This window comes from Strix uralensis, chromosome 19 (assembly GCF_047716275.1).
Source record: "Strix uralensis isolate ZFMK-TIS-50842 chromosome 19, bStrUra1, whole genome shotgun sequence".
NCBI lineage: Eukaryota > Metazoa > Chordata > Aves > Strigiformes > Strigidae > Strix > Strix uralensis.
In genome coordinates this window covers 5423713-5712070 of record NC_133990.1, presented here as the reverse complement: position 1 = coordinate 5712070, position 288358 = coordinate 5423713, and the positions used below count along the sequence as shown (strand labels likewise).

Sequence of the window (288358 nt, the reverse complement as noted above, 5' to 3'; positions counted from 1 at the left end):
TTTTGGCTCATCTGACTTCTTAGTTTAATCGAGGGCAAGTATTCCTGCCTACCTCCTCCTGAATCTCACTTCATAAAAGGTGCCACTGAAATGCGTGCTACAGAGAGGGATTTTCTGTGCTACTTGTAATGGACCTTTTGTAGCCATAATATCTGGTGCTGCAAGATTTACCACTGCTGGGGAGAAATATTTGCTTCTCAGACATTTTAGGCTGTTGTGCAAGGTCCATGGTACAACTCTAGTCTCAACCTAGTTTGGAGACAACTCTACACATTTGTTTATCTTACTCTTTCTATGCTTGTGACCTTCATTATCTTTCGTGAAGGGGATCAACAACCTCCCCTACCAGAGTCTTCTATCCCTATGATCTTCTCTGTGAAATAATATTTGTTACTGCTTAAAAATTTCCACAGCTGAATTCACATATCATGTTTGCAGGTGTGTTAGCACATGTTTGTGTGTTCTGTTAGCATGTTCAGATCGGCACATATATCCATACATCCACCTGTCCATTTGTCAGGCCGTCACCGTGACCTCAGTCCTGCACAATTAGCTCTAATAAATAGATGTACCTACACCGGAGTCCGTATAAAAATCACCCAATTTCCTCCCAGTCCTATGGAGAACTCTGCTCATTTTGCTGGATTTTCCTCATTTCTCTCTTTGATTGCAGCCCTGGAGAGAGAGGTTTGGCAAATAAGTGTTTAAGTAAAACCATAACTTTGATTTATCTTGATTTAGTCTCACCAAGGGGTTCACTTACCACCATCCCTCCTCTGCCCTCGTGTCCCCCAGCTATGGTGAGGACATGAGGACTTCCAGGTACTGCAAATACAACATACCTGAACAAAAAGCAAGGTGCAAGAAATGCACCATATCGGTCTCTCTGCAGTTGCTCTGTTGTGTTACCACAGAACCATGTCGAGGGTCCTGCTGTGGCCCCATGTATTGTCTGAGGATCAACACCTATTTGCCACAGGTAAGGTGGAGGTCAGCCACCCCCTCCCAGTTTGGCACTGGGGTCAAGCAGAGAGCTGAGGGACTGGTACAGCTCTCCTCTTCCTCCTCCAATCCCCCACACAGTGAATCTGAACCACAACCTTCTGTCTGCAGCTGCAATTGTAGAGATCTATTCAGGTTTTTCTCCATTTCTCCTTCTACAGAAATTAAATCTGATGTAGAGAAAGCAGAGCAGTGTCTTGAATGTGAATGCCTTTTCCTCCACCCTCCTGTTACAGAGCTCGTGTTCCTCTAACTCACCCATCAAGACAAACCCCCCAAGATTCTTCCCTGCAATCCAATAAATAATAATAATAACCATTCTACCAATTCATATTTCTGCAAGCTGGCACTGATTTATTTTTTTGGCTCTTGCATCTGAAATAACTGAAAATATTCAATGGGATAATGAAAAATCTCACTTTTAATTCTGAAGTGTAGTTTGCCAACCTGGAAGATCTTTAATAATGATTTTCTGGTGAACATACACTCACTGGGTCTCCACTTGGCAGCTACATTTTGATTAAATCCCTCTATATCTGTATATCATATATGCAAATGTAATTATAATCAGTTTGGGGTGAACAGTACAAATCTGGGGACTCACTCAAATAGCTTTGACTTAGAAGAAATTGTGCTCCTAATACAAATAAATAGGAAAGTTCAGTGAAAACTGTGCCCATGCCAAGGGGAATTTGCTCCTGGTGCAGAGCAGAGCAGGAGTGCTCACACGCACTTTTATTGTACTGCTGTCTGGGGTTTCCCAGCTGGAAATGTCTGTGCTTGCACCGTATAGCTTGCAGGCAATGAGTCTGACTCCTCCAAGAAGCATCACAACCGCTCCTCCACCTCTGTATGGTTGGGGTGTAACCTGTGTGCATTCCTGTTACATGGCTATTTCACACAGCAGCTATCAATCAGCCTTAAAGACAGTGCACTGGAGGTCTGATGTTCCCAGCCAGAGAGAAGAGGGCATCTCCAGGAGAATCTGGCTGGAGGCAGTGACCTCTCCAGCCAGAATTAAGGATTAAATTAAATGTTTCCTGCATGCGCTGGAGTGCCTGGATATACTGGTCTCTCCTCTCACGTGTCAGGCACTGGTGGGTGCAGTTCCCAAAACTCAGGGGTCCCTCAGGCCGCTGCAAGCCCTGCAGCCCCCAGACTGGCTTCAGAGCTCCCAGGGCAGGGGTGGCCACAGCTCTGTTTTACAAATGTGCAGCCTCAGGAGCCAAGTGCCTGAATCTCATGCTCCATAGGTAAGATTCTGTACATCTTTCATCAAGTGCTGGACATGATGTGATGGACACTTTAAGGGTGTGTCCAGCTGAACTGGGATTTGGTGAAAAATTATGTCAACAGGGACTAAGCAGAGCAGATAGTGTTAAGAGCAATGCTCTTGTCTTCAAGTGCACTCTTAGCTGTTACTTGCGTAGGGTCAATGGGGGCTATTTGCTGTTATGCAGAAATGTGATAACCCCAAATCTCCTGTGGTACATCCCAAACAGGGATGCAGTTCCAGATCCCTAAATAAGGCGGGGGGGGGGGTGGGGGGGTGGGGAGGAGGGAGCAGAACATGAAGAACAGTTGAAATTACAGGATGGTCAACATAAATAAGTGCCAAGTCTGGAGTTCGTCCTGTACACCATGATACCTTTGGATTCATTCCCATGGGCTTTTGTAGTGGAACAAAGCCAGTGCAAATGAAAAGAGAGCTGGGCTCCTGATAAATACACATATACATGACCATATGTATATAAATATATCTATATCTGTATATTATTATTTTGCTATAGAACAGTGGTCTTTAATTCTTTGTGTTTCCTAGCCTTCGATCCAGCAAGACTAGACTGTAACATACCCCATATTGGTTTCTTGGGGGGGGGGGGGGGGGGAAGAAAGGGATCTTTATCCTTTCCTGTTTTGCATTTCCCAGGAAGAACTATTTGAAAAATAAAATCATGTTTGGACTGCATGCGATTTTTCTATTAACCAGAACAAATTAATACAAACTTCACGTCATGGTGCAAATAGTGAAGAAAGTAAAAGAAAGGAAAGCCAGAGCAGAGCTAAAGGGTTGCCTAGGGCATGTGATTTCATAGCTGCTGAAATGTCAGAAGTATGAGTCTATACCATGGGGTGGGGACAGACACACTTCAGGATGGGCCTGTAGACTCAGAGGGGATTTCTAGATGGGATTTCATGGTGAACAGAAGATATGGCTGGACCAACAGACAGGAGATATTTTAACGAAGAAAATATAAATGGAGTACTTGGGAAGAAATTAGGGACACAGGGTCAGGAGAGAAAGGAAATCATGCATAAGGTTGTGTTTGATCTTTTTGGACCAGCATTTAATAGGAAGAAGTCCAGGCACTACCTGCTCTCCTGTCTGAGGTACAGGGTAGCCATACTTCAACAGAGAAAACAGAAAAACAGACATCTATTTGTTTAGTAAGTTGAGATTAAGTTCAAGTGAAAGCTGCACATTCTTCTCTAAAGAAAGTGTCCTAAATGTAGTCAGCACTGAGCTGACCCTCTTATGAAATGTGACCATTGGACCGAATGAAGTCTGACCACCACCCCTGGAATGAAACAGCTGGCAACCAAGTGGGAGTGGACGGGGGAGTAGGATGGGTAAAACCTCTTCCATAAGGCTATTTCATTTCAACAGCGTCAAAAGATTTTGTTTCAAATGTCATGTTGATTCATTTCATTTTGACTTTTATATTAAAACACTAATTGTATTATATATAAATGTTGACATTCTATTAATATATTAATACATTAATATTGTGGTATAATATAACAGTCAATACAAAATGAATGGAAGTGATGTGTGAGCCCTTTCAAAAATGAAACTCCTCATGGCCCCAAACATTTTCAGAATTTCTTTCCACCTCCTATTTCATCTGTTTCTCCCACATTGGATCAGCCCAAACCATCTCAGAGAGAGCTGCAATGAAGCAAAAGCTTGTAGGTTATCTTCTAGCCAGCTTCTAGACAGGTTCCCGCATGTCCTCCCATAACCCAAGGCAGAAGACCTTTGGACTGAAGACCTGTCCCCTCAGTCTTGTTTTAAATGTGTGGCCCTTTTTCACATCCTCCTTCTCTCATTTTCAACTCCAGGTTCATGGGCTCCCTTCCTCCACGTTCCCTCCAGCCCATCACGCCCCACACAGCACTTTTAGTGTAAAGTCCTACATTCATTCCTCTGCTGATGACACTGAGAGGAACAGGAGACAGTGTGACTGCTCAGGTACTGGTATGAGAAACAAAAAAGTTTTAACCCAAAACAAAATTCAATGAATCTGCAAAAAGGTTTGTTCTTTGACTGAACTCCTTATGGCAACAGCTACTGCCTTTGCACATGATTTATGACAGAACTTTGCTGTAGTTAAATACCCACTAACACTCATTATTTGCAAGCATCTAGAGCTGGTTTGAAAGAGGGTCCCCTCCACCACATGGAAAATATGGTCACATTTTTCCTTCATTTTTAAACAGAACTAAAAAGAAAAAAAAATGTTTGGGCTTCTTGGTTTTTGGAAAACAAAAACTTTTTTTTTCAGTTGAATACTTAAAATCTGTTGCCAAAACCCCAAAGCTTTTGGATTTTTGTCCAAAAAATAATACAATTGGGTTTTGAGGTATTCTTTTGTCAAGAAAGCAACATTTTGAGGCAAGCAGATGCTTTCTGTAGGAAAATGTCATCTTGTCAAAAGCACAATCTTACTTCTTAAAGGACGTTTATGCCAGAAAGTATTTGATCAGCTCTGTTAGCATCCCTTATCCTCTTCCAGGGATAGCGACATGGTGACTGCTTTTTAACAAGATGAGCCTTCCACGAATAGTTACTGAGGAATCATGAATTTCTGATCGTATCAGGGCTTGGTACATAGGATTACAAAAGGAGCCAGTCTTATATTCCAAACCATAGGATCCACCTATACCATGGCGTGCAATTGCTGTTAATAAAGTGACTCCATGCTTAAATGCAATTCCTCTGTTGTATAAATATATATTTCCTCGGCGGGACATTGTGGTTACTTTAAGAAGCTGGAAGACATCAGAGCATCACGTTCCAAGCTTGGCATTGAACAAGAAGCCACCAGAATTAAATCAAAGTTCTTCTTTCTGGCAGGCGAAGCAAGTGTAATGAAAATTCCAGCCTTGATCCTCTGCCAGTGGTAGGCAGCAAATTGAGTGCATGCCTACCACTCCCAAACTGAAGTCCCTCAGTCTTGCCCGGGATGCCAACTACCCGAAGTACAAAAGATGAAAACAGTCTGCCAGACACAGCAAACCAAAGCGCTCTCTTCATTAAGAGGAGCTTATTACTTTCTTCCAGCTCCACCCATGAACAAATCTGTCCTGCTCGATCTTGTTGGGACTAATGAAGGGAGATTGACTGCTCATGGTGAATTTGGTATTCCAGGAAAGCTTTTGAGAGGTCTCCTCCAGCCACCAAGATCTGCCCTGATTCCCTCCCAAAAGATGCACATTCTTTCCAACTGCAAGGTACAAGATCTCTGCAGTTATAAAGTCCATATTCAGTGAGGCTGGCTGGAGAACCAAGGAGAAATGTCACCAGGAGGAGAAGAGACTGAGCTTGGAGAGGAGGCAGGTTCACAAGGCTGGCTTGCTTTCTCTCAGTTTCAAAGATCTGAGTAATATCAATTATTAAGAAGAAGTGAAGCCGCCTTTCTTCAAAGCAAAAATATCTTAATGGTGGTATGTGACATATACACTGCAGCTGGTGCTCTGGGGCCGCGTCAGACTGTCTGCTGTGCCAACCCGGGCAGCTCCCCCTCTGCTGATGATAGAGGGAGCCATGGTCCAACCATTCCAGACAGGAAGGAGCCTCAAATGTTCACCCAACCCCCCGAAACAGAGACAGCGCAGCAGTCACAAAGATTAAGTAGGGAATTTGTGTTTGAGAGCAATATTCAGATCACCTGCCTTTTGATGCTGGCACACTGCAATTTCCCATCTCACTGATGAGTCCCCTCCACCTCAGGCCTTCTCTTATCCTCCGTCTACATGAAAAACACATCCACACACACCTACATTGAACAGTGCTTGTCCCACCACCCACTCCTGTGTTGGTCACCTGAGACCTGAGCCTGACGCAAACCATCTGACGGGAGAGGGATGAAGACAAAAAAAATCCTTAGTTAGATGAGGAAAATCATACTTTGCCTTCATACACCTTGTGCCTCCAGAGCAACTCTGCTGAGGCTACAGAATTGCTCCAAATTAATAGAAATGAGGCTAAAATCAAGATTTTCCTGCTAGCCTGATGTAGCTGCAGTTAAAAGCTTGGGAATATTGCTAAAGAACTGGAGTTGGGGCAGGGGGAAGGGAGAGTTTTCAAAATGGCTCAGCCCTATTTTCTTAGGGACCGCAGTGAGAACAAGGTCAGATCAACACTGAGTGTTTTTGAAGGTGCCATCCTGCACTGAACAAGAAAGCGAGGCTTTGAAAATACTGAACAAAAAAAGGGAACTTTGAGATTTTTATTTGAAAGTTGTAAGAACAGCGTATCCTGATTAGTGAACACCCCCTTTAGAAAACACCACCAGCTGTCTTTATCTATACATTTATTTCAAGAAATGTGGCCATTTAATAATTAATGTCTATAAGTGCCTAGCTATGAAAATGCAAAATGAAATATTTAATAGAACCAGTACCAAATGGGAGGATTTCCTAAAGGGAATGGATGAGAGCCATGTCCTTCACTATTCCCAGGGAACAGCCCCAAAGATCTAGAGCAGAATGAATCCAGGTGGATGAATATGAAGTGTTTTGGAGCAGAAGAGAAGGTGGGTCACTGATATTATTGTCAGAAGCCCTGGGCCCTCTCAAAGTGGGACATGCAGGAGACAAATCACTCCCAGCAGCAGTTGCCTTGCTCCCTGTGCCAAATTTAGCCCTAATTTTGACCAGGCACATGCAGACCACTGTCAGGGCCACAGATTTGTGAGGTCTGTGGCTGAATATGAATAATGAATAGTGCAGCTCGTGGAGATAACAGCACAGGCTGAGATGCATGTTTAACCTCCCTCCCCATCCTTTTGTAAGCTCCTGATCCACTCGGATAGAGAGGACACTTTGGAGTGACCTGAGAGTAATCAGCCCTTATGTCAGAGCAAACCATTTCTATTATCACTGCTGGCAAGAGCCAAGGTTATTAATTGTCTCAAGACAGAAAAGCTGGGGAGGATGTTGATACAGTATCAGGAGTATTTAGTGTAATAAACAGCTTGGAAGCAAAGTTAAACCTCACACTCTAGAGCTCAAACAAACCACTATTAGAAACCAAGCTGAAATGACTGTGGGTTACAGACAACCACGTTTCTGCTTTCGCTAGAAATTTTACATCTTAGTCTGGCAGAAGCAGAAGTTTTGGGAAGACTAATTTTTTTCAGGTTTTCCTGGACATTTCTCCACAGAGATTTGGGGCAGGGGAGGGGGTTACCTGTGTTTCTGGTTTTCCAGGATTCCTGATTGGAGCAGATGTGTAGGGTTTCCATCCAGGCTGATGACTAGCAAGTCAAGTGCAAACCCAACAAACAGTATGTTTGTGGTAGAACCAACACTTCTGGTAAGTGCTGGCCTTACCACAAGTGTATCACAGCGGTGCCGGCTGCACCTCAGCCTCCAGAAAGGCTGGACACGAGCCCCACAGCTCACATCTGTCTAGGAAACTCTTAACAAATGTGCAGCAGTGCTGGGTACTGGTAGTCAGACATAAGATGCTGGATTTGACAGCTCTGTTCCCATGCCTAAACTCTTCTCTGTGCCCTCACAAAGCACTGCTTCATGGTATACAAGTACAGCAGTGTGCCCGCCCCACCATATGGACTTTGGTTTCCACCTATACATAGCTACCTCCATGGTGAGACTGTCCCGCTGTCCTCTGCCTCCAAGAATAGGCTCTGCCAGCGAATAACCCCAGCAGATGGGTGCTACAGTGCTGTGTGCGGAGGGGTAGGAGCAAACACAGACATACAGAGCGTGAGGAGAAGCCTGCAAAGCAGAAAGATGCGGCTCTTATGTGGGATGCACTGCAGCTATTTCCAGCAGGTAGCAGGAGCTGATTAAAAAAAAATGGGATTTTCAGGGAAAAGTAAAGGCACTGCATTGACCACAAGCAGAAGAAGGAATCAGCTCTGGGCCCAGGGCAGCTGTCCCTCACTTGGGTTTTATAGTCCAATTCCACACGTCAAAAAGTGCTTCCTTGAAAGTAAGAAAAGACTCTGGAATTCCATTTCATAACATGGGGCCAAATTTTCAGCTGGCTGACATCTCCATACGCTCAACCTGGCAAACTTACAACCAGATCAGATATTCCTGTTCAGCCTGAAAATGAGAACCTCCTTCATATGTTTGCCCTCCAACTCCTCACAACGAAGGAAAGCATGAATACTCTGAATCATCCCCAGCCAACTGTATATTCATTATTTTTTGTATTTATTTCCAGCTCCAGGATTAAGAAAATTACTCCAGTACTATGACATCCATACAATTAAATGTATCGTTTTCCCATCAACTGCCTGGCTGTGCCAAGCCGGGCAGCTCGGATCCCGTCGCCATATGGAATGCATCTCTGCCTGCACAAGACTTGAACGTGACAGTTAGAAATGGGCTGGGTTTTCCCCCTGCCCCCATAAGCAACAAAGCACTCTGGAAGCATTTAGTGGGGCTGAGAGGACTTCATTGTATTAGCAGAGCAAAGGGTATTGATCAGCCCTTTCAGCTGGGACTGAACCATCAGCTTTAACTGGTAGCCCTCATGGGAGGGACCCACGTGGAGGTTGCTGCCCAAGTCTTCCTGTCCTAAGCAGGACCCATGAGCTTTAGAGTAGCTCCTAGGACCCTGCTTACGGATCAACCCCACCCTCGGTATCTCACCTCCAGCCACATCATGGCGGAAAATGTTACACAGAAAGAGCAAAAGTTTTAGAAATTATGAAGTAGTCAGTCCCCATGGCCATTTGGCTGGGACTTTCCTAGGCACCTATCAGAGACGAGGTGAATCCTGTTTCTTTTAAAGCCACATGAGAGCTCCAGTTCAAAGCTATCTAATATACAGTTCCCCAAAAGCCATTTGAAGGTACCAGCCCTTGCTCCCTATTCCCTTTGCTAAAACAGTAGGCGTTCTCCAGTAAAACAGCACCATGAAGGTTTAGCTGCAAAGCAAGCGCTTGGCACCGCACACAGAGCACAAAGAGACCACTCTTTTCCCAGAGTTACTGCAGATCCTGCTCTTCTCATGCCCATCTTCCAGCAGATGATCTCTGGAGAAAGGGGACTCTGCTCTGCAGGGCAGACTGCGCTGCCAAGGCTGAGCAAGGGCAGTTGCTTTCACAGACATGGACATGACAGAGGAATTAACCTGAGCCGCTCTGCACTTGCTGAACCAGATCTGACCTTCTCTTTTGCAACCTCCTGAGATGACCTTGATCTTATTCATGTTGCCAGTGCTCCCGAGGCTGGGTTACACCCTTGCTTCTGGACTCTGTTTTAAGTCTCCCATGAATAACAGTTGCAGATCTTCACACAGCTATCTCAGGAATGTGACCAGGCTGATCTCCATGCTTACTCAAGGTGACATTGATTCATTCTCCCTCTCACTGGCCAGATTACATTATAAGAATGTACTTCATAACATCCTTGCTCATCCACCACCACCACCCGGCTCCCATTCCTGACCTCCACCTTTGTCAGACCCTCACTCTGGGATTTAGGCTTTTCTCATCAGCAGAACATGCAACTGGAGGTGCTTAGGGTTTGGGAACAGGCGGAGAGATTACATTTAGAGAAGCATCAGAGGTCAGGTTTTGAACTGAGGCCCTATCCTTACTCTCCAGTCATTTCATGTTCACACACAAATGCAGAAACCAGGCATACCTCCAGGGAAGGCCAAAGAGCTGGGGATGGGAGGACCATCCCCAGATTCAGAGCCCAAGATGCATCCAAAGGGGAGAAATTGCGTCTTAAGTGAGTTGCAAAAAATTGCTTTCATATCCAAACCCCTCATATGGGCCTGCAGCCTACTGACCGCTCATGGCCTGGACCCACACCACCTCGTCAGTACTTGTGCTCAAGTCAAAGCTAAAAAAGAGACATCTCTTTTTAGCCACAGAAGTGATCTATTTAAAATATGTGGCTGAAAGGTGTTTAGGCAAAGGATTAGGGTTTGTGAAACACATCCAGGTCTTTGTTTTTTACAGGCTTCTGGGGAGAGCTTAAATAAAAGATTCATCTTTGGAGAAAGAAAAAAAAAAAGCAAGGAAAAAAAAAAGACAGATAGACATCTGGAGTGTTGAACAAGGCCCTCTCCTCAGGCTGACCTAGTTACAGTGTTTGGAGAGAGCAATGCAATCCTGTTCAACAGGAGGAACAAGCAGCTGAGGGCTGAATTCAGCCTCGGAGTAAACAAACACAGCTCTCACCATGTGAGCTCTGCAGGTTTCCACCAGGTCTCCATCTGATCATGATCATCAAGAGCTGCAAGCATCCCATCCAGCACGGACATGACAGCCCGGAGCAAGCGCTCCTGCCCACGTTATGCCAGGAGAGCCCAGATGCAGCATCTCCACAGCTAATTTATGTGCCCACGGCTGACGGAGGACAGCTCTCCCAGCCCTGTGCGCCTCGTGCAGTTCTTGTGCACAGACAATTGGGAGGCCAAGCAGGCAGTGCCTCTGCCAAGGGAAACAGCAGCTGCAGCCACCCTACCTCCTCTCTACTCCATGTGTGGCCCCGGAGACGTGAGTCCTGTGGCAGCGACATGCCACACTGCAGCCTGCGTTCAAGTCAAAGATGCCAGGGCAGGGCCGTGCCCTGCTCCCTCCCGTGTGCCCGATGTTTGCTGTGGGTGTTCCTCACCAAGGGGCAAAGGAGGTTTTGCATGAAACTCACAGCACTGCACGGGTGGAAGGGAGGGCGAGACCGTCCACATGAAGCTCCTGCCATTGTGCCATCGCTTGCTGGGGGCAAGGGCTGCCAGGCTCTACAAAGGGCTCTGCAAACCAGGAACATGTTGGTTTGAGTCTTTGGTGCAGGAAGGTTCACGCTTGGAGATATTTCTTGGCGTTATTGCTCCCAGGCGGAAGCAGAACAGGTAAAGCCTATCTCTGTGGACGTGGGGGCATAAATCAGATCTGATGTCACGCCAAAGGCCACCTTCTTACAGCTTGGGTAGGGCAATCTAAGGTAGAAGGACAGAAACACTACTTTCATTATATGGCACTGGTCAGGGGAATCAACCATCTGCAACCTGGCTCAGAGAAGCAATTCTAGCTCTCAGCAAAATTCTGTTTAGCATGGAGTGGGGAAAACACCAAAAAAATCTTGGAAATTAACGAAACTGCCTGTATTCTCCCAAATGCTGACAAAGGGACCCACCTTCAAGTGAAATAATTGCTGAAATATCAGCATGTTTCCTGCAAATCAAACCTATTTTTCAAGCTTAAAAAATAGGAACTAAAAGTGTTGTCCACAGAAGTTTCTTTGCAGGTTGAAGTCCATCGACAGACTGCTCTGGGAGAGCTGGGGCAAAGTGCAGGTTTGATTAGACATTGCCAAACAAAACTTCTGGGATTTTTTTATACTTCACTCTTTCAACTTGCTACTATCTTTTACCAAAACTAATTTCAATTTAAAATCATGTTATTTACAGTAAAAGATGTGAGCCTGAATGTTTCCTGAGATCTGGCTTTTGTTCACTTAAGATCACACCTTGCTTCTAAAAAGCAACATTTCGTAAAGTTGCTCAAGGTATTTTGGCACAGAGCCTTCCAGTTGTGAACAGGAGGGTAACACAGGCAACACAGAAGTGAGATAAACAAAAAGGGTGTTTTGGAAACATGTGGGTTTAAATCGGTGTTTTGGCCATCATGCTGATTCAGACATGAGTTGTGAAGTTCTTGCCCAATGCAGAACAACCTGGGGAAAATGATCTCTGATAAAACTGATAACAAGGGGTCAGAAGCATGAATTTCTGAACTGAAAAAATAAAGTCAAAGAGAAGAAGTCAGGGTGAAGCTGCTGGACCCTCAGGAAGGGTTCAAAGAAGAGAAAGCTAGTTAGTCACAGACAAAACAAGCCCCAACATCTCTCTCAGAGAGGCCTTGGAGAGATGCTGTGCACTGTAAATGCCACCTCCCAGGTCAGTGTCCTTCAATTCATGACCAGGACAATTTGTACTGTTAATTTTGCTGCAAGGGATGTGCACTCTGTACTGACAAGAAACCAGTGTTTGCTGTAATAGCCTCTCCTTCCCGATAAGAGCTGCCCTTGGGACAGTCCCATTGGTCTCCTAAACAACCAGACCTCCTGTTAGTCCTCAGTGGCACCCCAATAAGTAATTTATTTCCTATTTGGTCTTAAGACAGTTCACAGTATGCCAGTAGACTGCAGAACATTTTGCCAGACCAAACGTTTCTATTAATATCTTCACCCCCTCCTCCCCCACCAAAAACCTGGTCATTTTTTCTTCATTATAAGCGCAGAAAAGCCTGGCCTAATAAAAGTAAAGGCTGAGGCGCAAAGGCAGAACTTCTCTTCAGATCTGAACACTGAAATATCTCATGCTCCTTCAGGGATCTTGGCACTCTCCAAACCTCATTTAGATCCGGTGCTATTTGGGGCTCACTCTGCAGCAGGTCCCCAGAATATTGCAATTTTAAGCAAATAAAGAAAATAAATCCCAAAAGCTCAGTTCGTCATTGACCCAAACCAAAACCAGATTCTTTCTGTTTTAACAATACCTTGTCACTGTAGAAGAAAAATGTGAGTTTGGGAAGAAAATATGTGGCCTGCTGATAAGAAGATTTGTTTTTTTTTTTTTTTATTAAAACAAACCAACAAGGCTGGATTGAAACTTTCCAACCTTCTTTGTGTTTTCATTTACTGCTCAACTTAAGATTGCATCCACACAGTTTGGGCCCCTCAGACAGCTTGCTTAATGTAGCTTAGAGCTGTGCCCAATAAATATTGCTGCTGGGCTGCTGATGCTGCCTTGAGAGAGGCTTTGTGCTGGGTGAGCTCATGCGTTTGTCACCCGCATCCTGCTCTGGCAGGACCCAGCTGCAGGCTCCCTTCTCCCTCCTGTGACATCAGTGATGGACCCAGACGACCACTCGTTCTGCCAACCAGCCGAGGTCCATGGCTGTGAGCTGGGCAGAGCCCATCTGGACATTTGCTTCCAAGAGGACCATTGAAGACAAACCCCCCCAATCGCAGCATAGAGCTGATGTTGGGAGCTGTGTTTGACTTTGGTCTGCACCCACCATGGGGTCTAAGGTGTGGGTGCTCACTTCTACCACAAGCCCAAGCACATGAAGACAAGAACAAGACAAGGGAGTGTCAAACAGGTGTCAAACATGCCCAAGACTTTCTGCTGGTGTCCAACCCCTTTCTTCTACTGCCTGTGAGTGTGGTGTCCACCACCCAAACCCACCTGGGAACCCATGAGAGCCCCAGGGTGCTGAGAGAAAATGCCACCCAGGAAGCAGCTGTACTGGGGGTACAGCCACCCTTTTCTTTGAGGGTCACTGAAGAAGGAAATTCCTTTTTTGTTGGTGATGAACAGGCAGTTTGTCCTTGCTCAGCCCAGAACATGTCTCCTGCTGCCCTGTGTCACGTGTGTGAGCAGAGGTGGGACAGTCTGCCTGAAGCCTGATAAAGGCACACACTGTGCAGTCCAAACAAAGATAACTCTGGGGGCATCAGGTCAGAAAAAGCTGTTTTTTTCCTTCAGGATGAGCTCCTGTAAAAGAAGAGCCAGACTTATTTCAGGCCAAGTTGGAACTTGTAAAAAGAGCCTTTCTCCATACCCACTGGGATGCTAAAAGCTTTCCCCAAAACAAAAAGCAGCAATGAGTGAAAATGCATGGAATTGAGTGTTCCAGGTGGCAGAGCACCCACCGGTAGGAAGTGAATCAGCATTGATCAAAGGGAAAGGGCAAGCCTTGGACGATGCAAAAGCCAGTCCTACTGTTCCTCCCCAGCAGCCAGAAGAGGTTGCACCAGGAGCCAGCTGGGAACTTTCTACTGGATTTGTTTTTTTCTGATAGAAAATAACATTTCTACAAAGCTAAACTATGTCATGGGAAATGCTCCCTTTTTTTTTCTTTTTCCCCAAACAAATTGAATTTTTCATCTGGCAAATCAAAATAAAACATTTCCTTTCCGACTAGTTTAAGCCAAAAGGAGCGTTTCTTTTTTGCTGGAATTACCTGAAACATTCTGTTTTAAAATGGGGCTCTAAAATATCCCGCTCCGTTTCCCTGTTAGCATATTACCTAATGGTAGATTCCTTCTCCCACATGCTCCTCTTTTCCACCTAGGACTGATCCTCCTGAAAAAACTACTTCTACCATCAAATCCCCCTCCCACCAGCACCAGTACCATGCACCCAGGGAGCTGTTTCACACCACCAGACCCCCAGCATAGCAGATTTCTGAACAAACATCTCCATAACTCAACACAGCAAAGCAGAAGACGTGACCCACACTTACAGTATCTTTCATCCCCCAAAGCTATCTTTTCAGCTATGTCTAATGTTTCTTTAAAAAGTCTTTCGGCTCCATTAATAATCTAAACAGATACCGGAGGTCTAATTAGCAGGCTAATTGAAGAGCACAGTTAGTCATGTACTCAGGCAAGGATCGCGGCGAATATTTTGTCGGCAGGAACAAGCAAAGAAGAAATGTTCATTTGCACCAAAGGCCTTGTTTTATTGCTGATTTATAGGCAAAATCTCAGCCACACAAATAGAGCCTTGGCGTAAAGCAGTATTTGACCATAACAAGAAATAGCCGGGCTGAGGAACACCTAACCCCTCAGCTTCACCAACAAGGATTTTATACATGCATACATTAATTTCACATCCCACACACTATTTAAAACAACTTTCCAAACAGCTTTCCAATTTGTATGACATTGGGAGGGGGGGTTAATTTTATAAGAGTTTCCAGAAGTTTCAATTATGTCATGTATGTGTCACACAAATGTATAATGCAGGAAATAGCTGAATTTCAACACCTAAAATTAAAAATTTTCCAGGGTAGCTTTCCCCTTAGCAGTGTGAAGGAAAACATCCTCTTGTTTCCCTTCTAGAGGTTAGCATTAGGTGAGGAATCCTACCAGAGACTGCAAGGTCCTTATACGTAGATCTCCTACGGCGTTAAGGGCTCTTTACCACTATAAACTCATGCCCACACACACCCCCCCCCCATCTCTATGTGTAAATAATTCTAACTAAACACCAGTTTCTCTGTCTGGGAGTTTGAAATTATTACTATTCTGCAAATGTGTTTAGGGCTTTACTAATAACTAAGTCTGGTCAAAATTTGGAATTTCCATTTCGCTGCTTGTTTTAGTCAGTTCAGCCTCAAGTTGCACCCATACAGGTAATGATGCCTCCTGCTTCGTGTCCTCTTTGAACTGGGTGATCTGCCCAGGCCATGCCCCAGCCGCTTTCACAGCAGCAAAGCCAAGAAACGTCCTCAGCTCAGGGGGAGGCTCTCAGGCAGTAAACATGAATTACTCTTGAACTGAAATTTTTCCATTCCATTTGAGAAATGAAACGTTTCACTAAACGCCAAATGAAAGACATTGGTATGTTTTTCCTGATGGGAATTTGTTTTTTAATCAAAGTTCTGTTTTTGTGGGAAGCATGTTTTTTCTACTGAAACCCCTTCAGCAGCAAAATCCTTGGCGAGCTTCGCTGCTGGCTATTATATCAAGGCCACGTTTGACTGATTTTAAAAGATGCCACAGCCATGGGAATGCCACATGGCATCCACAGCACCACGCGTGCTCCAGTGCTGTGGAAATGCTGACAAGCCCATGTGAGCCTGGTGTGAAAAGCCATCCTTTATTAAATGTAAGTGCTCTGCCAGACCACGTTCGCTCCTGCTCAGAGATATGTATGACTGGCAGTGGACATGCTCGGGGGCTTAAAGGATAATAGACGTAAGTAGCACAACACATCTTCACTGCGCAGTCAAGCATATGCCAGCAAAAAATAATATGTATATTTTACAAGCAAAAGGCATTGTTTTTGGACAGAAACAGTCTCCATGTTTCAGACAGTCCAGGTGGTCATAAGTTCACAGCTCCCCTGGATCATTTTTGGCTTTGGTGCTGGGCAATGTCAGTCTTCACTGAGATGCAGAAACACCTACGTGTTTTGACAGCCCCTTCCGCTGCTCATCTGAATTTCATATCGTGGGCTTCAGGCTGTGCCAGCGCACACTTCCAGGTAAGATTTCTGCTGATTCCTCTCATTTACAAATACAGCAAAGATGGCTGCGCGCAGAGTGTTTTAATTTGTCTGCCTCTCATCCCTGGTCTTGGGAAGCTGAGAACAGCCTGACTGTAAATACTGTTATGTCTTGTGACATTTTCCAGCCCTTTCTAAATAAATTCCTTTTCTTTTTTTTTTTTTTTTCAGAAGTCATTCCTTGCTGCCCTAGGAGACATTTCCCTGTTCCACATCAGGAGATGGGGCAAGTTTTCTTTTGCAAAGCAGGAGCCCTTTCCAGTGCATCGCAGCTTTGCAAGAAAGCCCTGCATTTTTCCCGAGCTCTTGGGGGGAATGACAGTCCTTTGATGGCTTCAGGACACACACACAACCCTTTTGTTCCTTAGTGTCTGGTGGTGCTGCAGATTTTCAGTGTCTGTTTTGGATGGTATTAACTGGGCAGGACATCATGAAAAGAGACAGATGCTCTGGTTTAAAAGAAAATAGAAAAATCAGTGCTTAAACAAGGGATTTGGCTTTGCCCTGTAACATTCCCAGTCCATGCAGGGGGGACTACCCTGGGCTTCTGGGCCAAAGGATCAGAACAGACCAAGAAGAACTATAACCCAGGAACCTATAACCTACTCCCTGCTGAATTCCCTATGAAAGATAACAAGCTGAAGCCTTCCTCCCAGCTGCAAAGCTCAACTCCTTTATCTTCGAATGCAGCAACTCCTCTGCTCAGTCCTGCAGTCACCTCACAAGCAATTTAGCCATGCTTTTCCTTCCGACGTAGAGCCCCAGGAGCAATTAAAGACTAACCAGGGTTGACAGATGTTAGTAACATGCAACCCAGCCGTGGAAACAGCAACGTGGGAAGATGCAGAGGTGCAGAGGAGAGAGCTCTGCATCTGCAGACTTCAGAGAGCCAATGAGCTGAAGGAGGGGCTGGAGCAGGGCTCTGCTTCAAGGTTCTGTCTGTGCACTGATGGAAACTCAGACCTGCTGATCCTCCGAAGAGAGCCAGCCCTTAACTCCCCAGGCAGGGACACCCACCCACGTGGGGAACCAGCTCAGCCCACCCTTGACCTCCGGCCCTATGAGAGGGGTGGGTTCAGCGGAAAAAGTCACTTGGCTCCATCCCAGCCGTGCAGGTTTGGTGGTTGTTCCCGTGGGCACCACAGGCACAGCTGGTTCGTTAACTCACCCAGCCGTGCTGCTGCCACTGCTCACCATCGATGCCAGGCACTGATCTCTCCACCAAAACAAAGCCAGCAAAGTCAAAGGCTTTGTCTCATATCAGATAGTAGGTTTTAATTAAAAATGCCCAATCCTTGTAGCTAATGAACAGTCTCCGAATTCCTTTTTGCATCCCTTTGAGTTTGAGATTAATCTGAATGCAAAGTTCACACAACAGCTTCTAGCAAGAGCAAGCTTGATTGGTGTAACCATTACTTTTCCTTTCCTACCCCTGGGGCTCTCACATGCCAGGAGTTAGGTTTGAAGCAAATCTCCAGTGCAAAGAAAGCCCCGAATTTATCTGTAACTCCTGCAGTTTACTGTATGTTGGTCTCTAGTTTTTCTGATTTCCTATATATATTAAATATGCAGCAGCTCTTGGGATTCTGTAAACATGGCCCAAGGATGACTGTGCAATGGCAATAGCATTTGACACAAATGCATTTGTCACCTACCTCTCGGCTATTCAACGGCCTTTTGATGCCACTATCTACCATGTAGCTCTTCATTTCCCCCAAGATGTTCATCGTTTGGAGCTGGGGTGGAGATGAGTTGAACCAGGAGGCAGCAATTCTGCACCAGTTAGAGGTGCACAGAGCTGGTGGAGGAGGCTTGCACGGACGCCTGGGCAGCAAAACTCTCCGGGGAGCAAGTCCTTTGAAGGCCTTGGAGAAATGTCCTTGTGCTCATGAGCCAGCCTTCATGTGATTTCTGCCGTGGGTATACGCCAGCTCTAATTTACTCTGAGCTGGAGGTTGCACTGGGCCACCAAGTTGTGACCAAGTGGGGGTTGCAACCAGACCCCAGCAGAGAGCAGGGATTCAGAGAGGTGCCAAGAGGCTTGCAAAGAGGCTTTTGAAAAAGCCAGAGCTGTTGAGATCTCAGCTGCCTTCCTCGTGCAGGCACTTCTGGAAATCCCCCTTAATGTTTAATTAGTGTGTTAGCTACATGCCAGTGCTCGGCAAGCGGGAAACCTTCCTCTGGTGTCTCATGATATCCCCAGGTAAAACCTCAGCCAGTGCAAAAAGTCACTTGCCCCAGTCACCACAATCACATGCCATCTGTATTTATGATTGCAGCATTCCAGACATCAACGCTGATCATGTAAAAAAAGAGAAAACCAGGAGCATCAGGGCAGCGTGGTGCCTCTGCACAGCTCCAGCACCACAGCTCCAGGATGGATTCACAAAACAGATCCCAGTTGGATCTGTTCAGCCCCAAACCTCCCCCCGTTAACAGGTCTGGTGTCCCCCAGGACACCTGACATCCCAGCCAGACCGCGATGAGCCCTGAAGGCGCAGGCACAAAACATCATCACGTCAGACGAATGTTGTAATTCCCAGCACCCAGGCTACATTTACAAACAGCTGATTTACAATGGAAAAGTGAGAAACGAAGCCACCAAAACTGCTGCCTCCTCTCCCAGCAGCAAATTGCTGGTAGATGACAGGGGCCAGCAGCTCCCTCCTGCACGGTGGCTGGGCCGATCCCCGCGCAGCCGAGGGTGGGGTGCACACGCACTGTTATTCTCAGTAATAAGATGCCTGTCAACATATAAACCAATTAGGTGCAGCTTTTGTGCTCATAATAAGGCTGGGCATAATGCTTTCTATGAGCAAGTGCTTTCAAGTGAAAAATAGCTTCTGAAAGAATCTGACAGTTTGCACATGAGGTTTCAGTTTGCTCAGGGGTTGGTTTTTTTTTTTTTTTTTAATTCAAGTAATGAAAATTCTCACATTGTTTCAAACCAAGAAACTCTGTCTCAGTTTTCAACAATCCTTCCCTCACACACACGCACACACACACATACTCTTTTGGTTGCTTTTAGCTTTTCTAGCCTTTCCTTCTTTTTTTTATTAATCACAGGAGACAGAGGGGAAAAAAAGAAAACCCATGTTTGAGAGGAACACACTGGAAACAATTATTTTTTTCATTTTAATCATATGACCTTATTTCAAACCAGTGTTTGTGTGTGTTTCCATGTACTACCAAGCAAGACCCACATTTTGGGGTGGGAAGTATTTATCCTTCTACTTTCAGTTTTCAAATTACCAGTTAACCACTGTCACCACAGACTAGCCTTTACCTTAAAGATAAACCTGGCTTAAATCAAGGATGAGGAATTGCAGGCACCCCTGTACTCTGCCTGCGACTGGTTTTGTCCCAGGTGGAAAAGCTGAAGAACAGCAAATTAGTCCCTTATATTCTATAACTTTACAAAGGACAACATGAACAACTCCTGTTTAGTCTGAATGGACGCATCGACCAAGTATTGAATGTGGGGTTCACGCACAGAGTGCTATAGTGAGGCTGTGTGATATACATGAATAAAATACCAAAGATGCTCCCTGAAATAAGGACCCACTGGTCCTGGTTCAGCTTCCCCTCTCTAGGTGTGGAAAGGTCTCGGAGAGCGGCTTTAGCCTCGTTACAGCCGTGCAGCTGCAAAAGCTAATTGTTATTTGTTACAGATAACATGAATATTACAAATATTTAGAGTCATTATCATCTCCCTCTAGTGGTTACTCAGCTCTTCGGACTCCAGACGTGGGATCTGTGCTGCAAAAAGGCAGCGGCGTTTTCAGAGAATTGCTGATAGAAAGGAGGAGCCCCAGAGGAAGCAGTTTGCAACAAGATGCTTGTACAGAGCCCTGTTTGCACAGCTCGGAGATTAAATACTCGCAGCATTTCGATTTGGCTGGCTAAGCACCGAAGCTCTCCTCCTCCCTGAGATGCTGCAGGTGGCCCTAAACCATCAGGCAGCATCTCGAAATAACTACAGAGCATAATACATTGAAAGCAGGGTATATCTGAGCCATCTGCACCATGTTACAAAGAAGTCAGCAGCATCACTTGTGTTGTAACCACAGCATCAGCACTGCCCTGGGCCCTGCCAGGCTGGCCAGATACCTGTGGCGATTTGTGCAATGCAGGACTAGCAGCAAAGGGAGACAGGGATGGAGTGAAAGATCACCCTGAGAAAAATTTGTGCTTTTTTCCAGCTGGTCAGGGGCCACAGGAGAGCTATTTTGTAATTAAAGGCAAAATCGCACACCCTGGCACCTGCAGTCTCCTTTCAATAGATTCATAAGTTGCAGAGACACTTTTACTATGGAAAGCTGTTTTGTTTTAGGGATGGAACTGGCAGCAACGCCTTGCACCGGGATGTGGCCTCATGTGTTCCCTGCAGCCTGCAGAGCGACGCCGGGCACCCGGCCGTCTCTGCGTGTTTTGCTCGCGGGCCCACCTGTTACAGCTGAAGGGGTTTTGTTCCACCTTCCAGAAAGAAAAAAACAGGGGAAGGGAGATATGAAACCTACCCAAATGTTTAAAGGAAAGGAAAACCCTCCCGCCACAAAAAATCGCAAGCCTCTCAACATGTGCAGAAGTGATTTCCAGAAACAAGTGGAATCCAGTTCCCTTTTTATACAATGACAGCGGGGAGATACAGTAACAGCAGTACAGGAAGCAAGAGGAAACAGAGGACGTGGGACTCATGCTTGATGTTTGGAGCCAGCTAAGTCTTCGGGTGGACGGTCCTCATAGCCCTGCAGCTTGTTTTGCAAAGCAGCCCAGCCTGCAGCCTTTGCCTCCCATGGCAGGAGGAGCCTGACAAGCACCACTCAGGCTGCAAATTCAGCTCATCCCCCTACACAGGACCAGCAAGGTGCAATCAGACACAGCAATTCTTGCTCAGGCTCATCTCAGCGAGATTTTTCAGTTTTGCATGAAGAAAGAGCAAGTGGAGGAGAGAGACCAAGGGGCTGAGAGCAATATGTACCTCTGTATGTGAACAAATAGATTTCAATTAAAAGAAAAAAAAAAAGGATCAGTAAAGATCTGTACAGCATGAATGATCTGGGGAATTCCCAAGGGCTGCTTTCAAATCCAAAGTGTTGTATTTTGAAATGGACACAGACCTTGGCGGGAAGTGGGGGAGCAGACAGTAATGGTTTAATAGACTGTGGAATGGCTATAAAAAAAAAGGGGGGGCGAAAAAGAAAAAGCAGATGGCAGCCCCTTCGCAGGAGCCATAAAATTTCATGGTGTATTTTCTATCCATGGCTTCACTGTAATTCAAGCCTTGGGGGCCAACTCTCTCTGGCAGTGGTTACTGAGGGGCCTTGGAGGGCAGCAGTAACAAAGGGTGGACACTTCTTGGGCCCACTGACCAAATGCTCCCTCTTGGGCTGGAACAGGAAATAAAAACCAAATCATTTCAGAGAAACACCTAGGAGACTTCCAAATGCAGTCTCAAAGCAACAGGTCAGACCCTAGAAATTAAATCAAAACCCCAAAAAGGTCCTAGGAAATAGAAATGGAAAAGGAGGCTCTTTGCATCTGCAAAGAGAAAACAAAGCTCAAAGGAGATCTACTGTCCCTCGACACAGCCCTCATCTTGCATGAAAAAATATTTTCATTTCCACAGCCTGGGCCACCGGGCTCTTGGGAAGGATGCACAGTCAGGCCAGGACTGTATATATCTTACAGGTAAACCTCTTAAACCTCCACTTTTTGCTAGTAACCATGCTTAAACACCATCCCATGATCCAGGTACCTGTCTCTAAATTTGATCTAAACAAGGTCTAACTCAAGACCACATGTAGATTTAACTTTGGCTTATTACCATGTAAGACTTGAATTAAGATCCCAGATATGAATGCAAATAAAACAGACTATAAAGTTTAACGTGTACATTCTTTTTGTTCCATCTCCAGTTATTAGCAGCATCCTGCACCTCTGTAACAGAGTTTGGGACAATTCTGGTGGTGTTTCAAGTTTGCAGTTTGCCTGTTACCAAAGTTCACCCTTGGTGTCATCATTTTTTTGTTTCACACCATGTGACACAGCGTTATGTAAACGGAGCACACAGAAAATGTCAGGACAGTTAACCTGGCCCCGCATCACTTGTTCATCATCTTTTGCAGGTATAGGAGAGCATCACCAATCCCAGACATGTTGTTGCACCTTCCACTATTTCATCCTCTCCTACCCAGCACATGGTCATTTGGGATGTCAATATACCAAAAGGGTTTAAATGTTAATCTGCCCATGATATATAAATAAAACAGAGCAATTACTATGCTGGAAGAAAAAAAGGGGAGGAATTATTTTAATTTGATCTATCTTGCAAATATATTTTGACACTAGTTCAAAGATTAAGCATTCCACACCCATTAGAGATAAAAAGCAATAATTAGAATGAATACAATGAAAACTCAATTTTTCTTCCACCTGTTTCCCACTGGAACAATTGCTGTGTGAAGCATAAGGAGAAAAAAGAAGGGAAAAAAAAAGCCTTATGAAGCTGTATGCTTCAGCTCCATTTATTCTAATTATTCCAAGATTTGTCTCTAATAGGTTTGCAAAACTATTTGTTTCCAAATGATATCAAAACAACTGGAAAGATGAGAAATATTTTCTCAAGTACTAATGAATTTAAAAAAAAAAAGCTTCATTTGAAAAACTCACCACTACGAACAATGCTCAGTCAGAAGCACTTCCAGCAGCTCCACACAGACACTTAGACTCTTTGGTGAAATGCATATATGTGGGTTTTAATGCTTCTTTTTTGTAAATAATGCAAAGCCTATAGTTAATGACAATCAGAGTCAGGGCTGCAAGAGACCAGTGTTGCACAAACCTGGGGTGACAAAAAGGAGTTAAGGAGATGCTGGAGATGCTGGCAGCAGCAGCAGCAGCCAGGCGCACGCTCAGTGCTGAGCATAGGAGCATCCTGAGCATGCACGTAAAGACCTGCAGAATCCAAGTCTACTCAAGACAGACCTAAAGAGTGAGTGTATCACAGGTATTATACAGGGAGGTATATAACAGCAGAGGGAACACGTGAAGGATTTGACCTCATGGCCCTCTACAACTCCCTGAAAGGAGGTTGCAGAGAGCTGGGGATGAGTCTCTTTAATAAAGTAATAAGTGATAGAACAAGAGGTAATGGCCTCAAGTTGCGCCAGGGAAGGTTTAGAATAGATATTAGGAAGTATTTCTTCACAGAACAGGTAGTCAGGCGTTGGAATGGGCTGCCCAGGGAGGTGGTGGAGTCCCCATCCCTGGAGGTGTTTAAGAGGCGGGTTGACATAGCGCTGAGGGATCTGGTAGAGTTGGGAACTGTCAGTGCTGGGTTAATGGTTGGACTAGATGATCTTCAAGGTCCTTTCCAACCTAGATGATTCTGTGATTCTGTGAAGGATACCGAGGGTAAGAGCACAGATGCACACCGGAGTGTGTGTGCGTGTGCTTGAATACCACTTCATCCTGCAGGACACCCGGCGGGCCCCGTGCTTTATCTTGGAGCGGTGGGCATGCCTCATTGCCCGCCGGGGCCACGGCTGCCTGCCACCAATGCAACACAGTGCTGCGAGACCTTCCACGTTGGGACTGTTTTGCTATTGCTCCTCAGGCCTTTTGTTGGGGTAGGAATAAAACTAACAGAAACCCGGTGATTTTGGTGATAACACAGCTGAGAGGGGGGAAAGAGACTGTGAACCCTCTGCCTGCACGAGGAGCTAAAGCAGCTGGTGATGCGGTGAGTAAAGGAAACTTGTGCTCTCTGTTAGGAGTCAAAGCACTCAGAGCCTAAAATTGGGCAGCAGAAAAAAAAATGGCTTTTCTTATCATTTCATCCCACTGGCACAGGATGAAAGAACCCATTTTCTCACTGAGGCGCAGAACAGGAGGAAGAGGGAGAAGTGAAAGGGGGTTTCCCCCTCCCTGTGCATCACTGAGATTCCTTTATTGCCAAAGAACTGAAACCCAGAAAGGCCATTACTCAGCAAATCACTTATTTCAGCTGTTTCTTTAGAGAGAACTCACAGGTGCGCTCATTCACAGGGCACCAAAAGCCTATTTTTGCCATTTCTGAGCTACCAGGGTCTGTAAGAAAGGGACAAGTGGGTTCCTCCCACGGGAAGGTGCCACCATCCCTCCTGACCATTTTGGAGTAGTTTCTGCCTGTGAGTACAAGCCAGCGACACCATTTCCCACTAATGAGCAATTCCTCAGGAAGGTTAAAGAAAAGTCAAGGTTTTCATTAAGGGCTCGGGCCACTTAATTGGTCTATGCTGACAAATGCAATAATATTTGCGGAAAGGCCGGACAGATAAAGGCAAAAGTAAACAAGATCAGCAGCGTCCGTGAGAAACAAACCCCTGAACATGTGACTGGAAAACCACTACTGCTGCCACCAGAAAGGGGATGTTGCACCTCATCCCACTTGCTATAGTTTGCACTTGGGGGTAAGTCACTGCTCGCTGTTATTCAAGAATCTGCCTTAAGGATGAGCAGACCCATGCTGAATTAATGTGAGATCTCCAGACCCCTGGGGGCACAGCCTGGACAAGCGTTCCTGGACCCCGCACCACAAATGGTGCTCCAGTGCTCCTTGGCCCGGCAAGACGAGGCCAGTCTGGGAAACCCTGTTTGGATGGGCAGGAGAGGAAATTAATTAAGAGAATATGTGTTTCCTCTAAACTCGGATTTGATAAAATAAAAATCATAAAAAGCATTGAAAGTATGTCTGTGAAGGGAAAGGAAAGCAAGCAAAGTCCTTAAATTTATTTTTTCTGCAGTTTTGTGCCCCACCCCCACATCCCTGTTTCATTTATTTTTTACTTCACCTTCTTTAAGAAAGGAAATTTTCCACCGAAAAGTGTAAAAAACTGTGGCTGTTATTAGACATTTTCAGTAAAATATGAGGGAGTACAAAATCTGGCAATAGACCAGATGGCATTGTCTTGTCTCCATCTTCAGTGATCTTTGCCCCATTTGCACCAGAATTTTAGGGGTATCTCAGCTGTTTCCAGGAGACCCCTCTGTGGTAGCACCCTGAAAGAGCCCTGCAGTCCACAGGACACTCCTCTGACACAGGGCACCTGGGAAGATGAAATGTGAAATGTTCAAAACAGACCAAAGGAAGCATTTCTAATGTGAGTAATTATCCTGTGGCGCTTCCTGCCATGCAATACAAGAGAAGCAAATAATGCAGAATAATTCCTCAAAGACTCAGTTACTGAGTTGAATAACAGCATCAGCTGCAGTTTCGCTGCCTAGGTCTAGTATTATGAAGGCTCCTGGTCCTTGTGCTTCAAACTAATCTCCTGCTGGGATTAGAAAAGCAAACACTATCTCAGTATCAGTGACACTCACAACTTCAGGTAATAAGGAGGGCTCAAGCGTTGCTTCTGGAGGCTGGCTGGTGCAGGAGGTAGAGCATCAGTTTTGCTTGCATCTTTTACCATGGACTGGTTTAGTTTGCTAATAGTCTTCTCCCTACAGTGTAGAGGAAGCCTTTCTCTAAAGGGGGTGCCTCTCCTTTGTTTAAAGCCAACTACTTAAAATATATAAAGCACCTTAAAATTGTAAGGAGCTTGCACTTTTCTGAACAAGACCACACCTGTGGCTGCAGGAAGAGCCCAGTTCACGCTTGTCATCTGCCAGCACCTCCCAGGCACGTTCAGGTGGCTCCATATCATAGGTTTTCGGGTGCTGAACTCCTCTGTCCCAGCCCACTGCACAGAGCACACTTTTCAAGAGCCAGCCTTCCCCATTCGCAAGGACGATGCACACTTACGCCCTGCCCCAAGCTCAGAGGAGCCGCGGTGTCCACGCTCAGGTTGGCACATACACTCCTCCCCGGAGCAGGTGCTGGGGCCGCGGGTTTGCAGTATCATTAAGAAGCAGCTATTTCATGTCCTTACATAGTAACCTCGATGCTGCTACATGAGTAAACTATGAAGTTACACATTAGGTCGTAACATTTCAGGACCTATTAGGAACAAAAGTGCCTTTGTGAATGTGCAAGTTACTGAATAACCTCCTACAACCCCATAAAAAGCAGCAAGCGGGATTGAGCTTTTTTCTTCTTTTTAAACAAGATCTGGTTTATATGCAAGGCAGGATCTTGAGGCTCCTTTTTCTGTCTCCACATCTTGCTTGCCTTGCTCTCACCCTATCTGCCATCCTCAGAGCAGAGTTTCAGTAGGACTGAGCCCCAAAACAGCTTTTGGGTCCCCAGACAGAGGAGTCTGAGATCTTGCTGTGTAGGGCAGGAGCAATAGCACGCCTGAAACACCCAAACTCACCCATCTTTGGGTGCATTACATCTGCTCCATGCTGCCCTGGGGACATAAGGGGAAAACAAGTCAGGGGACTTTTTGCAAAAAAGCAGAGCCACCCTGTGGGGAAGGAGGGAGGGAGGGAGGGAGGGAGGGAGGGAGGGAGGGAGGGAGGAAGAAAATATAACCCATGTGTACGTGTAGTTATGCTGCAGCTCATCTCCTGGCATGAGAGATCCTAGTTAACAACCTCGAGGTCAAAACCTGACCTTCTTCCAGCCCACGGCGGTTGGACAGATTCAATGATACGGGTGATATCAGGGCACTGTGCAGTTGTTGACTGGGCCAGCAGCGAGGTGGGAGGGTGTACATAACCTCTTAGCCCTTTCCTGCCCTCCACCAGCCACCGAGTACATCACTGTTTAGGGGCTTGACGTGACTATTTATCACAGGAACATTTCTCAATCACCTGCCGCTGGAGAGAAGCCAAAACTGCTGTAAGTACCAGACTCTGGACCCTGCCCAGCAGGCCTTCACCGAGCACATCTGAATGCTCGAAGGCTGCTCATTTTCCTGCTGCTTTCCCATCTGCTAACTCCTCTGGGCTACTTCCTACCCAGTTTTCTCCATCTCTGCAATAGCCATATTTTTTTATGGATTAGCCATAATGGAGACACTGGTGTGCAGCAAGTGCTGAAGCCCTCCGTCCTGTTATCCACTGTTGCTCCGGTTGTGCATTTTCTGTAGCACTTTCTAGTGCAGACCCAGTCTGTGCCTTAAAACCGAGTGTTATGGAGAGCCCTGGAACTGGCAGGAGCTCCCTGAGCTCCCGTTATGTCTCCCTGACATAGTTGGTCAGGGATACTGAAATGACACACAGCTCCCTGCTCTTGTGCTGAACTAACTGTTATCACTTTCTACCAACAAGTCCTTCTTCCACACGGAGCCAGCTGCGTCCTCTCTCCCTTCTGCCACTGTCTTGCATTTTCCTTCTGGAAGCCTCCCTTGCACAGAGCCCTGGGAACTCAAAAGCAACAGCTCTGTGCTTTTTGACCCTCGTTTCCTCTTCTGAGCCAGAGAGAGATTCTCTCATAACCAGACTTCCCAGACCTTGCACTTGAAGGAACATTAATGTTTCTGTAACTCTAATTATGTTACTCGCATTTAAACCGACTGGTATTTCCCACCGTCTGCAATGGGGACTGTGCTGGGTAATGCCGGGCTGCTCAAGCAAAACCCAGAGGCACTTCTGCTATCAAAGACTCACCCAAAATCAGGGCAGAGGCAGGAGCAAACTCAGCCCAAGAGCTCACATATCACAATTCCCAAACTAGCACCCTAACCACTGGATAATGCGCTTAAAAGCACATCTATAAATAAACTTGGGTCTTATATAAACCCAATTAGAATACACTGGCAAATTATTCAAGGAGGCTGGCAGACACATACTTTACTTCAGGTGTCAGCCACAGGAGAGTATTGTGGGTTTCACATTACAGGGAATGCATTGTGACTTTGAGTTATATTGCACTTAGCCTGTAAGTGAAACAATAACAGCTTGGTCTATGGAGATAACACCCCAGATCAGCTCCCTACAATAAATTAGTGAAACATTCCACTCCCCAGCACTGCAGTCTCACACCTCTAAATATCAACACAAACTCCAAGGGTTTGATGGAAAAAATGGTGTTAAGTCTCATGGCGTTTGAGGAATTTCCCAATATGCACTAAATTAACTTTCTGGCTGAACTAAACAGAGTGGTAGAAAACAGCCCCATCTGAGACAGATGCAAGGCCAGAGATCCAAGCAGCTGTTTTGCACATGAAATCAGATTGAGATTAACACTTACCCTTGGAGTTCTTATTCTGGGGGTAAAATATAGCTTCAGGGACCCCTCTGTTTAAAAATACCTTGAGTTTCTTCAGTGGACTAAGATGAATTGGGAATTTGAGATCTCCAGGCCATGAAAAGTCAAAGACTAAAAATCTCCCTCCAAAAGCAAAACCACTGATTTACATTGATCCCTTTTATTTCCTCTAGCTTGGCATTTTAAGGATTTGGCCCAAATCATGAAAGTCTAGTTCGTCAGATTCAACTGGAGAAAACCACTCATTGCTGCACTTCCCTGTTGCAAGAGGACCAAGGCAGGCACAATGCATGGTTAAGGATAGGAGTGAAGTTTTGTAAAAGAAAGGGATGTCTCTTAGTGGGGTAAACAGGCGTAAGAAAACAGGAAGGTTTTTATGGATACAACCTAGTGAAGACTTGTGCACCAGAGACATCAACCATACTTTTTTTCCTGTTTATTGGTGTTTACATAAATTAAAAATGCTGGAGGAGAGAAAGAATTGTCCAGGTGCTGACCAGCCTGAATAAAATGGATCAAGATCCCCTGGACGCTGGCCTCTCTTTTACCCCTTGTTCGGTTAACTGTGAGCCTGAGCACTCCAGCAGACAGCCGGTGCATCTCCTGCGGCCCAGCAGCACGTCCCAGAGGATTCAGCTCATTTAGGCCACTCGGCAGATAACACGAGTTTGTTTTCGGAAAGGCGAAGCAATCTGTCCATAAGGATTTCTCACGCTTCATATGCCAGCCCTGGCCAGGGAAATACAACATTAACTACATCAAAAGAAATTGTTGAATGAATAAATTATAAAAGCATTCAGGGTACCTATCTGGGGTATTATTTTACACATTGGTGCTGAGTAGGTTAAAGGAGCATGTTTTGCTGTTATTGCATTCCCGGCTCTATTTGCAAGGACTCGGCATCGCTGTGAAAGTGAGACTATGGACATGAGCTCCCTGCCGGCACAGCAGGACCAGACGCAGATTTTGTTAATGCCACCTCGCCACTAAGCATTGTCCTTCAAAGAAAGGCAGCACAAATGCTGATCTTACACAGTACAAGAGGAAGAAGAGCCCTCCAGACAAAGCTAAACACAAGTCCATCGAAACACATGCTCAGATTGCAATTGTGCAGACCCATGCTGACTGCTAAGCCCCGTCCTCCTCTCCGCAGCCACACAGCCCAATATTAATGTCTTGCTTAGCCAGCATCCATCGCCCAGAGACACGCAGCTCTTTCCATAGACAAAGCTGTTCGAGCACTTACGTACCATTTCACGTTGAAGGATTTCAAAAAGCTTTGCAAATATTATACAATTAAGCCTCACAACCCTTGTGAGGATGGGCTGAGTACTATTCATCACAGTTTCTCAGCTGTGGAAAGAGAGGCAAAGAGTCATTAAGTGATTTATCTAATATCACACAGAAATCCTACAAGAGAATTAGGATTATCACCCAGATCTCTGGATTACCAGCCTTTTTATATGCAATTTATTCCTGATTAAAACCATACAGTCCACTTCAGGGCTTTGCTCATGGGAAGATTTGTAACCATACAGAGTTTATACAGTTGCATTTTTTCTAACAGGGAAGAAAGAAAAGGAAAAAAAAAAAAAAAAACAAAGAAAGAAAAAAGGAACTAACTACTATTTCAACCAGAAAGCATACACAAAGTTTGCGCCTTTGTGCTAAGAACAGCCATCGATGGATTTCCAAATCAAAATTTCCTAAATAGAACAGGGAGGAGCATCCAAAAGTTTTGGTGCTAATCCTAGTATTACCTCCTTTGCAGACACCCAAGCTCCATTCATGGAGCAGCAGGGTGAAAGCCCGATTCCATAAAAGTTACGGGATTGCTGCCATTCCCATTGGTGGGGCCAGGGTCTCACTTGAGGTGGTTAGTGGGTGAATGCTGTTGCCTTTGGCATGACAGACCTCCCTGGGTCACTGTAAATTATTACAAAATGGTATTAATTTTGGCCTTTTACCCAAAGAAATAAAAGCTTGTTCGGGACTAAAGCCTACCTACACGTAGACAGGCTACAAGCTTCAACCAGGGATAAAAAAAAGGCAGCTCGGAGCCAGAGGCAAAAATAGGGATCTGCTGCTGCCTCGCATCAAATTCAGACTTCTCATCACAAAAGATTTTAATTTGGCCCCTGCTGTACAACCACAGTCCCTGTTAGGCCAATCTCCCCAGGCAAGGCAGTAAATTATGTGTCCCTGCATCTGGCCCCTCTGGTCTCCTGTCCATATGTTAACTCTCAGTGCTGGTTAACAGGGCCTGGTGAACCCAAGCTCTTGCCCCAAATGTCCCCCAGCTCCCCCCAGCCAGCTCTGTGGGTGATTTCAAGGTATATCATCACAGCTACCTCCCAGAGGTGTTATTTGCCATCTGGAGCTGGGCAAGCATTTCAAATGAACGCATTATCCATCAAAAAGCACACTTTTCTGCAAACTCAAATTGTTTAAATTTGAAATATATCTTGGTTGAAAAAAAAAATCCATAAAATAAAATATTGGTGTTTTCAAAGCAAAATACTTCAGTTTTCTTTTGAAAGAGTGTCCTTATTTTTGAAGTGAGAACAAGCTTCATTTATAGAAAGAATTTGAAAGAATTAAAAACTTAAAGCCAACAGAATATTTTCTGACTGACTCAGGACCAGATGGTCAAATGGAAAAACAAAAAACTCAAATCAAACCCATCGCCTTCATTTCCCTCTTTCCTGCCCCAAAAATTTGAGATCAATCTGATCCAGCTTCAGCAAGTCCCACTAAAAATAAAACCAGTGAGATCAGGGGGCATGGACAGTGGTGCGATGTGTACAGGGCTCTGCAAACATCCAGTTTTCATCAGAAACCCACAGGATCGGGCTCCTCCATCCCCCCTCGCTGATGGAGCTGTGGATCAGAGGTGGCAGGTACAAAGGGACTCAGCTGAGATCCCCTAAAATCCTTTTTCTTCCTCCATGGTGCCCCATGGCTACTACATGATTAGGAGAGATACAATTGCTCCCATGTCCTTCTCTCTGGCACTACGTGATCCAAAACACATTTGGGCCTGAGTTTTTGGGGAACCCAGGATTTTACTCTGAGCTAGTTTACTCCTGCTGCAGTGAACACAACCACTGTACAAGTGGGTGATATTTATTCTAAAAGCCTTTCTGGCCCATTAGCCCTGACGTTGAGCACCCTCCTTGCTTTTCCACCTCCAAAACCAAGCCCTGTAAGGACCTGCAGATGTGCTAACAGCTGGGCTTCCCTGAAAGCCACTGTAGATCCTGCAAAAGCCCAGCCCATTGAACAAACACCCTGGGCAAACCTTTCCTATCACTCAGCAGATCAATACAGAAAGGGTGCTCAAGGATGGGGAATGTGTGTTGCAACTACAATTTGAGACTTTTTTTTTTTTTTTAATGGGTCTACAAATTAAATAATTTTGACTCCAGGCTGTTTACAGCTGCCACATCTGAATTGGGTTTTGCCACCATGGTGTCAGAAGGCTGGGTCTACAAAAAGAGCCATAACATAAAAATCCCTAATGATAAGAGGGCAAATGTTTTGTAAATTGAGCCATAGTGTCTTTGGTTGTGTGGCATTAATTTAATTCTCTTACTTACATGCTTAGGCAGAAACACTCCCTACCTAACTAGTCATCATAGAAAAAAAAAAAAAAAAGTAATAAGCATATAACAAGGATCCCCAGAAACAAATAATGCTGGGTTTTTGAAGGGGCCGTGTTTTGGACTATTTGCATTTCAATGGGACGGAAAGCATAGTTTCTCAACTGAGCCTTGCCAAACTCTCTGGAACACCCTTTTCTTTCTGTCTGATTAATCATTTCATACTTAGAGTCTTTTAAAATACTGCTACTTCTAACAAGCAGATAAATGTGCATCTCTTCAGATAAATGATGCACCTTAAGCCTCTGCTCTGTTTTGCTCTTTTCCTTTTCTGCCTACTTCAACTCTTAAATCAGCAAATACAGAACATGGATTTTCTGGCTGTGTAAGAAGAGCTAGTGGATTTGAAAGACTAAAGCAATGCTACAGGTTCCCCTGCCTCAGCTAGGGCTGAGAAATTACAAAAGCCAATCTAATAAAAAGGTGCATTTTTTCCAAGTGTGCAGCATGATTAAAAATCAGCCAATTAAAGTTCTGATTCAATATAAAACCTGAATGTTTCCAAATGTATAAAACAGTTGACACCAGCATGACATCTGCCCTCTCCCTGCAGCTCTCCATATGGAAAAGAGATCTACCTGCTTCCCTATAGCAAGGGAGTTTGGACTGAGCTAAACATGATTTGCCAGCAAAGTCTTTGCCCCTAGCACAGGTCCAAAACACAGCCCTGTTTTGTTTCTCCACAACTCCTAAAGCTGCTTTATAACACATAAAAATGCTCTACCAGCTCAAACTGTCCTGCCCTGGATGGTCATGTGTCTCTACCAGTGGCAGCGGGAGATGCTATTTAGAGAGCACACGTGAGCCTGGCCACTTCCTGCAGTCCCAGCCCTTTGTACCCATCAAGCATCCACAGCTCCTGGGTGAGGGATACTAGAGTCACATCCCTGCCCAGTCATTTCAGTGGCCATTGATTAAGCTGCTGTGCATGACTTCTTAAAATTCCCCTTTGAACTTGCAGACTTGCCACCTGCATCGTTTTGCGAACCTCTCCCATACTGCATCTCAGCTTTCTCATCTCCAAACTGAAGAGTCATGGTCACAGAAAGCAGCTTTTCCATTCCTGTTTTAGTGCGATACCTTCTCCATCCATACCATGGTCTTCACAGGATTAATTTTACTTCATTACAGGACTCAATACAATAAATGAGACAAGTCAAAGCGCAATTTGGGAAAGTCAGCTCCAAAGGGGACTCAGCACCACAAGAGCTATGCTGGTACATCCTCACTGCAGACAGCAAGGAGCTCAAGGAGACTGGCTGAGGAACCAAAGGTGGTAGAGTTTCCTTAACCCAACACTACTATTGCATGTGAAGGAGCCCATTTTCTGAGCACCATGAAGTCCTCTAGACACAAGACGATCCTTCTGCTACCATGTTTTTTCCAATCCCAGAGAGTTTGGTGCCACTCATCGATCCCAGCCCTGTGCTGCATCGCACAAGGTGGACATGCCCACCATGAATGCTGGAGCACGCAGTTCTCCTCCCCTCAAAGAGAGGAAAGGTGCAGTGGCACAAACAACAGGCAGCTTTAAAGCTGACTGACATTTTTTTGAACCTCATGGGAACTTGAAACATAGTTCAAATTTCATTTTAAGTGATCACTCCTCATTCCTAGGGCTCACATACATCAATGTCATAGGCAGCTGGTAATATATTATATGTGTATTCCATGAGTGACTACACACTCAAGTATGAAATACTTCTTGTGTTCCACTTACATATACACAAAACTACTAATCAGCAAAAGGGTAGGTTTCACAGAAAAAAAAATACAAAGCTTTATTAAATGTCAAGTGCAAAAGTAGTCTTGAAAACAAAGAAAAGAAAAAAAAAATCAGCTTAAGAGGAGAAAGGGAATAAATACACCAAACTGCAAACCAAAACGAATGGTTCATCCTGGAAGATCGGGGAGGAACCCAGTCTGTATTTCTGGAGAGCTGAACCCTTCATTCCTGCTATATGCTGTTTTAATGACCTCCACACTTGGTGAAAAAGGCTATTCTCACACCTTTATTAACCAGATTAACTCACGGGTCTGCACAAATATTCATTTGTAAAACCCACAGGTACTGCTGACGTTTCTCAAGAAACCCCCTGGGATTTCAAATTCTCATCAGTTTGGACAGCAGCCTGGGAGCAGTGCCATCCCTGCCTGCAAGTCACCAGGGAGTGGTGCAGAGGAAAAATTGCTGTAGCAAGAAGAGGTCTTTTAGCAGAAACACCATGATGCAAACTGCTACTCCCTCCCATTTCCTTCTCCAGCAGTCTCTCTGCAGGTCTTCACTATGCTGGGTAGATAAGACAAGAGGAGCACATGCATCACTCTGGCATGTAATATCCCTTTGATGCTGTCTAGGATCCTCCTTTCCTTACATTAAGGAGATTCTAGGTCTATTCTGGCTGAGCAGAATTTCCTGGAGCCCTTGTAGCTCCAAGAATAAGGTGCATTTCTTTGACTTTTCTTAGTAAAATTGAAGATAGCAATTGTTTCAAAGTCTCACACTTGTAGGGGAATGAGAGAACACACATGGCAAGTGTTAGTCCTATGGCCTAAAGGCTGCCCAGAAGGTGCTCAGACACAGGTATGGTTTGGCACCAAGAACTTCCCTGGGATGGGACTTTGCTGCCTGGAAGATGAGGAGAAAGAGATATGAATGTATTTCTCCACCCTGGCCCTCTTCTGTAGCTCATCCCATGGGAACATATTTATCTCCGTCCTCCTTGGTGAAGGGAACAGGAGAAACAGATCCATCTTGATGCTGTCTTGGACATCCAAAGATTTGGTTCACCAAAGGCAGCATGAATTTCCTTTGCTTTTAATGAGACCATTGACTCAACTCCCAAAAGATAAGTAAGAAATTTGTTTTATTTTTAAAATGCACGACTCAAGCAAGAGCTGTTTCTCTCTTCACTTTTGCTGCTTTGATCTTGGCTGAAGCGTATTACAAGAATAACATCCAATGGAGAGCACTGAGCAAAGCCCAACCCAAAGGAAAGCAGTACCTCTTTACAAGAGTGCAGTGACCATCCCATTTCAAAGACATCAGATAACTTGTGCAAGGATTGGTGCTGGAAGCTGGATCCTCACCTGCACACTAGCTGTCAGCTGCAAGGAAGTTAGATAACTGGAGCTGAAACTCTGAATAAAGCAGACTTAGCCTTGCAGAGCATGCAAGGTTTTATGGCTAAAGAACTCCTATAATATGTTGTAATCACAACTGCATTGCAGCTTGGTATTATTTTCATAATAAGACTGCTCTATAGTATTTTATATCCAGGTAAGTCCTAAAGGGCTATTTCTCACAGAGTAGCTGTATCCCGCTCTCAGGGAAACCTCTTCCGTTTAACATCCACGCTGCAGGTTAATAAATGCCATAGTGTCATTTCCTCCACTTGCTGGTTTTAGCAAATGTCAAAGGGCAACAACATCGCAGCAGAAACCAAGTGTAGAAAAGGGAAACAGCAGGCACCAATAATCTCAGAAAGGTTTTACATCCTTCATCCAAATTCTTCTAGGTTTATTTCGTATTAATTTTTACTTTGAAGAAAAGCTCTGATTTATTATCACTGTGCAATCCCATGTTGTACTGAATACCAGCAAGTTGCTGGTGGAAATGACTAGATCTAGATGTCCCTCAGTTTTGACGCAGGCTGTCAGATAGCCCCCCCCCCCCCCCCCCCCTTTTCTAGAGTTGTACAATACATGGACCCTCAATCTATTCAAAGTTCAACGTTTCTTGGAGACATTCATAGGTCCATCTGGTATTTCTTTGAAAAAACAAAACAAAAAAGCCCAAACCCTACCAACAACAATAAAACCCCCTTAAACTACTACTTCAGTAGTATTAAAAAAAACCAGACCGAAACTCTTTATTAACCATAATTCTCAGGTTACCATGAGATTTATATTGGGAACACTTGAACCATCCTTCCTCGCCTTTCCTGAACTTCAGTCAAAATAGTAGTAGTATTATTATTAAAATAATATGTAACAGGCTTCAGTCCAGTCATTGTGTCCAAGCCAAGGCGCTGTGTTTACCAGTAATAATAACTGTATCAAACAAGTGTGCAGTGTGATCATGTTTTTGGAGAGAAAAGGTGAATGGGCAGAGATGTTATCAAAATTGTACTTTTGCCTGATGTATTTGAGGATTAATGTATTTGAGTGGCAAATCATTGCCTAAAACCAGGCCAGTCCTCCATGCTGCAGTAGATGGTAGGAGTGAGCAGGCACAGTATCAACCCACACCTCTTGCCATAGCTGACCCCACACATCCATGTACCCACCACAAAGGCCTCCATCCTTTTGTAGGAGGATTCTGCATTTCTGGAAGTGTTGCTACACAAGAAAGACTCTTTTATTCACTGTCAGGAAGCAAAAATTCAAACAGGCACTTTGAATCACTCAGCTGCACTCCCTACTCCCACGTTAAAACCCCACACCAGAGCCATCTCTGCCAAGAATCAAAGCCCACATACCTGTCAGCATCAGCTGAAAGTTTTAACTAGGATTTCAGCTAGGACTTGAACAGTTGTTGAGTGATAGCTGATCAGTTAGCAGGGAAAGGAAGAGATAAGTCTCCACGTGACAAATTGGCCCTGAAGCAGGAGGAACAGCAAGGACATCCCATGAGATTGGTCCATCCATGAACTTTCTTGATTGTCCACCCCAGCTACGGGAAAGCAGCACCAAGATAAATGGGTGCAATGTGGTCTTCCTCAGGGAATAGTTTTCTGCAAATTTTCCATCTTGTATCGTTGTTGCAGGCTGTGGATGGGCTGCTGTTCAGAGGAGAGGCCAGTGATGGATGCTGCCCTGACCTAACAGCAGCAAGGCCTCCAGGCCTTGACCCATGCAGGTTCCAATTAGCCAAAATTAGTCATCTGTGGCCAGGGTTTGTCTTCCTTTAAACACCTAACTGTGTGAAAGCAACAGTCCCTTTCTCCAAGTTGCCCACTCAACCCTTTGTGGCCTTACACCCTTCCCCAGGGAGCCTCCTTCAGTTTTGTTTCTCCCCTTCATGAGCCATGCCAATCATTAAAGAGTCTTAGCAGTCCCATTATCATCCTGGGCAATTCTTAACTCATTAGGCTTTAAAGTTGTTGGACTGCAGAAAAAAACCCAAACCAAGCAAATGCTTAAGCACGATAAAAGGATGTTAATGTTTTACCCCGCTGACAATGACCGAATCTGTAGGACAATTATTATGGATATTTCCATGGGTTTAGTGTTGCTTTTTCCTGACATGAGGTCCTTTACGTGGCATCTAATTAAAAATGGAGGAGTTTAATCTGCAGTCAACCTCAGAGGTTGATTTGAATTCTCCCACTGTGAACTTTCAAACATGGAAGCACGCCTGTTTGCACCGACAGGATCCAATATCCTGTCTTTGCAATGGACTTTTTACATTTTGGCAGGCTGCGTGTCTATGATTGTGCCAGACTGCAGCATTAATAATTCACTACCTGATCTGTTCTTTCAACGTGAAACACAAGTAAAGACGACATTAAGTGCTGCTTGGATTCCCCTCCTCTGCCATTCTCTTATTGTGTCTTCAGATTGTGCTTAATCTAATGGGAATTTAGTATTAAATTAACACAAGAAGTCTTATTTTAGGAGGTCAAAATGACATCTACTACTGAAGAGAGAAAGCAGGCTTTCCTGCTGAGTTTACCTTTAAAACCAACATTTTTATTTTTGTTTGAATCTCTGTATCAGAAAGAGAAGAAATATATGTAGATTAGGATGCAGGAGAGGATAGCAGAAGTTTTAGATTCGTGATGACCACCATATTAACGCTTTTTCCCTGCTTGGGTGAAAAGGCAGATTACCTGCAGAGATGAGAGGACGTTCCCCTTCTCAAGGGGAAGAACACCATTTTCTATCAAGGTTTGCAAGTTTTTCCTCTGCATTGTAACAGAAGAAAACTTCCTCTAGGAGAGAAAAATGCACCAAAACATTTTTATATGGTTGAAAATTGTCTGAGCCATTTCACTAGCGTCACGTAACAGTCACACACAGTTGCACTGGCTGAAGCAAGGAGCAGCTACTCTTGAAAGCTCTCTGCAGTGATAAAGCTGCTGTTACCTGAGTCCTCAATACCCCAAGTGACCTAAAAGCTTTGGAAGCTACAAACACATTACATCCCACATCTTCCCCTTCCCGGGGGCTGGATTTTGTTTTACATAAAAAACCCCACCCAAAAACATCCCTAAAGTCTGGAAAGTTGAGGGAGATAACCTCAATTTTGACAATGCAGTTTCTTTCAGAGTGTTTTGTAGAACATGCAGTTTTTCACGTAGTCCTATGTGCTTTCTATTTGATGCCTTCATTATTGCATCCCAAAAGCTATTACAAGGACAGGAAAATACTTTGCTTTCTGTTCCAAAATAGTCTGTGTTGCTATTTTGCACTCATCCACTGTTCTGGTTCTGTTATCACATTAACACTTAGAGATCCCAAATAAGGTCAATGCCTTTGTCTGTCAGCCTTTGTACAGTCAAGAGACAGTCCTTGCCCCAAAGACCTTAAAATATAAATAGATAAGACAGACAAAGGGAGAAAGAAAGGGAACATTTCTATCATTGTCACAGATAGGAAACGGGAAGATAAAATGGTTTGCTGGAGGTCAGTGACACAGAGCTGGGGAAAGAACACTCTCAAGTCTCTGTCAAGTGTCTTTACCCATGAAGCTGTCCAAAAAAATTCCTGTATTTCCTCCAGAGTTTCATTCAGATCCCTGCAAAGATGCCCAGAAAAGGGAGCTGTAAGGAATCATTGCAGACTTTCAGAAATGCTTAGTTCTCAAGAGGAACTTCTGAAAGTGGGCATGGCAGAAACACCAGAAGATTGACCAAAGCTAAGTCAAAAAGCAGAGACCAAAAATCCCAAGTCTGGACTCAACATCTAAGAACACACAAATCTCTGCGGAAAGCAGGCAGGGCTGGCCCAGCCCCAGAGCTGCTCCTCAGTGTCTATGTCAACAGAGAAAAATGGGATGCCACGGTCAAAAATTCACTCTCCAAGCAATAAGGGCAAGAAAAATCAGGTAGCAATTGGGGCAGGAGGGGAGGATGTAACAGCCTAAATTGATCTGCCTTCAGTGTGTCAATGACAGCACAAGGATATGGAGAAGATGCCTAGTTTAGTTCCACATACCTCAGAAAAACTGATATACTAAAAAGAAAAACTGTGGGACCTGTCTTGGTCAGAATCAAAAGAACTGAAGGACCAGAAAGCTGGGGGGTTGGGCGAGTCAGCAGACCTTATGGCATAAGTCATTCTGCAGAAGAATTTGCACTTCAGCCCCATTTAGCGGCTGGCATATGCCCTGTCATTTGAGATTTTCCATCCTTTATTAATTTTTCTCCTTGTGTCATGATGTCAGAGAAAGAGGTCTCCCTTACAAGCTTTATGTCCCAGCATATCTGGGGGCAGCTGGCTCTGTGATTAACTGCGCTGCGTGGTGGCTCTTATCCCTGGCTATGACATGCCAAGCAGGTAATGTTAGAAGTCTTATGTTGAAACAGAGTTTAAGAGTCTGTTTAGTTAACCCAGGTTAAGTTCTGCAGTTTCTCTCTGCTTTCTCTGCCTTCCCCCAAGCATAACTGGTCACAGGAATTCACTTTTTTTTTTCTGTTTTTTGAAGCCTTTGTCTTCACAGAGTTGCTGGTGTTAGAGCACAGCAGGGACATCTACTGCAACATATAAACTAAACAGCGGTGCAGGAAAACTAAGTTGCATCTGTATGACCAACAGCTTTCAACGCGGGATTTGTGTTCAGTGTTGTTGCAAGACTACCTGCTCTGACCCAGGTAAAGAGGCTCCATTTTGCAGTTAGAGTGCCAGTGAGTATCCTGGTCCACACAGTCACAAGAAGAGCTGGTCCCAGCCCAGCTCTGGATCGCTCCCTGGCCCAAAACAAGCAGTGCTGGGGTTTGTCACAGCCTGGGTGAGCATAAGAGGAAAGTCACGTTTGTGTCAGGCTGTGCCTGCTAGCCCAGCTGAAGGACAGAGGAGGGCTTTTGCAACACCAGCCTGGGCCAGGATCAATTCCTGGCTGTCGCCAACTCCTTCTTAACCCAGAGGAAAGAATAAAATCAGTTATGTCCATCCTGTAAAGCAGGCTTAAGATCTTCAGCAGAAAACAGTTCCCACCTGCAATATGGGGGACAGGTGCTTGCACAGCACAGTGATACCCCAATCTATGATGGGATCTTCAACTGCTATTATACCCCAAGAAATCAGGACAGTCTATATTTTACCCAAACCATGGTCCCTTTCCAGTCCTACAACCTGTGACCCACCTTGGCTTTGCCATCTAAGTTTCACTTTGGAAACCAACACCCCTCTTCCCGCTGTTTCCTTGATCACAGACCTTCCTGTTAAAGACTGAGTGCAGACTGGTGCTGTAGCTACTGTGGCCATCCGGAGCCTTTAACAATGTTTAAAGAAAGCTTGAATTACTGATGGATGGGAGGCTCTGGCTCACAGTTGTCTTTATTGCTGGTTGCTCCATGGCTGTAACTCTACCAGTTCATGCAGCCCCAGTGGGTTTGTGCTTCACTCTTCCAGGGACACTGCAGCGCTATGGGGATCCTCTGCTTTCTAGAGGGAAGCAATGCCTGGGACCAGACCCAACCAAGATCGAAAAATAAGACAGTTAAAAGAAACAAGCACATAGCCAAGATCAGAAACACAGCCTGCCTAAACAGGATTGATGATATGTTGCACACCATCAGTTTGCCCATTCTTAACCCAACTCTTGGAATACTTTGTTGTCTTTTTTTTTCCTTCCTCACATCTATTAATCTCTCCTCCACATTTTCCACAGGCAGTAACATCTTCCAATTCTCTCCTCTCATTTTTCTCCCCGAACACACACAGCCTGCTGAGCAGGGCGGGGAGCAGAGGCCCCTACTAATTGGAATGGTCATGGAGATAGTTCGTTTCGCAAGAGCAACGCCTGCAGGGCAGCAGGGATGCCCCGGCGTCCTGTCCTGCCTGCAGACGCACACCTGTCCTTTGTCACAGCTGGGCTGCCCAGACCTGGAATCTAATCCCAGGAGGGCTGGAGAGGGAGGTTATTTTATCTTCAGAGAAAGGTAAACAGGATAGGCACTCATCGATCTTGAGAAAGAAACATTAGCCAAGTCAAACACACGCCAGGGTCTGAAGCAACAGGATGTCCATGATGTAATGCCTGGATTCACCTTGGCATCTCCTTTTACACTAAGGACAGACTTGGAGAGAAAATGAAGAGATGTGAGCACAGGACAAAGAAAATCTGCAGAGAGCATTGACCAAATCTGTTCTAAATTGGTCCTGGCTCCCCACAACAGAAAGCAACTTCAGACTTACTACTCGCAACCATCACACAGAGCGCCGTTAGACCCATGATCCTGCCACCATCTATCTGGTATGTCCACCCAATCTGGGTCCCCACCTATCACGAGTATTGTCTTCTACTGCCTTGAGCAATTCAGCCATCCACCAGAATGCCTTTGCAGGGCCCACTTCAAAAAGGTTTTCCTCTTATTTATTCTGTGGTAGTGCCCCTGGTGAGACAGAGAACTGACTGGAAGAAGAGCCCACGCATCTCCAGCTGCAGCCAGCCATGAGTCAGCATGAGCTGAGACAAAGGCACCTTGGCAGGACATAGGGACATTGGGACACCAACTTCCTCCCCATCACATGTGATTTTGTGCTAGAACGGATGCAAGGACTCCTGCAGAGAAGCTCCTGCTGGCAAACTTACCTTTATCCAAGGCTATGAGACTGTATTTTTAGTTATTGGCTCAGACCCTCTCACTTCTGGCCAAAGAGCATGTAGGAGGCAAACCAGAAAAGCGGTTATAACCACTCTCACGCTGTCCATTTCTGGAGCCAGCTGACAGTCATCCCAGATTACCAAATTCAGTCAGAATAGCAGTAGGATGACACTGGGATAGTGAGAAACAAACAGCTCCAGGCTCAGCTAAAGGGCCATCTATGAGGAGCTGAGAAGTCACTTTGCCCTTAAAAATGTTCTTTAGATAGGTACAGCACAAAATAACTTTTCAACTCTGGTCTTGGCCTCCAGAACCTGTATCTCACAACACATGGTGGACGGCACACTTGATCTAATGAAACTGCTGTGACTTCCAGCACCAGCATGCAGAGATCTGGTTTGTGAACACTCATGGACAGCCCAGTGGTCTCTGTTAGGATTACACTGGTCTGAATTAATTTCTGTCATCGATGAAGGTTTATACTATCTCTACACCTTCACAAACCCAATTACCTGGCAAAACAGAAGCCAAAAGACCCATCATGCTTCTGCCAAGCCTATCTGCCAAGAGGCAAATGAAGAAAGCTCCAATGAGCACAGTCAAGGCTCTGAAGTCAAGGTCATGCCAGCCCTCTGGCAGGAACTTCAGCATTTTGAAGTCTCCGGTGCTTCCCAGGTCTTACTGGCACAGATGGTACCAGGAGGAACCATGGTCCTTCCCCTGCAGCCAGTTTCTCTCACCAGAGAAACAGGAAGAACAGAAACATAATTAAAAAGCATTAGGGAGAGCTTAATGGAAAGTCTGCAAAATGGGTGGTGACTCTGTGAGCTGAACGTTGAAGTTCTGTTTGATCTACTCATTTATCAGAGCTAGTTCAGAGAGCCTACTACTGGCATGGACCTCAAAAGTTTACTTCCTTGACAGTATTCCCAGGCTTGTATTACCTTCTTTAACAATAACACTGTAAAATTAGACCTTTGTTAATGTTGAATTGCACAGTAATTCACAAAAGAGAGCAGACAGACCTAATCAGACCATCCAGGCATTGATTAAAACGAACACCCCTGAGAACGCTGTAATAAAGATTCAACACTTTCAGTGCTTTCCATTAGAGACCTGCCTTTTTGTAATGATTTGCCTCATTAAGCCGGGCACCGCGGACCTGCCATCCCTCGTCAGATGCTTTCCGACATTCGAAACGGTTGCAAGTGGGAGGCAACACTCATGCCATGGACGTTTCCCTTCATGCAGCCTACCTCCTGTTTCTGGTTAAGAACTTCTAGCAATTACTTTTAATGTCAAAACACAATGTTTTTCAGCTGATAGGAGATCTGCACATGTCCAATGGGAAATGAGAATTTGTTTTAGAGGTTTTTTGATGGAAGAACATATTCAGTAAGTGGGGGGCCTTCCCATTCCCCACCCTTCCTGAAGAAGCAGATCCTATTTCCTTTGGAAGCTTTCATTCTTTCAGTAAAATATGGTTTGTTTTTAAGCTGGAAGTTTTAGTTGTTTTGGCTGAAGTGGCATGTTTTTACCTCTGGGGCTTTAACAGTTTAATTTTACTCTTTTGAAAAAATATTAGAGAAACTTACCTAAATGGGAGCCTTTATCAGAAAAGACCATTAAAACTTTTGGAGAAACTTTTGTCTAATTAAGAATTGTTCTTAAATAACACTGTAGTCCTGCTCAGATTTTACTTCTCCCTGTCCGTTCTGCACCATGGTCCCTAGCAGGAAATTTGAGTCAATCCCAACCTCAGCTATATTAACAGCCCTATCTTGAACATGGTACCAGAGATTTGTGATTGTTGGCTTTGACTTAGCAAACATTTGAGTGACAAACTTTCAAAAGGGAAGAGTTTTCAAAAGTCTCTGCTCAGGATCAGTGCCTTGTAAATTTGCACATCACTGCCGATTCTAACAATTGCTCAAATTTGTACTGAAAGTGGAAAGTGTATCTAAGAAGCTGCTGAGTAATATTATTTAAAAAGAAAGAAAGAAAAAAAAAAGAAGGAAAAACATTCATGGGACTATTTCTGATTTAATAAAAAAAAAAAAATAGGGCAAATTTGGAGGTCTACAGAAGGTAAACAATTGACACAAAAGATTCCTGCCACAGAGACACTTCATAGTGATTTTTCACTTCTGACCAGCTCTAGAAGTCGTTCAAACCTAGCAGTAAAAAGAAAAGTTATTTTAAATAAGCACCCCTGTCTACCTCTGCATCCCAGAGCATCTGAACATCGTTGCTTCCTGGGCTGACTGAGCAATCACATGAGTCTGGCTTGGCTTAGTCTGGTAGGGAGGGAAAATGTCTTTCCTTTGGTACTTTTGTTTTCTCAAAGCCTAAAAGGAAAAAAAAAAAATAAAAGGACCCAAAATCAACCTATTGATCCGACAGCATCCAACCTGACACTTTATTCACACGCCACGATGGAGCCAGCCCAAGTGTAGCACCAGCGATAAAGAGCCAGGAGTAATTCCTCATGTTTATTTTCTCTTGGCGTGCAGAGTCCCTGCCAGGCAGCACCACTCACCTCTCAGGCGCACAGCAGGGCTGTTGTGAGCCGGGCTCAGGACAACAGAGGAGAAGGCTCCAAGGTTTGATGTTCAGGAGGACTCAAGTTTTCCTTAGTGTGGAAAAGCCTGGTTTAGACTCCAGGCTGAAAGAAACCCCATCACTATGCCTAGCAAAACCAGTCCTTCTAACTTCTTTCTGACCTCCATGGCTCTAGAGGAATGTGCGGTATTAAATGCAATGGTGATTTCTTTCACAGTGGCCTGTTACCACCCAAAACCAGGCTCATCATTAAAAGCCCTGGCATATGATCAGGTCCTGTAGGGACTACAAAAACTGCTATTCAGATACAGCTCTGAACAGCATCTAAATTTCGCAGGTCTGCAAAGGCTTTAGTGAGTCTCAGCATGCTGCCCTCTTCCCCCTTGACAGCTCCACAGGAGGCACTTCAGGGGCCTGAGCAATGGAGAAGGTCCATTGACTACCACCCACCTCCCAATAGTGCAAAATGCTTCTTCTGCGCTAGTGAACACAGACAGGTCAGGCCACACATCACCGGCCCATGAGAAGAGCACATGGAGACCCTGTGTCCCCTTGGCTCACCCCCAGGCTATCACCCACTGACTGCTCAGCAGAGAGGGAAGGCAAAGAACATGCAATGGCCGTTATAATTTATTTTACTGTCATTGACATTTACTCAAAATGCTTGATCCCTCAGCCTCACAGAGATGAGCTTTGGTGCAAATCAGAGTCTCCCCCCAAGAAACACCCTCACCCCCTCTAGCACCATCCCTCCCCAGGGCCATTAGACCCTCCTTTTGCAGGGCTAGGATTCCTCTTCCCCCAGGCACTTCTGCAAGGTTTGGTTGCTCAGAGCTCCTTACTTCATTCTCACTCCACAGCTGCCATGAGGTGCTGGTTCTCCCTCTTATAAGGGCCCAGAAAACACTTGTCTAGAACTAATATGGAAGGTGGGCTGGCTGAAAGGGTTTGGAGGCCACCAAAGACAGTTCCAAGACACAGTGATGCCTGTTTTTCAGAGGTCCACTGCAAATCCACTCCAGAGAAAAGGTGCAGGGGTAGAGGTGGGTAAGGGGAAAAAACCCTTGAGTTGGCTAGGCGTCTCAGCAGAGGATCCACAAGCTGGTCTGTGTCACGGTTGCAAAAATCAAACCCAGCCATTCTGACAAGTGGGTTTTCAGGAATGCAATCACTGGTGGAAAAGGGAACACCTGCTGAGAAGAGCGAAGTGCTGCTCTTGGGATGGTCCTCAAATCCCCAAGATCTATGAAATTCACCGATTGCAGCACTCCAGCCTTTACCAGTGTCACAGCCACAGTCGTATTGGTGTGCCCCCGTGCCATCCTGCAGTACAACAGTAGCTCCTTGGGGACCTGCATTTCTTCTTCTCTTGCACAGCAGAGGCACCAGTCAGGAGCACTGCATCACAGTGATGATTTCTTTATTTCACCCTGTTTTCACTTTTTTATAGTTACTGTAGAGCTGAGAAAAGCTCTGAGATATTAGTTTTTAGCAATCACCCTGATTATAATGTGGATGGGCTGTGTGTCCATGCTGAAGCAGGTGAAGGGGGCTGTGTCATGTCTTACCCAGCAATTTTCCCAATATCAAGCTGATCCAGATCCACTTGTGTCCTCTAACAATGAAGTGCTTGTTTTATAACCACTGTGGAAAGAATGTTGTGAGACTGACATTAAAAATGCCACTGCCTGCTGCCCCGCAGTGTAAGGATACCAGCCGCCCTCAGCTGAGGTTAGCAGCGACCCATCCTGCAACAGCAAGAGTGAAGTTTTACTTGTACACTTGTATTTACCCAACAAACATCCATTATGCTGCCACGACAAGCTCAGTTTTCCCCTTCCCAGCAGCTGGCAATCCCACCTGGCATTAATGCTTGCTACTGCATGGGAGCAAGGGAATAAACGTGGAAAACTAAAGGCCTGCAGCAGGAGGGCTGGACTTTGGCAGGGTCTGCTGCAAGATCCAGCTCACTCGCTGGCTCTGCAGAGGGAGGTATGAGGATCCCAGGAGGAGCTGGGGGGCTTGGCAGCCACGGACGGGGCAGCCTGAGTGAGCTGCAGAGTGGAGGGCACGAGGATGCGCCCAGCTGAGGTACCTCAAACCCCTCTTCCCCGACTGGCTGTTCAGTGAATTTGAGCAGAGGGAAGAAGTCTCCACATGGCATTTCTTTCTCTCTAGTGAGCATTTTTCATCTGAGCCTCTTTTTCATTGTAGAACAACTCACTGTCACAAGAAAATGTCTCTTTTTTCTCCCTGAAATGGTCCTTGAAAGCCCTCAAAACTGCCTCTTTTCTGTGCTTTGGTTTTGTTCCTATTCTTTTCCTGCTGGCCCTCTGTCCTGCGCTGCAGATGAGTGATCTGTTCTCAGCCTCTACCATCCCCATTTACTTCTGAAAAAGGGAGATGGGAAGAGAAAAGCAGAAAAAAGAATGACTAAAATCAAATTTGAGGAAAAAAATGGGGCCAGCTTCCTTTTCCTAGTGTTATTCTTGCTGAAAACATTAAAAATTGTTTTTTATCATTATATTTTCTCTTTGCAAATTAATTTTCAGCCAGCTCCACTTAAGCTTGTTATAGATGTAAGGGGGGAGCTAAGGCCAGGGTTGGTCAAAAAAACAAAACCTTTTTTTGTTTTAAAATCTCAATTAAATATCCATTTTCAAAACCAGTCACCACCCTCACAAACAAGCAGTGCTTTGCAATCTTTTCACTCTGTTACATTTCTATGATTTTTTATTAACTGCATTTATTTTTCTGTTCAGCTGTTTCAGGATTCTCTTTATCTGGGCTTCTGGCAGAGGCAGAGTTGATCTCACACATACACCCCCGCAGCCCACGTCCACCCTGCTGACCACAGACAGGCTCCTACAGATAAGCAGAAACCTGGCCTTCAAGAGAGAGCTGGAAATACTTCCCTAAGCAGCTAAACTCACCTGCTCCAAGCCAGAGGAAAACTGTCAGATTTATCTTGTTTCATTTTGGCCAGAATAAATCCTGTAAGGAGGTGGGGCAGTAGGAGGATGCAGAGGAGGGTGTTTTCATCCAGCCCAGGATGCCCAGGCTGCTCAGGAAGAGGCTCATGAGCTTCTGGGCTGCCCAGGGCTGCTCGTGGAGCACCAGCAGTCCTCGAGTGCTGCCGGTGCTCTAACCCAGAGCGCTGGGGTATTTGAAATTTCAATTATTTATGTGTTCATGCTGTGGGTTAATGCTGACTGACACTAAAACACTGCCTAGATTTAGCTTCATAAAATTTTTATCCCCACTATGAACTGCAAGTCTTTCTCCAATTTCATTTAAAGGAAACAGAGTATTGAAAAGCCTACTGAGGAATTCATGAGCAACTAACTACAACCTCACTTTTCCTCCTAGCCAAATCCTGGGACTTCATTACCATGGCAACATATCATAATTTTAATTCCCTTCCTGATTGCCGCTGCACAGAGACCAATACATCTGCTTGCTTTCCTAGGAGCCTGCCATGCACTTTACGGCAAGTGTAAGGCACATGGCACTTGCTTCTCGGGGCTCATGAGGTATCCAGCAAAAGATGCTGTGTCCTTTTTTGGGGTGAAACACTCAGAAAAGGTCAATAAAATTCAGTAAACCTGATACAGGCAGTGCTTCTGGTACTCTGAGCTTTGGGCATCTCAAATGTGCAGGCATAGCCCAGTGCAGTGGGAGACCCTGGAAAGAACAACTTTCATGTCCTTTGTGGGGTTTTACGTATTACAGCAAGAAGGAAAGGCAGCTTCCACCACTGTCATGAGAACTGGAAAAGGGGTGAGAGGTGTTCATGAAGACACAGGGTCTCCAGTGATCATGAGTCCCTGCTTCGAGGTTTCTCTTATTTTAGCAATTATCACACTCAAAGGTGTTTACAGGATTATAATCTCTATTTGCCTTACTGTAGTCGATTGCAGGCACTGGAGATGCCTTTCTCAATTCATCCACTGTACCTGCACAAATACAGCAGTTGTTGAGAACAAGCAAAGCTCGCTTCGCTGGACCTTGGAGCTGGACTCTGCGCTGGAACCTGAAACGGGACCTCAGCCTACCAGCAGCATCCTCAGACTGATGATTATCTTAATTATTTATCTAATTCACACAAAATCAGTTGTTTGAGGCTGAAAAGCGTTGTTCAGACTCAGAGCCCATTAGGGAGCCCGGGGCAGTGGGGTCACAAGCATTTGGTGCTGCTCTGCATATAGAGGACATCAGCCAGTGAGCGTTGCAAGAAGTTCAGACAAGCTGAGCCAGGGATGAAGATGGAGATTTGGGAGACCTCATCGCCCTCTACAACTCCCTGAAAGGAGGTTGCAGAGAGGTGAGGATGAGTCTCTTGAACCAAGTAACAAGTGATAGGACAAGAGGGAATGGCCTCAAGCTGCGCCAGGGCAGGGTCAGACTGGCTCTTAGGAAGGATTTCTTTGCAGAAGGGGTTGTTGGGCGTTGGAATGGGCTGCCCAGGGCAGGGGGGGAGTCCCCATCCCTGGAGGGGTTGAAGAGTCGGGTTGACCCAGCACTGAGGGATCTGGTGGAGTTGGGAACGGTCAGGGTGAGGTTCATGGTTGGACTGGAGGAGCTTCAAGGGCTTTTCCAACCAAGATGATTCTGGGATTCTGTGGGTGCTCCATTGCTTGAGCACAGGACTATGAATTAACAGCAGCAATATGCTGCAGCACATGATGCCCTTCTCACCCCCCAACTTCTCCTGGGCTGAGCTCTACAGCATTCCCCCGCTGGTGCACCCCAGTGAGGATGGAGGGAGTGGGTGTCTCTGCAATAGGTGTTTCTGTGGGAATTAGACCTTCCGCTGGTAGAAAATTCTGGGTTTTTTTTCCCCTCAAACCCCCTAGTTTTGACAAAGTGTCCTGGAAATTCCCAGCATTGACAAAGCAGGTCTGTGTATCAGTAACTCATCCAGACAAAACGGCCAGCAGCAGAGATGCACCCACAGGTCAGCCTTCGGTCTCTGTAGTACCCATCACTCAGACGTGCTGATAGAAAGGACCTTCTGGAGCTCAGACCTGCCCTCTAAACTCACTTAAACTACATTATACATATATATATATTTATTAAGTGTGTGTATATATATGTATTTATAATGCCCACTTTTGCTGCAGACATCTGGACAGTCAGAACTCATTTAAGCACAGAAAAGGCATGGGAGATTCACCTTTCCTTAAGGGCAGGAATGAATGCTCCATTGAAAAGAGCAGATTGACATCTTAGCAGTCTGTGTAGCTACAGGCCAGCCTTTTCCTCCACCTCTAAAGATCCAGCCGTTCCTCTTGCTGAAGGGTTAAAAATTCTGAACAGAAACTGCAGTGTTTTCCTTCTTTTTCTGAGCCTTTTTATTTAGTTACCCTTTCATTATTGTTTTCCTTCATCTAAAATAAAAGTAATCTAAGTAATTATAATCATAAAATGGATGTGAGCAAAATGAGTACTGCGGGGTTTATAAAATACAAATTTCCCTTTTCTGGGAAATATAGTCTCTCCTGCACTTAAACCTTTCAAGCTCTGCCCAAGCTCCTAAGGTGGCATAAACCCCACAAGGCTTGTAAGGCCCCGAAGAGGAAATCGCTTAAATATCCAGCCCTCCTCAGCAGATGCAGGATTGCTAACTGAGTGCTTCAACTTAAGTGTCTGCTTCAGCACTGCCTTGAAAGGGAATGCTATCCTGCACTGCAGCGGGAAAGGATCATTGCCAATCATAAATTAATAAATGTCTAATGGATGAATTTGGTAACACTGGCCATACATAAAAATGTCTGGGGGGGTGTGGGGTGTGTGAGTCGTACAGCTCAGCTGAACTTGTTCAAATCTCACTGATTGGCACCAGGCTGAGTATCTGGCCTGTGTTAGGTAACCCATACCCAAGCAGGAATCAGCTCCTCAGCCAGCAAAGGACCCCATTTGATTTGGGGTTTTTCTTTGCCTTTTTAAAAAAAGCTGTTTTCTGAAATTGGCCCAAGAAAAACCTTCCTTGATGTTCGCTTAGCAGTTATTGGCAAAATATCACTGATGTGAAAACAAGGAATCTTTCTTAAAGGTTGAATGTATCCAAATTACTCCATTCTGGTCAAGTCCTCTTTTCTTTTTTGCTATTCCTTTATTTATTTTTTAACTGATAACTGCTCTCTGCATTTAAGTCAGGCAGAAAGGGGGAATTCCACTTTGATTTAGGAAAGGAAAACACCAGCTATTAGCCTGAGATACCATGTAACCATCATTAGAAATTAACTTTTATTTCCAATTACTAGAAAATCCTTGGAGAATGGTAGGTCTCAACATTGAGTCCCATAGCTCCAGAGAAGCTCCTCGTTCCCCTCTGCAGTGGCAGGTAAGCAGCTCACAGTCTGGCTTTATGCTGAAAAATGACATTTCTTCTTTCATGGTCTGTTTGCCACCTTAGCACTGGGGTATGAACTGCATGGGAGATGGTAGTGTTTGCAAATGAGGTATCCCAGATCCTCAACAGTGTCTGAAATGGATTGCAGTACGTCCCGAATAATTAACTTAATGGTTATTCAGGTGTGTGGACCAAAACTTTCTCTACAGATCCTTCCAGAGCTGTTATTTTGCCCAGAACAATCAATCAAGATTTTTTGAAAGACTTTGCTTCACAGCTGCTTCTTAGACACTAGTATTCTCAATAGCAAGAAATAATTCTCATTACTTTAAATAAACCCAGTTCATTTCAAAAAGCCTCACATCTGTTGGACTGAAGAACTTCTAACCATAAAACCCTACATCTCTGCTGTCTGGTGTAGCCTCACTATGCAACCATCAGCGTTTCCCCATGCACACACAAAACCAGAGACAACCTGTACCGTGTGATGGACACCCCGTGTGCACACACACACACACCTGCAAGCCCACGGGAGGGCATCTGTGCAAAGCTCTCTGCAGCAGCTGTGGCTGAATCTGGTGCCTTATTTTAGAGGCATCCCTGCAGCTGAAACATCACCAAGGCTCGGGGAAGCTTCTTCTCCCTGTTGTTTTACATTCGCAGCAGTTTTGATTTAGCTGCAGAAAGGCGGGCTAAAGAGAAGGGCGAGGGCTCGGTATCAGTCACAGGAAGGGTGGTCTAACCCATAGGGCACCTTCAGCAAAATGGGGATGGTTGTGCTGCTCCTTCATAGCCTGGCTGTGTGATTTGGGTCATTGCTGAGGATGGGGATCTTCCTGAGCATCCTCACTGATGAAGATGCAAGTCTGAGCTGTCACCACAGAAGACCTCCACCTGCAGGAGCAGGTGAGATGAATCCCACCTTGACCTCACTATCTGAGCTCATCTGCTGGAGAGAACCTGGAGGCTCTCCAACATGAACACCTCCATCCTGGCTCTCTGGGTGAGGATCAGCACGGTCCGATGCAGGACAAACAGCCTCATCACAGGTAAGAGCAGGACCCTTTCAGGCAAGTACGGAACCCTGTGGCGGTGCTAGGAAGAAGGTAAGACACAGAGTTGTGCATGAGCTGACCACAGCATGCCTGACCTCTGCAGCAGGTTGAGAGGTCTTTGTTAAAGGGAACAGTGATCTGATTTTCTCTTCAGGTTTTCTTCCCAGGTTGACCCAAATCCATAGCCAACTGCAGGACTGACTCCTGCACACGTACTGTCTAGACCTCAGCAAAACTCCGGGAAGGCAGATGTACCAACAGCAGCTCCGTGCAATAACATACATTTTTATGCCAAGTATATTTTTTAATGTGCTGATTTTTTGGCAACATGACAGCAAAGTTAATCAGACCTTTCATTTCTCTAACCAGCTTTAAAGGATTTGTAATATTATACTCCGTTATTGGAGAGCAGAAGGAAATTGTTTGTCTGATTATGCATCTGTTATTTATTGTGCATTAAGAGCACAATCACCTAATGCAGTCAACAGCAGGATATTTTATCCCAGTTTTAGGGAGGTGGGGATGGAAATCCACTGTCCCATCCTACCAAATGACATAAACCTACTCTGATCTCAGAAGCCACCTCCTGAATACTAAAGAGCTGGGACATAATGGCTTTTAAAGAATATAGTTTCCAATTAGGTCATTGGTTTCAAACACAGGGTGTACTAAATTAGTAACATTTGGTGGTAAATTTCTTTGAAGTTCTCATTAATCTTGGTCTTGGATTTGAACTTTTCTTGGCCATGTTCCTTATAGAATTTGGATCCCAGTTATGTCAAAACAACTGATTAGCTCCACAGTTTGAAGGCAGGGGGGATTAGGTAGGGCGGGTGTTAGATTTTATGAAAGGCCTATTTACCTAGTCATTTAGCATGACCAAATGGGAGGGCAGCCAACAGGGGCGACGCGTTGGAAAAATTCCAGCGTTCCTGGCTCATTAGAGATCTCCACAGCAAATGGTAGCATTGCATTTGTGATAACAGCCACTGTTCAGATTCAGCTGCCTACCGGGTCCAGACAAGGGCTGAGGACTTTCCTTGACCTGTGGTGCCTCTTCTGCATAATTAGACTGCCCAACTCTGCAGCTCTTGTGAAATCAGTGGAAAGGAAGAAGTGCTTTGAAGGAACATCTTCAGGTGGTGTCCCTTCGTCTTCATGAATGACTTAAAGCAAACTTCCTCCCCAAATCAACTGAACTCTTTCCATCTATTCCAACGCTTTCAAAACCAAGCTTCTGAATAGCTCAGAATCACCAAAAGCAAGAACTGTTAAGAAACTCAGTGGGATGCTCTCATATAGCCTCTATCCAAAGAAGCAGTAAGTTTAATACATGAATTAATGAACCATAGCCCAGAGGAGAAAATACATGGTGAGTCATGGCAGCAGGAAAGCTTGGGAAGCTCTCAACAGGACATGCTACAGTGAATCAAACTTGCAGCACACTTGTGTCCATGGTGCACATCTCCTTCCTGAGGCTCCAGTTAGTCAAAGAACAAAGAAATACACCAGGAGGCCTTTCCTGGAGATCACAGCCCAGCATCAGAGACCTGACATGCAGAAGACTCAAAAGTTTCATGAAGAAAAGTTCTCTGTCTTACTGAAGCATGAAGCAACTGAGAGAAGATTGAGAGACAGGGTACTGTCAGTCACCAAGGGACATCTGATCTCAGGCCAAGACAGAGTGCTAACCCCAGAGGGTGCAAGGCTGGCATTATTTACAGGTCAGGTGGATGGACGCAGGCTTGGCTCAGCTTCAAGCCCCTTGTCATCTCTCGCAGTTACCGCTTACCTCCACGGTACCAGAATGGGCAGGAACAGCATTTCTGGGTGGTAAAGCTGCGTGAGACATGAGCCAGCCTTCATGTGGCTCAGATGCTCTCAGCAACCCCCTGTGAGCAATGCTGCTCCTGCTTGTGCTGCAAAGCAGTCCTGGTAGTGGGAACGACTACATTGTTCTGCAGCTGAAATGCATGATGAAACTGCAACTGGTGCAGCAGTGGCAATGCTTGGTAAGGAGCTCTAAAGACACCAGTGGAGTGCTCAGCCACAATAACGTGGTATAAAAATACGTTAAACTCATCTTTTCCTTGAAAAGAAAAAACTAATCTTGGGATTGTGCTTCAATTTGAGGAAATGATTGGTTCAGCTCCTATTTTATATGAAACTCTTGCTTCCAACTCTAGACAACCTATCTAGAACACTGCATCAGTGATCAGAAAGTCCTCTCTTACACCAAAATGCAGTGAATGTCTGGGTACAGACCTTGTTCTCACCAGCCCTAATAAACGCATTCAACTTTCAGCATGGATTCAGCCTCAGTGGCTTTAGTGGGAACTCTTAACATTAATAACGTTTGTACATATGCAGAGGTGTTTGCAGGATCATAGCCACACAATTAATATAGAACTAACTTTAATAAGCCTAATTAGGGTCATTCCCCAATAGTGTGAAAAGTAGCACTGATACTTATTGGCTGGGGAGGGAGAAATCACGAGTCTGATTGACCACGTGTTACTTTCACACAAGTTGCTGACCTCGGGGTACGACTTCAGAAATCTCTCCTATAAAACTGGATCTACAGAAAATCGAGTTGGCTGCATTTAGATAGAGCCATGGAAAATACTTTTTTTTTTTTTTTCAGCAGAACATTTTGGCTCAGAACCATTTCTTCCACAGTTAGGAGCTCTGTAATGTCCCTCATAATGATGTCAAAGCATGGAAAAAATAACCAAGAGGAGGAGAAAGAGTGTGTAAGAGTCATTTTGGAAGGACTATATTCTAAAGAAACAGAGCTTTTTATGGCGTTTAATAAAAGTTACACAGGCAAAAAGAGAAGTGTGTTGTGGTGCTTGTTGTCCTGCCTTTTTCAGAAAGGCAAGAACGTGTATGTAAGCTGCAGCTGAAGGACAGGTGGCACAAATCCAGTTCATTTACCTGCTGGCTTTGGGGCCTTGTTTTGCTACCGTTTATGGAGTTGTTCTCAACAGAGCAGAGTCATTTCCTCCACTTGCCCTCATCTTTCTAGCTCACAAGGACCTGGCCCCAAAACAAACCAACCAGTCCAAATCCACAAGATGCTGCGGGTTTTCCAGCACTGCCCACCTTGACCGCAGCACCTGGGTCCTTCCAATGTGGCCAGATCTTCAGCAAATCCAAAGACCTTGAGCTGTCCCTGAGTTTTCAAAGCTGAGGCTAACAGGAATTTGAAAGCTGGGTGATATCTCTGTGCCTCAGGGGAAGGAGAGGTGTCTTTTCCTGGGGTGGACCATGACCCTCACTGACCCATGGACACTGCCAGTGCTTCCACCAAGAGCAAGCAACAAACGTGTGTGCTCACAAGAGAGGGAAGGTGGGAGTTTTCCAAGGTAAAGCATTTCCTCTGGTTCACGTCCAATTAAAAATAATTTTGTGGCCTACAACAGCTTCTCATCTGGCATATCGTGAAACCACTATTTCAGCACAATTTACAACCCTTTGGGAAAGGAAGAACTTGGTTATTTAGTAACTTCCCTGCTCACCCTTAGGAAGGTCAGATCCTTTTGTTCCCTGCCAGAACAGTGAAAGCCGTAAACTACAGGAGAGCGAGCGTGTTGGGAGCTTGTACTTACAGTGTGGTGCACCTATATAACCCTGCAAACAGCCACAGAATGCAGGGAGATCACGTATGGAGAAGCAGAATATTGTGGGATTGATGCATCAGAGCATGGTACACAGCGGCAGCGCTGGAGGGCAGCTTATGAGCTGAGTTACTATAACACAAAGTACATGGATTAGATGCATTTAACTGAGATCTGGATGAAATCTGCCACTTAAAACCAAGCATTCAGTGGACACCAGGAGGGGCTGATCCCCATTAATTTCTCCTTACTGGCCTTTTTCCTGTTAGGAGATGGAAAATAGCAATGCAAGCTTCAGATTTTTCCCCCCACAGCTGCTGGCACCTCTAAAGCACAGTGTGGTACCCAGCTTTGCTCCCAGGTTGTGTTGTCAGCAGCTGCCTCAGGTTGCAGGGTATTGCAGTGCTTGTATGGGCTTATAGCATGGTTAAAAAAATGAAGGCTAAGACAGGAATGAGACTAACTTGCCAAGGAGCTCTCCTCCTCAAGAGAGTATTTGTTAATAAATTTTAAAATAATAAGGAATTTTAAGGAAAAAAAAGTTAGCAACATTATTTCTATGCTGCCTTGTGTCCAAAGTTTTATGGATATTTAATTGTTATTTTCAGACACCTCAGGCAGGCTTGCATACACGGATATTGCAGCCTCCATCTGTGGGGAGAAGCCAGCTGAACACACAGCTAATTGTTGCACTGATTTTTCCCATGAACCTCATTGAATTTCCAACCAGGCGTTTGGGGAATAAAGGTTAAAAAATCCTCCGGGCTCAGAAAATTCACAAGTGAGGGAAGGAAACATCTTCCATTGTTGCTACACATTTGTTAACATTTCATTTCACAAGAAATCAATACAGCCCAAACTGTTTCTGCCAAAAACACAAAGGAACAATGGTCCAGGGGCTGCAACCTACCTGGAGATTTTTTCTATCACCCCACCAAAGTATAAAACAAACACTTTTCCTCTGCCTCCGTATTTATTCTGAACAATATTTGTCCAAGAAGAGCTGAAAGTTATCTCCAGGAAGTTTGCAGAGGAAAGACAGTGGATGAACAGAGAATCAAGAACAGCATTTTAAATATTCCAGGCAAAGATGGCAAAGCAGTAGTTCCCAACATCTTCTTCATCTCAGCTTGCTTGCTCAGCCTGACAATCAACATCTTATTATGCAGTCCTAACATTTCTCTGCAATTTAAACAAGGCATCGGTAATGGTGTGTGATCATCAAGGTCACTTTCTGGAGAGCTGTCTTTAGCCCAGTGGTCGCTAGCTATTTAGGAATAAAAATGACAATTTCACTAAAGCAAATTACATCCTGGAAGTATAATACACTTCAGCAAGTGCAATGGAAATGATCAGATGGGAGATCCAGCTTGGAATACATTAACTTTTGTGTTTATAAAGTACGTTTCTGGGATCCGGAAACATTCCAATGTAGCCCTCAAAAAAACAGTGGCCCCCCTTCATTTATCACCAGGCACGTGGATTTGTATTTATAGTCTGTTCAAAAAAGCAGTCTCTTGCTGTTGTATTTGGATACATCAGCCTATTTAGAGTGTATTTCCTTGGGGGTTCTTTACCTTGCAAAAAAGGAATTTGTCTCTGCCACGGACAGGGAAATACTACATTCTGCACATAAAAAGTTCCTTTAACCTATCATGAAATTTCCATTATTTCTTTTCCCATGCTCTTATCTGAAGAGAATCTTTTTCTTCCTCCATTCAGCAACTAGTCCCGTCTGTTTTAGCCAATAATTGCCTGGAGCGTCACAGCAATGCCTGTGATGATTAACCGATGTCACCAAGGCCAGGCTGCGGTATCACAGAATGAGCAGATTTCTTTTGGGAACAGATAGATTTATTTATTCAGATTTAACCAACGTTGGCAAATGCCACATGGTGTGTATTTATCAAACCCTCAAGAAGGATTTTCTCACCTCATAGTGGATTAAAAGACAAACTGAGGTTGGGGAAAAGGGAGAATATTTGGCAATGCATATTCAAGTCAACTTGAAGAGAATGCTTGGAGAAGATGGTGGTCTTACATTTGGTGAAAAGAAGGCCTGATGGATGGGTGGTGTTGTAGATCCATGGGTTCACTGGAACATGGCACCAAGGTGGCGACAAGATTGTGGATGGAAGAGGAACATGTTTAAATTTACCTGCAGTGGGCCAGTAATTTCCAGTGGGCAACTTTTGATGTCTTTCCCCATGACTCTAAAGAGACTTGTAAAATTATCATATTCTTAATTCCTATCAAAGGTCATATTCTACCACTTCTGCTTTGCAGATAAACCTAACACATCCTAAGCCAGGGCTGTGTCACTGTCTTGAATGGAGGAGGCAGAACCAGCCCTGGAGCAGGGTGTGTGAGTAGCAGCCAGGCTCCCAGAGAGGCCTACGCTGGCTGCAGAGAAACCCGTTCATAGGTGTCTGCACAGCATTCAGATTTGTGGGGCTTGCATTTATTAACATGACAAATTTTTGTTTAAGATGAAAGGGAGGGGGAAATCTTTCAAATAAGCTTGTAAATAGGATTTTTTTTTCCCTAGTCGAATGACAGCTTTTGTATGTTAAGTGTATTCCTTCTAGCTACAGTGTACATGCAAAGAATTTTTAAGCAGAGTAATTCCACATACATGCACGTTGTTAAATTGGAAAAGAAACCCCTCCAAAGTCTAACATCAAGGAGAGACCCTTAAACCTCAGCTAGCTACTTTTAACAGTCTCCTCAGTCTTGCAAAGCCTTGAATTTCACTGAACTTCTTTTGGAGTTGGACAGAGTGGAACCACTCATCCTTAGTGTCCATCAGAGGTGTGCTGCCCTCTCCGTGGGAACACAGTGGCTGACTTCAAAGTGGCAAAAGGATTTTAGCTGTGCTCTTTTGGAGACAGTGGTCAGGACCGCATTGTCACCTGGACCGGACTGTCCTTCAGACATTTACTTCCAAAGTGAGGGCTGGAAGAACATAACAGCCACACCATAAGACCTCTCTGGCTTTCAGCAGTAGGAAACCAGGTTTCCCAGTCATTTCCAAAAAAACCTGCCATTTTTCCAAAAAAGATACCATCACAGTTGGAAACATCACAACTGCTCTCTCCAAAAACTTGTGTTTGAACTTTAACCAGCCTCACCAGAACTTTAACAGTTACACCTAAAACAACCTCAGGAATGACAAAAGTGGTATGGAGAGAAGCCAGGCCTTAAAGACAATGTCCTGGCCTACCCTACCCCAGTGACAGCCATCACTGCCTGGCTGCTGGCAGAGCTGGGCCATTGAGAACTCCAGGTGCTCACACACCACAGGAAGCCCCAGTGCTATTTTGGGGCTCTTTCATATCACAATATCACGGACCACAAGTGCTGCATGCAGGGCCACGTTTCCCTCTGCTGACACCATTATACACACTGGCTCATGAGCCTGATCATGTCACTGAGCTATTTTTTTTAGATGAACCAATAGATATCTGCATTGTGAGATGCTGGGAACTTGGCATCAGCCTCCAAGGAGCGTGGGTTCGAAGGTGATCCACAGGCTGCCTGTGCTCAGGTTGGGGGTTGCATTGCTCTACCTCGTACAAGATCATCTCACCAACAGAGCCCTGTACTTTGCATTTAATTGAGGAGGCACCTCACAGAGCTAGTGTACATTACATACCAAAATGCATTTACTGGAAAAATCTTGAAACTTTCATGAAACTCCAGGCACTGAAAAATAATTGCCAAGACCATGTGTTTGCAACTTGATATCCCTGCTGTGCTTCTCATAGTGGCTACAAAATTCAAATGAAGTCTTCAAGTCTGCCAACATTTTTTGATCAGAGGCACTACATCAGAGCATCCCCCTCTGGTAGGAAAAGCCAGAACAATGCCACCTTTAAATTAATTTTGAGATTAAGTCACTTTATTTATCACAATCTGACTTCTCCTTGACATGACACCCATAGAGAATGGTGGAGCCACTGCCTTGACACACCAGCATTACTGGAGAGTGAAGAGATCAGGCAGACCTCAGGATGAGCAGAGGTGAAATGGTCCGCATTGTGAACAACGGCAGGAGCCCAGGGCTCTGTCTGCAAAGGAGAACTTGCTGGTGCTGCAGTGTCTTGGCATTGCCTGCCAAATCCAGCCCTGGTCACCCCCAGATTCATGCCTGTCCCATGCACCCATCCACACCCCACCTTGCTCTGCATCCACAGCCTTGGTCTCCCTTCTTCTGAAGCAACTCCAGACCTGCAGGGTTCTTTGCTCCCATGTCCAGCAAGCAGAAATGCAATGCTTCGTATCAAAATATCTCATTTTCCCCTAAGACTTCTCTGGAGCAATTAGCAAGGTCTCAATAAGCCCTGCTCCCCATTAGCAGTGGGATCACCCATGTCCTCTTAGCTGGGGAGGACCGCTGAGGCATCTAAGAGACATCTGGGAGAAGTACAGCAAATACCAGTGACGATAGCCACTATGGCTGAGAGACAAAGGGGCTCATAGGTTGTGCTATGTGACAGGCTAAAAGCTACTGAAATCTAATGTCAAGTGTTTCCTATTGACTGGCCTTAAACTTTTAGAGGCAACTGACCAGCAGGAAACACATGGTTCAGGCATGTCACAATGATTTAGACTATCTTAAAGTGTCCCTAAATCTTCATGTATTGCCCAATTTTATGGTGTCAACTGTCCCAGCACTTTGAAAGATTCAAACATCCCGAGGCTGGGAACAGGACCAATTTGCTGAAAACTCAAAGACACAAGATTAAAACCTAAAACATTAAGAGCCTTCTGGGGTTTGGGTTTCCCCCCACTTCCTCTCTTGCTGGAATCAGGAAGTGCAAAGAAGCAACTGTGAAAATAAAATTTAGTTTCTTTGCAGAAAGTTACTTGAACTTTCTGAACCTTATGTTTCATTCACATTTAGGGCAAAGATCCAAGGTAGTTATTCTTGTACTTAAACCAGGTTCAGTCATCCTTAGTAATTAAGGGCACTAGATCAAAAATTAAATTTATTGTACCAGTAACACAACTACAATGGATCTCCATAAAACTTAACCACATGGAGAAGTGAGTTGCCTGAGATCTGCCATTCAAGCAGGCTTTATTGCATTTATATATAGAATCATGAAAAATAAATTAAGAATGGGGATGACCCTTTGTCTACCTAGAGGCCCAGGAAAGATGTTTGCCTCTGATACAGTTTGAAAATTAGCATTTTATAGGGCCTGGGATGCTGCCTGACACACAAAATACTTTAAAATTCTGTAAATAATGTAAGTAAATTAACAAGAGATAGTGACTGCAATGAATAAAACATAAGTTAAGTACCTTTCCGTTTCCTCTGAAGCCTAGAGGAAAAAAGTGACTAGATTCAGCTCTTTGGGGGAAAAAAATTGCAAGTACTTGTAGTGTTGGTAGGAGAATACACAGATAATTTAGAGAAATGCTGAAAAGTCAGTCTGAAACATCTTCAATTCAACTATGAGAAAAGCCAGGCTTTTGTGGCAAGGACAATTCCCTTGGGTTGAGTTTTAGCTGCATCTGGGGCAGTCCAGTGCTCAGAAAGATCATCAGGGATGAGTCTTCCCCACTTCCTCATTACCCCTGTTCCCCCTTCACCATCCCGCCAGGTTCCTTAGAGCAGGTTGCTCCTGGGGAGGCTAGGCACAGCTCAGGGGGATTTCTCCTTCCAGCATGGGCTGCTGAGCCCCACCCACAAAGTCTTCTGCTGTCTCCAAAGCAGGTCAGAGCTCAAAGAGACAGGGAAGAGCAGGGAAGTCCGAATTCAGTGCTTCTTGCTCTGCTGTAAGGGATGTAACTGTAGCTGACATGCTTCAAGATGATGAGCATGACCATCACCAGCCCCAACCACCTCCCACACTAGCACAGGGCTCCCTGTTCATTAAGTCCACCCAAGAGGCTGGACATACCTAAGCAGTGTAGAATGGTTCTGTATGCCAGGTGGCTAGTATGTAGACTTATCTGGGGACAGAAGTGAGCCTGGACCTCTCTTAGCACTGATTGATGTATAGATGGGGTTGCCCACTTGCTTGCACAGCCCCCTACATCCCTTTAAATAGAGAAACTTCCATGAGGATTTGGTATGACTTTGGACAAGAAAATTAGTTGCTCATCTGTGAAACAAAGCACATGTCCCAAAGGAGATGTAAGAGGTCAAATGCATTGCAGTTGGTGAAGCATTTGGTTGACACAAGCTGTATTTTTACATTTACACTTCGGATCTGGTCTTGAAGTCCTAACTTGACATCCCTGGCTAAGGCAGAGCAGGAATCTTGCAGCAGCATGCCGGCTCAGAGGCGTGAGCCTTATCAGATGGGCTGGAAAAATGTCAGCAAGAGCCTCTCCCAGGATGTTTTGGCTTGTGATCCGAGATGAACACCTGGAAGCCAAGAGGAGCCTGGAACAGATTAAATGAATTGGCCAGACTTTCTCATCTTGTTAACATGCTACAGGCTTCAGTTGTGTTTTGGGCAGGGATTCAGAGTGGTTCTTTATTTGATTCAAACCGGATAGCCCAAATCCAAAACTCCTGCTCATATCAGCATCACCCAGACACTGTCCCAGCAGAAAAAGGTCTCTGTGACAAAAGCATCTCTGACAAAATCAAACAGCACACACACAGATTAGGGTTTTGCTGCAGATAAAAGCTAGCAGAATATTCCACTTCGTCTTTTCCACCTTTCATCCTCTTTTCTCACCCCTCTACTTCTAGTTTCACTGTCCCAAATCACAGGAAGATTCAAACCACAGTAGCTTCCAAACCCTGCATCAGGAAATTCAGCTACAACCTCTAAAAGGACAGACACTAACAACATCTCCTTGGAGAGCCTTAACCACAGCCACAACATGTGCCATGGCTGGGACATGGCTGGTGGATTGTGTCCCACCACCCCAGACAACAGCTTCTATTAATTTTCCTCCTGAACAGCAACTTTCTTACCTCATATTTACGGAAGTGACTCAGAGGTCCTGCAGAGATCATGTTTCTCATGCCTTCAGGAGATGTGCAGCAAGGACAAGTACGCCCAGAGGACACACACGCTGCCATAGCACTCTCTTCTGACCCACCATCCCTGTTCCACCCAGCACTCACAGAAACTTTGTCTCAGGGAACATGATGTCACATAACATATAAATGAATTTAAATTTAGTGGGATTGCAATATTCAACCAAGAAAAGCATAATGTGGGTGAGGACCCAAGACAGCAACACCACAGGCATGAGACAAGGTCTCTCTCTATGATGTTCCTAGACCAAGTGCTTTCATGACCAGGTAAGTCCCAGCGTCACTGCATCTGCAGGTAGCAAATAGGAGCCAAATACTTCAAGAGAAAGGCAGCTTCTTCTCTTGCCCCTACTCCTGCCAAGGTCCCAACACCTCGTCAATCATTTCTGTGTGGTTCATGCTGACAGTATGAAAACATGCTCTATGCAGGCATTAATCTGCTAACATCAATTACCAAATCAAGAAAATGGAAGGATTTTATCAAGTACCATTACTGCCAGCTCTGCCTGTGTGTAAGACCTTCCAGTGAAGATACAAATCATTAGTTAAATGGGGGGGAGTGGGACGTATGGCCCTGCTGCTAGAAGAGAGCTTGGCTCACAGGCGAAAAAAAATGGTCCTGACTGGCAATCCCAGGGAAGCACAGCTAGTGCCCTCTCAAGACTCTGCACAGCCAGCTTGAAGCAGCAAAAAATTGGGTTCTACCCCAAACTCTGTCATTTATTCATTTTATGATCTTGGGCAAGGTGCAGCCCCATTTTCCTCAGTTTCCCTAATTTAAAGTGGAAGTGAGCCCAGTCACCTTCTGAAAAATGCTTTAATATTCATAGGAAAAGAAACAGCCAACAAAAAAACCACCACCAAAAACAAGCAAAGGTCTTTCTTGCTGACTCATAAGTATGAGGAACCAACAACTCCCTTTTTTCCTTTGCAAGAGCAGAAATCTATGATAAGCACATATCATGGGTACAGACACTCATAGCTGGTAATGGGAACCACAGAGGAAGTGTAAATTTCCCTGCTCAATGATTTTGGTCAAAGTAGCCACTGCTTAGGGACTTTTCTCTCAGAGGACACCAGGATTTAAAGTTCATTGTTTTACAAGCAGGCAAAATGGGTTTTTTTGTTGTTAAAACCATTTTCCACTGAGAACTGCCCAAATACTTCTCTACATCTTCTTCCTGCTCCCCTGCCTTTATATACCAGTGTTATTGATTTAGATCTAACTTTGCTTAAATGCTATTGTAAGCCAGCAAGGAAATTTTGACTGTCAGAACTCCCCTACCTATCAACTTTTTTAGAAAGAAAAGTCCAATTTTCTTCCAGATCAGGACAGCAGCTCGCTGTGCCAGAAACCTGTGGCTGCTCCTGGGCTCTTGGCTTCATTTTAGCATCTCAGTGCTCAGGAGGAGATCTGTACCCAGGGAAGCCCCTGCCTTGTTCATGGGGCTTTTCTGGAAGACAGAGCATCCCAGGGAACCTCAGACACTAGAGCATGTAGGGGTGGGTTGCTGGGCCAGTGCTTTAGGGCAAATTGCAATTAAATCCAAATCAAACCTGGCTGTCCCAGGCTCAGGACTGGCTTGGATACTGGCTGGACAGCCCAGGGTTAGCTGCCTGCACACACATTGGTGCTCTAAGTGAAGCAGAGCTGAAGAGGGATGCTCAGCAAATTGTTCAGTAATTTGCTATTCTTGCAGCACAATCAGCCTGATTTACACCAGGAGCAGCTCCTGGAGGAGACCTTGACTTCAGACACATCTGTGAAGCGCCTGACACTGCAGAAGGGACTGCAGGAACTGTGCTATGAGACCCAAAGAACAAGATGGTGCATAGGAGAGAATTAATCAGTCTGCTCTGAAGAAGAAAATCTCCTTGCTAGGGAAGGAAACGGCTTCGCCTGTATGATGAAAAATTTAAGAACCCCTGGCCTGGCAGTTTCCTCCTGGGGAGGGTTAAAGCAGCAGCCTGAAGAGAGAGGCAGACCTTTCCCTTTACATATAAACTGCACATACACTGCACCATCTCAGTGAGTTTCCTAAACAAATTGCCCTCCTTGCTCTCCTCAAATCCAGGGAGATGTTCATCCCTTCCTCTTTCCAGAAGAGAAACAACTAAAAGAGGAAGAAACCTTGTCTTTATAGTTCATATTTTGCCAAGACTAAACTCTCAGAGCTACACTACTCCAGCCTGAGCCAATCCCAGCATCTCCCTCCTGCAGTGTGAGCATTTGTTGCTCTGACTTTGTAGTAAAGAGGCTAAATTGGGGCATTTACTAGCCCTGGCATCCTTCCCTGTAAGGCAGTCGACTCCCTGACCAAGGGGACTGTGTAGTTACAGAAAAGAGAAGAAGTTCCTTTTCTCTGGGATTTCACCACTTTCCCAGGTTCGAGGGGAGGCGAGCATCGCCCTCCTCGCAGCTCAGTGCCACCAGGGGTAAAACAGGGATGATGGAGACATTGTGGGAGTGTGGGCACTCAGGGCTGCTGACGGGAACCACACAAGCTGTGCAGACAGTGGCTGTATCTTCTCACCCTGCCTGTCCCTCCTCGGCCAGGGACCCAGCTGTTTTCTCTGCAACCTCAGGACACGGACAAGGTCGGGGAGGGAGCGCGGCACGAGGGTCCCTGGGGAGCTCTGGCACTGGCCCTGCTCCATCAAGCACCACTGCAAAACCCCAAGCAAACTCAACAGGGGCTTCAGCAAACAGAAAGTGGGGCGGGCAGCAGCGCCCGTGGAACAAGCGGGGCTTTATATAAACATCTGCACCTCCGCTCCCATCACCCGTTAGGCCAAACAAAAACAAAGGCACAAGCTTTCCATTTTCTTCTTTTATTACCCACCTTAAGAAATAAAACAAAACACTGGTCAGCCACAGGATTCCTATTTTTATGGAGACCATCCTGCCACGCTATTGCTCCACAAGGACATTATTAATGCCATTTACAGCTCAGCTAATAACCGAGCCTCAGCCGCTCTGTAGGCGAGAGCTGTGGAGGAGTCATTACAAAGGTGATCCCAGCAAAACCTAATTCTGCCTGGCCGCATGCTGGCAAGGCCAAAGCAGCAATCGTTCTGCGTCCTGGCTGTAAAATCAAATTAAATTAAAGATCCCATTTCACCAAGGGCCTAATACTAATTTGTGTAACATTTCCATTAAACAATGCTGCCTACAGAAAACATACACTAAAGCACTTTGACGATTTAACAGGGAACATTCCAATAGGAAACATTATTAGATTTTCCTATTAAGCTGCTCAGGGCACACACTCGCTTAATAGATGTTAATTACATTAGCAAGGCTGCAAAATCAGTCCTGGTGGAATCTAAGTGACTTTTGCAAAATTGACTCAGTCTTGGAATTTCTGTAGGGACAAAAGGTAAAAAAACCCCAACACATAGATAGAAAGCTGGAACAAAGCCACCATATCACCATTTTTTCAGCAGTGGCTTTAAAACACTTTAATGTACTGGTGCATTTTGCTTTCACATTTCCAGAGTGGAATTTTCACTAATTTCCCAGCTTGGCAAAATAATTGGAGACAGCTCATGTGATTTGATGAATGGATTTTTTTTTGCGAGTGGAAAGAATAGTTGAAACAGCAAAAAGGCTGAGTATTTCAGTTCAGTGTTTTTGTGAACCCTCTAGAAGTATTCCGTATTTCTTCAGCACGTGCTTGTGTCCTATTACATTCAATTGGGATTTAAATACACACTTTGAGTTAACAAGGCATATAATGATTAGCCTAAATCAAGATCTAATTACAGAAGATTGTTGACAAATGATTTCAGACAACATGTAAATGCAAGCCAAACAGTATTTCGCTTGCACCCAACAGGATTACTCTTTTTGAGATAATTAGCTTTGGCCTAGATCTATCATACCTAACATTTGGGTCTATGCTTCCACAGACAGCTAACCTCAGCCACATTTTGGAAGCATACCCAGTTTTCCGCTGACTACTGAGAGAGCCTAAATGTGGATTTAGGACTCCACAGCTATATAAAATTGCTTCTGGCTCAGTCCTTGATCTTTTGGAGGTACATTTCCTTCAGTTGTGCTGTCCAGCCTTACACTCTACCTCTTCTTGCTAGTAAAAGGCAAGAGCCTTTGAAAGCTCTGTGACAGCCTAAAAAATGATTCTCATTTGCAGGGCTGGGAATGGTAAGCCATTTTCCAAGGCCAGTGGCAGAACTAGGGCTGGAATGTGTTCCCTGAGGCCCCTAGCCCTGCCTTGGTGTGTGCACATGGACATGCAAACCCCTCAGGGTTTGCCTCTGATCCCAGCTCAGGGCTTGAACAGAAACCGTAGCGCACAGCCCAGACAGATGAGACCCATGAAGGTTTTCTGATGTTGAGTTTCATCCTACATGCGAGCACAGGAAGGGCACTTACATATACAATGCAATCTCCTAAATCTTAATTAGTCATATCGTACCTTAAATTCAATAATGAGCTGATGACACAGAGCTCCAGGAAAACCTTTCTGTTCATTTAAACATTTCAGTATTAGAAATACAGTAGGCACTTCAAATGTATCCAAAACCTTATCCAAATCCCTTCCCTTACTCTGAGCTTACACGATTTTTAACAGATGTATTGCATTAATAATTAAGATAAATTTAAAGGAAGATTAGGCCTGAATGCGAGTTTCTGGAGAAGTGGGAGGTTATGAAGTTCAGCACAGTGGCATAGAAAGGAGCCACCTGAGCTGTATTTGTTACTGCCGTGCTGGAGGAACACCAGCTCTATTCCCTCCAGGCTTCAGCGCTGTTGCTCCTGGCTGCTGAGTTAGAACCTTGGTTGAGTTTTATCAGCCTTAAGAGGGGGAAATCAACCCTGAGGTTCCTATTCATTTCCACTTCTGCACTGCCTGGGAGCTGAAGCATGGCTCTTGCAGAGGACTCTCTGGTGCTGAGTCCTACTGGGTTACTGTTTCTCAACAAAGTGACAGAACATGTGACAGCTTTCCTCCAGAAACAGTGACCACACTGTGGGTCAGCATTCTGAAAGAGCGTTCCCATTCCCTCATAGACTGGTGAATCTCCATAGCTCATTAGTTTGAATTAAATCCAGCATGGGCACACCTCTTGGCCCAACTCACCCCCACATGCAATGTAGATGGAGCACCTTGAGCTGCCCTGCTCCTCCTCTCATCAGTTTGGTGAAGCAAAGATCTGCATTTTCCCTAGATGTCCATCTCTGAGACTCATAACTTCCAGAGCCACCTTGTCTGAGCAGCCAGGAGAGACCAGCTCTCCCAAGACTCTCCCAGTTCGCTCCACTCATGGTCTCTAATCCAGGTCTTCCAAGGTACGAAGGTGTCTCATTTTGACCTCTTCCAACAAGAAACCAGCATGGATAAATACCAGAGGAGGAATTTGATGCCTAGGTACTGGTCTTTGCATGCTCTGCCACTTTGCTGCAGGATGACCCCATGCCTGGCAAGGAAGGACTCCTACTACTGACTGCCAAAGGGGCTGCGGAGGGGGGAACGCCTGGGCTGCAGGGAGCTGGGTGAAGGTGGAAAACCATGAGCAGAAGGGGAAGGTATTTCATCATGACAGTACTGGGTAGACCCTGGATTTGAGGTAGCTTTGGGTAATTCTCTGCTCAGCCCTTTGGAGCTTGCCCTGACCCTTCACCAACAGCGGGAGAAGGGCTCCGTCTCCGTTTCCACCCCCTTGGGGCAGGTACGTGTCCACACCTTTTGGAGCACACCAGAGGGGAACAGCCATTACCCCACAATACACCAAGGAGGCGGAAACAAGAAACTGCTTGTCTCGACATAAGATTTCTGACAGCTTTTAAGCAGACAGACACGAACTGAAAGCCACCCATTAGTAACCCACCTCCCAGGCAATCGCTCATGTTCTGTCATTTTGGCTAAAGTGTCATTTAGACTAATTGGTCTTTTTCAGAGGCCAAATACTACTTATGAACCCTCCCTTAAAACTACATGCAGCCAATGACATCTCCAGTGTGAAGTCTTTCAGGCTTAAAACATCTAATTAAGTAGATAACATCAACACAACTTCTGCTCCACTCCAGGAGCTGTCAACACACAGAACTACTGTTTTCTGCAGTTTTTTATCATGAAATCCATTATATTTGGCATTTCTCTTAAGTCCCTAACACAAGGACACACACTATTATATATGCAACTTTCAACTCTCTAATTTAACTCCATTTCTAGCATTAATGCTTGGAAGAAAGAAAAAAAAAAGGTACACTAGAAATCATGACCCGAGTGTAATTGAGGCCTCAGAAGTAGAAGCTAATTCAAAGCAAAACAGACACGCACAGCCCACACCCCCCGCCATCATGCCCTCATTTCCAACAGCAAAGTTAGACTCAGAATCACTTAAGATATTACTCAGCTCAAGTGATGTGTCAGGAACAAGGCTCTGGCTGCAGTTAATCCACTAAAAGCAGCATTAAACCCCCAAAAGCACGGAGGGACCTTGTACCATCTCCTATGTCTCTCTGTGTGCAGGGGCAGCCCAAGAGTCCAAGCTTGGCTGAACAAGGCAACTCCATTTCTTCACAAAACCAAATCGTTCCTCCAAAGAACCCGAACGAGTGTAATTATGCCAGGTGTTTTATCCATTGACCCAAAAACAAGCATTATGCAGGAGACACACAGCCTTGGGCAAGCTGCCCTAGTCAAAGGACTGGAAAGGAGAGATAACCAGATAGGAGGAAAGGGGTTTCTAGGCTGAGCCCAGTGGATGCTGCCTTTCTGGCAAGTTTTCCCACGTAGCCTTCTGCAATGGGAAAGAAATCTTGGTTTTGAGTAGCTGATGGCACTAGGAGTGGCAGAGGGCAGATGCGGAAAGGAAAAGCACTTTGAAGTGCAGCTAAGCAGCAAAGTGCTCTGCTCAGCCCAGGGAAAGCTCCAAGCCAGCACAGTCAGTGGGCAGCCATGGGAGCCAGCGAAGGGAAATTCTGGCCTGAAAGGGGATATTTTGAGACAGCAGATTTGCTTCCCCCCACAGCTACAACCCAGATGCTGTTTTTCACATTGCAAGATGTATTCAGCTCTGCTCACAGCGTGCACAGAATAGGGACTGACAGCTATGGGCCACCAGAATGGGCAATTCCACAATTTTAAGTGTACTGAAGGCACAGCTGAGTCTACTGTTAGGAATAAGGGGCTAAAACTGCTTCTTTACCTCGGGAAAGACCTTTGGATCTATTCATATCTATGCTCTAGATAGAAACTGAAAACTCTCCTCCTGTACATCAGGCAGCCCACATCTGGTCATCCTATGGGCTGCTCTCCTCTCGCTCTCTGCCAAAGCCCCACTAATATCAGTCAGCTCCATCTGAAACTGCTTTATCACTGTGAAAACACGCCTCTGCTTTCCTTTTTATTAAAACCCTTCTGAAATCTGCTACACCTTTGGCTCCTTCCTGGGAATAGCACCGATCAACATTTGTTTGGGTGTTTATGCTGTTTGCTTGCCAAGAAGCAACTCTGGCGCCTTTCTGCCATTCAGCACCCCATAAAAACTTTGGAATATATCATAGCTTTCAGGAACAATCTCTAGACAGAAGCTGCTGTTAAACCACGTGCAGCACACAACTACACACTGAAATTTGTCAGTGGGTCTAGGATTTCAAGAAGATGATCCCTGGGAGGTTGATGACCTGCCTGTCCTTCCCTCTGCTTTCAGACAGGGCAGGTACCAGTGGACCGAGGCGCTTGCCCTACCAGCACACAACTCCCATTAGCATTGTCATCCACATGCTTATATTCATCCAAAAGCTGAACTCAGCTGACCTCGCTTGGCTGGTGAGATCACAGCCCAGAGAGGTATGGCTGCAGGCCAGTGAGAAAACAGATGTCTGCTATAGACACCACTCATTGATACTTTATTCCCATTTATTATTTATTTAATACACACTCTAGGTCAATTAGGGTTTTGTTATTGTGAACTCTGTACTAACGTTTTTATAAACGAGGTCTAAGAATAACTGGAGAGACCCTTGCCAGCGGACATGATAACTCTCAGTACCGTTTGTTGCAAGAGAAAGATCGTCTCAGTGCTGCTGCTTTTTTTTTTTGTTTCCCCCACTCCTGTTCTGTTCTGTGTTTAGAAAGTCAGAAGTCTTTTGGACCTTCAGAAGTCTTTTGGACCAGCAGCTCAGGGCCTTCTCTAGCTCAATGGCATCCTCCCCAAGGCGGAGCTTACCAGGAGTCCAGTGTGAGTCCAATCTTCAGGATCAAGAGAAGCTGACAAAGAGATTAAGTGCCCGAGTACCAGCTTCCCTGGCACAGCACCTGGTTACTCCAGAGACAGCCACAGGACACTTTGGATGTTTTGCAGCAGCATTTCAACATCACACAAGCACCTAACAGGACAGTGCAAAGATTGACCATGTGAATATAAAAGCAATTGGGGGCAGAAAGGGGAAATGAAAATAAAAGGCACCTCATGGGAGCAGGGAAGCCATCTTCTTGGGGAAAAGGCAGGGCTAGAGACTAAATTCTCCTAAAAAAAAAAAAAAAAAAAAAAAAAGAGAGGAGAGAGAGAGAGAGATATGTTAAATTGGCTGAGATCTTCTGACCAAGAGAGAAACAATTACTCATATATGTGCAACCAGAGCAGCTCTCAAGTTACTGCTGTTTTGCTGCAGAGAAACCCCCTTGTCCACTTTCTCAGCTCTGCCCTGGGACTACAGATCAGTCACACGGTTATTTTGGTTCAGATTCACTTCAATCCCAGGAAATGCTTAACTCAGGGATATAATTGACCTGGGTCCCCTCTACCCTCAACAGCCAGAGCAAGGCACCTGGGCCCATCTATGCCAATTTGGTTTGTTGGGGAGATCTATGCTGGGAGATATGATGGGCATTTTATTCTCCCCACGCTCCAGGGCAGTACAGGAACATATCCAGCCCCAACATAATTTGTAGCAGCTTCCCAACAATCCACAGCAGAAACCAAAAATTGGTACAGGTGCACCCCAGACCCTTTTCCCACATTGCATTGCAGGGGTGAGGGCTAGGGAGCAGCCTGTGCAAATGCAGCCAGAGGGGTATTTTCAAATGACATTTTCCTTTATCCAGTGATAATTGATGGTCAAGCCATTAGAACAGAGATTAATGTCATAGGGTCATAGAAGGTAGTCTAGGAGGGACCTTGAGGTCATCTAAATCCATCCAACCGCCCCACAAAAGGCTCATTTCTGACAGATATTTGACCTCTTTGAAATAAGAAGGAAGCTTCTGACCAATATTTTAAACAAAAATTTTCTTTGTCTGAATACAAAATATCTCATTCATTTCTCTCATGTATAAAAAGTCTCTAAAGGCACTTTTTCAGGTATTTCCAAAACAGAATCAAACTCTTTAATGTGCTGATCAAGAGAGACACTTCTGAACTTTCAGATTGTTTCCAGCAAAATAATTCATCTTGGGGCAACCAAAACTCCAGGGGGTTATTCTTTACTTGTTTTTAAGCTTTGTGATCTGCCAGGAACTTCAAGCTGGTTTCATTTAAAAATTGTATAGAATTGCCAAAAAGAAATAATTCCTATTTGCACAGATCCAAGGACCATTCATTTAGGACCAAGGACACAAGTCAGTTTGGGGTTATACTGTGCCATCAGCGAAGCATCAAGGACCCTTGAGGGATTCGCTCAGAAGAATTTCGGTGCAATAACCTCTCTTTTACATACTTTTCTCTCACCTTGTTTCTGCCTCTCTTGCTGCTGCATCAAACCAGGAGGCAGGTATGCCTGTTGGCAGGGAGGGAAGAGGGGGCTAACGGGCCTTTGCTAAGTACTTTGCTGAACTTGACTGAAAGGTGCCACCTAAGCGTGCAGCTCTGGTGTGATGGATGTGAAAGTGTAATGCAGTGTTTCCCTCTCATAATTACAATTTCATCATGTAATAATAATAGGTAGTGATTGATTGTGACCCTTCACCGCTGCAGGATGTTGGTCGTTAGGAAGAACTGATTGATCACTGGAGGTGCCATTTGGCCATGCAGAGCCCTTCCATTGCCTTTTAGAAGGGAAATGAAAGTCTCTTTAAATAAATAAAACTTTAAAAGATCCCAAATCACTATCAGGAGACTCTTAGCCCTGTTCTACTCTTATAGTGTCAGTCAGCAGAGCAGGAGGTTGCAAGAGAGCTGTCTCAAAAGGCATCATTTGGGTGCTGTAAGCCTACGGAGAACCCTCCTGACCATAGTCACTCACCAGGTGGGGAGACACTGAGGTAAGGGACAGCAGGGACCATCTGCTCAGGCATCCGAGGGACTGTTCCAGTTGGTGGCTCTGGCACAGGGACAGAGTTTCTGCTCTCTGATCCCTCAGGAGAGCAGAGTTCCAGTCCTCAAATGTGATCTCTATCTGCTTTAATGCTGTAAACAAGAACTGTGGGCTGAGGGCCAGGAATTCATCTTTGATTGCCAGCTCTGCCACAGGTTTCCTGCATGTCTTTGGGTAAATCACTTTGCCCCTTTGCACTTGTGGTACAGGGATGAAATTTCTTGTGTCTGAATGTCACAGTCTTCAGGGACAAGGACTGACTGTTACACAGGGATGCTGCCCTTCCATTCCAGTGGGGCTCAGTGTGGCTGGAGACCTCTTGGGACCTCCTGTACCAGTCACAAGGACCTCACGCTCCAGGCTGCATCCCTTTCCATCCCCTTGAGAAACCCAGCAGCTTCCCAGGTGACTTTAGGCACCGCTTGATGACAGTACATTAATAAACAGAGAGATCTGCTGTCTGACAGGGATACAGAGCCTGCACTCCACTAACATCTGCCAGAAGTGTTGTCAAGCAACTAACTGCCTGTAATTGAGCTCTCAGAAGTATCTGCCCTGAGGTGAGCCGCAGAGAAATTTTACAAATGAAGATAATAGATGTTTATGTCACACACACACACGAGAAGCAGCAAGCTACGATCACTCACTTGATAAATCCACCTTCAGCAGCAACTGCAGCAGCTTTGTCCACAGCTGAATTAGGGTCCCTCTGGCAGCATTCAGTGCCTCAGCAAGCAGAGTGAGGCTGCTTATTGCCCTGCATTGAGCCATGCCTGGAGCTGGTCATAGTAACCCATGTAATGTCATCTTTATCCCACAAATATTCATAGATTTCTGCAGATTTCCAGATAGGATTCATGGTCTGCAGGCATTCACCAGAACATCTGGAGAAACAGGGCCAGCCACATTGCTAGCATTAATCAATTCAGCTTACTTGAAGTCAACAAGTCTATGCCAACTTGCCCTTGCCAAGAATTAGTCAATCTTTTCTAACCTATAAGCTCTTCCTGAACTTACTGTTTATTCCCAGGACACATCATTATTTACACTTTTAAATAGGAGGGTGAAGGCGGTGAACAGCAAGAGAGATAAACATACATCCAGCTGTAGTATTCAAGTGCTGCACCAGGATTAACAACGCCATCAGGGTAAGCTGAGGCAGAACCGGGAGCTCTGCTTTCAGGATGGAAAGAAAACAGATGCATGCAGGCAGGGTAAGTAGCTTGCCAAAAAAAAAAAAAAAAAAAACCACAACCCATCCAAACAATCCAGTAACATAAAACAAGCCTCTCAAAATGCAGGATTTCTTTTCCGCTTTTTAGTTGACCTCCTAACAGGGTTGTGAATCTGTGAAGAACCTGAGAAACTGCCCAAGCACCTGGGTTTTAAATGTTTGAGGTAGCATTTTCAGAAATAATTGGTCCTGAAGCCCAGATCCCAATTAGGCATCTAACTTCCAGCAGTGCCAATGCAAGCAAATTGCTGTTATATTTTGAAGCTAGAGGCCATAGGAACTTAATTCCCATCAGCTTTCCATAGGAAAATGAATGCTAAGAGCCCAAGTTACTTTTGCAAATGGGATTGTACAGAACTGGAAAAGCACCTCGTTGTAAATGTTGTAGATTGCCTGTGAAATGCCAAGAAGTATCCAGAAGATCAAGTATCCCACCATTATCCTTACTTGAGAAGGGCAGAAAGGGGAGCTGAGTCCCTGAAATAGTCAGAACTTCTGAATGTGGCCTTCTCCATCTGCAATGACCTCTTGGTTTGGTCATCTGTGCAGACACAAAAAGGGACTATTGGCTTCATCCTTAAAGAGCTACATGTGAGCACAAGTGTTAATCCCTTTCACTGGTGGCTGTTTGTGGGCTCTGCCACAAATGACACAGGCACTCAGCAAATATTTCATATGCTCCCCTTCCACAGCTAGTCCAGTCCTCACGTCCCAAGCTACTCTGAGCGTGCAAGACCCCTCACCCTCACATCCTTCTGCTTGTCTGGAGACTGTTATTCACTGTTGATACATAAATACTGTGTATTTTCCAGCACAATACTGGAACAACTGAGTTGCCAAGCATGTTCTCAAACAAAGCAGTATAAAGCAAATATACACAAAGGAAGTGTAATGAGATCCCTGTGCTGTTACCCCTCCAGGGATGCATAATGCCAGCCCAACACACGGCGTATGAGTTCCCCAAGGACTGACAGCCAGCTGGATCTCTCGTACAACTGTATCACTTTGTGTATCTGTGGACAGGTCAAGGTAGGCAGAATAAGAGACAACCTCGACCAGTACCATAGGGCTGCTCAGGATGGAGTGGAGGGGAAGTATCTGACTGCCCAGACATTTGCTGCTGCCTTCTGAAGACTTGTACTTAGCCTAGAAGCTCTGTGGAAGAAGATCCCAGCAGCTGCTATAAGCCCTGCTGATCCACTGAAATCCCTTGGACAACTTCAGCTGCAGTGTGCTAAGTGAGGCTGATTTACACCAAGTTGAGGATCTGGCCCTCCACGCTGGAATTTGACAGAAAGACCTGAAAAAATATAATACAGTGTTATTCTGTGATGATCTCTATTTGTCCATGTCTCAGGATCACTTGAGCAGCCCACAGCCCACACTGCAGATGGAAATGCAACACACCCACAATTGCACATGACTGTGGCCCCAGCTTTTGGGCAGGTATCTGCTAAATTTGACACTGCATTTTAGCAGGTCTGACCTCCCCAAGCTTTCCTGGTGCTGCTGGGCCCTAGGAGATCTGTGCTTTTGAGCTTGCCCCTAGCTGAGCCATGTTAGTACTTGGCTTGAAGTTTACTTTTTCCACCACTCTTGTGATTAATGAAAGCCAAGTGCAGTCTGACACTTTTGGTCTCGACTCTGTTTCAGTCCATCACTGAACAGCAGTTAGCTTGAGTTTGGATACCAGCACAGCCCAGGGGCTCCAGCACACCTCTGTATCTGCCTGAGACCTTCATCTGCAAGTCTGCTCAGAAACCAGCTGAAACATCGGGCTTTCACTTCCCTTCCTGCTGCAGAGACGCATCCAGCTGGCTGGGTCCTTGCTCTGATCCCCACTGCCCCATCTGGCTGCCTTATGCTGGGTCAGAATTAGCAAAAAAGTGTTAGTGCCACTCCATTTTCCAAAAAGTTGTTTTCTTAGTTTTTAACTACATGGAAGTTTCTGCCGAGCAGTTTTCCACAGGTGAAGTGGATTTTCCATAGGAAATAATGAAAATCTTGGGGGGAGAAATGAGTCAAAAAACTCCTTTGGGTTTTAGGGGAGTTTTGCTTGTCAGGCTTTTTGTTTTTCAAGTTTTGCTTTGATTTAGGAGGAGGGTAGAGTGAGACATAGGGTAGAGCAGCTCTGCATCTCCTATAGCAGGCTGAAAACAACACGGTCTCTCCTGTGCCACCAAGATGTGGGACCCTGGATCCGGGGCGGGTTGGCCAGAGCCTTTCCCAGCCCTCAGCAGTGACATGCCATGCACCAGACAGAGTCCTCCAGTTTTATGGGCTGCAACACCATGGATGTATTCACCTGCTCACTTTCCCCCTGTTCCTCCCTGAGCTCAGCTTTGGGAATTCAGTACTGGAGCCTGGCTGGTCATCCAAGAGTACACAGGTGAGAGGGGAAGACCATGGTAAATCCAAGCCAGCTGTAACCATATTCCCCCTGAAAGCTGTTGGTGAAGCACTAGGGAAATGCTGAGCTGTAGGTGACTTATCCCAAACCATCCAGAAGTGTAATTTCACTCCTGATGAGAGTCTGAAGAGCTGCAGTTAGTCAACCATATCCAACTTAAATTATGTGTTTATTATCTCAGTGGGCATGACCCACTGGGTTTTAGAAATACTCTTACATATAAAGTATCTCTAAGCATCCACTGCCCATGTAAAGGGCACAGAAAGGCAATATTTGAGGCATCCCTATACCTATTTTCTGTATCACCCTTCAGTGATCCGTTTACTGCCTGCAGCTTCCTCCCCAGCCCACCCTTTGAAGGCAGTGAAACTCTGCCAGCTGAGGCTCTGCCTGCCTGGCACTTCTGGCTGTGTGCTCCCTCCTGCTTTCCCCAGGGAGGTGTTGGAGCAGCTCTAGCTGTCTGTCCGGGTCATCTGCCAACCAGCTTACCTTGCAGCAGCCCGGGCTGGCTGGAAACAACAGTTCCTCCCACAGGAGATGCTCTCGGTGGCTGTGGGTAGCAGGCTCTGCTTCTGCAGTGGCTGGAAACAAAGGAATTTTTTGGAGGTTCAGGCCAATATATATAAAGAACCCAGTACTTGGATGCCTTTCTAAATTACCCAAGTTTCTTTGATCTGCAGCTGGGACTGGAAGTTGCATAAGAAGGGGTATTTGCTAATCTCTTTAGGTTATGTTCAAGGTCTGCTTTGACCACAGAATGGACTCAGATGCACTGCTAGAGAAAACCCATGCAGAACGTGGGCCTCCAAATTACAGATTCACCCCTGTTCACCTATGAGCAGCAGAAGAGAAAGGTTCATCTCCAGTTCCTTGCTCATAGAGCTACCTGGGGTTGGAGATGGGATACTGGATGCAAACTACATGTCTGATGCAGTCTAAGAAAGTCCTGTATGGGACCATCCTCAGAGCCTGCTCCAGGGACTTGGAAAAGAGCTGAACTTCAGGTAACAAGCCATTAGTAAAAACCAAGATGTGAACTAAAGCAGTAAAGCAGGAAAACTAACACTTTCAATAACCAGGACACACATGCGTGGGACAGAGCCACAGATGATAGGTGGAAGAACCAAATCTAAAACATCTGCAACAGCTGGTATCTATGAGAAATGCCAGGGATGCTGCTCAGAACAGAATAGCCAGTGATACTCTGTGAAAAGCACTTGACAATTTTCCCTGAGAACTGCAGGAGAAAGCCTCTTTTTCTGTTAGAATAAAAGGCCAAACCAGAATCCGTATGTTCAACTTGGTACTAGAAGAAAGGACAAGGGAGGCTTCAGGGAGCAAGGACAAGCTGAGGTCCTGGAGAAGACCTGGAGTAGAGTCTACAAGTATTCCTGGGGAGGGAGGCTAGAGTTGTGCTGTGAAACCCAAGCTAGAGTCCCTGCCCCCTTTCCAGGGCGATGCAGAATTATCTAGGGATGCTGTTCTTATTAAAAAGAAAAAAATTTTCTTTGCTTCAGTGCCAAAAAGTTATATAAAAATAATTCATGGCCAGATTAATGAGAGAGAGAAAGTCATTAGAAATCAAAAATGAGATAATTCTGCTGTAGACATGAGTGATGGTGAGAAATAAATTATATTTGGCTGACATTACTTAATTAGTTGGAAACATGGTGCTTTCTTAAATTTTCTTTGGTGAAGCTTTTAAGCTTTTGACACATAAATTCCCAGCTAAATAACCTAGATGTCAAAGCAGCCAGTTGCATCTTCTCTGCCAAGCCAATTTTTGAGCATATTATTTTAAAACTTCATTCCTTTGTTCAGAACTTTGGTTGCTACCAGGGCACAGCATGTAATTTCTGGCAAGAGCTCAATATCCACATCAGACTTTGTTCCTGAGGACAGCTGCTACCAGTGTCCTCCCTACCAGCTCCTGGTGGGATGGGAAAAGATCAAGACAAATGGTGATGCCTTCATTGCTGTAAGCAACTTGAATAACCAGTAATACTTAGCACTGCTGCAGTGCTTCTCATCAAGCACCTGAGAGGATTTAATGAGCATAAATTAAGCCTCCCAATTATAGCTGACTGTATAAATAGTTGCAAATAATATTCCTGGAGAATGCTTTTCAGTTTTTAACTGAATTGTTACAGTGGCTGATTCTTGCAACCCTATTTGTAAGTCCCTTCTCAGAGACAGGGGGAAATTGTGGAGGCAGAAGTTAAGATCTAAAAATCCTGCAGGACTGAACCATGGGCTGCTGTAAAACAAGGGAAAGCAGCAGTAAACAGCTTAGAGAGAAGAGTTTAGAAATAGCCAGATCAACCAACCTACTGTGTCTTTGGTACCAGTTGCTCCCTCCCGGTGAATTAGGGTGCAGGACCCTGCAGTGATCTGGAACAGGTGTTTTAATGAAATTAATTATAATCTGAAAATGGTGAAATCTTGATTGACAGGAAGTTCTGAGGACTCGCAGTGGCCATGAGGTTTTATTCCAGCTGAAGGTACCAATGCTAACATTTGACACAGGAATTCCTCTCTATAATAAAGACACCATTAAATACGGTACTGAACACTTACCTTGCATTGGAATGTTTGAATGATTTATAACTAATTAGTCAGTATTATTACATTCTTAAATATATGCATTAGGAAAAGAGTTAACACCATAGTTCTTAACCACAGAGAGAAATTGGAGGATAATAAAGTTTAGCTTTAAATAAAGCTATTAATGGACAGATCTAGTGGCTAAGTAAGATTTTTGAAGGGGGAAAAAATAACAAAAACTTAGAAAGAGAAGCAAAACAATTGCTACTGAAGTGTCCTGGTGGTTAGGGATCTGGGACTGCCAGCAGCACAACCTCTCAGCCATCTGTATACCAGTTCCAAGGGAAAAAAAGCACTCATATAAGAATGACTTCTTCCTGAAACCAGTTTTTATTGGGGCCCTTCTCAAGCTTCAAGTTTGTTTTGAATACATCATTTTGGTTCAAAGCCCAATAAACATGGAACTACCTACAGAAGCCACCGATTTTTTCGATGGCTTTGTTAGAATGGATTCAACTCCAAGCTTTAGCAGCACTTTTTGCCCTTGCAGATCCTCCCCAGCTCTTTCCCTGGTGCTTACAGGCTACCCCAGCTCTTTCCTCCCATGTTTTAACCTTCCCTTACCCTCCTCAAAGAGGTCTCCACACCCACCGAGTACCACATGGAGGTACTCACAGCAGCAGTCCTTTCCCTTTCAGGGGAATTCCTCCCTGCTCTGTGCTTTCCCATCCCTGGCATCTGCATCTTTGCAAGGTGACGGACTTCTGGAACGTTATCTCAGCACCAGACCCCAAGTACTTTCAGTAAAAATGCTGCATTTGTTTGCACAACCTGGAGACTTGGTTCATTTTTAGATGAAAGCAATAGCTCATCACCTTTCTTCCACCAACCTAGAGAAAAAGTAAACCCACCTTAATTATCACCATCATTAGCAGCAACCTTTCCTTGGCTGCTTCTGCCTCACCTACCTCTTCATCAAACCATTCTCATTCAAGAGCTTCCTCCTTTAGCAGAAATCCCTAAAGCTACTAGAAGATCCTTGAGGCCATCTCCTTCAGAGCAAACACTTCTCTGCATTCAGGATGTGATCCCATAAACCACCCAGATACCCTTATTCTTATCTTCTAGATGCTCTTGCCAAAACAGCACCTGAGAACGGGCCCCAGCCCAAACTGGGGAAAGAACCCCCAGTATCTACAAGCCCAGGTGCAACTGGGAATAACCTCCAGGGAGATGCAGAGGACAGGGCAGATGCTGAACCTCGTAAGGTGCTGAACCTTCCCTTTCCTCTGCAGCACCAGTCTCCTTGTGAAGGAAAAGCAACCACACTCTTTCCATCCCAGAACTGAGTAGCTCCCACAAACACAAGAAGGAGGGACAACACTCTATGAGCTGCTGCAAAACCAGGCTGAGCTCAGACCTCAGCTGCCCACAGGATTGACATCTGCTGGGACATTAGCAGAGAAGCACCTGGATTTGAATCAATCAAGGTGAGGTGAGAACCTGGTAACTAGTTGCTCAACTCTGTCACAGCTGAGCACATCCAGCTGTGCTGCTCAAAAGGTACATGGGAATTTTAAAGTAAAATTTACATATATGTATTTGAAAAATGAGGCACCTATAGAGTTTAAACATTGCCAGAGTTTGGCAGCAGGTAATTGCAATCCTGACAAGCTGGAATTTCCCAGGCTGAACTCTTCCTAAATCGCTATATTAAATCTTGTGCTTACTTTTGACTCCATTTCTAGAAGGTCTCTGAAAAATGGGCAATCTGAAAGACTCCCATCAATTACTCTACACCGGATGCAAGACTTGCTATGAAAAATTAAATTATTTTAATTCAGTTTAGTTAAGTGGCAATTGCTACGTTACATAAATCTGTAATGTTCTTTAGGCGCCGCTTTCTATAGCACTGGCCTGGGATTCTTCTGAATTTAATGATAATGAATTTTTATGTCTTAAAGTGTTGGGTGTACAGGGACCACTAGTGACCGCTGGCCCTAGAGGTTTGGCCCAGCATCGCGACTCTAAGCACAATGCTTTTGAAAAGAAACTTGGCACTGGGAAGGTTCCCCACCAGCAGCTATAAAGGACTGAGTTTGTCCTCCAGCATCCCTGACCAAGAAGGATGGTTTCACCAACCACCAAGCCCATCCAGCTTTTGCAGCAGGGCTGAGGGCAATCCCTCAGGTCTCCTTCCCTGACGTGGTGTTTGATGAAGGTGCATCCGACGGGACAAAACCCAACTGAGGAAAACACGCACGTGTTCCCCACCCAGCGAAGCCTCCGGCTCCCGAGCACAGCCCTGGGCTGGATGGGAGCTCACGTATGTGATTAAATCCTGGGCTTCAGGCTTCGCTGTGGGGCTGGCACAGTTGCAAGGACATTAATGGGGCAGACATGCAAGTGTCAGGGGCAGCACTACGCACGTGGGGAGGCCACCTCCACCTCCGCAGTGTTCAATGAATACAACCGTGTCCATTGCTTGGTAAAATATAGCTTTTATTTGTTCATACAAATAGTATGAATTATCAGAATTTCATTTTCCTAGAAACTTCTTTCTCTGTGTAAAATTAATTTGTGTTGTACATACCACAAAATAGTCAATTTACATTTTTTTTCAGATTTTGTTTTTTGTGGGTTTTTTCCTTTTTCTTTCCATTTTGTTCTTTTTTCTTACAAATTGGCTACTCTATAGTACCATGTTACAGACAACACATCACTAATACCTGTACTGCACTTCTGAATACAGGACTGAATGAAACTCAGCCATAAATTAATGTTACAATGTGAAAAAAAAAAAAAAAAAGAACTTCTAATCACACCTCCAAGCTTAACTTCAAAACAAAGGTATTTTTTAAAAAATGATGACAATAGCACTGATTCCAGTATTAGCAACCAGATGTACACCACGGGAAATTCATCTTCATTGTCCTATTTCTTAGGTAAGGCCTTTACATTAAAAGTCTAGCGCAGACTTCATTACGAAGGATATTGAGCCAGGGCTAACAATTTGCTTAAGGTTAGAAGAGTTGTTATTCGCTCTCTGTATTTCTACTCCCCAACAAGATTGCTTCATGAGAGCATTCTGCAGCAGGGCTTGATTATACAAATTAAGCCCACACTCTGCTGTACAGCTGAGGAAGGCATTGGGATATTAAACAGTTGTTTCCAAGAAAGCAAGAAGGAAGACGTAGGGGATGCGCAATCTTTCAGCATTCAAAAGCAGGCATGCACAGGCGCTCCGGAGGGAACCACGTGGGAAGGAACCCACGCCAACGCGGCAGATCCCGGAGGCTCTGGCCACGCAGCGGAAGGGCTCAGCCAGCAAAACCGCTTGGGAAAGCAGCGCAGTGGCGGCTGGGAGCTTACCCAAAGGCCAAGGGGAGAGGACAAGCTTCTTTCTACACATTGCATAAACCAGCTAGTAGGAAGACTGAGGTTTCGAGAACCAAAACCCACTCTTTTCCACCAGGAATTATTTTCTCTCCCCCTCACCCCTCACGCCCTGCAGCCCCTTCCCCTCAGTCACACAACAGCAGCAGGGGTTTGTGATAAAGCAGACACGCTGGTGCGTTCATCACCTGTCCTGGCAGCAGGGAACAGAGCTGGGGACCTGGCTGGAGCTAAAACCAAAGGCCCCGAACATGCACAGATCCAACCACTACTTGAGGCTCGCAGCTGCATCTCACAGGGGTCATGTGTGCGGTCTGTCAATCTGCGCAGCCCAGCGGGTCCCACACTCACGCCTGTGACCTCTGGAAGTGGGACTGTGTCAGTCTGAAGAGTCGCTTCATTGCTAGAAATGCCTCAGGGCAGAAAGGAGAGCATTTGCCCAACTCTTCCTGTTTGCAGGAAGATGTGCTTGGAGGCAAACCCCAAGGTGGGATTTGCACCCTGCTCACAGCAGGTTTGCTAGGCAGCTCATTGCTGATGTTATGCTCAGCATCCCCCTTTCCTTGAGGACACCCCATGTATGAACACATGCTCCACCACCACCTACTGGGCTGTGACCCCCTAAATCCCCTCAGAGATGTGACACCACTGGGCCAAGTCAAAAGCCCTTAGGTTCAAACAAAGCACTGAAGGGCAGCACTTTACCTGCAAATCCCTCCAGCAGACCCAGAGGTGAGTCCTGCTCTTCGCTGTATCCACCTGAGCAGGATCTTGCTGCCATCTTGCTCCAAAAATGTTCCAGTTGGGCTAGCAGAACCTCTGACAGTAACGATAAGGCATCGGACACACATGGCATTTATCAAAACCTCCTGAGCACACAAAACACGGTTAGTGCTCTCAGGAGAGCCCTGCCAACCTGTCCTAATGCCCCAAAGCATTTGGTTCCACCTGAGGGGAAGGATCTCCAGGTTACTGTACCTGGGTTGATGGGTAAGTGCTCAGAGCCTCCTGTCCTGCCCAGCTGCCACCAACACCCCAACCCAAGTACAGCCCAGACTCCCCCCTCCTCTTCTACAGGTTCACCCTTGTTGGCAAAGCAGCACTTCTTCCTGGCTCTAGGCAAACGCTGCTCTTTGGGAGAGACCATGGGTAGGGCATTGGACCAAAAAGTAATGGAAATCAAGGGCCAAGGCTGATGTTCCCCAGTCTCATGCACTGGGGGCTGCTCTGATGGCTGCAGGGCTGGAGGTAGTACCGCCTGCGCCATGTCCTGGGACACCCTCCATGCTGGGATGGCACCAAGTAGAGACCTGGGGTTTTCACGTGGCTCCGTCGGCGTCTTTGGTGGGTGGGTGCTGCTCCCCACACTGCAGGCACAGCCCTGCGTGCATGGGCACTCCGTGAACGACGCTTCTTGCAAGGCACTCAGACCAGCACCAAGCATGTCACACACAGACACATGTATTTTTACATTTGTCCTGCAGTAAAGGTTTAAAACGCATAGAGGGGTTGTGAGAAAGAGCCTCCTTGACACAAGGCAAGAAGGAAAAGTATATTGAGGAGACAGCTCTGCCCATGCAACAGGCTCTGCGGCTTCTCTTCTAGAAAGTGAGCACATTACCCTGCCGGCAGAGTCCTGGGCTGTGCAGCAGGAGCTGTATGGCTTGGGGTTCCCCACGCTCGACAGACACTGGTAAAACACCCTGCTGCTCAGCAGAGGTATGTGGGTTGCAGGGAGATGTCCAGCCTCCCTCCCCACCCACCCCAGCGAAACCCCCCCAGGGCTGCAGGACTAACTGGAAAGCTGTGGGACGAGGGAGCACAACACTGGAGCAGAGACTGGGACACCGGAATAGGGAAAGCAAGTGTTTATAATGGCCAGATACCCGTAACAAAAATAAATTTGTGCTTTCCCTCCCTCCCCGCCCCTCCCCTGCCACCCTTGCTTTTTTTGATTTTTTTAAATACAAATTTTGTTTAGGAAAAATGGAAGCACCGTCTGTTACAAACCAAACCAAGAAGAGGAGAAAACAGAATGAAGAAAAGAAAAAAAAAAAAAAGGAGAGCCATATTAAAATTAAACACCGTGGAATGTTAAACAGGTTACGGGCTACCGTTCTAGCCAGTGCGGTTAGGCAGCTTAGTGAATTAATTGCTTAGGAATTAAAAATAAATTATTATAAAATAGATTTCTGTACATTTTACATACATATATATCTCTTTATATACGCAAACTGTGCTGGGCAAGTAATTACAGAGGACTTTCCCACGCCAGCCTCAGTCCCAGCCGAAGTCCTGCCCCGTCATCTGGTAGAACTTCATGTTGAAGGGCCGGTAGAAGTCCCGCAGTCTCTGCACCACCTCCTGGTCTATGTCAGGGTGGGTCCTGCCTTTCGTCTTCCCCAGGCAGTGGGGTTTGCTGCTGCCTTCCGCCTTCTTCAGGCACGGGAACCCCTTGGTTTTGTTGAAGTAGAAGTGTTTGTCGGTGATGATCCTCTTGAGGCCCAGAAAGTCCTGGACCCTGCCCAGCTCCCCCGCGGGGTCGCTGATCAGCCTCTCCCCGCTGACGAAGAGGATCTGCCCGATGGGGAAGTAGAGGAGCCAGTTCTCCAGGTGCTTGGCGTAGATGCCAATCTGGATGGCGCTCCACGAGGTGTCGATCAGGCCCGTAGTCCTGTTTTTGAAGGTCAGGCTCTCAAAGGTGGGGATGTCGGGCTTCTTGGAGAGCGTCTGGGTGTAATCCGAGATGGCTCTGGTCACAGGGTCCCGCACCACCACGATGAGCTTTGTGCCCTTGGACATGGAGGAGATGCGGGCTGGGGCCTCCTTGGTGACAAAGTAGCTGGGGGTCTTCTCCATGGTGATCTGCCCCTCCAGCGTCCTGGGCATGAGGTCCCTGCCAGTAGAACACACAAACATGGGTTAGAACAGCAGGTAACAGGAACAAAAATATGCATATATATATATGTATGTTCACACATAGATACACAAGAATTCTTCTCCCTAAAATGCCTACACAAGCCATTTAGCTTGTACAGATAAATCCATTTTCCATTGATTTAAGGATTAGAGGGGGATTATTATTAAAGGCCACTGTATTAGAAATCCAGCTGAGTAATCTCCCAGTTATCCATGAGTGGATTATCTGGGCTACACTCTGCACCTGGAGCATGGCTGCATGCACCACACCAGCTCCAGACTGGTCAGGATGAGTCCTGAGCTGCACCAGGTGGCTTTCCTGGCTCAGATCAACACCAGAGAGCCTCAGCCCCAACCTAGAGCTTGTTTTCCCCACAGGAACGAGAGGAACAGTGTAGCAGAAAAGCAGGAGCTCACCAGAGCACATCCACCTTGCCTTCCCTTAGCTCCCAAACACAACACTTTTCCCAATTTAGGCAAGCGGGTGCAATTTGTCCCTGGCTTGTCAACAGCAGGACCTCACCCAACCACGGAGGTCCTCTTGCACCCAGATTCACCCACTACTTTACTATTCCTTATCGCTGTGCAGACTTGTTCCCTAATACACACTAGAAGCATCAAGAGTTGCTGGTGGCATCTGCAGCACATCAAAGTCCAGCACCCAACGAGGACAATCTCTCTCCTCCACTGCTACACGGGCTACAGCAGGTCGGGATACAGGATACGGCCACAGTGAACACAATCTCAGCTCATGGGTAGGACATACTCTCAAAAAACACCCTTGAAATCTAAAGCCTTCAGCAATTCCATCTTATTCCTTGGCTATTTCTAATTAATCATGTGGGGAAAACCTAGAGAGTTTGCAGAAATTATGGAAGCGGCATGAAGCAGGAAGAGTAATTTTTTCCTATCATTCACTAGGCAAGCCTAAATATTTTAGACCATTTGCCAAGTCTTTCCCTTTATAACCCAATGGGACTCATTTGCTCTGGGTTGCGAGACAGTTTAAAAAAAAAAGGCAAGAGGGGAGTCAGCCACAAAATTAAAGCTATAAAACTTGATTAAGTTTTCAAAGCATCCACCCAGCACAGAGAAATAACCAGCCAGTGTGTGATCTGCAAGCCTCAAACAGCGTTTCCCTCAGACTTACAACACTGCACACAGAGGCTGTTTGTTCCTGGACAGCCATCTCTTCCCTTACTGCTTTTATGCTTCTACAGCAAAGACCATCATGAGCTCTTGCAATTAAAAAAGCCACTGATAATTTGTGCTAAGGCAATGGTTGCCCCAATTAAGAAGCCAAGGGACAAAAACTGACACATCTGTTCTGAGGCCAGATAAAAGAAAAACCAGGAATGAGAGGTCTGACTGAATCAAAAATCATCACATGCCTATGAAAGTTGTTCAGTAGATATTTATGCAACTACTATTTTGCTCACACTGCACCTGGTATTTTACTTCATCAAGTGCTGACATTAACTTTATGCAACGTGCTTACTGGCAAGGGGCACCCAATGACTACACTCTGCACTGTGGGTGAGGTGTGCTCTGGGGCTGCCCAGAAAGCCCCTTCTCCACAGACCCACGGTGGGAGATGGTCCCCATACCAGATCTGCACGGGTCACTGGGAGAAGTGGCGATGGACAAGCCAGACTCTGGAGGAAGGGAATATCAGTGTGTGGAAACCTCCAGCCATGCCTAAGGGTGGTGGCAACCCCTAGGGCTGTGATTTCAAGGCCAGGCAAGTGGAGTTCCACATGCAGTTAAAAATCACGCTGGTCTACCAGACACCTGGGATGTGAGAGCTTCTGGAAGTCAGAAGCCAGCATGTGCCAAAAATCAGCAACTAAAATAAAACTCTGACTAATCCTTCACCTTTCTGGCCAACTTCACAAACCCGTAACGCCATCACAGAACACAACCAGTCAATAACGCTCAGAGAGCAACTCTTAAATCTATCATGGACTGATGTGGGTTTCGACAGTCTACTCATTAAGTGGTGTCTCTTTTTATGGCCATGTTAAATCTGAGTTCTACATCCCATGCTGGCCACCAACTGCTTTTCAGCTTGATTTAAGAGGTTGGTTTCAACCCATGAAGTCTTTAATGGCCTGGGACCTGCCCAGAGAGGAGACTGCTTCCCAAGATGTGCTCAGCACAGCTGTGCTGCCCTGAAGCCCTTTGGCTTCAGGTCAGGTCCGTCAGATTGCTTGCTGTATGGGACCCAGCACTTCAAGACCAACTTCTCCTCCAGCATGACTACAATCAGTTTATATCAGTCTTCTGAGAATGACACAAGGCTTATTTTTTCCTCCTTGCACAAGAGAGGCATTGGGTAGGGCTGGGCCATGAAACAGGAGGAAATTGCTGGGGGTGGAGGTGCTGAGTCAGTTGATCTGGTTGGGAAACATAGGCTCTTAATTAGTAATTTAACAAAGAGAGAGGAGTGCACTGTAGAAGTGGAAGACAGCAAGGAGTAACTCTTCATCTAAGAGGCATCCACTGGCCCAGTGTCAGTCCCTTTGCAGACCAGTCAGACCTTGATTTGGGGCTGAGGACATCCAGCACGTCTTGTTTCCAATAGAGCTGAGAGCACTCCATTCTGTGCAGCTCTGGACCCCACAAAACTTATTTTTGGAGAGGACATTGGCATTTGTAGAACGTCTCACTGGTGACCCATCAGAACAAAAGAAGCAAGACAAGACACATCATTGACACTGCTACTGCTGTCTGGCTTGGTCAGCACAGGCTAAGATGAGCAGAGATAGAAACGGAGCCTTCAACCCAAGAATGAGAACTGAATCCACTAAAACCAGCCTTCAGCCCTAGCTCCAGCACCCTCTTCCTTCGTTGTACCCAGATGGGTGCCAGGCATAGCCCAGAACAAAGACCCTCGAGATTGTCTCAGATGCTGCCTTGTTTGAGAAGTGGCTGCAAATAAGCTAGACAGCAGCAACTGAAGCCAAATACTGTGGCCCATGGATGTGGTTTGAACCTCTGACAGCATCACGTCCGGGAAAGCAAAGTTTTATTGTGTGGGTCTGTCCGTTGTGATGAGCTTTCCCATGGTTTCCATAATCTCCCATAGAGACATCAATCGTCATGCTGGCAGCCAGAGACAGCAGAGCCTCAGGGGCAGGAGGAACTGCTAAGTTGGCTGGTCTGAACTCCCACAGGTGAAAAAGTCACCAAGAAACGTTTATTCCCATTCAGACCACAACTGGAGAAGGGTAACACGGCCCACATATAGCACTGCAGCTCCAACACAACACGCTGGACGTACGGGTTGGTGGAAGTAGGACCAGACTCCAGCTCTGAAAACATCTGCTCCTGGGGCTCCAAGACAGCAAGGGCTGCTCTAAACAACAGCCACTGCAGAAGGAGAGGAAAGAGGAGCTGTAATAGTCAGAAGAGCTGTAGCCACCGTGCCCTGGCAAGATGCAACTCCTTTAGGGAAAAATAACAGCAGAAACCCTGTTCAGCTCAATGGTGCATGCACAGTTCAGCCCTGGGGCAGCTCGGGACAGCTGTGGAGCCCTCTGTTTCCTTGGAGGCTTCACAGGCACGTTAGAGACCTGGGCAGCTTCTGCCAGTGCTGTTTGGCGCAAGATAAGAAGGGCAGAGGTGCAGATACCACCATTGTCCATACGGAGATGATAAAGGGAGTCAGGCTGTGAGAGTCAGGCAGGGAGCTCAGCTGAGCACTCGGACAAAAGCTGCTGCACCAGTTGGTACAGGGCTGGATGAGGACACCACTGAGGGCTGTAGTGGATACGGTAGTAGAAAATAAAGATAGTATGAAAAGCTTGGCAAGCAGCCCCTCCTGCCTTGTTATCCTCCTGCCTTCTGGCAACCTGGAGTTCAAAGACCTCTGGAGCCAGCATCTGCATCCAAATCATCCCATATCATAGTGTCTATGAACTGTCTAATCCTTTCAAACCCATGAATACTTCTGGCCTTGAGAACATCCCACAGCAGAGAGTCCCAGCACCGAAGCACTGCCTCTACCCATCACTTGAACCCTCTCCCTACATCCCTGCTCGGGAAGGGACGAGGCACCCGCTTTCTGAGGAAAGGAAAGCCAGGACGAGGAGAAACAGCAGACTCCTGGCACTCCTTATTCCCCGCCGAGCCCAGCCAGCAACGCGCTGGCGGGACCCAGCACCACTCTGCTGACTTCGGCAGAGCTGCCGGCAGCGTCAGGGGTCCCAGCGAGAGGAGGGAGCTGCTGCGTGAGCACAGCTATGAATTTTCTGCAGGCAGAGAGCAGAGCCCCTAACCCTGAGCTATTAACATGTCAAGAGGGACAGAGGAAAAGCTTTTTCTTTAATGAGGAATATTTCCTCAGTGGAGCCTTCACCCTTCGTAGGCAAAGTGATAGGCTTAGTCTAAAGATGGATTGGCCTACTTTACCTATTAACCACTTAGACTAATGTAATAAAGGCTCTCTATTCAAACAGCTCTAATCCCCAGCCCCACACAGCTCTGAAGCCTGGAATAAGAAGGGATGCTAAAACGAAGTCTGCCAGGCTGCTGCTTGGAGAGGCACTGGGGGGGGATCTTATTTTTTTTAAGTGCAAACTTCTCCAGTGTGAAAACTGGACTCAGAGCGAGATAAATTTACAAAGTGGGGATGACAGGTGGCCACACGGTAATCCAATCCTGAAGCCTAATGCCCTTTGTGGCAGCTTTTGTCTGCGCAGAGGGGCTCCGGGCTAATCTGCTGCCACTTCTCAAGGAGGAATGGTGAGGGGCCATGGGCCGGGGGGGTCGAGGGGACCTCCGCAACCTGTTGCTGTGTTATTTGCTGCAGGTAGGACGGACTGGCACGCAGGGCAGAGCACAGCAGTCGTTACTGACGTTATCCCTGGGGACGTCTGTCGGTCCCCCCTTGCACCTCCTGCCCTTTGCAAATGCCCGCTGGGATAAACCCCTCGGGGTCTGCCAGAGCCCGGGGGTCTGTGGAGGTGACCGCCAACATCTGCCTGCATGAAGGTCACCGTCAGGCTGCCAGCCCAGAGCCGGCACGCTCAGGTGCTCCTGCTGCCGAACAGGAGTCCTGGAGCGGGGTGGATGATGAGTTTTCCCTCCTGGGGAGGGTTTCGTGCTGGATATATTCCTACCCAGCACCTGGACCACCCAGCAGCACTTTCAGAGATGCTCTCCTCGCCCCAGTGTGCTCGAGAGCTGAAGTCCCACGGGTAAGTGTCAAAATCAGGGTGCCCTGTGCTGCAGCGACAGCACCCTCCAGTCTCAAACCCCTCCACCTCCAGACCACCCCTGCTCAATCCTCTGAGTTGCCTCAGTTTCCCTCTGCAAAGATGACAAAACTCTCCTAGAGGAGACGGACAGCTGGGTGTAGGGTATTATAAAAGCAAGAGAAGCGTTGTTACAGTCAGGATAAAACACCGCAGCGCCCAGCTGCAGCTTTGAGATGCACACCAGCGAGCGCTTGCAGCAGTCCCCGTGGCAGCTCTGCCAGCAGATACAGCAAGAACTGCCTTTGGTGCAAAATTTCTAGACTTTCCCCCCCCACAGCTGTTCCCTAGAAGCAAGGAAAATATGGAAAGGGGAAAAAACCAAGTCAAACAATTTCGGACATCAGCCACATTCACACCAAGTTTAGGCCTGTAATCCAGAATCATTTGCTCTGCAGCCCAGCGGTGCACACGCAGAGTATCCAACCTATTTCTGGACAGTTTCTACCCAAATACCTGACCGGTATTTTAAGAATACAGGAAGTGATTTCTTTCCAGAAAACCAAATTTTGGCAATCTGATTGTTTCTGGGGAAAGCACCCCCAAATCCTCCCAGAAGGCTGTTTCATAAAACCACAATAGATGAGATTTAAAGCTTACAGTGAGAAGGTGAATAGAAATGCAAAAGACAGACACAAAAGCTCTTATCCTGGAAGGAGACAGATTTTTAGAGTTGTGACAGGGGGTTTTTGAAAACCCGAGGTGACGATGAGTCCAGGCAGCACATCCTAGAACATGGTACAATTTGGTGCATGTGATGAACTTGTTAGGACTTCTGCCGTGTTTTTAATTTGCAGGTTGGAAAGCAAACAAGCCTGCCGGTACCAGCTCAGAAAAGCTTCAAAGGAAACAAGTGCAGAAGATGAGGCAGGTTCAAGCCTTGTCCCCTCCCATGTTGATGCTCTCCAGCCTGTTGCATCCTCTCCTGTCCTGTCCCTGTCCCCAGGGATGGTTTGGTTCCCTGTCCCCATCCCAGCACAGTCCTTCTCAGCTTCGCTCCAGTCAGGACCTCATCAAAGCCAAAGGGCTTGTTTCAAACCACAGTCCGTCCATCCACTGCCTTAAATCAAACACTTTTGAGAAGGGCTTTACTGCCATTCCTGCCCTGCACAGCCAATTCTCATTCTAAATCCCCCGGCTTCTCTGCCTCTTCCTCTCCTCCCCCGTCCCAATAAATAAATTTAGGCCAAGTGACCTAAATCTAGTATCTTGAAAAAGAGGTGTAGACACCCAGGAAAGGATGGGGGTGGCATCTCCATTGCTGGCAGCTCTGCCTTCCAGCCCACCCACTCTGCCAAGGCGATACCCAGTTGTTCCCAGTCTCCGAGGCAGCATGTTGCTGTCAGAAAGCAGGAAAAAATGTACAGTGGTGATCAAAGTAGCGAAGGGCTGGATTAAAACCATAAACTTGTAGCCCTGTACTGGCACCTGATAGTGAGCAAGAGCTCTGCAACGCTCTGGGAAGAAAAAACCCAGAGAATCCCCAGCACCACCAGCTCAGCTCCGAGGCCACCACGCTGGACCCATCCTGACCTCACCCAGCCCTCCTCATTGCAGGGCTGATCACAAAGTCATCAAATCTCAGAAATACTCCTTAAAAACAAGAATCTGACAAGCCTATGGAAAGACTGTTAAAGTAATAAAGCATTTTAATTACATCCCGGAGCCTGCCACCAGCATCAAGGTCAACTGGCTTGAAAATTACCCACTTGGCTTTGACTCTGCTTTCTGATGGCAGCAGCTCCAGATGGGGGAAGGAAGAAGATGGAGGAGGAAGAAGAAACAGAGAGAGAAGAGGCAACAGCAAATTCCTCTTTGGGGGTGGAAGCACTTGCTAGTTTATTATTTGATACATCACATTTTTCTAACCAAAATTTTCCCCGGCTAGAGCTGCCGTTGCACCAAGGACCTGTACAGTAGCACGCAGCCACTCCTCTTTTTATGACCAGCAGTAAGGGCAACATGTGCGCCTTTGTCTGGAGCAGGAGCCCGTTGTTTGGGTTGGCAAATTATACAACAATAAAAGGGAACGGCTGGGAACCAGCCTCGGCCTTTTTGAAACGGGTGTAACCCTATCCAGCTCCTTCAAACACTCACCACGACGTTTACACAAACCAGATGATGGGAATTAATGAACTTTGGGGGTGTGGAAGGGGTAAGTAAAGGAGGAGGGAAAGGAGGAAAAAATATGTGGGCCTGAAATTAATGTTTTTCCTCACTCTCCTTACTCCCTGCCTCCAAATCTGCCAGGTGTCCTTCACCTGTTGAGGAGTTTGGGGATTAAAGGAGGGAAAGGAGGGTAACGGTGTGCAAAGGCTCCCGATCGTGAAGACACTCCAGGGCTTCAATGGAACCAAGGAGCTGGTGGCCACGGGTGGCATCACCATGTACCCCACAGGAACAGGTCCTGGCCTGGCCGTGGAGTCTGATCTAAGCTCCTTTGATGCAGATAAAAAACCCCATCAAAGGCTGGGGGAAGCGGGGAGACGTGGGGCATCAGCAGATGGTCCTTTCGTCCCCACTCCTCGCAGGCAGAGCCCAGTCACGCCAAACAGCCCTGGCAAATCAGAGCAAGCAGTGCCTCGAGGAGGGGACATGGCACTGCTGCAATCATGAGGGGCTGGGGGTTTTTTATGGGGTTTTTTGTTGGTTTTTTTTTCATATAAAATACTTTATCCACCTCCCCAAAGTCACTGCATTCAAATCAGATGTAGGAGCCACCACAGAGGTTTGACCCCTCCGTGCTGCAGGCGGGGGAGATGTGGTGCTTTACCTGGCAGCAGCCACAGAGCTGAGCAGAGTTTGCAGCATCATCTGAGCATCCAACCTGGACAAAGCAGGGCCTGAGCCATGCACAAAACCTGGAGGGTTTGTGTCTCTGGGGAACAGCAATAGGTGTGAGGAGCTGAACCAGCCTCTGCTGCAAAGACTGCCTCCCACCCTGTGCCAGCCAACACCCACCTCCCTCCCAAACGCCTTCCCTGCCTTATGGGTTTAAGTGGCTTAATTAGAAGCACGCTCATAACCAAGATAGTGACCTGTTATCCCTGGCAGGGCTGCTGCCTTGTATAACTAAGTACCATATATGTTGCACTGTATGGCTGCAGCCTATAGGGGAGGAATAACTTATAGCAGCAGAAACACTTGACAGGAGTCTTGTCTGCACGGCGACAGGGTTTGTGCTTTCACCAAAGAGCATACTAAAGAGGCCAAGGAGCCACAAAGACTCCTTTGGGACTGATGGGTGACACAGCCGTCACTCCCGGGACATGCCCGTCCTTGGCAATGGACACAAAGGCACGCGGTTGGTCCTGGAGGCGGCTGGCTGGAGCAATCCCCCTTCCCACTCCAGGGCGGATGCTCCATGTTGGCAGCCTTTGGGAGGAAGGGCTCGAGGGGATGAAAGCTTGGGAGAAGTGTATCCTGCTCACAGATGCTGACATGGATGTGCCTGCAGGGAGCAGCTGTCTCCTTCAGGCCAAAGATCCTGCAGGCCAGGTCTCCAACCCTGACCGTAGCAGGACTAGGGCAGAGCAAGAACGGGGTGAGCAGCACCCCCCGTCCCCCACTGCTCTCCCAGCCTCCACCCAAATTCAGCTCAGGGGCTTTCCCGGGCTTGATGCTCTCTTCCAACCCCTTGTCCAGGTTCCTCCTGAACCCATGCAGACCCTCCACGTGCACAGCCAGCCCTGGGTCCTTGCCTTGCCCGTCGTCCACCAGCTCCTGGCCTCATACCACGTAACGCCAGCCCTTGCACTGCCACACCAGTCCATCCCTCCCTCTATCTCCTGCCTAGCTGTGACTTTGTAGAGAACCGTATCTTCCCCCCAGTGCATCTTTGCCAGGCTGAGGTCTGCCAGCCTACTTGGTCCGTCCTCAAACAGAAATTCCTCCAGCCCTAAAGAACAAACCCAAAACATTGCCACTGTCACCGGGTGGACTCATGCACTGACTGAACGTGGGCTGCAGAGATGTGGGGCTTTCTTTGGACTGGGAAGAGCCAAATTTCTAATTATTTCCTCCCCTCTTCCTGCAACAACAGCTCGAGATACTACAACTGTTCAGCAAGAAGTTTCCCTCCTCCTTTTCTGGAGCCAGGCAAGATATTCATCAACTTCACCAGTTCATTATGTAGGCCCTCCTCTTTATGTAAACACCGAAGACTCTTTCTGTCCCCCATCATACTTAAAAGCTCTGAACTTCCACTAAATAATTATCTTCACTGGGGGGAGAGGGGCAGCACTTTACATATCAAAGGAATGCTTTGGAGGGATTTACAATAATTTGAGATGAAGTGGTAAATATTCTATTCACTCCAGTTCATCTCCAGTAATAATTATAATCCTATTAGCAAGGTCCCAAGAAAGTGATTGCATTATCATCTAGCAAGCATCTATGTGGATTTCTTGGAGGGGTGGGATGGGGGAGGCCATAGGCAAGTAAAGAAGTAAAAGCAACAAAAGATGCAATTGCCAGCACCTCCCCTCCCCCAGAAGGATTTGGTCTCCATTGTCCTGATGCTTCAATAGTGCTGTGCTCTGAAAATAAGAGCTTTTGAGCGCAGTAAGGGGGTGGGACTGAGATGAGCATCTTATTCCTCTCGGTCACCCCCAGTTCCCTTTCATTGCCGTGGGTCCCCCCGGTGCCACTCCGGCCGACAAAGAGCACACGTTGCTGTTCCTGGCGGGCGCGGGGGGCCGGGAGCGGTGCCACGATTAAAAGCTAATTGCTGTTTATGGGTGAGTTCTTTAGAATATCGCCCAGCATCACCGGACTTCACTGCCCACTGCTCAAGTCATGTGAGATTACTCTAATCTGTCTCCATTTCCCCCCAGAAAGGAAAAAAGACTGGTTTTGTTTAAAAGCAGAGCACGGAGGGGGCAGTTCGGTGAAACTCATGATTTAAGGCAGGAAAAAACCCTAAACCCAGCAGGAAATACGACTGAGCTAACAGGTAAACTGGGACTAAAGGCTTTTTTCCAGCAGATCGCAGGGCCAACTGTCTCCACCAAACTGTGTATTTTACTCCTGTGCCCTGTTGCCTCTTAGTACACACCGCTGAATTGTTTAACTGGAATTTATCCCTGCAGGAGTGCCCCAGTTGCACCAGTATAATCTCCTTCCCACTCGTCTGGCACCTGAAGGCCACCTGTGTAAGTCCTCACCACCTCCACCAGCAGCAGGTAGCTCGGCTCTGCTCACCCTGGCATGATGTGAGTCAGCAGCTACTCCAGAGTTGCACCAGTTCAGGTCTGGAAGAAGCTAAGATTATTTTCACAGTGTCCAAGAGTTTATTGCAAAGCAGTAGAAACATTTTTTCTCTATAAATTACACAGACAACAGGCTGAAAGGGAGGAAAGAGGAAGAATTTTAGGCATCTGCAGAGATTTCAGTGCTCACAACTCACTCCTGGGGAAAAATAAATTCTCCGGACTGCCTCTGCCTCTTACTCTATCACAACCAGAAGGAACATTTCTCTTTCCTCAAAAATTTATAGTTAACATTATGTGTACTAAGCTCCTGCTACGCAAAGATTTGGTAGATCCACTTTATGGATTCATTGCAAGATGAGGCTCTGCTCTCGGAGCCTCCTGGAGAGACTGCTGGTTTAACACGTCCTTGTACCAGAGATGTTACTTCTTAAACTTAGCTTTACTTGGGTAGCACTGATCCTGCCCTTCGTGGGAAGCTGAAACTACTATCTGCTGAGCTTGGACTGGCTCAGCACCTGCAAGCACAGAAGTAACACCCCCATCCAGAAGAAAAGGCAAAGCAAGAGAGCCAAGGTTTTCAGCTTAACTGTGGAAAGAAAGAAAAAAGGCAAAACCCAAAATACAGCTCTTGCAAGGCTTTTGCTAGCTCAGAGTGGGCTTAACCAAAGGAAGCCTGGCTTGGAATAGGCTTAAAAGCAGATAAAGAGATCATAGCTGGTGCTGTGGTACCACATCCACAATACCCAGCTGACAGAAGTGTCTCCTGCAGCAGAGGACGTGGGGCAAACACGGCTGTCACCTGGCTTCAGCCAACCCCAGAGACCCCGATCTTAGGGGTTTGGCTTCAGCTCCAGCAGGAGAACAACCGGGTAGTTCCACAACTCCATCACGAAGCCCACCCCTGGCTGTCAGCTCTCTTGCAGCAGCTCAGCCGTGTCCAAGTGGCACTGGTGCCCACTGCTCGCCCTGCAGTCGCTTCCTGAGCCTCTTCCCTCTCACCCCTTCCCTGCCATCAAGGCTCAGCCACAACCATCAGCGTGGCAGGAGCATCAGCCAGTGCCGGCAGCATTCAGTCATCAGCAACAAACCCGTCAGCCCAGCACAGAGTGCGTAGCCCCAGACCGCTCCCACACCCACCGATTTGCTCTCTTAATTTGCAGCAACGGCGCTAATCCTCTCAAAGATGTTAAAACCCCGCAGGCACTGCTACTCACCGGTCTTACAGACATCTCTCCTCATCATAGGTCTTGGGAAAATGTTTCCTTGCAGCAAAGGGAGCAATCTTCATCGGGTTACACCCCATGGATGTGGGGATCTGGGATTTGGGGGAGGCAGAAGCGGGCGCTGAGGTGCACAGAGCTGGCACTGCAGACTGCGTACAGTTTGCTGGCTGTCAGCTGGTGTCCCCGAAGCACCGGGTGTTTCAAGAATTAGATGCCCAAACCAAGCAGCATCATGACTCATCCAAGAGCCGAACCACCCATTACTGCACGTGAAGCTGAGCATCCTCCTGGTTCCCCCGAAGGGATGTGCCAGGGGGCTGGATGCTGCACCTGGTACGGGACACCCTGCCACCCATGGCACCCCACCACCCATGATCTGTCACACTGGAGCACCACAGGGCTCCTGGCCCCAGCTAGGACACCAGGAGCTATTCCTAATCCAGGTAGCCCGTGGGAGGTTATCCCATCAGCCTCATCCCTACAGCACCTGCTCTTTAAGGCTCTTCTCCAGGGACCCATTATGTCATACGCTGGTGGTGGCGAGCCCAGCAAGCAGAGTACATCTCTGTTTGGACCCAAAGGGCACGTCTGGTGCATCCAATGCAGGAGGAGATGGTCACTTCACGTACCCACTAGTCACCTGTATGGCAGCTACGCACCGCTGCAGTGTTTCTGTTGCCATGCTGCAACAGGAAGAAGTTTCCTTGAAAAGGGGTTGGTTCAAGAGAAGCAACCCCTGGTTGGGTCCATTCTAGGATGGGGGTCCATTCTAGGATGGGGGTCCATAGGGTTTATATGGATTTTTATGACACATACTTACAAATTAACTTTCTGGTTAAGCAAACATGCAGTGACTATTGCAGCAGCCTCTCTTTAACCACCAGAAGCAGCTGGATGTGGGTGGCTGATCCTGGTACACCAAAGCTGAACACTCAGAAACACCTAACAAATTTCCACCCAGGACAGAACTACAAGGAAATGAACTTCAGCACCCCTTCCCACATTGTCTCTCTCCCCTGGGACACTGCCAAGCCACTGCATTTCACCTGCTCCAGTTTTGCTAGAAGAGGGGGAAAAAAAAGACCAAACAAACCAACCCACTAACCAAAGAGCCAACCCCAAACTAAACGTTGCACAAGTCAAGAGCCACTGAACAAAACCGACCCTGAGAGATATGGGCAGGACCACGTTCCTCTATTGTCACGTTCATAAATCACGGCCCTGCTGAGAGGTCTTTTGTGTTTTCCTCCAAACACAGAAATTAATGCCTTAATCTGTGTGCCTGCACAGGCAGGTAACAAGTCACGCTGATAATGCCGCCCTTTGTTAACCACCCGCACAAGTGGCCCAGAGTTTGCACAGGGAGGGCTTTGCTTGCCACCCTGACACACATTTCTCCTAATCAAGCCCAGCCTTCCTGTGCTGGGGCTTTACAGCTGCGATTAGAGGAGAAAGCCTCCTGATAAGCCCCAGAGCCCCTTCCTGCCCTGAGCGATGCCCCAGATTGCACCCCTCGGTTCCTAACTGATGTGGGGGGCACAGCCCCGGCAATTCATCTGCCCTCAGGGTAGGACATGACAGAGGGGGGCTTAAACCACTGTGCTGGGTTAAAAGCCCCAAAAGGGACTGGTGACAGTGTCAGCCAGGTGACAGCTCTGCTCCTGCTCCTCTTCCTCACCGTGGGCATACCAAAGCAGGGAGGGGAGCAAGGGAACTGCTTTATTCACCCAGCAGCGCTTTCCTCCAGGCACTGACAGCCCTTGGAGCATCTTCCACGTTACAGCTGAGGCAGAGCTTGCCAGCTCCTCCACAGCACGTGGGAAGGGAGCTCTCAGCACGGCAGGGCCAGGGCAGCCTTGAAGCAAGCCTTGGGACAGATATACATCCACAGGTCTTCAAAAAAGCCAGGCAGGATCTCCAGGAATCCACCTTCTCCACTTAAAGGGATGCCACAGGCATCCAGCGCCACCTGAACAGCAGAGGCCTTCAAAATGACAGCTCAGAAAGCAACCAGCTTCCTACTTTCACTATAGAAAAAAGAAAGTTACAGATTTTTTCTGCCCTTTTTGACAATGTTCCTAACACAGGCCAAGTGATGCCGCCAAGCTGCTGCCAAACCCCAGCTGTACGACTGCAGCCGCCTCTTCAGCAACACCCACACCAGCCACATAACTGCACAGCACTGAGGTTCCTCCTCGACTCTCAAAGATAAGGGGATGCCCCCTCTGACCATCAGAGGTCAGGTCACCTTTCCAGTGGCCAGTAATGGCAGTGAAGTACAAACTCATCAGAGGAGGAGCAGCTATGTGGGAAGCAGCCCAACCAAGCAAGTACTCACCAGCTGGTGCTCATTACCCTGATCATCCCATCAAGTGGGTCAAGAATTTAAAATTGGTTTAGACTTTATTCCAAGCTAGGCCACCCAACTGATTTCGGGAAGTCTCCTGTCTCCTTCCCAGCAAGGGAGGGGTGGCACCAACCATGACTTGAACCATCAGTAATCTGGACACTGGCCTGGTCAGCGTGTCCCCCATAGAGATGAGCTATATTTGTTACCCGCTGGAACAAAAGGCCTGGCAAATTAATACACCTGTGATCCTCTCAGTACTGATTCCTAAATGCATGTTAACACAAATAAGTTGTCACCTCAACTCATTTGTTAATGGATTTGTGATTTACACTCGTAAAGGAGTAGCACTGGAAATTAAGATCACTCCATGGTAAACAGACCAGGACAGTGAACGAGACACATTTGTCCAGAATGGAGCTAGTATGAGCCTCCTGAGTCTCTCCCCATCCTTTTCACCCCCCACACCAAATATCAAAGACAGAAAATAAAATAAGTTCCAGGACAAAAGCAGCATGCCCATTGAGGCAATCAAGCTACGGGTTCATGGTGCCACTGTGTCCCAAGGTGGGTCCCCAGCAACGTTGCAGGACTCAAGATAGAGCAGAAGGAACCAAACCAGCCTTGGGAAGGAGTGAAATTCCCAGCGAAGAAGGGAGACAGGCACCAATTAGGAAAACATGAAGGAGCAGGTCTGTCTGCAGACTCCCCTCCTGTAATGATCATTACACGGGATCATGATGTGGTCATATACAGTCAACGAAATACAGTCAAGAGCTCTTTAAAAAGCAGGCTCAGCTGGTGGAGATGCTCTGCTGCAAGTACAACAGATGCAAAGCACTGCTTCTAATTAAAAAGGTATTCATGTAATTAGAGACTTCACATCGCCATACCAATGATTTGATCTAGTCCAGCACATTTGCTCAGGCTGTATTTAAGAGAGCTCTCCATGCTTGCTCTCCACTCCTGGCTGCTTGGGTTGTCTTTCTCTGTAACCCTGCCCACCTCTTCACACCCCACAGGCTGCGATGGCAGGTCCATGGCTACAGTGGCAACCAGAAAGGACCTTATGGAGCAAAACCACATGTGCCAAAACCCGGCTGCAACCTTCAGCATCCCACCCTGTTTCCACTGAGAGCCAATTTCCTTCTAGAGGCGGCGTTGGGCTGAATTATCCCATAGTCCTTCAAGCCCTTCTACATAAAGAGCACAGTGGGCTGGTCTGCTAAGGCCTTGGAGCACAACCCAAGTGAAATGACTTTTTCCTGAACACTGAGGACTCTGAATGAGAGCTATTGTTATTCAGATGAAACCAAGTGTCAGATTAACAGATCAATGGGCATAAGAGATATAAAATGGGTTACTATTGAAGCCTTTCAAATACCCAAACATATGGATGAACCAAATGTGAATTGTAATTGACTCCCCCGCACCTTTGATCTCTACACCCTTGGGTTCCCAAAAAGACAGCCCGGCCCCCTCCAACCCAGACTGAACTGATTCAGGACTCCATTGTGAGCCTTCACAAAGTCTTTTCTCTCTGCCTCCATTTCCTGGATGTAGATACAGCCTGGCACTTGGAAACTGAGACAAGCCAGCTCTGCCTCAGAGCGCCAGGGAGCTGGAGATGGACAAACCGCATTACCCAAACACAACCTCTCGCATGGAGCCCATCAACCCTGGGCACCTCTTCCCACCAGTCCCCATCCCTGGTGGTGGCCCTTGGTCAACTGGGTGTGCATGAGGAGATGGTCTGGGAAGCAGCAGAAGAGGCCCCGGAGCAAGCGTGGGCAGTCCTGACACTCGCTCCCCCACTACTCCTGGAGTTTTTCCAAGGATTTCCAACCAAACTCCTGTTCGGTTTTCCAAGGATTTCAGTGTGCAAAGTCAAGGATCAGACTTTGCTGATGGGTTCATGGTATGTGTGTGCTCCAGCTGCAAAACTGGACTGATCTGGAAGTGCTGAAAGCTGCTCTGCTCCTCTCTAACTGCCTCAACAGCACAGATCACCTATGCTTGATTCTTAAGAAACACAATTTTCAATTTTCCTGGGGTGTTTCTGCAGCTACATTAAAAGTAACCCAGAGTTTAAACTAAACACTATCCCTAAATTTTTACTTTTGGGGTTTAGAGTGAGTGAGTTTTGACCATTTTTTTTTTTTCTCTTGCACCTGCATAAGAGAGCATCAGTTTTGAGACCATACAAACCTCAACTCCCCAGGAGTCGCAAGGCAAGCCTTTGTTTGGCATTAGTTTCAAGCCTCATTACAAACTTTAAGTTGCTGTAGCTCTTCCAGGCAAACCCAGCCCAGCTTATTCTTCCACCTCCATGCAAACTCCGTACACATGTGCTTTCTGTGGAGTTTTTAACCCCACACTAAAGTTTCCCCACCACCACAGCAGGGAACAAAATATGCAGCTCAGCTCTTGCTATACTGAGCCTCAAAGCAACAGGAGTCTTGAAACGCCTGTTGCTGAAGGCAAACTCCAGTAGCTATTCCCAGCACTAGATTATTCCCAGCATCAGGCACCAATATAGGGTGAAGCGATCCCCACCGGGAGGGCAGAGACGTTGAACGTGTCCTTTCCTCCAGCATCAGCACGAGGACGGGGTTTGATGGTGGAACTGGGTGAGCCAGGAAATCCCTAGAGCAGGCATTGCTCTGCCCCCATCATTTTTGGGCTCAGACCCAGCTATGCAGCTGCTGAACCCAACTGGTCAGCCTTGCTGGGACGGCTGAGCGTGCGACAACTGCAGGGCTCACCCGCAGAGGAACCGAGGAAGGAGAAGACCGTGGAGCGGAAGGCGGGCGAGAGGAAACTCCCCAGGCTCTTAATCTACTTTAGGACCACATGAGCTTGCTGTTTATATATAGCTTAATTAATTATTACACTGCATTTAGCAGTGTGACCTTGAGATTGTCTCTGGGGGGAGCCAGCAGCCGCGGTGCAGCCAGGGCAGCCGGCCAAGGCGCCGGTGTGCGCCCAGACACTTGCGCGGGGCAGGCGGCTCCTCCGGCGCGTCCGGCTGTCCGGGCCACGCCAGCCTCTAATTACGAGGCTTCGGAGCAGACAGCAGCTCCCGGCCCCTCTCGGCTTGCAGCAAACCCAGGTTGAAACCCTAACCGGCTATTCCACTTCTGCTTTGGCAAGGCTGCTATCTTCTCCCAAGGCTTCGTTCGCTGCTCAACACCCCATTAGCTATTCCCTCTGCTTTTCAAAACGCCATGCAGACAGCCCAAGGCTCATTAGCTACCAGACCAGCTCAAGAGGGAAATTAAAAAGAAAAAAAAAAAAAGCTACAAGCTTTGTGTTAAGTTGCAACAAGTTCAGCGCACAGCGCTGGGGAAGGAGGAAGGAGAGAGACTTTGCTAAGCCCTTCCTCGAGAAGGGCAATGCTCAGGCTGGCTGGCTCTTAGGCAGCTCCCTCAGCACAGTCCAGCCGTGGTGAAGCCAGGGCAGAAGCTCAGGGATGTTTACAGACACCCACCAAGCCCCGCTGCTCCCAGGCAAGACCTTCAGGAGCTTCCCCCATCCCAACCCGCTCACGGAAGATGGAGCCAGCCCAAGCGCTCGGGGGGCCGGCTCCGATCCGGCACAATTTGCTCAATGTGGCACCAGAGGTGGGTGCAGAGGTCAGAGCAGAGGCATGGCATCTCGGCATCGCCTTCACCCCAACATGCAGAGACACAGGGTCCCTCTGCAATCCACACGTAGCAGCCGCGCTCTCAGCCCTGTGTATAAACCAGCTGAGGACCGTGCTCAGCCTCCGCTGGGGCCGAAGGGCTGCGACGCGCCTGCTGTTTACTCCAGCACCTCCTGCTTTCATTCCAAGTCTAATACACCTTTTAAAAAAAACCAAACCGATGGCATGCCAAAGCTGCAGGCCTTGCCAGTTTTTAAACAAATATTGAATAGCTCAATGAAGCAGCAAAGCACTTTATTAATAAAACGCCGGGGTTTCGTCCTCCCCCTAGTGACGGGAAGATCCCTGCACTGAGCCACAGCATCGCCCAGGCTCAGCCGCCCGCTGCAGCCCGACAGACCCGGCTCCAAATCAAAAAATATTAATGCAGTTTAACCCCAGTGTAGTGCCAGTGCTTTCTGCTTTTCCCACATTTAATCACTCTTTCTCCAAATCGGCAGTTTTCTAAAGATTTCCTACTTCTCCACGTGCCACTCACCTGGACTTCGTAGACTTTCAAGTTTTAAGAGAAGTTTGCATTTGATACTCAAGACAGGCTGCAAGCTCAGGGCTTTAATATAAAGGTTGTCCAGATGCTTTATCGAAGTTAAATCACTGTAAGGGATTTTGGCTTCTGCGGAGACGTTTTCCTCACTCACAGTCACACGGACACGTGCCGAGGACCTGATCCTGGAGCCCTCCCCCAGGCAGGGCTTTGGACTGCATTCAACAGCCAAGTTCGGGGACCTGGTCCAGTGTTGGCCACCAGCAGGTTGCTGAAGACTCATGTCCTCATCAGAGCCAATTTTTCACATGAAAAGTATATTTTTTAAAGAGAATCGGTGTTTTCACTCCAGCCACGCTCAGTACTGTCGGACCACGGTTGTGGCAACACAGGATTTGGACTTGCATTCACTTTCAGCATGGGATGTATAAAATATATACATCCACCTATAATATTATACATCGGCATATAAAATGAAAGCCCATGCACAATTCTCACTTTCTTCTGGAAGAGCTGCCTGCTGCGCTGCCAGAAACGCACACTGGAGGGGAGAGGCCGTGCCAATTCAAGGGAGAGGTTACAACCGCTCGCTTTTATTATAAACTAGCCACTTTGGTGGATTTGCAGAACTCCCCAGCAGTACTAGCTGCGAGGACTGGCAAGATTACAGCTCCGGTCTTACAAATTTTAGCAGCACAAGACTTACAAGAAAGCAAGGACAAGGGAGGACCGCTCCCCTCCAGCCAAGGTTAGCAGAGCCGAGCTCCTTGGGCAATGCTGTACAAAGCCACGCTGAGAGCAGGGTTAGCCACGTGTGGCTCTGCACCCAAGACCGGCTGCAAATTAAATTCTGGGTCAGATCCCTTGCTGCCATAAAGTGCCATGACTCCCCTGAAGCCAGCGCTAAGTCACAGCATCCCTCAGTAGGATGTTCTTTCTCCATCCCTTTTCTGTAGAGCGAGGAGAAAACAAAACCGATTTTGAAGCACACCAGTTCCAGGGCATGTCTGAGGAGGTTAATGCAGATGTAAAGCATTTAGCAGATCACGGCATTATTTTTCTCTAAATAAAGTTCTCTACCCACCACGTGGCAGGGCACTGCCACGCTCACATATTTTAACAGAAGAAATTTAAAAAATTGAATTATTCATTCACTAGAAATCAGTGTGAGGTCTTCTGCCAGCAGCACTTCTACACCTGTTTTCCTCTAACATTTCCACCAGCATCATTTAAACCCCCAGCCACCCAAGTTTCTGATCCTCTCTGAATGACTCCTGAGACAGGAGCACATGTGGTCGCAGAGCCAGGATGCAAAGTCTTGCAGGTCAGCAGCCAAGCAAGCCAGCTCACAGCTTCCCACATGCCCCTCCTCACCCCCCAACAACCCTCGCCCCCTCCCAGTACAAGGACACCACATGCAAAATCACCATCACTGAGTCCACCTTCCTCCTCTGTCTTCAGAGCTATTACAGAGAGGAAAACCACTATGGGGGATGCTGGAAGCCAACGTGGCACCAGGAGAGGTGTCACTCCTCTCCCCACGCTGTCACTTTTATGGACAAACTGAAGTCTGAGCGGTCGCTGCCATCCCCAGGCAGAGAGATGCTCAAGACAGAGTGGCTGTGCTCTTGACCTTGGCTTCCTCTTCTCATCTGACCCACGGCACGGTGCGATGCCCTTCCCGACGTGTCTCTGGGCACCTTGCAAGCGCCTCCCGTCCAGGAGCGACTCCATAACGGCAAAGCTACACCACCAGTAAACCCCTGCCTTGAATTAACCCCACCTTCCCTCTGAGCCTGCTGATAATCAATACGTTTCATCATGGGAGCCCTTGTTTCCATTAAGAAAGTCAAGATAAGGTCCATTTACTCAGTTGCCTTCCAGCTGCTGCTGGTGACGGCCGCTGGGCTGAGCTCCTTTAAAAAGCACATGGTGTTTCTCGCGAACTAATTAAGAAACACATAGCAAGCTGCTGAAAGACCTGAAATTGCAACTGCGTGGGCAAGCCCCGGTACAGTCATTAGCAGCAAGTCAGGACCCAGCGCAGCACTTAGTCATTTCACAAACCAAGGAAGAAGCCTCTCCTCCAGCCCCTCCTCTCACACCACATGGTGACAACAGGTAGCAGCCGATAGCCCCTGACCTCCTAATTACACCACTGAAATAATGTGCCTGGCTATTTGTTGTTCTTTGAGCCCATATGTTAACTGTCCCGCACAGCCCTGGCCAATTCATTATCCCCTGAACCCATTGATCACCCATGGTCACACCACCAGAAGACATGAACGCTCACACTGAATGATCGCTAAATTAGACTTCTTCCTGCTTGGGATGGATTAATAGCACTGAATCCAGGCTCAAGCAGAAAGAGCAGTTTAGCAAGCGAGGCCTGATGGTAAGACAAGTCCATGATCAGGCCAGGTTGGACATACAGCTCAAAAGAACGATGGTTCAGGTAGAGTTTTTATAGCCACCGCATACGGGGCTTGCTGGATGCTTTTAAAAACAAAGCCTTCACTGGAAGCGCCTTGAGGTATCCAAAGCTCGGTGTGTGTTACAGACATCTGCCATGGCCCACTTGAAAAGAAAAAAAACTAATAAATCCCAAACCCAGAGTTGAGCCCGTGGGTTTTCATTCCCATCATTTTCATGCCAAGAAGCAGCACAACGTTCCCCGGCACGCCGCGCGGTGCTGCGCTAACACGATTAGCCAGGCAGATCCACCATCCACATAAGTCACCCCCAATGCATGGTCAACTTTGAAAAGTTCAGCAGCTCAACAGGTGAGGCCATGAAACTCGATCACAGCAGACAATGTCGTCCCCCCCCCCCCCAGCGTCGTGCTGGGAAGAACTTGTCACGTGCGTCATATCGGGCAACATGCTTGAAACAGAGCAGCACACTGAAACCCCAGCAACACGAATAATCTTTGCCATCTGTTTGAACAACTCAACCCTCCTCAGATCTGAAGGAATGATCCATGCAAACACAAGGGCCTTGCTGACTGATTATAGCCGCCCAGCCCTTCTTTTTTGGGGCCATTTTCTTTCGAACATTGCACAGCAGCTAAGGCAACGCCATGGGGAGCTGCTGCAACAGCCACGGGGGCACTGAACCCTGTGCACGTGCTGAGGGGACCATTAGAAGTCCCCACTCGCTTAAGTGCAACACAATGCAAAGTCAATAGTTGATTTTAATTTTTTTTTTTTTTTTAACATTGAGAAAGCAAAATCTCAATGGGAAAGCTGCCTGGCAAAGCCAGCCCAGAGAACACAACTGAACTTTAGGATATGCTCGTTCCAACCCAACGCAGCTCATGGGAATGTCCTGGAGGAACCGTTCCTTGCTCAGATACGGTTGTTTGTGCTTAAAGTCCAATTGGGAGAATCAAGCCAGTTCCCAAACTTCCTGGGGCCAATGAACCTCGCGAGAGCCGGCGGAAACAACACGTTGGGTTTTGCAAGCGCCCGGTTGCGTCCACGCCGACACCTCTGCGCCCCGCCTGGGAGGCTGGGAAGCGTGGTGGTAATTACGTGGCAGGCATTAAACCCTCGCTACCACCGTAAAGTCTGGATTTAGAGAGGACAGCCAAACACAGGGGTAAAATCCTGCCTTGCTCAAGATCTGCCCTTGGTTCAGCAAGGCTTTCACCCCGAACTTTTTTACCAACATGGCGTTATCCTTCCCCTGCTCCCAGCCTGGCCCGTTGCAGGCATCAGCACTGCACTGCTCACACCCACACATCCTTGCGGCAAAAAAGAGGCTCCTGGGGGAAAAATAGAAAAAATTTTTAAAAATGAGGAAGTTTCTCCCAATTCAGGAATTGCTGTGAAGCAGCACTTTGCACATGAAGGTCCCCAACGCTTATTGAGGTGATTGGGCAGTCTAAGCAATGCATGTTTGAAGCTGTTTATTGCACACCACCACACTGGCCCGGATCCTGCTAACCCAAAGCAACCGTACTCTCAGCATGGAGAATGAATTACGGCAGCTTGGCAATAGCGGGAAGATGAAGTGGGAAGAATTCCCCCCTCCCCGGAAAAAAAAAAATGAGGAAAAAGAGGTCTGCCGTCTGCGCTGTTAGAAGCGGAGGAGCTTGGGCTAGCACTGCTATCGGCGTTACAGCCGGCGTAGCCACGGCACGGCGTTTCCTAGCAAAGGTCTACAGACTCAAAATATAAATCAGTGATGTCGAGTGGGGCTGGGAATGCCCAGCCCACGGCAGAAGGGGCTGGGTACCAGAGCCCACTGGGCCTAAAGTGATTAAAAAAAAAGAAAAAACCTCAAAACACGTAACACTAATGACATGATCTTTTTTTCTTACCTTATGTTAATTATAGAACAACAGGCTTTCAAGTCCCTAGTGTATTTAAAAATGCATCATTGTTGCATGAAATATGAAATAAATTTAAAAAAAAAATTGAACAACTGGTTTTCTAGGCTTGTAAGAAACACTTTTTCCCACCCTAACCCGTACAGTAAACCCATAAGAGAACAACAACTTCCCAACGGGCTGCCGGGCAGGCTGCTCGCCCAGGCGGCCGCACACAGGCTGCGGAGCTGAGCTCCTCACTGCTGCGAAGAAGAAACTTCTTTATTATCCAAAAATTCCAGGCGCTACTTAAAATTAGTTTGCAATAGTGCCTGGATCCCGTTTCTCCTCTGTCATGGTACATATTTTCACTCGAAGCAGTTAACATGCTGTATTCATTACCGGGGGGAAAACCCTGCAATGTGCGTACAGAAGTTATTTCCATTAGATATCTAGCTATCTCACTATCAAAAAATCAAATTAATTTTTCCCTCTTTTCCCTCTGCTTTTTAGGAACAGTGGTCAGCACCACTTGATGATGTTTTGCCTTCCACACAAAGGAAAAAAAAAAAAAAAGTTTCATTTCACTTGACAGAAAATGGAGCAAGAAAAAAAGTTTGTACTCCTTCCTTCAAAAGATATTTTCTATAGAAGAAAACTTTAGACAGAAATCAGTAGTTGACAGAAATATGATTAAACGCAAACACCCCAAAATATAAGCCCTCCTCGAGCTAAATAAGCAAATTTGTGATGCCTTCTGCCTCTCGTAAATCTGAAAAAAAGTTCCATTGGAACACTTCATTATATGGCAGGAACAACTTAAACAAACAAACAAAACCTCCTAACAGATATGACCAAATTTAGCCAGAAGCCAATCGAATAAAATATACTTTCAGTGAGACGTGGGTGAAAAATTGCATCTTCATCTTTCCAAAGCCAAGCAACTGGATTTAAACTGCAAGGACCGGGTGTGAGGACACAAGTAACTCCCCCAGTTTCAAAGTTCAGTCAATTTGTGCAAAAGCATCTGAAAAAGAGACGAGGCTTGCCCAGCTCACTGCGTGATGGCTGGCACAGCAGCTATTTTATAGCATTTTTAATCTGATTTTATTGGGCCATTAACAAGAAGATACAAACACTTCTCCTTATTGACATTAAGATAATAAATAAAAGCCTCATTAGGGCTTGGAGGAATAAGCATGCTCTCGAGGAGTGCTGAGAAGCCGAGATTCACTGAAGTCAGTGGGAGTTTGGAGCTATATAATATCTGATTTCTAACGCTGAAATTTATAGGAACAAACTTCTGCATCTAATTCAAATTGAAGTTAGAGAGAACGCACAATTACCAAACAACCCGTCGGTTGATTTGAACAAATACATCCTCACCCCACATATTTTACACTACTCAGTGTTCCCCCCACCCCAGCCGATCGGGGTCCCAGTCCCACAGACAGACAAAACATGCTCCGAATCGTACCGAGGGATTTCAAGACCTTCAGCATCACTTACGCTGGCTGCTTGGGAACGTCACCGTTCAGACCTGCAGATCTGTTGTATTTCAGCTAAAACAGCCCTTTTGCAAAGATACTATTTAATAACGCAGCAGTGAGTTGGCAGGGATAGGGCCCGTGCTGCTTAAGATTAAGCGGCTGATAAGGTGAAACTTTAAGAAGTTACATGCAACTTTGATGCCAGCTTCTCCAAATTTAAAAATAACGTGTAACCCTTAAACACTGACTTTTGCCCACTGCATCTGGGATAACAGATTAATGTAATCATAAGCATTATTCTTTCCTTCTCCCCTTCCACCTTTTACTTGTAAAAGATTAATCAACCATTTTATGGTCTAATTTAGGTGCCTAATTAAAAACAGAGTTCAACACGTACAACACCATTTTGCTAATAAATTCTGACAGGTCTTCTGCTCTGTTATACGCAAGTTCTTCTTTCAAAATGCGAAATTAATATTTTTTTTTTTTTAAAACCAACTGAATTTATAAAGATTTCATCTTGGTCGCTATGGGACGACACGCTGCATCCTCCACCAAAATTCCAGAATTTCATAAAACGAAAGTGCTTTCAAAAACGACTTCCTCCTCGCCAGATCTTATCCTGCATTCATTTCACTAACTGCTGAGGGATGGCAACATTAAAAAAAAAAAAAAAAAAGAGAGACATAAACCTAATCGGACTTGCAGGGTGGGAGCTGCAAGACTACAAAGAGGTTAAAATTCAGAACTTCACAGCTCGCGTCTAGCTTCAAAGTTTCCACCTCTGCTCCTTTAGTATGCTTGTAAACAGCGGAAAGACATATTCAAAATATTCTGGATAAAGGCACTTTAATCAGAAAAGACTGAAAAGAAACCGAAATGCGGTTCGGGGCCGCCGCGCCGGGCTCGTCCCTCGCACCCGCCGCCTCCCGCACCCCCCAGCCCCCCCGCCCCCAGCCGCCCCGCGCACAATTCTCTCTCCATCCACCCTTGCGGGATGCGATCCTGTAATTTAGAATTTCAGAATTCCCCCCCCCGCCTCCCCTCGCCCCAGTCAAAAAGTTCCACCCGTCCCCACAGCCCGCGTTACCCCACGGCACACCGCGCCGCTCCGGGCCCCGGCGCCAGGCTGGAGATCGCAAGCCCGAGCAATTTATCAGCTCTAAAGCTGATTAGAGTGGCAGGAGAAAGTTAACGGAGGAAAAAAAGAGCGCAATGAAGCGATCGAGGAAGTTTTATGGGGAACGCGGAGCTGTCGCCGCGCTCCCGGACGGGTCAAACCCCGAGACCCGCCGCGCTCCCCGGCCCCGGGGGGGTCCGGAGCGGCCACCCCCCAGCAACACCCCGGCTGAAGGAGAAATACGTGAATGAAGCAAAAGTCCTGGAAGCACAACGAAATAAGAGCGTTAAAAAATATATATAAATTAATATTTAACCTCTAAATAAGGATGAAATACGGTTTGGCTAGCATGAAGCCTGCGAACGCCCAGCCGCCGCTCGGGCTAACGGGGAAAGCAAGTTCCGCGCGGGGTTTGGGGGTTTTTTAGGGGGGATGGGGGTGTATTTAGCGGAACGTCGCCCCGGGCGCTCCCCCGACCGGCTCTGGAGCTCGGACCGGGGACCACCCCCCCGCCCCCCGGAGCCCCGCGGTGCCGGCGGAGAGGCGGGTACCTGTACCAGGCGAGTCCCCGCTCGTAGTTGCGGTCGAAGAAGTGGGGCTCGGCGCCGACGGCGCGGACGTCGGGGTGCACCCGCAGGAACTCCAGCAGCGCCCGCGTCCCCCCCTTCTTCACGCCGATGATGATGGCCTGCGGCAGCCGCTTGGTGCCGGAGCCGTTGAAGAAGCTGGAGATGGGGCTGGCGGCGTCGGGCGCTGCCCGTTGCTCCTCCAGGCTGCTCTCCTCGCCCGCTTCCCCCGGAGCCGGCGGCTGCAGCTGGGGAAGCGGCGGAGCGGCACGGGGCGGGGCGGGGGACCCGCGGGTCGCCAGCCCGGCGCAAGAGCCGGCGCAGGAGTAAAACATATAGAGCCAGAGGAAGAGCATGATGAAGAGCAGCAGGAGCCTCCGCCTCAGCGGCGGCAACGCGACGGGGACATCGAGGCAGCGGTTCAAGCGCTGCCCCATGTGCCCGCGGGCGCGCCGGGATGCATGGCTGGAGCTCGCCCGGCTCGGCTCGGCTCTGCCCGGCGCCGCATGGGCAACCCCGGAGCCTCAGCGCGGGCCCCCCCCCACCCCTCCGAACGCCCCAGCGCCGCTCTCCCGCCGCCGGCAGCGCAGGCAGCGCAGGCAAAGGCAGCGGAGGCGGGCAGCGGGGCCGCCCGACGGGCAGCGCGCTCAGCCTATCACAGCCGCGTTGCGCCGCATAATGAGCCGGGCGGAGCGGCCAATGGGGAGAGAGGGGGCGGAGCGGACGGCGGGAAGAGGAGCGCTCATTGGCTGGTGACACGGAGGGGGGCGGTGCCTGGAGCCAGCCCAGCCCCCGGGGTTCGCACCGTCGGGGCAGCGGCCCCGGCGCCCGCCCTGGCCCCGGCGTTGCCCGCGGGCCCGTATGGGCCCGCGGGCAACGCCGGGGCCAGGGCGGGCGCCGGGGCCGCTGCCGTCGTGATACGTGGATGGGTGGAACATTTATCGAGGTCCGATCCCTTCTATTAAATCTCAAGTGTAAATTCTGCCCAACCAAAGTGTGTCTCCAGCATCATCTAGTGCTGTAAAACCACCAAGAAAGGGACATTTTGAGAGGATTTCAACTTAGAGGCCATGGCGGGGCTCTCAGACACTCTGGCTAATGGCTCTCCCCACCCTGGGTAAGCCAGGCCCTGGACTACAGATTCATCTAGGTCGGAAAAGCCCTGGAAGACCATTAAATTAAATTAAATATTCATGCAGGGAGCACCCTGACTCCTATGGCCTCTGGCTGAGGCACCCCATGCGTTGTCCATCCCGCAGGGCCTGCACTCAAGAATGTTAATCAGCCTCGGCTTTATCCCTCAACAAGATTTAATGACGAAATAGTAAGTTTAATTGCTAGACTAAAGACGAGGGTTCAGCGGTCTACCTGCTGTACAGACACAAAAGAGGACCGTAAGACAAGATAATGCAATTCTGGATTATACCTGTCAATCCGCATTTCCCTCCATTCCTTTAGTGTCTCAGCTAGATTAAGATGACGGCAGCCCAACCTTCCCACCCGGCAGGCATGTCCCGGAGAGCTTACAGCTGCACACCCTGGTGTGATGGCTGCATCTCTCCTCAGGAGGCTGCAGGACAGAAAGAGAAGGGAGGAAGCCCACGTACTCCTGCCTGTCCCTGGCCAGGCTGGGATTTCCCACTCCCCATCCCCCCATGGCCACAGGGACTTGCCAGCTGGGGGCTGAGCACTGGGACATCACAGCAGTGGGGGCATCTCAGTCATTTCCTCCTCCTCCTCCTCAAAGTATTTGGATTTACCTATTATTGTGATGTGCGTCGGCTGTTTGATGAGCCACACCTCTCGTAGCACTGTATTTTCTGAAATCCCTGCCTGTACAAATACCTGGTGAGATTTGTCACAGTCCACATATCGGGAGCAACACGTAGAGACCAAACACAACCCAACAGCCCACAAAAGCCGAAACAAGAGTGCCTGGCCAAGGAGACCCCTCCCACCACGCCATCAGCTCTGGGACCCTCCTTTCCAGGACCAGATCCTGCCAGCATTTCCCAAGGAGCCGGTGAGGATTTTGCACTCTCCATGGATGCGCCTTCGTCAGCATTCATCCAACAAGCATGTAACTCGGCAGCCTCGATGCATACACGCAGCTTTTCTACCATGACTTTATTAGAAGATGCATAAAGTTTTGTGCTGAATTAGCCTGCTTTCACAGCACTCTTGCTTTAAGGGCACAGCCAGGTTTTGCTTGGATCCCCTACCTTTTATTTTTAACTCTTGCTGCCAAACAAACAGCAAATATTTTACCCACCAAGGGCCTTGATTTTCGTGTGTGTCAGAGGCAACAGCATAATGCTGTCTTCTTCAGCTATCGGCTTCACATTAATTCATGAAAAGTGTCGTGCAAGAGTGAATTGCTCTGATCACACTGGATATTGTGTGAGCATCTTGTAAAGTAATCCGTGCTACAAACTAGAGTTTACAAACTAATTAAACTAGGCAGACTGAAGGGAGAAATAAGACCCTGAGAGGCGTATGACTTCTCCAAAAGCTGCTCAGTGGGTTAACACAGCGCTAAAAACAGGGTCTGGGCCACCCAAACTCCCATCAGTACCAGTGCCACTGGTCCCCACTCTTCCTGGGACTGGGTATTTGCAAAGCAGATATTGGGATCTTTTGTGCTTCAGCTATGGAGTCAAACAGCGAACGACCCCCAAGCACTTCTCTGCTGTGAGATGAAATAGATGGCACTGCTGGTCTCTCTGTGGTATGAAGGGTGATACGAGCTGAGCAGAAACACAGTTGCAGGAGGAATCACGTTCTAGCTTCCCTCTATGTGCCGGTGAAGCTCTGCCAGCTGGCCCAGACTGGTCATTGTGAAGAGAATTGCAGAGCACACTTCTAGGCAATGCATGAATCACAGTTGCGGGCAGCAATTGTTCCACAGGTGACACAGGCTGGCTTTCCTGGACCCAGATTTACTCACCTCTTCACTTGGTGTTTTGTACAGTTCAGAACAAAACCTGCTGCTTATGCGCAGAGGTGGCTCCATTGCACGTTCCTACACCCATGAGGTAACAGGAAAACCCTTCAGATGGAATAATTCTCCTTGTTCCTTACATCCACCAGCACCAGCCAGGATAACATCAACAAAATGTCACAGAAAGTTTGGTTTAAGCCCTTAATATATGTCAGCTGTAGCTTGTAAAAGTTGGATTGGCTTTTTAAGAAAAATAGCCCCAAGATAGGTTTTAGTGTAATTGTATCTTCAACAGTTGGACGTCAGGAGTTTTCTCCCTAGGAATGGCAAATGGGTAAGTGATCAGAAACAGCATCCGAGCAAAGGTAGGCTGAGCCCGCTTAGTCTGAGCTCTCCCTGGAGCAGGGGGTGCCAGTGGGACAGGTTTTGACAAGTGGGTTGGGAACCAGTTGTGGCTCCATCCTCCAGACTAACCCACGTGCCTCCAGCTGGAGGCTGCTCGGTAGGGCACGAGTCTCCTCCATACCTGCTGCCACCTCGAGAGCAGAGCTCCAGCACGGCTCGCACGCTTCCTCTTGGCTCTTGCAATTTGTTTAAGGTCCCACATGCAGCAGTTGGGGCAGGAGCACGTGTGTTGTGCCCACTGATGAGGGCAACAGAGCGATGGGGGCTACATCGTGAAGAAACTGGGGTTGGAAAGAAATGGGCACAAACAGAAATGCAAGACTGGGTTTGCTCTGTGCTGTTGCTGCAGAGCCCTTGAATTATAATAGTAGCTGTCTTGCTAGATGGTTAATCAATAAACTAATTGAGCTGCATCAGTATGGTCTCTGGATCCCATTTTTTGATGATTGATTCATTACAAAGACGGCACTGGGAAGGTGCAGCTCCTGACAAGGGGTCGCTTGGCGCTTAGTGGAGCACTGCTGAGATGAGCCTGGAGGGTGCTCAGCTCTGCAAAACGTACTTGTGAAAACAGGGCAGAAAGCAGAGAACTCAGCACAACTTCAAGCCCAGATGATCAAAGTCCCGAGCGAGGACAGTGGAAAGGTCCGGTCTGCGGGCTCACCTCGCCGGCATTCACCCTGGATGACTCTTCCCAGGCCGTGTGCCCTGCAGCTGCAGTCACGTGCTTTCCAGCATCTCAGAGTCTGACACAAGGCAGCATCCCCCAGTCCCGATCCTATCCTGTTGGCCTGATGCTGAGTTTTACCTTGTTGCTTATCTCTTCCCAACTAGAAAATCCGTACATCCTTTTAGCAAACATTATTTTCCTGCCACTGAACAGGCCAGTTCAGAGATGCTCAGCATCTTCTTTCTTTCCTCTGGAGTAGTAAGACTTGTATGTCAGTGACAGGGCACACACAGTCTAAAGATCTGCAGGACCCACTCCTGCTGGGGCGATATGTAGAGGCAGGTAGCCAAAAGCAAGCCAGGATGCTCTTGGTCCCAAGCCAGACAGGATGCCGTTTTCCTGACACAGTCACAGTTCTGTTTGGAGAAAAGTAATTCACCATTTCATGATGTTAATCAAATGCATGTTCATGGGAAAATAAGGCATTCTAGAGCGTTGAACCCTGGAGCGCTGCAACATACAGTGACCTGGCCAGAGAGGAGGTGACCAGCCACCACCACCTCCTCTTTGGGAACATACAGCACCTAGCACACAGAGATGCAGGGCTTTGGTGTGGGGCTTCCGCATGCTCTCGTGTGTCCTCTTCCATACAGAGGTATCTATAATGGGGTTTTTTGTCCTTGCTGGTCTTTTGCTTTGTAGTCTCAGATGCTCCTCAGTCATGGGTCCGTGTCCCCAGCTCTTGTCCCCTTGCAGGGTCCCAGGAAGAGAGAACTCGCATATCGTTATTCCACTTCTTCCACCCTAAGAAGTCCTCGGTGCTGTCCCCCTCTCTTCCTCTCTGCCACGCGGGTACTTTGCAGGGCACCCTGTGGGCTGCAGCTATTTCGGGACGGAGGGAAGCTGATGTATAAATCTAGTGTGTCTGCCAGCAGCCTCCTCTCCTTTTGTACCGCAGCAGCTCCATCACTGCACACATCTGCTGGACTCATATGAATGTCACGATAGTGAGGTAAGAGCTGGGGGAAAGGGCCCAGGGCATTTGGGATTTTGTCCTGAAAAATGCATGTGTTAGTATTAACCCACGGAGACACAGCTTGAGGTGAGTGTTTTGTGGGTCGGGATCGCTGGACCAGCAGCCAGTGACCATCCCAGCTGCAAACAGCCACATGGTGGGGCTGGGCCACCCCGGGGGTGAGAGGCAGTGGGGTGGCTGTGGGTAGCATCACTGGGACTCAAAACAGGACAGCCACTGGCAGAGAAAGTTCCCAGGGCTTTATGCAATCCCTCTGCACATAAGCCCAAGTGCCACCTACTGCTCTTGAGCCTCAGAAGTGGCTCCGTAACCACACCGGTGTGCAGGGACATCCCAGGGACATCGCTGCCTCTTGCAGCATTTTGCTGCCGAGTCCCGGGCGTGCTCCCACCGGGGCAGCGGGCAGCACCGCTGTACAGATGTAAGAGGAGATCTTGTTTCTCTCAACCTGAAACCATTTCCTTTCCCTCACTGCCCTCCCTCCCCTCACCCCCTAATTTGTCCCTGGGGTTTTAATATCTATTTCTCCAAGTGCCACGGGCCAAATTTACTGCCCGCATAACTCCAGCGACTTCAATGGAGAAGAGCGTTTAGGGTGCTCCAAGGAGGCATAAGTGGGAGTGATGTGATGGAATTGAGTAAAGGAAAATATAGTCTGACTGTCAAGAAGAGTTTCCTACCAGTGAAATCTATAGACTGTGGAAGTTTCCCATGGGAACAAGCAGAAACCAAGTTGCTGAAGTCATTTTATAACAGCACAAGAGAATAGGAAATCAGCCCAGTGACTGGCCAAAAGGAAAGGCGAGATGACATAATGCTACTTCTCCTTCTCTAATTTCTGTGGCTGCATTGCTTTGTCCATGGAATGATTTTCACACAACTGGATTTCTCCTTGTTTTCTGAGCGATGCGACGGCCCTTGCTGCTTCTGGAGAGGTTTCAATTCCTCCGCTAAATTCTGTCCTGGATTAAAGCGATACGCACTCCAGCCCCGTTAGTCCTCCTGTTATTGCTGCTGCTTGCAAACCTCTTCTGGGGTCTTTTCAAGCTTCTTCCCTGACTTACCTGAGTCTCTGGCTCCAGTTCTGTTCTTACGTAGCTGTACAAAATGCGTCAGCCTAATTTGGGGATAGTGGCAGGGCTCATCCAGGCCAACACAGAGGCTCGCCGGGCTGCGGAAGCTATCAGACATGGATCTGTAACTTACTGGCAGTCAGGACAGAGACCAGGGGTGGAAATCTTCCTGTCTTCAGGGATCTTTCTGGTAGATTCCTGGTGATCATCTGCTGGAAAATCACAAAAGCGATTAGCACATGGTGAAACACTGCTTTCCCTGGTGACTTTTGGTTCTGATAACTACTGCCTGCCTATTTTGGGCTCGGTGTGTAAAACCAGGTCTGCACATGCAGCGGGCATGGCCAGCTACCACCCAGTGGCTTTTGCAATCTCTTGCCCACGGAACTTCCGAATGTATTTATGAATGACTTAACATTCGCTCACCGTCTCGACATTAGCAACTTAAAGCGCTACTGCTAGCAACCTCCTACCTCGCACATTTCCCAGATAATTACAGATTAGAACCGGCTAATTTTTATTTTTGTAAAGCTGTCAGAGATCTATGTTTGTTATTATTGTCTCCTAGGTTGCCAGTTGCATAAATACATATGTAAAAACCCCTTTGATCTCTAAGTATAATGACACAGATTTATCAAATGTTTGCCTTTTTCTGTCTCTTTGAAAAGGCTGATTTATGGAGTGCAGTCCCTACCTCCCTTCCTCTCTTGAAATATGAAGTGTTTGTGAGCAGCCAAGGTAATATTTAATATCCTGCCAAGAATCCTTTGCACTTCCTAACAAATGAACTACAACCTAACCAAATGGTTCACATCTGTTTAGCCTCTTCTCCTTTTTAACTAAACAAATTAGCATTAGAATACCTGGGAGGCACACAAAGTCCCTTTCTAGATGACAGAACACAGACAATTATTAGCAAGGGGAGTAACTGTACTGAAAGGAGCAGGCAAGGACCTAGCAGATGTTTTCACATCTCCTGTAGTGTCCATGAATGACCTGCACCGCAGTGGACATGCTGCCACGGCCTTTTGAAGTGGGCGAGGAGTCCATTCACAGTCCCCCCTTCTGAATGAAATTAAAGGCAGTGGCCTCAGCTAGTTAAATGTTTCATTTAAACCGCTTCCAACAAAGATAAGTTTTGCTGGGTGTTTTCTTCCCCCCATAAATGGCTAAAATAAAGAGCATCGCCCCACTCCTCCCCACCCACATGCCAAGCTTGGTGATGCGTCCTGCTCAGGAGGCAATGGGCAGCTCTGGTTTTATTTCTGTTTTGAGCAGTGGGTTCTCATCCCAAGAGCATCAAACCACCCAGCCTCACTGCCCTTTCTCTCTCTGAAATAAGGTATAATGGGTTATTGGGGTTTTAGGAGACTCGCAAGGTGCAAATGAACATCTGCAAAGTATATTTTGGATTATTACAGGCTTCTACAGTCTACACATAGGCAATTACAAACTCACACCCCTCCAACCACGCGGGGCCTTTCAAGCACCCCTCTTCCCTCTGGAGTCTCAAACACCTTTTAATCAGAGGTTTAGGAGCAGGTTTTGGGGCTGAGGCAGGGTGGGATGGGGTGAGATGGGCTCTCTGCTGAATGCTCATTTAATTGGATTCATCGCTGGAGGAGGGAGCCAAACGAAACACACGTTTTATTAGGGCTAACACTTAGCTTTTGTTGTGAATGTTTTGAAAAAGAAAACACTCTAAAGCCTTACAGAGATACTGCTGTTAATATATCATCCGAATAACAAGTGATTAAAACCAACAACAGCTACTATGAAAATGTGGCTTTGTAGCACTGGACCGCATGGGACGCAGCAGGGAAAATCATTATGAACACACCAGCGGGGTGCAATTATAAATAAAAACAGCTCTGTAAAGGCTACAAAAGCAGCAATAATCAGTCCGGTCTGGGTTTAGTAAGGGCTAAAGACACTTACGGAAGGTGCTATTTATTACCAGAGACAGGGACACCGCTGCATTAAGGGGTGCAACTTCAGGATAAGTCAACAGAGGGAGTTCACCGCCATCGCGGCCAAGCGACTCGCAGCCTGCACCTCCCTGCCAGCGGCCCGGGTGGCTGCATGTCCGTCTGTCCGTCCATCCAGCATGGCCTCCCTGCAGCCCCCACTAGAAGCAAAGCATTCGAAGGGCCGGCGGTGCTGGAGCAGGCTCGTTGGCTCCGAGCTGGGCAGTGAGACGGTGTCTCCGGCACAGGGCACAGGTCCGAGGCCAGAGCCCAGCAAGGCTGAGCCCTGCAGGTAGTTCATACCACTGTGATCCTTCCCGCGCGGTGGCTCCTCATCTCACCCACGGGCAGCGTGGGAACATCCCCACGGAGCAGCCCTTGCAGGAAGCCCAGCGAGGCTGCTCCTGAGTGGGAGCCTGGGGTGTATCGCCTCTCCTGCCAGCCCTTGCTCCCGCTGAAAGCCAAGTGCACCTAACAAGCAGACAGGGGCCCTAAGCAGCAGGCCAGGGGCATCAGACGGGGGAGAAGAAATCTAAACAGTATTTCTCTCTGCTGCTGGGTGACTATGTGGCCCCAGGCATCCCGCTTCCCCTCGGCATGCCTCCGTTCCCCTTCTGCGCTGGCTGGGAGCGGTTTGGTGAGGGGACAGCCAAGGGGCAGCGTGTCGGTCACCCAGCCCCTCGGCTGCTCTGCGGTGTGACTACCGGTACGAACCTCCGAGTTCAGCTGATAAACTCAGGCTGTTCCCTTCCCCGGTTTGGATGCCATCCAGCAGCTCCCCTGGAAGCACAGCGGAAATGCCTTAATCACCTCGTTTGCGTCTCTGTTTCAAGTTTAATTTGATACAGTGCCTCCTCTCCCTAGCCAAAAAAAATCCCAAACATCTCCCAGCCTTCCTCGGCAGCACGAGTCTTGATCTTTCTCGTTGCTCAGAAAACGAAAGGCAAGTCCCTGTGCCAGCTGCCTCTTTATAAATGAGCTTCAACTTCTGTGTGCCCGTCTGCATCTGGGCAGCCAGTCCCCGCGCCTCGGGATGAGAGGGTCCGCGGCAGAGCCCATCCTGCCTGGCTGGAAGCTCTGTCCTCCCCTGGCACCACGGTCTGGGCTCTACCCCACCCCACCCACAGGGGTGCATCTTTCCTTCTTCCCCCTTCTTGCTTTTCAGAGGAGGAAGATGGGCAAGATGTCCCTACTGGTCCCAGTCAGGGCCAGTTCGGTCAGTCTGGGAGATTGGAGCCCTTCTGTTTCAAATCACTGAGGGCAATTCCTCAAAGTCTGTGTTTAAGCAAAGACAGTCTGGCTACAGAGGCAGTTTAGACAGGTACAAGCAATGCATTTTATAGCACGTATTTCATGAAAAATATGTATCAAAGGAAAGCTGTAGTTACAATAGAAAGTGTTAAAAAGGGGCACAAGGGACAGAAAGGACCTTGCCATGTGTCCAAGGGGATAAAAACCTCAACCACCAAACTGCCCTGGGCTCTGGGGCCACACACACTTCAGAGACACATGAAAACCTCCCTTTGGGTGTTGCACTCTGCCTCGCTCAATAGGCAGGACTGAACCAGGGCTCCTAGAAAAATGGTAATAGAGGTACGAATTTAGGGCAGCTTTGCCAGCTCTAGCAGGGACAGCCAGGCATCCTCCTTTCTAGGCACCTCTTTTAGTCCTTGTGCTCCCCTAAAGCACAAGGCCTGTGGCAGCATCTTCCCGCCAGCTCCCCAGTACGGTCTGTACCTGTCATGCTCAGAGCATCTTCAGAGGTATCAGAAGCAACGCTCAAACAAGCATTTGGAAGCAGTAACCTTTCAGGGACTCAGGGAAACACACGGTTACCTTCCCAGAAAGGATAAATGCACCAACCTGAACCCGCACGAGCCTGCTGCCAGATCGTCAGTTCTCGCTCCAAGGCCTGGAGGTGCCAGAACTGGTTAGGAGAGGTAGGAAAAACGTCTCCACATTGTGGGAAAACAGCTCCTTCTGCCAACCTTGTTCTGTGAAACAGTTGAACTGTGCCTTTTTGAAACACTGGAAACTAAACCCCAGCCTGAGGCACTGACCCAGGCTGGAAAATCTTCAGTGCAAACAGTTAAAGTCTGGAAGCAGAAAAGCAGAGGTGATGGAAAGTGTACAAGGCAGAGCTGATGAGAGATACTCCTGCCAGCTCTTTTACACACATGTACTTCTGATGGCGGTCTAAATGGCTTGGGACACTGTACACATGCTGTGCTCGAAAGACCTCCTTTTCTTTGGGTCAGGGGGAATTTGAGTGCTCTGGGCCTGACAACAGCCTTTCGGAGGTGAAGGCATCCTTGTGACACGGCAACCCAGACCAACGCAAGCTCTAACAGAGCACAGTAACTGTCTCGCGTTCAAAATACTGCAAGCTCCGTTGACAGAAGGGTTTGGAAGGCACCTCCAAAGCTTGCTAAACTTTGTGTCAAAGCCCTAAAAGTCTGTAGTACATTTATTTCAGAAGGGACCAAAAAACATCAATGGAACCACCCAGTAAGTCACAGTCTGGGGGACTCTCACAAAGGAGGGTCCTCACCAATGACGCTTCTGACCTCACAACTCAGTTGTCATCTCTGACTCCAAATTAACAACGCGCTGTTTGGGAGGTGATGAATGTTAGAACCAGACTCTGACGTGTCTTTGGCAGGGCCGAGTGCTGGACACACACCTATGGGGCACAAGCCCTGTCCTGCAGGACTTGCCTTCTCCATGACTGGAAAAAGAGGCAAACAACCACCCCAAGGCCACCCCACCAGCGCAGGTGGCATCCTGCATCCCACGAGCGCTTGCCGGGGCCAGCTCTTCGCCTGGTTAAGAAATACCATGACTAGAAATGCCATCAGGGACAGCCTGCAACGGAGCTTCTAGTATTACCACCTCCAGCAGAGCTGCTTGGTAGGAAAACAGTGCTGATATTTCTGTTTTAAAAGCAAAGTGTTCTGTAGACAGCTTGCATTTCCAAGGAAAGGGGAATATCTAATCACCTCTGGAGAGCAACAAGGACAACACGCTTTCTATCTGTAATGATAATGATTTCTAATAGTATCACTCTGTTTCCATTCCTACTCTCCTGGGATCGTCAGAACTGAAAAGGATGTGTGTGTTTTGTGTAAGCCTTGAAATGCCATGGTCTGGCTGAGTGGGAAACGCTGCTGGAGCCAGGAGAGTGTGAATGTGTTACTCTGCTGGGGCAGATTATATCGGAGATTGATACAGGAAGCGAGAAAAAAAAACCCAGTGGGGGAAACGAGAAGGGAAAGAGCTGTGTGCGCAGGGATTGGGTTTCCTCATTCATGCTGGAACACAGTGCAGAGCCCCACAACTGCCTGGCCTGCTGGGACGCCTGCCATGCCGGGGTACTGCAGGCGGGTTCACCGGGACCTGGGGGCTCCTTGCAAACGCAGGGGCTCGGAGCAATGCACAGGGCGTAGCTCAGCTCCCCGTGCTGTCCTGCCAGGCAAGCGCTGTGCTGAGATCAAGTGATTCGCTGAAGGTCAGAGCAAAGGAGAGATGCGGGGGGGAATCCAGCACCAGCTCTCTGCAACGCTCCGCAAACCATCAGCCAGTGCTCTCTGCACAGGGCCGTACAGAATAAAGGGTATGGGACTGACAAAAACATGAGCTGTTTACTCATCCAACAAAGCGAAGTATCTTTGTCCCTGTTTTACAGATGGAGTGCATTTCTTCAGCAGAGATCTGGAAAGAATGAAGATCCCCTGAGCCTTAGGGCTACTGTTTTATCCACAAAACCACACAAAAGGTTTGAAGTCCAAATAGAGTAAAACCAGCTTCATCCTCTTGAGTCACTGGCTCAGATTCCTCTGTGAGCCTCAGTACAGGCTTCTGGTGGTGCAAAGCTGCCCGCTGTAACAGCAACACCTGGATGGGACCATCTCGGCTACCAGCAGGCCCGGGGGTAGGAGGGACACGGCACATTGCTGATATTTTTTTCACTCCCACATAAAGAGCAGGTATTCTCCAGGAGGGCCGTTTCATGGGGAGATCCCAAGTAATCAGGATAACGGGATGACAAACGACCTATATTCAAGTTCTCCAAATGGGACAAGGAAAAAAGCCATTGCAATTCTACGCAGGAACCTCTGTTTCAGGTTCAAGGAGCTGTGCAAAGCCTGATGCTTGCACAGCCCAGGTCTGAGGTGCAGGAAGCCCAGGTTTAACTCCTGGCACTGCCCTGGCCCCCCAGCGAGACATCGCACGCACCTCACCTGCCTCCTTCCCTGCAGAATTTAGGCAGCAGTATCAGCAGGGCTGGAGTGGGGATGGCTGACATTAATCCTCCATGTAGGGCCACAAACACCCTGGGATGAGGGCAGACAGTATTTTTTTCATTTCCATAGTGGCACCAGCAGTATGGAAAAGGACACCTGAGAGCTCCTACAGTACTATCCATCTGCAACCAAGATTTCAGTTTGGCAATGTTTTTCTTTTCAAAGCACATGCAACAGCAAAAATTCCTAAAGGCAGTAAAATGACAGTAGATGGCTTCATCCATACCTGACACATGGCCATTTTGTAGCAAAGCAGAGAACACCTTCTGGGTGAAAAAAGTTGGGGTTTTTTTAATTAAAAAAATAAGGTATTTCTTACCTTTAGATCCCAGATCCAGTCATTCTAAAACCATGCTTTCTCTCCAGGCCAGACCAACTGGGCGTGGAGATGCTGGTGCAACTTAGTGACCTGCAGTTTGCAGGCACTCAGTGATGGTTATAAAGCTCCTGCCTAGCCCTAAAACCCGTGAATATTACACATTTTGGCCCAAGAAATGAAGATGACTGCGCTTCAAAATGGAACCACAGGCATGTCCTTGGGACCTTTAATCAAAACAGAGTTTGTCAGGACAGCACCCAGTACTTGCAGGCCATCCTGAAGCCTGGCTCTATAATGACTGAGGAGAAAACCACAACCCTCCTACTTCAGCACCACTTTCTGCCTCTGGGAGCAAAATCTATGGTTTTTGTGAGCCATCTGCTCTTTTCAGGTTCCTCTCCTGGCTAAAGGTTGACCAAATTCTTTGGTTTTGCACAAACCCTTTCCACTCACATGCAACTTAATTTCAGTGTGCTTTTGCACAATAAGCCAGTATTTCACAAGCTGTCCTTGCCCTTGCAGTGATCAAGAAGAATACTGTTGCTGTGAGAAATGCCACAAAACTATTAAATATCTTTGCAACTAACTGAACTGTACCAGACTTTCAATCATAAGTGAATTGCTTAAAACAGATTTTGAGCATTCATCTCTTTTTTTTTTTTTTTTTTGTACAGTACGCACTTTATTGCAGAGAAGACTGGATGCATTTTTAAAACAAATTCAGGAGTTGCACAGTTTCCAGACATTTCTACGAAGTGTTGCCCACAGTAACTTGAGTACAATGGAGTCCGTCAGACAAACAGTAAGAGGGAACTCAATCCTGTCATCTGCAATCACTTGAGAGTCAGAAAATCTTGCAACCGATTACTTAAGAGCCATGTAAAACAGGTGGCTCTGCTCCTGTGAGCACCTCCGCCAGCAGAACAGAGGTTAACCATGTCACTCCTGATTTACACCAGTGTAACTGAGACCAGAAGTTGGGCCTGAATCATGAAAGCAGCCAGTGAAGATTTTATGTCAGCGTGATATGCACGTGGTGGCAGATTTGTGATGTTTCCTGAAGGGCTTTATTTGGGATCAGACTGAGACAGTGTCTCCCATTTCAGGTATTACTGTATCTTTGGATCGATGCACAACCATGCTGCCCAGTCCCTTTCCACGTGGGAAAGAAATCTTGGCATGAAAATGCATCAAGTCATAACAGGCACTAACTACCACAATAAACTATAACACTGTCTGTCTGTGCTGGATGCTGCTGTGTTTGGAAGCATCCCAGTGCGTCACAGCCAGCCCCAGGTAGGCTGAGGGTTAGCCACAGCCCCGCAGTGGGATCGCAAGCACATTAGGCTGTGGCTAGAAATGTTCTTCAGCATATCAGTTAACGAAGATAATGCATTTTCCTGGTGAGGCCATCCACAGTAATTGCTTTTGAGAGACACTGGCTGCCTCAACAATTTCAACATTATAATATTAGATAAAAATCCCAAACTTTTTTCCTGTAAAATATGTTTCCTGACTGATTACATACTCCAAAAGTGAGGCCTTCTCTCTCAGCCACCACAGTGTGATATTAAATACAGTTCAAATTCTTGATGCAAGTCCAAAGCTCGTCCGAGGACACTGAGACTGAATGGGCTGGCACAAGACAGATTAGCATAGAAAAGCCTTGAAACTACCAGACTCTGAGATCTGCTTCTCACCTCCCACACCTTTTCAAAGCTTCACTGACATAAACAGTAACGGCAGTTTTTACCAGCTGAAGATCTGACACACAGGGCTCAAACTCTAATGACGTAAAACCACATGGGAGTCAGAAATTCCCCGTGATGGATGTACAGCAGAATGGCTCAGTGTGTGCTCAAGGTATATGCTGCAGAAGAGCTATTCATCGGGAGGTTGTTTAAATGCTGATGTCTAGTGTGCTGAAAGACAGCTTTCTTACTCCTTTAGCATTGTGCCAGCTGTACGAAAATTAAAAATCTACTGGGGTGAATGGGAATCTTGGGAAAATTAGCTGATTGAAAAAAGCCTCAGAAACTGAAGGCTTCTGTGTAATACCAGAGCAGGGACAGCACGGATCGAGACAAGAAGAGTTCACCCAACCCACCATGTGCTTCAAAGCTTAATTTGGAAAGGATGCTTGGGGAGAAGGGGTGCTAAATCATTCATCTGTCGCTTCCTGACGGCTTCGCCAAGGCTGCCAGTGCTGGCGGTTAGTAAGTGTGCGCATGTGACTTGCTAAGTGGAAACCTATCCACGAGATGAGAGACCACGACTCACGGAGACTTTGGAAGGCCATCCCAAAGTGAGGTGCTTCTGACATAGGCTAAATTGTAATCCGTGACGAGTGAATGGGCCTGAGGCCCATGAATACTTTAAGCTCTCATGTCTATTCCCTTTCAGAAGAAAATAAAAAATTATCGCATGAAGTAGTCGCTAGGCACAAATGACTCTTCTTCAAACCGTTCCCCACAGGTTTCCCCCTTGTAATTACTAAAATATACTACCTGATGTGTCACAAGGATGACAAGTAATTGACATTTAAGGCAATCTAATTTCCATAGCCCTCCCATGACTTTCACCGAGCAGATCGCCTTTGTCTTCCTTCTCTAGGAACGATTTCTTGCACGTGAACATGACCAGCAGCAGCAGCGGCAAATGCCACAGACTGCAGAAGAAGAGCTTCCTGGAGCTGCTGCGGTCTGCGTCCCTGTAGAACCGAAAGCCGAGGTAGGAGATGTAGAGGTTGATAGGGAGCGAAATGATGGGGAAAGTCCACGTGGTGATGTCGAGAAGGGGAGCCACCGTTGAGAGTCCAATTAAGGCCAAGCAGTGCCGCAGAGCCACCCGCCTGCACAGCCCCGGGTGGGTGACGGACATCATGCAGTATCCTCCTCGGGAGTAATCTTCCCGCAGACCCCAGCTCAGGGCGTTGAAGTGAGGGAACTGCCAGGAGTAGAGGATTCCTCCTAACAGTAACGCACCTGCAGCAGCAGAGAGAGAGGGAAACATGCATTAGCGGGCCAGTGCGAGAAGTGCTCTGTAAAGACTCTGCGGATCTGGGCTGTATTCGGCTGGTTACCAGCACTGTGAACCTGTCAGACCGCTCCGCGCAGGAGGCAAGGCACGCTCGGTGAGATAAGCCATCCTCTGTGTTTAACAGGATTTACACAGGGTTGCGCACCGTGGTTCTTCTGTTTTTGGAGCACTTAATTTGAAAAGCATTTCAACAAGTCACTTCCTCCTAATGAACCACTGCTAATTGGTTTCTGTGCCAATTCAGTCTCTACCTGAGGGAAGATTGATGGAAATGAAGCAAAGTTGGGCAAGTTTTCCTGAGAGCCTCTAGCTTCCGCTCCCAGGTTCCCGAGCTGGTGTGTCCAAAGAAGAAAAAAGCTGGTGGGCAGTGTCACACTGACTAGAAACAGGGAGTCCTGCTCAATGACAGCAGAAAAAGAGGATAAAACAGGAAAATACCAGCACCTGGGTAGCCTGGAGCATGGCTGAGCTTTCTGTTTGCCCACTGCGTGAAGGGAGGGAGCTGCTCATGGCACAGGACCACCTCGATCACGGACCGTGGACGGGCGGCAGAACCAGCAGAAGCTGCTAACAAGGTGACAGAAGACTAAGAACTTTTTACTCCTTCAAACCAACTGTAGAAACTTCCAAGTAGTTTGATCAAATAACTCTATTCACACCAGTTAGCTACTTTTACATTTAAGAAGGAGCTATGGAAGCACTGCATTTTTCACAGCTATCCTCAGGACATGGTACAGGGCTTATCGAGGCAGAAGCAGTTTATATGCTGATTTCAGAGAGCTTCAAGGAGGCCCTCAGACTAAACTCCTTCCACTAATTTTGTCTGAAGACACAAAAAAATCCCCCAAGGCTGTTGCACATTATGAGCATTCCTGGATTTTTCTTTTGTTTCCCCAGCTCCCAAACACTCTGCTCCAGCATTAACACTTTCTTTGCATGTCCCTGCCTCCATGAGCTCATTCTGTCTGGAAACTACTTCTCAGCTGAAGCCATGAGTCTATCATCTTCTTAATGACTTGATAGAAACGGAAACAGCAACACTTCCCTGCACACAGGTTAATGTATTTAAATTCTTTCCCAAACTCTCACGTCTTCCCTAGCAACTGCTCGGGCTCTGACAAAGACCAAGTCACTGTCTCCTCTGAACTGCTTCGTGGTTCACGTCCTCTCTGCACCTGCTCTGGCTCTACGTTCCTTGGGGCTGTGCAGGTCTAATTCCTGTTTTAAACAGCACACCATACGCTGCTGTTGTCATGCAAATAATAATAATCTTAAGTTTGCAAAAGTGCCTTTTTTTCCCCCTACCTTATCAACCAGTGAAGAAATGGTCCGTTAGACTTGATGTGGGTTTCCAGTTGCTTCTAAGATCCTGTGTGTGGTATAAAAGAGCTGTCTCATCGCTCTTTAAAATGAGTAACAAATACTCCATTAGGTGAGGGCATGCCTCAAAGCTGACTGCATGGAGCTAGACGCTCATATATTGGGCATGCAACTTTCACAACAACATTGCCTACTACGAATTGCAGGTGATTTCCTGGATTATGGCCCCAAACTTTTGCAAATCCTGCCATTCGACCCTACCAAAGTCAACTTTCAGGGTGTGGATGCTTAGCACTTTCTCTAAATTGGAACGTTTTAAGATAGTTGAAAATGGTGCACCCCAAAATTACCATTAATTTTGGAAAATCATGGCAACAAAAGTAATTTTGGCCCTAACAAGATAGGATTTGATTCAGTTCTGTTGAGACCTAAGGGAGTAGCTGTAGTGAAATAAACTGGAATAAAACTTAAACAAGGAGCAGTACTCCCTACAGCAAGGAATGGAAGGGGGAAACATTCTTGTAATATGTCATTCTTTAGCTTTTTCCTATTCTTGTAAAACATATTACTGGAGGCAAGATCCTGAATCCTGATAAATCTCAGATAGGAAAATTTTTCAAGTTTCACATCTGAAGTGCTTTAGAGACATTAGCTTGTCATTTTTCAGAACTTAGGGAAAGGTAAGCTACAATTATCCATCAGCTGAGGAAACTTAAGTAGATGGAGCCGGGGCCAGAATTCCGAGGCAGAGGCTGTCCCTGCTTCCCACGGCTACGGACCAGCCGGCTTTTCATCTGGCCTGTGCTGCGCCCCTGTGTTTCGGCTGTAATGCAGGCTTTGCTTATTCAATTGTTCAAACGTTGTGTGCAGCCAAGCTCAAAACACACCCTAAACCTCAAACACACAAAAACCTTTAACAGTTCTCTAACTATAACACCATTAAAAAGAAAAAATAGTCATCTGAAGAAACTTTTAAACACAAACAGACCAACTAAACGACTTGAGGCTGGATTCCCATTTACAAAGGTCTGTTTTTTACATGCAAGCCTTTGGAATTTAATTACTTTGATTACATTACAACCATTGAGATAATTGATATTTTACAGAGAAGCTGAACAGTAAAACAATTTAATAGCCCATTATGAGGATTTTAACTGACCCGATCTTTTTGTTAGTTTCCCATGTGCCTTGGACATCCTGTAATTTCCTCTGCCTGGGCTCAGATTGTCAGGTTGTCAGAGATTTTTAAGTGTCACGTAAGACTGATGACTCGCAAAGCACCACACACGGTACAGTACAATTCAGCATCAAATGAGCCCACAGTAGGAATCCTGTCAAGCTCAGAGCAGACACTGTAATACTCATTAATTACTAGATGAATGTTAACTATGTCATAATTAGGTCAGCAGTGTTTTTAAGCAATATTACAGCAAGACTAACCTGGTTCAAAATAGTGCAGTCTACTCTGCTGCTTCTGTGCAGTTCCCAACAGTTTGGGAACTCAGTTTAATCAATGCAAATCTCTTTTTTCTCTACGGAGTTTATAATTAAGTGAAGACCAGACGAGGTCGTTCACAACCGTAACACGCAGAGCTGGCACGGAGTTTGCAGAAGCAAAGGCGGCCGTCGGAGCAGAGCCATCGCGCTTGCTTTGGCAGTGGGGGACAGCCAGCAGCCAGGGCCACCGCAGCCCCCGGCCCCGCCGCGGCACACGGAAAACCCGAGCACAGGCAGACAGATAGACATTCATACTAGATCTCAGCTTTTTCACAAGTGTTTATGAGACTACAAGTACCTGGCTCGTGGATATCCCAAACTCTTTGGCCTTTTTAGCCAAATTTTTAATAGCTGCAAGTTTAGCCCATTTATGATCACTTCCAAACTCTCCGCTTCTCCAAGACTGAGAACCTGGGACAGCTGTGAGCAGACACTTATAAATCCTGATAACTTGGCAGATGAGTCCTGTTTGATTTTGGAAAAAAAGTGAAGTCTATTTAGGCAAACTGGACCCAGGTCTCAAGTACTCTTTCAATCTTGTGTGCAAAATAGGTAAAAAACGTTTTCTTGTTGAGTTCTTATTGTTTAAACACTTGTACTAGCTTAAATCATCTCAAAAGTTACAGGACTGCAGAGAACCAGGTAGGTCCTATAGCAACCACAGAGTTAAAGACAAATAACAGGTTTTACTGTTCATCATGTATTTTAAGGTTAAGCTATTATTTCTTTTCCAAAATTCTTTTAGAAGTATTTAAATAGTAATATATCTTCTTTTTAATAAACAAGAACAAGCTGAGATTTTTATTTTATTTTAATATCTAAGATATAGCCAAAATGTCAAGTGGCAGTGAAGAATGTAGAAAATGGTTTTCTTTCTGTAAATATATTTTTATCTAGTGAAATACTGAAGCTTTACAAATTGTACTTTTTCTAAAACAAACAAGACACTAAATTCCACAGTCATTCGGAAACTGCTTGGCAAGATGTTTTAAGGTTCAATAAATTTGGGTAAGACTTGGAAATAATGGTGAGATGAGACTTCCAAAAGCAACTACTGATTCCGGGCTTGCAAACTGCAGTAGCTGACAGTCTAATTTTCAGAATTACAAGAGCAAGAAGCATTCCCCTCTGAAGTTATGCTCTTCACAGTGTCAAAAATGCCTTGTGGTACCTCTCAGCTTTGATTAATATTTCATGGTTTATTCCTTTCAAAGCAATTTATGATGACCTCATTTGCTGGATAGTCCAAATCTCAGGTGAGGGAGCAATGTCAGCCCCTGAGCCTGCTGAGTCCTTGGCCTCTCTGCTAAGAGCACCTAGGAGCAGAAAACTGGAAGATGGTTTTTCGGGTGTAAACCCTTGCAGGGTGTGAACTCTCACCACTGGTTAACACATGGAGAGAGAGCAAAGCAATCAGGTTGCAACAGCTTCCTCTCCTGTCCATCCTGGGCTTGCGCCGGGATCAGTGACCCAGGGATGAAAAACTCCAGACCCTAGTGCGAGTCCCCCAAACTTCTCATGTCCTGTAGAGGGTACAGAGTCTGTTCAAGTCTATACTTCAACTAGTCAAGAAAGTGTGGGCACATTCAGCTGCCAAGCTCTCTGTGCCAACAATGCCAGTAGCATTGTTCTGAGCAAACCGTTTCGTCCATGTAAAGCAACCTGAGGACTGCAAACCTATTTTCTCATCCACTAATGGGCAGGAGTAATGTTTGGATCCTGCCTGACTGTCTCGGGCTGAGGATGCCACTCTCTTAAGCAGCGATTTGAAATACGCCTCTTTCATGCTGGCAATACCTTTCATCATCAAAGAGCTTTATACATTGTACGGTTGGCACATGGAGCAGTAGCGATGATTTCACCTGTCTGCCTTAAATGAGGCACAACAGTTTGGGATGATCCAATTGAAACTCTCCAAAAAATTCCTGAAGGCAAGTTCTTCCAGGGCAGAAAAGGACTTGAACTACAAGAGGGCACAGGCTGGAGCACAGGGTGTGTTGGTGGAGCACCAGACTCTGGAGCAGGGCCAGCTGGAGTCCAACCAGCCCGGGCACACAGATGAACATGGGCCTGTCTGCACAAGTTGAGGCAAACATGTCCAAGGTTATCTACAGAGACTGCTGTATCAACATCGTGTTCCTGAAAACACACTGGAGATGAACAACTTGTTCTTTCTTCTTATCCTTCTCATTGTTCTGTAGACAACACACAGTGCCTTCCCTCTACATAATGGTCTGCAAACCTCTCCTATCACTTTCAAGCTCTAGACAGGACAAACATCTATTTACTTCATCAATAAAACAAAAAAAAAAAGGAAGGGGGAGCTGATCTGTAGCATCAATTCAAGAACGGACTTGCTCCTTCTGTCTTTGCTTTGGTGCTGCATATGTATGACTGGGAAGTGGCCAACCAGGCATTAGAATAAACATGGAATGGTTAAAATATCAGCTCCAAAACAGATGTTGAAATCTTACTGCATTTCCCAAAGCTGGTGTTTACTGCCTTGGCAACCTAAGAATGATGTTTTGCTTAAAGCACAATTTTAGTAATTCTTCTGCCTTGAATAATGTGAAGGAATTTTAAAATTATTTCCAGACCTTGGTAGCTCCCTAACTTATTAGAGGAAAGCACCGGCCTTTTGTTTCTAGGAAACTGGTATGAGTTTGGCTCTGTCAGGAGGGGAAGGCTTTGGTAGTCTAAGCTCAGCCTTTTAATGGATCGTAGTCAGGAAACAACCACACACCGTTTTACTTGATAGCACAAAACTGGCTCTCCTCCCTTAAAAGATGTTGAACAAATTACTCCTCTTTAATCCAGACAAGGTAGATTAGAGTGCAGAGACTTGACTTGGTCCAGCTGTATCCACCTGCTTGCGAGCAACCACGCCGTCTCAGACAGCATTTTTCACCTTTTCCACAGGAAATTTAACATAACTAGTCCAAAACTACTCACTGTAGTCCTGCATGATTTTTACAGGATGTTAAGCTCACAGGAAATAGGCTGGATCCATCCCCAAAGCTTTTATTTTCTATCTTTTCTTTTGTGCTTGTTCACAGCAAGTTTAACATGGTAGTCTTCCCCAGAGATTTCTAACTATGCAGAAATTATGGGGGTAAAGAAAGATTTTGAAGTCTTGTCAGTGTCTTGTTCCCCATTGCAGATTCAATGCAATATTAAACACCCAAAGGATTATGTGGGGGTATTGGTACAAATATTCAGAGGAGTTTGGAGAGTCATGTCCATAGCAGAGCTGGGGTGTCCTGATACGTAAGGATTGCTTTATTAAGCTGGTGGTGGCATTTTCTGTTTGTGAAGGAGAGTTGGAAGGTGCAATAATTACTGCCTTTCCTTCAGCTTGTTTCAGTGATGGAAAATGACTATTAGGGTGAATCAATTGGCCTCTGATTACAAGTGTTCAAGATACTGCCCTGGTACAATCACTCCTGAGGAAGAATGTTCCCTACTATTTAATTTTTCCTATTGTCTTTCAAAGTAAAAAAGGGACTAGCTCTACAAAATTTACATCTTAATTTGTGATTACGAAGCCTTCTCAAACACAAAGACATTTGGGAATTATCTAGTCACAAACTTTAACCAAATTGATGCAATTCCCCTTATTTTACCACTGTGGCATTTCCTATATTAGCACCACAGCAAGACAACAACCGGCACTTCTGCTGGAAAACAAAAGCAGATGCTACTGCCTGTGTCGGCTGCCGCGTGCGATGCTAAGCAGCCTTGAGAAGGAAAAAAGGAAAAGTATCGCTTCTAAAGCTTTGCACAAGGTCTCTGGGCTGCAAACAATGGTCCCGGCTGTCAGTGCGGGCACGCACAGCCCCGTGCACAGCCCTAATTGTGAGCCTTCAAGGTTACACGGTCATGTAAACGAAGGGCAAGGAGGAAAACACTGGAAAACTCAAAAGCTTCATGGTCATGGGTTTCAATAGCTGTTTCTTTTGAAGGATGGCACAAAAGGCTTGTGGAACAGGAACGTCTCGGGGCTGCGATAGACTTCTCTGCCGCAGCATATAAAGGGAAGGGGATGTTGGCTGTGTGTATGGTTTGTCTGCAAAACAAAAGGACGATCCTCGTGTCCACCACGAATGGGAAATGAAGTTGGCAGTGGGGTTTTTCACCTCGAGGGAGTGTTCCCGGCCACTGCCTTTAACAGGAGGAAACCAGATGTCCTCAGGTACACTCGCCATGCGGAAAAAAGCTGTGTGCATATGGATACACACAGGCATGCACACTTTTTGTATGACACACAGCAGGTTATTACAGCCAAAAGCCTCACAGGGAAACACCTTTCATTATACAGGCAAGGTTGAAAAAAACAACGCTGTACATAATTCGTCTTAGCTAACCTCAGCAACAGATGCCATAAAAAAAGCGAGCCTGTTGGGTAAGATGAAAATATAGTCTTTGCATGGACCATTCGTTATGTGCAAATATATTTAGGAAGTTATTCACCAAAGGACCAGACTCAGCAGAGGACTGCAAACCTGCAGAGCCACACAGGGGCTCCTCATCAACCACCTCTTCCAGGCTCCCTCTGGGGCTTCCATGTAGGGTGGGGGTCCCTCCTGCAGACTCCCCCGTTGTGCTTGCAGAAGGAGTGTTGTGTCACACCCAGGACATTGGTGCTTCTCCTGCGGGTGTTGTGTCTCACACACGGGGGTGTGGGGGCTGCTGCACTGCCCCATCTCCTCCCCGTGCCCCAACAGCCGTGCGCGGGGCAGAGAACTAGGTAAGGGCATGATGCCTGTGAATTCGTGGGGTCAGTCCCCCAGGTGTCCCAGCAGTGAAACTGCCATTTCTTTTGTCTCTTGTGAAGATGGAAAGGGGGAAAAAAAATAGCTCACTGGCTTTTGTCCTAAATTCAGACCAGCTGCTTACTAGTATTGTCCTCCTGCCTTGGTTTTTACAGTTTTTGCCCCCACAGAGCACACTCCTGGGCCCCCAGCTTCCAATTCTTGTATGTCAGTGACATGAATATCTCTGCTTCCTCTGGAACAGACCACAAATTCTGCTGTCTTTCACCTGCGAAGTGAAACCCCAAAAAGCTGAGTTTACTAGAGGGAGTTTAGAGCCAGAGCCTCCTCTGCTCCTGCGGCAGGACGGCCGGCTGGCTCCCCGACCTGCTCGTGCATCAAGGGGCTCTGAAAGCTCAAAGTGCTTAACTGGAAGGGGCACAAAGATCTCCAAGCTTATTTTGCATGCAATTAAGCTGTTGCTTTGCTCTCCCTCCTCCTGGCAGACAAGTGCTACACCAGGCAAGGTATGAGAGACTCCAGCCATTGACAGGTTGGGCACAGTCCCCCCCCTCCCCTATTCTCTTTTTTTTTTTTGTTACTGAAACCATCCATCTGCCAAATGTCACTAGCTGATAAGAACTGCCCGTTTTTAAATCCCCATTTGTAAATAGATGTTGGCTGACATAATTAATGTCTACCATACAACACAATTTGAATTACAAAGTAAAGGCAATTTAAAAATCAGCCTCCACATGATTACAATTGATACTCAGTCTATAAATTCCACAGCCCCAGGAATTATTTAAATTTCTGAAAATGAATGAAAATCAGTACAAGATGTTGTTCAGGAAAGCGAGACCAGAAGTGGAGCATCTGAGATAAACTAAATAGTCTCTTGAGATAAACATTCTTTGGTGCAGTAATACCTATGGCTCCAGGCCACCATGGGTCTGTAATGTCTGCTATACTGTCAGGGCTGTTATCTGCTATGCCACTGCCACCTACTCAGAATAAATCCCCTTAACTGATAAGCACATTATGTTGAGGACCCCTGCTTGTCACTTCCATCTAACTGGGTGGTTTGTATCAACACCATGGCACTGAATTGCTCCGCTCTAAGACACCGATACCGCTCGCCGGCTGGGATGGAGCCTTCAGTGCATAAGCACAGGAAGGTCGGCAGAAGAAGTGCAAAATGTATAAGGCAAAATACAGGCTATGGCAGTCGGAAATGTTTACCCCAGATTCAGTTTTTCTGCTAACTAGAAACAACAAGTTTAAACGGACAGCAAACATTTCTAACAAGCAAGCTGCACAGTCAGTCTGGGGAGAAAGACCAGCAACGCAAGAGTAATTTAAAGCATGTACCCGTTGTGCCTCTCGCACGCCAAAATAAACAGCTCTCTTACTTCCTAAAGATGTCTGTACACAGGCTCAACAGCAGCATGGCACAGCCAGGAGCGCTCCTGCATGGGGATCCCGCGCAGGAGGAGGATCCAGCACAGAACAGGACACGCTGCCAAGCCTTGCCTCTTTTTCCTGCCTTTATGCTATCACTTAAGGCTTTAAGGAATTTCAATTCCTTCCTGCTAGTCCTTCCTTCGTAAAATCAGGAGAAATAATTTGAGGGTGTCCAGATTTACTAGAAATAAAAAATCTCTTTAGAAATAAATAGTACCACCAAGAAGCAATGAAAACTGCTTTCAAGGAAGCAAACGTGTTACTGCAAATCACAGGCTGGCAGTTAAGTTCTGCATAAATACACCAGATATGTGGTAGCGATATCCACGTGATAAATTACATTTATCATGCACCTTTGACCATCTCACCTGCACTCAGCTCCCCCAGTGAGGAAATGTTAACATTCCCGATCTTTCATCAGTTTCAAACAGCTGCCATTAAAAAAACACCAAAACCCCCAAACCCACAACAAAGAATTCCACATCTTCCCAGAGATAACCTTATCTTTCACTTTTGAAATGTGAGGTATTCCCTCACAAAATCCAGGGTTGGGGGCAGGATGTTCAATCAGGCTTGAGAACATATAATTAAAGGTATCTATCAGGGGCAGAAATGGAAGCAAGCATCACTGGGAATCACTGTATGACCTGCAAAAGATGAGTAGAGTAAGAAATACCAGCGTTTGTATCACTGGAAATATAAGGGTCCCAGATTTTTATCTGCAAATATGCGATATTTGTTTCTTGTTTCTTGTGCAAGGAACTGTCAAGGTATTAATCTTTGAAAGAAGAAAGTTATAAACAAAACGAGGACAAATTAAACCGAGGCTGCTCCAATCTGAGATACTTTATTATAACCTCTGGAATCTGAAACTAGGAATCATCTCCAACTCTCTCAACCAACCCAGAGCACCTCGCAGCAGTAGCTATGAGCCAGGCCAGGGATGTTATTGAACTGCTGACATTACAGCAGAGTGCAGACAGGGCTGTCCTAGGGCACCACACAGTACCGTGTAACACTTGGTTACCCCCCTCAAATGGTAATGAAAGGTCTACACTTACAGATTGTTTTCCCTACAGCCAGCAGCATGTACAACAATGTGGCTGCTGTGAGAAGATTACAAGGAGAGAAAATCCACAGGAAAATGTAAACTCAAAAAAACACCAGTTAAGCAGTGAGAACCTTCCTTCTCATTAGTTTTCTAACTCCTTTCCTTCACATTCCTCTTTGTTACTGAGTGGAATGATTTTTTTTTTTTGTTTTTAAACGAGGTGCAAATGCATTTTCACACCTCTACCTAAAACTAGGTTAAGTCTCCAAGCTAATTACACATTATTAATGAGTTCAACAACTGTGGGTAGGCTGGTTAGAGAAGGGACGCAGGGCTGCACCTCATGTGGATGTATGCACATGGACACACGCTTCTACCCTGCGCGGGTCTGATGCTGCCAGGTGCTGAACTCTCTTCTTGTCTGCAGTAGTAGAACGTTTAACACCGAAAATCATAGTCTACAATGCAATCCTTTTCTTCTACTTCTCTCTTTTCTTTTTAAAGGTGTTTGTGGGGTGTGGTTTTTTTGCTTTTTTGGTTTTTTTTAAATACTGAAATGTACTAAAATATTACATTCAGGTCACCATTTTCAGGACTGTCCCCAAGTGCACTTCATTACAAAGACCAGTATCAACTCAATAACATCTCTTTCTCTATTAAACAAGCTGCCTGGCCTCACTGACGCAGACTGGGAGGTGACTGTAGAAAGTTTTAGATACCCAGAACAAACAATACAACATCGGGTTTATGCATCAGCGCAGATGATCATGTTCTGGCAAAGTCTGCTTGGGTGGTTTGAAGTTACCATCTTCCACTGATGGCATTGTTGCCAGACATCATCGCTGCCACAGCAGAGCTGGCAGTGGGACATGGAACCACATCTTAGTTGCAAATTAGAGAGGAAGAGCTTAGTTGGGACACCAGTGATGCTCTCTGCTGCCCTCCCTGCCTGCCGTACAGGGACAGCTTAGCTCTTTGCCAAACAGGTCTCAAAGAGCAAGTTGTAACTTGAGAAATTAAAGATAATGAAAATCAGTGTCAGATTACTTTAATGCGCTGGGATTCAGCTGCAGCACTTTAGCTGTCATTTTAAAACCAGGGGTGAAAATTTGAACTGTGACAGCCTCTCCAGCAAGGGCTTTAGGTGAGATGGAGCTCTTCACAACAGCTCCTCCAGGCTGGACTTTGCAGGTGAAGCACGGGCACACAAGAATCATCTTTTAGCATCCACTCTGGAAAGAGATGCCAAAACCAGTGGAGAAATCCCTAAATAACGTAACATCCAAGATCTAGGCAACTGCAGCCAGAACAATACAGTCCTTAAAATTATATATTTTGTGTTTTTAATTCATTCTCTTCTCTTTACAAATACAGAGCTTCTAATGATGGCGCTCCTTAACATAAGACATTATACATACACATACATATCATTTATAGGTCTAAATATAAACAAAAACTTTCAGAGAAGTAAATGTTTGTATAGAAGCAATACACACATTAAAAAAAAAATCCTACAAAACCTTTCATCCTAGCTCTGGATTAGATCTGTATCAGAACATGCGTACACAAGGCCAATTCAGACTGACTTTTATAGGAAGTGCGTAGCATAAATGAAGAATGGCATGCACACAGAACTGAAGAAGTGCATAGCATAAATGAAGAACAGATTTTGCACAGATTCTGATAATTTCTGGTTAAAAGCCTTGTTGTTGAAAGTATTATTCAAGCCTTAAATACGCCACATTGTGGGATGAGTGTGCGCTGAAACAATTCTTAACAGACCTATTAATTGAACTTCATTAGTTTCTTCAGAATATAACTATGTGGAGCCACTTTGATACTTAAGTTTCTAGCTGGCAGGAAAAACAAGCCCTAATTGTGTCAGAGTTTAGTTGCTGAAGAGATCAGTGCTTTATGAGGGATGTAAAAACGGTTCACAGTTGCTAAAATAGAAATACTCGCTTGCTTTTCAAGGAGGAGGGGGAAGGAACATTTATAACTTAAGAGTTTAGAAATGGGCAATTAAGAAATACACCAATAAATTAATCTTCCTAGGATATTTTCTGGCTTGTGGAAAGACAGTAATAAACACATCTGGGAATTTTCCAGCTGAAGCTCCTGACTTGTAAGTTGGATCTTACTGGGTATGGTTTTAATCCTGAAATTACGTAATATTTTCTTCCATGTGAACCCCAAAGACACTATTTTCTTCTAGATTTTTTTTTAAGGTGGCCTAAACACGTATTTAATAGGACATGGTCTTTCATCAGCTGATGTTTGCCCCTGAAATGCCCCCATAAGGAGAATGATACCACCATGTCTACTCATTCAGTCCTCACGGTACGGCGCTGTAATGGACTCTGGCACTGCAAACAGCAGAATGTATCTGCTTTCGAAGCGGTATCAGGTCAACAAGCATAAAGAATGAGGTTTACTGGCTTTTGGGTTGGTGTTTTTAGTTATCCCGAAGGCAATGCTGACAACCCCTCACCCAGATGCAAGGGTTTTATACTCACCAGCATCGAGACTACCCGTAGCCGCAGTCCAGCCCATGACGGGGGGAATGGCACCGACAACAGCTCCCACCCATGTGTTGGCAATGCTCATTCTCTTCATGGGTGTGTAACAACACGTGTACAAGAAAATGTTGAAGGCTCCCAGGGCCCCGGTGAGGGGGTTTACTCCCAGAGTCAGCAGGGCGATTCCCGGGACTCCGCAGGAGGCAGCAAAACAGACGGCGAGCAGGGGGCTGCGGGGAGAGGAGACACGCTGAGCAAGAGTCTGTCTTAAACAATGACTACTGTCCCGCTCCTTTTGCCTCCTCCCAAAAATTAAGATTGGATTTTTGTTATTTTTTTCCCCTCACCCAGTCCCAATTTTCCCATTTGAACCCCGATCCTAAGAAAAGCCCTTCTAAAAGGTTAAGACAATCCTGCTAGAGATTTGCAATGATCGGTGATTATTCTTCTTGTGATCACTGTGCTCACCAAACAAATTCAACCTCTGCAGGTAAACAGCCCTTACGGAGAACTGGTGCTTCCAGCAGATCTTTCTCTTTTATTATAATCTTAGTAAATTTTAACCTTGGGAAAAAGAACTCAGGGTTTAGAGTAAATGAGAATGGTTGTAACTTGTCAGATTTTTAACTGATTGCAATTATCCAAGGGGTCCTTTGACTGAAATGCAACATGGTTAGACACAAAATTGGGAAGGATTTACAAGAAAAAGAGTACATTCAATCATTTTGAAATTATGTCGACAGGAATAAAGTATTTTTTTGCTTTACTGAAAAAAAAGGCTGAATTTTCTACATTCCCATTTAGCTTATGTCCTGTGCTAAGTAGCACACCAAAGCAATTCTGGCAAGAGAATCAAAATTAGAATTTATTATCGTTTGACTGGAATTAACAGAAGATACTTTAGGCTTGGCCGAAAGCAGCAAACAACAAACATGCAAATTGTTTCTGTTGATTTCTACTGCACATCAGCTAAGAGCTCAGAGAAGGCTGGAAATTCCTTTTAAAATCTGTACAAAAGTGGCTGAAGCTATGTAAACCTCTACCAGTCAGTTCCACAATAAACATCCAAATACAATGAACAAGGATTTTTTGTTTGGCTCCCAAAACCACACTTCACAGGCAGCACCGTGATGCAACCCTAAGGAAGCTTTCTTTGTGATCCCTTGCACCAGATCAACATGTTTGCTGCTGGTGGACACCTCTTCACACGTGCTTGTTTGAGGGTGTTTGGTATAATGGGAAGAGAGAACTAAATGCCACTAAGAAATAACGTGGTGTGGGAGACCTCTGGAAGGAAGGAAAATGCCATTAACTAAGTTGTATTTAATAACCCATGTGGCTAAATACACACTTCTAGTCATCCATATAAGAGCAGAAAATGTGTGTGCTTGTAACAAATGTCTCTGCATGAAGTTTAGCTTTACACGTTTTGTCTAATTGAAAACTATGCAGCCTTTGTATTCTATGATCACTCTGCCCTCTGGCCAAATCCTTAACCCTAAAATATGTGTTGCAAGCACTGCTCCAACCCTCGTAAGAAAAATTTGCTGGTGGGGATGAATTTTATGAGAGTTTTATCAGCAAAAAGTCCTACCATTCAAATTTTGATTTTTAAGACCTTTGTTGGACCAATATGGTGTGGAGATCCTAAATAACTGGAAGAACTAAAATGAGCAAAACTCACACTAAAGATCTGCCTTCAATTTCAGTTAAATTGACTAAGTCATTTTATCCAGCTTTCCAAGACCATCAACAAATTTTAGGTTACGGAGCGTGCACAGAGCACATTTACGCTCTGGCATTACCAGTCTTGGTGTTACTAATGTATCGGGAATAGGGGCAGGGTACTTCATTGCCATCCACTGACAATGAGATGTATAAAATTTGAGACGGTTTCAGGAGCCGTACTGTGAAAGGAGCCATACGGTGCTGTGCCCTCTGGTTTTGCAGCTAGCTGTGCTCTTTTGCAGAAAGGCAGCAAAACACAATCTGTAGCGTAAACTGTCTCAACGCCGACTACAAATGCCGTACTCTGTAGATGTTGCCCCGCTATAGTGAAAGCCTGACTGGGTTTGGTTAAACAAATCTATCTTGACTGATTCCTGAATAAAACACAGTCAGACAGTAAACACCAGATTTACACAATACACACTCTCCAGGCGACACAAGAACCTACAAGGCTGGGCTACCCACGTTCGCTCCTGCGGGGCTCACAGACATAAATGAGGACACAGTTTGACCTAATGCAAAGAGTGCTTTTCTGACTAATCAAGAGCAAAGACTCATCTACACATCTCCAATTCAAATGAACACTACACACCATGAGCTGGTCACGCAGCAGCAGACACCAGCCCTTCGTGCCTCTCACGGGAAGGGAAGGCGGAGGCTGGGAGTGCAGAGCCCTCCTCCGTGGCTGACACCCAGCATCGTGTCTCTCCCACATCACTTCCCTGCAGCACCAACAGCCCTGCAGTGCCAGCCCTGATACCAGCTGTGTGCTGCCTTCACATCCAACTGATGGGTTGCAAAAGTACCTTTAAAAAATGAGGCTTTATCAAAAGGAAAGGGTGAAGTTATGTGGCTGAGTCCTTCAGAAAAGTTGTTCTGTTCCTGGTGGATGAAAACACATTTTTGTTTTTCAGTTTCATCCTTTTTGCCTCTTTAAAACAAAGTTCCTGGAGGCAGTTTGATTAGTGTCTGTAATAGTCCTAATGATCTCAGGGGAGGGCATCAAGTCAATGTGGGTTGTTCTTCATAAGCAGTTGAACCATATTACTTTTAGACATCCTGAAAGTATCGTATTTTCTACTTTTCTCCAGTGTTTCCTTAACAATCAAGGAACTGTAAAATTCTTCTAGAAGAGCAATTGTCTGACTTACAAGTGCCTGCCCCTAAAACTCCCAACTGAGATCAGAAACTCAAACTGTGATCTGATGATTCAGCTTTGTTATTTCTGCCCCTTAAAATACTGTCTGGCATTACAAAGACGCTGCAATCAGAAATTGGGACCTTGTTTTCTTGGTGAGACATGAGGTAGAGGAGAATTCAACTCACTCTCACATAAATATGTCATGTTTCTAAGGTCTAGGAGAAGTATAAGCAACTCCTCATTGGGAAAGAGAGAATATTTGAGGAAAATGTAGAGACATTTAAGTCACTGGTGCAGTTCTTTCTGCTTCAATGACTCCCAGGATTTTAAGAAGAAAAGACTGACCCTAGGTTTAAATCACAGCAGTTTAAGGGGTATTCTGATACGGTTTATGGTCTTCTAGGGACCATTATGCATCTCCATGATCACACTAGGCCTGTCAGAACTCAGGCATGTGGTGTGAGGCTCACTGATTTGATCCACGCTCCTTTGCTGGGCTGCCTGTATCTCGCCGAGGGAGCACAGGAGATCAGGATCTCATTCTGGGCTGTGATGCTAAGTTGTCACTGGATTTGCCCCATCACCTAATGTCCACGCTCGCAGTTCCTCCCACTACAGCCTCGTGCCATCATACAGTAGAGTGTGCATCACAGGAGCATCAGTCTAGGGTAACCCAACGCCGGGGAATTCTCACGTGGTGGTCAAAAGTGGCTGTGGGGTCTCTGTTGGTTTCCTTTCTCCTTAAACCATCCCATGCAGTAAGTGCAGGCTGATGACAGATGCTGGTACATGAGTCTCATTTCACTTGGGCGTTCACTTATGCTAAGGGAATCGCTCCCATGGGAAAAAAAGGCAATCTTGCATTGGAAAATTGGCCAAGAAGCCAGCTCAGAAAGCAAACATATTGAGTAAGAAACTAGGTTTTATGATGGATTCTTGGGAGGAGTTGGTTTCAGTTATTTGGCTGATTAAAATCAGACTTTAGAAAAATAATACAAGTGCCAAATGAGTTCTCTTCAAATTTCAACTCTAAAATACCCAGTATGTCACCACATAGGACACCTCCTAAAGGAAAACCAAAAACTGGTAGTTCTGCTTCATTCCTCTTCTCTCCTGTATCGAGAATACATATGTCAAAGTCTGCCCAATAGTACTGCTAAAAGACATCCACATTCAACTAAAAGCTTTTGAGAGAACTTGAGCCTGAAGAGTGAATAATCAAAACCTTCCTGATCCAAAGAAAATGTGATGACATTTCTCTCCCATAGAGTTCACCCAAGATGGACCCTCCCCAGTCACACTCCACTGGGAGCATCCGAGAGCAGGAGGAGGAAAAGAGACCCAGGTTTCTCCTCATTCAACTCAAAGCTTTTGCTGAGACAGAGGTGTCTGGAGAGACGCTGTCGGTCAGGCTGAGGAGGATTGCTCAAGGACAGCCCAGAGCTGCCGGGGGGAATGGGAAGCAGGCAGGAGGAATCCCATGGGGGTGATATTGGGGCATCCCCCGCACACACAACCGCGAGGCATCCATGTGGACCCTCACTCATTGTATTGTTGACGGAGACTTTGGACAACGCAGCAGCCTATTTTAATTAATGTGCAACAGTAAGTTGCCACTTACAGATGATCTGGTTATACGTATATAATGATCTGACACACATGTGCATGAAATATATTTATTTAATAGGCTCCAGAGTCACGGATAATAGTACTTATTGACTCACAGCGTTACTTGGAAAAATTGAGAGGGGAAAACAAATTAAAGCATTTGCCCATCTATAAAATTAATGTACTATTTTACCTATTTCACAGCAGCATTAGCAAGCTTAATGTCTATAAAGATCAATAGCATCAGTACTACACATGCTTTTCTATGCTGTCTTTGGCTCTTTGGCAAAACATTTTGCGTAGATGACTGTCAAAGTACAGTTCAAACTATAATTTAAAAAACAGTATTAACAAGGGGGAAAAAGTTTAAAGAAAACTTTGGAAAAAAAATCAAGAAGCCAGACAAAATTCCCTCTTAAAACCTATCAATATTTAGAAATACGGAAAATTCCTGTATCAGCATCTAATGCTTCGACGCATCTCTGTGAACACATTGACGTTCATATACCAACACAGGCACAAAGCCCATATGAATCCTGAATAGGCGCATTCATGCAATCAGCACTTGTATGCAATTCACGTTCAGATGTTATGTAAATACATAAGAAACTTCATTTGTGACCTTGTGTTAATGGGAAATTGGGCACGCAAAATATATTTACATAGAAGTGTAAACCTGAATGTAAGTGTCCATTTAAGACTGCCTGCATATTTTTCAGGTAAGCATAAGTGCTTATATTTGAAAATTAGATTCAAAGCCTAATACAAAAGGTAATAAACCAAATTCTGTCTTCTCCCTGTCTGTCAAAAACCTTTTATAGAAACATCACCCACTTCTAAAAGGGCAAAGTAAAAAAAAAAAAAACAACCGAAAACAACAATGCCCTTTTGTTTTGCTGCAGCATGCACAGAGTACCTTAATGGATTGAAACATTTAAATTCCCTGTTGATTATTTTGCATTAGATCTTATTATTGACAACTGTCCCTCGAGCCGCAAGGCCAGGGATCCATTCTGCCAAATGCAGGGTGATGATATAAAATTAGCAGGACAGGGATGATGAAGAATAACGCGCAGAGGGCAATGACTGTGCCGAAGGGCAGGCAGCCGTGCAGAGGCCGGGACAGCCCCGCTGCTCTGCTCCCGAGCACCTCCAGCCAGGCTGCACCTCCCGAAAACATGTCCTCTACATCCAGGCATGGGCTGGGGCGGAGAGGGATGGTGGGAAGAGAAGGAACTTTATTTAGAGTCATTTTGACATGCAAATGAAGCCAAGATATGAATCCTTGCTTTCCTCTGCATGGGATTTTAGTAACGGCAAATATTCTGCACACACTACACCCTTTAATCAAACTGCAATTTTACTTATTTGTTGATGAGACAAAAAACTGGTTTTGGTTTTTGGTGAGTCTTCTGTTTCACTGAAGACACAGATTCAGCAAGACCACCACGCTTCCTCCCCTCGCTCGTTTGCTGCTGCTGCCCACAGAAACGGTCCTTAGTTATCCTTGACTTCAGCATCCTCCACGGTGGCAGGTAAACAGTGCCAACACAACAAAGGTGAGATTGATGGCTCAGATTAATCTCAATATTGTTACTCTGGGTGCAAATTCCATCTGAATATAGTGTCAAAACTATTTGTCTTAATAAGAAGAGGAACAGCCTGAACCAGCCTCAAGCACAGACAGGCTGAAAATAGCGGGAGCTCAGAAGAAGGTATTTGGCAGACAAAGAGCACAAGTGTGATTCTCATCTCTGTAATTTCATTTCGCCATCATGGGCTGAGATACAAGTCCAGTGCATGAACACTGTTCCAAAGCCATAATTAAAATCAGATTTTGGGAGTAAGCATCATAAGTTGCTTATTATTTCTGGAATCTGTAGGTACTAAAAATGTCCCCAGACTACTCACCATTACAAGGCTGCTGGAGGAAGCCCCTTCCTCTTCCTAATTTTTTCCAGGTCAGCAGTAAGTTATTAAGGCTTCTGAAGCCACTCAGACAAAAGCATCAGCCTGAAGTTTTTACATTTTTCCGACAGCAATGTGAGGTTACACAAACTGAAGTGCAAGTCACATCCCTCTGAAGGTTTCTATGGCCTGAAAAGCCCATGGTCATTTCAAGAGGAGAGGATGTCCACGGACATCCCCAGCACAAATGCACCTAACCCTGTGCAGAAAACCGTCATTCTCCCCAGCTGCTGATTTACAGTTTTGCTCATCTCCTGGCATCTTCTCAATTCCTGTGGCCAGGCAACACTAAGAGTTGCTGAAAACCAGTCACAAGGTAGGAGCTGAGCCTGTGATCACCATGACTGTCATTTGGTACTGAGCTATGACTTGGTCACCTCTCGCAGCCAGAGAAGTATCAGCCAAGTGATTTTTTTAACTTCTGTTTATTTTTTTTTAAAATCAGCACTGAAGAACTGCTGAACCCTCCAGAGCAGCTTTTAGAGATCCACCAAGAAAATCAGGGAAGGCCATCAACCCCAGGAGTTACACCAGGCAATCCCACCCCACTTGGAAGAGACACGAGGAGCTGAGGACATTACGCACTGCAGCTACACGTGACTACAGAGAAGCCTTCCTGCTCCTATGCCTTAGGTAACGGGGAAGAAGGCCCATCTCCCTCGAGCACACATCTGGATTGCATTTGTGTAATTTCCAGCTCTGCCTCCCCAGATGGACAGATGCCTGAAACCGGCAGTGGGGTCGTCTGCTGGCGCAAGTGCTGTAGAAGCAGCTGACTGCGAAAAATGAGCCAGAAGGCTGTAAAAGGCACATTTTGCCCTGAATAGCAACGGTAGCTTCCCTGAAATTATTTCTGATGGGAGGTTAAAAAAAAACCTCACAGAGCTTCTAAGCTCAAAGCAAGGCACAGAACATTCAAAACCAATCAGTAATCATGGCAGACAATTGAACGATGGCAATCTACCAACAGTGAAATTAAATTTTAACTTTCCACACAAATCTTTTCAGGCTGCATATTTATATATTTAGTAATAAAAACCATATTCATGACCATTGTCAGCTGTAAAAGTTCTACAGAAATAACAACACCACTAATGGAAACTGAAACTGGAACAACACTGCCTGGATCAGGAGCTTCACCACTGATGACTTTTCTAAAATGATTCTAATTTTTTTGCAAAAGACATTAGATTAAACTCCAGAACAGTCCTACAGACACACTGGGGATGTACCTGATAGAAAAAACATCCACATTCAGATTTGAGATTTCAAATCAAAGTTGCTACATGATGATACATTATGACCTCTAATTAACATAGTTTTGAGGCAGCATATCTTTTTTTAAGGACTCAAAGCATGACTGACAAAATATTTTTATATTCAAGTATAACTTTCAATTACACGTTGGATTAGTCTCAAGGAGAGATATTTCTTTCAAGTTAAAAGGAAAAAGTAGTTTTAACATTGGCAGAATGGACATATTGCTAAAGCCCTTTATGTCTTTCATGTAGATCTGATTCAGCATCAGCCAGAAGCTTTAGTACACACAAGAAATAAGTGCTCTTGCTTTTGGTATCTTCCACAGGTACATTGTGACTGAACATTATTAATAGCCCAAACACTTGCTGATTGAGGCTTAATCTTTCAAAGTACCAGAATTATACTAAACTGAACAATATCTATCAATGAGCTAAAATGGTACTATTTTAAGGGAAAAAAATGTAGAGAAAGATCTTAATAGATGTTCATTTATTCTCTCTCAGTCATGCAAGAAAGTTCATGACTCATGAGAAGGGATGAAGGATGATGTATTTTAAAACTACAATGTGAAACTAAATTACACTTTTAATTGGGAATTCAATTTTTCCCCATCAGGTCCAAATATCAGAATACACACTTGTCTATCATTTACCATGGAAGACTGACAAGACGTCTTTTAGGAGGTGCAAACAAATGGGGAGCTTTGTCAAGTCTTTTTTTTTTCTTAATGAATTATTTAACTTTCTCTTAACAGGTTAAAAATTAGTATCTACATTCTGTCAGTGTCTGGTATCTCATCCCCAAAAATGTGTTGTTGTGGCAGATCAGGTTCTACATGCACTACAAGTATTGAATTTTATATCAAATCCCCTTTAACTGGGTATAACGCTACCACAGTTTTTAAGACTGCCAGAACACACTTGTTGCAATGCTGCCTGCTTATGTTTTCATAACTGTCTTTTTGTGATTTGGTTTCTGGTAATAACTACGACAAAGATGTTGATAATCTCAGATTGGATGCTACTTTTCCCCAAATGTAAAAAAATATAGTGTGGAAAAAATAGTGGAAAAGTTCTAAAACCAACTTGCAACACAAAATCCGAGCTGAGGAGGAACTCTGTGTTAAGAGGAGGTATGAAACGTGTAGGTGCTCCCAAAAAAGTCTAATGAGCTGGGTTAATGGGTAGCATTTAAACACACTTAAATCAGCTCAACAGCAAAGCATTGCATCTCCAGATGAAGAGTCTACAGACCTGAACCTCAAATAAACATTTTTAAAATGCAAATCTCTGCGAAAGGAATCGCCCCTAACACCTTTCTTTTGTCCACAGGCCTCTGTCAGGCCCCTCAGCACCAACCTGGATGGGGTTTTGAATGGCATCTGGACCATCAGCAGGGAAATGGGGCAGGGTTACATGAGTGATGTCTAAATCTCCCAAGGAATGTCACACAGTGAGAATCAGGCATATATGGAGCTCAGTGATGAATAAACATGTATAGCTGTCTGGGTCTTATCATGAAGTTGCCTTCTTGAGTTTTGGCGCTAAACTGCCAACCCAGCACTCGCTTTGCTATCTAATATACTTGTTCAGAAGTCTACTTAGTGTAAGTAAATACAGACTAGGATAAAATATCCCGTGTCTGTGTCAATTCATTTCTCTCCCAATGAAGAAACAACTCACGCATGGAGTCCAAGCCGCCCTGTCATGGCTGTGTATTGCTATTGTATAAAAGCATAATCAACACTGTATTTTAACCAAATTGGGAGGCAATTAGTTCCCCTCGCTCCTCAAGAATCCAAGCTACAGATGTTTCATGTCCCCTGCCAGAACGAGGGACTTTAAAACTATCATAAACAAACACGGCTAATTTAAAAGAATCATTTCATCTTGAAAGGGACACATCTCTCTTTTTTATACTTGTGTAAATCAAAATCGGCTCAATCGATTTTGCTGAAAGTTTCCACAAAGACGCGATGTGTATGCTAAGAGGAGGCAAGAGGAATTCCAACTCAATCGAAGAAAGAGAAATCAGGAGTCCCACCCTCAGCATGGAGCTCTCTCCTAAACACATCCTGCTCTCATTTCTACCAGTTTAACTCCAGGCAAAGGATGCTAGGATCTGGTCTCATTGTTCACAGGTTCAAGAGTCTGTCCGGAGCACTGAGACCAAAGCAACCACTGGTTCGGGATGAGATAGCTCAGCAAACCCTGGGGAGACTTGCAGTTCATGAATACCACTTTCATAAGACATAAATACGACTTTTAATGTTGCCCTTTGTTATTAAACAGAAGCTCCAATTGGGCCTCGTCACATCAGGCGAAGTAAAAAATTAAAAATGAAAAGGACCCATACTTATAAAATGTTTATGCTCTTATTACGCTTGCTATACACACCGGAATGCTAATCATAACAACTCTAAGCAACCCTGCAGAGCGTTAGCACGCTCCTTGTTATATGGCTTTGTTAGGTAGGAGTGAAAGGGTGAATAATAATATTCACAGCTTCCCTGCAGTCATGAAAATGTAAATATTTTTTTAAAGTGCTTACAAGAAAAACCTACAGTAAATTTGAAAAATGTCCCCCATAATATTTAAACTAAATCCACCTCTTTAACCTAACAAACCTAACCTTACAAAGCGGCAGTTAAGTAATCCATTCATTTTATCTCAAAATCTCAGTTCTCTTTTTTTTAAGAACCAGAGACCAGCTGACAAACAGGACGGATAATATGGTCTCTCCAGAAACATTTTGCTGTGATTTAGAGTGATTAAATCTAACATGTGCTTTCGCTGAGCCCTCTGCCAACGTTTTGAGAGCAGTGGGTAAGGAAGTCTCAGGCCAGTTCTCAATCTCATTAAGACGGAGAAAACTGAAGTTCTAGAGTATTTATCAACCTGTTCTTCAAAAGAAAGAGAAAAAATTGTCCAGTCACTCTCGGTACAGGATCACTGACTCGAAATATATTCCCAGGAGCAACGAAAATGAAGGAAATAAGTTATTTGCTACAGCCACAGACAGCAGGACAAGAAACAATGGTCTGCAGCAGGAGGATCAGGCTCCAGACACCATTAAGTGGAAGAGCAGTTGAGCAGATGAGCCTGTCAAATTGCAATTTAAGACAGATCCTTCCTGTCTATCTGCAGATTCCTCTGCAACACTGCAAGCATGCCTCTGATATTCACATCATTTTAACATTCTACAGCATGCTCTTAAGTAGTTGCTATGTTTCACCTGAGAGGTGAAAAGGATGAGGATGGCTGTATATTGAGATTTCTGTGCTATTATTTTGGTAGTTTATCTACAGTTTGCATCTGGAGTTGTATTTTACAAATGTTTGGTGGAAAAAAACCAAAAAAACCCCTTCATATACCACCAAAGTACATGAATACAACATAATTATTGTCACACATGGGCAGCAATATGAGTCACTGTGGCTCACGTTCCTTTACAGCATGATTTATAATATAATATTCCTTGTGATTCTATGTGTCTAGCAAAAAAATTTAAACATATTGAAGAGGTTTTCCACATATCTCAACCTCAGGAATGCAGCTTTTCTAGTCATTAAGTCTGGAGAGCAAGCGTCTGTGTTGGCACAGCTAATTAAAGCGTAAGAAAAACGTCTTTTATATCTGACTTGAGAAGTTGATAACATGTTAAGTTATAACTTGTTATAACATGCAAGTTATAACATATAAGTTGATAACATGTAAGTTACAAACTCTGTCCTTCACAGAAAGAAATGCACTTCTAACATGACTTACTGTAAACAGATCTCAGGGTATAGCAACTCCTAATCAGAGGCAGCTCCGTAATGGACTTGTTGAGTGGTGACACTTCCCTACAACACTTGGCACACGTTGAATAATGATGCTGTTGTGGTTAAACCAGATAAGGTTCAATACTAATACAGGGAACAAAGAGTGGGGATTTTGACTGCATTAAGCCAAAATTTACAAACATGAACCTGAAATGTTTGACAGACATGGGAAGAAGAGCCACCAGGAGAACACTGCACTAAGTTGGGGAAAGGACTTTGGGCTTCGAGCTTTAATTTTGCTTGTTTGTGCAGTGTAAGGGGGAAAATTCACTTGAACACCACCTTTGAAGAAAATGACTCATCACTAGTCAGTTAAAAAAGAAAAGAGTCAATGGTTACAACTGATGTCCAAGAGGACTGTTCATATTGGACACAAAGATGGAAGGATTAGTGTACAATAGCCTGGTTCCCTCCAGCTCACGGGGCTCTACCCCCTGGCGAGGAGCTGACATGAGAGGATAAGACAACTCCATTAGGAGCCCGTATCACTTCCCCGCAGCGCTCCCCACGAGCAGATGGAGCAGCTATTTAGCCAAATGCACCGTGACTCCTGGTTTATACATGAGCATCTGGGATGTTTCCTAACGTGGGGCGATGTACAATGTACTCCGATTTATCAACTGTTCCACATGCAATTAACAATTCATATAAATAATTTGGCGGTAAAGGCCCCTCGGCTGAACTGAAAAGCAGCAAGGCGTGAGGGGTCAAGTGTTTCCACAGGATTTATATTTACCAAACAGAGCTGCCTGCAAAGGAATGTCTCCGTTGAGCTGTGGCAGAATTAGGTCCAGGCAGGAGGAGCTGAAGGCTCTGGCTGGAGAGCTAGCAATTTCTTCGTTTCAACTGAAACGAATTTGAATGTAACATTAGAGTTATTAAAACAACCCCCTTTATTGCCCTAAGAAACAAAATATATATGTAGTTAGAGCTATATAATTTCCTGCTAATACACATTTTGATCTGAGGATAATGTGCAGTATCACCATTTTTCTGTGCATTCTACAAAAGGAGTCTAATACCTTAGAACCATTTAATCAACATCCTATGCAGGCAGTGAATAGATAATTGAAATATAAGTACTGTCATCCATATCCCCTCTGGGAAAGTGACACAGTAAGCATTATATCATTCCATTAGTCCATCCTTTGATGTGGGTTTTATTCTCATTAAACTATGTTTTAGCCTCAAGGTTTCCTCCCCCCCTCCATCTCCATGACGTGGCCATGCCAGGAAAAAAATAAAAAATACACTGCTGTTCAAAAGGCAAGAATTACATTTTTACAAGCAATTGTACGTGTCAAAAATATAAAGCTGGATTTTAATTTCTTGTTTACCAAATACAGTCAATGACAGCTTCTGGAAGACACGGGGTGGAAAGAAAAGGAAGCCAGGAAGGTGGTGGTGGGGAAGGAATGCATTTACTTGTTTTCAAATAATAAAGTCTGAATACAAGCAGGATAAAAAAATGCTTGAAAAGGCTGCCATGGTGGTGTCTGCTTTGAATTGTGCCCTGTTTAAACAAGAGGAAAGCCTCCCACTGAAAAAAGAAACATTTTTATCATTCAAAAAGATCTCAGGGCAGTCCCTTTAAAATGAGGTATTTTCTAAACAAAATATTGGAATGTTTCCCTGCAGGGAATGAGCATCTGATCTCTTAAAAATGATTATTCTTGAAGAACTGTAGATTTATGGAGTTTTTGTTTTATTTGTTTTAACTTAAGTAGAATGAAACCTGTCTGAAATGACCACCCAAGGGAGCAGACCAGTCAGCTAAGCAGAGGCTGATCTTTAAATGGGAATTGAAGTTGTACTGAAACCCTTGGGGAGGTTTTAAAGTGCTGGCTTAAAACAGGGCTGGCTAAATGCTTAATGCAGGTTTCAGCATAAGCTGAGGACATGGATTTCCTCTCACTTCCATCAGTGTAGCTCCACTAACATCAGTAGACGCGTTCCTGATTTACATTAGTTAGCAAGCAAAGAATCAAGCTAATTACACTGAGTTATCAACAGTGATTACAGGAGGATCTTTTTAAAGAAATGCACACACACACATAAAAAATGTGCACACACATTTTTGCAGCATGGACTGGTTCCGTTACACTTCTAACAGTAGGTCTACTGCAGGCAATTAAGTGGAAAACTCAGCTTTACACACAAATAGTTGCAATGTTTTTTTTGAAAAACAGGGAAAGTTTGACACGTTGCAATTTTCTCAGTTTATGAATGCCTAACTTACATATTTGCAATTATAACTACAATTCATAAATATAAGCCATCAATGAGAAACATCACTAGCTTAGGAGCTCTTTTTGGTCTGATTCTTCAAGAGTTTGGCTTATAGTTTAAATTGACCAAAGTCAACACTCCACTCAGAAATGTCAACAAGTAGGAGAAGTGTCTCCACTAATTGCATTGACTACAGCCATAAGAAGCAGGAAGCTCATATACAGGACACAGCTCCTTGTGCATTGCTAAGTTAATGGGATTCTAGGAAAAAATATTCACCAAACAATGCAGAGATTTATTTCTTTTGCCAAGGCATTATCTGTGTTGTGCCACCTTTTGCCAAGTTAATAGACTTAAAACTTCTTAAATGCACAAGGAAAAGCAAGCTTGAGAGTGCAAATATTCTTCATATGGAGAACATAATTAAATTTCATAGCATATTATTCTCATATTGAAGGGTTTTGAGATAAGACTGGATAAAGCCTGGAGCAACCAGGTCTGACCTCAGCGCTGACCCTGCTGAGGTAGTCTACAGCTCTCCTGAGGTCCCTTCCATCCTGAACTATCCTCCAATGCTGCCTGTACAATGCTCCAGGGCTGGGCGACAGGAAACCTGGAGGTAAAGCGAGGGAGAAATCCCAGCCCCACTCCCAGGCAGATGCTGCAGCCGCTAAGACCAAAGCCAAAGGACTTGCTACAGAAAACAGCTGCAAGTTCCAAAATACTGTGGGAGCAGAACCGAAAGGTGTCTACATGGTTGTGAATTAGTTATTTAGAACACACTGTTTGATGACTTTTTTTTTTTTTAAGATGAAAAACTATTCCTGTACAACTATTAAGTTTCTTATGAGTGCTTCGCCCAGCAGATCAGCAGTACTGTGAGTTCATAAAAACAGCTGCTTTTTAACAGGAGTGTGTGTGGTTCCATGCAGAAGGGCAATCAAAACTGCAACTCTGTACAATATAATGGAACAGGACACTTGTCATCCTCCAGGCTAAGCTCACTCAGCTACTGCAGGTAATACTAGAGATTTATTTAAATTAATCTGCAGGAAAATTAAATCCATTGCCTTAAAAAGTAAGGGAATAAATCATACCCAACAGGAAACCAGGAAAAGCTGCTGCCATTTCAGTTGAATCTAAGGTTGTGTGAGCACATGACGTTTTTCCTTGTCAATGACATAAAAACAATTCATAGCAGGAAAAATAGTATCAGCTGTTGTTATAATGCAAAACGCAAATACGCTCAATGAGTTTAACACTGCAGCCGAAGTATGAAGAACATCTCAAGCTGTTTGTATTTCCAACAAGACTTGAGGGGTCAGAGGAGGGAGGAGGACATGTGGGCAGGCTGGAATGATGGATGGCGTTTAGTGGCATGCTGTGTTTGGGTCTACTCTTGTTAGTTTTGCAACAGGATGTCTCTGATTACTCTCTGAATAGAGAATAAGGATGGTTACGTCTCATTGCTCAAAGGGAACATTTTTTTCAGAGCCTTACAAATTAAATAGGACATTGTAAAGCAAGCAGTCGATGAACTATCAGGTGCTGTTTGTCACAAATCTAGCAACAGTGTCAGAAGATTCCCTGGGGGCATCAGCAGTGGGCTTGAGGCTGGCAAATAAGGTATATGTACTCTTGTCCCTACATACAGCAGACCCCAGCTCTGCAGAGCCCTTCTGTGTCATTGCCTGTACAGTTTGGTCCAGGCCAAATGACATAAAATATATATAGCAGGGGCACGCTGAGCCTCTAAGTAACTAATTTTAGCCATAAAGTTGATGTGATATGGAGAGGACTTTACAAAGGATGGAGGACAATTGTTTTTCCAAATCCCATCCTTCCAGAGATCTTTGCAGAACTGGTTCCTGGCTCACAGGGTGCTGCCTGGAGCAACGGTCAGGCCAAAGCTGCGTAATTCAAACACTTCTGGAGTGTCACCAGTAAGATAATGACACTCTATCCCCAGCCAGACCTCAGAGGCCATGACAACATTCACACTCCACAGCGCAGCCGTGGCCACAGAGCACTCCTCTGAAAGCTACTGAGGTTCCTCATTGATACCGAAGGGAACTGCAAGTCCTTGGCAACTTGTAGAAAAGGCAAAGACGTGGGGACTTGGGAACCACATGACCGTGTATGCAGGGAAATGAACACACACGAGTGTTGCCAAGATAGCGGGGGTTGTGCTGTTTTCTCAAAGTGAAGGCTTCAGGGAGAAAGGAGGGGGAGAAATGTTGGAAGCAAAGTCAGTTAGAACTGCTGGTCGATCTTAAACCTAAATAAAACTTGGGGCTGAAGCTGCAAATGGAGGCCACAAAGTGAAACACACAGGAATAATTGCTCTACAACAGCAAAACAATTCCTAAAGAGACAGCTCCATGAATTAGCTTATCTAAAATAGATGCCAGCTCATCCAGGAATCTCTCATTGGGGGAAACAGTTTGTTTCTCACCCAAGCTCAAAGCATCTAAGAATTGTCTTTGTGATGCCACAACCTCTATAAAAAATGTCACTGGCCTCAGAGCAGTTTCTCAGTGGGCGGAAGTTCACATCAAAGCCACCATCAAAAGCCTTTCCAAGGAGGTGCAGTGAGCCAACACGATGGAGAGTTAACAACCTTCTCACTCGTCAAAAGGGAACTCAGGCTCAAGACTGGACCGTACAAAAACTGCTACCCATGCTGACCAGTTCTGTAACAAGGACTATGCAAAATTATAAATAAAAAGGAAGGAAAGAAAGAAAAAAAGAAGGGAAATCACAATATAGTTACAAACAGTGCAAATGAAGACGGACTGTAAAATGCCCCATTTGCACTGGCACAGATGTTGTAACACAGCAAAATTTAAAAAGCAGCAAAAGTTTCACGATATGAAGCAGCTAAAGAGAAGAAAACGTCAAAACTCAAATGTCAGACAAATTTTGGGCAAGCACTCTGTACATAGCCAAGCTCTCTGGATTCCTTCCCAGAACCAAGACACCAGTCTCTTATATACAATTTATCCGTCTCTGTCTCGTCCATTTTTGACTAGTTTTAGCATAACCATTTAAGGGTTTTATTTAATCAGCCAGGAAGGAAAGAGTTCAAGGAACACTAGGGAATATGTGGCAAAATATAACAAGGTTAGATCACTTGCACTGGATTATTCTCCTCTGGCACACCGCAGAAGAAATAACCCCAGTCAAGGTCTGCATGTTCAATGGTCTACAGGGAACGAGACCAGCATTATTCAAGGTAAGTGACACTTTAAAGAACTTTAAATTAGCTGTTGACAGTCAGGTAGATAGATTGATGAGTGATTACATGAAGTCCCCAACATTACCATTTTGTGGTGAAAGCAAATATGAAGGGGGGTGGAAGTAAGAAAATCCGTTAAATATGGTTTTGCCAATCTGTGGTGCATTCAGATGACAGTGAAGTTCGTTTAAGGACACTGGAAACTTATAAAACAAATTTCTTTCTCGGAATCAAAAGTTGACAGAAAGATTCCTGGCTATAATTTTGACTCCAGAAACACTGCAAGCCAAGTTAGTAGACTGTGATAAAAAAAGTAAAAAAAAAAAAAAAAAATCACCCCATCATCTTTCTTCCTAACGAGTGTTCCACTTCCCCAGGCTAAAGGACCACAGGCAAGTGGAGCAGAAGTGCAGCTCCCCTGAACTGCACAATTAAAGCTGACTAACTGTATGTACAACAGATGCCCTCACTGCAGTGGTCCCTAAAATATGTTTTTAAATAAAATTAACACAACTCAGGAATCTGTAATTAGGACCGTCTTCGAGAACAAATCGGAACAAGTTTACTGAAGAGCTCTAACTATTTACAATGAGAGTGACTTCACCCCCGAGGTTCACTTTACTATTTTGTCTCAATTTTCTTGTAATTTCATCCATCACATTTTTTTCAGTCCTCCAAAGGTGATGGATAAAACACAGAAATAAACAGGACCAACTGTTCACAGAAGCCTAAGGGAAAACATAATTTTGTTATAAATAATCCTTGGCACAAATCATGGAAATGCAATACTAAAATTGTTTGTTGAATCATTTATGAATTGGGCCTTCAGTTTTAGTTTGCAAATAAGTTAGAGTTTTTTGTTGATGTTCTTTTTCACTTTGCCTTTTTAGCTGGAAAAGAGCCTTTGAGAATTGAGAATTGAAATGATATATAATCCAGAAAACAGAATGAATAAAGAACTTATTTTTTTTAAGGGAATCCCTATTCTAGTACAGGGCTTTTTTTTTTGGGGGGGGGGGGGGGGGGGGCGGGGGGGAAGGGAGGGAGGGATTTACTTATGGATCATGATAAACTAAATGATGATAAATTTTTATTTTATTTTCATAAGATGCCACCATTGTGAGTTTTAACCCCAGCTTTATGCTAAACATGTAGAAGAGGCAAAGACATGTTGCCTTACAAAACCACTAAAAAAAAAAGAGTTGCAGATACCTCTGCCGTGAGATCCAAGTGAAAGTTCGTGATCTAACAGATAAATGTGACCACTAAAAACAATATACACTTTTGTGTTTGTTCTTAGATGTGAAATTTTGAAGATTTATAGCTACAGACTAATGCAAAAGTTCAGGGGAATATAACTGCATGCTACCGAGCTGTGCATGTAGTCATCACACATGAAGAAATACACAACACGAGTAGAAATTCTGCTGTCTTGAGAAATTCAGCATTTTAGAGGACAGCTGATTACTCAAACTCCTCACATAAAAGTAATAAACATGAAGAAATATCGAAGAACAGAGAGGTGCGTTTCTTTCTTAAGTCTTTTGTCTGAAATTGCTATATTTCGTCATCTGAAGAGTGAGAGAAGCTTGGAGATAGATAAAAGCAACGTGAAGACTCATTTCTCATTAGACAGAGCAGGTGTGCATAGCCTTACCTGATCTGTCCTCGCACCAGTGGTCTGTTTTTTGTCCTGTTCATATTTGAGTCAAACGGAACCTCAAAGAACTGTAATAAAAAAAAAAAAAAAAAGGAAGAATCAAAATGAAAGGATGCCGGAAAGCATGCCATGCGTGGAATGTACTGTCTGCATCTGCAGGTGCTTTAATCTCTATTTTTGAAGGTTCAGAAATACAACGAAAATGGCAAACTCCTTTTATGGAGCTTTGATAGTCTGCATTAATGCTTTTGGCATCTCCTTAGAAAGAAAATCACCTGGAGGACAAAAATAGTTTGTGCAAGTCCCCAAAAGTTAATCATCTGAAGTAGAGTTTGATTCCAAGTTCTGTTCTCAACAGGTTTGACACAGCTTTTATACATACATAATTATATATACACATACATACAGCCCTGCCCCCAGTTTTATATTAATACAAACAGCCCTTGCAAATGTGCTTCTGGTATTTAAAAGACAAACACTAAATTTTTTTCAAGATCATCTAACTTCTGAGAACCTATAACCCACCCCAAAATCAATCAACTCTTGTAAAATGCTACTGGAACTGCACTGAGCATCTAGTTCTAGCAGCAGGGAACGAACACACCATATGGTGTTATTTAATGTCACAACCCAATTTGACTTTAAACACCGCCTATGGGAAAATTCAGGCGGCACTATCTTCACGCTAGGAATTCCTGCAGGCTTTTGTATGATCCGTTTTACCAAGAATGTTACTGGAAAAGCTGAATGCACTTTGTCATACAGCAAACTGTAAAGCCATTTAGTTTTATGTGTGCAAAATAATAATAAAAATAATAAGCATGTATTTACTTATAGAGTAGGATGTATTTATAGAAAGAATATTTTCTGCTGACGTTATGTCTGAGGTTTTGGGGTAGGATCCCAATTATGGTGAATATGGAGGAAAAGTACCATAACAAATCATAATTTCAAACAATCAGACTGACACTAAGCTCTGTATAGTCGAACTGCAGACAGATTTAAGGTGACTATATGATAAACGACTACGTGATAAAATCTATGTTATTCCAGCAAGCTGATGTAACCTTTTACACAACAAAAGACAAAATTAACAAACATCTTCATTTTAACAGTGCAATGTTACTGGTCATGCTACTTAAGGGGGCTGCACTCCCAGGGGAATGACAGCGGACAGGGACCTGGGGAGCAGCAGGGACCCCACCAGAGCCCTACACGTGCACATCAGGGAAAATACACTTTATTTAGGGACACACAGAGATTACAGGAACCACCTTTCCCATCTGTTACTTTGAAGTAATGACCATATAACAATTTGGGAAGCTCTGCTGTAGCTCCTACGTATTGCAAGCGTGGCAGGGGTTGGATAACCATGGATAATCCTGCCTAACACAGCCCATGATATTCTCCATTTGAGGTGACATTTTTAACCTCTGGTTGAATCATCCTCCTGATGGATTTAACCATTCCCTGGAATAAGGTTATAAGAAAGTCCTGCATGCGTATGAGTGAGACTGGGTGCATGCACGTGCTCAAGCTCACATACTAAAGCTATCCTGCTTAAACAAAACTTGCTAACAGTATGCTCTAAAGCCAAGACATTTGGCAGCGGGCATCATCTTCATGTTTCGTCAAGCTTGTGAAACTGTCCAAAACTGGGAAAGAACAAGACTCAGGAGGTGGCAGGGAAGAGAGGGTAGAAGGTCGAGGAAGCAGCAGCAGAGCCAGCAATGGGGGCTCTGTCTGAGGAACCCCAAACCTGCACTCCCCCCCTGCCAGTCAGCAGCTGTGAAACCCTCTGGAGAAGCTGTTGCCTCATCCCCCTCCAGTGGCTGGCCAACACAAATTAATGGATAATTACTGTTGTTAACTAGGCTGAGGCCTGTGCTACTTATTGAATTGCTCAGTTTGCTCATGATGGATCCAAAAACTACCACGGTTCTGCGGGGGAGGAATCCTGCATTTGTCAGTTTGTGTTAAAGGCTGCAGATTAAATGCTCAAAAGTTAAGAAATATAAAAGCATGGGAATTGAAATCATCAACACAGCTTTTACTTAGTAGTTCACATCCAATTCACTAAACTTTCTTGCCTCCAATCTGTGTGGCAGAGCTGGCTGGGGCTACGCAGCCTGTAGACAGTTTGCCTGCGGGAAGCCTCCATCCGGAGCCGTTGGATGGAGCACCCGACCCACTTCCAATTCCCACCAGCTCTCAAAGCCTTCCAATTTTATTATCGATATTCCTGAAGCAAACTCAGGCTGCTCAGCCAAGAGTTACTCATGCGAAAGAGGAAGGGACTTCATGAAGGAAAAGGGTTAGTTTATATGTCTTTCACTTTGCCAGAGCGTTGTGGTACGGCATGAGGCAACTCATTCGTTTGTTTTCAGCTAGGCAGCTAATGGGGTATTTCTCATCCTCTGTTTGTTATGCCTGATCTGCAGCGGCAACAATCACTCCACTGAAGTTGGCAGAGACCCTGGTTTAGGAGAAAAGCACAGGGCAGCTACGGGCCCCGGCGCAGGGAGCCCAGGCAGCTCTCTTCAGAGGGACAGGTCGGATCTTCACGGCTACAGCGCTGCCCTTGAAGTGTTGGATGTTTCACAAAGAACCTCTACAGGAAACCACAACGAGTACCTTCGGAGAAGGGAAAGCACCCCGTTTGGATCCGAAACCAGTGATTGCTTTTGACAGCTCAGCATTTTGCTAATGGTTTGTTTCACTGTTACATTTCACAGACAATTATGTTAAATGAAGAAAAAATGTCATTTGACATCAGACTGGTAGAGCAATACAAGGGAAAAATTCTATAGAGCTAAAGTCATTTGTCCTGAAAATATTTTGGGCTATCCTCAGTTTTGTTCTGCTGCTTTTTTTTAAAGGCACGATTTTTATTTAAATTTGAAAAGTCTGTCTGCTTTGAGCTTACTTCCAGTTTAAATTTGTGCATGTGAGGAGAATCCGGCTCATTTGAGAGTATTTAAGATTACAGATAAAGGTATTCGGTGTGCGATGGCTAAAATGAAAGTAACGCACAAGTTTTAAACTCAGTGTGTCTCAAACATAAAACGGCTGAAATGAAGAACAGTTGGACACTCAACACTGGAAAGAATTTAAACTTATGCAGTTATCAGTATAACCTGACAATACCATAATCAGTGTATGAAATATTTCCTTATATTTAATATAGTAGTTATGCCCTGAATGGGATATAAATTTTGAAGAAGAAACTTCTCTGCTGAGTTAAGTAGTCAAAAAATGTCTGTGTTGTATACAGACACGGCTGCTCCTGAAATTAAGATTACTGCATGACTTAAGTCTGAACTTTTTCGCTTTTTTAAATCTGACAATCTAAATAATCTGTTACTGTCAACTGTACGCACGAAACTACATATCCAATTGAACTACAGTTAAGAAAAATCCTTTTATTTGCAATGCCCTAGATTCTTTCACTGAGCTAGTTGCTATTACATGTCAGCAAGATGCCATTTATCAAACTTTTCCCATTTTGCTCCCAGATGTTCAGCAAAATTCTCTCTCCACTTGAAATTATTTTCCCCTGATATTCTAGAAAAAATGAAAAAAATGTACATCTCAAATATCATTCCATAGGAATGAAAGAGTGAACTCAAACATATTGTCTCATGCCAGGCCAACACAGTACTGCCTGTTTCAGCAAACAGTAAATTCAGTAAGATGAATCCTGGATAAATAAATATTTTAGAAGCACTCAAGAGGCTTTTTCCTCAGGAAGTCTGAATGCATCAGTTCAGCTGGACAAGGCAGAATATTATCTGCCCTGGGTATTTGGGAAGCTAGCCATCAAAAGGACAGACAGAGGGTTAAATCTACAGCATCTAAAAATCCCTGAGTGACAAAACTTGGCAAGAGCTTTCAAGACCCTAACCTAAATTTTAATCAGTATGCATGAACATTTAAAACATGATGATGGAAAAAAATAAATCAGGCCAGCTAGTACTTTGTGGTTTATTTCTCTGGCAGGCTCATCAGACTCTTTGTGTAGATCTCATCTAGTTAATATACAGTAATTATATCTTAAACATCTAACAATTCTTAGTTTAGCTGTCACATTACTGCTTATAGCTGTTTACACTCAGGGGGTTTTTTTCCTTCAGCTTCTTCACATCGGTTTCCACTTTATTTTTAAGTGAAACATTAAAGAATGTTTACTTTCTTCAAAGTACCTCCTGGAAACAGCAGTGAATGCAGAGGATACCTCATCATTCAGACCTCCTGAGGGACACAGACTAATAATTTTATTTGGACCAAGCCAAGATTCCCATGGCATCACCTTGCAGATGCAGATGACATTATGCGACACTGGCACTTCGAGGAAAGAGTGAGAGGGCGTCTCACGCCTTTGCAGGACGCCCTCTCAACCCTTCCGTATCATCAGTTAAGCACAGACACCACCTATTAAGTTTTCAAAGACAGTGGCCTGACTATTTGCAGTTAATTAAGCCAGCAGAGCTATTGGAAAGCCCTGAGCACATGCTGCGTTTGCCATCCATGGTCATTCCAGCCGGAGAGGTTTTAACTACTGAATTATGACAGTTCAATACCTTTACTCCTATTCACATGAAAACAATAAAATAGAGTGCATTAAGAGGAACAATATGTCATATAGTTTATCAAACGGATCACCCACACTTAGGTTAGTAAACGTCTCTCATACACCGCTTTGGATTTAGAGTGTATCAAGCACCAGCCTGGCCCCCGTCCAGGGCCAGCTCTAATCTGTGACACATGGTGGAAACAGCAGCGGCTGAAATAGGCAACCGGTCTTTCATGTATTGACATAACATTTTACTCTAATGCTAAACACATATTTACATCAGAACCAATAATCCTGTGAGTCTAAAGATGGAGGGGAACCCTGCTATTAAAAGACAATTTAATTCAAAGCAACTCATAGGTCTTCCCATTGCAAAACCACCCCTGCATCTGAGCAGGCTTCCACGTGCTCTCTGGCAGCAGACTTGCCCTCTGGATATATGTATCTCTCTTCGAACCCTCTCTGAAGGGCAGATCAGGTGAATCTGCGGCACTAATGAGTGAAGGAGAAGCTGATGCTGTTGCCAAAGAGCAGTCACCTCCTCCTGCACTGATGTGCTGCTGGTCTCCAAAGTCCCCCGTGCCTTGCACCGCTCCAGAGAGGTGGAGACGAGCTGCGAGGATGGGTGCAGGTGGTAGACAAAGCCTCTTGCTACAGACCCAAGCAAACATTTTAAACACAATGCAAATAGCGACCTGTACAACTGCACTCAACTCCCCACTTGAACACTGTAATGAATGTCTACAGCCAGGGGTGAAACTGGGCTGCAGAGGGCAAGTCTTGCAAATAATGGTCTTGTTGAATTAGATGCTTCTGGGGTTCTCCAATTTCCCCTGTGTTACAGTAAGCTCTGATCCTCTTTGGTTTCCTTTGGTATTGCCAGAAAGCAAGCAGTTAACCAGAAACATCATTAAAACACACACTGTAAACCGAAAAAGGTGCACATACCAGTGTGTGGACCAAAACCAGGAGGAGAGCGCGGTGGCAGAGCGGAGTCCGGATACCCTGGACAATAACCTGAGGTTTCCTGGGAAGGTGACATCCAGAAAGCCATTCCTCGCAGCTGGCCACACGGCCTCCAAATTCATCAGGTTTTAGCACTAGCCTTTCACGTGAAGTCTCCTGATTTTCCCGTGCATTCAAAGGAAAGTTACTATAAGCAGCACTGGAAACCCATCAGACCACAAAGACTTGAGTTCCTTTCTTTGTGAGTGCTCTTCCCCTCCATATTACCTAATTATTTCTACTTCTCGTGTTTTCAGTGATTTATCTTACATTGTGATAAAGTAATATATAATTACATAAAAGGAGAAAAAAAACATAACATATAATTTATGGTAAATAAGATCAAAGTCAAGATTATTATTATAGGTTTTCCTCTGGTTTCCTTTCAATCACTTTTACATGAAAACAAGAAAGAATAATTAAAGTATATTACAAAGGTCTTTTTATTCGATTGTACACAGATGTGACTAAAAAAAAGCAAAGGGAAGGATTTTCAAAAGCACTCATGTACTGATCTAACACTATTCTCACTGAAGTCAATGGCAGTTTGACTTCAATGAGAGCAGAGACAGACCAACACTGAGTGATTCTGAAAATCCCACCCTAATTGTACAAACAAGGGAAGGCTTTAGAGATTGCTGGCTTGGAGATTGTATATTTGAGAATCATAAAGGGCACACAGCACCTGTTTGTCTTCAAGATATGAAAATAAAGCAAAGCAAATATTTTAAGGATTAGAAATGGGTTTTTTCTTTTTTTTTTTTTTTTTTTTAAAAGGCAGTATCTGAAAACCCTCTGGCTCTGCAGTTCCTAGTCTAGCCATAGATCTGCTTTAATATTTTCCATTTCAAAGTGGATTCTAATTAAAAACGAGATTGATGCAAGCCTGAACAATGTTACAGATAGAGAAGGGCAGCTAAACCCCAAACTGTCATGTCCCAGAGAACCCAAGAAAGGTCCGCTAGGTAAAGCATCTGCCAGTTTCATTTATTATTTTTTTTTAAATCTTCCACAAAAGACATATTCTTCTTATTAGGCAGTGTTTAGAAGCCCATTGCTGTGTACAGGGTAGAGAACAGGAGGTAACTTCAAAGAAAATGTTGATACCTGTCACTTCGGAGATATATTTTCAGGATGGAGAATGCAAAGACTTAGAGACTTCAATTAGCACTGATTTGTCCCCTCAGATTAATGACCTGCTGTGCAGGCTCTGCTTTTGAGCGCTCAAGAGGTGACATGTTGTTATTTCCTTGACCACTTACAAGTGTGTGACTTTCTAGGGATTCCCTGAGACATGCACAGACCTGGAAACTGAGAACTTTTTAGGTTTTACATTGCACTTAGTATGTAAGTGCACTTAACTGGCAGCAGTGCCCAGAGCCGCTGGCACGCCTGGCTCACTGCTCTGCTTTCACCTCATCCAAATCCTTTTAGCAGGTCTGCCCAACAAAACAAGCAGTCATTAAACTCTTGCAGCTTAGTGGCCTCTTCATCAGCACTGTGGCCAAACAATATCCTTTGGCGATATCAGAAGTACCATTACAAAGAGCTTGAAAAGCTCAGGACTGTGTTAACACTCAGGAATGTAGAAGCAACATGGTCCTAATACGCTGCTGTTCTGTCCGCGGGTCCTGTCACGACGATGAGGGGTCGGGACGGAGATGAGGATGATGGACACATCCTGAAACACGACGCCCGTGACTGCTGAAGCCCAGCTGGATGAACTGCTGTCACTGCAGGCGTGGATGCGCTTTGGCATTCACCTGGGTGAAAGCAGTGAGGGTGGAAGGAAAGACCCTGCGTACGCGTGCACATGTCTGAGCACGCTGCAGTAAGCAAGGAATTAATGAAGTAGGAAAAGATAATTAAGGACTACACGTGGTCTTCAGTTGTACAAATAACTCAGAATGAAATAATGGGGCATTTGCACCAAATTACTTTAGCTACTTTACGCCTACATACAACATTTTCCTCGTCTTCATCTTCGATTCAAATTTGCTAGCACCAATGCGTGGAAAAAAAAAGTTTGTTTCATCTCATTTTTTTCAATGCACCTGATGCCCAAGACTTGAAAAGCGAGAAAAGATGTGAATCTCCTGATTTGGTAATGAGGAAACAGGCTGGATGACCACCGATTAGCCCAGCTCTTCCCACTAAAATCATATTTTGCTAAGAAGATATTGTAACAAAAATTAAATAATAATACAAATAAAACCAGGCCCTTATAAGCTGTTCCATCTTGAAAACTGCTGACATTGTGAGCCACCTAAATAGTGTATTCCCGAGGTCTCATGGAGGTCAGCCACAGCTTCAGGGGAAATGCGAGCTGGATACCGCAGACAGGCTTTCACCTTATGTGATCCACCTTGGAGAAACAGCTTGCACAGGAAGAAATACTGGTTTCTGGCCAGCTGCCAAAGACTTCTAATAATATTAAATATTCACCACCAACAAGTCCTTTTTATTTAGCACACAATTAATGGATCCACAAATAAAGCTCCTTACTCCAAGCCCTCCTCCAGGTTCACTTCCAGGAGGGCACTTACCCATCAACACGTTTTAGCTCCTTGAACCAAAAGGAGGAATTTCCAAAGCACAGGACATATGCACTGAATGCCTTCCCTCCCCTTTTTTTGGGGCACGGACTTTGTCACCATCTGGCTCTTCCTCTTAATCTTAAAATGAAAATTGCTAAAAAACATGCTTCAGGTCTGAGCCCCCAGTTAGACAAACACTTTGTGCCTTTCTCTTGTGCTGACCCAACCAACTGCACCCACAGAACGACCTGATATGGCAAAAAAACCCAGTAATTTTCCTCTGGATCTTTTAATTTTTTGACCTGTGTCACTGGATCAGGTCACCTGGGACATGGAAACAGGAGAGGGAAAGGGTGAAGTTGTGAACTCTGCTCCCACCGCTGAGCTGGTGCATCGCATACCCCAGGACAGAAGCAGCAACACAACAGTGTGTCTCCCATTTAGGGGTTAAACTGTTCTGCCAGGCTCATGGAGATAAGGCAATGAAGCAACATTCACCCCTACGCATTGTCTCACCCTGGTATAATAAGGGAAAACTTAATGTACCCATGCACACTTCAACACTGGACTGTGATCACCCCAAAACCATGACCTACCCATGCAGGATGCTTGCAAGTTTTTAATGATGAATTATATATAGATGTCAGATGCAGAGGTACATACTTTCTCTTCAGGAGCTATTTTATTTCTATATACTTTAGGAACAATTATTAGAGTTGAAGAAAAATACCACCTTTATGCCTACCAAAATACTCCGTGAATCACTTCGCAAAGCCATCTACTTGAAGAGATTCTTTTGCATTAAATCATATTTGTCACAATGCCAGCATGCCGTGAGTGCAACGTATAATTTAAAAAACAAACAAAACTTCAAGTAACAATCTCTTTGCTGAAGATAGGAATTGCACAAGGTCAGTATCTGGTTTAAATTACTATATGTCCTAAAATACACAAGGCCAGGTCCTCCGGACACAGCGCAGCTGCTTTGAGCAATATTGCAGATAAAATCCGATACTGAAGATGGCTTAGATAAATTCCTGTGGTGGAATAAAAGTTGTTACTCAGGAACTCTTGGAGAAGTATTTCTGCTGCTCAATGCAAGTGTTTAAGTCAAGCAGGAGATCCAGAGCCAACCGGGAGACACGCGTCTCCTCCAGATGGCAAGTGAGAGCAAACAGAGGCAGGAGCTTGTCTAATTGAGATGCAAAGACTATTTCTCTCTAGTAACTACAGAGGCATCCTGAGCTCCTGGCTTCAGACAGGGCAGTTGTAAAAGGGGCAGGTAACTAGACAGCCCTCCAGACTATCAGTATCAGCTGCTTTTCAGTCCCCTGTGACTAGTAGAGAGAGCTATAAAATAAAGCAGCCCCACTGCTGCTCTATTCTTGCCCAGGAGAGCAGAGCAAGGAAGTGGAAAGGTGAGATCTAAATCACTTCCACACGTCTCCTGGCTCCAAACCATGTGTCCAGGATCCAGGTCATTTTAATCAGCTTTTTATAATTTGTCACTCAAACGATAAGAATACTAATCCACCACAACGTGCTGCCTGCCAGGCACCCCAATATTAATCCATAACCTGTTCTCTCACATCACACGTAGATGTGTGGGCTTGAACTGCTTAGGGCTGACACGTCCTGTTAGCAATGCTTTTCTTCTCACACGACAGACAAAAGTAGTACCGTACATAAAGCAGCGGGCCTGCCTGCTTTTGACTAGGAAAGGTTATTTATGTAGTTGCATACACATAAATTATGTATTCGAAACATTTTTTAGTTTTGGTAATAAATTAACTTTTGAACTTGAAGTTACTGGCACCTGTGAAACAACATTTGCTTTCGTCCATCTGTATTTGGCAAAAGAAAAATCTACAGCTCTTTCTGGACAAAATATTAAAAAAAACCCAAAAAACAGCAAACCAAAACCCCAAAAAACACAATAAATGAAATCTGGGAACACTGTAATATAGCCAATAAAAAAAGCCTAAATGTGAACAAGGGTGAAAAGCGGCACCAGCGTTTACTGACGGGCCTCAGAGTACGGTAACATTGCCCAATTGTTGCAGATCTGGTCTGCTGGACCTACCCGCAGCTCAGGCCTCTTAATATTAATAAAATCATTCCTCAAGAGTTATTCCTTTAAAGTATTTAAAGAGTTGATATCAGGAAGAGTTTCAAGTCACATTTTTACCTATGGCACATTTAGGGAATCTACTGGGTCTATAGGAGAGTGTTTACAAGTATCCCCTTTACAATAAAATTTGAAAACAACATTTCCCTCTTGTTCAGATGTCTGAAAAGAGATCAAGAAATCTCTGCAGGGGATTTCATGATTTACACTTCACTGGCAAGAGAACAGCCTCATCGCTTCACTCCACCATGTGCTCTCAGTGCCAAAAGGAGTCTAGTTTCTAATATTCTGAATAGCTTTAAATGTTAAGAGAGAGCATCAAAGGCACCTTGATGAGTGCGATGTTGCAACTTCATTTGTATGACAATGGTTTTATTTTTTTAAAAAATCTTGTAATAAAGCATATTAAGAGAAATCACTCCCCTCTCTCCCATCTGTGCAGAACTTAACAGAAGGCTATCAATATACTAATAATATTTCTTTTTCTTATTAATTTCACAGACCACAAAGGAAAGCCACATCTCTGCTGAGGAACACGATAGCTACAAAATCTCCCGGAAGTCTACAGCTAAAGACAAAGTTGCAGTTCTGCAAACAGTGGCTTTCAACTAAGGGTCCTCAGACTGCACAGAAGAGGTTTGTTAAAGATCATCAAGAAAAGCACGTTGTATATGCGATGTGGCAGGCCACCTATGTGATATTTTCATGGCATTCTCTCCTCCTAAAGCTATCGCAGCTCTGCTGACCAAAAGACATGGAAGAGGTGCTCACAAAACTGTATGAAGTTTCTGGTCAAGCCTAAGGATTTTATCCACTGTAAGTTAGTTTTGGTATGGCATCTCTTTTCATAAAAACATGATTTTATGTAGAATGTATAGATCTGCCAAATAAAGTAATGAGGTACTATATAATCACAGATATCCAAGGTATATCTAATCACTGAGCACTTAGCTTTGCAGGTAAAATCCAGTAACTATCCACTTTTTTTCTTTTAAAAAAATATAATGCACAAACTGGGACCATTAACTGAGGATGGCCATCATTATGCTCTTCTGCTAAGGGCTGGATGGCAAACCTATACACTGAGAAGTCAAGTTACAAAGACATCTCAAACCAATAATTAGGTGTCACCTCTCCTTCCCCTTCATTAAGAATGAAAGTGAAGCAAGAGTCTCATGATGACCCATTAGAAAGCACAAACACCCAAACCTGTTGCAAGGGCATCACATCATCCATCTTTCTAAAGCTGTCAAGAAATGTTTGTCATTCCAATACTGCTTGCATCTCCCAAATGCTAAGATAACACACCCATCAATCTCAGCTAGAGTTAAAAGAGGAGTTGAAAAATAAATAGTTCTGAGTCATGTTACTAAGAGGGATTCCACACACTATTAATTTTAGCTTGGAAACCAATTAAGACACCAAATCAGCATTACTTGCCCCCCCCCCCTTTTTTTTTTTAAGGTATAATGACCTATTCACTTGCGTAAATTTATTTATTTTGTGACAGTGATCCTTTCAGATGCTTTAGAAGCTTAAGGAACAATAATTTTAGTCCTGGCTTCTGGCAACAGGAAAACTTTTGCCAAGAGGAGGTCAAAGATATGGACAAGACAGCGTGCTTCTCTCTATTTTAGAAGGCCATTCTTAAAATAAAAGAACAATAATAAGAAACATAATGACATATAAGCAAAACTTGTCCTAAGCACTGCATGAGCATCAATATGCTAGAATAAATTGCTGCTTTCCATTCAAAACCTGGTGCAGCCTTTGTAACCTTCAAACCAAGTGCAGCTTCTAGCTCGTGAGTGCCAGCAGCTACGGCAGCGCTTCTCTACGTCAGAGCAGTAATCGAGTGATGTGACTGTGTAAAACTGCACAATCCTTCTGTAAAAAGGCTATAAAAGCACAAACTTACTGCCCACCCGAAGGGCTCAATGCTCCTGCCTGACTCCTGGAGCTCATGCAATGGATATTACCTCTACCTAGCTGTGAACTTGCAGCTTTTTAATATTGACACGGAAATGCCACTCTTGTCAGATTTGTCTTCCAGATGCCTCAAATGTCACCATTGTTTGCTAAGTGCTAGTCCAATATGAAGTTTTCTGAGTATCTGTGGGGAAAAAAAACCCCTAATCAACCCTGCACCTCAATGGCCTGATTTCCCCTTGGTGTCAGCAACCCTCTAAGAGCTTTTTGGGGGACTATTTCAAACTCCTTTCTGTCTGTGCCACCACACAAAGGGATCGGGAAGCTTTGACTACATAGGTCTCACTAAAGCTGGAGAGTTGGGATTAGTGCTTTATTCAACCACAAGGAAAAAAGAAAAAAAATCATATGGATTCAACAGGAAAGTTGACTGAGGGTCTTCGTGCAAGGCGTTAAAGCCAGACTCTGCATCATGGGAACTTTTGACATCAGAGTTCATTTCCATGGAACTAAACCCAGAATCATGAAAAGTCTTTCTGTGATAATGGAAGTACAGTATAGTATCTAGTGTTGGATCAAAAAATTTATTTAGGGAAGTAGGAATATATACATAAGAAGACAAAAGATCAGAAGTCCAGCATCAAGGTACCACCGATCAAAGCAGGCTTTCATTGCTGGCAAGTATAGGATAAAACAAAGACTCGAATTTGCTCGTCCCAGAGCCCGTATCATTATATAATGCCACCCACCCCATCTAACCTGTCAAGAAAGAATTGTGAAATCAAATCAGTTGCTCTCATGGAAACTCTTGAAATAAAAAAAATCATTACAAACTGGAACTAAAATGAACATTGTCATATTTCTATGACCAATAAAATTATCTGTTAAAACATTTACCTTTGAGCCAGATTTCAAATTCTTCAGTGAGGAAAGTGTATGTATATACCTGAGAAACACTAACTTTGCAATTCCAAAACCAAGCTTCCAACAGAAAGCTCTTATTCCAAAACAAAAGTACCCATAAAAGACATCCTGAGAAAAAAAAATCTGCTTTAAAATTCACATCCTACTAAAATTCAAATGAATTTCCCTAGGTAGGCAAGTCCTTAAATGTCTACCTCCATTTAATTACGCTGCAGTTCCTGTGTAGACAAGTCCCAAGATGCTCTTACATGATAATCATTAAATATGAAGTGGTGAAATGAATTGCAACATTTAGTAATGCCTCTCATGAACTAAGATTTATAGAGGAAGCATGAAATAAAACTAAGAAAGCACATGGTTACCGTGTCTGTACGTTGTACTGGGGAAAAAAAAAAAAAAAAAGACAGAAATGAAAATAACATTGAAAATTATGACTAGGTGGGCACAGGCATCTTACCAAAACTGCTGCTGCTGGAGGTAATGCTCAGCCCACCTATTTATTTAATCCACACAATAGAAGTATTAAAATTAGACAGAAATCTAATTACATTTTACAAGTCATTTAAACACTGAACACATCATGAAAATAATTGTCAGAATTGCGCTATTTAGTAAATACAATTTTCTGCTTAGCTCTACACTTAACACTTGTTTAAACTGAGTGGTGAAAAGTTGAGGTATAACTCTCAGTTTCACTAAAAAACATTCCAGTTCTGAAAAATAATCATCTGTTCATGGCTGCAGAAATGCAAAATTTCTCAAATTGTGGTCCCAGAAAAATTTTTTTTTAAATAAAATTAAAAAAAAGAGTACGATAACTGCAATCAGGCAAAAGAAGCTTTGAACACAAGTGCCCTGTTCCAGTGGAACACAGCTGGGCATCCAACCCCTTTACACACCTTGGCAATTTCTCTCTACACATACGCTCATAGAAATAAAGGTTTAAAATATATTTTCTACACTAAAACGTACACAAAGCAGGTTTGGAAGATTGCTCATAGGGTTATAAGCACTTCATTTACACACAAGCATATGCATTTACTATATAAATATTTATAGTTTGGCAGTTCGCTCCCCCAATCTGCATGGGTTTTCTCTGTTGGGTTTCACCAGCGGTATTTCCTCTGAGTTTCTACATTTCCAGATGCTTTGCTCATACAGCCTGATGGAGAACAGTTGTGCCTATTAGCAGACAAGCTGCTGACAACTAAACCGAGCTTCTAAAAGCTGGCAGTGAGATAAATCTGGCACCGGGATCTGATAAGTTTAAAGAGAAGAGGCATGGTGGCCTGCAAACACTGAGAAGTCAGAGGAAAACCTAGTCAAGCCCTGAGCCTTTCCTTAGGATACTTCTCATCTCATTCCAGAGTACTTCAGCCAAATCAACGAAAAATCTTGTCTTAGTCAACCATCCTGTTGCCCAGCACCACTCAGTTTTTAACAGACATAGCCTTCTATTAAAAAAAGGAAAGAAAATATTGCTCCATGAAGCTATAGCCTCTTAAATAAATTATATTTACAAATATATTTAACAGAGATATATTTAAAAAGGGTTGTTTCTCCTGCTTAATTTTTTAAAATACAATGCAAGGAAAAAAAACCTGTTATTTTTATTTTGCCCTTCCTTCCCACAAATAAGCAGCGGAGTATAATCTTCAGTTTACAAAAGATACTATTTTGGGGTGGAAAAAAGGCAAATGCATCTAGGAGTGCAGGAGATGTTTACTGCAAGTATTCACGCCTTCTCTGAAACTCTGAACAGGGTACTCCTGCTGTCACCAAGCAGTGGTACACAAGGACATCAGCAGAACAAGTCAAACCAAGTACGAACGAGCTGGGTTAGCAACTCATCCCCGTCTCAAGCCCTCAGTTTTCCACCTCCTTTCTCGCACGGTTTTGCACGCCATGCACAGCACACAGCGACTGATTTGCAGAACTGCCCCAGCCAGGGCTTGTCTTCGCATCCAGGCAAAAAAAAGTAATTCTATTGCATGCCCCCAGCTTACATTTTCTTAATGTCATGGTCATCTATTTCTAAGGTAACACCAGAGATTATAGGGGGTTTCAGTTTTATCTCAATATAAACTTGCTGGGGCAGGTCAGTGCAACCAGCACAGGCACACCAGGAGCTCGTCCTTGTCTGGTCCCAGCAAGGACAAGTTCAGGCAACATCGTGCTTAATCTATCCCAGCAGTAATGTCATCGTGACTTCCCGAAGGATGAGCTGTACCAGTGCTTCCCAGTACTGTGCCAGATCAGACAGTGGTTTTACTCAGACAGTGATTTTTCTTTAGACAGCACTGGAATCTTTCCAGGGTAGATAAAATCTGAAATTTTCCATGCAAAGAACTAAAATACTCATCAAAATTATAAGACCTCATTTATATTCTTATACTCCTCCTCAGGCATTCAGTTTTGGCTGCTGTTGAGACAGAGAATTTCTTTGTTTTGACCCTGAATGACTTTCCCAATGCATCTTACAGGTGACGGGGATTCCCTCCCTCTCCTGCTGCTGCCCTCCCACCCACTCCTTAATTAAAGATGCTAAGGTCTAACAGAAACCGTGTTACAGATTAAAACTGGACTGTGATGCATGAAAAATAAGTATGTGGATAGGTTTGGGAAAACAGACCATTGGCAATTATTTTAGTGCTTACTTAGAAACTTTAAATTGCTTGAAAATAGATAGCAAGGAGGATTATTGCAATTTAACAATAAAGAAGAGGAAAAAAGCACAAGGAAACACCTTCTTCACTTCTGAACGAACACCAGGGACCAGCGATCGCTTCAGGAACGCAACTAATGAAAAGAATCTTTTCCAAAGTAACACAGCAAATGGAAACACTGTTTAACCAGAATTATCCCTGTTCAAAGAACCAACAGAGCCAGGACCAGCACCCTTGTTTTGACTGCAAGCACTGGGGGGCGGGGGGCGTGCTGCTCTCCCAGACATCAAGGCATTAACAAACAGCCAAGCTGCCTCCACGGTCAGGTTCATCCAAATACCTTTTCCATGAACTAATCAAATAGGCATTTATCAACTGAAAGAGGAATACGCAAACCTAAGGGGTTTTATGTAGGAGGTTTTCCCTTCATAAAGAGTCCCGAAACTTTTAGTCCAGAAGGTCTTAGATTATCACACTACAGCCAGACTAGTACAAAGCATCCTTGATGTCTAGACCAAATGAAAAGATTAGCAGGTCTGCTCCAGTGCTGATTACACCAGGCTCATGCTATTTTTCCAGCGGATGCTTTCATAATTAAATATCAAGTAACAGGAGGCACTTTAACATTTATGTCACCCTCACCTATGAAAATAATAAAAAGTTTTTTTGCATTGAGAACTATAAAGTATTAAACATCATTCTATCTAACAGCAACCTGTCAAGCTGTAAAGAGAAATTTAGATTTTAGTGAAGAGGGTCCCTTGGGAATGCCATATATCGGCAAAGCAGAACAGCAATCACATTATGCCTGTAACTAATATGGACAAAGTGGAATGAGTAATAAAAGCCAACAAAAAACCAACTTTCACTCTGATTAGCCATCACAGGCTAATAGGCTTCAATTGCAATTTAAAATTAGGTGGCACCATCAATCAATCACTCAGGTCTCTCCAAGTAGCAGCCGCTGCACATCAGGGCTACCTACAGAGATGGATTTCTACTCTGAGCTTTGTCAGGGTCTGAGGTTCCTCACAGTGCAAACCCCACAACACAACCCTGAGCACAACAAGAAAGGGCTTCAAGGGTAGGTTCTCCAATCTCGCAATTTTTTTAATAAAGTTAACAGACTTGGTCCAGACAGGTCTATCAATTCTCTGGGATGAAGAAAGGTGACAGATTTCAGCTAGTTTGAATGTTGTTCTGCATAATGCAAATATATCACATTTTAAATTCAGACAGGGTCATTCACAGGAAAAACCCTAAAACACAAGGATTCCAAGGGGAATGAGTATTTATTAGAGAATAAACAGAAAAATAATGGATCTATTATATTCATACTTTCTTGGTAATTTCATCAAAATACAAGACTTGTTTTAAACAGCTGGGTGTAAACCTTGAGCAAGTTACTGAGCCCTCCTGCTGAACAAAGTCCCCCCTTGCTAAATAAAGGCGACGGGGCTGCGCTGCCTCTGATACACAGGCAACCATGTTACATGAAAGGGATTACCATTTCATAAATTGCTAAAAAGTTTATGATTGCTGGAAACCTTCATCTAATTTCCAGCTTAAATTTACGCGTAGCTGATTTATTACCATTTGTTCTTTTGCCAACACTGCTCTACAGCCCAAGCAGGTCCTTTTCCTCCCTGGTACTTACCCCTCGCTATATTTATAGAGCAATCATATCCACAGCAGCTTTTGTCCCGCCAGGCCACACAAACCAAGCTCTTTCAGGCACCTCTTGTAAGTCTGGCTCCTCGTTCCTCCCACATCCCAGCAAGTCCTTTTCAGCACCTGTTCCCATTTGAATTAATTTTTCTTGCATATGGGAGACCAGAACGGTGCACAGTTTTCCAGATGACTATCTGCTAATGGCATTAATAGTTCCCTACCTCCATGGAAATGCCTTGCTTGAGAAAGTCAAGATTGTATTTGCCTTTTTCACATTACTGCACAGTCATGCTCTAAGAAAAGTAATTTTTTGTTTTCTTTTTTAGTTCTTTCTGCCTGAGAAGCCTTCAGGCTTGATCCAAAAGTAGATAATACTCTGAACTAGAAAGCAAAAAACCTGGCGCTTAACCTAGGTCAGGTATTAATAGCCCACAGAGTGATCTGAAGAAGTCACTTCATGTTCCTTTTTTTCATTCCCACACTTGCCTATTTAAATCCAGAACTCACTGAGGATGGAAATCACCTCTTAATCTAAATTAACTCAGTGCCTCACAAGGATCCTGCCCGTGGTTGGAAAAATCTTCATGCCTCCCAGGTTTGAAAGTTCCATGAATCTAACTCTCAATTATTTTTATCACTTTGTCATCGTTTGGAAAGACATATATATAAATGCATACACACACAAGTACGTGTAAGATGGGGTGGTATTAGTAAATAAAAGGACAGCTGCTAATGGCATACTGAATCATGGCAAAATCTGAAGGCATTTCCAGGAACTTGCAAGTTTTCTATTATTTCTGTGAATGTTCCCATAAACATCCATTACTGAGCAATCTTTGGGGAGACTGCAGTGGGCGTGAAATTTACTGAAAATTAGAAGAAAAGCTGGATTCGGGGAGACATAAATTCACTGGGCAATTTGCAATGTCTGCTGTAAAACCAGCACGGATGGGGACAGCACGGGTTAGAATTACTCTGGGCTCCCAGCATGCTGCCCCCATCATAAAAATGAAAGTGTGAACAGAAGATGAATCTCTTGGATATTTTTTAGAAGTTTTTATCAATTATACAAATTGACTGTCAGTCAATCCTCACAAGGAAATATGTAAAAACTGAAAAAAACCCTCAGCACTAGAGAAAAACCTCTTATCTAAGGGTATACTCAGCAGAGGAAACCAATCCTTCCAGACTTGTCACAGGGCACATGAGATCTAAGCACTATTATTAATATACCATCAAGCTTATCAACGACAAACTATATACTACCAACCAATATCCAGACAGGAATGTAACATCTCCAAGGAGAGTGAATCGCTACCACTGCTTGTACAGGTCTCAACTTATGCACACACACACACACAAAAACCCCAGAATTCAGACAACTGCAACCCAAAATAGGTCTCTAACAAATGCAGCCACTAATATGTCTAATTAAAAATATAATAGTATAAGATGCATAATTATATTAAATAGAATAACTTCTGAATTTATAAAATCCTAAGTGCTAAATTTTTTTTTTTTTTTCCATTTTAAGTAATTTAAAAAATATGCTGGGTGGCAATAGTCAGCAAGGAGCTGTGGTGTTATCCAAATTTTTGCTGGCACTTGCACCAGCACCTGAGGACGAGCCCTCCCAAGGATCTGAGCTGGGAAAACCCTCCCTGTTCACAGAGTCAGGCAGGACAACTTCCAAATGGCACGTTAAAAACAAAACACGTGCTTAAATACCTTTTAACTTGTTCTCAGAGCAAAAGTATACCCTGTGTGACACTCATGCAATGCTGAACAGCTTCAACCGCAACAGCAGGTTCGAATACTCAGCTGGGATGCACCAGAGGAGCCGGCAGATGAATACGTGGGATGGGAGAAAGGTGTCAGCAGCTCTGCACAGGGTCCAGCAGCGCAATGCCAGGCACCTTCTGCTCTCAGGCTGACCCGAACACACGCAAGGTACCTTTCTAGTGGGAAAGTAAAACTTCTCAGGCTAGCAGTAATGCTGAGGAAGAAGCTTAAGAAGAAATTTCAACAAGGAGAGTTTTACTTGAGCTGAGGAAATGGCCGATCCTGGTCCTTCTCACTTATCACTACCACAAAACCCACATTTCACAGTCACGCTGTTACACTGCCCCAATACGGTGCCTTAGTGAAAGGCTTATTTTATTTTAAAATACACTTTGGATTCAAGTTCTCTGCCTCAACAACACATTTGCCTGAATTATTGTTAAAGTTATCCAGCTACCCACCACTTCTCTTTATGGCTCATCTAGTCCCAACTATTTGTAAGCAAACCATCCACACTCATTCACAGCTATTAATTTAAATGCCTGTAGGAAAGAAAAGCCTGGCAAGAAAACAAGGCTGAGTGTCTGCTGTGGAAGTAACTGCAGTAAAGTCAGCAGACATACAGGCAGGTATCACCAACAGCATAACCCAAGTACAGCAACCAAAAACTTAGCTGAACTATTTGTGGGGAAAGGTTAAGAATTAATTACACTGGGGATGACAGTGCAGTGGTTTGAGCATCAGCTCTGAAATAACTGGACTTGTTGGGAAGTCAATGGTTGAATTCCAGTGGGGTCAGTTTAAGCCATTCATCCCAGTGAGGCAGACAAGCTGGGCTCCAGGAGCATTACTGCCTGTGGGTCCTCTGAGTTTAAAACCCTAAATCTTATGGCTGAGTGTTATGGCACCATGCAACAATTTCCCCTAAACACCCGTTATATTGTGCAGCACATAAGCCCCCGTCCCGCGGGGGTGAAGCGACAGTATTAGTGCGTGAGGACACACAATGACTCACACCCCATTAATTCACATGACCCCACTACGCTGCTCCCCTTCCTACAGGTAAAATGCATAAATATTATGAGTGGTTTAGACAATATATATTTTAATGGCAAAACACGGTGGGCAACTTCTTCTGCCTATTCTTTATACCAATTGAAAACAAAAGGATTTTTCTAAACTGGGTCTTCCTGCTTGCTCCATGACCGTCATTTATGTTAGCTGCTATGCAGAATTTAATGCTTTTTCTCAAGGCATATAATAACATGACATACTTTAAGAAAATTATTTTTATTCCTCATTACATTGAAGATTACCTGAGAGGTTGTTATTATTATTATTATTAACAGCAATTAGCATCAGACAGCAATTTGTAATTTCCAAACCCGGATACAAACATTAGCAAAATATTTGCCAATAGAAGGCCATGTGTTATTCCCATTGCATGGGAAACAAATTATAGAATTCAAGTGATTTGTGTCTTTACAACTGAATTGGGAAGCTTATACAAGAGTTATCATGCAAATAGTACATCAGGGATAGTTTCAGTAGACTACAAATTATTCTGAGACTGTGACTCACAAACAAAATATTCTTAGTCTGAACTCTCTTACAGGCAGACTTTACTATAAAGCAAGAAAAGCTTAAGAAACCGCTCAGAAGAAAACACTAATAAAATTTTATAAAGAAAAATCACTTGTAAAACCATCATTATTAGGAATTATATTTGGACTCCAGGCTGAGAACTCAGCTGATGTAAGTCTATCCTAATGCCATTTAATTGAGTTATATAGATGTAAACCGCAAAAGAATCCACTCCCGAGCCTACCAGGAAAACTCTGCTCACATTCCCTGCAAGTGCTGGTCACTATAAATACATAATAAACATGCAAGCATAAGACACACACAGAGGGGTTTGGATAGAATATTATGTACTCAATTTTAAAAAGCATATATAATGCTCAGAGCAAAGGATGTATCTTTATATTATGGGAAATCAAACTTGCCTGTGCGAGTTGCATTTCTAACCTCCCCACATGGCCAAGATTAGAGGACAGGAGAGGAGAGTTCAGGCTCTGGGAACGCTTTAGAGGTGGAAGAAAACAGTGATCCCCCAAACCCCTGCAGGAAGCTAGGCTGGGGTTGAAGGAGCACCCCAAAACACCACCAGCATTAGCTGCAGACCTGTGTGGGCTCATTCTCTTTTCTAGGAAGTTTGGGCTCTCCAGCATCACTGGTGCCAAACCTGTGGAAGAGCCCCTTGTGGGCTATGAATGTGCCCTGTGCTCCTGGACTGACGCAGTATGGCAGCACCCGCTTCATCTAACACCTTCTCCTGTGCCTTTCCTCCTATGCCAGAAAGCAAAAGGTTACTGGGGAGGTGGGGGAAGGGGTTATTTTAACATTAATCTATCATAATACTTCCAATAAGTGACAGCTTAAACAATACTTTTCAGACAGAAGCAAAACATCTGACATTTTGTCTCCTTGAATCACTAGTGAAAAGCTGACTTTCGGAGTACAGAAGAGTTACAAACCTAACAATTGAAGAATAATAAGGAAAAGGCATGTACCAAGGGATTTCTCAGCAGAAGAATGATATACTAGACAAAAATAAAAGGATATACCATATGTTGAGTAATAAAATTGGCAAACCTAGTAAGGTTCAAATACTGCTATTATACACATCTGGGCAAAACGGGAGGAAAAAAAAATCATTAAGCAATCTGAGAACCCCCAAACAAAGAAACTGTAAAATTCTGAACTGTAAAGCAAAGGAAACACACTTAATCCCTCAGGAGTTTAAGTATGTATTTCAACTGGGTTATACCATCCCTCATAAGGACATGGAAGCACACAAAAACCTAGAGACACAATATAGCCACTGTGAGCCTGCCGGCAGAAAGCCAACTGGCTTCAGTACCCAACAGCCCTGGCACCTGTTGGGTTTATCATCGGCAAATGCATTACCTCCTTGGGGCATGCAGGGAAGAAAAATACTCTACAAAGTGCCCGTTTTCCAGCAAAAGTGCACCATTGTGTACTGCAAGTATTTTAAATTGGGATTTCCAGCTGCAAAACAAGCCTCCCTCAATGCTGAAGTAGTCGGGACTTTTGTGCATTTCAAAGCAATATGCAGAAATACATAACCAAGCAGCAAATAATATAATCCTGCCCTCATGAAACTCTGTTTCATCTATAACCGCAGATGTAACCTCTTCCCTGGCCTCCCCTGAGGCTAATTTATTTATGAATGTTCCTATTAAAAATAGGACTACTCGCATAGTAGCTTACTTTCCAGGGTGAATAGGGGAGGCAGGATAAATGCAGTTTAATGAATAAATGTCTTGTGACAAGACATCTCTTTTTATGGGTACATGTAGTCTGGGTTCCCCCTGCCAGACTGAAAACACCACGCTCTCCTCCCTGCTCTTGGGCTGCTGCGATAACAGACCCTTGTACACACGCACAGAACACTACATAGGTTGGGTATTTTGGGGTGGATTTTTTTTTTTGGTGTTTTTTTCTTTTTTTTTTGTTGTTTTTCAAATGCAATTAAAAGTCCTGTGGCTATATCAGAAGTTTAGAAGGAAACTGCACGCTGGTAGCCAGCTACTACTGCCTGGGATCACAACATAAAAAATAATATCTATCCTTAATTATAGATTAACACAAACTGCCTTTTTAAAAATTTTTATGTTTATTTTTTGACAGTGGCTTATAAACTAATCTCATGACCCTTGGCAACATGGAAAGGTTTGTTATTGCCATCACTCTACTTGTTACTAGGGAGGAGGAGAGAGCTTTGCCCTAACAGAGTAGGAAATGGCACATAAATGGGCCCAGGATGTGGGGCAAGTGGTGGGGGAAAGCTTACTGCTCACTTGAAATTGTGCTTTGAGAAAAGGGGGTTTTGGGGGACTGGGGGAAGATGGGGGAAAAGAGAGGGAGCGTGGCTGTCCAACACAACTGGGGAAACATTCCAGAACATAAGGTATGGCATGCAATAAATAAAAAAAAGAACAAACAACAAAACAAAATGTGAAAGCACGATGTAAAGGGACACACGAAGAAGGCTTTGAACAATAGCAGGGTGTGAGGGGAGGAGACGAAACAGAGATGCCTTTGAATGCTGAAGGCACAGAAAGGAAAATCTCTGCCATGCTTTTCATCCCTACGAACAGTGACTTCTGTTCAGAGCTTCTCGAAAAGCACGTGGTGGATTTGGAAAAGTCTCCAGCCATGGAGAAAGACCATGATGGAAGATCTTCATTTAGGGGATGACCTGGCAAGATCCTGACAGCTTTCAGCAGCTGTACTCGGCGTCCCAACCGCCCGCCTGCCGCTCCGCCGACGGCTGCGATCGCCCGCGCTCCCCTGCCTGTCATTCTCAGCCCATATCAAATGAAAGAGAGATGGGCCAACCTTGGCAGCCTGCGTGATAGACGGGCAGGAGTGGGACCACAGGAGGAGCTGCTGAAAGGTCTGAAATTGCTGATGTGTCCCACAGCATGAAGGACACTTGCCATGCATAATGGATAGGATGCTGAGTATTTTCCCAGTATCCCAGTTGGCCTGTGTACCACTTGCTGCCTGCTTCTCAAAAAAGGAAAAAAAAAAAAAAAGAAAAAGAAAAAAATCCCTGTGAAATTCTGTGACGTGGTATCACAACAGCTTCTGTGTTTTGAAAGAGTCATCTGTGTGTTGCCACCTTCCAGAAGGAGGCAAAAACAAGAGGGGAGGGCAGGGGAAGCTATCACATTTGCAGTGGTACCTGGCCAAAGCAGGGGGATGCGGCCAGGCCTGCGGCAGCGCGGGCGGGTCAGGTCCTGGGGCCAAAGGCTGAACTTTTTAGTGCTTGAGAGCAAGACATACGTACTTTTTATTCAATACCATGTATAAGAATTAAAATACAAAGACTGCCTAAAACAACCAACAGAATTACCAGCAGCAGAGAAGTTTTCTGCTTGAAAAACAATATCCAAAACAACTTTAAAAATCCATGAGTTTTCATAAACACTGGGCATTACCTGAGCTACAGACTTCACCGCTCATTCAGGAGCTTAGCAACATCAGTACAGCAATATAAAGTTTTTCTGGTATTCATAACGGATTGAAAAAAAAAGAAATTAAAAAAAAAAAATCGAATTCAAGGGGCAGCTTGCCTTTACACTTCACCACCCAACAGCCTTAAGTGAGCCACAGCAGCCCTTTCCCTACAATTCCCAAATGAAAGCGAATCAAGATCTGAAAAATTCAGGCACCAGTTTTCACATCCAAGATTCCAGATATTTGATTTAAACAGTATTTCAAATTCTACTTGTAACTGGCAAAGCTGCTTTCACACACGCGTGTCTCGTAGTCTGGTTATACGCTGCTGTATATCTGGTTATATACTCTTGTATGAGGAAGACAGTAAAAAGCATCAGGGTAAAGGTTCAGCAGGATTTTAGAAAGTGTAGCTGTACACCACGGTAGTTTGGACAAGGAGCAGAAACTGTGAAAAATTGATTTTCTTCAGTTTCCACAAGTGTGGAAACCAGGATTTTTTAAACCAAATTAAGCTCCCAAATGTAATTAAATCCATAAAAGCTATGAGGAAATTGGGTCCGTACCACATACTAACGCTTAAATTTATAAGCGGTGGAAAAAAATCCACAGGAAAACACACATTAAATTCTATATATTACTGTGACAAAATAAGGAAGGGAATTCTTTAATAAGTTATGCTTTTTATGTCATCCAATTACCAAAAATAATATTAGGACTCCAGTTTTTAAAATCCAAATCAATTAAAGAAGACTGCAAGAGCGAGGTTTTGGTTGGATCAGTGTCACAACATGGAAGGAAGGAGAGTTGCTCGTGGAACAGCAGGAGAATAGAACACATTTTGAGAGTGTTAAGATAATAAAAATAAGTGAGGATTATGTGTACTACCACTCACAAGTTTGAAAATTTAATGAAAAAGAATAGTAAAACAGTAACAAATGTATGAGATTCTGGATTCTAATCACAATGTTTCTTAATGATGCAGAAGGGAAAAAAGGACTGAATTCACAATTACTTTTTGTGAAAGCTCATTCCTTTATGAAAATGTGTAATATGATGTTGAATTTTTTTCTTTATTACAGACAAAAGGTTTCCTATATTCTGAAATGAAGTAATACACACAGTCTTACATACACTCATGTGCATGGAAAGTGATCTCAGTTTAAGGATAATGTATTTTTGTGTTCAACCATTTATATTATATTTCAAGATATTTTAAGGAAAGTCTCATCAATTGTTCAGCTGAAACAAAGATTTCTCTTGCACTTATTTTCCTAAAATGCTTCACCTGAGATGTTCAAGTCTGCATAATTTTATTGATCTCACAAGGTTTTTCAAGAGAAGACGCTTCATTTCCAGAGGTAATTTCAAAGTTGAACATCAAAGTTTATATTACTTTTCTTCATATTTTTTCTATTTTCTTTTTTTCCTCTTTCTCATTTTGAAAGACTTTAGAAAATGCAAAGAGCACATGATCTTAAGCAACATGGATCTTCACAGGATTGCTAAAATATTTGATGATTGTGTCCAGAAGCTAAGTAATGTAAATGATTCCATTGCTGTAAATATTTCTAGCATATTATCTGCAGAAACTATATATAAAGCACTATTATTTGAGTCAAATGCTGAAGATTACTTAATGCAGAGCTCTGTAGGTATATCATTAAAGTCAATAATAAAATACAACTATTATTGTGCTCATCATATTCCCAGTTTTCAAATGCAGTGAAGAAAGCCTCATAAATTTCCAATTTCACATGTGATATACTAAAAAAATCTCATATATAAGGACAATTTCCTAGTGATTTTTTTTTATTCCATTAAGTTTTTTAAGGATACTACAGCCAGCTTTCTCCTACATGCCCCTTGCAAAAGAGCAAGGCACAGGAAACAAAGATTTTAGGATAAAGAGGGAGCACGATCTCTAAACCAAATCCCCCCGGCATTCCCCCCAAACAAGAAGCATGTGAAAACTGAAAGAGAATCTGGTCAGTCGAGATACCGTAGTGGCAGAGTGCATTGCAAGAGCCCATAAGAACAAACAAACGGTTATCTGATGGCTTCAGGAAAAGGAAAGTGTAGGAGGAGGAAATAATATTGTTACCCTGCAAGTACTATTCACAACTGGAGTAGGAGCGACTGTGAAAGGAAATATTGCAGCTCTACTGGTCCCCAAAGGATTATAAATCTTTTGGCCCTTGGGAGCAGGTAAAAAAAAAAAAAAAAAAGTATTTCAATCATTAAATAATAAAGAACAGTGCTGAAACCTTCCTGATGATAGCATGTGCAATCAGGTGTTGGCCAGACGGACGGAAAGTGATTTACAACAATGGCTTTGGTGGGTAAGGAGATTTCTCTTTGTAAATACAAAAAGATGGATCTAATTTAGTAGTATTAAAAATCAACATGTAGATTTGGATAAATTCTCTAATCTTGCAATGAATTTTATCATTTCAGAGTTCTTGGCTAACCCTTTGTGGTTTCTGAAATAGTCTTATGAGGCAAGGAAAAAGGTTGAATGAAATTTTTCATTTGTAGGAACTGTAATAATTTTAAACCTTGGTTTCAAACTACAAAGCAATTAGGTTAAACAAGGAATACCCCAAAGAAAAAAACCGATCATTGCAATAAATAATATCTGAAAACCACACCAGCTTCAACATTAAGAAGTTCTTTCTTTTAGTCAATTGGGAAATAGCTACAGACTGCCAATGGAAAGATGTGGAACAAAAATATATCAATAATATATGATCTTTTATAAAAGAATTCAAAGCTAACAGGAGTCAACTAAAATATCATTCAAAAGTAAACTAAAAGGTCACCACGGACCTTTTGGATTGGGATTTATGCCCTACAACACTACCACAAAACCTAGAAAACAAAACCCCCTCTGCTTCTGCTCCACATAGCACCTTCCCAGTATAATCCCCTGCATATAATTATTATAGTGAAATAAAAATATACAGATATAATAAATTATTTATAACATAGCAGAACATGTGAAACGTTAAGTGGCAGATGTTAACAGGAACAGTAGATTTTCACATATTTTTGAGAAATACTGCAAGTTGCTGACAGAGAAGATACAGAACAAAATTATCCTGTTAGCTAATTGAATTCCCAGAGCTTTCTGAACAGAAAGGGTTTGGTTTAGTTAAAGAATCTTTAGTTAAATAAATTTTTCATACATGCATATACGTTAATGCACTGATAATGAATTATAATTTAGACAAAATTATGTACAGGTCTAATTAAATTACACTGCAATATAGGATTTCAGATATTGATTTAACTCATCTAAAGCTACATAACGGACGATTCAACCGCAGTCAACAAAAACTCTAGCCTTGATCTCAGAGGCTTTGTGCATTGTAAGGACACAAGTCTTAAAATTAAACTTTGCTTCCCAGTTTTTAATCACTGTTTAGAAGAGACAGCTGCGGTAATTTTTCCCCCCCAGTAAAATAATGTTGCTTGCAATCTGATAATTTTCTGGGTTGAATTGCATTGATTTTTCAAGACTTGTTAACACAAGTCCAAATTACAAATTTTAAAAACATTTCTGATGTAGGCAAACATGTTTGCACACCCTCACATCCATGCTTTCTTCCTCGAATTTCTTAAGTCATGCCTCGATAGAAAAGGGAAAAGTAGAAAAACAGATTTAGGGAAAACCGTTGCTGAAGTTACACCACTGGCTTTTTTTGCTCTAAATACAGAAACTATAATTTTAAGGTTTTATGTTAATGAAAACTAATTGAAATAATTTCATACAAGCCAGACTGGAAAGGTAGCTTAAGCCATTTTTTTTTCATTATCTAGTTTCTTATACAAGTTTTGGGTATCAAACCTGAGAAAATAACTTTGGGCTTTCTAGGGGTTCATAAAATGTCAGAATACACTATGGGCAGTAAAACATCACCTGAAAAAAATGGTCACTGTGTTAAGATGATGTAAAAAACACAACGCCTCATTAGCTACACATCATGGGTACAACTGTCCCTGCAGTCCTGCTCTGCACCCGCCAGCCTGTTTATGACTACACTCATTTGTGGCCATCGAACTAAAGCAGACCACGATGTAAACGATAGACTGCTGTCGTCAGCCCAACACACACCTTCTTTTGTATGTCACAGCCAATGGGACTTTTATTAGAGGAATTTTTTTTTTCCCAATAAGCATTTGCTAAAGGAAATCTCATATATAAGAGTATGTGTGTGTGAGTGTAACACACATATTTAACTTCTAGATAAAAACCACCAAAAATGGATGGAATCTCACAGTGGCTTAAAGACATTGAGATGTGGAGGCTCGATCCTGCAAGCACCGACGTATGAGCTAACAGAGTTGTCTTCTATAGGCAGCAGGATTATCCTCTGCCATTAGCTGGCTGAGAAGTACTCAGCATTTAAAAGACACAGTCTTAAAACACTATGTATCATACAAAAAAATTATTTTTATATGTATGAAATTGCTGCATTTCCATAAAATCTCCTGTTAGATTTACTTCACTTTAAATAAAGCTTACTTGCAAAATGTTAATGCAGCCTCTCTCTGTATCAATTAGCACTATCACAGAGGGAGTGACCTCTCACCTTTGCAGGCGGTGATTAAGGGCTTGAAATTTTATTGATTTTTCTGTTAGCTTGATTTCCTTCAGCCATCTCGCCGTCTAGAATTCTGCTGCTCGCCCTGCTTACTGCCGAAGGAACCTCACCTTGTCCAGGAATACTGGCTGTTTATACAATGCAAAGTTGCGCTGCCATCAATTACTCACAGAAATTTGGAAGTTAATTTATTCCATTCATCTAGCAACACTTTATTAATAGAAGCGGGCACCACTGACGCCAGCGGCGCACAAATGTGCAGGTCTAGTTTCTGTCTCTGCAATCTCACCACCAAAGGCAGGACCTTCACTGTCCTCCCCAATAAAATTGCAGCCACATTTTGGAAAGGATTTTGAAGTTAAGTTGTGAGTGCAAAAGTTTATTAGTAAAACGGATGTAAAAAGCAGAATTAAGTCATACTAATGCTGTGCTCAAACTAGGCATTTAATAAACAATAGCTTCTGCCCCATCTGCAAACACCTAGAGTTCAATCACTGAGTAACACTATTAAGGACTGATCTTTTTCTATTACCTCCCATCCCAATTGAGAACATTTCTTCCACTAGTCATGCAGTGGTTTTAACTGAGAATATGGTGCTTTCACCTCTCCATAGGCAATTGCAGCTATGGCTGAAAGAGAGGAGCCTTCACGTCCGTTGCCTGGTTTCCAAAAATCTGGTGTCAAATCAGCAAAAATGGGCAACTTCAGAAGTTGGACATTTTTAAAAGTAACCGCTGCATTTTTGCCTAACAAGGTCACCAGAGTGGGAAGAGTACTAGCAAGCCAAAGTTCTTGAACTAACTAGCTATCATTGTTGGCGTTGATCTATTATATATATTTTTTAACCAATCCTATTTTATCTTTCCCAAAGAAAAGCAAGAGAAAGAAAAGAAAGAAAAGCAAAGAGAGAGAGAAAAATACGAAAAGTTGTGTCAGATTAATAAAAGTTTTAAGCAAAATTGAGAAAATTGACAATAGAGGGAAAGCTTTGCCTTAAATATTTTTTTAAATTAATGTGGATTAGTTTAAAACATTGTGCATTACAACATGCACTTACTGAACCTCCAGTCACAGGGACATATTTCTCCTCTTCTGTCAAGCTTCATTTTTCCTACTGAATCTAGATTTTAAGCCAAATATATTTTTGAAAGTTATCTCTAGCTTGTCTACATAAATACACTACTATCTGAAAAGATCCCTAATGTTCTTATGAGGGCAAAGATGCTGAATAAACACCAGCTTGGCTTTTATTTATATTAATGTTTAAATGGCTTTTAAAACATTCTAGGAGAGATGATTTTTATTTATAGCTTAGATTTTTGTGTGTCACATTTTTAAACAAAGGGGAGAGGGGAGAGAAGCTCTGTGGTGCACATTAGATATCAGGCAGACACCAGAGAGGTGTGTAATTTCAGAAACAGAGACCAAAATTATAAAAATCACATCATATTTGCTTATGTTACTGACTTCTCTCCCTACTGTTAAAGCTGAAATTCTGTGTTGCGGCGCAGGTTTTTCAGAGCAACACACAACACTGCTGAGAAATCTTCCCAAAACCTTCGCAGCATCACGGCAGCTCTGAGAATAAGGAATTAGAAACTGTGACATTTGACAGGCAGCGGATAACAAGGTGCAAAAACTGCAAAGTTCCTGTAGGTAGAAAGAAAGCAAAGCAATGTAGTGGAAGAAAAAATTCCTGACAGCTCTGACACATGGGACCTATTTTTCTCCTCGATGCACATGTAGTTCTCCTACGAGTATAATGAGAGTTGTGCACATATGGTGAGGAGGAAAGGTTACTCCATAGAGCAAACTGCCCAGCCATCTCCCTTTAAAAACACTATGTCTAGGAAAGCATAAAGATGTTTTTGGTAACTTTTTGAGGCAACTAACCTGTTTGGCAAAGGCTTTAGGTCACTTCAAAGTAGAAGTAGGAAAAGGCAAATGTTTATAACATCTTGGCAAATGTCTAATGCCTCAAATCAATCACTTGTCTACTCAAAAGATAACTCCTCCAATTCCAGTCCCCAAAGTAATAGCTACATCAATCCAACAGAAAGCGAGGATAAGAGGATTGATTGCAAAAACTGAGATTTCAGTGATTAAAAAATATTGTTGAATAGCTGAATTACTCAAATGCCTCCATTTAATGTCATCAATGTAATACTCTGGGAATGGAGATAATAAAATATCCTTGTTACTCCAGATCAACAACAGGAGCTTCCAAGGAGAGTAATTGAAGCACAATAGCAGATTAGCTGTTATTAAAATACTCGTACCTGAAACTGCACAGAGGTTTGAGCATGGACTTGCATTACTCTAGCTGTGAAGAGCACGTTTTGGCTGACAAACCAGGGGGCTGTCACTGTAGCTCTGTGATTCAAATCCTTCTCTTTTATCCAGGCAGCAGTTACAGCATTAAACTTACAAATTATCAGATATTAGTCACTGGTGAACGTGCATCTCTGGATTTTAAACACCCCTTTTCCTCCTGAATGATAAAAAAGCCTCTCCTCTCTTGCAGATCAGAGCAGGTGCCTCAACACTACACAGTTTACACCCTGGGAATGCCAAACAACTTCAGCCACCAAACTGTCACTGAGATCATACTTTCCACTGCTTAAGTTGCAGGCTATTATTTTCAGTGCTGCTTTTTAGGGCATTAAATTTGTCGGGTTTTTTAAACCCACCCCTAGGTACACTAATGTGTTCCACAAAACCAGGCCCGATCTCCTCCTAGGCGCAGCAGCGTCCCTCTTCTGGAGGTGAACACGTCTCCAGAGATGGCTCCCTGCAACATCAGGTTCCCCAGAGCCCCAGTATGCTCTGAAACGGTGTCCAAGAGAGGAATTGGCTTTATATCTCCATTGCTGGAGAGCCACAAAACACTTCTTTGACACCACTCCCCTCTCAGAAAACTTAGCTCACACTTTCCTGCACACGCACGATGCGTTCAGGATGGGGCAGGACAAAGGACCTAGTCTCCAAGCCACCTGAAGCCCAGCAAGATTTTCATTCCCAGATTTCAATGGACCACAGACTCAGTATTAAAAAGGCTCCTGTCTGGTGGAGGTATTGAAGACAGACATCCAACATTAAGAAAGCAAGTGAAAAACTCAGCTCAGAAGCAGTTCTACATAACTGATCTCGACACACCTGCTTGATCAAGGGAAAAAACAAGACCTGCAGTTGTCTACCATAGGAGGACTGTTCAAAGCAGAAGGACACCTTATGTTAAAATCTTAAATTTTTATAAACCTTCAGCATAAGACTGCAGAGAAGGCTACACCTCCCAGCCAATGGGAACAACAAAATCTGTTCTCCAAATATATGTTTATATGGAATATAGCTGAGGTTGATTAAATGTGATTTCTGTTTATTTTAAAGATGTCAAAACCTGAAGTCTTCATACAGCATTCTAATTTATAGGATGCAACTTTTACATTAATTAAAAATGTAACAATGCCATCCTCTTTAAATAAGTAACTTATAGTCACACATTTTTCAAGTTAATTCTTAAGAACATTTGTCAGCTCAAATGAAATTTCATCCTTAATAAATATTCTTTCCAAACAAGGAAAAAATCACCAAGGAAAAAAAAAACAACCACCCTTTGATGAGCAATATGATCTAGATAATTGCCACCTTGCCAAGAACATGTGAACTTAGTTTATAAAGTTCTTTAAAATTTGAAGCAAATTCATTCTTAAACTAATTATTAAAATGCAAACTAAATAAATATTAACTTCAGCATTCCCTACACACCCTCTCTGCAGAGTTTTCCTGTAAACAGCTTGATTTTCTCACTAGAAATTACACCAAAGTAGACAAAGAGGTTTCACTGCCCATAGCCCAGAGACATCAAGCCAAGGTGTGAAAGCAAGTGAAAAGAAAGGGAAGAAGCAAAAATACAGTAATAGCTACTTGAAACTGCAAAGTTTTCTAAAGGATTTGTTTCAAAATCATCCTTGGCCATGCTGGATTTCAGTGCTGAACCACACTCATGAAACCTCAAGGTTGTTTTGAACAGAAGTTTGAAATAAAGCTATTTAATATTCTAACTTTCTAAAATAGGTGGGTAGAGGTTCATGTTGTCACAACACATGAGAAGTCAGGAAGGGCTCCAAACCCACGCCAGCAGAGCAGGGGCCAAGCAGCAGGCTGGGATGGGGCTGTGTGCTGATGGACCTCAACTTCTGCCCACCACCACCCTTGCAAACATGGCTGAGTCTGCCAGCAGAGCCGTAAATCCTATCAGCTGAAATATTTTCCAGATGTGATTTGTCTTCCCAGTCCAGACCATCACTTAGAAGAGCCCATACGAAGGACAGAGGATGAACAGCCTGCAACGTTCTGGTCCTACAGTGGGGAGGGTGAACGTGTGTCCACGTAAAGCCCTAGACTAGAGACTATAGCGCACACATGGACTTCTAACGATACAGACACGAGTATTTAGACATGCCCCAAACTTAAAATCCCCTTTAAATCATTTCCAGAATTCCTCCTCTCCTCATCTGTGATTAAACAACTGAATTCCTAAATATTGGTACATTAAAACTTGTAAGGATTTAATAAACTGAACTGATATGAGAAGAGCTTAATAAGGATATAAACAAGGTCATCTTTCTTTAATTCGACACCATGGCTGTTGTAAAGAAATGTGAACGAGTACCTAGCTCATCTAAATTCAGTACTATTCCAGCGAGCATCCAGAAGCAAAATCGTAGCAGCCTGCATGATAAATATTTAGGTGCATCTTTTATGCATTACAATACTATCTCTCACATAAGAAAATTAACTTTATAAATGAGTCAGAGCACAGATGAAGGAACTTTCTCTTCTGAAGTTGATAATTAATGTTGTTAATTTGAAGCCCTGCACTTCATTCTGCGTGTAGCTACCTACTATTTACGGTGTTAATCTGTCCCACCCAGCAGACTCAAAAACACATACTAAGATTGTTCAAATTAACCATTCAAGAAATAGTCAGTCAGTGCAGAAATCCTGTCTAAAGAGCCAGCTCTCATAAAAAGTACAGACTAATATGTAATGCATAATAGACTGTATAACATGTCAAAACTGTTCTGTTTTACTGGTAAATGAGAAAATGTTACCATATGTGAAGATGAGCACTTCTATAAATTAAAAATAGAAAAATAAAGTCCTGCAAGCAATGTCTGCCAGTGTGGTCTACACATAACACTGCAAGTGTCACGCAGCAACCCTGCTAACTTGAATTAAAAGCTGACACCAGCCAACAGCAGAGGTGACCACCCCCAGCAGCGTGCCTTGCTCGTGGTTTGTCCCTCGGGCAGTGGCCGCGATGCGCAGCGCTCCCCAGTACGGCAGAGCTGGGCCACCACGCTGGGAGGTGCAGGGCACAGGCATCACCCCTGCAAGTCAATGGGCTTTGGGATTATAACCCAGCCAGGGCATGATTGTCATCTTCTGGTGCTCCCTCTGAGATTTAAATCAATTTAAATCAATGATTTCAAAGCGCACGCGGGAAACGCTGGTTTGTACAAACGCCCTTCGGTGTCGCTGAGGACGGCTCCTGCACCTCCTTCAGCGTGGGCACCCCTGGGGTCACAGCCCTGCGGGCAGAGGACGCTGAGGGGAGCCACAACGGCAAGAGAAAAAGAAAGTTCATCTTTAGGTGCAGCTCTGCGGTAGCTTTCACAATAGTAGTCCTAACAAGCCACTGTATACATGAAAAAAGCACTTTTAAAATTAATTTACTGATAAAAAGAAATTTAATACTAAAAAAAAAAATCTTCAGATGAGTTTTCTGAAAACGTGTTACATCCTGTGGGCCAAGTTATTCTGCCAAGGTAAAAACTCCTACTTCTCTTTGCTGAAGAAGTAAAGTCATGCAGCCTGTCCCAGCATCCAGAGGGCTTCCGGCAGCACAAGATGAAGTTTAAGCATTAAAAGTACATCTTCTGTGAAAGCAGCACTGCCAATTTCAAAACAAGCAATTCTGAAACGTACCTTCAGTTTTAAAAATGATTGGGAAAAAACCCCAACACATTAAATACTCAGCAGACCGTTTCTGGCAGTGTGTAGGAGGGGTGTTTGGATTTTTTTTTTTTTTTTAAATGCAAACATGGATCCCCTTGCCATAAACACTGACTTCTCCCATTTCACATTTTGGATCTGGGGCAGTTCTCTGGGTTCGAAACAAGCACCAGCCTGGATCCAGCACCCCCCCCTGCTCCACAGGTGCCCACTGCACGGGCAAGACCACTCCAGGCCGGGAGCAGCTCAAGCCCCCCACGGCAGGGTGAGCAGGCACTTCTGCAGACGATTGCTAGACTATAGGGAATACAAGAAAAAAAGAAACCAAACCAACCAGCGTCTTACAACATTTATTTAACCAAGATTTCCAAACTATTCAAGAAATCATTTCTCACTCCACCACACTCCACAACCTAGATTGTGATCCTAAGTTATTTTGACAGAATCCTTTTAAAGTTCTCCACAGCAGAAAAGGGGGGAAGCCAGTCAGCTTTACATGCAGGAACTGCAAAATCTGGGCTGTGGGCTTTTTGTCTTTGCGGTTTGCTGCTATAATTTAAAAACCACACACAGCGCTGGAGCCTTAGACCACTATTAGAAACGCGACTTTAGAATAAATTAAGAACACTCGTGGGAAGGGGACCCAAACTTTCATGTGGCTTCCTGGAGGCTGTTTTGGCACTGGAGAAAAATCAGACACTACACAGTAGTGGATTGGTAATAAACTAACCTATAGCGGGACTTACAGCCACTGTCAGGCACTCGGTGACGTGGACAGAAAACATATGTAGAATGAAATCATGGTCCTGTGTCACTCCAGAGAGCAATGTGTATTTTTCAGTGTGGGCATAAATACACACACAAAAATACAGACGTTAGACGTCCACGTTACCAGGAATGAGAAGTGCAAGAGCTTTAGAATGGGTCTTTCATTTGTATCTTTCTTACTATTATTATTTACTGCATTAAAGAAAACTGTTTATTTTATAGGACCTCCTATTTGGTAAAATAAATGTATCGTTATTCAGATAATAAATGCAGAGCATATACATAAAGCAAATCGTAAATTTGTGAGATAAAGCAAAACTGTTCAGGTTTTCAAAGAGAGAAAGCGCTTGGTGTTTACTAGGCATAAAAATACATGCACCACAAAATGCTTTTTTTGTAATTAAAAGGTCTATTTCTGGCAATTACCATGCAGTTTTCTCAAGTTTTCCATCTTCTTGGACAGACAATGATTTAATTCATGTTTTAATTATGTTACAGAGAGATTATTATTCTGTAACAGATAAATAGCATTAAGTCAGTTAGAAGTTATTTCAGGCATTACAAATTTACTGAGACTCCCTGCTAATACGGTTCCTTTCTTTTCCAACATTTTCTGTCCCCTACTAATGTAAGAAAGACCTACACAATCAAATGGAAAATGCAGCTACATGCTTCTCAACGGGAAACCAAAATTGGCTACACACCAAGCACATCAGTATTCAGAGATTTTTTTAAAAAAAAAAAAAAAGGAAAAAAATCAAATTAAGTTGACTGTCTCCTAGCACTTTTGATTACTCCAATTATAAAATCAAAGACATTCCCATGTTAGCAGTGATGCCAATGGGCGGATGAATTAAATATGCTTTCACTATGACATGTCTCCTTTTGAGGTTCACTGCCCTCCTGTTTTCTAGTAGTACATAACAATATTCATATTTAGCTCTGTAGGATAAATCCTACTGCTGTTAAAGACAGCGTAAAATCCACCATTGATTTCTGTCCAAGCAGACTCTGGCTAAAGAAAATGCGAATACAATGAACTAACACACTACCCCATGCGAGAGAATGGAGCATAGTACTGCACAAGGCATAAATGAATTTCAAACATCAAGAAAACAATCATTTTTCTCAGAACGTTTACATGATATAATCAAATATATAGTTTAGCTTTTTAATTAAAATCTTATTTTGCTAACCAAAGTAATCCCCCCCCGCCCCGCAATCACTCCAAAGAGCATCTGAAAGCTCAGACATGTTTCTATTCAAAATATCTAAAAGTCAACACTAGAATTTACCTAACATTGTTCCAAAAAATTATCATATATTTGTTGGTAGAAAGCTGTTCAAGGCATGGAGGCAATTAGTTCAGATAGCACGCTTCAGAAAAGGACGAAGAATCCCCTGAGATTACTAGGAAAAAATGCAAACGCTAAGGGCATGTTGTTCAATGTGATACACCCCCCCAACAACCAAACACAGATGTACGATTAAAAGGCCAATTAAAGAAACATTAACCTTTAACCAAAAATATAACAGTAGTTTAAATTAGTCAAGAAAGTCAGAGCAGAATGTTATTTCAAACTCCTTTTCCTATGCAGACTTCTTTAAAGTGTTATCCATTCATTTTTGTTTTATGAGGGCAACGCTACCCATAAAACTAACATTTCTGAGGTTAACACATGGCTAACTTGGAGAAACAATGTTTTCACAAGAATTTAAAAAAAAAAATAATCAGAAAGCCAGACGACACCACATATCTGCAATATACATTTTATACATTTTGAAAGTTAAAGTGGCAATGCAAGTTTAAATCAGGTTTCACTTTTGATTAGATTTATCAGTAAAGTATGCATATGTTTATAGGTAGCATAGTTTGCCACACATTTCTAACACTCAATCCTTTAATGCTGAATTCTAATTTCAAAAAACAACCATAAATGCTCAAATACAGGGGTTATACTGAAGTTTAATGGTTAAACAGAAGGCATTCAACAATTTACTGCATTTGGCGATCGAAAGGCATATTGGCACAAAGTAAACTTTGGTGTAAGATCTAAAATAGAGATGAGATAGTAAAATGCACTCAAAATAAAAAAGTGGTGAGAGATGCACAAAATAAAGGAGCAGGAGAACCCCCCAGCAATGAATCAACAGAAGTGCCTCTTATTAACTGCAGCACCCCGTTACAGGCATTTTTCTAATTGACGCTGAATTAGCATTTACTAGCCCAGCAAGAGCTCTCCGTGGCAAACCCTTGAATGGAGGCTGCTTGATGGCTTGGCTCCTGCCCGAGGTGTAACGAACAAGATTTAGTGAGCGGAGGGAGCGGCGGTGTCCCGGCCGCTGAGCACCAGGCTCCCAGCCCGCGCGCTCCCGGCGAGCCATGCACGCCGCCCCTGCCCTCCGCCCCTGTCCCCGCACCTCTAAAACAATGTATTAATTATGCATTCGCCCCGAGTTTGGAGAGTGTGCTTAATATGATTAGTGCTGCTGTCTACCCAACTTAAGTGCTGATGTGTATTTTAAAAGCTGAGAGTAGGGCGGATGTCTTCTGCTACCCAGAACATTAGATTTGAAGTCTTCTCAGAGGGCAGAGAATAAAGATGAAATCTTTTCACAAGCGGCATAAAAGAAATGCCAATACTCTTGAACATACTCCCTACTAGTACAGCCCTGCCTTGTTTCCTGGCGGGTTTTTTTGTTGGGTTTTTTGGTGGGCAGGGTTTTTTTAGCTTTACTATTACCAGCAACAACAAAAACTATTTTCCTGTAAATATTTTTAACAAAAATATTTTATGGTTGTGGGTCTCAGACTCTGCCTAGCTCCTAAGTGTGCCATCTAGTACATTTTGTCTAGCTTCCCAAGTTAGTTCTCTTAAAAATAGTTTAATAACAGTAGTCAAGATTATGCTTTTTTATGCTAGTATAGTATAAAAAACAAAGTCATTAAATGAATGACTTGAAGATATTTACTTTGAGTAAAAGGTTAAAAAAATATACAAAATTTGTCTTGACGATTATTTTGACAGTATTTTGGTATTTAATAGTACACTTGCTACCGTAACTATTTTAAATATGTTTCAAAGGAACTTTTTATTTCTGTGCATTTGCTTGCAATCAATTGCCAAAGAGACTCTCAAGATGAAGCTAAATGTTAATTAAGGTCAGCTTTCAAGAAAACAAATCCTACGAATGTCTCAAGAGTAAATTTATCGCCTGATATTTGAAGCTGTGATCTGCAGAAATGTAGGCCACTAGCACAGCTGATGAACCTGAAATTAAACTTCAAAGAGAAAACCTGACATTCCAAACTGGTTTAATACAATGAAAGAAAAAGACAGCTTCAAAAGTTAGTTTTATTAATTGTAGACAGGATCCTTGAACAGATCCTTAGCCGGCACGCTGTGGCCGGTGCTATCTTACAAAATGAATCTGTGGCAGTGAGCCCCGCACTGACAAGATACACCGTGCGTACGTGGATTACGGCTTTGGAAGGACCACCCAGAAAGACAACCCCATGAAATAACTCTCCTCCAGCAGTATCAGCTAACAGGGCACATGTATGCCGAATACAGTGCCTGAAAAATGGAATACTTGCCAACAATTTAAAGTAGAAATCCACACACTACAAAATGACAAACCGAAAACACTTACTGCTCAGTAGATGGTGTCTGGGGTGTTTGATGCTCATGCTACTCCAGTCCACCAGCAAATCAGTTGATGTCCTAGTTCAAGAGGTCTTTGGTAAAACTAATATTCCAGAACAAGAAAGGCACTTGCCATTTATATGCATAGAAACATTTTCATGCCTTGGATAGCAGTGAAGTTGCTTTCTAGTTGCTACGCATTTCCAAATATTTTTGCATCAGCCACTGCAGAAAAACCCTGTACGGTGAGCATTCCCATCTCTCCATGATATTTATGCTTTGCTTTCACTGCATCTGTTTTAAAGCATCACTGAAGGCTCAGTGTTGAAAGCTATCAACCAGACAAGCACCCTGTTCTCTGCACGTTCAAGCCTTGGTTACGTTTCTAACGCAGGCTAATGCTGAAGTTTCTTTAATGGCTCTTCCACCCCATAAACATGCTGTTCTATGTCTGTGCTCTTTGGGGCATCACACACAACCCTGCAATCTCCCGAACTGACCCATATATAAAAGCAGAAAAGTTAAAACGGGCCATCGTGCACTTACATTACCTGCAGCTGTTACTTTGGAGCACAAAGATTAAAATTTCAGCAACTGGGTCTTTTCTACATCCCACTGCTGTGTCCTACAGGACGCTTATCCACCAAAGCACCGACCGCAGCCAGTTGGATAGCACGAGAAAAGTAGCCGTGGACCCATATGGTTTAACTTAACATTAACTGATTAAAGGTATTTTGACTAGTTCTACAGTTAAATTACATGCACCTGTTACACACATTAGTAGCACCTACATCCTACTGCAGACACAAGGACACTGGCCTGTGGATGTAAAACTCAGGAAGATTACGTTTCACATGTTTAGCACTGGAACAGAATAGATTTATTTATCAATTTCACAGTTTCCTTGAAATAAACCATTTACATTAAAATAATTCCACCTAATATGCCATAAAAATAACATTTAAATACTCTAATTTATACCTTTTTATATAAATTGTACTATTAATTTTATGATCTGTGCAAAAATAATTTATCAGCATCCAGTCTGTATTATGTATTTTCAGGTTTTCCAGGGCCAAACCACATGAATCATGAGAGAAAATGTTCCTGCCCTTCTAATAGCTTTAATTTCAGTAATTAACCACAACAAATAAAGCCAGTCTATCTAACATGTATAAACTTTTTTCATGCATTAATTATTTTTGCTCTGACAGTTGGTCACCAACATATATGCTTTTTTTCTGCCTAGTAAAAGGCTGGTCCTTTGGTTCACACACTAGCCTGACACTGATTCAGCTTCAGTTTCAGGCCCATTTGGGGAAAACAGAGAGATAAAAGGGTATTGTGAACACAAATATGGTAAACAGTGTATTGGAGGCACATCAGTTCAGAAGACAGGTAGCTATGATGCATTTCTAAAATCCTCTCTGCCTTTAGGTTACTACAGAATAGCAAACACGATTTGCTGGGCAACTGGAAAGATTTTATTGAAGCAAGTGATATAGTTTGGGGGAAAGCAAAAAAGGGACAAGTTTCTGAGCGTACTAGTGATCCTCCAGATCGGAAACAGATGCAACTGCTCAGCTGAGCTGGGGTATGGGAGGATGTACTTTCTCTTTTGAGCCTAATGAGAAAAGTCAGCTTGCTGACGAGAAACACAGGGTGAGCACAGTAGTACTCTGGAAGGCAGCTAAAGCGTATATGCATTTCCTCCACCAAATAATAAACATCTCAGAATGGGCACTAAGGACAAAGACTGCAGTGACTTGGAAGAAAGTCAGATTTCAGAAGCAGAAGCCACCCTTCTAGCCAGACACAGAGAGCAAATTTTGCATCCCTTAGATCATGGGTTAACCTTGAAATCACCACACTGAAGTCTTCAGAGCCTCCCTCCCTCCACACTGCAGTTGAACATCTTCTGACTTCTTGACAGCAATTTAAAAAAAAAAAAAAGAAAAAAAAATCAGTACTCCCATGTGTCAAAACCAACACTTCAGTAATTTGAGCAGCAAAAGCATGGACCACTCTCATTAGAGTAAGTCTGCTCAAAGTCATCTGTGTGTTCTGCAGCAGACTTGGGCTCACACCTCCCTGTTAGCTCTGCTAAAGCTCAGCACAAACTGCACATGCGTAACCTATGTAACTCAGACCTCTTACTGACATCCTCACATCGAGAATGTAGGGTATCTAAGTGTGTAACTCATATCCAACTTTAAACTATACGGTTCCTAATGCAAAAACTACAGCTTTGCACAACCCACCTAAGTGCCTTTGCAATACATAAGAAATTCAGCGCCCTCCAAATGGGGTTCCAATCTGCTTAGCTGGGACTCACATGAGTAAACCAACAGGAAGGGCTGAAAACAGGGGCCTTACTGAGATCATCTTTTTGTTGTGGACTGAAATGTCTCACTGGATCACAAGTACCACCCACATCAGGCACTGTCAGCCATCCTATCCTGGATGACATGGCATCCCTTTTCAAAAGATGCTACTTGTTTTTATTACCATGAACAGGAGGCAGTGGTGGTTGAAGTGAACCTCCCTTTATAATAACAGCTCAACACTTCAAAACAGGGTAATTCCACCTCAGAAAGATGGTTAATGTACTTCACAATAGTAATATCTCAAGATCTTATTTCACCCAAGAACAGGACGTGCTCAGATGGACAAACCACTTGGCTTTCCTGTCAAGCTGTTCAGACCTTTAAAGGTGGAAGCTGATAGTGAAGAACTGCAGAAGTACCTTAAAATACCAGGTGAATAGATATCAAATGAGAGGCAGAGGCCAGTATGTATGGATAAATGTAAATGTTATGTTGCCCATGGAAAAGAAACCAAACAGCTCTGAGCTATTTTCCCTTAGAAAGGACACCACAGGGTAGGGATTGATAGGTCTATGAAAGAGTCATTCACTATTCAAAATTATCTTAAAAAGAAAAGAAAAACAAAAGCTAGAGGCACTGTACCAGAGATAGTTGATTGCTGTGATTGATTACTGTCCCAAGAGGTCTCATTTAATTTTAATTATGTCAAGGACTTGATTAATCAAATTTGCTGTTCTCAGGTCTGCTCACTAACAGTGGGTATGTGTGTAAACATGCACGTGCCTGTTGATGGAGGGATGCTGCCCTGCACATATATTGCCACTGTATAAATCCCTTCTATACCCCTGTCTACACCCTCAGGGGATGCAGTTTGGGTCCCCCTTTCTCAAAGAGAATCTTGCAAACCTAACAAAGAAAAGACAAAGGCAATCACAGGTACAGAACAGCTTCCCCAGATGAGAACCGAGACAGAGCAGCTTTCTTCAGCCTGGAAAAGGGCAAGTGATGGAGAATATGAGAGAAGTCTATAAAATCATAAATGGTGTGGAAAACCAACAGGGAGACGAGTGCTCATTGCCTCTCCCAGTGCTAAAACAGGAAAATGGACAAATTCATGGAGGAAGGTTTTCATAGATACAATGACACCATCATTGTTTCAAGGAGTCCCTGACACAAGACTTGCTGGAGAGTCTTCTGGAGACTTATGCCTTCATGCCTGTGCTCATCTTAACCTTAATTATCCACTACCATATACTTTTGTTGATGATTTTCACCTACCAAAGCAAAACACCCTTTTCTCCATCTCCACTGCAGACAAGTGTGGCAGGGAGAGCTCAAGGGACAATGAAAAGGAGAAGGAAACTACACAGTGCCAAAATGGGGAAGAGCAGGAGGCAGTGACCAGCCTTCCCCAGGGGTGCTCACCATCCCTGTGGGCACCCAGGGAGCTGACAAGGGCTGCCCAGTCATGCTCCACGGAGGATAAGAAGGAGGTCTCAGCTCCTGCAACCTCCCACGTCAGGCATCCTCCTCCCAGTGCTGCCAAAAGCCTCCTGGGCCAGGGTGAGATTAATGAGGACGTCCCACAACCCGATGGGTCTGAGACAGGAAGGGCATCAGTGAATCCTGAAGAGAGAATCCTTGTGTCACACAGCCCTCTGGCCTGACCCAGGATGGTTTTTCTTATGTGAGAAACTAAGAAAATAAAGCTTGCTTATGATTTAAAACAAGTGGGAAAGGCTTTTTTCAGTTGCTCATAGCAGTGCTGTTTGTGCTCAAAACCGTACAAGCACTGAAAAGTTGCACTTTCCCACATTCTTCTTAGGGAAGATTTTGCAAACCAGCCCTACATGCTCTCCACGTGCCACCTGCGACGATGACAGATCCTCAGCTTCAGGGATGCTCTGTGGACCGTGGAGTTAATGCTAGTGACGTCTCAAGCCATAAAAATAGACCTATGGACATCTACTGGAGCACTCTGCATCCTACCATCACAACCTCTTTTGAACACCTCGGCAGCCTGGGATCTGTGTGCCTGCCTCAGATGTAAAAACGTACTCATAAATAAGTCAGAACCCATCACAATTAAGCTGCTTTCAGTATTCAAGATCATAATCAAAATCAAAGAGATGATTTACTCTGAAGATTTCAAGTGACATCTGCTGAAATAAAAATATAGTTTGGAAAAAGATTGTAAAAAGATGACTACGTTATTACCAATAACTTTTACATCTGTCATTAATTTTCACTTGGTTTTATCTGCTCTCCTAGTCTGCATCCAATTTCACATTGACTTGTGTTTTATTACAATCCCAATGCGGATCCCATCAACCGAAAAGACTAATAATTGCCTATGAAATGCCTATGAAATGCAGCAAATAGCAAGGATATTGTTTCCCTTTACTTGCAAACCATAGGGTCTTTAAGCAGCTGGCAAAAATGAGTATCGATAGTCTTTAAACTGTCTCTTTCCAGAAAGCAAGAGGCAACAAATATGTACGCATAAACCAGATTTTTCCCCTAACACCTGGAAAGGGTTAATTAAGTTACACTTCTTGAACCGGTTAGTGAATGACGTTGAAATGGCACAGAGACGTTTTCTGGCACAGCGTACCCTAGACAAACTTCCCCCAGTGACCATAATTTAAGGCTACTTTTTAAAGAGCCTTTTAAAGCTCAGCACTGCAGAGAACTGCTGAGGCCTGTAACAGTATCTCTCTCGCCTTCCTACCCTGAAAATATACCGAACTCAGAAGTATACATTTAACACCCAAGGGCCCTACCTGTCTTTAAGGAATTTTTATAAAGTAGATGGCTACCTCAGGCTATTTAAGTACTTTGTAGTAAGACATCAATGGCATGTATAGAGATATTCCTTTGATCATTACACCATTGGAAAAAAATAAGAAAACAACCCCTAAATCTTCACCATATAAATTTACGCTTGGAACTCAGCGACGTAAGAATCATCATACTACAAAACCACAAATAGCATTCAATTTAATCTCTGTGTTCTCGCTCATGTGATAGCCTTTGATATTCCTGAGGATGAAAAATGAATACATTTTACTACAAAGATGATTTGTGAACAAAGCCCTTTTTAATTTTAGTTTCCTATTGAAGAACAAGAAATCAAAAGTTAAAGGGCGAAATCAATAGCTAGGCCAATTATTAACCAAAACCAACAATAAATGAATGAAATTGAGATTTTATCTTTTTTTAATTTCTAGCAACACATTGGAAAACTTTTTTTATTCTATTTTTCAGTTCAGAATTCGAATTATGATTAATATGAGGTGGAATTTAAACCATTTTCATTTACATTGCCTGCACTGAAGATACAGTACCGTCTTCCTTTAGCTGTACAATGAAAAGCCTCAAAAAAAAAGTTACAGAAATTTTATTTTAAGGGCTGTTCTTGAGGAGTGAGAGGATGTGAACATCTGTGAAAAAACAAGTGCGGAAAGAAGACTAAGATATGCAGATAAATCATTAGTTATATTAAGATATGAAACAGGCACCCGAAGAATGGCATAAAATGTAAATGAACTTTGGGATCTGGTCTCTTAATTTGACAGCTGTTTGACAACTGCAAAATGGAAAACTGACCTCAGACAACTGTGTATAAATGAGACTATTAAGCAGAAGAATTTCACATGGAATGATACAATATACACTGCAGTAACTCCTCACATGGGAATAGATAAATGCAGACTGGAATTTTTATTGTCTTTGAAGGTGGTGATGTTAAAAAGACTTGAATTTCACAAAGAGGAGCTGTACGCTACATTATCACAACTAATGCCACTTTCTGAAATACAACGACTGTCGCCTACAGAAGTACGCTCACACATAACTCACAGGCATTTAAAAAAAACATACCCAATGAAGCAGCTCTGGAGACACCGAGAAAACGTCTTCTGCATTGGGGCTGCAAATCTGAAGCCAGCCAAAGTATACAGTGACCAAGTCATGGAATAACTTATTTGAGGGGTTTCTTTGGAAGTTACGGGTAGTCACAATTATGCATGGAAATATGTATCACCAAAGCAGCACCAGAACAGACACTGATCCGTGGAGAGAGTGGCTTAAGGAAATATTCTGCAATTCTGGCCCCTATGGAGAGACCTTCTTGAAAAGAGTGGCAAGGCAGCAAGGGGGAAACTTCTACCCTAACTGCCTGAAGCACACTTTAAATCTGATACTCTCAATCAGTAACAGAGAATTAAAGAGAAAACAGGGAGAAAGCCTACTTTTAGATGTAACCAACCATTTCTACACATAGTTCTGCTCCAGATCCCACTGAAAAGGGCAGATCTTCCAAGAGCATCCCCAAGCACTACTTCTTCACCTTCTCTAGCAATGCAAAGAGCCATTTGTGATAAACATGTTTCATTCCAAAGCAGTTAAGCACTTGGCTGTTTCTTTTATTTCTCTCCCTGGGACAAATACTTAAAATCAGCCTTCCCTACCTTTGTTTTTAACCACAAAAAATACCCACAGAGGTTGCACAACCTGCAACAGAAGAGACAAAAAGCTACCCAAGCACTTGCAGTGAAAACCAGGCTTAGAAAGGTTACAGCTCTCCAAGCACAAAAGGTTAGGAGTAACAGCAGTAGAAGCAAAGCAGATTTGGGGGGTCAAGTGAAACCAAAGGGTGTTTTTTTGCACAGAAAAGCAATTTGCTGTGCAGCTCCTTTAATTTTCAGTAGCGTATGTGTGTGTGTGTGTGTGTGTGTGTGTGTGTGTGTGTGTTTGCTGTGTTGTTTGAGGTTTTTTAAATCTTGTGTTCAGTTGTCTCAGTGTCATTCAATTTGTTAGTAACTAAAATTAAACTGAAAAATAAACAAAGCAAATCCAAATATGTAAAAGACGACATAAGCACCATCACCGAAACCTTTTATCATCCAAACCTCTTGTAACAAGGAGTCCCACTGTAACTGCACACTGCATGAAGAACAGACTCCTTTTGTTCATTTTTAACTTGCCTTTTGCTAAAATCTCTCATTCTTGTTTTCAAGAGACAGTAAATAACCATTTCCTAATCATCACCTCCCTGCCAGTTGTGCTTTTACAGACCTTCATCACACTCTGCCTCACTGTCACCTACTTAATGTTATTCGGAAACTAATTATGGCATTGTATTAATACCACTGATTTATTCTTCCACAATCCTGGCATAAAAACAGCTCTTAGAGTCCAAGATGACTAGTCTCTAGATATGACCAGAGCTATGGAACCACATCCTCATGACAGCTTGAAGAAAGTTTGTGCTTTACAGGTTATCCATTCTCTCTGACTCTAGTAGTACTTCTAATAAAATACTGTAACTCTCCCTGCAAAACCTGCCCCACTTATAAGCTTCTGCATCACCTCTTGGCCCCACTTCAAAAGAAACTTTAGAAACATCCAGATCAGGAGGGAGTTAAAGTCAACCATCATCTTACAGAGGAGGCAGAAGTAATTTCCACCAGGAGTGGTCCCCACTCTGAAAACTTTGATCAAGGACGAAGAATGTGAACCCAACACACAGATCGCAGTTCAACATTTCCCTATTACGGCTGAAACTCTGCCAGGTGATATTCTGTATTTGTCCCTTCCAGACACTGCTCTGCTACTTATCCACAAACCAATGGGAACTTTCCTCAGAGTGAGAAAAACTTAACTGAGCAGAGACAGCCCGGATGAACTGTCGGGAAGCTGCCGAAAACAACAGCAGAAAGGCTTTTTGGAATCAAGCTGTAACTGGCACAGGCAGCAAGTTAAACACAGCAGACTCCTCCACCTCACTACAACTTTGTTTTCTATTTCCAATTCAATTCCCTTGCTGTCTAAGGTCATTTCAGATAAACATTTTTATAAAGGATGCCCTTCAAAAGATAATATTTTTCTTTTATTGCCCTTTAATAAACACACAGCATCCTAAGTCTTAATGCATCTTGTAAAAGGTTACTATTTTTAAAAGTATCTAATTTCAGAACATAAAAATTAATTTGAAGCTGAACTATTCAGCCTGCTTTCAAATGCCATCACCTTTATGATAGTCTCTGAAGTTAAAATGGATTGTCATGTCTGTATTAGGAGCATCAACATAAATCGCGACCGTAATAAGAAAGAAGTCTTAAAAGAAGGATTATAGGACAGATTTTCATCTTCTAGAAGTCTGTTTTACTTCAAAAATTTACATAATCTGTACAGATACAGACAAAGTTAGCCTTTAGTGACCTGAGAATACCAAACCTCAGAGATTTGGAAACATGTTTGGTTTAAAGTCAAAGCTTATATTATTAAGCTGCTCCAGCCACGTGTCCCATTCTATTTCTTGTCCTAGTTTAATGATACTTCCAACATGCCTTGTGCTTTTTAATCAGGATGATGCACCTAATGATTTTGGTATTGAAAACTAACCTCCTCCAGTTTCCATACAGATCTCACAAAAACCAGAAGAAATGGATTACTGCCCAGAGCTGTGGTTTACTCGTTCATTAAACAGCTTACGCTTAGAATCCTCTTAAAAAGTCACTTAGTGGCAAATGGCTATTTGACACTACAAATAAAAATTTTTTAAAAGAATTTACTACAGCTTTCTATTCATACCAGTGTTACAATCCCACTGGGGATACTGCTGAATTTTTGGTGCAATTTGGACGGCTGTTTCCCACCAAAATTCAAGGAATTGTGGGGCACTAAATATATATATATATATTCTACACCTTCCCAAGGAACGTGTCAGATGCTCATCTACTTAAAGCATGACAAATTTTAAAACAAAAAATCCGACCGTCAGCAACTCTGGGTAGAAGAGATCTTTTTAGGACAACTGACAAACGCCCCAAAAGTTGGCAACATCAATATTGTACATGCCACGTGTGCTCATCCTACAATAAATGAGGCAGATCGCATATTGGAAACCTGTTGCACAGCGTAGGCATGTTTCCAAGAATCAAGCAACATACCTTGCTAGTGCCTAGAGCAACACCCAACCCAGTCCGTGAGCAGAAATATAGGGAGAAATTAAAAAGCATTTTATGAGTAAGAATTTTAACCAGCATAAATCAAGCCTCAATGAATTTCTTGTTTCTTCTAGGATGTGACATGTGTTGATTTTTAGTAAACTCTAGGCTAACGCTAGTAGGTAGCCTTACCAACAAACACAGGCTTTGACAAACCTTAATACTTCCTCCAGCACTTCCAAGGTTCAGTTAAGTCACGTCCAGAAAGAAGATGGATGGTCCTTGAGTTCTTACATGCGTAATGCAGCCTGTTTCCATTCAAGGCTACATCTCTCATGACAATAACTACCTTCTTTGATTTCTACAGACTAACCAACTTGCTTTTCATTCTTTCCTCTATGCTCCCCTGAAAAACTAAAGTATGTGACTCAGAGAAGTGTTTTGGTTTTTAAAGGCAAACCCACACACTTTCACAGTCTGTAACTTGCCAGACTGCAAACTCTGTAGGACACACATCATTACCTTCTTACTCTGGAAAATCACCAGACTCTCAAGACACTATTGCAATACAGATGTTAAATAATAAAATTCTGTGCTACCACCATACATATGAAGGGAAGGATCTTCCATAACTTGTATCTGCTGTGATCAACAGACTCCGCTTTAAAGACCTGTTATGGTGCCCTCAAAAATTTAATGTTTAAATGCCATGGCACTGAGACAGGAGCAGATGACTGCTATTACATATGACGGGAGTTTTCAAAACTGGAACCAAACCCACCTATTGGTACATCACTTCTGTCAGAGAGCACTTTATCACGCTCTCAGTGACCTGCCACCCTGACAATCCTAGAAACACTTTTCCAACAAACTACTTATGGAGTTTGAAGGAAAAAAATCAAAAGAATTATGTCACTGCAATTTATGTGTCAAACTACCAGGACAGTTAAATTCAATATAAAGATAATAAAAAAGGATCAATATGGCCAAGGAAAGAAGAGTTGAAATAATTAAGCACTTCATATGACACTGTCATCAGACTTTCTAGTATTAGTTATTGCATGGGCTACAGAGACATTCATCCAAACATGCACTATATATGCATCTGCTTACATCAGACTGATATAGAAACCTGAAATACAGTTACTCTGAGCTTCCCCACATGAAAAGTCCCTAGAAAACAAGAATTTCACTGTTAATAAAACACTACGTATCTTCACCCTCACAGTCACAGCAGTTGTAGCAGGACAGGAAGGATCCTTTCCACTTTCAGTGGGGAGCATCCATAGCACTTGCTACTTCACTCTTTCCTAGGAAAAGGTGTGCCAAGAGCCTCCTCATCCCTTTCCTCATAACCTAGAGGTCTCTCTTCTTCCTTCTCTCTACTTAGCCTCAACAGAGAAATAGATGATTCCCTTGGGACATCCACTACTGAGCTCCGGCAGAGCAGGTCAGCAGAACCAATTTTGCACTAGGCTTTACTGTAAAATCTTGCAGCTTTGGAAAAAGTAAGTCAAAAGCCACATAAGGTAAATTAACATCTTGCAGCCCACACAAACAAGAACATCACGAGTGCTTGCTCCAGCCCTGCTTGCTTTGCCAACGCTAGCTGCAAAGCATGATCAGCTCTCTGCTAGCTAGGTCCACTCTTCATGGCCACAGTTGTTAACTCAAGCGTGGAAGAAAGACAAAAGTCTGTATTAACAGCAAAAATAGTCATGCAAAATCAAGTAAAGAGGACTTTTACTCCATTTTACTGCACATAAATCCTATCCGACATTATGAAGACAAAGTAGAATCTGAACTCATGGCACATACGTAGTATTTTTTAACAATGGAAAGAGAAAACCCTAAACTAATTCAAAAGGAAAGGGATTGTTAGAATGCCCTGGGTTTGTGTTTCAATGAGCTATTCCCTAAAGGAATGGTATTGGTAGGCTGTTTCAGGGAACCAGGAAATAATTTTCCTTAACCCTTGTGAGTCATTCTTCACCGTATACTCATTATTTTTTGTACAGCACAGTACATGAGGTACTGGATTGCCGCTTTTGAAACTGTCAGGAGTCTAACTCAAAGCAATAAACAGAAGGAATATAACACCATTTAAATTACAAAAAGAAAACAACATTTCACTAATTATCTAATAACATTAGAATTTAATACTTGCATTGCTTAAGAAATTCTCAGTTATTTGGAAAACATTAAATACATGTATTTAAAGACTAACAAAAAAATACCAACTAGTTATTTTCACTTTTCCTTTTCTAAGCTTAGAAAGGCAATACCCCTATGGATCAAAAGGCCAGATAAATCTTATTAAGTACTAGGTTTTCCCTTTTGTCTAGTGCTCGCTCCACATTCCATCATTTCAGTCCTTTGAAATTCCTTTGTTCTGCCTGTGATCAGGGTTTCCAGGGGAAATCTGGCATTGGATCTAAAGGGAACCCCACACCACTGAAGTATTCCTGACAATTAATCATCTGGTAAATTATCTCTTCCTTTTTCCCCTACCTCACTTGCCCCCAGTATCTCCAGAGAACCTTTTAGTGTGGTGCTAATGAGACAACACTTCCTGTAGCATCAAAATGCATCATCTTGGAGGATTCATGTACACACAGAAGTTAAGCAGTTTCTGCAGTTACCACCTGAAAGTTCCTGTCCGTCAAACTTATATTTCAGAATAACAACAGGAATTTTCTCCGTATTTGCTCTCAGACCATATCTACCACCAAAGCCTATGCGGCTGAAAGGGCACTTTCAGCTGGGGAGAAAGAAAACACAGGACTGCAGGGCTGCTTCCCTTGTGCTGTTCTGCCAGTGAGGAGGAGGCTGCAGTGCCTGCAGCCACATTTTCTCCATAAAATCCCTTTTACTATCCACTTTCTGGTGTTCGTTTAGGACATAAGCTGCTCATCAACAAATGCAACCAGAGGGAGAAAGTGTGCAGCCAATACTTACACTGATTGCCCTGTTCACTAAGTAACAAACAATGGGATGTGCTTATTCTGTGCATCTACAGAAAAAGTTTCTGTATCGAATCAGGAAGCATGACGATCCATAAAGAAGGGGCACAAGATTACATGTAACTTCTTATTTGCTCTTTATTTTTTTTTGTTGGATTTTAATATATACAAAATGTAACATAAGAGAAAGAATCAAATCAAAACATTTTGATTTTAAACTCCTCTAAAATCTGAAGCTCTATGCTAATAATGAATGGCACAGAGGGGGGCAAAGTACTAAAAAAGGATGCTGTTTTATTTATTTTCATTGTCTTTGTTGAACATCACACTTTGGTGACTGGGGTCTAAGTGCCCCTCCCTCCAGGGCTATGGGAAACCATTACTTTCTTTCGAAGACTCTTCACATACCATACTCACACAATATACACGAGGAAAGAGAATTTCTTCCAACAACGGTATGCATTAATTTATAATATTTTTCCAAGATCCTTTATCAAGTTTCAGTTGTAGGTCAAATAATTTATGCTTTGCAAAGATAATCTCTGCATTCAAAATTTATCGGTCCTTCAGAGGTTGGTTCTCATTAGTGCTCATCATTTTCACTGCTCATGAAATACATCTTCACAAGCTGAGCCATTCCTACTCGATATCAAGGATTCCTACACACTAACTTGATCTAACTGTTGCAATTATGAATCATCTGACAGAGCCGTAAGTTATGATCCTCAGTGACCACTAATGAAGGTTGCCTAGCAGTTAAAATATCAAAGCAGCATATATCAGCACACTTTAGAGCACAAGATAGACTTCCAGTGTTGCACTTCTCTTATATTTATTATATACTGTAAATTACATCACAGGCTGCCTCCAACACTGACAGTCCTGTACTCCAGAGTTAAACACCAGGTTTTAATAACCACTCCTGACAATCTTTTGATCGCCGGGGGGGGCAGATGAAAGGCAAGGCCGCCTGCTGCAGGCAATCTGCTCAGTCAAAACAAAGGGGACTTCAGAGAGAGACAGAGATGCATCAGGTGTTAATCTCAAATGAACAACCAGGAGTGCGGGCTGATTGACTCCCTCTCCATTTCCAGCCGAAAAAGGGTAAGTGCCTGCCAGCGGGCTCATTCAGGATGCACGCAGGAAGGGAAAGGTGCTATTAGCGAGGCATGAAATATTTTGATTTGGAAACCCAAAACCTTCAAAAGTCATTTTAGGCTCTTTCTAAATCACTTTAAGCTAATCATTCAACTATCTGATTTTTCAAATACACTGTATGGAACAAACCTTGTTGGCATTTAAAACAAGTTCTCTCATTCAAACATGGCAGTGTAGTAATCTGCTAGAGGAAGAAGAAAAAAAATAAATTTTCAGAGCTATCAAAAAGTGGACAAGCAGGACTGTGAGATTACTTGGGAAAAACCTCTTGCATCAAGTGGAGGTGGGCTGGATGATCTGACAGAGGTCATCGCCTCCGACTTGGGCCTGAATGAGAGTATATTAATAACGTTAGCATCAGAATAAAAAGTTCCAACCACATGCTTTCAGACATTCAATAAATCATGTATTTGGTAGGAAAAGTTTAGGCATGATGAGATAACACCAAAAAACACACTTGATTTGAGGGAATATAAAAGAACTCTTGCTGTTCTTTCGTGTTTAATTTCTTGACTGAAATAAAGAGAAAGGGGTCTGAGGGACTACCAGACTCCTGCTACTTTTCTTTTCCACTTCTTCACGAATCCAAGCATCTCTCACTAAACACCCCTTTCTGCATATTAGTTTAACCCTTATTTTTTTTTTCTATTGCTTCAATCCTTATAACAGATTTCTCTATGGATTTGCTGAGAAACCATAGCTGTACTCTCAGAAAGGAACACAGCTACTAATGTCCCATCGCTTTACAGTATTTTTCACAGCCACAGAAAGCAAACAGTTTACTTGGGGTCTCATAGTCCAACGTGAACCATTTTTACTTCTATGATCAAAATCTCTGTATTAAACATCTCTCAAATGGGGAAATGGAGAAACAAGTAGTATTGCAGGGCCTCTGATCAAGCAAAAACCAGAGTATTTATAAAACTTGCAGAAACAAAAGAAGATATACGTAAAAAACCTCCGTGCTCACAAGATAGGTGGGACCCAACCACATACAAACCTCTCAGGTTCCTTCTCACTCACAAAAGCTGTTTGATGGGGCAGGGGGCAACAAGGGAAAGAAGCGTTGAGTTAATACTTCCTATGCTGCATCTCATACACATAAAATCATCATTGTTACTGCTTGACAACCTTGAAATTAAATGTGGAGTTGATAAGGAGAAGACTCTGCTCTGCCATGGAAGCTGGCAGCACATCTCCCTACCACCCTCCTCCTCCCAATGATGCAGGTGTTCACAATAACTAATTCCTCATGGGTTTTTTCCCTCCTTGAAAAATGAATTACAATTTTTACTGGCCCAGCAAGCTAAAACAGTTACAGCCAATATATCTTTAAGGAAGAACAAGGTGTTGGACTTCTGACAATCAGTGCAACACATTCTTTCATAACATTTACTTCAAAATTCAAAACACCCTCAAACTTAAGTTTTTCCTACTCTTTTCATCTGTTACATGACCTTAAACATCAGATAGTTTAGAAAACTACAAATACACAACAAACATCAGTTCGTTATGACTGAGCACTGGAATAGAAGCACATTAGCATGATTACAACTGATGACATTGCTGCTTGGCCATTATGGTATGAATTGTTTATCCACATTGGATCAATTTGCCTGTTTTATTCCTTGGAGTCCAAGCACTGCTGATTAACCCATATTTGCAAAAACAACTGTAAAAGAAGTTGAGTTCAGACCATCAGTACAGCAAACCACAGCTTCACCTACAGGCAACGGAGGCACGATGAAGATTTCAAAATGTTGCTGTGTTTGTAAGCTCCAGTTGACCCTTCTGTGGAAGATGGGTTAATGTTTGCTTATCTAAGTAGGCGTATTACTTTTCAGCATTTTTTAAAAGTTGTTTTGTGAGTACTGGGCAATCAAGTAACTTCAGAACAGCAAAATACCATAAAAGGTGAAGACTACAGCTATCCTTCTGGCTGCATAGAGATAGTAAGTGGATTAAAAACTGGAGGAGAGGCTGCTCTATTTTGACTTTATTTAGCTTGGTGCCTGTCCCTGCAGCATCCAAATGACGATCACAGTTTGTCTCAATACAGAAGATCACACACAGGGTCCACGGGCTGGCAACTGAACTCAGATCCTGAATTTCACTCCATTATTTTAACACCAACCCACTCTTCCCCCCATTACAGCTATACTTCTAAAGGATCATGGCTGTCAAGAGAGAATGACATTAAGAGCAAAACGCAGCCATCAGATCAGACCCTGAAGGGACAGGGATGATATCTGCTCTTACATTTATTCCTTCATTCTGGTTAACATATTTACTATATTTCTTGTTTTCAGCTCTCTAACTTCAGCTAAACTATTCAGTCCAGTCTGCTTCCTTTTCAAGGTACCATCAGTCAAATTCAACCACATCATTTTATCTCTCGGTTACTAAATTCAAACCATTTTAAACATCCTGCTTTCATCTTTATAGCTCTCTCCCACTTCTTAACCGTGCTGCAGTTACAGAAGAATGTACTTGACATATAAAATGTGCATGTGATTCCTTTAACATTTTAATGCCGTGTATTGTGTTGTAAACATCTCTTCATGTTTTATCTCCTTCTCCATAAATCAGAGGCTAGTATCTTAGAAGTCTCAAAAATGACATGTTTTCTCCATAATATAAATGTAAGACTCTACTCCTTGAAACTTGAGTCAGCTTTCAAAAATCATCAAAAACCAGAGCTACAAAAAAGCAAAAGATTATCAACTGACTTAATATCATTTTCTCCCACTCCGTTTCTATGACAGCATGAGTATAGGAAAAAATAAGTTACAAAATTGAGTCTTCACCAATCAGAACAACAATGTTTTGATTATTCTTTTTTGTCACTTGTAAAGAACAACACCAAGGTAAATTATTTTTCTGTGTATCCATACCAAAATACAACACTGAGAGAGTCAGGGAAGTGGACAGTATAAAAAAGTTATATGCTAGGAATAATTCTTCGTTTTATCCAAGATTAACATGCACTGTTTACAAGATGAACCCCAGAACATATTTCCATTTCCTTACAGTAACTGCAATTAATGACTGATCTCTCATTATGACATTTTTCTGGTGGTTTTGTCTAGCTTAGTAATGTTACAGTAAAAATGTGTCTCAGTCTATTCCTTGGTAAATGCATTAAGTGATTTTTTTTTTAAATTAAAACCCTCTGTAAAATAGTGATTATTTTGAAGAGAGAGAACACCGATAAAGAACACCTGTCCAAAATAATTTGAAGTTACTTCAATGATGTAAAAAAGAAGAGTGCCATTAGAAAAAAAGAGGAAAAAAAGAGGAAAGCAGTTTTAGCAGGTGGTACTGAAAAGTGGTGACATGTTGTAGTACAATACTGAAGGGCTGAAGGATATAACACAGTGTTGGGTGATGTGGAAGAGACCCAGGACCGCTGGCTTAGTGTGCCACTAAAATGCTAGATTAGGTGCGAAGTACAGCTCTGAAGTATTGTGATAGGAAGGGGTGAGGCAGAGGCAGAACTGCTGGTAGAGGACAAGAGAAATAAAACACTATCTTTTCTTTGGCACCTTCCAGCAGGAGTTTACTCCCTTATAGCCCACAGACCCAACACACTCTACAGGAAGCCCAAGGACCCTCCAATATTTATCCAGATCCCCAGAATTCATAACATTTTCCACCAGCCTGAAAGATTCTGTTTCTCTCAAACTACTGTGCAACATAAATTATTCCAAGATACTCTTCTTGACATTTTCTACACAAATGTTTCTAGAATAACCTTGCTGTAGAACAGGTACCATGTTTCCCCCTAATGCAAGCCTATGCTCAAGTATTTTTTGTCTGTATTTTCCAGGTTATTTTCAAACAGACCCTTTTCACTGTCATTTTAAAAAAAAAAAAAAAAAAAGGTTATCCGATTTCAAAGAATTGTCATAAAAATACATTATTTCTAGTTGCATTGGAAAGTACAGCTAGTATTTAGCATTTACAGGTTGTGAAACTTGTTTGTAAATACATGCCTTTGATAAATATCCAGATTGTACTTCTATGAACAATGGAAAAATACAGGGTTGCCAACTCATCTTCTTTTATTATTGCTTTCTTGTTAAACACAGTGAAGTGGGGCAAGAGCCTCCACTCTGGCCAATTTCTGTGACTTTCCAACTCTTGTGGTTAGGAAAAAAAAAAAATGTTTAAATTGTGACATACAGCCATCTGAAATCAAGAGAGGAAGTGATAATTAAAAGATTACTTTAGACCAACTTCATAAAGAAACAAAACACGACTTCTTGGTCTCTGTGCATTACTTAGCATAGTCCTGGCTCCCTCCCCGGTAGTTAATTCAACTTAAATAGTTAATTCAACTTAATTCAATGGGGGTAAACTGGCCTCAGCTTCTACCAGATTGCTAAAATGAAGTGGTTAAGAGAAGGAAAAAAAAAAAAAACACCAAACCAAACCACAGAATCTGAACAGTTAAAAGTTTGTACCAACAGTTCCATGAATATTATGGAATCTCTGCTACATTTTTACAGGACCAGGCTCCTCACATCCTGTCCTAAATCATGGGGAAGAATCTTACACAATCGACACTTTACCTTCCCACGACATATTTGAGGACTGTAAATCGTGAACACAGATTTATCAGGGAAATGAGGAGTGGGAAAGACGAGTTGCCCTTAAAGATGTACAGATTTATAGCAATATGGGAAACGGAAAGACGGTTATCATATAAAAAGGTCCTTAAGGGATAGCAAGGAGCAACAAGGGAAGCATGAGTCATGAGCTGCCAGAGAAGAGGATGTGTATGGGGAGCAATGGACAGAGCAAAGTAGCAATAAAGGAAGTTCCAAGTCAAATGTGCTCCTTCACAAAGGTCAAGACAGATACCCAAGCTTAAAGTATTTATCGAAAATTAAATTCCCAGCCAATTCAGACACAGCACCACCAGCAACACTGAGAAACGGACACTCACCAGTTGAAAGGATCCATTGATAAACAAGGTCATAGACCTCAGCTCTTCTATTTTGCTTTGTTACCAACTCTGCTTCTCTATTTTCCTTAATAAAAGTAGCTGCCTTGAAGGTCTGTCTGCATAGGCAAGTGGCTGAACACGAGTGAGTGTGCAAACTTAAAGCATTCAGCTAAAAGTGTGAAAGACAGTTTTACACATTGTGAGGCTGGAGTAACCTTCTCTATTTAAGGGCATATTAACAGCTGCTCCTATGGTGAGATAGCAGTGAGTGAGTAATGAATTACGAGCCCAAGCAAACAGTTACTGCACTCCTAACTTTGCTTTCCCATCCCAGCAAGCCTGAACAGTGTCAAATTCCAAATTATGGCCCAGGATTCCTGGTACTCCTAAGTATCTCAAGATTTTAAAAAGCAAGGTTTTAAAACGTGGCTACTTTTGAGGCAAAATACAACACTGAGCAGTATGTGGAAGCTGAAGACAAAGAATACCAGTTACTTGTGTGTGAATATCATCTCTAGGAAGATCTATCAAAATCTCAAGAAAGTCAAGTTGCACAGGTGTCTCTAAACAAGCAATAATTAATTCTCCTCTTAGTCCAGTAGTATCCACAAAGGTGAAAGTAAACATGACAGAAAATATTTCAAAGGATTGGTAAGTCACAAAATGAATTATTAATATTAAAAAAACTGTAGTAAAGGCAAAAAAAGGAAGAAAAAAGCATTACCTCCAAAACCATATCAAAACCAAGAAAGCTTCACCTTAGTTATGACAGCTTTTCTACCCAGACTTCATGTGAAAAATATGCACATGATAACCAAATGTATAGTTCAGAAAATAGTGTGACTTAAAATTATTTTTCAAGGCTACCTAAGTTAGGTAGGCTACCTAAATATTTCCAAGCAACTAAAAATCATGCAGCATCCTTCCTATTTTGCAGGGGAAACAGACACGAAATTAGCTGTGTACCCTAATTTTAAGCTCAGTGAAAACAAACAGTAAAACTTGTACTTACTTCAGTCCAAGCGAGGTGCGTGTTTATGGGTGCAATCTCAAAAAGCACACTGGGTGCCTACAGCTGAGGTGTTACAAGGTGTAAACATCAAAGAGCTCAACTCAAGCAAGGTGGCTCCAGGATGTAGATCACAGGAAACCTCCATGTCCTGTTCCATTAGCGGGGTGCCAGGACTCAGCCTCCCCCATTTCCCAAGTGATTGCTGAAACCATAAAGCGCTACCAAAGGTGGCACCACTACTGCCACTTCTTTTGCCAGGCCATATTACAACTGAAAGCAACTTGGCTACTATGCTTTGTAATTCTGTTCAACACCACAAGTGTTGTTACCCGTTCACTAGTTAGGCTCTCCTTTGGGACTTAGGAAGAGCCTAACAGCAACCTTGCTTCTCAGCTGGATTGCAGGAGAGCTGAGAGACCAGCATCAAGCTCCGCAGGCGTGTTCACACATGCAAGGAAGCTCAAGTTCAGGCACCTGGAACATCTCCAGCATGAAACAGCTACCACACAGTGGAGATTTTCAGTACCTTTTGTAGATGCGCAGGAGATACCATGATACTACTCTGAACAGAAGCACACAAACCCCACTGAATTCCCACTACAGATGTTTAGAAAGGTGCTCTGCACCATTCTTTAGACAAATCTGATACGGACATATACTAACACAACCGAAGAACCAGGCCCATAAGGCTGGAGCCCCGATGGCTATTCTTACACTCTAATTACACAGTTCTTCCTATGCCATTTCCAGTGACCCAGGCTTGGTATTATCAAGACAAACATTATTATTGGGAAGCTTAAAACCTCATCAACTCCACGCTCTGCCTAGCAACTATACTTTAATTCTCAGACATATATTCCTTTTGCGGTGTCAGATTTAGCGGCTCAGAGCTCACACAGCAGCTGAAGGCGCAGCATTCCCAGCCATCCATTTATGCTCCTTGGCAGCATTTCAGAAGCCAGGATGACACCAGTTTGCGGTACAGATGAAGTGATGGACTGACCTGATTGATGGAGTTGGCAGCACAGGACGCTAGTCCAGTTCCGAGGGAGGCGATCAGGAAACAGGTCAGGTCAAAAGGGACTGGGGCCATGGCAAAGCCAGCAGACGCAGTGCTTACAACCAGAGCTGCAACACAAGCGAGAGCACAGTTCAAAGCATCAACAAGAAACCGCCCCCTTTGTACACACCACTAGAGTTAAGGTTTTTAAACTCTGTAAGCACCCTTATGCGGATTAATTTTTTGGTACTTTTATGGATCAAAGTAGCTCCAGGATCTATGTACAATTAATACTACTACTCTACATAAAGAAGTCAAGGATGAGGAGAACTGTCAGGGATGACATGAGAAACCCAGAAGCATCAGCACATTAGTAGAAGAGGTGAGAATAAGACTTATGCCTGTGTATTCCCTATTTCATGAATTTGCTAAAGGATCAAACTGCCTCACGCAACATGTACAGGAGATGTGTTTGTTGCAGTAACTCACATGCCATTGCAAAGTCTGACATGGAAGAAAAACAGTAAGAAAAGTCCCAAATGGAGACATAAACATTATATCAAATTATAGCAGAAACTTAAGCAGTGCAGAGAGTCAAAAAGAGACTCAGGGCATGTAGGCCACAGCTGGTGAAGCCAGTAACTTCACTGTGTAAGTTCACACTGTTCCCATTGGAAATGCCCACTTCAGACAGAAGGTACAATCACACCATCACATGGACCCAGCAACTCTTAAAGGCCTCAAAATTTAGGTGGCTTAAAAATCCATTTCAGTTCAGCCATCCAAAATTATAATTTTAGTACAGTACTGCAAATCACATCCTTAAAATGAGTCTCAATCCTAATATTGTAATTACCCAAATAATAGGTCTTACAAACCTCACTTTTGGCAAGAAATAGTATGACATGAAAAATTTCTTATACTATAAAAGTCAGCACACTTCCTGGATATCTTACTCATGACTTTGAACCTTACAATGTGAAATTAATCGTTATTAAACAGAAAGTATTTAAATTATATTCTGCATATAATTGAGTGTTCCACACCTCAGCTAGCTCAAAACAAAGCATCAAAATGTTCTTATCTTCCTGATTCCTACAAAATCTCCTGTTTATCTCAAGTTAAATGACAAATAAATAACCTTTGCTGACTGAAAATACCTGGATTATCGACTAAGCAGCATTACTTAGGATGACAAACTAAAAGTCATGGCAAAGACCTGCCAGCATGGATGCACATGCAAAGTGCTCATTTTAAGAACTGCATAGGAACCTTAGGATTTAATCCTAAAAAGACAGTGAAGAAAATCTGCTGCTCATCAAAACTTTGCTCTAAGCATAAAAATCCATTAGCAGCTGAATATATTATAATAATATATATGATATTATTATAAACACTGATTATTTAGCCTTGTTATGGATTCACAGGATGTTGTGCAGATGGCTGTGAGTGCGCTGTATCAGGGTCTCTGCCCAATGCCAAGGTAAGTCCCCTGGCTTGGATTCCCCAGGACAACACGGGGCTCTCGCTGCGGCCCCTTCAGCTACTAAAATACAATGAATCTACAATGGAGCCTTATCTCTGAGAAGCTGTGAAATAACCACAGATTCTGTAACCTCACTGGACAGGCTAACAGACATGCAGGTACTGATCACGTCAGAAAGACTGGACCCCATTTATTACATAAATACAACAGCATCTTGGTTTCAGGACTCTTGGATATTTCTTAGTGGAATGCACAAGAAAAGATGAAATGCATTGGTTTACAACTGAGTTAAAAATACACTGAAAAGATGACAGCGGAACAGTGGCATTCGCATTTCTAAGAGTGATTACATTCATTTTTTTGCATAATAAATCACACGTTCACTTCTAGACAAGAATTTAATTAAAACTTATCTTAGAGAGCACTTTACATCAATTTATTATGGGAAAACACCAACCCATTTACTGAGGAAGAAAGGTGAAGCAGATTGGCAAACAGTCAGTGTAACATTACCATTACACTGACCTTAAAGAAATTCTAATACTGTACAGCTACAGCACTAATTAAAGTCCCCATTGATTTCTCCAGATTAATTTCAGCCAGTCATTTCAGTGTGACTTATCAGGATCTCATTAAAAAAGGTTGTAGTACATCCTCTCACTTATCCCACCGAAACAGGTATTTTTAGTTGTTTGGGCAGTGCTCTGAACTCAAGGCATTCCCTGCTTGTCTCATCACCCAGCAATTCAAACGCAACACGTTAAAGATAAATAAGAAAATGTTCCCTTTGGATTGGGAAGTTTATTTTCTTTTACTGTGGAAGCAATAATTTACTCTTCTACTTTCCTCATGGAGGAAAAGTATATTTAATTGAGATCACATCAAGGGAATGAGGTCATTGACTCTGTTTGTTTTTTAATCCCTGTTAGTTTAGTGCTTTAGGGGCCAAATTAACCTCACCTTATTGCATAATAGATGGAATTGATCCTTTCAAGATTTGTTGATGAGAGTTGGCATTATATATGCTCTTCAAAAGAAGCCAGGATTTAAACTTACGATCTCAGCTTACACCTAATTTTCAGTCTTTTAAACATCTTTAGCTTTAACAAAAATTAACAGGGGACATTTGTCTCCCATTTCAATATAAATGAAAAAGAAAATGCTAATGGGTTGGTGACCAAAAGAGTGAATTATGTTCCTATCATAAAAACACATTCATGTATTCTTTACATTCCTCTTCAGCTTCATTGTAACATGATCTGCCTTTATAGAACCCTGTATTTGTATTTATAGCATGCGAATCACTATGCCGGATTTTGTTCACCTCCTATTAAATAGTAGCCAAGCCAAAATAGAAGCATAGAAAGCCAAAACAAACCAATTCAGCTTTAGATTTCCTTTCTCCTCGAGTACTGATGATGTATCAGTATGTATGGAAGGACAAAAGCAAATGCATTTCTACTTTAAGAAACAGTTTCACTGTTTTACCACAAACGTTTGTATACCCTTGAAGGAAACCAGCTTTCCAAAAGCTGATGGAATCTTCTGTCTGGAGTTTTCACACTTTGGTTTCTGGAAAGCTAAATGAAGCATCAGTATTAGTGCTACACAAGGGACCAATGTTTCCTTTATAAACTTACATTTCTTTAGGCGCAGGCATATCTAAGTTTTGTTGCAGATTATAACCTGCACACTAAAGAAGGCCAAAACCCTGAAGCAAACTTAAATTTGGGACAATAATTTGAAAAAAGTCTTTGCATCATAGCGTATAAAATTCAAGTGCAATACTACAAACAGAGCAGATAATTTCTTTTAACCATCAAACAATTTTAAAAATGCTTTGCAAAAAATAAACTGTAATAATAGTTTATATTTCTCTCATTAGTTTTTTTCTCGTAGCACGGAAAACAAATTGCCAGAAAGCTGCCATTATTAAACTTTGGTTTTTTGATAGGATAATAGTTACTGTTAATCACAAAATGAGAACTACTTTGACAGGTGTATGAAATATATTTAGAACTGAGAATAAATGTAGATCAGTAATAAACTAAAAAATATGTAGTGATAAATCTTTGTCAAAGTTTCTGGCTATATTAAAGCTATCATTTAAAGAATAAATGCCATAATAAATGTTATTATTCCAGAATAAAGTAGAAACATACTGGAACTCTACTAAAGCAAATTATTTTTTTTTACGAGAGCAGCTGTTACCAGAATTTTAGCCTACAAACACAACACAGGCACCTTATTTAGTCATTGTTGCTCCATTACATAGCGATTTGGTAACACTCAAGAGTCATTATGTAAAGCTGGATATCTTCATTTTACAAATACAGAAGACACACAGAGATGAAGCAGGATGTTCATGATGACACTAAGTCAGTAGCAAATGTCTCAGGCTTCTAATTTCCAATTCAACACTTTTGTGCTAGAGGATTGCTAACGCACAGGCACAAATTCACATGTAAGCAATACATCCAATAAATTCCAGCTGTTTTCTAGTAAACAAGACAGGAATATTTTCTTAAAAGGGGACATATGAAAAAATCCTCTAGTTGTCTCCAAAACTGAAAATGCTCATTATCATATCTGTCCACACTGCAAATCTTAAATGTAGGTCAGTAAGTCCATGATGTAGAAACCAAGCACAATGTTTAGCTGGCAGTCTTTACTCCTAGGTTTTTAACATTGTCTAGCCATAACACGGAGTAACTCGGATTGGAAGGGATCTCAGGCAATCATGAAGTCCAGCCTCCTGCTCACAGCAGGGTCAATGCTGAATTCAGGCCTGATCCCTTCGGGCTTTGTCATCTCCAAGGATGGAAATTTCACATCATGTCTGGGCAACCTGTTCCAAAGTTTGACTGTCCTCATGGTGAAACTTTTTTTCCCCTTACGTCAAGCCAGAACCTCCCATTCCAATTTATGAAATGTCTTCTCTGTGCAAAGATTCACATATTTAAAAAAAAAAAATTGAAAACTAAAGCATAGCTGCTTCTAAATCTGTCTTTAAAGGAATTCTGGCACCTGACTGGAGAATGTCCACATCCTCCTTCCTGTGGAAGGAGTTCCTAATGATCAGACGGCCTCAAAATTATATGTAAATCTTTACCTTAAAAACAAATATTGAAAAAATTTATGGGCCTCCTCAGAGAATTGATTATACCAGTCTTGTGATTCTGTCCATAATGTGCACATTACACTTTGATGAGGAAAAAGCACAACAGGTTTGATTCTGATCTGACCATGGTAAAATCTGGAATGACTCTATTAAAAATGACTAATTACTCCATATTAACAGATGTGTAAACACCTCAGGCTGGCCTGTTTTAGCTCTAAGGCAGAGACCGTGACAAAACCAGAGGTAATTTACTCTCAACTCTTCTTACATAACATTAATAGGATACTGGGTTGAACTCCCCGAGAGCTAGATATAACCAATCAACATCTCACATCTGCAATGAGAGAAGCACAGCAAAACATAAGCTTACTTGGAGAAGGTTTCTAGATTTCTTTTAAGTGAAGCAAAGTAGGGTTTCTGTTAGACACAGAGAAACTTTTTAGCAGTAAGGGCAGTAACTCACTGCTGCAGACTGCCCAGGTTCCCTGGTTGGTTTTATGAATGGAAAAAGCAACATCAAGTCAGGAATGATATACCTAAAGGTGATCGTGCCTTGAGGGAAGATAGATTAGACGACTTCCTGAAGTGTCCCTTTGAGGTACTAGTGATTCTGCATGGATACTGCACACACTGCACCAAAGGAAGATACCAAGTGCAGAAGCCGCTCTGGTGAGATCTGAAACAAGTCTTCAGTAATCAGAGCAGAAAACCAACGTTCTTCATGCTTTAATGGGTTGACTATTAAAATGTAATTTAAAGAAAATACTACCAAAAGTCTAAATAAAAGTGTTAACTGTAGGATATTAAAACACAGGATAAAGGAAAGTAGATAAATGGTTGAAACACATGGGCTAGTATGACTTTCTGAAGGAGGTCGGTGTAACAGTAGCCTGAAGTCAGGACTCAACTCTTCCAGGCACAGCAGAGATGGAGACATGCTAAAGACACACCCTCTTCCTCAATGAGCTTGCAAATTAGATTAAAAATTCTACAGCAGTTTAGAAATTAAGTTTACATCTGACCCATGTTGATACATCTACTTCTCAGACAGGTGCTACATAAGGTACTACACATCGAGCTGGTTGTCCTCACCAGAAGACCAATGTGCAAGACATCCTTTACTACAAGAGCAACAATGACAAAATGATCCCAACCCACAGAGAAATATCTAATGACAATACCCAGCATTTTTCATATCATCTCATCATCACGCTTCCTCCAAATTAAAAACTGAAGTTTAATTTTCCTGTGTTTTTGCATACCGCTCATCTTAGTTTTCATCTGGGATCACCAGGGAAAACATCACTTAAATGTAAACTTGAATTTAAATTTAAGAAGATGAGATGACCTGAAATTCTTAATGCGTTTGCATTAGAAATTATTAGAATTTCCTCCTATGATTCTACGATTCTATGATTCTGTTACCATACCTTTGCATCTCTCTCTCCTATTTCCATCTACACATGAACTTTAGGATAAAGTTGAAAACAATGACATTTATAATTCTGAAAACTTAACCAGACAGATGCATTAGCTTTCCATGTGCCGGGATGGTAAGATACAGATGTTCAGACAGCAGCCAACAGAGAACACCACAGAGAAGGGAAAGGATGAAAACCAAACACAAAAAGGTAGATTATGCGACAAGTAATTAAAAGTTCCCTAATTGTTTTCTATGGCAAAAGAATATAAACAAAAATCCTTTCCTGTTGGTAAGGCAGAGCTTCTAATGGCAGAGTCACAAGAGCTGCAGTTTACATGAAGCAGGAGGGTATGGTAATAACTAAACTCATTTCCTTTCAAAGGTGAATTACAGTTCAGAATACAAACAAACATTCTCTTTACTTCAGCAGCGGGAAAAGAAAAGGGCATAAGGAAGTCCCATTTTAGCATAATGCAGAGTTTGTTTTTTTGTTATTTTATACTCTAAAAAGTATAAATAAAGAATCTGCCAAAAAACCCACACAGGATATGAGATCTATCAGAACTTCATGGGTGAAAGGAATTGAGTTGTGTGTCATTTGTAACTTAAAAACTGACCTCAGATAATTTATTTTTCTTTAAAAAAAAAAAAAAAATCAAAGAACCACACCACCCTACTCTTTACAGAATATATAATTTGTCTAAATGATTACACAAGTTGGAAAAAAACGCTAATTCTCTTTCCTTGCTCTGCACACTACCCAGTATTTTTCCTGCTTGTCTCCTACACTATCCTATGACCAATAAAGGCCAACAACCGAACTCCCCTCCTACAAACCCCTCTTCATTCAATGTAGTCTTTTACACTTTCTACTTCCAATAAAATCTCCCCACCCCAGATCATCTTCCCTACTTTTGTATCACAATAAGAAGAGAGGTTAAGGTTTTTTCTATATCTCTATACCTTCTCAACAGGTACAAAATTTCCTACACTCACCTTGGATCAAAAACAGCACATGTCAAAAAACAGACTCATACAACACAACAGTCCTGAAGGGAATAAAATTCTGTAACCTTTGCCTTCTACAGGTTTCAAGTAACACCCTCTTTTAAAATCAGAGTGGTACTTGCTTGCCTGTCAATATTGCCTTTTGCATTTAAAAAAAAGAGCCTAGTAGAAGCTGTTGAAACGTTTTGCAGACACACTGAGGCCACACAAAAAAAAAGTATTACAAAAATTTATTTTTTCCAGAAAAAGACACTCTTCCATCTTGCTGCAGTCTTGACACTTATGTTTTGAGGACCATCAGTAATACTCACAAGTGATACTAACACTGAGCAAATATATCAGCAAACATAAGAACACACACTTCAAGTGCTTAAAAGTGCATTTTTTCTGTCTCTCTCTGGTCACTTAATCATGGCATTTTAACTTTTCATTTCTGGATCTACCGAGATTTTTTAAAATTTATTCTACTCCCATAATTAGCACAGCTTTCAAGTTCACATAAAAGAGCCACTCAAATAAAATCACCTAATTGAAAACATGCCAGAAGAGCTAATTGTTCATATAGCACTTATAAGTGACCAACAGTGAGCCAACAGAAACAAAATATTACTAAAACTGAACAGCATGGGGGAGAAAAAGGCAAGACCTGTATTACACAGAAAGAAAGAAGAGGCAATAGTTGAGGTTGTATGTGCCACAAAGCTGTTGCAAATCTGAAGTACAATAATACTGATAACTGCTGAATGTGCTAGTAAAAGGTTTATATGCCTAAATTTGAAATTACCAAGGCTAATATGTAAAAGTGACATGGTAAAGTATGAGAAGACATGCTTTTCATTCCTCAAGTCTCCTAACCCAACTCTTTACCAGCACAAAATAAACGCCTTGAGGTTTTTTAGAAATAACGAGGAAGAACATTTGGACATAGAGACAAGGTGAGTTTTGCCAAGTCCAAAACATGAGATGTCTCATCAACACTGAGAACTACAAGGCTCTTTATTAGAGAAAAATTCAGGTGACCATAGTACACTCTATGTGGTCAGCACAATTTTTAAATGGAGAAACAAACAATGAAAACATATATATTGCAAGACAAAAAGTTGCAAAAAGTAAACCGAATTCAGGATTTTTATTATAACAAATTGTTATGGCAATGAACAACAGTTTTATTATCAAGAATTTATTTCACCCACTGGAGAGAGCACCACAGTAGGGACTTAGGAAATTATATTTCTGTTCTTGGCCCTGATACAGACAAGATGTAAGGTTCTGGTCAGACCATTAGTTTCCTCAGACATAAAAGTATATATAGCACTACCTATTGGCAAAGAAGTAATTTATAGTTGTTAAGTATTACTGTTAGAACAAGAGAAAATGGTTAGGTTACGAGGCAACTGCTTAACAAACTGCTGGTTTGAAGATATAATGCTATCATTGACTAGAAAAGTAAATTATATCTTACATTAGAAAGTTTAATTGGTCACACTCAAACGTTTTTCTTTATAAGATAGGAAATTATTTGAGTTATCTTTTGTTGGTACTTTTAATACTAATCTCGCAATAAGCAGTACTAAAGTGAAAGGTAAGTAAGAAAGACAGAAATTGGTAAACTTAAGCAAGATGGCTTTAAATACTTAATACAATGCTTGAAAATTCACTTCCTAACCCAGTTTCACCTTATTTTTTGTACTAACGCTCCCTTACGATTCTCAAAAGCTAGCTAATGATACGATGCAAGCTCCTCCTCACTGTTTTTAAACAAATTTATGGGAAAAACATTAAATGCTTCCTTAAAACAATTTTTCCCTGAACACATTTGATGGAATTGACCCAGGTACTTTGTGTCAGTAAAAGAGGGAGTTATCACACAAAAACCTACGCAGTACCAGTAACATGCTAAAGAATTCTGATATCAAGCAGGATGCACAGAAGTGAAAAAATGACCAGTAGTACCTGTAAGCTTTATTTTGGACAAGCGGGCCAAAATTCCTGGCAAATCATTCAGCTGTAGCTTCATTTCTTTCCACTGTCTGTCTTCTTTAGATTCTCCTCTTACTGGTGTGACTGAGTCTTCAGTTTCTGCCGCTGACTTCATTTCTCTCACCTCATTTCTGATTGACGTCTCAGACAAAGGTTGATGAACAGGTGAAACTGGTCTGATCTTGTGTATAACCTTTTTTTCTTGATCCAATTGCCGAAGCTCACGAAAAGGAGATGCAACTGAATCTGACTTAGGTTTGGCTCGTTGGCTGAGGTCTTTGTTGCATTGTGTTACATACTAAATAGGATGAGAAATGTTAAGATGAATAGTTAAGATATTTCTGCTCATCTCAGGTTATTAACAACATCAATATTATTGCTATACTATTCTTATTGTTAGCAGAATTACTTCCTATGATGACACCACTAAGTTAGCCTGAATTTCAAACACTCCTCTCACATGCAAAAAATATTCTGAAGTTGGATAAGATACTACGACAGCAGCTTTCCAACTCACAACTGCATCAACAATGCTTACTTCAGCTTGAAGAATGCTTCTAGATAAAACTACTTCCTTCCCTGTAGCTTCAACAGCAAACTCTACTTTATTCATATTCAAAACCACCAGATAATATGATTTGATCAATTCACCTTTAAACAGAGGTAGACACACGCTCATAACAACTCCAGTCTCCAAATACAAGCACTAAACTTTCTTCATCTTGAAGATGTTAAAAAAAAAAAAAACAAACGAAAAATGCCAGAAAATACAATCTACCTCCTATGATATAAAATCACCTCCCACATTAGGCCATTACTATTTATGCCAAACTTTATGCTAATCAACTAGACAACATCAAACATTCAACAGGAGTTCAAATGAACATATATTGAACAGAAAGTTAGGAGACAGTTGTTTCCTCTCTTTTAGAGCTCTTACAGAATTAAACATAGAGTAAGAAAAAGGGCATTTAGCTTCTATCTTTCTATTTTCTTTCCCAAAATATTCTATATATTTCAACCACAAGAGACAGGTGTAAGACTGAGCTTTCAACTAACCATGGTTTAAAGTACACATTAATAATTATAATGAGGAAGAGGGATATGAAACTCTGAATGAGTGATGTAAATACAGATCAAATCAACAGCAAAAAAAAAAAAAAATTTCTGAAGTACCGGTGATCCCCAGAAGCATGGAAGAGACCCCCCTCACGTGTTAGTACAGGACTGAAGCTCAAAAAATACCAACAGATGTACACACTCCTTGCAGTCAAAGCAGTCGTTAGCTATAAGCCTTAGTCTTATCCATATTTCATAGATATAGCTCCAAATTACAATGAACAGGACACAACTCAGGGAAGAGCAACATATGTCTTTTACTACCATCCTTTTATACGTGATACAACAGCTCAAAGAAGATACAATCTCAAGGGTTTGAATGATAATTACAGTTCTTTTAATACCTAAAACTAACAACACACTATAGAATGTAACCCATTAAGTTAACAAACTCAGGAGTTTTGACTCAAATTTACTGGTTAACTCTTCAGTCAGAACACACTACCTCCACACGTGAGCTCCATCTACTACTTGTATGACTGCCAGCCAAGATCTGACTTTCTTATTAGCCTTTTTATAAGTAATAACTTTAGAAATCGTTTCATTTCACATTTCTTGACAGGAAATGAGCATCCCACTTCAAAGGCATAGAAATCCACTGTCAAGTAGAGGACACACTGCAACACAAGGCACTGTCCTTCCTACAGCAGGTTTCCTCCAACCTCAGATGTTTTAGATGCCAAGTGCTTAACCCTGATGCGGTGCACTAAAGGAGATGCTTGGAATTGCCTGAGCTTGGCTGATAAGAAAAATATTATTTTTATCAACTAACTTCCATTTTGACTCATCACATGAGACAAAAGGAATTAAAGAATGAGAAACATAGGATAAATACAGTCCCTGACTTACCATTCGTTTGAGAAAGTTGAAGTACTGAAATGTAATCAATCTGTCATTGGCTACACGGCATAGCTGCACAAAGCGGCATGGTATCTGCCGTCTTCCAGTGTTCTTCAGGTGCCAGACAAATAATCCTACTTAGAAGAAAAAAAAGAAAAAAGAAAAAAAAAAGAAAAAAGAAAAAAAAGAACATTAGATTCCAGCTCCTTCCCTGCCACTGAGTTTGCTTCCATTTCAGACCACAGGGTCTGTTGTCAGCTGTGACACAAGACACCCCAGCAAAGGGGAACCAGGGCTGCTCGGGTGGGGAGAAACATGTTTGCAGGTGCCAGATGAAAGAACTGAAAGCACAGGCTTGCCCTAATGGTTTTGGGGTTTTCTTTCAAATCTCTCAGCTCCCCAGAGATGCATTCTTAGTTTACTGCTCCATCACTATCTCTAGATGCTATCAACAAAATTGTCTTGGCAAAATGGCACAAACAGCGGTGACAGGAAGGAGCTGACACAGGGCAGCACCAAAGTCAAACGCATCAAGAGGACACCCCTGTGACACGACACCTACACAGAAGGGTCCATACAGGGGACACAGGCTCCCGATATCACTTTACAGAGCAGCCCCAGGGCCGGCCCGGCCCCAGCCGCTGCCCCCACCCCGGCCCTGCCCGCCCCACCGGCCTCGCCCAGCGCCGGGCGCGGCCCCCTCGCACCCCCAGACCCGGCCGAGGCCTGGCCGACCCGCGGGCGGCGGTACCTGCCAGCGCCCGGGGCGGGCTGCAGCGGCGGGCGGCGCTCATGGCCGCAGCGCTGCTCCCGCCGCCCTCTCCCCTCACCGCCTGGGCGCCGCCATCTTGCCCGCCATGACCTCTAAACGCCTTCCGGGTCGGCGCTTCGCGGCGGGGGCGGGGGCTGGGGGTCACCGGGGAGGCGGGAGCGGCCGGGCCGGGCCGGGGGCTGTTCCGCGGGGAAGGGGGGGTGGTCCCGGGTGGTCCCACACGCCCAGGCCGCAGCCCGGGGTTGGACGACGGGGGCGAGAAGCGCTTCGCGGCCCCGGGCGGCGGGATTGTGCGTGGAGAGGCAGCCCCGTGGGGGTGCGGGGGAGCGTTGGTCCTGCAGAGCGAGTGCCGGAGCAGCTGCCCGCCGAGCGTCCCCTGTAACGCCATAACCAGTCCCGAGGGGCAGAACCGCTGGGTGCGTTTCAGGTTTGGGGGGTGATACCAGGGGAAGGCGTTCAGGGGGGAGTTGGGGCCGGATGGAGGCTTGGGGCGCCTGTCCCGAGGGGAAGCGGCCCAGAGCCCTGCCCGGGGCACCCATCCTCTCCGCTGCTTGGTCCTGACACCGGCTGCAGCTCCCTCGGCTGCATCCCCGGGCTCATGACAGTTAACGGGTGCAGAATTGTCGGGGTGTCCATGATGGGGAGCAAGAGGTGACCGTGGAGGTGGTGGGGAGATCACGTAATTCCCGTGAAACAACCGAGAGGGGTCTAATAAATTAATTCTTGAGGACATGGAGGCTCATTCCCAAAAGGACCTGAGCTTTAAAGAGTCAAAGGCTTGGGGAAAAAAAAATAAAACCTGTATTTAGTTCCTAAAGTATTTTTTGAAAATTAAAGTTTGATTGCTATGCCCATTGGGTGAAGCTGGGCATTGCAGGAGATCAGACTGAAGAGCTGACCCAGCCATCATCTCATCCTCCCCTCATGCTGGGGATAGATCCTTTGCTAAGCAGACTCAGCTTGCTAAACTGAAGGGAAAAAACCGCTTATTTTGCTGGTTTAACTGTTTGAAGTCACCCTGCGCAGGGTCTGATAGGTTGAAAGCTGGTGCGAGGCACAGAGGAAGGGCCTTGGACTGGAGGCTGAACAAAAAGGGGAGGGAATGGTTAGGACTGCTCAAGCTGTGAAGCATAATTGCACCCTCAGGCATCTTTAAAATGTTTTCTCTTAAGAGTTTAAGTTCAGGAGATGTAGGCTATAAGTCACTTAAATGCTTTGGAAAATCATTCTCAATATTTTAACATGGAAATCTTCCTCAGAACCATCTTCCTCCCAGGCTTTCATTTCTTTATAGTGCTTAAATTCATGCAAAAGTCATCTTAAATCATTATTAGGAAGATAAAATGAAAACACTCACTCTAATTCACCAAGAATATCCTACTTCGAAGCATTTATTTCCACTCTCTTTCTATTTGGGGAGCTGGGGAGAAATTAGGACTTCACATTTCTTACAGTTAATATCCTGTTTTACCCCGAGTTCTCATCGCTGAGCATATATCACGTCACAGATCCTGTTTGCGTCTCTAGCTTTTGTAACTTCCACAGATTTGGCCTCAAATTTACACCTGCAAAAATAAAATAAACATCACGTATCAAACACACACAATGGTTACATAGAGGCCTGGAATGGTTGGTTGGTTTTAGGGCGGTTTGGGTCAGAGAGGAAAAGGTTGAGGTAGCCAAGTGCTCTGTGTCAGGTCTGAGATTTAAGGTTTAATGATTTTCATTGCCTTTTACTTGGGCAATAAATTGCACCCCTGGAGAGAGGGGGTAAAACACTACTTTTCTAATTAAGGAGAATGTTATCCACGGGCCTCAAGACAGAGCAATACCTCCTTGTGAAACAATAATGATGATTTAGGGCACACAGAATGTCACTTACCCGTTTGGGTTTAACCACTAAAGCTAAAGAAAAAAACCCAGGATCTTTAGTGGACACCAGTATCCAAATGTCAGAGTTGTATTTCAGCCTAAAATGGCTCCACGGGCTTTGGATTCCGTTACCGAGGGTTTGGGTCTACAAAGTGCCAGTTCTGCAGAAACTGGCTCCACAAAATACTGAAGGCTCCAGAAGGCACCTGGGCAGGGGATTACAGAAAAGGGGGAACAGCCCTGCCAGGAAGCTCTCATCACCTTCCCGCTCCTCTCCTGCAATCTAGTTCATAAAAGCCCAGGTACCAGTGTCACAGGACCATGTGGAGGGTTGCAGGAGAAGACTCATCTCCTGTCACAGGGCTCCAAGGTCAAGCACCGTTGTGGGGCAGAGTGATTCCTGAAGCATCTCTTAACTTTTTTCCTAATTGCTAAGATGGGCAATTGCCCGGTATCTATCACTACTTCCCCACAATTATAAAGTAAACACTGCACCTACAGGTCCGATTTCAGGGTGATGCAAGGAGCATTTAACCACGCGACTCCCATTAATGTTAATTACACAGCACATATTAACAGCATTATACGATCCTTTTTCCTATTAGCACTATCATAAATCTGATTGGTGGGACTTAATTAGATCTCAGCAGCAGAATGCAATAGTTTGATACTTGAAAGAGCAAATTTGTGGAGACAGCAAACTATTATTATACTTTAATCTCAAAATCTCTCCTCTTACTCATAACACCAACAAGGCTTCTTGTAAGATTGATTTGTTGTCAGAAAATGATTTAAAGACTGACTGTAAAAATATTATATTTTCCTTGCTTCATAGAATGTGGCATTGATGTTAGAGCTCCACAGAGACTTGATGTACTTTCAGATAGGGAACTCTAAAAGCCAAGTGCAAAATAAATAAGATGGCATCCTGCTGTTATTGTGGTAACCTTTACAGATCATTTCAGAACTGTGACTGTTGTGTAGTTTAGTAATATACCATGGGGGAAGCTGGAGCTTAGTGCAATTCTATGCCGGTCGGCTGAAGCCCAACTGTATTTGCTTTTGTGGGCCCAGTATGTAACAGAAGAAACGGTGTCCAAAGTGAAGGGCACTAGGACATATCAGAAACAGAGAAAGAACAGATAAGAAGAACTAAGAAAGTATTAAAGGCCAAGCCAGACTGTAATGATAGAAAATTGATTGACTGCTTAAGACATCTAGACTGAGCAAAAGATCTCTGTTCAACACTGCTGAGATCTCCTTGGGTCAGGGCTTGTCCCAGCTTCAGTGGCTGAGAAACTCCCAGTGATCCTGATGACCAATTAAGTAGTTCCTTGAGTCACTTGTGATGGCAGGGTTTGGGGATTTCTGTGATTTTCTACAAATCAGCATTTGCGATGCACAAGCTTTATATCAATGCAAGGTCGAAGCATAGATATATTTTGGTCTTGAATAAAGAAACCCCACAACCAGGAACAAAATGCACTGGTACCAACTGAGAGTCCAAAACATGCTGATTCCATGCTGTTAAAGACTTGCCCTCAGCAAATAACTCCAAGTGGAAAGTAGCAGGTAAAAAAAAAAAAAAAGCACATCAAAGACCCCAGACCCTTCCCACCATCTCGATTCCAGTGTTTCGGAGTGCTTAAAGCTTCCAAGAACAAGTGAGATAGTAGTTCTGGTAGAACAGGGTTCAGTAGCCTTTCTGAAGTGGCGTGCCAGACTGATTTCTTTCCCAGAGCAGAGTTCAGATATACCATAGGAAATCAGCAGAAGCCAGAAACTGCTGCCTCTTCCCAGCTGTCAAAGGTGGCCTTGTGCTGACCCTGTGGTATGCCATTTTTTGGCAAGCCCTGTGTTGCTTGCTTACCACCTGCAATGGACTACAAGCTATAATAGCTTGCTTCAAGTAAAAAACTTCCAGACTTTCCTTAGGTAGAGCTTTGCTGAGTGTCTGATGTAAATTCAGCTGTGATCACATTTGGAGTTGACGTCAAAACTGGTGCAAACATGTAGGTAATGGGAAACAAACAACAGGGCGACTGGGGATGAACTGTACCGAGGGCTGCATGGGGGTAATCACCCCTAATGAACAGAAGACCTGCCTTAAGGCAGCAGCAACCAGCCATGCAGATTCACAAAGGAGCTACATAGCCCACTGCAACCCCCCATCACATCAGCCGTCCCTTTTTCGTTCACCCTGACATTGCTGTTTCTGACAAGTAGTGATACCTCTTATCCCTTAAAGTTCTCAGCCAGAGTCAACAATAGCTGTTTCCAGCAGCCCTTTGCCCTGAAAACAACAGTCTGAAGAAAAGGACCTGTGTCCTGTGCGCTTTCAGCTAAGAATTGCTGCCTGAATATCTCCAGAGCCTCTTTCTATTTTTTTCATACCTCCTTTCAGAGGTCTTTCTTTTCCTGGAAAACGTATGTCAAATTCCCAAGCTGCCTAGGACTCAAAAGATCTAATAAAAATAAGATTTATTAAGAGCAGAGGGAGGAAATCAGATTAAAACTGAAGAAACAGCTTGCATAACTGATCTCCTATACTCAGCGACTGCTCAGGAAGTGCTCGTACGCACACATTAACCGTTTTGTGGAGGCGCTTTTCGGCCTGATAGCCAGAAAAGGCAGGCAGAAGTCTGCGGAGTGTGTCTTCTCCACAGATATGGCCATCAGTTGCACAAAGCCCACCAGTGCTCATGCTCGCAGCTTCTCAGTGCCAGATGCAAACTTGTGTTTTGCTAATCCACTGTTAACTCATTTTGCCTACCGCTCGGGAGGGGCAGGCCTCCCCGGGCAGTGGCAGGGGGACTCCAGGCTGCTCAGAGGGCCTTGAGGCACCAAGACTCTCCAAGCTCCACAGCCCAGTATCCCCCCGCCCCCAGCTAGTATGTCTCTGCTTCTGCCCGTCACCAGCTCTCAGTGGGAGCGATATGTCCATGCTATGAGACCTATAGGATGGCTCTTTCTGCCGCTCCTCCCTCTGCCCCATCGCTCTTTTCTGCTCCCCCCGAGGCCATGATTTGCTATCTCTATCAGCCCATCACCCTGTCCGCCTCCCTGCTTTGGTTAGGTTTAAACCCCACCCTGCAGCACCCATGTTGACAGGACTACTCTTCTGACTCGTTTTTCTCCCTCAGTGGCATTTTTGCCCAGGTAGGCAGTGCTCAGCCCCAGCAGTACTCGTGCTGAGGTGTGACAGGCAAGGCAGCACCCATCTGCTCAGTCCCTGCCTCCCATCCCTCCACGGGGACTAACTGAGCAAGATGAAGCCCCCCTGTGCCAAGCTCCAGGAAACAGCTTCAGCTTCCCCCTCATTTCAAACGATGCCCAAGCAGTCCTAATTCAGCTGCTGTGGGCTCCAGCTCCTGGAAGCAATTCTCGCTCTTTACTGTCCTCATTTGGATGCCTTTGCCTCTGTCCCTTGAATGTAGATTTGGGACAGAGTAGCTCCACCAGCTTCCATTAACTGTCATCAGGCATCTCCCTGCTTCTCCCTTGCTGAGTCCAAGCATGACACTGCTCTTTCACTTCTGCTTCCACTGACATTACTTCTGCACTTATGGTTTCTTTCATAGGAGACCTCTCACAGATCTTCATAGCTTCTTCTGGGTATTTTTCCTACTCTTTCTCCAAAATGAAATGAAGAGGGAGCAGGTAGATTTTTCTCCCCTGTATCTCAGTGCAGACCCTATCCCCTGCTGCTTCTTGGATGCAGTTTTTCTCCACATTGCCACCCCAACCAGGTGTGCAGGCCTGTTGTGAGCTTGGAGGGTTGGGAATGGAGACGGGCACCACAACAGGAGCATGGTTTTGAGAAATGATCCACAACATGAGAATGGCTGTGAACCCCGTCCCTACACCCACTGGAGCCTACGTGGCCTGCTCCACCTCTTCCCCAGTGGTGGAAGAGCATCATTGTCCTGAGGCACCTTTGCCAGTGCTCTAAGTCTCCCCACTGGTGTAGGCCCTGCAGGCACCTGCCCCAAGTCAGGGCAGGACAATTTGCACTGTCTGAATTACTGCCCAGCCCAGTGTGTGAGAAAGCAGCACAACCATGCCGAGGTATTTACAGATTATGCTTTATAATTGTACGTCACTTGCAGATTCTGGACTTTCAGATAATTCAGCTGAACTTCGTAGAACTGGTTGTATTTATGCACATCTGTACAATTCATTAGAAACTTAAGCCCCAAACCAGCTCTTACTGAAATCAATCAATAAATGCTTCCATTGGCTTAAATGGAAGTTGAATCAGATCCGCTGCTAACGCTTACACATCCCTAATTAACTGTCTGCTGCATCACGGAGGTGAGGGGAGATAGCTCCTCAGCTGTCTCTGAGTTGTGGGACTGAAGCCCCACCAGCCACCTTGTGCTCATTCACACTTGGGTTTGTGCAAGACGTGTCCTCTCCTGTGGGAGCCGTAGCTCCAGTGCCTGTAACATCAGCACAGCTTGCTCAGCACCTCCTGTTATTTGTCTCACAGACTTAACAGCTTTCCAGCAAATTTCCCATTCCGTGTTACTTCCTCCTGCCCTGTACTATTTCAAGCCTTTATGTAAGAAGCATCACAAGCCCCTTAACACTAGGTTGTTTGGACAGTTGTTCTGCAGCAGAATTTCTTGAATTCAGCAAAAATGCCTTCTGCTGTCATAGCAGCCCCAAACACATAAGTGCAAATGACTGACTTGCAAGGGTAACAACACTCCTGAGCTTTGCATTTATGCACAGTGATGCTATTATATAATTGAGGTAGGGATTTCATAAATTATTCTTTTTATAGTTCTGAGCAGTTCTGAGAACACCCAAAGTCAGATTAGGGAGAACTTTAATGCCCACTTTATTTGCTGAAAGGACACTGGTTTATTTTGTGGCCTGGTGGCTGTGGGAGCAGCCGTGCTCACACGGATGTGGCTCGTGGCTGTGCTGCCTGACTGGCAGGATTTCCACCTGCTCCGCTGCCTGCTTTATCCTCACCTCAGAAAAGCATGAGTGCAGAGATAGCAGATCCTGGCGTAAATAATGTAGCCCTTGGCAACTTCTCAACAGCATGAACGGCTCACAGAAGGAGGGGACGGTGGCACTGGTGAGACAGGGCGTGCTGTGGGCAAGGGTTGCTCCAGCTTTATCCCCGCTGCTTCGCCCATGCACTTCCTGCCCTGACCTGCAGTGCATGGCAGGCGGCCAAGCGAGTCCTCCCACCTGGGCCTGCCATCTCTCACATCGCACCAGTTAAGTGAAATTTGGTCTCGTTATTACTTGGATTGATCCCTAAGGGAAACCCGTAGTGCTGCAAGAAGTGGTTCTGGTGACTCAGACGCTGGCACTTTTCCTTCTGAGTCAGTGCTGAGCCTGTGCCCAAGCATGGTACAGGGGCACGGCGTGGCGCGAGGCTTTGTCTTTCAGGTGTGGAACATAATTGAGGTCGTAACCACTCATCGTGTTATTCCCCTTATGCCTTCCCATCCTTGCTGATTAGTTGCTGCCTGGTTGAGCTCTGGATCCCCTGGGAAGCAGCACTTCCTTGCAATAATTTCTTTACACCTACCTCACCGGTGAGCACAGCCCTCCCTGGCTGGGAGATGGGATGGCTGTCTGGTTTCCCTCCTTCTCCTGGGTGTTAAGCTAGACAAGTCCCTTGTGGGAGAAGAGTGAGAAACTCCAGTGTTCCCACTCATTGTGAAGGGAAGAATGTTGTATATTTTTCTAATTTGTACGTGAATCAATTTAGTTTCTGAGGAAAAAACACTGAGGAGAAACACACCAGAGCTGACAACAGGAGATGCAGGAGAGACCCCTCAACCCTACCACTCTTAGCAGTACTCCTTGTCCTTCCCCAGCATCTTGCAGCCTGGGATGCTAGATGGCCAAAATAAATGAATTCCTTGCTTGTGTTTCTAGTTGATCTTTAAGTCACAGAATACATTCAAGACACAGCAAGTCTCTTTTTTAGAGAAATACCATATGTGTCCTGTTGTCTGCAAACTCCACAAGCTGTTTGTGGCCTGCAGGTTGCAGATCCAAGGCCCTAAGCAAGCTGATACCAGGAGAAGGCTGTCATGGTCAGGACAATTCATCTGTCTGCAGACTGTTCCCAGCAGGTCCTGAGGAAGGGAAGAGCCCGCGGTTGAAATGACACATGGGGGAAGGCTACAGGGGTGCAAGTTGAGCAGCCCTGCTCCAGGGAGCAGAGGGATGCAGAACACCTTCACCACTGGCTCTGAGCCTCCATGGAAGAATGTCTCATGGAGCTGTTGGCAGACTGGAGAAACCCCTCAACAGGGGAGGGGGCTTATGTGCCAGACAAGTTATGCTATTCAAAGGCTGCCTGTTTGGGTTCCTGGCTGCTGTAGTGTGTCCTCGTCCCTCCAAAATGAGCGTTGTGGTGCTACTGATTTCAACTGGAGCAATGTTTAGCCCATGGTGTACATCATCCTGAAAGACAAACCAGGTCCAGCGCAACCTCCTCAACTTAAACAAAGGAGACTGAGGATGTCTTGATTATAGAAAAGCAGAATACACATTCTCCTTATTTATGGACGTTTAGAGCAGTCAGAGTTATTATAAATCATGCAGCCATGCAGTCATTTTTTGAAGCTCTTACATCCCAGACCAACTAACCGTGTTCATATTAGCCTCAGCACTTGACAACCATAGCAAAGAACTTGCAGAAAGGATAACATTTATGAACATATCAAAATGATTCATAATGGGCTATTAAAAATAGCAAGAGATGAAAGAGGCAGCCTACAGATAAGCCATTTTGAGATCCTCAGTAATTCAGAACACTGTTTTTAAAAGTCAAGTTTTAGCTATCACAGATCTGTCCCTGCTGCTCTGCAGATAACAAGGTAGGCTGTTCTGATCAGGGTGAGAGCTCTCTTCCACCTAGGGCTTTTTATTTCACTCTGGCAGCTATCACATAGATATTGAAAAAAGCTCTATGTAACTCACACCCACCTTCCATCTCCTGTACGCTGGCGAAGTGACAAGCCCGAGCACACATCAAATTCAGCCTTATTTTCCGTGGGCTGGCTCCGCTCAGTGCTGCCATATTCTAAGGGTTAATTTTGGCAAACAAGGGTAGCTGGTCAAGTAAAGCATGTGCACCCCCTGGGCAGTTTTCATAGTCTGTCAGACACTTGTTAACACACTAACCCATTCATTTTTTGATGAATTTGTGGCATGTTGGACACAAGCCAGAGGCTGAGCTGGGAACAATATTTATTTATATCTACACACAATAATTCATGTCTGCCCAAGTCATCGACTTTCCCTAATCCACAGTATTTCAAAACATTTGCAGTTCTCTCAGCCGATTAGCATTGGCTTTGCTTGGCCCGACCTAGTGGAAAGAAACGTAAGACAGCAAATGCAGCTGAATGCTTTGATTCACTGATAGAGGCTGACATTTCTGCCCTGGCTGTTTATCAGTCCATAATTTAAAGATTCTTCTGAGATGTAAGGAGCTGCATTTTGTGCTGTGACAACAATATTGGATGTCCAGTCCTTTTTCTGTGAGTCTTGCCAAATACTAGTCTGAACAAGTGGGTGATAGTTTTGTGTGCCACTGGAACATAGTAAGAGCCTTCAAAAGTTTCTTCTTAAGAGCTGTTTTCTCAAAGTGAATCACTATCCACAAGCTGGAAGGAGGGAGTTGATGGAGCCTACATCATCAGTTTGATGGATCACAAAGTTTTCATAGCATTGGTTTCCAGCCACCATGCTAAGCTACATGAAACATAAAGCACAGCGTTTGGGTTGAGAAGAACTGCACAGCCGTATAAGAAGCTACTGAAGATAGCTCAAAAATGTCCTTCATACCTTCTAAGTGTAAGAGGAAAAAAGAAGAAAGAGAAAAAAAAAAAAGATTCAGAGGTTTGTTGGATAGGTTTGCAAAGTATTTCGAGAAAAATGCAGCTTGGATGCAAACAGGTTTTAGTGTCCATTAAAGCTAGGATGAGACAAACCTGCTGAAACCAGAACTGAATTTGGGTGTGACCACAATACGATGTTGTACCCGGATGGTGTGGAGAGATTGGCGATTGTGCAAGAAGAAAAACAACCTCCGAAATAGCACGTGCCTCTCAGACCTCTCAGAAGATCAGTGTCGTACGTCAACCCTGTCATACAGAGAGGGAAATGAAGCTCAGATTCACCCAAAATACCGTGAAAAAACCTCTGTCTTCTGTCCATTAGACCATTTCCCCATACATATAACTAATTTTAGGAACTTATAATCACGGGGTTGCCCTATCTGGACCTGTGAGAAAGAGACAGGGAGGGGATGGCCGCTCTTCACAGAGTGCCATTGCCCAGGTAAGAGCTGGAGCAACAAAGAGGAAGGTTTTTATAAAAGAAAAACTATTTTCGACTTGTCTGTAGCAAATATGGAGACTGACTAAAATCAGCCTGGCCGGTATCACTTATTAACCAGTCCTACGTTGGTTTGTCAAGGCACTGTTTGTTTTCAAAACAGACCAACATGACTTATTTATGTGTGGTGGTAGCCCAGGTCTTTTTGGTCACATAGTCACCTTCAGAAGACCTTTGTAATTTTCCGTACAGTCCATACAGTTTGTCTTTGGTGTTTTCAAACCAATTCTTTATTAATTCTGCAAGAATGAGTGAAATTTAAGCTTGATTTTGTTACACGGGGAAACTTGAAGGAGTTGCATCATTAACAGCAACTTTATCTGACCTGAATTTGGCTACTGCATAGTTTAAATCCCTTAGGGGACCTTCATTACTATGGCATTAAGGAAGCTTTCTGAGTTTTTAAAATCCTCATAAATGTTCTTTTCAGAACTATACTATAAATTCAGCTTTTTATCATAAAGTTTCCCTTCCTAAATAAAAAACCCCTCTCAACTTATTTCACTCTATTTCATGACAGTGTTTTAAAATACAATTTAATACTCATGAAATGCACCACAAATCCAAGTTTGGTGGCTATGGCCTGTATCTGGGAGGGAATGTTCTAATTTTGGCCAGGTTTTTTTTTTTTGTTCTTACTACATATTACTTGAATTAAGCTCACTATGTATGCTAGCCAAGATCAAGATCGCATGGCACTAGGTGCTATATAAATACAGCATAAGATGCAGCCAAGGCCGTAGATAAGAAAAATCAAGCAGATAAAACCAAGGGAAGAGGGAAGTACTGTTATCACCACTTTACAGATGGGGAGCAAGGACACAAAGAAAGGAGTATTCACTCTAATTAACTTCAGGCACCAAACATAGGAGCCTGAGCTCAGAGGACAGATTTCCTCCCTCATTAGTGGGGTTATCTCCAGGGGCTGTTCACATCAGTCAGAGGGAGAATGTGTGTCGCAGAGGTGGGGAGCCTGAAGGAGGGGATGCGAGAGAGGAGACCCCAGCAAGGGTCTAACTCTGTGCCTGGCATGGGCCAGGCAGGCATCGGTGGCAGCAGTGGCAGGAGGAAGCACATCAGCCGGGCTGTCATGCTGTGGCAGAACATCTCACCCCTGCAAGCCTCTGGAAACCTCCAAATGGTTAATCATCATCATGTTGGGCTTGATCAAGAGCCAGTAATGAACCAGTAATAAATAATAATTTATCTCATTAAGCCACTCATGTCAACTATGTGTGTTAATGTAGAGATGGATGCAGAGTACAAGGGCCAGTGTAAGACATGCTTCATGCACAAACATGCCCATGAGCCCTGGAGAGATGGGGTTTGTTGAGACAAGCAGTTGTTAATTAGCCAGGCCAGCTCAGGAGATGACATTAGTCTGAAATATCTGCATTTCCAGAAAGTGAAATGATCCCTATTCCAATTAAAGGCAGGCCAGCCCATCATCTCCGTAATGAGGGACTAGTTGCCATTTCAGGGGGAAAGAAGAGACCCAGGTGAGCCTCTGAAAGACTTCAAGGAGAAACAGAGTGCAAGAGCAAACGTACCCCACGGTACGGGGGGGTCTTGGAGGGAAAGCCTCTGTAGGTGCATCTCTGTTGGAGGGTGCAAACATAGCATCACTGTCCTGCACGAGTGTGGGTGCAAAGCACACTTGGAAAAGGACATCAGGCAAGCACAACAAATCAACTGGGTAGGGAGGAGAAACCTTTCTGACTTGTCCTGTAAGGAGTTTAAACACAGCTTTCTTTTCATTTCTTCACCTTTTGTCTTTACACACATTTGTAATTGTTTCTCTGTTCTAGATATTATGAATAAAGGCTAGTGAGCCAGGCATGCAGAGTTTTGTACGATATTCAATGTGTTGTAGTAACTGCTTGTTTACCTATGCAATAGCCTCAAAGGACACCTCTATTTATACTTTTCTACTCTGCAAAGTCCATGGGTGTAAACTTGTTCATTTACAACATCTCTTTGTGGCACGTGCCATTGATCTGGGTGTCCATCCCCGCCGAGGCTGGGCTCTGTGGCCAGTGGTCCATCCTCCCTTCTCCTGCCAGGCAGTGCCATGGACATGGTATGACACACAGATGTCCATGGGTGACATGCACAGCCTCCCCATCAGCACAGAGTCTGCTGGCAGCTCCAGGAGGACACAGAGTAGATAACACTTCTGGATGTAACTACCTGGGTCTCTGGTTTGGAGACTCTCACCCTGGCTGCCACTCAGCTCTCATGGTTTGTCCAGTGGCTCAGAGGATTTTTCTCTAAAAGAGATGACCCAAGCCATCTGCTGAGAGCAGAGCTGGGCTGTGGCGGTCCGGGTGTCAGGACCACTCTCTGAGCTGAGGCTGAGCACGGGAGGGAGAATTGCAAGGTGCCACAGCTCGCCGGGCTCCTGCAATGAGAACTCCTAATTAATTGTCCGTACAGTACCTCTTTCCCTTATTTTTCTTGTTAACGACTGATTTTTAAAAAGGGAGTTCAGCAGCTCAACCATTTCAGAGCCACCATTAATTTAATCTTCCTTCTTATTTATTGATGGAGCTACTTTCTCTCTTGCCTTTTGTGTCCCCGTGATATATTTCTAAAAGCCTTCCCGATGCCTCCGGGAGCAGTCACTCATTCGGCTGCCCTTGTCGTCTCCCTGAAAGCCTCCCCTCCTCAGCAAGACATGGGCTTGTTTCTGAGTCCGCTCCTCCTTCCTGCCAGAAAACTTTGTGCTCTTTCTGACTTTCCCACCATCTCCATTTTCTGCCTTGTTTGCTGCTCCTAGGTCGTTGCATTTTCCTCCTTCCATGTAAAAACATCCCTAAGGATGGGAGTGGACTGGCACAAAGCAGTGTAGCCCCTTGCAGGGATTTGGGCTACCTGACAGCAGCTATGTGTCTGTCCTACTTTCTCCTGGACCATCACTCACACTTTCATTTGAAAAGATTGTCCTTCCTAGCACACTGTGTTCACCAGGCTCCCCAAACTACCTTGTCTGAAGTCTAATTCTCCTACGCCTGTATTACAGTATTGTAACAGTTGCAGTCATTTAGTATTAATTAGCATGACTGTAATTTAGTTTAGTCCTTGTGGACCTAGTGGTGGCCCAGTTCTGATATGAATGGCACAGGCACAGCAAGAGACAGTCCCTGTCCCAGAGCATTTACACTTTACAGATGAGCCAGAAGGGAAATATCTTCTTCCCATTAGACCAAGGAAGTAAAGCAAGAAGAGATGTGCGGGGGAGTTCAAAATCACCTCTAATGGCTGAGCTCCCACGCAGAGCCTAGTTCACGATGTTGCTTTTGTTAATCCTCCTTAGGTGAATTGTCCTGGGTCACAGAGGACTGGCAGAGCCCTCCTGCCTATGTGCAGGTACGGCACAGCAAGAGCCACCTCCGCTCCACCTCTGCCAGCCCCAGCTCTCATGGCAGATCCAGCCCTTCGTTTCTGCTTCGTGAATTTCAGAAATGCCAGGGAGGCTTCAGTTTGCTTAAGTTTTAGATTTCTCTTTTCGATCCACTCCCCATCCTGCTGAATTATTTTGTCCCTTTGTAATCAAATTGCCTTTCAGCACAATGACCTTCAATTAGGCCAAGGTGTCCCATGCCTTGTTCAGAAATCCCAGTAGCAAACTGATAGTTGCTGAATTCCTCTTTGCTGCGCAAAGATAAGCTGTAAGCCAGAGCCAGAGAATATTAATACCTGCTCCAGAAGGAACAGAAGGTTGTTTCTTAGCTGAGTAAAAATGGGTTCAAACATGTGGGTGTGTGACCAGATGGGCTGGGTGTGTTAGGAGCACACACTTGCTATAGAAACTTAAATATTTTCTTTAAGGAGCAGCGACTATTCATTTAAAAAAATAATAATGCCATCAGGTTTTTAAATATAAACAGGACCAAAGAATGGTAAATAATGGTTCGGAACCTTGCAGCTGTAGGGAAGTGCCTCGGCAGCACTCACGGTCTGACACGGCACGTTCCCCCGGTGAATGCCTATGGCCCAGAGCCAGGACTGAGACACAGTATGTTGTTGGTGACATTTGATTTCTTCCATGTATTTATGAAAGAGGCTTCTTTATGGTGTTGTTTCTACAGGGAGAGAGATAAGGGCACAGATAAGGATAGAAAACTTCCCAGCTGCACATCAGAGAAGGACTGGTCCCTGCTCTCCCCACTCTAGAGCAGGCTTGGACGAGGACAGATCTCACTTCCATACAAGTCATTAGGAAAGTTTTCATTTCATCCCAATATGAAAGAGATACAAATTCAAAAGCCTCAGGAATTGCTGGGAAAGACAACTGCCTCTTGCTGGCACCTCCAGGCACTTGCAGCCCCTCGACTTATCAAGGGGAGTATGTGGTTCTCTGCTCCTCGTGTACAAGGAGAATTTGTTTCCTCTTGGATGAATATGAGCAACTAATAGGGATACAAAATGCCAATGAGTTTGGGCTGGGTCTGATCTCCATAGTGTAAATTAGAAGACCCTTTTGCTGAGGTCAGTAGAGCTTCAGCGGGGAAAAGACACTAGCGTAAAGCCCATAATAGTCATTTGCACAGAGAGGAGAAGGTATATGAAAGACTGCAAACACATCCTGTAGTGCCTTATGGTTGGTGCATCCATTTATACCTGCATAAGAAAGATAAAGTAAAACAGCACCATCTCCGAGTGGTAACCTAATACGCTCTCTGCAGTAGACTCAGTGTCACGAAGAAAATTCAGAAAATCTAGATGGAGCCATTTATTGATGGTTTATTGCATCGTCAAGGCTGGGCTGGAGCTATAAAAACAGGGGACTTCAGAGTTCATGGTGATGCACCTTGGGAAGTGTGTGATATTCAGCCTAGCTGAGCTCCTTTGATGTCCTTCTGTTGCTCAACTTGCAAATCAGGCTGTGGGTTTGGAAGCCTGACTTTAGATACTCATTTTTAAAAAGACCAGCCTGAATTTCTACCAGAGGCAGAGAAAAAAGAAATTGTCTGCCCTGGAAAATAGCCATTCAGAAACAATTTCCCCTAAAATTCTCACTACGGGTGATGAAAATCCACAGCAAAGAGGAAAAAAAAGGAACAAGATGAATTAATGCTCTTTTAAAAAACTTTTTACAACTGATTTCTAATGAGGCATGGCCAATGTTGTTGACACGCAATTGGATCAGCTTCAACTCCTGGGACGACTGTTTGATGAATGGACAAATTCCAGGGCTGGAGACAAACGTTGCCTTCCTCTCCCACAACTCAGCACTTCTCCCACAGACTACTTAAACCTCCACCAGAAATGACTCGACTCTATATTAGTAGTTTAATTAAAAGTTTCCATACGCAGGTCGCCTTTGCTCTCACCAGCCTCTGAATGGGGAAATTAAATGCACAGCAACAGTGAAAGGCTTTGAGCTGGTTTTATGGGGAGAGCTGCTAACCCGCTCCACTGGCGTTTACAACACACTGACTGTGCCATAACTGGCCTGGAAGACTGAGGCCAAGGAAGAGGCTGTGCCTACACAAAGCAGCTCTCTATAAGCCCAGCTGAAAATATATGGATTTATTTTTATCCTAAGATGTTACAACAAAATGTAGAAACAAGAGGGGCATTACTGGCAGGAGCTACTCTTTTTATTAAAGTCTTCTGTGTTTGTAGATCAGATGTCACTTGTGCTTTTTGGGGAAAAGGCTGAAGGTTTGACCCATACACATGCAAGGGAGACCTCGCTTCTTTCTAGCACTGGAGCCTGGTCCTCCACGTGCCTGGATGGCTACCGGCAAGCACAGCTCTGGCTCTTAGCACTCAAAACCCAGCTCTTGGCTGGAGATAGCCAAAGTTTAGGGCTTGCTCTTCTGAATCAATCCACCAAAAATATGTGGCTGTGCAATGCTCTGTTCAGCTCCCTCTGGAGCTAGGAAAAAAAAAAAAAAAAAAGGCGCATTTTAGACACTGTAACAAAAGCAAATGAAATGCAAATCTAGCTTCAAAAGAGTGTGGGAAACAGAGAGTTGGTTTACCAACATCTCAAGGGTTTAGACCGCTCACAAGGGATGTGGGTAGCCCCAGCTCAGGTGTCCTGTGTGCCAGAGGGATCTGCACCACAGAACTCCCCTCCTAGGGCAGTCCCTACCTAGCAGGCTGCGGGATCAGTCGCATCCTTTTGGCCCTTGTCTCAGATACTTTGCAGTAAGTGGAACTGATCCCACTGACAGGACGGACAGAGCTTGCCTGAGCATGCATTAATGGTCTTCTTATTGGAGCCCTTTTATGGGAGAAGAGGGTTCGAATCGTAATCAGGCAGTCGTGGGAACTGAACTTGATCTCCCATGCTTCAGGGAAATGGGAGATTCCCCATCCTTCATGTAGGTTTTAGGGCACATGATACTCCTTTTCTAAGCAGAAATGTTTGAGTTCTGGGAACACAGTTGAAGCCACACAGCTTTTGTAGTTTTTTTTCAGAAATACCAGTGAACTAAAACAAGATCAGTTATTCACTGACCTCTACCTGGCCCAGTATTTCCCACCTGCGTGGGCAGAGAGGGAGAGGAGGGTCATGATTCAGGGCTGAGGACAGCCTGAACCCCTGTGCAGGGCTGCTCAGCACTGTGGAGACAACTCAACCTGCCTCTGCGAGTGAGGGCTCAAGCCATCTCCTGGGCGAGGAGGTCACTCTTACCTCACCTCTCTGTACCCCCTGCAACTGAAATGCCTTCCCCTTCCTTTCCATTCCCTGCCCCAAAGCATGGGGCTTTCCACTTCTGCAACTGAAAACTGTACCAGGACCCCGTCACAGGCATCAGTGAGGAAAACCCTTGAATTAAAAAGCCATTGCCTCTCTGCAGCAAGCTCTGTGAGCTCAGGCGAGCACCGTTCTCACAAGCACTCTCTCTGCTCTCCTGCCGCAGCCCAGGGACGATGGGTGACCCGTGGAGGAAGACGTGGCTGAGCTGGAGCTGGTCGTGCCTGCAGCGAGGAGGGCTCCTCTGCTGCCTTCAGCAGCCTGCTGCTCTTAGAACTTCCTCTGCTCCAGGCCTGTCTTTGCCTGTCAGGACTTTTTAGAGCCATAATTTTCTCCATGAGTAGCGGAAATTTTTGTACTTTGTTCAAGAACAGATTGCCAGTGTTCCCCAGGGGACAGGGATCCACCTTCTTATGCTGTAGCAGAAACAGTAGAAATACAGCACCATCCAAAGCATGAAGCAGCAGTGCTGGCTCTAGGGTAAGCCAGGGAGGTGATGGAAGGAACCTGGGGGTTTGTGTTGCCTTGCCTTCCCCCTTTGAACACCAGGGACAAACAGACAGGGTGTTCAGCATTTTAAATAACAGCAGCTTTGTCCTCATAGCAAACCAAGTGAAGCCAATACAAAGACCCCCAGGCTCTCCTAGGTACCATTTTGGATACTGACTCAGGCTGAGAGTGGCCACCAAGTGCTGCCTGGTGCTGGCCAGTCTCTCTTCAAAGATGCCTGTGCCTCTGGTGGCCACGTCCTGGTACAAGGTGATACCCTGGCAGGGACAGGGCTCAGTGGAATCACTGGTGCTGAGACTAGAGGAAAATCAAACTGCTTCTTTCAGCCCATAAGTGGAGATTTAAGGTTCTCATAGGCAGCCTGTTTTGAAACTCTTGGCTATAGTCTGTAGTGCTATCAACCATGCACCTTTTATGAGCATTTTATTCATTTCAAAAAGTCATCTGGGCGGAAAAAAATTATATATATATATAAACATGATATAAGGAGTGAGCACATTACAAATGGTAGCTGGGTCGAAATAAAACCTACTGCAGTGCTTAAAGACTATTCTAAATAGATTCACACAAAGCTTTGCTATTTCATAAAACATTAAAGGATTTAAATGACTTTAAATACATCTGTAGAAATACAGGCCATATTTTATTAAAGGTGTCAGGTCTGTCTAATCTCTCCTGTGTAAGATGTTCATTTTGCAGTAGCAAAGGCGCAGAGATCATTAAGTCCATCTCCAGTGCTAGGGAAGACAGCCTTTGCCAGCTACCAAACTCTCTCCTCATTAATATTTTAACATTTGAGGTAATGCTGAGAAACTGTCCTTTGTCACAGACACTGGAGAGATTAGTAGTAAATCTTTTCAAAGAGAACTACTGCATCCTTAGTATCCAAGGATTAGAATTTAAAATTGAACTAGTTCCAGCGTGAACTGTAGAGCAAAAATAGCAATACAGCGGGACACAGCCACCGAATGTGTTCTCATCACCAGTGAGACTTGGGAAGACGGGGGTTGCTAGCCTATAAATGTAGATTTGGGGTTTCTTGTGACTCCGAAGCCTTCAGTGCCAGACAGGATGCTGGGCTAGACAGATCCCAGTCTGACCCAACATAGTAACGGTTGCACTTTTAGAAAACAGCAAGGTAAAGCCCTGAAGACAGGCAGGGTACAGAGGAGCCTTAAGGACAGATCGGGAACAGGCACCTTCTGTTACGGATAAATCTGACCTGGTGCCCGCAAAAAATAAACAGCAAAAACTTCAACTTTAAAGGCAGATGCAGAAGCAGAAGGGAGTTGTAGTGTAGAGTGAGAGTATCAAAATGTGGAGGGTATTTCAGAGGTAAAATGATGAAATCAGCGCAGCAGGCCCCAGCAGCTGCAGAGGAACAGGCTCCCTCAGCATCAGTGGGATGCGACGGGAAGTCAGCAACGGCACAAGGGGCCGGGATGGGAGAAGGAGGCACCTTCTTCAGGTGCAGCTCCCATAAGGCTCGGGAGAGATTTGCGCCAACCATCCCTGTGCCTGTCTTGAAGGAACCAGCAATGATGTGCCACCACAGAGCTGTGGCTGTGGGAGCATCAGGGCACTGCGTGGTGCTGCTGTCACTTGCCTGTGGCATCAGCTCCTCCAAACAGTGGGGCTGGGTCCTGTTTACCCCTTAATGCACCCTCTGTTTTATATTCTGAAGCAGTTTAATGCACTTTGTGGAAAAGGCACTAGAGGAATTAACTACTTGATTAAGGTAACAGCAGACCTCAAAGAAAGCAGCTCAGAGGGAAAACTAAAAATTAATTGAAAAGGTCCATGAGGGACCAAACCAACACCCTGCTGCCAGGGTAACTCAACACTGGGATTCTTCTCTGGCACCACTGCACATGCAGGAAGGATGATTTGGCAGTGAGGAAATGAGAAATGAGAAATGAGGAATAGAATAGAATAGAATAGAATAGAATAGAATAGAATAGAATAGAATAGAATAGAATAGAATAGAATAGAATAGAATAGAATAGAATAGAATAGAATAGAATAGAAAATTTCAGTTGGAAAGGACCTACAATGATCATCCAGTCTGATTGTCTGATCACTTCAGGGCTGACCAAAAGTTAAAGCATATTATTAAGGGTATTGCCCAAATGCCAGACTCTTAAACACTCACAGGTTTGGGCCATTGACCACCTCTCTAAGAAACCTGTTCCAGTGTTTGACCACCCTCTCAGTAAAGAAATGTTTCCTGCTTCTGTAAGTTATTCTGGTCCTATTTCTGATGACCACAGGCACCTCATGGCTGATATGGGGCAAATCTCTTCTCAGAACCTCAAATTTCCTGGTCTCTAACATGGGAATATGAATTCTTCTCCCAGAGTCGTGCCTCACACACGTGTAAGGTCTTTGCACAGAAGGTGATACTTAAGAAAACAGCAGCACTCATGTTGAAGTTGCCTCAGTAGCCCTACATGCCACGCTTGGGCAAGGCGCTGTACCAATGCATGAGGGGTCCGTTCCTGCTTATGTTAAATGGACAAAGGAAAATAAAGCAAGTATTTTACATTTGGAGTGTAGAGAGGAGGGGCTGACTAGCAGAGGGGCTGCCGCATCTGTGAAACCCAAGCTCACCTTCCCTTCTGTGACCCAGGAACGTGTGCATGTGTTCATGTGCTCACAGACTTACGGGAAGGGAAAGATTAAATTATTTGCCTGGGTCCTGCAGGACTGTGGGTGCCAGAGCCAGCACAGAAATGTAGGTAGGTGTCCCCACTGCAATGTCAGTGTTTTTACCAGAAAACCATGCATCATCTTTAAGGTATCATCGTGATTGCGCTCATGATGAGTGGGTCAAATGAAGATGTCAAAAGGGAACAGAAAGAGGTAACCCAGTGATCGGTGGCAAACCCAGGGAACACTGAAAGATCACAGAGGATACCAGAGACTGCTACGTCAGCACAATGCAGGAGCCTCTTGAGAGACGCCAAAGCCATGGGAGGACAGTCAGTGATAAGACGGCACATGTTCCACCACAAGGACAGTGGAGAAGAAAACAAAAGCAATTACATGCAAAGATGGCACTCCAGTGCTTGCATGTGTGGCTTTAAAAAAAAAAAAAATCCAGATCTGAAATGTTTTGGCATGCGATCTTGTAATGAATTTCCTCCCCACACAAGTTTTATGACCTAGTTGATTTGCTGTTTGTGAGCTGTGGCTCATGGGCATGCTGCTGCTGTGGGACTAGGCAAGATGTGCTACTGCACACGCACAAGAAGAGGAGAAAGCAAAAAAAAAAAAACCACCAAGCCCAAAGAAGACTGAAAAGTGTTTTGAGTGAAGCAAAATATGTAAATGGGAAAGGTGAGCAAGGAAGCCCACAGACTTCAAATGAATAAGCTCTAGGAGGTACGCAGAAAAGCACTGTGGAAATACAACCTACCAACAACAGCGAATAGTAACAGCATTTGGAACTGTGGCTGAGGTCCTGCACCAGCTCTGTGCAAGTGAATGGCCCATGGAGGGAGATGGATGCCGTTCAGCAGGGCATGGAACAGCTACTGCGGGACTTAGAGGAGAAAGTTATATGGCCTTATTCTCCCAGCCTAGTGGGTCAGCCTGTCAGATGAGTCATTTTATACTGCCCTGAAGTGAATGGTATTGGCATTTGGCCACCAATTCAGTAGCAGCCTTGAACTCTGCTTTCTCTTCCACTTCAGGTGAAGCAGATTTATTCTCAACTTGCCACAGATTTGCAATTCAGTATTTATTTGTAGGATGCCTGGTTCCTTGGGTAGCGATGCTGGAAGCACCAGAGGTTTGTTTTGGATCCCACATTGATTGCAAAGGAAGGGTTGGTTGCGTCAGATTCCTTCTGGTCACATTTGCTATGTGGTATACACAAGAAGTGTCTGTTAGAAGTCAATGAAAATACCACTGAGGTTGCATTAGCATAACCATATAATAAAATAAGAAGGAACATTTTCAGCCAGGTCCGAAGCTATGTCAAAAATGCGTTTGATTAATGAAATCCATTTCTGACTGAATGGGACTTTATAATCAACTGACAATCCATCTGTGTCCTATTCTTGCTGGGCAGGTATTTGCACCTCAGCTTTTTAGGGTGTATTTCACAAGATTTGCTATCTGGTTGGCCTTTTTCATAGATTGCTTCTCAGGAGATGCTGGAGGTCACTTGCAGTCTTTCGTCGCCTTTAGAGATGGGAACAAGGAACTGAAGTCACCCAGCAGCTGATGCAGGGTGTTCACAGAGACTCGCTCCACCCATGCTAGGAAATCACTCGAGCATCAGAAGAAATGCACGCTATGCCAGGGTAAGTAGATGAGATACCTTTCCCTTTTCATTATGAAGAAATAGCATTTCCAGAACCACCCACATAGTGCATTTGTTGTTGCCATTTACCCAGTCTGACACTTTTTGCTGGAAATGCAGGAAGCTCTGGAGCATCCCCCCTGTGTAGCAGCACTGGGCCTCCTGCATCTCTGCGATGACCACTGGAGTTCCCCTAACGGGGACAAGCCGGTTAACTAGAGACACACTGATCATCCCTACCGCAGGGTTTTGTAGTGCTCCCTAACAAAAGAGCCTAAAAGCACACTTAGCATCATCCGCAACCCCATTTTTTTCTGTTTTCATATGAGAACGTCAGATGCATAAACGTGTCACAAAGCTAACTTTCATCCACACAGACTGACTGCTTCCCTGCCCGTGCCTTTTAAATGATCAGGCTAGTTATCACCTTGTAGTGTATTTCCAATCCGACAGCTATGATTTCATCCACCAACCTGAAAGAGTGCTGGTATCTTTACCATCAAATTATACTTACTGGAGTCGCCAAGGTGGGATAGGGGTGCAATGGACAGAAGATCTTGGATTTAGAAAAAACCCAGCTTGTTAAACAACTCTAACAGAGGTAATCCATTGAAAGTAGGTTTATGTGCCTCTTACTGGCTTCCAGTTTGAATGATATCAATCATATTTGGGATTCTGCAGTGATCTCTTTTCAAAAAGTTAAGCTGAATTGCACAACCTGTCTAGTGATATAAGAATTATCCAAACTGTATTGTCCTGCAGGCAGCGGACGGTGCGCGGAGGAGCTTATTCGGTGCTCGTGTTAAATTTCCATGTGTTGGCCAGATGCTTTTATTGGAGAACCAGCGAATCGGTGCTGCTGTGATCTGCTAATTGTTTTGACACCATGGGAGTTGAAAAGCGCTGGTGAACACTTGGCTCAACTGAAATGTGTGTTTTAGTTAAATGACCCCAGGGATGATCAGAGTCAATTTTCCTGCTTATGTCTGCTGCCCTGGCGCTTGAGGTGGTTCTGGTCAGTGCTATGGAAAACAAGCGAGTATTTAGTTAGCTCTTTCTGCATAACACACAAAGAATAGGAGTGCCTGTTCAAAGCCAGAGGCTCCAGCTCAAGGAGCCACTTAAACATATGCCCTAATCAGGACAGCACTTGAGTGTATACATGCTTATCTGTAAGCACGTGCTTGAGTTTCACTAGTCTGCATGGGGTTCACACGCCCAGGTTTAAGCATCAGCACATACTGAAGTGCTTTTCCAAGATGTTTTCCAGAACCACAACCTAAGTGAGAAAAATGAGTGTGTCACATTCGACCACATTTGAATATATTGGCTGCTGCTTTCGCAACAGTGGGGAAATCCTGACAAATTTCATTTCCCTTCATGTCTGATAAATTATTTTCCACTTATCCCCCTGCTCTCTCCTCAGATACCCAAGGAAGCAGAGGACTTTTGCTGTAGAAGACGGCCTCCGGTCTCTGCTCATTCAAGTGTGGGTTGAAGGACAGAAGAATGTTGGCTCTTAGAAAGAATTTGTTTCAGACTCATCCATTAAAATCAGCGTGTTGATTCTTCCACAGTTGACTTGTAATGACTCCCAGGAGTTTCTCTCCCAGAAGTGAGGTCAAACGTATTGACTTTTCTTTCTTTCCTCACAGCTTTTCAACACTGGACAAATGATTGTTTTGATAATCAAACTTTCACAAATCTAAGGCACAGTGATCGTAAGGAAGGACTGTGGCTACAAGCAAATATCCCCTCGTGGTGAACTTGCAGCCTCTTGGAAAGTAAGTATCCTTCATGAGCAGAAAAGTTGTTAATTAGGGATGTTTTCAGTTTAAAGACAAAAACAGTGAATTCATGAAATTACCCTACCTAAAGTGCTACTCTGTTTTGACTCTTGCTGGGCTACTTGTTGCAGTAGTTGGAGTCATGCTGTTTCTTACACTGGCTAAGGATGACATGGTGGAATTAGCACATGGAGAAGTCTCCCACAAGATCAAGGGAATGAACTACCCAGGATTCAAATCAAGGGTGGGGTGAATTAACATCAGCCAGAGATACTACAGTAAAGATTAGGGAAAACAAGGTTTTAGAAGGGATATTGCTTCCTACAGTGGCAACATATATGTCAACAAATTACAGAGCGATTAGGAAGCTCTTCTCTTCAGCTGCAGCTGTGAAACCCCTGGATGCAGCCATCTCAGGCAGAACCCATGCTTGCATTTTCGTAGGACCCAGGACTGCTTTGCACTAAAGATGAAGTGAAAGTACTCTTTCTGTTCTTGCCTTTGTTAGTCCACCTCGGCAGGGTAAGGTTGGGGTCAGCCCGGCATGGGCAAGTGCTCAGGTACCATGGCTTTGCATTGAGAGTCTACAGAAACTGTGCACACTGGGAAACTGTTCCTCCCACCCTGCCCTGTAAGGTCAGTGCAACTCTTTGCAGTCTTATTTCCAGCCTACAAGCCTTGGGAGTTTTCCATATCTGTGTGATGAATTTGAAAGTTCTGACTACAGCCCGGACCCTCCCCGTGTCCTTGCATCCCTCTCTGGTGCTGCTTGAAGCCCTCGGTGTCCCTGGGAGAGCTCAGCTGGGACAGGGAGCAGAGCAAGTCCTTCAGCTGCTCTTGGCCACAGGTACCCCAATTTCAAATGCTGAGGTATAAACACCTTCCTACCCCTGCCAGGCAGGTCAGCAGCTGTAGACAGGACTCACCACGTGTTAGAGCACAGCCACCCTGGGAAGGGCTGTCCCATTTGCTGAACCCCAGCCCAGTCTCCTCCGCTTCTCCCTCTCCTAACACACAGCACATTAGCACAAGACCTCACTACGTCCCTTCACTGGGATGGCTAATTCTCACCCCTTCTTTCATGACCACTCCAGTCAAAGCTGTGTGTCAGAGTCCCACAAGCCAGGAAATCCCTGCTTCTCTCTCCAGGAGGGCTACCTCCTCCTGCAGAGACTTAACCTTTTATAACCCCATCCATCCTGTTAATTAGGCCTCTCAAGTGAGGGTTACCTGACTAATACAATTTGTTTCAGCCTCTCCATTCCTGGTAGTAGTGAAAAGTCTACTCAACCACAGTTACCCGAATGCATTTATAGATGCTTTCCTCAGATGGCCTGAAAGCTGAAGCTAAAAACAAGATGCATTTTTTTTTTTTTATTTCTAGCAGTGACCATAATTAATCATTGGAAGAGTTTGCAAAAGTTATGGTAGATTTTTCCATCACTGGAAATGTTGAGGTCAGGACGGGATGCTTTTCCATGCTGTGGTTCAAACAGGAATGAGTCCAAAGAAGTCCTATAGCCTAGGAACATGAGACCGGATGATCATAACGATCCCTTAATGTTTATGAGACCACATCAGCACTGACCTTGAGGAGCATGCACCAAAGTCATCCCAGGCTGGAATCCAGGAGTTGTGAGATGCAGCTGCAAGAGGTTCCCAGAGGCAGGGACTCAAGGGTGGACATAGTGGAAGAACATGTCCTCTTCAGCACCTGGATCTCCATAAGTCAGTGAGGGTATCACCAGACCCTTGGGACCAGATGGGTTCCTGGACATCCCACATGCCAGCAGCAGTGGTGCTAATTAGAGTTTTTAAATATGCTAACAAGACTCCTGTTCTTAGGCCTATCTGTCATTAGTATTTATTCATTTACTTCAGCTCTTTCTTTTCAGAAGGGTAAAGAGGCAAAACATTTTCTTCCTCAGGCCCAAGCAGACCTCCTATCTCCATCTTGCTGTCCCTCACACATACACACAGTATTGGGGCTTCTAGTCCCTAATTTCATCAGGAATTAGTGAAAGTCTGATGTTATTGCCTGAGACTAAGAAGAATTGAAACATACAGATGCAGGAGGTGATGACTCAGTAGCTGGTTTCCAGTAGTTTCAGTAAACATGTGTTTACAGACACCCCTTTCAATCCTGCTGGCTGCTGTGGGTTTTCTTGGCATGATGGAAGGTGACACTAAATGAAAGAGTCTCAGTTGCATAGGAAGAGATCCAAGATCTCTTCTGATGCAGGGACAGATTAAAAGAAAGTGCCCACATTGTCTGAGCAGGATATCCTTTACGGGGAAAGCAAACTCCTATAAATGAATGAGGACACCTTGTTCTGAATGAATCACACCTCTGTTTTCACTTTGCTGCCTCTCTACTCCAGCCCCATGGAAACATTTTTCCTTAAAGACCTCTTGACATTGTCACCAGCTCTGCAGATTGCTCGTGTTTTGTACACTGGAAAAGTCACTTTTGGAGGAGCAGTTAGGTGAAAGAAGATAGACTTTTCTACACCAAGGAATAACTTCTCATAAATCTGCTGGAGCACATTCATTTGTCTTGCAAGCTTGCCTCAAGCCCCCAGTATCTCTGCTCATCAAGGTCACATCTGTTTAAATGTGCACAGGGAGGCTGAGCCAGCCACTGGGGAAACATTGATTTGTGATCCTGTATTGCAACAGCCTGAGCAATTAATATGATCAAAACATCCCATTCCATGTCATTATTATAGACCTCATAATATTTATTTTCATTACTTAGGACTTAAAAGATGAAAGGGGCAGCAGTGGCTTTAGGGTACAGCTGCAGATGGGAGAATCCTCTCTTGTCTCAACTGCCTACATGCCCAAAAATGAAGAACAGTTCTGGTAGCACATGGCAGGGCTGATGGATATTTAAGTAAGTCTTGAGGTCTCTGTTGTTAGTTTCCAGCTGAAATGTAGATGATACAGATCAGGGCTTCAGAACAGCTGCTCTTCTATGGACAAAAGAGAGAAACACAACACCATGAAACCTTGGTATGGTTGGGATCCTGATCACCTTCGCTCTGACTTTATTTTCCCAATATTTTCAAACTGGAAGAGGTGTTACCCCAGCCAAAGATCTGGCTTTGAGATGATAAACAGTCTTCTCAGCCCCTTCACTCTCGTGCAGGACTGTGAGGAAGCTGTCCTCTTGGATACCTGCACAGATCAATGTCTGTCTTTTCCAGTTGTACCTAGTGAAAAATGCTTGTGGCAAAGTAACTCCAATAAACTTAACCCTTCAGTGTTCCTGTTCCAAGTATCATCCTGATCCTGTGAACGGTCCAGCACATCCTTTCATCCTCAAGGTTTGTCTGGCCAGCTCTTTCTCCAGCTAAGCAATATGAGTGAAATATGGAAGCAGACAGACAAGAAGTGTAGTTAGTATTCATTCATTGCCTATGTACAGGCTGTCAGAACTAATGAAATTTTATGACAGACGGGCAGCGATCAGCTTCTTGGTGTTATTTATCTTTCTTGCTCCTGGCTCTACATCCTGGGTAATTCTTCATTCGTCTTTAAAAATGCCAAGATGACTAAGCACAGGACCCACCTACTCAGAAAACTAGCAAATTGTGTCAATGCGTAGAGATAATTAATAATCACCTGGCTTGAGTGATGAGTGACTGCCAGGCAAAATATTCTCCTTCTCTCTCATTGATTTCCCCCACCCCACTTCCTGTCTCCCACTGAGCTTCCAAAAACTTCAAGAACATTCATTATTGGGGATTTTTCCCTCCCCCTTCTGCCATCTCTCCTCAAACTACAACAGATGTTTGCAAAGACACTGCTCGGGCTGAAGGCACTCATGGATGGCGCTGTGGGCACAGGCTGCCTCGCACGGCCCCCGATTTGCATCATTTATCCTGAAAGGTGCCAGCTAGGCTTGACAGATTCATTTGTAAGAGCTTTGTAGTAGATGATGCAAACTGATGCAAAACATATGAGTGAAGCTAGCTTCATTTGCCACCTGTTAATGGCAGGAGACGGCGGCGAGGGGAGAGGAAATGTAATTCTGTGCCTTCACAGAGACTGCCTTATCTGGTGAAATAGTGATGGTTGCCCATGCTTGAGCTGCTCAGTAGGAAATTAATAGAAGTAGAGGCACCCAAAAATAAAGATTTTTGCCTCCAAATGGAAGGACACGCCTTTGTGTTACAGCAATACTCTGTGCATCAGGAGAATCAGCTTTGCTCCAGGGTTGATATGTAAAGGTGGGATCTTCCAGTGCATTCAGCACTTTATCACATTTCCCTACATCAGTTGACAAATACTTACTTTCAGTCAACAACATATCAAACTAATGCTGATTATCTGCAAAATTCTTCCTTAAAATATCATCTTTAGGCTTCAGATTTGAAATGAATGAGGCATTCGGCTTCCTGTGAGCTGTGGGTCCAGGCTATCTGCAGGCTTGGGTGAGCGGTTCTGCGTTCAGTGTATCTGGTTCATATCTAGCCAGAAACACCAGGACTAGAGAGCCAGATTCTATATTTTACTCCAGTGGGGATTTCAGCCACTGATTTTGGACCAGGTATTCAAAATCAGTCTTATTTAGTCACGAACCGTGAAGAAAGTCATGATAAGAAAGCAGAAATGTACTTCTGTTTGTAGCTTCTGTATGTGTTTGCGATTGCTCTGTTTTTTCTGTATAAGGGATTATGAGACTGTGAACTTTCACACGGGTGAAAGAAAATAACCCAAACAGCTGCCTCTGCTTAACCACCAGACTTTTCAGAGGATATTGGGAAGGGGAGGAATCTGGGACTTTAGAAACCAAACCAAACCTGCTTTTAGGTAGCTATGAAAGAGAAAGAAAAAACAAACAAAACAAAACACCCTACTAAGGCAAGTTGCTAATTCTACCTCTATAGATCATACAAAGATAAGAAAAACTATGAGGAAATATGCTCAATATGATAAGATACTGAAAAAAGCAAGTCTGCCTCTGCCTTTCATGGGGTGATTCCTGAAAAGCAGTCTCTATGCTCCTAATAGACCAGTTGAATGAGAGAGATGAGAATAAAATTTTAAGTGTGAGGAGTAAATCTAGATCTTCACATCTTGTCTCCTCTGAACTGAGGTTGTCTGAGAATCAGCCAGACCAGTTGTACAAAGTGTGCTGTAGGACAGCTTCCTTATAGGACAGGACTATAGTTTCCCCCTCCAGATCTTTTTCTCTCCTTTTTCAAAACCTCCACTGTCTGCTGCCTTTTTCCATTTTTCCTGTGGGTTTTAGATCAGAGCAATAACCTGATGACAGGATGCAAATCAAGAATCTTGCTCGAGTGAGCCTTATCTTTAAGGGACATTTTCAATTAACTTTAACTTAGAAACAAAATAACAGACTTAATTGCAAATCTTGGCTCCGTTTGAGCTCTCCATCAATGATGTGCAGTTCATGGAGATGCACTGTGCTCTCCATGAATAATCAAATGGTTTAAGCCCCAAAGTCAAACACGGACTGGGCTGTGCAATCACAACAGCACCTCTGTAATAGTTTAAATGAGATTTCTTCTGTGGCCCCCACCTCTTTAGCGACCATTGCACATCTTTCCTCTTTCGCGCTGTTTGTGCTGCCAAAGAGGGGGGACTCCTGACAGTGACCAGGCACCCCATTACTGGTTCCCCCATCCTGTTATGCCCTGCTGAGCACTGGGCTGTGGCAGAAAGTCACTGGTCCTAAGTTAGAGCACCCGAACATCCCTGTTGTTTGAAATTTTGTTTCTTGGGAACTGCAGTGGGAGAGTTGGATGACCAACAGGCTGATCTGCAGGAAAGGAGGGCTAGAGAAGTGAAAATTCTCATAAAAAGGACACTTTTATCCTTTCCTCCCTTTAGATCTGTGGATGATGGATCTCACGGCTGCAGTCCCACGATTATCATATTCTCTTAGGAACGAGCTGCTTTTCCAAAGCAGGTCCTGTTGCAGTGAGCTCAAGCCAAGAGCGAGGAGAGGCAAGTGCCTGACCTTGCTCCAGCACTGGGTGATTTGCAGAAGCCTTGGTCAGCTGGGCAGTCTGGGGTGCAGCTGCATCGGGGGGGGCAATAATTTCTTCTTGAGAGACAAACACCATTGATTGTTTGCTTGGTTGTCGGTGTGCACGTGGAGTTTGTGTCATTTCTTCTCTAGCTCAGCCCAGACACGACTTCACAGCTCGATTACCTGAGGGACTTGTAGCTGGCCGGAAGGCTGCAGTCTGCTTCCCCCTCGGCTACAAGGAGTTGCTCTGATGCCTCCTGAGTTAAAGCAACCCCTCAGATGGGAAAAATTTCAAGACTCCTTTAGCATGTTAAAGAAAGCAGGAGTTTCCTTTGGAGCTGTCCTGCCTTGAGGCCTCACTGGTTTTTCCCTCTGCTCAGTAAAAGAAAATGGAAAATCTGGGAAACCTTTTGAGAATGGGAGATTTCAGCCTTTTCTTTCAGCCAACACAACCAGAGCTCAGACTTCTTCCCTCCACTGGGACTGAGTTACTGCCCGCTATCCCAGTTTATAGGGGAAGATGCAGTAGCGCCACAGCATTTCCCAGACCCAGGGACACTGCAGAGGACAAAGCCACACTAAGAGTAGCTGAAATCAGGCTCGTACTCGTCCATCACCCAAGCGCTCTGTGGGGCAGCATGGGGAATGGGTGGGACTGGCACAGGGTGCTTTCCTTGGGGCTTGGACAGAGGAGCCCCAAGCTCAGGGCATCTGACAGCTGCCCTGACCTGAGCAGGGGTTATCCTTTCAGACAGGGACGATGAAATCTCTGAGGAAACTGGTACTGGCTCCCACCTGAGGATCTAATTTAATGAGCAGCCTCCAATTGACTGTAATGGATCTGGACTCTATCACAAGCAAGAAATCTAGGTCTGGATCTAATACAAGTGTCTTCAGCACATTTCATTTTGAAGTCTGTGACCGGGAGAGACAAGTGGATGCAGAAAGTCAGTTTGCACTGTTTAAGAGCAATTCAACTGACTTCTTTTAGCATGAACATTCAACCAAGCCCCTTTGTCCCTGTGCAGTACCAGCCCCATCACACCCCACTGCCTCTGCATTCATTGGCACAGCCGTGCTCATCCCTAAAATCATGGGTCCCAGTAGAGATACCAAGATGCCCATCCTCTGCCAGCATCTCCTGCCTTTCCTCAGCTCATCAGCACCCAGTTTCACCACCAGCCCCCCTTGCACACCACTGTCATGGACAGAGTTAATCCCAGGAGGGCACAAGAATGGCCAGGACACCCAGCCCGAAGGATGGGTTCAGGGAGGAAAGACCTTTGTGACTCATCCTAATTGGCCATGTGGACTAAACAGCAGATCCTGTCTGCCTGCCTTTACAAGGTTTAATTTTCTAATTGAAATTTCATGGAAAAGCTGCACCTTTCTGACTAGTCGCCCCAGCATGACACTCTCTCATAACACAGACATCTGCCCTCTGGACTAACCTTTCTAGAAGCTGCATCAACAAAGTAATGCTAATAAAAATATCCATCTGTGCTTAAAGATAAACAAAGCATTAATACACCAAACTGCGGCTTAGATTATATTAGAGTCAGCTTTAATGATATTACACATCTGTTAGGATGTATTTCCCACCCGGGCCATCTCTCTCTGGCTTTTTTAAATATCTTTGTATGAAAAAATGTGAGAGCGTTTCCCTGGGAGCCCGTCACGTGCGTCACACTTGCAACTGGCCCTGCTTCGAAAGCCCCTTTCCCTAAGACACCCTGCTGGGACAGGGCTTGGGGATTAGGGTCTGTAACCTAAACATTATTGTACTTTAAAGTAAATGTTCCCCAGCTCTCTCTACTTGGGTTTCAGAGCCTCTTCAAAGGGCTGTTTTCTTCCCTTCCTTGGCAGCAGGAAAAAAAATATTTCAAACCCCAGAAACCAGACACTTTGCCGAGCGCCTTCAGAAGTGTGTGCGTGCCTGGGTGTACCCGGGAAAGACGTGATGTCCTAATCTCCCCTGGCACTGCCAGGGCCGGGACTTGCTGCAAGGCTTTTCAGGCTAGAGACGCTAACTCCAGGGTTTTGGTCCTGTGAGATCCCCATGCATAGTAATTGGGAGACAGAGGAGGGGGACACACTTCAGATTTGCCTTCATTTTTTGTAATTGCCCCCCCCCCAAAAAAAGGAGGAAAACTGTTTTAACATGTTGGCAATCTTATCTTAAGAGAACCGATAAATCTGTTTCTCCCAGCAGTTCTTCTAAAAGGGTGGTCTTATCCTGTTATCCATGCACAGCAAAGCTGTCTGGAAGTCGAAGCCTGGAATTCACAGGACTGGGATGTAATTCTGCCTTTCCCTTTTCCTGTGCCTCCTGTCCACACATGTGTAAAATGGGAATAGCAGTCATTGCCTGTCCTCCAACCCAAAGGGAAGCTTAGCTGACAAACGATGAATATTTTCATCCTGCCAAGCTTTTAGAGCTGAGGTTGAAAAAAACAAACCAGAAATATCTCTGTCCTCATTGCTGGCCCTTTGGAGAAACAGCTGCTTATTCATCATCAGAAACCGAGTGCTAATTACAGACAAATATCAGATAGAGCCAAATAAGGGTGAGGACATCCTGAGTGGTAACAGGTTGCTCTGTGCCTGTCCCAGCAGAGGACAAGTGTCACCACCCCCAGCAGCGAGGCTGCTCCCACCTGCCTCAAGCACAGGCATTGCCTTGGTGGGGCATCCAAAGGCTTTGGGGCATTTCTCCTCTAACTGCCACGCTGTGCAGCAGTAGCCAGCGGTGATGTCTTGCTGCCCAATACCTTTGCCTACATCTGCTCCATCACCTGAAAAAACCTCCTCTTTCAAGCATTGGGGTTATCTGAATTTTCATGAGCTCCACATGCAGCAGCTGAGAGCAGGAGCACGTCCCTGCCTGGACCAGCAAACCACTTGCTCTGGACTGCACAGAGCACAAGCCAGTGTGGTGGTTTGGGGCAACTGGGGAGTGGGCTCATGCATGAGCTGAGCCAGATCACCAGCCCATCCTCAGCGCCTCAGTCCTCCTTCCACGCAGCCCAGCCTCACCACTGCGGCAGCGGGGGTTTGGGACCCTGGATGAGACAACTGCTTCTCCTTCCTCTCACCCCACCCTCATTCACCACCCACACAACAGATGCATCTAAAAATGACTAGCAGTGCTCCTCTGGATGGCTTTTTTTTTTCCTTCCTCCAAAGAATTACTAAATTACAAAGATCTGACTCTTGGAGTGAAATATTAGTAAAAACCCAGCATGCTCAGGGCTCCTTTGCTTCCACTGGATGTTGTGCACAGGAGCACCGTGAGGTGCCTGCCGTGCTTGGGTCCCACTGCATTACAGGTTGTACAAACATGCAGAAGCAGCATACATTTCCATGAAAAGTCAGAAGCTTGAACTCTCTGACTCAGAGCTAACAAATATTTAGGTGCCTTTATTTTCACCAACACCCACTTTTGGTATGAAGCAGCACAACAGACTCAGTGCTCACCTCAGAAATTTTAAAATCCATCTAAATGAACTGTAGAATAGAAACAGCAGCACAGAAAAGGGAAATAACCTGAAACAACTAGGAATGACAGCAAATCCAATACGCTTCGGAGATACCCCAGTATCTCACACGTTTGCCTGCTTTACCTGCCAGCAAAGGAGTGGTTGCATGAGCTCAATTTGGGGTGCTGGAATTTTAGCGTTATCTGTTATTGCTCTGTATTAGACAAAGTGCAGATGTTGAGACACCTGAGGGGTTCAGTAGGTGCATAGAAAGATGCCTTAAGTATCTATGTGCTCTCCAGGAGACAAGAGAAAGTAGGTAGCAAAATCTCCTGTTTCTGCATCATTCCTGTTAACACAATACATGATGTTACTTTCCCATCTGGAGAGACACCATGCACGTATTTCATTTTTAGTGTGAAACAGGGTGTAATGCCACTGTGCCTCAAAGGCTGTCTTTCAGAGAAGCACTCCGGAGGGGAGAAGGCATCTCACAGGAAGCAGCAGATTGGAAAACCAGAGCATCATAGCTAAAAATCCTGAAAACCAGAACACCGGTTTCCATGACAGAAAATTATATTCCTCTCACAGAGCATTATTAGTAGAGGAAATAGAGATCCTTTTGCAACACATGGCTCACTGAATTTTTTTGAAGAATATTTACAAAGTCACCAACAGTGATTTGCAACCAGCTGCTGATAGGAGAGGGCAGCAGAGCCCTGAGAAGCCTGGTGGGACCACGATGGCACAATGTTGTTGGTGGTGGGTCTGGAGGAAGCCACCAAAATCCCTCATGCCACCTCAGCGAGACTCTACTCCATAAGCCCTGTGTGTACCGTGGCAGGAAAAGAGTTAAGATAGAGCTGAAAGGGAAAATGTAGCCTAAAAGTAGCTTCTGCATCGTGGTTTTGTAAGACTCGGCCAACTAACCTTCACACAGGAGAGCAGCCATACCTGGACCTGTGTCACCCGTAGGTCCTTCTGCAGCACAGGGACCAGCTTGCAGCTCTGCAGCTCAGCCTGTCTCCTGATAGATTGTTTAACAGGGAGATTTTTAAAAGCTAGGTTTCTTCAAAGGATTAATTTGTCTTTTGATGCGGTGAACACTCTGACGAATGCTGCTTTCCCTATCACATTCAAACACACACCATTTTAGAAGTTAATAAACCCATTTGCTGCCAAATAACCGTTTTTTTTTTTCTTTCCAATTTCACTCCGTCAGGATGATAAGAGGTTTAATGTCTTCGTAGCTTCTCCTTCTTCTTTCAGTAGCTAAATCAGGTGTAACTATCACTGCAGAGAGCAGCACTTTTTCCCTGTTACACAACCATTATTCCCATTTCCTCGACATCGTCTTCTCCCCAGCTTATGCTGACGACAACAAACCCCTTGCTGTTAATATGCATGATCTGAAGGGTGATATTTCCACCTGCCATGGCCTCTGGTGAGCTGGGAGGACAGTCCAAGCCATGAGAGCTTGTTTATCCTCTTGCAGGGTGCAGTGTCCTCATGGAGAGAGGACCATGTGGCTCCCTGAAACATGGTAGAGCTTTGGAGGAAAGCTTCAGCATGAGGAAAACTGCTGTCCTCTCCTAGCACTGTAAATAAGAGCAAGTCAGGATTTACCCTTTGGGACGTTTCATCTTGTCACATACAGCGGGAGACATTCTGTTGACATCTTAGGCATTTCTGCACCGCTGGCAATGGTGGAGGAGCAGCACCAAGGGGTGGCATTTCCGTGCTGGATTTCAGTCTCCAGGAAAGAAAACACAGGGCTGGTAGAAAACAGCTATGGAAATACCATGGGTACTATGTGTGCTTGTATTACACCACACAGATATAAAGTCTGTTGTATGAGAAGACTCGGGTCTGCAAAGCGCAATTATGAATTATCTGGCTTGGAGTAAAAGGATTTTTTTAAACTTTTTTTTTTTTCTTCTCAGGCTTCCAAGGCAGGAGACAAATCTCAGAACAAATCTAAAATTCATACATCAATTTAGGGAAGAGTTTCTTTCACATCTGTGTTAGCAAAATACACAAGCATTATCTAACTCAACGACTAAAAGCTTATTGGGACCTAAACCACAGATCAGCCAAGTCAACAGAAAATTTTCCATTGATTTCACTGGGCTTTGCATCAGGCTCTAAGAGTAAAAAAAATGTGATTAATAAGATGAGTCCAAGGAAAAAAGATATGTTTGGAGGCAGGAAAAGGACTATGACCAAGGGTTGTAAAACTTGAGAGCCTTTTCACCACAAATGCTCAGTAACCTTAAACCATAACCTGGCATCTGGATACAGCATCTTCCCCTGCTAGCAAAATCTCAGCTTCCCAAGTCTACGATTCCTGGTTTCCCCCTGCCAATTTTGTTCCAGCATGCACAGCCTTCTCATTTTTCATCCGACGCACGTGATGAATCCAGAAGCAGTAAGCTCTTTTTGCATGGTCTGTTTTTTTCCAAATTCAGAGCTCTGAAACCATTTCAGTTGTCTGCAGAAAGATCACAGCCAGGCACTTGGAGCAGCAAGGCGGAGTTGCATCGTAATCAAGATCTGTTCTCTTCATTTGAATGCATCAATGCTTACACCAGGAGATTTTGACTTTAAAATATACGCTCTTTTTTATCCTTTAACTAATTTTAATCTTTCTTTTTCACTTGTCACTTTGTTGTTCACAAAGCACGCTTTTTTTGCTGAGGGTTTCAGCAGAATGCATTAAAGTGAAGGGAGATAACAAGACCTAATAACCCTCTTTATCGCAAAATAAATAAGTAAAAGAACAACCCTTCCATTTAGGTGTTGCAGATATAATTGAATGTTCCTTTGAAAACTCTTTGATCAATGTAACTTGTTAAACTTTTGCTTTTGTCTCAAATGTAGCTTCTGGTTCTTTTCATGTTGGATGAAAAGCTCAGTTACTCAACTTGGCTTTATCTCAAAATGATTAGTGGGGCTTTCTTGGGAATGGTTTCTCCATGCCTTGTAGGGCTTCATAACATCAGGTAAACCCTTACCCACCTGAGGGAGGAAGGCTGGCACTGAAAACGGGTGAGAAGTGGCATTCTGGCTGGCTTGCTGGTACTATCATTTCCACTTTCACCGCAGTAGTAGAATATAACCCACGTTTATTATACAAACATACTTCACTGCATATTGCACACACACAAAAACATAAAAGCACGCATGCCTCCAGGTCTTGGCAGTTTTACCAGGAAAGAAATATTTATCCTGGCAAAATCAAAGTCTGACAATAAAAAGAATTGCTATAATATAAAATGAATACATGCTTTGTTATCTGGAGGTAGAGGCATTACCAGGTGAGAACAAATGGTGAGTTCATTTAGTCCTGCACTCTGCCTTTACCCACAGCAATATACTCCAGAGGAAGGGGTAAGAAACTTATAGTAAATAACTTACTCAATGATCTGTTTAAGCAGGTTGGTAAATAAAAAGCCCATCAAGTCAGCTTAAGATATTTCAAGATTGATTTTTAATTACAAATTCATCAACAGCTCTCCAATCTGTCCTAGATAAACTCAAAACAAGAGAAACGACAGAAATAATGACTGAAGAAAACAAACCCACTGGTACTCAGGATTTCAAGCCCAGCGCTACCACACACAAGAAAAGTGGCCTCTTCCAGCAAGTGGCACCAGAGCCCCTGGGTGCTACTAGGAGAATTTTGGAAATAACCCGCTCATGGCTGATGTTCATCCCATGCTGCTTTCTGGATTCATGTTTTCTTTTATTGTAATTGGTGAATAGCTTAATTTTCCTACTCCATCCTTGTATTTTTTGCCTTATTTACCACTTTTCCTTGTGATCCTCAACATTCTAAATTAAGAATACGTGCCCACTTATTTTAAGCCTCTCAATAAAAATCTGTAAAGTTTTACTCAGTAAAAACCTCCAAAGTTAATTTTAACACCCTTCAAGAGTCCCATGCATCCTGCACAAATACTAGCATGGAGAGATAAAGCAACTTGCTTAAGTTCACATGCAAGGGCCAGTTTGGGTGAAGACCCAGCATTCTTACACCTTTCACACCGAAATCGTAACCCAAGATCACAAGCCTCTCTTACAAAAGCTATGATCTCTACTTCAGTTGTATTTTTAGAATGTTGTTAAATGTTTGGGAAGGATCACTTTTATCCCAGGAGATGGGGATGGGATTCTTTCATGGCTCAGTGCTGGCTTGCCCATATTCATCTCCCTTCTGGCGAGTAGCTCTGCCCAGATGATGACAACTTCTTGAAGAATAGAAATCAGCTTTTGTTCCTTTCCTTTCTGGAGTGAAACCAAACCCTTCTGATACACCTGCAACAGCAGGCAAGTGGTGAAATAGCTGTGATCAAAACAAACTTGACATTTTACATTTGCAGAGGATGCGAGAGCAGCACTCACACCGCATCACAGGTGGTGGTGCAGGCTCAGGACCCACATCCTACATTAGTTATAGCCCAGCATTTCTGCCTGGGAAGGGCTGAGTTGGACAAAAAATTACACGGATCTGAGCTACCCATCTGAGCTTACTCTTTCCAGTAAACTGCTAGGCAAGGATTTTGTTGAAACACATGCGTTTCTCTTTCATAAAACATCTGAGCTGTAACAAATAGGTATGGCTAAGAAAAATTAATTTAATGTTCTGATTTGCTACTTGAGTGGACTATTCCCTCAGATCACTTAATAAAAATACAGTTTGCTTAGATGTTCTGCTATCTCAGGACTTGGTATTCTGTCTTGAAGCCTTTTTGGTTTTCTCTTCATTCCTCTTGATGTTTGCATCCAAAGAAGAGGCCTAATGGGTTATGGGGTTTTCAAAAACTATGTAATAAAAACTGAGGTTCAATTCAGTTATGAGGTTTCTCTTTTTGTGTGTGTGTGTTCTCGTTCTCAGTCAACAGGAAAAATTAACAGAAGTGATAGAGTAACTAGTAGCATTACAGTATACAGTCAGTCTGACAAATTATATTATTTGGAATAAATTTCCCTGAAGCCATGTTTTGCTTCATTTGTGTGTCAAGCCAAATTTGGGGGTCCTTACTCCAGTTTTTCTACTAGTCTATGCAGGCAGAGAGGGTTTGAGTAGAAACTTGGCAGGGTCCAGGGAACCTGGCTGAGTCCCATTACATTTCTGTGCTTGCTCAAAGCATCATAGAACTATTTTCAAAACGAAGAGTTTCAAAAGCTGGCTGCCAATATTCAAATTTACAAATAGGACTTTTGTTCAATGGTTCATGATTTACATGGGATGGATCATGTTTTCTAACACGGCCCCAGTCACATGTGGTACATCTGAAAACACAACCAGTTATTTGACAGTTTCCTTTCTGCATTTGTAATGATGCCAACCCTGGCACTAAGTCTTCAATAGCTTTTCTTTCCAGAAATAATCACACACTTTTGCATAGTGAATGGTATTCCCGAGGCTAGTACAAAAATGAGGACAGGGGTTTTCTGTATCTGGAACTGGCTGATGTGGGCTCCAGTTCATTTTTATGGCTTCCATTTAGAACAGTGGTCTTTACCTCTTGAATTTTCCAACACTCAGTTAGTTAATACTTACAGAGTGAGATCTGAGCACGTCATAGAAGCGCAAGCTATTACAGAGAGGATATTTCTGACCAGCCCCTCCCCAACGCCCACACTCCCACCTCCCTTTTGCACATCACTAGTGAGGGGTGATCACGCAGATGATTTCCAGCACAGACCTGTTCAGATGAATGCCTTGGTCAATGTAACATCTGCCTGCTCTGAGGATGTCACCCAGCAATAGTTTTCTCACTCTATCTGCCAGTTGTGGAAATAAAACCGTTTTCTTCTTAACTCCCATCCCATTGACAGCGGTTCATCCTCTGTGGATTTTGCACATTAAGGCAGCAGAGGGAACAGAGACAGCAAAACAATCCTACAGGAGTGGCTGTTATTGCTAAGGAAGGAAAGACAAGTTGGGGTGATGGAGAGGAGCACCCAAGATTATTAAATTGCATTGTTGCAAGCTTGCCTTCTGATTTCATGGCTGCACTTGTCTTTGCAGTGACATTCACTCACCAGGTTTGTAAGGACCATACCGGTGAGGCCGAGAGCTTGTCATGGTTTCTACAACGTGGCTGACACAAACACAGCGCCAGACTCTGGAAAGCAGAAATGTGGCTGGTTTGTGCCACTCTCAGTTTTTTCTTCTTAAAAGGAGAGCACAGTAAATACCATTAAGCATGGCCTGCCAGAAAAGCAGATGCCTTCAGGCAGCTGCCAGACAAGTCCTCAGATGTAAAATCTCATTAGAACAATCTCCAAAATCTCCTTCAGACCCAGCTCGTGTTCCTTGAAGACAAACAACCACCGCATGAGTTGAGACCTTTTCCTAGAGAGGACGCTCAGCATTTAGGACCTCACCTTGGCCTGCTCAGCTTTTAAACCAACCACAAAAATGCTCTTGTCATTGCAGAAGCACACAGAATAACTAAGGTGGCATTAGGGAATGGAGATGGGAGCATGGCTGGGGTCTGGCCCGAGGGTGGCTAACTCACACAGCAGATATGTCATTTTTTTGATGAGGAGACTGAATTGCCAGAGTTCTTCCTCAAAATATCCCAGTCCCTTTGCATCCTCTTCCTGGGTCAGTCTTGCAAAGCATGGAGGAGTGGCCTGATGGGCACAGCACAGGGCTTTGGGGAGAAACCCAGAGGGTTTCTGCCTTCAGAGAGGAATTTGCAGAACGACTTTTCTGCAACAAGATAGCACATTTCAGGAAATTCTACTCAGTTATTCCCTTGTAGCTGCACAAACATCACATGAATTCAGAGAAAGGGATTTAAAAAACACAACAAATCATTCCAAACCCTGTTTCAGCGGCTGCTCCTTTGAATAAACAACTGCCACATATATTAGCTGTCCTAACGACTCTGAAATCTCAGCTTTACACACCTGCCAAGGCCTTGATTTAGAACGTAACAAAACTCCAGCTGTGACTTCCCAAACCACCGTGTCGTTCCACAGAGTGATGGGGGATTTCTGCCCGCGTAGCTGCAGAAAACCCAGCGCTGACCAGGAGCTGCCCCTCTGCTGCCACTGCAGGCAGGGGTCAGACCTGGGTAAAGCAGTGCTACCCACCTCCCGCTCCATGCCATAAAAAATATAGATTATATAGTCCTCTGCTCTGACGCTTGTGCAAAGGTCGATCAGTTGAGCTCCCTGGGGTCCTCGTTAGTGGGTGCCTCCAGTACTACTTATGACAATGGAAAAATTGTTTTAGACTGAGTGCCAAAGCAGGTCCAGCTGAGAGCACCATGGCTGTGTTGACCCTGGTCCTGGCTAACCAAGGGGCAAGCGACCTTGTCCTCATTTTGCTGATGAAGGCAGAAATTAAATGACCTGGAAAAAGGCCACCAGGCAGACCAGGGACCCTGGACTGTGGGACCCAGACTCTTTGAGGAGTGCAAGAGAAATGCCCCAGCTATAGCTCCTGTAAAGTCTCTCCTCCATTGTTGTGTTGAAGGTCCTCATGGACCACATGCTCAGCTGTGTGGCCACCAGAGCTGTGGGCCCTGGGAACCTGTGAGATGCCATTCGGGATCCATCAGCTGGACAGCTGTGAGCAGCTTTGGAAGGGAAGAAAATTCATTTTAGCGTGATTATATTTTTGTCCTTCCTTGACCAGGACTGGACCTCAGTGACCTGGGGGCTGGATCACTCATGAATCCAAGGACTGCAGTGCCCTGCTGGGCATCATCGTGGCTCCAGGTGAGTGCCCTGAGAAAGTGCATCCAGTGAGGGATGAGCCCATGCCTTGAGAGCTGTCAGTCAAAGGCACGAGCTGTCCCAGTGCTATACTGAGTGAGGAGTATGGATTGCTTAAAATGTCATGGCTGTTTGTTCTTCCTAACAGCAACCTCATTACTCATGCCAAGAGATGCTATTAGACACCAGCAGGCCTGTGAGACAACAAATCACTGTGCCCAGGTGTCCAGGAAGCAGCAGTCAGAAAACTGCAAAGGGAGAAATAAAATGCAACAATTTTTGGAGTTAATTGATCACTAGGAAAGATTTGCAAAAACCTCAAGTAAACGCTCCAGTACATGCAGTATTGTGACCAAGATGATGCTAAAAACCCAAACTGGAGTTCAGCACCAAGTTGTTTAGCACGACAGCAGCACCCTGGGTGAAAGACTGGGACGTTGTATTCACAGTGTCATAACAGATTATTAAAATTGTCCGTCGAGCCTTACAGCCTGCCACACACTTCTCTTTCCTTTTTGTGAATGTTGAGCTCATGAGTAATGCTAACCTGAAGGCATTCCTGAGCTCCGATTAGCCACTGAACTGCTGCAGACGCAAAGTGGGCTCGCTGCTGCGTCCCACCAAAATGCCTCTGCCTCACCTTGGAGAGATGTCTTGAGATCCCAGAGTGTCCCCATCCTGGTCTTTGTGCCAGGGCCATTATGTACTACTAATAACTGAAAAGGATAAATAGTGCAATTTTGAGGCTAGTAACTTCTCTACAGTCAGGAAAAATTTCTGAGAAATGGAAGGGATAGTCAGAGATGGCAAGAACTTCCTGACTTTGTTAATGCTGATGTGAATTACAGACGTTTACCTGGAAGATGGGTTATTATGGCCATCTTGTGACACAAAAGAGAGCTGTGAGGAGATCTGTTTCAGGGTATTAAACAAATCCTTTCTCAGATAATTGTATTTGAGCTGCTCTGAAATGAAAAACCAGAAAGAAAAATAATTTGGGGTCATTTTGCCCAATCTGAAATGTTTTTGTTAAAAAAACCATACCATAAATGGAAGTAAATTTAATGATTAAAAATCTTTGTGAAATGAAGATCTGAAACATTTCACTTCCTAATGTAACATTTAGGCTTTTCTAAAATATTTTGTTTTGGACAGATACTTGTCACCAAATCTGGCACAAGTTCTCAAAGATGTTTTTGGCTTAAATCTGCCTTAACCAGCAAATCTCAGTTTTAGAATATGACTTGGCCAAAGAGCAGCAAGGCAATGCTTCTCGGATGTGAGCAGCTCAGCACCCTGCAAGAACCAGTGACACTTTGGGGTCAGGCCCCTCGGGTACATTCATCGCTTTCCACATGAAATCTGCACCACAGGAATGTTTTTTGTCCAGGCAAGAACCAGTTCAACTACATCTCTGTCAAAACTCTTTCCAAATCAAACTTTGTTCTTCAAGGCTTGCAAACTTTCGGCAGCATTTGGTTTTAGAGGCTTCTGGGTTTAAGCATGTGCATTTCTTGAACTGCCCAGTTCCATCAAAAACTGACATCTAGAAATAACAGGAAGGCCATTCAAATATTTTTGTAGTTAATCCTAAACGCAGACTAATAGTGCAGGAAAAAGGAAGAGATTTTTGCAAGAGATGCAGATCAATGAGGTTTTATACAACAGAAGCTATGGGATGTGCCATCTGCATGGAACCACTGAGGTCTCAGATTTCGAGAATCCACCTTGCTGAGATGGCAACTCATCCAGAGACAACCCGAGCGTTAAGAACTCAAAACCTAAGACAAGATATGCTTTGAATGAGACAAATGGCCTTCACGACATCCCCTTGCTGGCTGAGCTGCCAAGGCAGCCCTTCTCACGAACTCTCTGATACAGTGAAAAACATTTAAGAAAATGAAAACAGAAAGCTCCAAGGAAAAAACCCTTTCTGACTACTGAAATAATGATTTGACACTAACCAAATATGAATGCACAGATAGATTAGTATCAGCTAATGGTCTGTTCCAAAGGCTGTTGAAATCAAAGTCAGCCTTCCCTTTGATCTCAGTATTTTCACTAGGTCAGGTTCCAAGTTTATAAATCATATACTATAACAAAAGATGTTTCACACCACACATTCATTCATATGAAAGAAACCTATGTCTGGTAAGACTTTTTCTTTTTTTTTTTTTCCCCATGCTGATGTTTTAAAGTTCTTCTGTAGTTGCTGTTTTGCAGGTCTGAGTTGGGGGAACTCACCTGTGGAGGAAGAACATCACCAGTCCTTCCAGCTGCTCCCCTCACCAAACTGAACAACCAGACATATTATGGCAGGACAGCAATACGTTTTCCCTGGAGCTGACTATTATATCCACTCCTTTCATAGCTCTTACTAATCAATGATAACCCAGTTCTGCAAAGGAAACCCTCTTGGGCAGTGTTTTCAATTACAAACACTTGCCAAGTTGTATTTACTTACTGAAGGTGTCAGATTAGAACCATCTACATTTACCATCTATTGCCAAGCTATCTGTTTTTCTGTTGTTGATCCATTTTGTTCTTAATAACAGAATTCACAAATTTAGCAGTGATGTGAGGAACACAACTCAAGCAGGCTGAACAGTTTACTAAACACAGGAGATGTTCACATGCAAAACCATATGGCCAGCCTCGGATCTCTTGACTTAGGAACTCTTCTTATCTCTGCATTTAATTGACTGGTTTTTTATAGTCTCTGAGAGTAAATGCTCAGAAACAGTGTCTGCTGCAGACACACCTGACTGCCAGCGTAAAACATCCGGGTTTACACGCTACAAAAGATTTGAAAGACCATGAGCTGAGAGCTAATATAACCCCATGTCTCCTACACCTGCGAATCTCTCCACAGTCATCATGGCAGAACAACTCTTCTGGGTGAAGCCTTTGAGTTCCCTTTCCCTTTCCCAAGCCTGGGAGAAAGGGCTCCTGTGCTGACACCCCATCTGCAGCCCTGACTGCTGTCCATCAACCAAGGAAACCATCAGAGCAGAATGTTTGCTAGCTGACACATGGTTTCTGACTCAACTGGTTCCTGGTAAAATAAAACAGATTAGTTTAAACTAACACTAAGGACAGTTTTCAGAAGATAGGTAGTAATTTTAACCACTTAGTTGCCTGATGTCCAGAAAGATGCATTTTTTCAGAGGTAATTAATTTTTCTTGAAATTATTACCCAAAATCCTGATGTAGACATAGTAACTGAGAAAAGGCTCTTGCTGACCCCTCTTCCTCCTTCAGACAGGAGGTTCTGGAGCAATAGCTAATCCACTCCTGAAAACATGACCTTTTCTTCAAAACCAGCATGTTCTGTCATAGTTTTCATAGCTCTTCAACCAGTTCATTCATGCCATCTCACTGCCTACCGTTCAATACTGACTTAAGAAGATGAGATGGAGCTGTGGAGAAAGGGCCAGATCCACAACATCATGTAAGTTAGCAGAGTCCCAAAAGCCTTGTTCAGCTCCTGCCTAACTCTGGAGGTACCACACCTCCTTAAATTGAATTTTCAAGCCTGCCATTCCCTGAACATCTAGTGTTCAGCTTTGTTCATGACCACGTATATCTTGCTCTCAGCAATTAATGATAGTTCAGGACCAAATATCTGAACCAAGATGGGGCCCCACATCTGTCTGTCTCTGGGCATTTGCAAAGGACCACAGCACTGTGCAGCTAAGACCAGATTTATTCTGCTCCTCTTATTCTTAGTCAGCCCTTTCAGAAAACAGAGTTCTGCCAGGCATCATAGCAAAAGCGAAGTTTTGAGGAGTGCAGTGAAGTGTCATGTGAATATTTTGCAATTTAATAAATGGTTCAACAGCTGAACATCTGAGTGATGGAGGGTGGCATCACAGTCCCTCCATCTGCCATGGCAACAGGATATAGGAAGTAGAGAAGAAACCAGAAATGACCTCAAATCTCTTCTTCTTTCACCAAAGTTTGAAGCACACTGAGCACCTACGTCTTGTCTCTGGTTAGGAGGAGAACAACTGAATTCTGACACAGTCAGTCTGACTCAGCAGAGACCACAGAAAAATGGTCTCCCAATGCAGTATTTCTGTTGACAGAATAATAAGGCAGATGGACAACACAGTCCAAACTTGCCTTTAAGCTAGTGGCTGTGATATACATCTTTAAAAATCTTTAATTATACCCCAACCTAACCAGTTATTACATTTCTGGTTGGCTTCAAAGCCTCCAGTTTGAGTCTAGCTGTAGGTTTAAGAGGTGAAATACAACACTGACTGCACCACCAAGGAGCTAACACAGTCAGGATTTCGGTATCGCAGCTCAGAGAGAGGAGGAAGGGGAATTCCTTATGACCTATGGGCTGCAACGGTAGAGAACATCCAGGTTTTGAATGCACATGTCTCCTCCTGCCTATTTTGAGATGGATGCTGCAAGATCTTTACTGAGACTGCTGGAAAACACAAGTTGTCTTATATGAAAAACACAAAGAATTTTTATTCTGATTTTTTTCCCTGAACTCTGAACTTTTCTCTGAAAGCAATGCCTGCTATCAAATGAATAGAAAAGAAAAATTGTGATTTGAACTGAAATGGATACAATTCTGATGTGATTTCTTGGGGTTTCGGACTAAGGTGAAAAGAGAAATGTCTTTTCATTAAATTGGAAGGTTCCAGTTGTTAAGGGTTTTTTTAAACAACCATTTAAAGTTACACTTTTCTAGTCTGCAGCATCTAAAAACAAACCAAAAATAAGACATGGGAGATGAAGGTGGGTCCAGCTGAAATTATTCAAAAGCTGGAGACCCATCAAGAGAGTTCTTAGGTTTCTAACAAGAATCTGAAAATACTCTGTGAAAAATGTTCACTAATGAGAGAATCCTTTTTGCTGTTCCCTATTCCCTCAAATATCTTCACAAAACCAGTCCCCATTTCATGAAAAGATCTATTTCTCAGGCACTGTTTGCAACAAGCAGAGAATAGTTCATACCAACACAAATTCATTACTTGTGAAATCCTGGCTTTATGTTTTGTATTACAATTCGCCACTTACACCCCAGGAATCCTCAATCACAGGTAATAGGTATTTAAGCAGTTTCCAGTATGAATGCAGACTAAACCAGGAGAAACATTTTCAATCTGTCAACATTTTCACAATCTACTGCTTTTCTTAATATCGCAGACAATAAAAATAGCTGCAGCTGATCAGAAACCTACATTTCCATTTTGAGAAACGATTTGAGGTTTTGCAAATTGTTTTCACTTGGATGCAAAAATGAAACCAAAAGGTTCAGAAAGTTTTGGCTAAAATGCTGCTGAGTGAGTCTCTTCCACAGCCCTTTCTTAGAGCACAACCCCACTCAAATCCCAGTCCCCCCTTTGCCTGCTTTGTCATGCAGGCAGCGTCCTGACCCATGGGTTCAGTCTCTATTACACCGCAACAACAGTTTCATTTTCCTTCAGAAGCAAAGCAATTTCAAAGCCTTGAAATGTTTCTAATTACGCCTGTTGTTTATGAGTGTTACATGATCAGTAGAGTATATATAAAGAGTATTTGCAGTTTCCAGAAGTTTTTGAACTTCAGCCAGAATTATATCCATAAACTCACACCACAACTTCTTGCCTTATCCAGCTACACAGTTTTTCTAAATGTCACCTGGACCTGAGTTTTATCCTTCTGAAGCTCTGCAATAAAGAATTTTTGCATAATACTTTGGTTGTGATTGGAAAAAAAAGTCTGGTCAAAATATTTCAGCCAGATCAAATTTATTATCCACTGTAAATGCCCATGGAGTGAACTCATCCTTCTTATTTGCCAAAGTACTGACCCAATCACTTTTTGTACTGCTGGATCAATTTTAGTTTAAATTGCTTTTGTCTGCATAAATTATATCCCTTTGTGAACATGAGGGCTTCTGCCTCTATATACATGGAGCTTGCAGCATTTGAAAAGTTCATCCTTTAGTTTCAGAAATCTCTGGGGAAATAAGGTATTTTAGAGATGCAATTTAAGGTCCCAGTCCTTTAAACGTTATCACATCTACTGCATTGGGTGTGTTATTATTCTCAGTGAAATCGGTAGAAGTATTCACATGAGCAAAGTTGTAGAGATATGATTCATGTCTGCAGGATCAGGGCACAAATGCATCACGTCTTTTTTTTTGTGTGCAACAGAAATTAGATGCTGCATTTGTGGTCAACAAAACTCAAAACATGGCTGCAAATGGAAAACAGGGAGGTTCATACAAGGGATCAAGCTATGTCCCTTTTGGCAGGTTGTCAAAGAAGAAGCAGCTCTGAGCTTTGAATCAGTCCAAAATTTCAAAGTGAAAATCATCTGCAATTAAATGTTTCCACAGTTGCTTTCCAAAGTCCAAAATAACGTTAAAATGCATGTATGCCCTATTTAAATCTCAGGGGATAAATGACACACAGCAAGGTTGACAGGCGAGATAGACATAGTGTCGCCTATCATAAGCTCATTAACAAATTAGTCAAAGCCCAGATGGATCACTGTGTGCTCGCAGCTAATCACCTCGCCACTCACAGCCCCATGTGATGAAGGACCAAATTTCACTCACAAACCCAAATTCACACCCGCTCCCCCCAAATCTGCTCTGATCTTGGATTTCCCTGTAAAGCGTTTGACATCAGAAATAATGAGACATCTTTCAGGAGTCCTTTCTTTTCATACTCTGAATGTTAATTTGAGCCCCATCACTCATTAAAAAGGACAGTGTCACATCTTCCGTCCTTTCTAGCTTGGGAGTCATTATACAGACCCTTAGATCAAAACCATGAAGGACACAAGGTGTGATACAATCTTGCAGGACCAAGGGATGGACATGGCCTAAAAACCCTGGTCCCTGACACCCTTGAACACTGGAGTGTTTTAAAGCTGGCTCCACAGCTGTAATTTGCAGCTGCTGTTTAGATACTTTGCAGAAATGAGTTGGCAATCTCATAAGCAACAGCCTTATTGCAGCGTATCTGGCTATATATTTTCTTGATCCAGTGGGAAACGCTGCAGAGAGAGAATCTCATCGTCACTCCTGCTCCTGATTTCGACTAAAACAGGGAAGTACCAAAGCTGTTCAATCTTCCTGCAGTCGAACCCCAAGGCTTGCCTGTGTTGGCCTGCAGTTTGGGTGGAAGAGGTTTGTCGAACCAGCTGACACAATAAACTACACTTTCACACTAATTAGATTTTCATTATCAGGATGCCAAGAGACAGAGCACATTGCACAATTTATTCACTGTGGGACAGCTTTCGCTGGATAAACGATCGCAAGCCAGCTGTGAAGGAGGCCATCCTGCCTTCTGCTGGAGAAGTTACTGCTCCTCCTGAGCCATTCCTGGTTGTTTTGACAAACTGAGAGTGTTTTCATTTCTCAGGATTTTCAAAATACAGCCTGTATTTATGAAATATGCAGGGACAATGCTTCCCTGCAAGTCACAACTGAAAATTAAGGCTGACATTAATCCTGATGCTTTAGGGCTGGTCAGTGGGAGAGGATTCTCCCTTAAACAGGAGATGATTTGTGGGTTTGCTCAGGAACCAAGACAACAACAAAGCAAAGCCTCAGGAATTTTCCTGAACAACATATTTTCTGCTTCGTCTTCTTGTTTGCAGCCCCTAAAACTTAGGTAATCCCCAGGCTCACAGTCTTAGCACTGTCTGAAGTAGTGCCCCTTTTAATCTTATGTTGGGCCAAATTCCCTCCACGTAGACTTGGATGAAATGTCTCTGGAGGTAATGCTGCTTTTTCCTGATGGATTTGCCCTTGCTCAGAGGAAAGCACATAAGAGAAAAGGATGCTGTAAGGGCTATCCTAATGGTAAAAAGTGGATCCTCTCCTGGAGGAGATGTTCTCCCACGGGTGCATGGCAGCTGTTGGGTATAAGCATGCAGTGCTAGAGCCATGCTGGAAGGCAGACTGGTTTGCCCAAAGGTGTGAGCAGCTTTGAGAGCTGGTCAGAACCGCAGAGATTCTCGCTGTGGCTGAATCAAAGCCTCTTCCATCCACCACGACCTCACTCCTCCCTGGGCTGAGTTTTGTATCCTCAAGACTCAGAAGGGGCTGTGGGGAACAGGTGTCAGCAAGGCTTAGCTGCAAAGATAATACTGCTCCTAAAAATAGTTATTTTGATCTGCATCACTTCCAGTTACATCTAGTGAAAGAGCTGCTTGTTTTAACAGTCTTTCTTTCCAAAACTGCAAGGTAATGGCTGAAGTTTCCTACTGTTACAGCCTGCACACCAGCCCCTATCATCAGTGTTACTTCAGGCATGGGTTTCCAGGCTCCAGGAATTATTTCTAATTAAGTCTGTCCAGCTCAGAGCTGGGTCTAAATGCGATTAAGATGCACGCCCAGGAGCACTAGGGTGAGCCTTTGCTATTTGACTACATTAAACACTAAATTGAGGATGGAAGGGAAGAAAAGGCATATGTGTACTGGTCATCACCTCAGAGAGGAGGTACTCAGCTAACAGACTATTGCCAGTGATATGGAGGTGTTGTTTTAATTATCATTCGTCTGGGCAGACAAGTACTGCCGGTGACGCTCGGGCTGACGCTGAGTTCTCTTTCCTCACAGTTCCCCTTTCTCTGCACACAAACTCTGCCTTTGCTAGGGAGGAAGCACTGCTGGTTGGGAGCGCTGAGGGGAGGTATTTTGAAATTCTAGGTCAGACTCAAGCCAAAGTATTTGTTAGTTCTAAGGAGGGCCCCAAGTTCTTCAAACATGACTCTTGCTGCTGCTGACACTACCTATCCCCAAAGGGTTACACTACCCCCAGCTTATTTTTAACTTAGAGAGAGGAGAAAAATGTTCCTTGGCAGCAATTTGCCCAGATTCATCCTTTGTGCTACATGCCCAGAGCTATCGCCGGTCCCAATTTAGGTTTCCGCAGGTCCTGGGGAAGCCAATCCCCTCATCCAAGTGCGGCACATAGCTCCAGAACACCCTGGAAGCCCAAGCACGGGACGCTCAGATCGTCCCCTGGCAGGACATGAAAGGTAACCTGTCTTGCAATTAGGGGAAGGCAGCTTGTAATGAGCTGCAGTTGAGGGAAGCGCTGCCCGCATGGATCCTGCCTCCGCGGGAACGGCCCCGACCGAGCAGGCAGAGCCCACGCTCAACAGGACAAAACGCTGCAGTGCTATTTTTATGAGATCATAAAATAGTTGCATTCGGTATGTTACGGTATTTTGTAACTACATTTTTATGAACCTAAAATAGCAGCTTGCAGTTACTACTTGGGATAAATTGCTACCATATTTGCCAATCACTTTAATACCCACCGTCAAAGCAGCTGCTGCTAAATACAAGTAAATTATATTTTACTCTCTTCTAAGGTTAGTTAGAAGGCCTAAGTCCATCATTTCATCTAGTCTTTTCAAAGCATGTCCACTGAGTTGGAAAATGGGAACTTATTTGATGCAACGGTAGGGAGAGAAGCGATGTTCTGCAATTGATTTCAGCATTTAAACCGGTTTTATTGAAGCAACATAGTTATGCTAATCCCCAGCCCTCCAGAATCAAAACTATCTCAACATATGAAGTCTACCTTAAAAATCATGACATTTTTACCTAAAATAAATTTGAGATTTCTTACTCAAATCCCCACCCCCACGCCAAATCCAATGCAATATTCTAGCCAGGATTTCACATATTGATAACAACTATTGCTGCAGTAATAACAACATGGCTTGAAAGCTTCCGATGTTCCTCTCACTCCAGTAGGTAGGATTTGACTAAATAGCTGAAAAAATGTATGTACTGAATGTGTACATATACTTTGATGGTCTTTCATGTCTTTTCCAGTGAAACACTGCTGCTTTAGAAAACAGCAATTGTGACTTACTAGAATGACATTGAATCAAGTCTCTTAATTGGACATTTCCAACTCCTTTTGCACTTCCATAGCATCTTCCAGCTCAGTGTCACAGAAAGGGCTTTGCCGTGCTGCTCTGGTCTTTTTGGCCTGGGCTGTTTCTCGTGTTTTCCTTCACATTTGCTGTTATTTCCATGCTCCTGCACTAGCACTGGCAGTGACTTCGCTTTGCCCCGACAAAGGCGTTGTGGGTGCCCCCAGAGGAACTCGCAGTTTATTTTGGGAGCGGTGCATGTCGTCCTGGCCCGCGTCCGTCGGAGGCAAGCTGTGCAGGCTGCCTGTCCACCTCCAGGCTCTCTGCCTGCTATAGGGAATTTTTGCCAAGAAAAGGGAGTTATTACCCAGAGGCAGCAAATGCCAAGTGGTGGCTCTCAGCCCTCCTCGAGCCTCCAACTTCATTTATCCATGCCGAACTGGGGCTGAGAAGGGTCCTACGTGAATGACTGCCTGTCTGGCCTTTTTCTTTCAAATTTATGCACGGGTGTCAGTATTTCAAGACTGTCGACTGCAGTCATAGGTGCCCACAAATATCTCACAGCTCTGCCATTCCCTAATTTCTCGTCTGTCTCACCCTGCCTATGCCTGCATGCACCTCAGCCCTGGTCTGCATGGCCAGGGACACTCCTGTCCCCCTGCACTCCCAAAAGCATTGCCCTGTACCTCCGGCATGTGGGATCAGCCCAGAGCTCCCCTCCACAACCAGCAGCACATTCAAAAGCAAGTGTAGGAAACCTGACCTTTTCTCACCATGAACTCCTGCACTGAGCAAGGCCAAATCCTCACCATGCTCTAAGACAAGCTTATATGTTTACAAGGAGCATCCAGAGCTCCAAGCATTAAACACCACAAACGTGACTGCTGGAAGGAACACAGGTCCCCTCACCTTCTGGACTAAGCAATTATCTACCAGGCAAGATCAAGGGATCCTTTCTCAGAGTTCAGGTGATCTGTTATTGCTTATTTGGTGTTTATTTTCCTGGGCTAGTTGTCAGCACACACAGCCAAGTCTGCTTGGTGGAGTTTTTAAATTTATCAGGGAAAAAAAAGCATTTAAACAAAGAAACCCCACCAAATCTTCCAACAACCCAAGGGCTGGCCTCAAGCTTTGACAAACAATTAAGCAATAACCAGTTTAAGGGAGGTGCAGCTTCCCCTCCTTCAGCTACACATCCCTGCCTCCCAGGAGGTGCTCTGGTCCCGTCCCTCCCTGCACAGCAAGTGAGATGGGGATCTGCCTCTGCTGAGGATGACGCTGTGAAAAGAGAGTTAATTCTCAGCCAGACCAGGTCAACTGATAGATGTGCCAAACTGCTTCCCAGACCTCATCCATAGGACCATTTAAAACACAGGTAACTCCACCACCTTCACTGCTGTCCTTCTCGATTGCCACCAGCGTGACCAGGGTCAGAGCCGTGCATCCATCGCTGGCAGGTTTTGAAGAAGGCAGTACACCATGTCTTCAAGTTTTACAAAAATCACACACATTGACACTGCTTCATGAGGAGTTGGCATGGAGCTAACCCCAGAAGGGCTCTGCCCTCCCAGCTTCATCATCCCTGATGAGAAAACCAGGGCTGCCAGGACCATGAAAATGGCCAATTCCCCCCTGGGTCATGATTTGCTCTCCATCTGAACCTATAGGTAATGGGTTTTGGTTGAGAAGGACAGTATTAGATTATTATTCTTATTAAATGTTGGCAGAAGCTTACAAAAATCTGACCTCATTTCAGTCACTTTGTAAAGGGCAAAGAAACCCCATTACTGGTGAAATGAAGAACTTTTTTTATAAAAAAAAAAAAAAAGGGGGAAACTAAAAAAATGTTTAAGTTCTCAAATCTCTCAAATTACAGGCCACTCCTGATCTCAGTTGCACTGGTATAAATCCAATTCAGCTCCACTGATGCAAATGGACTTATGGCTTATTTACTCCAAATAACTGAGATGTCTATTTGACCTATATGTGAAATGTTTAAAATAAAGCGTGACATCTCAATGCAAAACATTTTGGTAAGCCACAACTACCTTTCTATAGTTGCTTGTACTTGCAGAGTAGTATCTGGCCTAGAGAGGGGAACATGGAGTCACCGACGGGATGGGGTCACAGGAGATCCAGGATCTGCTCCAATTTCAGTCACCTCTCTGCTGTCTGAGCTGTATCGCACTGTTGTGTAACATCTTCCACTTCACCTTCTCCATTTTATCCTACTCACACCACAAACTCCTTGGGGCCCTGGTATATGATGGCCTTTGTACCCCTCTTGGTATGATGCTCAACCAGATCCAGGGACCCAGAAACAGGGCATGGTCATGGATCTGCCCACTGCATGCAGCCATCCATGCTCTGAAATTGGTACCACGGGCCCCCCAAAATTATTTTGGCTTGAGCCAAATATCCCTCAGATGTAGAGCACAACAGGACCTGTTGTCTCAGTCAGGACCTCAAGGCATTACCCCTGCACAAATGGCTGCACCAATGCCCAAAGGATATGTCAACAACACAGCACCTTCAGCTAGAGATAACGTTGGTCTTGCCTGTGAACGACTTAACTCCTAGACACCCCCACCCCTTCTGCACAGCAGTGCATTTTATCCACAAGCAGGACTTCAGAAGCAGGCTGAGAGAAAGAAGAGTTCATTTCAGTCACCAAAGCCACAGGGAGTAAGCAGCTGTTGGCAGGGTGTAGATTAATGCTGCCTCTTCACAAAGATATCTCTTCAGAGATACTGTCTACAGGGCACCTAGTGGAGCTTCTCCATCTGGGTTTGTTGGGTTTTTTTAAAGGATCTATAGGTCCGGCAAACCTTGGGCATCGTACCCTCCTTGCTCACACCCTGCTTGCACCAGGACCTGTGCCAGCACCAGAGGAGCCTCTGTATGGACCCACTGCTGCTTCAAACCCGTGTCCTCCTCTCACACTGCAATCCCCCCCAACACACCCCAACATTTCACCCCTTGAAATAAAACTGACCTGCCTGAGGCAAAGCTCCTGCCATAGCACCAGATCTGGGGAATGAAAAAAAAGCTCACTTAGAGTTATCCAGCCCACGGAAACATCACACCTCTCCTTTCCCATCGTCACTGAAGGAAAAAGCAGCCTCCAGTGAGGACCCAGGGGCTTAGGGAGCAGAATGCCTTTTTAAGGACTTAAAAAGACATTTCCTTTCCAGAAAAGCCAATAGCTCCAGTTCTCCAGGAGCTTATCACTGATTTCAGCAGAGACCTTCTTTACCTTCTTGGAGGAAACCATGCATCAAGGACCAACCCAATGATCCCACAACTGGTTATTGTAGATACCTTCCCCCAGGAGCTATTTCCATGCTTGCCAAGGGCTTTTTCGCTTGCCCTGAGCAAAGCACAAAGGGGACCTTCCATAAAATATTGAGAAACAGCCAGAATGCTTGTCCCTGGGTGTTCAGGACTCCTGCCCATCCTCCACAAGAGGGGTGTTTGGATCCATCCCTGGGGATAAACACCTGGGAGATGGGTGTCTTTGAAGGGGAGTGACAAGCGAGTCCCTGCACAGGACGTGGCCATGATTGGCATTTCCAAAGGTGGAGGAGCGTGCTGTGACTGCTCCCAGCGGCGTCTGGCACGGACGGTGACAAGCTGCTTGTCATGTCACTCGGAGATGAGAGGCTGCTACGTCAAAAGGGACCCTCTGAACACCAATGCCATGACACAAAAGCAGCAGTTCAAAGCCTCCAGCTTCCCTCCTAGGGAGACAGCCTAGCTGGTTATGACACTAATTTATTGTCAGATATATTTCTTTTTTAAAAAATTACAGTCAGAAGGGTTTGTGTTTGAATTCCTTTGGCTGGATTGATAATGGCATTACATCTTACCTGGGGGGTAATGAATGATACAAAAAAAAAAAAGCTTCTAACGTAAAGTTTGCTCCTTACGACTTATTTACTCTCCTGGCAACAGGCCAGATTAATTCAGGGTGTAATTTCATGGACTTCTGAATTTCATCAAGCTGAGAGGTTGACTGTATAAAACAGTTGACAGGTATCAGTGGAGGGGTGATCCTAGGTCAGCCCTAACCATCAATAGAGACACTCCCTGAGGCTCTTCACAGCACATTCCTCTACCCAAGCCCTGTCTGCATAGGGGTTTTTTGTTGTCTTTGATGTTTTGCTCTGAAATCACAGTGCTGCAGGAACTTTGCTGTGCATGCTTTTACCTACAGGAACTGGATGAGCTAAAGGACTAGTAAAGAATTACAGTGGTGGTCTTTAGATGTCCCCTTGAAACCCAGTAATTTGGTGGCTTGTCAAAATAGATTGGTGGCCTCAGTCCAATTTTCTACAGAAACACTATCTACATCACATTTTTGGCAAGAAGCGCTGGGGTTCTTAGAGGAAAGTCAAGTAGCACCTAAACTGCTGGTCTCAAATGCATTTCCAAAGGTTAGACATGCAATAGTCATGCAAAAGATGCATTACCAGGGTGAAGCCTTACTGCTGTGTTTGAGAAGCAGCTGGCCCACCCCAAGCTTTGGTGACTCCTTTACTGCCAGCCAAAAGGAGACAAATGGTTGTTTGGCTGGACTGTGTCTGTCTGCAATTTCTAAGGAGTTAATGGAGCTTCTTGGCTGAAATCTCAGTGTGATGTTACTGTTTATCCATATTACGGGCTTGTGTTTAAACATCGTAATGATCCTGGTAATATGTTTCCAGCTGCTCACCACCCTGGATAGCCAGTTATTAAAAATAAACTTGCATAAACACAACATTTCTTTTGCACAGCTCATCTGTTTTGCCTGCATGCTCACTCTAAGAGGTCACCGAGCTCTGTTTGTCACATCGTTGTCTGTTCCTATGGGAATGACTTCCCTACCATTGGAAGACAATTATGTCCTGGGGCTGTGGCCAGGTGGTGAAGAACAGGGAGACAGCACAGAAGGAGGTAGTAGACTCAGAAAGAATTTTTTGTGTATTGTTTAGAGAGATATTTTCTCCCCTACACTGAACATTGATCTCCAGTATGATGATGGGTTTCAACAGTTGGGCTGCTGCCTCCTGAACTTCACTAAAAGTTCATTGTGTGAGTGGGGAATGGAGGAAGATTAATTAAAGTGATTTGAATGGTTAGTCTTTCTATTGGAAATGATTGCCTATGGAGTAGTATAGCAATATATTATTAATCTGGAAAGGTCAGTTATGAAGAAATATTGATTTCAGAAGTTTGGTTTGATTACATTGCTGCAAAGTGTGACATTAAAATCCTAGCTGTTTGTGTCTCTGGTCTGAGATCAATGGAAAATGTGAGTTTGGATTTGTTTCTCATTTTTTGTTTCTTTTAAAAAAAAGACAAAGAAGAAGAAGAAAGTATTTCCAATTGCATTAACTACCCAGAGTAAATTGTTACTTGACTGGGGTTGACGGTTGGTTTCTATTAAAAGGATACTGTCAAAATGCTTAGGCCCAACATTTATAATCAAGCTGAAGGAATTTCCTGATGATTGTAAAGAATGTGTTTTACACCAAGATCCTTCCCTGATGTCCAACAACGTGGGCTGTGACCACCAGGGCAAAGCTGCCCGCAGCACCTCTGGGACCGGGCCAGTTTAGAAAGGTGGGTTTGATTTCCAGTGTATTAAATACTTCAAGGAAACGTTCACAGACATTTCTCACTTTTCATAGCCAGTATCGCAGTGTTATGATAGCTTCGAAGCTAAGCCCATTTCTAAACAAAGCCCCAGTAAAAGGGCATTATTCATTAACTGTGCAACAGCAATCTTCTGCTGGGACAAGGATTAGACTCATCATAATCATGACCTCTCTTCCAAACCAGGCGCAAAGCACTCTGTCAGCTCACGTGAGGGGAACATGGATTTTCAAACCCCAATCCCCACCTGCCGAAGGGCTCCTCTCCCTGACCTCACACCACGAGAGCGAGCTGGCCCCCGCTGTACCGGCACCTTGAGCACAGAGAGCGGGAGGAAAGCCTGGACCATGTGTCTGAGACCCCCACCTGCAAAAACGAAACCTGCCCCAAGCGCTGCTGGCCAGAGATGCTCGGCGGAGCCCACGGCTTTCCCCAGTCCTCATTTTGGCTGGAGTGGGTTTGTGTCTCAAGAGGCAGGCTCCTACCTTGCCTGTTTTCTCTCAGTGTATCAGCCGTGGATGTTTTCTGTGGCACATGGTTTCATAACAGTGGGGGCATGAGGGATGAACAGAGCGAGGAATCCCTCTGTGTAGGTTTGTTATTACTTTAGTTATTGCTGACACTTGAATTTCACCTGCAAAATCCAAAACAAGGGCTGAACTGGGAAGGCAGAGGTGATGAAACCACCTCATGCACCTCTTGTTTGATTCAGCAAAACAAGAAAGACTGTTTTACAGTGCTGCAACAGTGCGATATCCCACAGAGAGAGCTTCACTCTGAAAAGCATTTTGCAGGGAAGCATTTATAAAGTGAGCCAAGGCAGAGGGCGAGGCAGAACCAGGTGTATGTTACCAGGGTCGAGAGCTGCCCTCCTTGGAAAGCTGGGGAGGGAAACCTGAGCAGGCAACCCCCCCCCCCGGTATGATCCTGCTGAAAACCCTGGAGCTGATATCACCAAGTTACTGCTGGATGTTTAATCGTGGTTGTTTCACAGGGTGAATGCATTTTCTTACTGTTTATTATTCTGCTTTTGCCATGTAACCTGTTTCACTAAAAGCTTTAAATGAAACAACAGCCATTAAAAAACCATCAAACAGGATTTTATAGTTCTCCCCTTTGCTGTGAGGACCAAACAACTTATAAAAATTTATTTTGCACTGTGCTCAGTTCCATTAAAAGACTACTGGGGTTTATTTTTAGGTTTTATCTCAGCACTGAGTTACCTAGCTTGTAACAGTCAAGGTTTTGTTTTGTCACCTCAAGGCCTAATCATAGTGGGATTTGCTGACATTAAGAGTCAGCAAATATATCTACAGGCATCAGCTATGTAGAAATGCTTTCAACTGACACGGGGTATACAAAGGGAAGGAGGACTGCATGCTCTCTTCTGGTGCAAATGCTGGGAAAGGAGTAATTATCTCACATCAACATCCTAATTTCCAGCACTTTGATCAGAATGCTTTGAATTGTAAATATTGCAAAAAAGTGTCATCTATCAGTTTTAATGAAAGGGATCTTTGCCCACCAAATGCCATGTGCTAAACTGGAGAGGCCTGAAGTCATCTCCTGACTGGCCCTGAGAGGCTTTGAATGCTCCTTCAAAGCTGTGGCTGTTGTCAACAGGAGCCCAGATCACAGGGGTGAGGCACCGGGGATTGTCACTGCTGGGAGGTGCTAACTGCAGCCCAAACCCAGGTCTTTCCGCAAAGCACAAGCTCAACTTTTAAAGATATGTCTCAGCCCCAGTGAAGCCACTGAGGCTCAGGCACCCACCTGCAGAACCATCCTTGGTTTAGGATTTTGGAGCAGGTCTGCTGGGCTGCAGCCGGGGCAGTGAGATGGGGCATGTCCTCAAAACAAAGTGAAGGCGTCTGTAGCATGGGTAGGCATACCCGGCCTGGCTTCAAACTAGCTGGAGGGCCAACAGTAAAAGCAGAGATGCTACTGCAGGGCACAAAATAAGGCCGTGCATCTCCAGTCCCCAAAGGCCTTGTACACAGAACAACCAAGGGGTAAAATGAAAGCTGTAAAATCAAATCCCCAGTGCTTTTCAGCATTAATACATGTTTTATACAAGTCATCTTCATTTGCACGGTGGGGAGAGAACCAGCTCTGCATGCATGTTTGTACAGCACCCAGCACAGGGCATGGGGGTCCAGGGCTACCCACCCTACCACAGGGCTGCTGCCAGCACCACCCAGGGCACACTGCTGCAAAAACCTGTACAGTGGTGACTGGAAAGTGGAGATAGTAGAAAAGGACAGAGTTTCTTCACTGGCTGGGGCAGTGTAAGACTGTACTGCTCACACTGGAGCAATTCAGGGACTCGTTCACTGGCTTCAGGGTGTCACAACAGGCAGAGAAGAGATGGACCAGATTCGTGCAGTACCAGAGAAAAGTCTGGGAACAGATGCAAGAGCAGGCTTGGGTTTGGGTGGGGAAGTTTTGTGGGAGAGTGTTTCTGAAGTAGCACCACACACATGCCCTCTTCCTTCTACTCTTCCTGAGCATCCATCACCAACCACTGCAGGAGACAGTCCGGTCTGACCCAGGATGGCAGCAGCCATCTCTCCTGGGATCACAACCACAGCCAGCAGTGGTGGTCTTAAACAAAAAACCTCATCAAGAGCAGAACCATGTCTTTAGTCATGTCTGTC

The 288358-nt window shown here is 44.2% G+C and overlaps 2 protein-coding genes across 3 annotated transcripts; both read right to left on the bottom strand.

Moving 5' to 3' along the window:
• Positions 1-81430: 81430 nt before the first annotated feature.
• On the bottom strand, positions 81431-111568 carry HS3ST3B1 (heparan sulfate-glucosamine 3-sulfotransferase 3B1). Its single transcript, XM_074889256.1, has 2 exons — positions 110965-111568; positions 81431-85237 (listed from the first exon to the last, which is right to left on the bottom strand). The coding sequence occupies exons 1-2, from the start codon at positions 111414-111416 to the stop codon at positions 84619-84621; spliced, it is 1071 nt and encodes a 356-aa protein (XP_074745357.1). The 5' UTR covers positions 111417-111568; the 3' UTR covers positions 81431-84618.
• Positions 111569-123885: 12317 nt separating this feature from the next.
• On the bottom strand, positions 123886-229502 carry COX10 (cytochrome c oxidase assembly factor heme A:farnesyltransferase COX10). Of its 2 annotated transcripts, none has more exons than XM_074889134.1 (7): positions 229388-229502; positions 228646-228770; positions 226651-226975; positions 217663-217787; positions 157988-158058; positions 139333-139565; positions 123886-126678 (listed from the first exon to the last, which is right to left on the bottom strand). In XM_074889134.1, the coding sequence occupies exons 1-7, from the start codon at positions 229428-229430 to the stop codon at positions 126236-126238; spliced, it is 1365 nt and encodes a 454-aa protein (XP_074745235.1). In that variant the 5' UTR covers positions 229431-229502; the 3' UTR covers positions 123886-126235. The 2 variants fall into 2 exon arrangements, with proteins under 2 accessions (XP_074745235.1, XP_074745234.1); XM_074889133.1 differs by having other exon boundaries at positions 228646-228773; positions 229388-229488.
• Positions 229503-288358: the final 58856 nt, after the last annotated feature.

Excerpts from the sequence above, each read along its gene's own strand:
- HS3ST3B1 (XM_074889256.1), bottom strand. The coding sequence starts at position 111,416 with ATGGGGCAGCGCTTGAACCGCTGCCTCGATGTCCCCGTCGCGTTGCCG. Across the intron at positions 85,238-110,964 it reads CGGGGACTCGCCTGGTACAG|GGACCTCATGCCCAGGACGC; the intron begins GTACCCGCCTCT and ends TTCTACTGGCAG.
- COX10 (XM_074889133.1), bottom strand. The coding sequence starts at position 229,430 with ATGAGCGCCGCCCGCCGCTGCAGCCCGCCCCGGGCGCTGGCAG. Across the intron at positions 226,976-228,645 it reads TCAACTTTCTCAAACGAATG|TATGTAACACAATGCAACAA; the intron begins GTAAGTCAGGGA and ends CATCCTATTTAG. Across the intron at positions 158,059-217,662 it reads CTGCCAACTCCATCAATCAG|TTCTTTGAGGTTCCGTTTGA; the intron begins GTCAGTCCATCA and ends TTTTTATTACAG.